This window comes from Prenolepis imparis, unplaced genomic scaffold (assembly GCF_030444845.1).
Source record: "Prenolepis imparis isolate NDT839.2.m4 unplaced genomic scaffold, iyPreImpa1.0 SCAF_11, whole genome shotgun sequence".
In the NCBI taxonomy this organism is placed as follows: domain Eukaryota; kingdom Metazoa; phylum Arthropoda; class Insecta; order Hymenoptera; family Formicidae; genus Prenolepis; species Prenolepis imparis.
In genome coordinates, this window is record NW_028141169.1 from 1100402 (window position 1) to 1388759 (window position 288358).

Here is a 288358-nt window from a genome sequence, read left to right on the forward strand (position 1 = left end):
CGGTGCGGAAAACTCAGTGAATACAGTGCAAGAGCTTTTATTGCCATGTGTTACAACAAAGGCGACAAAAACACGCATGCCGAAAATGAGGTAACACAGGAAATTCAGAATTCATTTGACATCGACATCCCCGAGTCATGTACAACAGATAATGGAGTATCTAAACACATCACATTTCAGCGTGTTTGATAATAATTGGATTTCATATACTTTCACACCTGTGCATGGTGAAGCAGCGTACAATAAAGAAAAAGTTTAATTAAATATTTAAACAATTGGATCCACGTTCTTCAGATCGAGAAGAACACATGAATCCCAAATTTATATCGTGAACATTATTTCATACTACATAATCACACAATAGTACATTTGACAACAAATATCATACATCGAAATCTAAAATTTTACTGCTGCAATATCATTATGTTGCAATTTAATTCTTATTTTCTTTAAGAACTGAATAATATTGCATTATTGTTATTTGATTTTTTCAATTCCGCTTTGCTAGTAGAAAAGACATGTAGCCAGCTGATGTTTTTATTAGCTGAAAATGATATTGTATATCTTTATTCGAGAAGAGAGATTTAAAAAAAATTAGAAAATTTTTAACGAAAATATATGATAATGTAAACTATGTGCTTTTTTATTTATATTTGTTAAAATAAGTTTATATATTTACAAACATACAAAGAAGATACTCTCTCTTGTGGTAAGAGTTTATTACTAAGATAAAAATTATAACATTTTAAAAATATTCTAATTAAATATTTGTGAAAAACTCTCTCTTTCACTCTCTTTCTCACAGATTTAAATACGATAAATATGATTAATAAATAAATTTTTTTACATTCGAAAAGTCTATAGCTAAACTATGGAAAAACAAATTATTAATAATCTTACGCTACAAAAAGTGGTCATCGTTAGCGGAAGAATTTTTCCCGCAGTAATGCAAAAGGGTTGCTTAGCTAGTAACATTAGAAGAATAAGGTTTCTCGCTTTGCGTGGCTCCCATGTAAACCACTCCAAATCGCAAATAGTACGATATACTGCGTCGCACTTAATAAAAACACAACCACACATGTGTATACATATATACATATACAATTAAAAAAATATATATATATAATATTAATTAATACTATAATATTAATTAATTATATGTATATATCTATAATTATAATAATATTTAAATATCCTTTTTTAGTATGGATTACTTTCATAAACGTTACTGAAAATTAAATACTTATTTTAATTTTTTCGAATCTTAATATATATTTTAGAGTATTAAAATTCTAAAATAAAGAAAACTTATTTAATCGAATAAATTAACCTTTATAATTAACATTTATGAGAGTAGCTCTACAAAATATATGTTTATTAAATATATAGAATAACGTGTAAAATAGAAAGGATTAATAGTAACTTAACAACATCATAATTGATCAATTGTAAATGATAATACAACTTATATACATACAATAAGTATTCATTTTTATGGGAATATGATTATGTGCATTAGAGATTCATTATGAAACATAAAATAGATTGTGTATACAATGCACAATGCTAATTATGTTGTATATATATAAATGTGTGACTTACTTGATCTGTTATTAAATCTCCGCCAAAGCAGTAAAAAAACGTTTGTAAAAGTGAACAGATGACAGCTATTATCATGTAACTCATTTCTGAGTAATTTGAAATGTTATTTATATTTTCGTCATTAATTACCTAAATAATACATTTCGTCAGTTAATAAAATCAGATTGATATGAATTAAGAAGACAATGACCATATGTACGACAACAAAATATATATGTTTTACTAGAACTTACAGTAAGGCCTACAAATCCGCATAGACAAAATATGATACCAAACTGAAGTACACATAGGAATAATATAAATGTAAATGTATTTTCGATATTATTGGCAAATCTATATAAAAATATTTATATACAAAAACATATTAGTATATTGAAATTCTCATATTGGACATAGTAATAATTACATATAAAAAATTTTTTATTTAATAGTGCATTATTTATCAAATTTATATTTCAGTATTTCCTAATAATAATAGACATAAATAGTCCTCGAATCTTGTAGTTTATTAAAAATAAAAACAAACTGAATTTTAACAAATAAGGAGCTTCATGAAGTGCAATTTTTCCAAAAGGAGAACCGATTTCCAAATTAAAAAAAAAAAAATAAAAAAAGAAATCTATGACAAGTAATCATATACGTGTACAAAAGTATCAGTATACAAGTTAATAACAAAAGTTTAAAACATGAAATAGATAATGTCTAAGATAGATTTATTATTTAATAATTAATTATTTAATAATTAAAAAACCTCCTTCAGGACTTAAATTTTCTCAGAAAGTGTTTGCAGAAATTTCATTGTACTTTTACAATCAAAACCCACCTGATTAGACGTAAATGAGTGACTATGTTGCTACTTAAAGCTTTGTTGAAATCTTCACACGAGGCCAAACTAATTAGTCGATGTTTGAAGTTCTCCAACTGACCACACATGTGAAGAATCACAAATCCCAAAAATGCATTTATGCCAACAAAAACGATTATTGCTAGTAAGGTCGTTATGGCTTGAGCAAGAAACGTCAACTCAAATTGCAGACTTTTATCAGTGTCGTACAAATAATAAGTTTGTAAAGGTAATGGCTTGTTCCGATCCGTGAGATTCGTTATATGTCTGAGTGGTACGTTGAAACAAGGAATAATGATGAGAAAAGCAAATCCCGATATTGTTATAACAAAACCATTAATTATAATTAGTCGAGCGGTCCAAGCGCGTTTTATCATTACGTCTCTCTCTGCGCTTAACTTTAGCATTAACCAATCCTCCGCTATCATATTTATGATGGATGACAGAACTTGCAAATATAAAAAATGCTATATCGGTAAAAAGATATCGAATTACATTAGCAATTATTTGTTAACATTATATTGAAAAAAAAATTAGCGTATATACATATAATTTATTCCAACAATACAATACATTGTGATAATGAATCATGTACATTTCTTTTGTTATCATAATCTGATATGCGGCTATAGTAATAAGTCGAACGCTCTAAAAAGAATTTTACGAAGAACTGAAATGTGAATGCTTTACATCAAATAGTTCTAGACATACCTGTCTGTTTCCATCGAATGATAACAAATTCTAATAACATCGTTAGCACGGGTAACGTAAATCGTAAATTGTCTATCATTAGCTTCATGTCGCCCCAAACACGTGTAAGTGCATGTATAAGAGGAATACCAGAGACAATTGCTATCATAATAAAAGTGAAACCCATACGAATGTCAGGACCGAGTCTTCTTTTAGCGACTCCATCAATGTTAGGCCATAAGCCGATCAATTCTAGGCTTAGACGGTTTAATTGAATAGCCCATACGAAATCTTTAAGCAAAACATTTATTAAAGAAGTTTGAGTATTGATTTCAAAATATGAAAATCGTAAAATTTTGAGAAAATGTGATAAAAATGCAATGTATATGTGTGTGAATATATAACATATAATAGAATAATAATTTTAAAGTATAATGAAAATTTAACATACACTTTAAATGAAAAATGTATGACATGAGTTTCGTACCTCTGTAACCTGAAGATTCCGACATCTCCATTTCGAAGACTAACATGAATGTGTAGAAGAGGTGTTGACCATAGTATTCTTCCCACCTTATGATATAAACATCACGCATGCTCAAGAAAAAAGTGCAGTAACCTGTCTGCTTCGTCGATGGATGCATTAAATATTCAAGATGCTACTTTCAGGTGCTAGCAAGTTGCCTGTTTTGTAACAAAACTTTAGGGATATAAGAATAGTTACGAACGTCTGCTTATGAGGAGGCGGGAAGTAAATTGTTTCGCTACAAACTGTTTCGTCGAATGTAGCAATACCGTGTACTAACATTTTTTTCATACTTTGTAACGTTCCATGAACGCGCATTTAATTTGAAAATACAGTGGCATGTAATTGCATGTTATGTAGTGGAAAAAATTTTCTGTATAGCAAAAACTGCAGCAAAATAGGAAGAAAAGGCTGCAATAAAAGAGATATAGAATGTCGCTCTTACGTATGTTTCGCGTACAAGAACACATTTATTCATATAACAATAAGTGCAGTTGTGGACGCAGAAAATTTTAAATTAAGAGTATCATTTCTTCTCTGCCCGAGAAAAACGCGATATCATACATCGGACTTGATCGGACTATTCTTAAAACAACGATGATAATGATATATTCAAACAAGAATAATATTCTTACGTAAAATAAGAAACATTGAAGTAAATAATATGATTTTTCCTTTTTTTTATAACATATACAATTATTGCCTTTTATTAGTAATTTTAAGTCGAGGAAAATAAATATTATTCCTCATTTACTTGAATTAATGTAATACTAAAATGTAATACTAAAATGTCAGTTTGATTTTCCTTTAATCCTGCATTGCCAATAAAAATATTATATGTAACTAGCCGATGTTTTTATTAGCTGAAAATAAATATATCTATATATAACTTTTCTACAAAACTATGAGATAAAATTTTTTAACAAATAATATATTGACCATGGTTTCATGTTATATTTCTAATTATAATTTCAATATCTAAATTTCATAAAATTTTATAATTAAATTATATTTTTTTACGAACGGATATAACATTAAAACGGTTATAAAACAAAAACTTACGTTATGTTAATACAAAATTTTTCATTTTAATATCTGTCAGAAAATCAGAGAAAAATATATCAGTGCATTTTCACTTTCTCCATTTAAATGTAAAAATAATTAATTAATAGAGCTAAGAGAGAAAAGAAATATGAAGAAAATTATGCGCAGAGAAAGAAAGAAATCTTCTTAAATACATTGTTATTTCTGTAAAAGGAAAGGCCTCGTCACGTATTGCAAAAAGAAGAAAGAGAAAGCGCGGAAAAATTCAGTGATTTCGGTGCGAGAGCTTTTATTGCCACGTGCTATAACAAGAATGGCAAAAGCTTAAGCAGTAAAAAAATACAATAAAGAAAAAAGTTTAACAAGTTCCATTTTATTCGGATTGAAAAGAAGACAACACAAGAATCTCAAGTTGATGAATAATGCTACATTGCTATATGAATTTCAATTCCGCATTGCTAGTAGGATAGATACGTAGCCAACCGATGTTTTCAATAGCTGAAAATGATATACATATATCTTTATTTAAGAAGAGAGATTTTAAAAAAGAAAAAATAATTTTTAACGAATATATATAATAATATAAACTATGTGCTTTTTGATTTACATGTTAAACATTTTTTTATATTTACATGCATAGAGGAAAGATACTCTCTCTTGTGATAAAAGTTTAATACTAACGATAAGATAAAAATTATGATATTAAAAAAAATATTTTATTCAATATTTTATTATGAAATATTTTAAAATATAAAAATATTTTAAAATATTTAGAAATAGAATAGAAAAATATTTTATTTAATATTTTATTATATTTCATTAAATATAATTATCTCTCTTCCACAGATTTAAAGGACAAAAATTAATAATTAAATTTCATTAGAGTCATAGATAAATATTTAAAAGTTGATTATTAATATTCTTACGCTGCAAAAAGTGGTCATCGTTAGCGGAAAAACTTTTCCCGCAGTAATGCGAAAGGGTTCCTTGGTTAGTAACATTAGTAAAATAAGGTTTCTCGCTTTGTGCGACTTCCATGTATACCACTCCAGATCGCAAATAGTACGGTATACTGCGTCGCACTTAATAAAAATACACATACATATATACACACACACACACACCCATACATATATATATATATATATATTGTACATATGTATATATATATTTTATATTATATACATATATAAATTACAATATATGTATATGTACATATATGGATATACGATAAAAATATAAATATATGTATATAAACAATAACGTTAATTAATTATATGTATGTATTTGCAATTATAATAATATTTAAATATCCATAGTATAAATATATTTACTATAAATTACTTTAAAAAACGTTGAAAATTAAATAGTTATTTTAATTTTAATTTTATCCTAATATTTTTATTTTTATTCCAAAATTTTAAAAATAAAAAAACTTATTTAATCTAATAAATTAATCTTTATTATTAACATTTATGAAAATAGCTCTATAAAATATATGTTTATTAAATATATACAATAATGTACAAAATAGAAAAGGATTAATAGTTACATAGCATCATAATTAATCAATCATGTAGCAAATGGCAAAAACAAATACTTACATATAAAAAATATTAATTTATGAAAATTTTATAATTATATATATAATTCATATTCTTATTTTAAATTACAAAAATGATTATATATATACAATGTACAATGCTAATTATATATAATTGTATATATGAATATATATGCGACTTACTTGTTCTGTTATTAACTCTCCGCCAAAGCAGTAGAAAAACGTTTGCGTAAGTAAACAGATAAGAACAACTGCCGAGTAAGTTATTTGTGAAATATTTGCATTATTCACATTTTCGTCAGTAATTACCTAAATAATACATCTCATCAGTTAATAAAAACAGATTGATATGAATTAAGGAGACAATCACGCCACATGTACGTCAACACAAAATATATGTTATACTAGAACTTACAGTAAGAAATATAAATCCGCATAGACAAAATACCATACCAAACTGGAGTACCAATACAAACAATATAAATGTAAATGTATTTTCGATATTATTGGCATATCTACATGAACGTATTTATATACAATAACATATTATATTAATATTCTCGTATTGGACATGGTAATAATTACATATAAAAATAATTTTTATTTAATATTTATACATTATTTATCAAGTTTATATTTCGGCATTTTTTAATAATAATGCGGACATAAATAGTCTTTAAATCTTGTTTATTAAAAACAATAATTTAAAAATAAAATAAAAATAAACGAGAAGTCTCAAAAAAGCAATTCTTGTAAAAAAAAAACGATTCCAAATTGAATAATAACTATGACACATAATACGCTAAAAGTATCAGTCTACAAGTTAATAATAAGTTGATAATGAGAGAGAGACAATGTCTATAATTTATTATTTAATAATTAAAAAATCCTTCTTCAGAATTTCAACTTTCTCAGAAATTCTGCAGAAATTTCATTTGTGACAATCGAAACCTACCTGATCAGACGTAAATGAGTCACTACGCAGCTACTCAGAGCTTTATTGTAATCTTTACACAAAGTCAAATTGACTATTCGATGTTTAAAGTTATCCAACTGACCGCACATATGAAGAATCACAGACCCCACAAGTGCATTTACCCCAACGTTAATTAATAATGCTACCAAGACCGTTATGGCTTGAGCAAAAAACGTCAATTCAAATTGCAGACTTTTATCAGTGTCGTAAACATAATAAGTTTGTAGAGGTAATGGCTTGATCCGATCAGTGAGATTTGTTAACTGTCTGAGTGGTGCGTCGAAACAAGGAACAATGATGAAAACAATACATGCCAATAGTGTTGTAACGAAACTATAAATTATAATTAGTCGAGCGGTCCAAGCGCGCTTTATCATTACATCTCTCTCTGCGCTTAGCTTTAGCGTCAACCAATCCTCCGCTATCATATTTATGATGGATGACAGAACTTACAAATATAAAAAACGCGATTTCGGTAAAAAGATCGAATTACATTAGCTACTTGTTAACATACATATCGAAAAGAAAATTATCGTACACTTATCATAATTTATTCCAACAATAAAATACATTGTGATAAATCATGTACATTTTTTTTGTTATCATAATCTGATATGTGGTTAATTATTAATAAGTCAAACTCTCTTAAAAGGATTTTACGAAATAAAACGTGAATGCTTTGCATCAAATAATTCTAGACATACCTGTTTGTTTCCATCGCATGATAACAAGTTCTAATAAAATCGTCATCAAAATTAATGTAAGTCGTAAGTTCTCTATCATTAGCGTCATGTTGCCCCAAACTCGCATAAGCGCATGTACAAGAGGAATACCAGTGACAAATGCTATCATAATAAAAGCGAAACCCGCAAGAATGTCAGAACCGAATCTTCTTTTAGCGATTCCATTAGTTTTAGGCCATAAGCCGACCAATTCTAAGTTCAGACGGTTTAATCCAATTGCCCATATGAAATCTTTAAGTAAAATTTATCTTAACTTGAGTAATAATTACAAATTTGTATAATTGTAAAAGTTTTCAAAAAATGATGAAAATACAATGTATGTATGTGTACATATAACAAATATGTTTATAATACAATCCTAACTTAAAATCATTTTGGAAAAAGGTACATTATAAGTGGAAAATGTATGACATAGGCGTACCTTTGTAACCTGAAGATTCCGACATGTCCATATCAAAGACTAATATGAATATATCGAAGAGGTGTTGACCATCGTATTCTTTTCCCATCTTATGATAAAATAACTATCACGCATGCTCGTGAAACGAGTGCAATAACCTGGCTGCTTCGTCGAAGGATGCATTATTAAATATTAATAATGCTACTTCCAGTCGTTTCCAGTCAGTTATCTGTTTTGTAAAACTTTATAGGCGTAACAATAGTTACAAACTTATCTGTTTTTTCCTTCTTTTTTTTTACTAGACGTATACGGGATGTATACTGTATATCGTTATAAATATTATCGACCTTGTATTAAAAGTTTTTTCGTACTTTGCTACGTTCCATGTATGCGTGCATTTACTATGAAAATATAGTGGCATGTAATTACATGTTGTGTAGTTGGAAAAATTTTCTGCGAAATACTGCAGTAAAAAAGAAAAAAAAAGAGTACAATAAAGAAAGTACAAAATGTCGTTTTACATTTTATTTTTCGCATGTTTGGTGCAAGAACATATTCGTTGACATAACATTGTGCAGTGAATGGAAAAAAGTTTTTTGAATTGATAGTTTCTTTTTTTTTAATATGTGAGAAATGCAATATCCAAATAGTTTTTCATCGTGCTATTCTTAAAACAATTGTGATTGTAATTTTCAAACAAGACTAATACAATTTACGAGTATATAGCAAATATAGAGAATTAATAAACGACATAAACTATGTAAAATTTTATTTTCAATATAAGAAATATAATTATTAATTTTTAGTACTAATTTTAACAGAAGAAACAGATGTATATTAAAATCTGGAAATTCGGGATATAACTATTATAATGCCGCATATAGTTTCGATGACACACGAGTCAAATCGGAAGTGACAGTGGAAGCATGAGTTAAAGACAATATGAAAGCGATGAGTTTAATTTCATCAGCGAGTGAAAAACAACAATTAGAAAGCCTTATCAAGTATACACCTGCACGCAAGATGTGGACAAAATTAAAGAATGCCTACGAGCAACGATCAGCATTGAGCAAGTTTTTTTTATGCAAGAGATTTCACGAATGCTAGATAAATGTCAACGTGTCAATTTCGCAATACATCACTACTATTCAAAATTTAATAAGCTAGTTAAGAGACGGAAGGGCTGGAGCTAAGAGAAAAAAAATACCAAGAAAAACGCGCGAAGAAAAGAAGAAATCTTCCCAAGTGCAGCATTATTTCTGTAAAAAAAGGCGCGTAATTGCAAAAAGAAGAAAAAAGACAGACAAGGCGCGGAAAAATTAAGTGATTTAGGTACGAGAGCTTTTGTTTATTGCCACGTGCTATAACAAAAACGACAAAAGCGCACATGCAATAAATAAGGTAAGAGAGAATATCAAAAATTACTTCGACAATGACATCAGCAGAATGTCTTTGCACATCACATTTCAGCATGATTGATTTCACACTTTTAGATCTGTGTACGATGAAGTAGTTAACAATAAAGAAAAGGGTTTAAACAACAAATTCTGTTTTATTCGAATTGAAAATAAGGCAACACGAGAATTTCAAGTTCTTGTTGAAGCATCTTGTAGTGGCCACTACCTCATATAACACGCTAATATATTTTATAATAAATACGTCGAGCATAAACAGTTGTTATATGAATTTCAATTCCACTTTGTTAGTAGAAGAGATATATAACCAGCCGATGTTTTCAATATCTGAAAATGATATATGTGTATATCTATATTCAAGAAGAGAGATTTAAAAAAGAGAAAATAATTTTTAATGAAAATATATGATAATATAAACTCTATCTATGCGTGCTATTTTATTTAATTAATATAATTTTTATATAACTAAAATAATTTTTTATATTTAAATAAATAGAAGAAAGACACTCTTTCTTGTGATAAAAGTTTAATATTAAGATAAAAATTATAACATTAAAAAAAATATTTTGTTTTAATTATCCCTCTTTCCCTCTTTCTCTCTTTCCCTCAGATTTAAAGAATATAAATATGATTAATAATTAAATTTTAATAGAATCAAAAAGTCAGCTAAGCTATGTAAAAGCCATGTAGACTCGAGGACACACAACTCAAGGCGGAAGTGGCTGTGAAAGCATAGACTGTGAAAGTTAAGACAATGCGAAAACGATGAATTTTAATTCTTCAGCCATTCAAAAGCAGCAATTAGAAAGCTTCATCACGTGCATATCTGCACGAGAGATTTGGACAAAATTAAAAAATATCTATGAGCAACGAACAGGCAAGTTTACTAGAGCTACTACACTAAGAAAGAAAATAAATGTCAAGGAAATCATGCGTGAAGAAAAAAGGAAATCTTCTGAAATACACTGTCATTTCTGTAAGAAAAAAGACCTCATCTTAGGCGTGATTACAAAAAGAAGAAAGACAAACGAGGTGCGGAAAACTCAGTGAATACAGTGCAAGAGCTTTTATTGCCATGTGTTACAACAAAGGCGACAAAAACACGCATGCCGTAAATGAGGTAACACAGAATAACAGGAAATTCAGAATTCTTTTGACATCGACATCCCCGAGTCATGTACAGCAGATAGCGGAGTATCTAAACACATCACATTTCAGCGTGTTTGATAATAATTGGATTTCATATACTTTCACACCTGTGCATGGTGAAGCAGCGTACAATAAAGAAAAAGGTTAATTAAATATTTAAACAATTGGATCCACTTTCTTCAGATCGAGAAGAACACATGAATCCCAAATTTATATCGTGAACATTATTTCATACTACATAATCACACAATAGTACATTTGACAACAAATATCATACATCGAAATATAAAATTTTACTGCTGCAATATCATTATGTTGCAATTTAATTCTTATTTTCTTTAAGAACTGAATAATAATGCATTATTGTTATTTGATTTTTTCAATTCCGCTTTGCTAGTAGAAAAGACATGTAGCCAGCTGATGTTTTTATTAGCTGAAAATGATATTGTATATCTTTATTCGAGAAGAGAGATTTAAAAAAAATTAGAAAATTTTTAACGAAAATATATGATAATGTAAACTATGTGCTTTTTTATTTATATTTGTTAAAATAAGTTTATATATTTACAAACTAGCTAAACTATGGAAAAACAAATTATTAATAATCTTACGCTACAAAAAGTGGTCATCGTTAGCGGAAGAATTTTTCCCGCAGTAATGCAAAAGGGTTGCTTAGCTAGTAACATTAGAAGAATAAGGTTTCTCGCTTTGCGTGGCTCCCATGTAAACCACTCCAAATCGCAAATAGTACGATATACTGCGTCGCACTTAATAAAAACACAACCACACATGTGTATACATATATACATATACAATTAAAAAAATATATATATATAATATTAATTAATACTATAATATTAATTAATTATATGTATATATCTATAATTATAATAATATTTAAATATCCTTTTTTAGTATGGATTACTTTCATAAACGTTACTGAAAATTAAATACTTATTTTAATTTTTTCGAATCTTAATATATATTTTAGAGTATTAAAATTCTAAAATAAAGAAAACTTATTTAATCGAATAAATTAACCTTTATAATTAACATTTATGAGAGTAGCTCTACAAAATATATGTTTATTAAATATATAGAATAACGTGTAAAATAGAAAGGATTAATAGTAACTTAACAACATCATAATTGATCAATTGTAAATGATAATACAACTTATATACATACAATAAGTATTCATTTTTATGGGAATATGATTATGTGCATTAGAGATTCATTATGAAACATAAAATAGATTGTGTATACAATGCACAATGCTAATTATGTTGTATATATATAAATGTGTGACTTACTTGATCTGTTATTAAATCTCCGCCAAAGCAGTAAAAAAACGTTTGTAAAAGTGAACAGATGACAGATATTATCATGTAACTCATTTCTGAGAAATTTGAAATGTTATTTATATTTTCGTCAGTAATTACCTAAATAATACATCTCGTCAGTTAATAAAAACAGATTGATATGAATTAAGAAGACAATGACCATATCTACGACAACAAAATATATATGTTTTACTAGAACTTACAGTAAGGCCTTCAAATCCGCATAGACAAAATACGATACCAAACTGAAGTACACATAGGAATAATATAAATGTAAATGTATTTTCGATATTATTGGCATATCTATATAAAAAGATTTATATACAAAAACATATTAGTATATTGAAATTCTCATATTGGACATAGTAATAATTACATATAAAAATTTTTTATTTAATAGTGCATTATTTATCAAATTTATATTTCAGTATTTCCTAATAATAATGTAGACATAAATAGTCCTCGAATCTTGTAGTTTATTAAAAATAAAAACAAACTGAATTTTAACAAATAAGGAGCTTCACGAAGTGCAATTTTTGCAAAAGGAGAACCGATTTCCAAATTAAAAAAAAAAAAATAAAAAAAGAAATCTATGACAAGTAATCATATACGTGTACAAAAGTATCAGTATACAAGTTAATAACAAAAGTTTAAAACATGAAATAGATAATGTCTAAGATAGATTTATTATTTTATAATTAATTATTTAATAATTAAAAAATCCTCCTTCAGGACTTAAATTTTCTCAGAAAGTGTTTGCAGAAATTTCATTGTACTGTTACAATCAAAACCCACCTGATTAGACGTAAATGAGTGACTATGCTGCTACTTAAAGCTTTGTTGAAATCTTCACACGAGGCCAAACTAATTAGTCGATGTTTGAAGTTCTCCAACTGACCACACATGTGAAGAATCACAAATCCCAAAAATGCATTTATGCCAACAAAAACGATTATTGCTAGTAACATCGTTATGGCTTGAGCAAGAAACGTCAACTCAAATTGCAGACTTTTATCAGTGTCGTACAAATAATAAGTTTGTAAAGGTAATGGCTTGTTCCGATCCGTGAGATTCGTTATATGTCTGAGTGGTACGTTGAAACAAGGACTAATGATGAGAAAAGCAAATCCCGATATTGTTATAACAAAACCATTAATTATAATTAGTCGAGCGGTCCAAGCGCGTTTTATCATTACGTCTCTCTCTGCGCTTAACTTTAGCATTAACCAATCCTCCGCTATCATATTTATGATGGATAACAGAACTTGCAAATATAAAAAATGCTATATCGGTAAAAAGATATCGATTTACATTAGCAATTATTTGTTAACATTATATTGAAAAAAAAATTAGCGTATATACATATAATTTATTCCAACAATACAATACATTGTGATAATAAATCATGTACATTTCTTTTGTTATCATAATCTGATATGCGGCTATAGTAATAAGTCGAACGCTCTAAAAAGAATTTTACGAAGAACTGAAATGTGAATGCTTTACATCAAATAGTTCTAGACATACCTGTCTGTTTCCATCGCATGATAACAAATTCTAATAAAATCGTCAGCACGGGTAACGTAATTCGTAAATTGTCTATCATTAGCTTCATGTCGCCCCAAACACGTGTAAGTGCATGTATAAGAGGAATACCAGAGACAATTGCTATCATAATAAAAGTGAAACCCATACGAATGTCAGGACCGAGTCTTCTTTTAGCGACTCCATCAATGTTAGGCCATAAGCCGATCAATTCTAGGCTTAGACGGTTTAATTGAATAGCCCATACGAAATCTTTAAGCAAAACATTTATTAAAGAAGTTTGAGTATTGATTTCAAAATATAAAAATCGTAAAATTTTGAGAAAAAGTGATAAAAATGCAATGTATATGTATGTGAATATATAACATATAATAGAATAATAATTTTAAAGTATAATGAAAATTTAACATACACTTTAAATGAAAAATGTATGACATAAGTTTCGTACCTCTGTAACCTGAAGATTCCGACATGTCCATATCGAAGACTAACATGAATGTGTAGAAGAGGTGTTGACCATAGTATTCTTCCCACTTTATGATATAAACATCACGCATGCTCAAGAAAGTGCAGTAACCTGTCTGCTTCGTCGATGGATGCATTAAATATTCAAGATGCTACTTTCAGGTGCTAGCAAGTTGCCTGTTTTGTAACAAAACTTTAGGGATATAAGAATAGTTACGAACGTCTGCTTATGAGGAGGCGGGAAGTAAATTGTTTCGCTACAAACTGTTTCGTCGAATGTAGCAATACCGTGTACTAACATTTTTTTCATACTTTGTAACGTTCCATGAACGCGCATTTAATTTGAAAATACAGTGGCATGTAATTGCATGTTATGTAGTGGAAAAAATTTTCTGTATAGCAAAAACTGCAGCAAAAAAGGAAGAAACGGCTGCAATAAAGGAAATATAGAATGTCGCTCTTACGTATGTTTCGCGTACAAGAACACATTTATTCATATAACAATAAGTGCAGTTGTGGACGCAGAAAATTTTAAATTAAGAGTATCATTTCTTCTCTGCCCGAGAAAAACGCGATATCATAGATCGGACTTGATCGGACTATTCTTAAAACAACGATGATAATGATATATTCAAACAAGAATAATATTCTTACGTAAAATAAGAAACATTGAAGTAAATAATATGATTTTTCCTTTTTTTTATAACATATACAATTATTGCCTTTTATTAGTAATTTTAAGTCGAGGAAAATAAATATTATTCCTCATTTACTTGAATTAATGTAATGCTAAAATGTAATACTAAAATGTCAGTTTGATTTTCCTTTAATCCCCTGCCTTGCCAATAAAAATACTATATGTAACTAGCCGATGTTTTTATTAGCTGAAAATAAATATATCTATATATAATTTTTCTACAAAACTATGAGATAAAATTTTTTAACAAATAATATATTGACCATGGTTTCATGTTATATTTCTAATTATAATTTCAATATCTAAATTTCATAAAATTTTATAATTAAATTATATTTTTTTACCAACGGATATAACATTAAAACGGTTATAAAACAAAAACTTACGTTATGTTAATACAAAATTTTTCATTTTAATATGTGTCAGAAAATCAGAGAAAAATATATCAGTGCATTTTCACTTTCTCCATTTAAATGTAAAAATAATTAATTAATAGAGCTAAGAGAGAAAAGAAATATGAAGAAAATTATGCGCAGAGAAAGAAAGAAATCTTCTTAAATACATTGTTATTTCTGTAAAAGGAAGGGCCTCTTCACGTATTGCAAAAAGAAGAAAGAGAAAGCGCGGAAAAATTCAGTTATTTCGGTGCGAGAGCTTTTATTGCCACGTGCTATAACAAGAATGGCAAAAGCTTAAGCAGTAAAAAAATACAATAAAGAAAAAAGTTTAACAAGTTCAATTTTATTCGGATTGAAAAGAAGACAACACAAGAATCTCAAGTTGATGAATAATGCTACATTGCTATATGAATTTCAATTCTGCATTGCTAGTAGGATAGATACGTAGCCAGCCGATGTTTTCAATAGCTGAAAATGATATACATATATCTTTATTTAAGAAGAGAGATTTTAAAAAAGAAAAAATAATTTTTAACGAAAATATATAATAATATAAACTATGTGGTTTTTGATTTACATGTTAAACATTTTTTTATATTTACATGCATAGAGAGAAGATACTCTCTCTTGTGATAAAAGTTTAATACTAACGATAAGATGAAAATTATAATATTAAAAAAAATATTTTATTCAATATTTTATTATGAAATATTTTAAAATATAAAAATATTTTAAAATATTTAGAAATAGAATAGAAAAATATTTTATTTAATATTTTATTATATTTCATTAAATATAATTATCTCTCTTGCACAGATTTAAAGGATAAAAATTAATAATTAAATTTCATTAGAGTCATAGATAAATATTTAAAAGTTGATTATTAATAATCTTACGCTGCAAAAAGTGGTCATCGTTAGCGGAAGAACTTTTCCCGCAGTAATGCGAAAGGGTTCCTTGGTTAGTAACATTAGTAAAATAAGATTTCTCGCTTTGTGCGACTTCCATGTATACCACTCCAGATCGCAAATAGTACGGTATACTGCGTCGCACTTAATAAAAATACACATACATATACACACACACACACACACACACACACACACACACACACACACACACACACACACACACACACACACACATACATATATATATATAAATATATATATATATATATATATATTGTACATATGCATATATATATTTTATATTAAATACATATATAAATTACAATATATGTATATGTACATATATGGATATACGATAAAAATATAAATATATGTATATAAACAATAACGTTAATTAATTATATGTATGTATTTGCAATTATAATAATATTTAAATATCCATAGTATAAATATATTTACTATAAATTACTTTCAAAAACGTTGAAAATTAAATAGTTATTTTAATTTTAATTTTATCCTAATATTTTTATTTTTATTCCAAAACTTTAAAAATAAAAAAACTTATTTAATCTAATAAATTAATCTTTATTATTAACATTTATGAAAATAGCTCTATAAAATATATGTTTATTAAATATATACAATAATGTACAAAATAGTAAAGGATTAAAGTTACATAGCATCATAATTAATCAATCATATAGCAAATGGCAAAAACAAATACCTACATATAAAAAATATTAATTTATGCAAAATTTTATAATTATATATATAATTCATATTCTTATTTTAAATTACAAAAATGATTATATATATACAATGTACAATGCTAATTATATATAATTGTATATATGAATATATATGCGACTTACTTGTTCTGTTATTAACTCTCCGCCAAAGCAGTAGAAAAACGTTTGCGTAAGTAAACAGATAAGAACAACTGCCGAGTAAGTTATTTGTGAAATATTTGCATTATTCACATTTTCGTCAGTAATTACCTAAATAATACATCTCATCAGTTAATAAAAACAGATTGATATGAATTAAGGAGACAATCACGCCACATGTACGTCAACACAAAATATATGTTATACTAGAACTTACAGTAAGAAATATAAATCCGCATAGACAAAATACCATACCAAACTGGAGTACCAATACAAACAATATAAATGTAAATGTATTTTCGATATTATTGGCATATCTACATGAACGTATTTATATACAAAAACATATTATATTAATATTCTCATATTGGACATAGTAATAATTACATATAAAAATAATTTTTATTTAATATTTATTCATTATTTATCAAGTTTATATTTCGGCATTCTTTAATAATAATGCGGACATAAATAGTCTTTAAATCTTGTTTATTAAAAACAATAATTTAAAAATAAAATAAAAATAAACGAGAAGTCTCAAAAAAGCAATTCTTGTAAAAAAACCCGATTCCAAATTGAATAATAACTATGACATATAATACGCTAAAAGTATCAGTATACAAGTTAATAATAAGTTTAAAATGAGAGAGACAATGTCTATAATTTATTATTTAATAATTAAAAAATTCTTCTTCAGGATTTCAACTTTCTCAGAAATTCTGCAGAAATTTCATTTGTTACAATCGAAACCTACCTGATCAGACGTAAATGAGTCACTACGCAGCTACTCAGAGCTTTATTGTAATCTTTGCACAAAGTCAAATTGACTATTCGATGTTTAAAGTTATCCAACTGACCGCACATGTGAAGAATCACAGACCCCAAAAGTGCATTTACCCCAACGTAAATTAATAATGCTATCAAGACCGTTATGGCTTGAGCAAAAAACGTCAATTCAAATTGCAGACTTTTATCAGTGTCGTAAACATAATAAGTTTGTAGAGGTAATGGCTTGTTCCGATCAGTGAGATTCGTTAATTGTCTGAGTGGTGCGTCGAAATAAGGAACAATGATGTAAAAAATAAATGCCAATAGTGTTGTAACGTAACTATAAATTATAATTAGTCGAGCGGTCCAAGCGCGCTTTATCATTACATCTCTCTCTGCGCTTAGCTTTAGCGTCAACCAATCCTCCGCTATCATATTTATGATGGATGACAGAACTTACAAATATAAAAAACGCGATTTCGGTAAAAACATCGAATTACATTAGCTACTTGTTACATACATATTGAAAAGAAAATTATCGTACACATATCATAATTTATTCCAACAATAAAATACATTGTAATAATAAATCATGTACATTTTTTTTGTTATCATAATCTGATATGTGGTTAATTATTAATAAGTCAAACTCTCTTAAAAGGATTTTACGAAATAAAACGTGAATGCTTTGCATCAAATAATTCTAGACATACCTGTTTGTTTCCATCGCATGATAACAAGTTCTAATAAAACCGTCATCAAAATTAATGTAAGTCGTAAGTTCTCTATCATTAGCGTCATGTTGCCCCAAACTCGCATAAGCGCATGTACAAGAGGAATACCAGTGACAAATGCTATCATAATAAAAGCGAAACCCGCAAGAATGTCAGAACCGAATCTTCTTTTAGCGATTCCATTAGTTTTAGGCCATAAACCGACCAATTCTAAGTTCAGACGGTTTAATCCAATTGCCCATATGAAATCTTTAAGTAAAATTTACCTTAACTTGAGTAATAATTACAAATTTGTATAATTGTAAAACTTTTCAAAAAATGATGAAAATACAATGTAAGTATGTGTACATATAACAAATATGTTTATAATACAATCCTAACTTAAAATCATTTTGGAAAAAGGTACATTATAAGTGGAAAATGTATGACATAGGCGTACCTTTGTAACCTGAAGATTCCGACATGTCCGTATCAAAGACTAATATGAATATATCGAAGAGGTGTTGACCATCGTATTCTCTTCCCATCTTATGATAAAATAACTATCACGCATGCTCGTGAAACGAGTGCAATAACCTGGCTGCTTCGTCGAAGGATGCATTATTAAATATTAATAATGCTACTTCCAGTCGTTTCCAGTCAGTTATCTGTTTCGTAATAAAACTTTATAGGCGTAACAATAGTTACAAACTTATCTGTTTTTTCCTTCTTTTTTTTTACTAGACGTATACGGGATGTATATTGTATATCGTTATAAATATCATCGACCTTGTATTAAAAGTTTTTTCGTACTTTGCTACGTTCCATGTATGTGCATTTACTGTGAAAATATAGTGGCATGTAATTACATGTTGTGTAGTTGGAAAAATTTTCTGCGAAATACTGCAGTAAAAATGAAAAAAAAAGAGTACAATAAAGAAAGTACAAAATGTCGTTTTACATTTTATTTTTCGCATGTTTGGTGCAAGAACACATTCGTTGACATAACATTGTGCAGTGAATGGAAAAAAGTTTTTTCAATTCAGAGTTTCTTTTTTTTAATATGTGAGAAATGCAATATCCAAATAGTTTTTCATCGTGCTATTCTTAAAACAATTGTGATTGTAATTTTCAAAGACTAATACAACTTACGAGTATATAGCAAATATAGAGAATTAATAAACGAGATAATCAATGTAAAATTTTATTTTCAATATAAGAAATATAATTATTAATTTTTATTACTAATTTTAACAGAAGAAACATATGTATATTAAAATCTGGAAATTCGGGATATAACTATTATAATGCCGCATATAGTTTCGACGACACACGAGTCAAATCGGAAGTGACAGTGGAAGCATGAGTTAAAGACAATATGAAAGCGATGAGTTTAATTTCATCAGCGAGTGAAAAACAACAATTAGAAAGCCTTATCAAGTATACACCTGCACGCAAGATGTGGACAAAATTAAAGAATGCCTACGAGCAACGATCAGCATTGAGCAAGTTTTTTTTATGCAAGAGATTTCACGAATGCTAGATAAATGTCAACGTGTCAATTTCGCAATACATCACCACTATTCAAAATTTAGTAAGCTAGTTAAGAGACGGAAGGGCTGGAGCTAAGAGAAAAAAAATACCAAGAAAAACGCGCGAAGAAAAGAAGAAATCTTCCCAAGTGCAGCATTATTTCTGTAAAAAAAGGCGCGTAATTGCAAAATGAAGAAAAAAGACAGACAAGGCGCGGAAAAATTAAGTGATTTAGGTGCGAGAGCTTTTGTTTATTGCCACGTGCTATAACAAAAACGACAAAAGCGCACATGCAATAAATAAGGTAAGAAAGAATATCAAAAATTACTTCGACAATGACATCAGCAGAATGTCTTTGCACATCACATTTCAGCATGATTGATTTCACACTTTTAGATCTGTGTACGGTGAAGTAGTTAACAATAAAGAAAAGGGTTTAAACAACAAATTCTGTTTTATTCGAATTGAAAATAAGGCAACACGAGAATTTCAAGTTCTTGTTGAAGCATCTTGTAGTGGCCACTATCTCATATAACACGCTAATATATTTTATAATAAATACGTCGAGCATAAACAATTGTTATATGAATTTCAATTCCACTTTGTTAGTAGAAAAGATATATAACCAGCCGATGTTTTCAATATCTGAAAATGATATATGTGTATATCTATATTCAAGAAGAGAGATTTAAAAAAGAGGAAATAATTTTTAATGAAAATATATGATAATATAAACTCTATCTATGCGTGCTATTTTATTTAATTAAAATAATTTTTATATAACTAAAATAATTTTTTATATTTACATAAATGGAAAAAAGATACTCTTTCTTGTGATAAAAGTTTAATATTAAGATAAAAATTATAACATTTAAAAAAATATTTTGTTTTAATTATCCCTCTTTCCCTCTTTCTCCCTTTCCCACAGATTTAAAGAATATAAATATGATTAATAATTAAATTTTAACAGAATCAAAAAGTCAGCTAAGCTATGTAAAAGCCATGTAGACTCGAGGACACACAAGTCAAGGCGGAAGTGGCTGTGAAAGCATAAGTTAAGACAATGCGAAAACGATAAATTTTAATTCTTCAGCCATTCAAAAGCAGCAATTAGAAAGCTTCATCACGTGCATATCTGCACGAGAGATTTGGACAAAATTAAAAAATATCTATGAGCAACGAACAGGCAAGTTTACTAGAGCTACTACACTAAGAAAGAAAATAAATGTCAAGGAAATCATGCGTGGAGAAAAAATAAAATCTTCTGAAATACACTGTCATTTCTGTAAGAAAAAAGTCCTCATCTTAGGCGTGATTACAAAGAGAAGAAAGACAAACGAGGTGCGGAAAACTCAGTGAATACAGTGCAAGAGCTTTTATTGCCATGTATTACAACAAAGGCGACAAAAACACGCATGCCGTAAATGAGGTAACACAGGAAATTCAGAATTCTATTGACATCGACATCCCCGAGTCATGTACAGCAGATAGTGAAGTATCTAAACACATCACATTTTAGCGTGATTGATAATAATTGGATTTCATATACTTTCACACCTGCGCATGGTGAAGCAGCGTACAATAAAGAAAAAGGTTAATTTAATATTTAAACAATTGGATCCACTTTCTTCAGATCGAGAAGAACACATGAATCCCAAATTTATATCGTGAACATTATTTCATACTACATAATCACACAATAATACTTTTGACAACACATATCATACATCGAAATGTAAAATTTTACTGCTGCAATATCATTATGTTGCAATTTAATTCTTATTTTCTTTAAGAACTGAATAATAATACATTATTGTTATTTGATTTTTTCAATTCCGCTTTGCTAGTAGAAAAGACATGTAGCCAGCTGATGTTTTTATTAGCTGAAAATGATATTGTATATCTTTATTCGAGAAGAGAGATTTAAAAAAAATTAGAAAATTTTTTACAAAGATATATGATAATGTAAACTATGTGCTTTTTTTATTTATATTTGTTAAAATAAGTTTATATATTTACAAACATAGAAAGAAGATATTCTCTCTTGTGGTAAGAGTTTAATACTAAGATAAAAATTATAACATTTTAAAAATATTCTAATTAAATATTTGTGAAAAACTCTCTCTTTCACTCTCTTTCTCACAGATTTAAATACGATAAATATGATTAATAAATCAATTTTTTTACATTCGAAAAGTCTATAGCTAAACTATGGAAAAATAAATTATTAATAATCTTACGCTACAAAAAGTGGTCATCGTTAGCGGAAGAATTTTTCCCGCAGTAATGCAAAAGGGTTGCTTAGCTAGTAACATTAGAAGAATAAGGTTTCTCGCTTTGCGTGGCTCCCATGTAAACCACTCCAAATCGCAAATAGTACGATATACTGCGTCGCACTTAATAAAAACACAACCACACATGTGTATACATATATACATAACAATAAAAAAATATATATATATAATATTAATTAATTATATCTATATATCTATAATTATAATAATATTTAAATATCCTTTTTTAGTATGGATTACTTTCATAAACGTTACTGAAAATTAAATATTTATTTTAATTTTTTCGTATCTTAATATATATTTTAGATTATTAAAATTCTAAAATAAAGAAAACTTATTTAATCCAATAAATTAACCTTTATAATTAACATTTATGAGAGTAGCTCTACAAAATATATGTTTATTAAATATAGAATAACGTATAAAATGGAAAGGATTAATAGTAACTTAACAACATCATAATTGATCAATTGTAAATGATAATACAACTTATACACATACAATAAGTATTCATTTTTATGGGAATATGATTATGTGCATTACAGATTCATTATGAAACATAAAATAGATTGTGTATACAATGCACAATGCTAATTATGTTGTATATATATTAATGTGAGACTTACTTGATCTGTTACTAAATCTCCGCCAAAGCAGTAAAAAAACGTTTGTAAAAGTGAACAGATGACAGCTATTATCATGTAACTCATTTCTGAGAAATTTGAAATGTTATTTATATTTTCGTCAGTAATTACCTAAATAATACATCTCGTCAGTTAATAAAAACAGATTGATATGAATTAAGAAGACAATGATCATATGTACGACAACAAAATATATATGTTTTACTAGAACTTACAGTAAGGCCTACAAATCCGCATAGACAAAATACGATACCAAACTGAAGTACACATAGGAATAATATAAATGTAAATGTATTTTCGATATTATTGGCATATCTATATAAAAATATTTATATACAAAAACATATTAGTATATTGAAATTCTCATATTGGACATAGTAATAATTACATATAAAAAATTTTTTATTTAATACTGCATTATTTATCAAATTTATATTTCAGTATCTCCTAATAATAATGTAGACATAAATAGTCCTCGAATCTTGTAGTTTATTAAAAATAAAAACAAACTGAATTTTAACAAATAAGGAGCTTCACGAACTGCAATTTTTGCAAAAGGAGAACCGATTTCCAAATAAAAAAAAGAAATCTATGACAAGTAATCATATACATGAACAAAAGTATCAGTATACAAGTTAATAACAAAAGTTTAAAACATGAAATAGATCATGTCTAAGATAGATTTATTATTTAATAATTAATTATTTAATAATTAAAAAATCCTCCTTCAAGACTTAAATTTTCTCAGAAAGTGTTTGCAGAAATTTCATTGTACTGTTACAATCAAAACCCACCTGATTAGACGTAAATGAGTGACTATGCTGTTACTTAAAGCTTTGTTGAAATCTTTACACGAGGCCAAACTAATTAGTCGATGTTTGAAGTTCTCCAACTGACCACACATGTGAAGAATTACAAATCCCAAAAATGCATTTATGCCAACAAAAACGATTATTACTAGTAACATCGTTATGGCTTGAGCAAGAAACGTCAACTCAAATTGCAGACTTTTATCAGTGTCGTACAAATAATAAGTTTGTAAAGGTAATGGCTTGTTCCGATCCGTGAGATTCGTTATTTGTCTGAGTGGTACGTTGAAACAAGGAATAATGATGAGTAAAGCAAATGCCGATATTGTTATAACAAAACCATTAATTATAATTAGTCGAGCGGTCCAAGCGCGTTTTATCATTACGTTTCTCTCTGCGCTTAACTTTAGCATTAACCAATCCTCCGCTATCATATTTATGATGGATGACAGAACTTGCAAATATAAAAAATGCTATATCGGTAAAAAGATATCGAATTATATTAGCAATTATTTGTTAACATTATATTGAAAAAAAAATTAGCGTATATACATATAATTTATTTCAACAATACAATACATTGTGATTATAAATCATGTACATTTCTTTTGTTATCATAATCTGATATGCGGCTATAGTAATAAGTCGAACGCTAAAAAGAATTTTACGAAGAACTGAAATGTGAATGCTTTACATCAAATAGTTCTAGACATACCTGTCTGTTTCCATCGCATGATAACAAATTCTAATAAAATCGTCAGCACGGGTAACGTAATTCGTAAATTGTCTATCATTAGCTTCATGTCGCCCCAAACTCGCATAAGCGCATGTACAAGAGGAATACCAGTGACAAATGCTATCATAATAAAAGCGAAACCCGCAAGAATGTCAGGACCGAGTCTTCTTTTAGCGACTCCATCAATGTTAGGCCATAAGCCGATCAATTCTAGGCTTAGACGATTTAATTGAATAGCCCATACGAAATCTTTAAGCAAATCATTTATTAAAGAAGTTTGAGTATTGATTTCAAAATATGAAAATCGTAAAATTTGGAGAAAAAATGATAAAAATGCAATGTATATGTATGTGAATATATAACATATAATAGAATAATAATTTTAAAGTATAATGAAAATTTAACATACACTTTAAATGAAAAATGTATGACAAGTTTCGTACCTCTGTAACCTGAAGATTCCGACATGTCCATATCGAAGACTAACATGAATGTGTAGAAGAGGTGTTGACCATATTATTCTTCCCACCTTATAATGATATAAACATCACGCATGCTCAAGAAAAAAGTGCAGTAACCTGTCTGCTTCGTCGATGGATGCATTAAATATTAAAGATGTTACTTTCACAGTTGCTAACAAGTTGCCTGTTTCGTAACAAAACTTCATGACCATAATAATAGATGCGAACATCTGTTTTAATAAAGAGGGAGATGTATTCTGTCTTTTATATACCGTTAAAAAAATGTCGAACTTATCTATAAAGTTTTTTTCATATTTTCTAATACTTTATTACTTGCGTTCACTTTGCGAGAGATAATAATGTATTTGCATATTTGATAGTGGGAAATATTTTTCGTGTAGCGAATGCAGAGAAGCTGCAAACTATAAAAAAAAAAATAATAATAATAATAGTACGATAGAAAGCTATAATGCAATCTTTATTCTATACTATATATTTCTCTCTCTGGGATCTTTACTGCAAAAAGGTATCATGTTGATAGAACATTGAATGTGCAATATTGTATAAATATCATATCATTGACAATAACATATCAGTGAATTAAATACATTTCATATATATATATATATATATATGTATATATATATATAATCATTTCTCAACAGTATAATATTAAAATGAAAATTTTTCACGTTGATTTTTTCGTGCGAAGATAAAATTATATAATATTGAAAGTTAAATTGTTAATATACTTGAGAAATATATCCTATCTTAGTATCTACATATATTTTTAAAAAATGTATATATATATGTATGTATATATATATATTATTGCAACATATGTATATATTACAGACTATATTATTGCATTCTTTTCGAATTATATAAATAATGGTAATAATTAATAATTAGATTTTACTTTAAATGCTGTAAAATGTAGTTAAACTTTAATTGATACTTATTAATCTTACACTGCAGAAAATAGTTTTTGTTAAAGGAATAATTTTTCTTATACTTCTCAATTCTTAACATTTCTCAATAATACAAAAAAAATTCTCTGAGCTTGTTTCATTAATAAAATTCCTTACAATAAATAACAAGTAAATATTGAATTAAGGTACATGAAATTTTATTTCTACTGTAACAAAGACAATTATTGATCTTTATTCGTAATTCTAATTACGGGAAAATAAGTTCATCTTTCTTTTTTTCATTCTTGAATTATTATATAATAAGATATCAGTTTGATCTTTTCAAGCTTGTGCCAGTAAAAACGATATATATCCAACCGATGTTTTTACAAACTGAAAATAAATAGGTATTTATTCAGTAGATTTTACAAAACGTAATTTATATCAAATATATCTATTGTATTGATTATAATTTCAAAAATTATATTGACTATATTTATTATCTTATCAATTTATAATTACAATTGTAACATTTAAGTCGTATAATAATTAATACTAATAGATAATACTATTTTAATCTACAAATATAATATATGAATAAAAAAATTAGAACATTTTATACTTAAAAGAATTATTCTGTTTTAATATCTATTAAAAAGTCAACAAAATATACATATTATCGCATTTCTCCCGATTTATATAAATAAATGACTAATAAGTTGATCTTTATTTATAATTGTTGCCAAATTGTAGTTAAAATAGAGATATTTAATAATCTTACGCTGCAGAAAGTAGTTATTGTTAATGGAATAATTCTTCCTGCAGTGATACGAGGAGGTTTCTGGGTTCGTACCAATAATATAATAAGATTTTTCGCTCGACTCGATTCCAGTTTGTACCACTCAAGATCACATAAAGCACGATATACTGTTTCACACTAAACAGATATATATAATGATATATAAAAACTATATTTTTCTCGTTTAGATTCTACGTTAATGAAAAAATTAGAGAAAAATCTATATAATATAATATTATTATTCATATAATGATTTTACTCTAATATTTAATATTGTGTGAAAAGTTGTAAACCTTTGCGAAATCGTATATTTATATCATTCTGCATTGAAAGCACCGGGTGATGTTATCTTTTACTTTGCATAAGAAATAACAAACTTATACGCAGAGCTTCTCTCTATCATAAAAAATAAGCTAAGATTTTTTGAGGAGATTACTCAGAATACTAATATATGTCTTGATAACATAATAGAGATCAAAATCATCAGAGAGTGTCATCCGCGAGTGTTAGATTAAAATAAACATTTAAACATTTTACATTAATATATAACTTACTTTTCCTGTTATCAGCTCTCCGACACAACAATAGAGAAACATTTGTATAAATAGAATTATAACAACAAATACTATATAGCCTACTTGTAGGATTCCCGCGTCATTTATTTTTCCCTCTGTAATTACCTAAAGACATAATAGATCTGACTCATAAAAATAAAAATTAATTTAAGTCAACATAAATTCAATAATAATAATATGCAATGTATATGTCTAAATTTTTATTTTAAAAAATAAATTTAAATAGTTAAAAATAAATTTTTAAAAATAAATTAGATATATTTTTTAACTATTTTAGATACGTTAGCGCTATTGTAACTTACAATAAGCGATTGAAATCCATATAGACAAAATATAATAGCAAAATATAATATCAATCCAAGCATAATAAAAGTGAATATATCCTCGATGTTATAGGCAAACCTAAGTATACAACATATACATGGTTAAAGATATAATAATAAAATCAGTAATTAAGACATTAAATATAATTGTATACACAGATATATAACATTAAAAAATACATTAATAAATATTATATATTGTATATATGTATATGTATATTAATAATAATAAAAAATTAATTTTAGAGTGTGTTTAATATAATTTAATATAATATTTTGTATAAGTAAACCATACATGAAAAACGAGTTTTATATTTAAATATCAACATGCAGGAATATCAAATAGTGAAAAATCAAATAGCTTATGTGGTTGAGCTTTCTTGTTACAATAAAAATTCACACCTAATGATTCTTATGTGAATCAAAATGTTATTACTCAGTGCTCTGTCAAAATCTTTGCATGAGACCAAATTGACTAATCGGTGTCTTAAATTCTCTAACTGACCACAGATATGAAGAACAACAAGTACAAGAAAAGCGTCTACCGAGAAGTAGACATATAAAGCGAAAAGTAACGTCAAGGCTTGAGTGAGAAATGTCAACTCAAACTGTGGACTCTTATCTGTGTCATAGAAATAATACGTCTGCATCGGTAAAGGTTTGTTTCGATCTGTAAGGTTTGTCAGATATCTGATTGGTTGGCCAATACATGGAGGAACAATGAGCAAAGTCAACGAAGATAACGTCACAACATATGTGTAAATTACAAATAATCGAGAAGTCTTCGCATATTTCATCATTACATCTCTCTCTGCACTTAGCTTTGACATCATCCAATCTTCCGCCATCATGTTTAAGACGGATGAAAGGACTGGAAAATATTGGAAAAATTTATATGAATAGTACGAAGATGTTATATACAGCAATTGTAGCTGTTTATTAATCAACGAATCGAGAAGAAATTGATATACACTGTGCGATCATTATCCAATATTTTTTTTGCCCTCACAAATCACGAGAATTTGATGAAAAAATAAATTGCAAAATATAAAATCGTATATTTTACATCAAATAATTATAAATATACCTGTTTGTTTCCATCGCATGATAACAAGTTTTAGCGACACTATTATTAAAGGTAATGTAAGTCGTAAGTTATCTATCATTAGCTCCAAGTCGCCCCAAACTCGCACAAGCGCATATACAGATGGAACACCAGAAATAAATATCATCAAAATGAGAATGGAACCCAGGAGAATATCAAGTTCGGGCCTTCTTTTAGTGGCATTATTGATTGTAGGCCACAAGCCGATCAATCTCAGACTTAAATGATTTAATTCAACAGCCCACACAAAATCTGAGAAAATAATATTTTTATGAAAATCGAGGATGGGGATAATTAAATTTACACATGTGTTGTATAAAATACATTCTATTCTTAAAAAAAAAAAAAAATTATAGAAATGCGATGACACGTAAGATGTAACGCAATGCTATATATATTTATAATGCAACATTATACTAATTTAGGAAATGGTTACAATAGAAAAAAAAATTCCATATAAGAGAAAGATATATAATATGTTATGGAGTTAATACCTTCGTAACCTGTAGGTCTTGAAATATCCATGTTATAGATGATTGATATGAACATGACAAAGGAAACTTCTCTCTTCTTGCCACTTTACGATACTCATTACGCATGCTCGCAATGCGAGTACAGCAACCTGGCTGTTTTGTCAAAGAACACGCATTAATTAAATATTAAAAATGCTATCCTTAGTTGAGCGCAATTTTCTTTCTCGTAACAAGACTACTTGATGGGTAAGAATATGTCATAAAATATATCGCCTAATAATATCTGAGTTAATAAGATAAGAGGTATATTACTCAGCGCGCATCAGAAACTTATTTCAAAAGTTTTTTCATACGTAATGGTAAAAGTTTTCTCTATAGAAGACGCGCAAAAACTGCAGCAAAAAAATTAAGAAATTAATACGATAAAGAAAATGTAATGTCTCATTTGCATTCTCGTATTTTCGCCGCAAGAATATATTTATTGATGTAACATTAAATATGATTTAACGTTTCAAGTGAACTGTAATATTATATATACATGTTTTTCAAATATCTGTAGCGAATAATAGACCAGTTAATAACAAAATTAATGCGGTGCTACCATATCAAGTGTGATTTATAATATATATCTCATAGCTATCTTTCAGTAAAAGTAGCTATAAGTACCAAAGTTTCTCGTGCGAGTCTACATGTGTAAAATTGCCATCCTTTTTTCCTCATTGATATCTGCTGGGAATGTAAAAATATGATTTTATGACACATTCGGCGACACAATTTAAAGTGCGACAACAATTTTTCTATAAATCTGATGCGACATGTTAATATCAAGCAAGTAATCAGGCAAGTTTACGTTACGTAAAATGTCAATGCACTTCTGATTTTATCGTAGGTGCAAAATACATAGTTAAACTCTCTCTCTTTCTCTCTCTCTCTCTCTCTCTCTCTCTCTCTCTCTATTGATATTTAAACTATTAATCTTACATTGCAGAAAGTAGATATTATTAAAGGAATAATTTTTCCTGCAATAATACGAAGAGAATTCTGGGTTCACATTATTAATAAGATTTCTTACAATAAATATAGCGAGTACATTGAAGTAAAGTATATTTGATACTTTATTTTTATTGTAATGAATATAATTATCTTTATTCGTAATTATAATTACGGGAAAATAAGTTCATCTTTCTCATTCTTCTTATTCATTCTTGAATTATTATATAATAAGATACCAGTTTTTTATCTTTTCAGGCGTGCGCCAACAAAAACGAAATATATCCTACCGATGTTTTTACAAACTGAAAAGAAATAAATATTTATTAAGTATATTTTACAGAATATAAACTTTTATAAAATATTGCATCGACTATCATCGACTTCCCTTCATCTTACAAATTTATAATGACAATTGTAATATTTAAGCCGTATAACAATAATTATGATATTTTTTATTATGATGATTGTTGAATAATAATTTTCAACGTTGATAATATTGCTTAATATTCGAATGACAAAAACAGTCACTATATACATGTATATACATGTATATAATAGGACTGAGAGTTAAGATCCTGCTTATAGAGGGAAGAAAAAAAGTTGTGCCTTTTAAATATTCTCTTCTGCCTTCTAAAAATTTTGCTCAATAATTTCATTCAAGTGATACTGCTTCTTTAATCAAATGTTCTCAAGATATAAGCAACGTGCAATTAAACGTACGTGTTAAATTATGTACTAAACATAATGACATTAGAAAACTAAAAACTGTCAGTGCACAACACGTGTCCCAAACATCGCTTTCCGAATATTCCAACAATGATACTTTTTTGATCCACAGATAAAATATATGAATAAAATTAGAACATTTATATACTTATTAAAAGAAGTTTGTTTTAACATCTGTTAAAAAATCCGTAAAGCATATATCATCGTTTTTATTATTCCTGATTTATATAAATAAATAATTGATAATTCAATTTTATTATAAATGCTGTAAAGTGTAATTAAAATAATGATATTTAGTAATCTTACGCTGCAGAAAGTAGTTATTGTTAACAATTCCTCCTGCAGTGATACGAAGAGGTTTCTGGATTCGCATCAATAATATAAGATTTTTCGCTTGACTCGATTCCAGTTCGTACCACTCAAGATCACACAAAGCACGATACATCGTCTCGCACTAAACAAATGTATATAAATATGAAAAATGTAATAATATATAAAAATCACAATCTTATTTCACAGTTTAGATTGCTTTCACGGATGTAAAAGAGAGATCGTATAATAGTAAATTTCACTCTAGAATTCAATATTTGCATGAAAAAGTTGTATATAAATCTATATATAAAACTATACATTTACATGTATATCGTTTCGCACTGAAAACACTGGATGAAATTATAAGTAAAATAAACATTTATGTGACATTCATATATAACTTACTTTTTCTGTTATCAGCTCTCCGACACCGCAATAGAGAAACATTTGTATAAATAGCATTACAACAACAAATACTATGTAAGTTAGTCGGCCTACTATTCCCGTGTCATTTATTTTTCTCTCTGTAATCACCTAAATAATAGCTCTGGTTCATTAGTAAAAATCAATTTAAGTCAATATAAATTCATATTGTCCAAATTTTTATTTTTAAAATAAATTAGATATATTTTTTAGAAATATTTTTGATAAATTTACGCTATTGTAACTTACAATAAGCGATTGAAATCCATATAGGCAAAATATAATAGCAAAATATAATACCAATCCAAGCATAATAAAAGTGAATATATCCTCGATGTTACCGGCAAACCTAAGTATACAAACACATATGTATTTAAAGATATAACAATAAAATCAGTAATTATTCGAAAAACGAGCCTTATGTGTAAATATCAAAATCTTCATGCAAAAATTAAATAGTTCGACTTGTAAAACTTATTACAATCAAAAAGTCACACCTAATGATTCTTATGTGAGTCACAATGTTACTACTCAGTGCTCTGTCAAAATCTCTACATAAGACCAAATTGACTAATCGATGTCTTAAATTTTCTAGCTGACCACAGATGTGAAAGACAATAAGTCCAAGAAAAGCGTCTACCATCAGATAGATATACGCAACCAAAAATATCGTTAAGGCTTGAGTGAGAAATGTCAATTCAAATTGCGGACTCGGATCTGTGTCATAGAAATAATACGTCTGCAACGGTAATGGTTTGTTTCGATCTGTAAGATTTGTAAGATATCTGAATGGTTGGCCAGTACATGAAGGAATGATGACCAAAGTGAAACCAGACACTATCACAACATATGTATAAATTACAAATAATCGAGCAGTACGTGCATATTTCATCATTACATTCCTCTCTGCGCTTAGCTTTGACATCATCCAATCTTCCGTCATCATGCTTAGGACGGATGAAAGGACTGAAAAAAATAGAAAATAATTATATAGATAGTATACAAAAATGTTATACTATATACTATTATAGATATTTATTTATATATATTATTATAGATATTAATCAACGCGAATCGAAAAGAAATTCACATATACTTTGTAAATAAATCTTAAATATCCTTACTGTGTGATATAATTATCCAATATTTTTTACACTCACAAATCACGAGAATTTGATAAAGAAATAAAATGTAAAATGTAAAATCGTACATTTTACATCAAATAATTCTAAACATAGTTATACCTGTTTGTTTCCATCGCATGATAACAAGTTTCAGCGAAACCATTATTAAAGGTAAGGTCATTCGTAAGTTGTCTATCATTAGTTGCAAGTCGCCCCAAACTCGCACAAGCGCACAAACAGACGGAACATCACAAATAAATATCATCAAAATAAGAATGGAACCCGCACGAATATCAAGACCGAGCCTTCTTTTATCAGCACTATTAGTTGTAGGCCACAAGCCTATCAATCCCAAACCTAAGTGGTTTAATTCAACAGCCCATACGAAATCTGACAAAATAATCTTTTTATGAAAATCAAAGATGGGAATAACAATTAAATTTTTACACATACGTTGTATAAAACCTTAATCTTGGGAAAAAAATTAAAACTGCAATAATGCATAACATGTACGCGATGTAACGTAATATTATATATTTATAATACAACGTTATACTAATTTAGGAAATTATTACAATATAAAATATATATATATATATTTTATAAGCAAAATATATATAATATATGTTATTGAATTAATACCTTCGTAATCTGTGGATCTTGAAACGTCCATGTCATAGACTGATATGAACATGACAAAAAAGATCTTTCTTCTTCTTGCCACTTTACGATGTTCATTACGCATGCTCGCATGCTTACGATGTTCATTACGCATGCTCGCATGCGAGTGCAGCAACCTGGCTGTTTTGTCCAAGAACACGCATTAAATATTAAAGATACTAACTCTAGTTGAGCGCAATTTTCTTTTTCGAAACAAGTCTATTGGATGGACATAAGAATGGGCAGTCATAAAAAGCGTCTGGTCTAAGACAAGAGATATATTACGTCCTAGCCCGCACATCGGACATCAAACTTGTTACAAAAGTTTTTTCAAATCCTTTAACGCTGCACTACGTGTGTTCACTTTGTAACGAGAGATAGTGGCATGTAATTCCACTATCTCTCGTTACAAAGTGATCTAAAAGTTTTGATAAAAGTTTTCTATACAGAAAACATGCAAAAAATGCCAAAATAAAAATGCACAAAATAAAAGAAAAATAATACGACGAAGAAGATATGTCGCATTTGCATTTTCCTCGTTTAATGCAAGAGTATATTCGTTGATGTGACATTAAAAGTGATATTAACATTTCAAGTGATCTGTAATATTATATATACATATATTTTCCGAATGTTTATGGCAAAAGATATACCAATTAATAACAAGATAAATGCAATGCTACAGTACTATCAAGTATAACTTGTAATATACGGTGTTTTTTGAGAAAGATAGACATAAAGAATCCATCCAGCGGAACATAAGATTTATAACTAATATCACAGAAAAAATATACGTACCAGCGAGTGAGATGTCATACAATAAGAAATTATAAAAGAATATCTCAATACTCAAGAATAACTCGAGTAACTTCTCATCAGAAGTGTCTAATCTTTCACTCTTTTATCGTCGAAAAAGCTCCTGTAAATATCTGTATGTGTCTATACTTAATCTTTATCTTGATATTTGAAATCCTTGTTATTTATCTTCTATAATTTTGCTTTGTTCTCATGTTTTTCATTATTTTTTTTTCTCTTTTTAAAACGCGAGACTGCTCGTGCAAAGCAGCCATTGACAAATATTTTATTCGCGTTTTTTTCTTGGCGAGATTTGCCAATGCTTTACGAAGTATGTAATCGTAACTTCATAGTACATGTGTGTGATAACAATTCAAATAGTTTGCCGAATCCTCGTTAGAAAATAATCGTATCCTTACATCTCGAAGACTAGGCTCTCTGTTCATCTTGTTTCTTCACAAAATTGAAATAAATGTACAACATGCTCAAAGCTAGATAAATGCATCACACGATGTTAATTCGAAAAGAAATTAAAATCATAATCGCTCTCATTAATATAATCATGTACACAGAAATTGCACTAAGTATTTAAAATATAGGACTTTTTTCTTCGAGAACACAACACACACAATTCTTCAGTCTTCAGTTTTGATTAAACTCTGTTCCTGTGATGGATAATACAAGCTATCACACATTTTACACACAATACATAGTAATATAATTTATCATAAATACAACAAGATAAACAATGTGAAAGTTTTATTTCTACGATAACAATTACAATTTTGAATACAAAATTGGCAATTACATTTTATTGGTTTCTATCCGTAATATTGTAATATACATATATAATTGAAAATATATTTTTATTTCCTTTAATCAAAAAAATAATAAATAATAATATTACTATTACTTTCTATATGTATACTGTCTATATATCTTCAACTTCGCTTCGCCAATAAAAACGATATATAGCTAGCTGATGTTTTCAATAGCTGAAAATAAATATGCTTTTATTTAGAAATATACTATAAATGCAAAATATATTAAATATACACATTAAACGAAAGAAAAACTTAATGTTGATTGTACTTTCATATCATATTTGTCACAACTTTTGTTTTAATTGCGATTAATAATTAAATATATATTTTCTTGACCAAAAAAAATCTAATGCAAAAATAAATCCATTTTTAAGAATGTAGAAAAATGTAAATATTAAAGACGACCTCTTACACTGCAAAAAGTAGTCATCGTTAGTGGAACAATTTTTCCTGCAGTGATACGAAAGGGTTCGTTAATTCGCATCATTAATATAATAAGATTCCTCGCCTTTCTCGACTCTAATTTGTACCACTCAAGTTCGCACACAGCACGATATACTGCATTACACTTAACAAATATATACATAATGATATATGAATATCCACGTTTATTATTTTACGAACCGTTCTAGTAATAGTTTCTAATAAAAGTATAATGAAAATTGAATTTTACTTGATTTTATAGCATCATTCAACGAAAAACTTAGATGAAAAACTTGTTTAACTTCAATCAATGATTTTTAATTAATATTTATATAAATTGTCTAATATGTATAACAATGATGAGTCTCAATATTTTTTTAGCAATATGACACATTAAGTTTGAATAAAAAAATGACAAACACAATTACATATATAATATATAAAAATTCTATTGATGCGATTATTGAACATATAAATATATAAAATAATGACTGATTACAAGATACACAAAGCTAAATTTATATTATATTTATTTATATAAATATATAATTTATTTTATTTATTTATATCAATATATGACTTATTCTTGTATATAAATATATAATTAACTTACTTGCTGTGTTATAAGTTCTCCGGCACCGCAATAAAGAAACGTATGCGATAATAAAATAAGAGCAGCTACTGCCATGTAACATGCTTGTGGAAGACCCGCATTAGTTACTTTTTTGTCAGTGACCACCTGAATAATACATCGCACTAATTAATAGATAATATGTAAAATAAATATTACGAATTTTGTTTCGAAAATTAAAAAAAAAAGTCTAAACGTCTTTTTTAAACATTTTAAAATATACTCATGGTATAATAAAAAACTCACAGTAAGCAATAAAAAACCACATAGGCAGAATACAATACCAAAATAGAGTAACAATCCGAACATCATTAAAGTGAACGTATCTTCAATGTTATCGGCAAATCTATATATATAAGTATGTTTAAAGTAATGGCATGTATTAAAATCAAGAAACAAAGTTTTTATGCACATTTGAGAACACCTAAAAATCATATATAAAATGTCTTTGATTCGATATTGATTATTAAATTTTTAGTTGGATGTTTTATAATAAATATATACATATAAACTCCTCCGAGACTAAATGCACAAACTAAACAAATACAAATGAACGAGAGAAAAACAATAATATGCACAACAGTAAGTTGCAAGTAAGACATTGAACATTGAAAAATGACCAGTTAAAGATACTCCGATAGTGCAACTACACATTTTTGCGTTTATTATTATTGTTATTATTTATTTTCCCTCTATCTCGTCAGTCCATTCTATAATGTACACTTGCGACGTTACTTCGACACTCGCTCCTCAACAACGACTGACTAGTATTCGTATAATAGGGTATGCGTTGTTGTTTCCCTCTCCCTCATCAACATGATATACTACACGTTGCTTGAATGACAAGGACAATGCTCTGGTCTATAATTTTTAAGTGTCAAAACAAATATTTCGAGAATCCCGCGTGTATAAATAAAAGAAAATTAATGTTCCTGTTTTACAAATTATAACTAGAAATGTGTATGATAAATAATAAAGGAACTCGCACTAATTCAGTGGAAAATGGCTTTCCGTCGAATTGGTTAAATTTTTGATATGTTGTAATTTAAGGCATTTTGATCAAAAGATGCAATAGCCTCAAAGCTAAATAATGGACAGTTACTGAATTACAACCAGTCAAACATCTCGCAAAGCTCGAATTTTTCGTTTGACGGCTGTAAATCAGTAACCATTTATTATTTAGTTTTGAGCCTATTACATTTCTTGTTCAGCAGATCATAAGCTACAACATATGAGAAAACTAGCTGATTTTACCAAGATTCAATTTCATCTATGATTTTATTAGGTTCGAAAACCTCGCACTAATCCTATATAAAATTGAATGTTGATAAAATCAGCTGGTTTTTTCATATGTTGTAGCTTATGATCTGCCGAACAAAAAATATAATAGGCTCAAAGCTAAATAATAAGATGGTTACTTATTTACAGCCAGTCAAACACGCGAAAAACTCGCGCTTTGCGAGATGTTTGACTGGTTGTAACTCAGTAACTGTCCATTATTTAGCTTTAAAGCTATTACATCTTTTGATCAGAATGCCTTAAACTACAACATATAAAAAATTCAGCCAATTTGACGGAAAGCCATTTTCCATTGAATTAGTACGGGGGTCCTTTAATAAATTGCAACATAAATAATAACACTAAACTTTTGCAAAAAAGAATTCGATCTCAAGTTAAATGAAAAGTCTGTAAGAGGAAAATATAGTAAAAAGTTTGTGTGATTGATGTTAATATTAAATCGCGTACGAAACATTTTAACATTTAAAAATTAAAACTCTCGTTCAGAAATCTTTTTTTAAGATTTTGTCAAAATTGTGACATTGATCACGATCAAAGGCCACACCTGATGAGTCGTAAATGAGTCATCACACTGTTACTAAGAGCATTGTTGAAATCTTTGCACGAGACCAAATTGACTATTCGGCGTCTGAAGTTCTCCAATTGGCCGCAGATATGAAGTATCACTAGTCCCAAGAAAGCATCTATCGATGTGTAAATTATAGCTGCCAGGGAGATCGTTATGACTTGAGCGAGAAACGTCAACTCAAATTGCGGGCTCGGATCTGTGTTATAGAAATAATACGTCTGCAGCGGTAACGGTTTGTTTCGATCCGTCAGATTCGTTACATGTCTGATTTGTATGCCAAAGCAGGGAAAAATGATTAGCATGATAAATGCTAGTATCATTATAATGTATCCCAATATTACGAGTAATCGTGCGATTCGTGCTCGTCTTATCATCACGTCCCTCTCCACGGTTAATTTTAACGCTGTCCAATCTTCCGCCATCATATTTACGATAGATAACAGAACTTGAAAATATAAAAAAATAAACAATATTGTTAGGATGCAAAGATTGTAAACTATATGATTGTAGTACTAAATCAATAAATCAATAATTAAAGTATAAATCAATAAATCAATAATTTAATCAATATCCAATTTTCCGCCATCGTATTTACAATAACAGAACTGGACAATATAAAAAAAAATAAACAATATTGTTAGGATGTAAAGATTTGAAATTGATAAGTTTTTGAAAAACTAATTAAAATTGGAAACTAATAAGTTTTTTAATTTGCAAAATAAAGAAAAATTTTGTACACATTTTAAAATTTAATTTATTGTAGTAATAAATAAATAAAAACCTATGAAACAATTTGACGAAGAAAAAAAATGCAAAATTGGATTTTACATCACGAATAGACTCCAACCCATACCTGTTCGTTTCGATCGCATAATAATAAATTTTGCCGAAACAACTATAAGAGGTAACGTAATTCGCAAATTGTCTATCATAAGCACCATGTCGCCCCAAACTCGCATGAGCGCCCATATAAGGGGAACACCGGAACCAAACATCACCATAACAAAGACGAGACCCACTCGAATGCTAGACCCTTGATTTTTCTTCGCTTCATCAGTCTTAGGCCACAAACCGATCAGGTCCAAACCCAAGCGATGTAATTGAACTGCCCACACAAAATCTAACAATTTTTTCTTTTAAATTTTATAAATAAAAAACCTGAACAATGTACATACACGTATGTATAGATCGTAGAAGATTAATACACACAGAAGAAATAATATAAATTAATTATATATATTATAATTAATTATATTAATGTTATTTAATTAATTATATAGATTTGTGATAAAATATTATCACTTCAAGTCAAAAACGCATATATTAAAACGTGAAACACACTAGAAGCGGAAAATGTATGATATGATATATACCTCTGTATCCCGAAGATCTTGAAATGTCCATTTCAAAGACTAACACGTGAGGAGCTCTTCCCTCTCTGCGATATAAAATGATCATCACGCATGCTCGCGCACATAAGTGCAAGTGCCTATCTCTATTTGATGCATTAAATATTACAAATGCTCTCCCTAGCTGACAGCAATTCTTTATTTCATAATAAAACTTTTCGAGCATGAATAGAGAGTAAGAGAAAGAGAGAAAAAAGTCATAAATAAAAGCAATGGTAATAATATTGCAAGGACTATGTGCTGCATCTCGATATTTTGCAACCTCGTGCGAAACTTATCTTTTGCACTTTATAATGCTTTACGTACGCATTATCGTATCGAAAGATAATGCATTAGTAACGAGTCCCTGGGGGGACAAAAGAGACGAAGGAAGGAATATTATACAAAAAAGCATATTATGTACGACGGAAAATATGCGAGATGTCGCATAAGTTAGCAACATATAATATAATAATTTGGAAACTAATAATTTTGTAAAAACATTTTTTCTCGAACACGATATATGAATAAAAAGAGAAATGCAATATTATCCAGTTATAACTATAATACACATATAATTAATTCTTTAGACATGTATGAAATTAATTATGTCAAATCGTTATGTAAAAGTATATGTATAATGCACAAAAAATAATAAAGATAACATGACAAATGGAAAACAAGAAGGTAAATTATTTTTGTTCTATTGCAAATAGTTTTTCTGTTCAAAGAAATACGCAGAAAATAAAGGGAATATATTACATTTTTATTTATAGCCGAAAGCAATAATTAATACTACATTGATTATTTAATTACTAGATTCAATCAGATTGCTGGAGCTGAGTAATTAAATATAATAATCTATGTAAAATATATACGAAATGCATATAAAACATAGACAGTACATAAAATAATCTTTCTATAATATATTCGAAATAAAATACAATATTTCAAATAAAAATATTTTAAATATTGTTAAGTTCTCTACACACTATCGATATTTAATGTTATCACCATCATGATAATTATTGTCACTACCATCATGATTATGATAATTATATATTAATGCGATTCAATAGCATTAATCATGTCGTGCAAGCAGAACCGATATATAACCACCTGACGTTTTCAATAGCTGAAAATAAGTAAGCTATATTAAAACTATTATAACATTATATGTATGATTGAATCTCTCTTTACAAAAGTAAATATGAATATTAAATTCTTTAATAAAATAATTAATTGTAAGATACATTACGAATTTATAAATTATACTTCACTTACGCTGCAAAAGGCATTCATCGTTAGAGGAAAAATTTTTCCAACTGTTACGTTAAGTGGCTTATTTGAGCGCATCATTAATAAAATTAAATTTCTCGCTTGCTTTGATTTCAATTTGTACCAACGATATTCACATGCAGCAGTGTAGATACTTTCGCACTATAATACGACACAAATTTATTTTGTTTATAGAGAGTTGATCAATTAGTATTTTTATACTACTCAAAATGTCACAGATTGCAGGAGTAAAGAAATTGTGTTGAAACAGACGAGAATAAAGATCCTCAATTATATTTGATTTATTTTATTTTAGTTAAGGATGAATTTTACTTTAGTAAAAGATGAATCAAAATGCGTTTACCTGTGTTATTAAAAATTCTCCAACTGCACAGTATAAACACATATGCCCGAAAATATTCGCAAGGACCGTTACAAGAAATAACAATCTTACGATAGACAAATGACGATGTTTATCGGTGATAATCTATGATTAATTAAGAAAAAAATACATGCTAGAAATATGCAATGATCGAACTTGGTACAATTTCAATACAATTTTTTTCATATTTTTTTTTTCAATCTAAATATACAATAAAATTAAAATATTAAATGAGACGAATTAAAACCGATCAATGAATTATTCTCGTTATAATCGCGATAGAAAAAAGAACTTACGGTAACTAGTAAGAATCCATAGAGACTAAATAATGTACCGAAATAGAGGAATAATCCAAGAAGCATCAAAGTAAACGTACTCTCAATGACTTCAACGCATCTATAATAAAATTTACATTATAAATAATGTAAAAATGGAGAACTGCGTTAATTATTTGTATTCGTTTACTTAATCGATCGCGCCTGAAAAATCTGATACATATAAAAATAAATACAATTCTGTGATTTCAGGTCCCGCAGAAAAGCTGTCACGCAATTTGCCTCTTATGAAAAATTTCTAATGGATTATTTTAATCCAATCTATGTCATCGAGGCAACGAATAAGCATTGCGTACGAAACCTGATAAGGCGTACATGATCCGTTATGACGTCCGCCAGGACACGATCGAAATTTGGATCCTTATTCTTGTCCGTCAACCGGTCCTTAAGATTCTGGAGTTGACCGCAGACATGAAAAATCAGCAATCCAAAGAGGCTGTCGATCGCGGTGTAACCCATGGCGGATACCATGAGAGTGACACCCTGGGCGAGAAACGTGAGTTCGAAGTACGGACTCGTGTCAGTGTCGTAGGGATAGTATGTCTGCAGAGGCAGCGGTTTGCCCGGATCTGACACGTTCGTGATGTATCTTATGGTGATCCCGAGGCATGGCAGAATGAATAGTAGGATAAACGACGCGAACATCGAGACGAATCCGCACATTATGATTATACGAGGGATCCGTGCGCATCTTATCATGATTTCACGCTCCTCGTTAGACTTGAGCCTCAGCCAATCTTTGGCGATCATGTGCATGATTGGCGCGAGAGCTTGAAAGGTACATTATAACGAATAAATAGTTTAAACTAAGTGAAAAATTCGAGATTGCTAAATGTAACAACGCAGCTAATTTTGCAATGATAAAATTACAATGGTTATTATAAAATAACTTGAATTATTATAAAGTTTAGAAAATTTTACCGTCATCCGTCATTCCTTGCTTTTCTTAATTGTATTATAACATTTATTATTTTTAAAGATTTTTAATATTAACGTTATTGTGTTATTTTTTAGAGCAATCTTCATCTTCCTATTCAAATGTCCTCTACGAAAAAAATTGCGAAACGTATCTACCAGCTTTTTTGCTCCACATGATGACGAGCTTCATTATCATCGACACCAAAGGTAAAGTGAACTGCAGATTATCCGTCACCGACATCAGATCTCCCCAAACTCTTATCAGGGAATGTATGCAGGGAATCACGCAAACGAAAGCTACCATGATTATCAATAGAAATACACGTACATTGGCCATTAACTTCTCCCGCATCGTTTCTTCCATTTTCGGCCAAAGACCGATAAATTGCAGACTATAACGATTCAATTCCACCGCCCATTTAAAGTCTAGCTACGAAAAAATATCGTGTTTGCGTAAACTTGCGAATTAATTTAACGAAACGTTTCAGAACAATATTTTTTGTTGCAAAAATATTGAAGAAGTAATAAACACAATTCATAATTAAAATGATTAATCATTATATATCACTCTCTCTCGGTATCTTAATTCGCGCTCTTTTCCCTCCTATACCAGTTTGGAAAGATCAAGCACTTTAAGCACTGTATCTTTCTCTTACAATACGCTTATAAATTATATTTGTAATGTTTTTGCAGAAATTATTTAAATCATGATAGTTATATATAAAAATGTTACTTTATGCATATATATACACTTTATAACTCTAAAAATACATGTCTTCTTTAACAATATATTAATGCAGAGCAATATATAATGTGTTACCATACTGCAGTTTAATAAAAAAAATAATTAATTCTTAAGATCACCAAACAAATATTCTAATAGAGAATATAGGAACGCAAACAAACCTGCGTATCCTGAATGTTTAGCAGCATCCATATCGAAGGTTGACGATGCACTATTTTTCTCCGTAAAAAAAATGTTATCCCCACCAGCAAGCAACAGATACATATACATCGCGAAACATATATTCAAGTACTAAAGCTTATAAAATAGCCACAGCGCATTAAATATTGCATGCACCGATAACCGCAGTGAACAGTTCGTATCATTAATGCATCATTCACCCTCGGAGTTCGACAAAAGAAAGATATTCGAGAAAACGTAGACTTCGAAGCATCAGTATGTCGCGAATAAGATGGGAGCAGTTCAAAAAAATACTATATTGTATATACGTAGATTGATGCATTATTAATGCATTCTTGTAAAAATCTCTTTCTCCACAGCATAGTAATTTAAGACAGTATAGTAATTTAAGAATTAGTCGCGATCATGTGAGCAATGAATGCGAAACAAATGGTAAGAAACGAATAAAATATACTTTGTCTTTATCTTTAATTTAAATTTTTCTCCGATTTTTTATAATTTAATTTCCAATTTAACGTCTACTTTAATATTTATGCAATCTCAGATCACTTTTATTTTAATTATTTAACTTATAGCTCCTATTTAGAACTGCCAAGTTTTATTTAAATTAAAATTTTGTCTCTATTTTAATATTTCTACACATTTTTCTCAATTTCTTTTAATATTATTTAATTTAGAGCTCTCCTATTTTTTTGACAAGTAAAAATTAAAAATTAAAATGTTTACTAGTTTATAGACTCAATTAAAGATAAAGATTATTCACAAAAGACGTAAGTTGTGCTCGCTTTTTATACAAAATATATTATTTTTATGAAATAATGAATATTTGTGCTTTTATCTTTTTCCAAGAACATATTTTTCATTTACATTTATATGGAAATATACATTTTCTACGCTTTGTTTCAAGGAGAGTCTCTCTTAGCATAAATAGCGAAAATCACTTCGGTTGCGCCACTTGAAGTCGCAAGCCGTCTCAATTAACGCGTGCTTAACTAACTGGGAATTAAACCGTAAAATCGACAATAATTCGCACTTACAACCGTGTTGGGATTCTGAGGATCAATTTCAGGTCAACCGTTAATTTCCCGTTTTGCACATCTTTTTTTCTTATCATCTCGCCCAACCAGAATAATATTTTTAATATTTTTTGACAGAAATCAGCTGATAACTATCAAAAATATTAATCGAGTTTAAAGTATTATGACATATTATTTAAAAAATATTATTTTATTTAATTTTATTTTGGACAAACTGTCAAACTATTAACTCTCGCGATGACAGCCTCTCGATGCTACAAATATAACGCACAATGCGAATCGAGACAGTCAATAAGCATCGCGGAAAAGATCCAACAATACTTGTGAGAATGGACTTAACATGCCTCTTTTAGAAAGGGATGTTATAATACTTTCAACTCGATCAAAATAAACAATTTCTCACTCACCGATACGTGCAATAGCAGAGTTGTAGTACACAGCACACACATTGATCTGAAAACAAAATATTCAAATTATGTATATACATGTGTGTGGGGTTTGGGTGTGTGTATGTGTGTGTACAAAGTGTTTTGAAAGTCTGGAAACGGTCGAATATCTAAATGCAGTTTAGAAAAAAAATGTTTTTAGATATTTTGCATACCTCACAGTTGCCCTGCTGTCGCTCGATGCTTCCCCGGGCCTCCTCCTCCTCTTTTCGTCAATGGTAGCACTCACGACACTCGCGAAAACACGAATAATTACGATCGCCCGACACTTTACACGGCACTCCCGACATGACGCATGAATCGCACGCGTATTTCGCGTACATTGCGCAATGAAAAAACGATGCGAAAACTATAATCGCACGAATTAACATCCGTTCGACACTCGAGAATCTCGCGCGCAGCTTATCAGCAATGCTACCTGTAACAAATAAAATAAAATATTACTATTTTAATTTTTATAACATATTATTATTTAAAAATTTAAGTAAATTTTCGCTTTATTAATATTTTTGACAGAAATCAGACGATTAAAGCGTTAATTTGCTAATTAATTTTTGATATAATATGTTTTAAAAATTAAAATAATAATATGTTTTAAATAATATGCTATAATACTTTAAACTCGATTAATATTTTTGACAGTTATCAGCTGATTTCTGTCAAAAAATATTAATCGAAAATAAGGTATTACAACATATTATTTACAACATATTACTATTTTAATTTTTATAACATATTTTTATTTTTAAATTTAATTAGTAAATTAACGCTTTAATCAACTGATTTCTGTAAAAAAATATTAATCGAGTTTAAATAAACTTTATATTATTTTTTTTAATATCATTTTTTTAAATACAAATCCGAAGAATAGCGCGTGCTTAGGTTGTTCTAAAAAATAAGATGAGATAATGTCTCAAATAATTGCAATATATTATTTGATTAATTTTATTTTTACACATCGTTAGTCCCATTTCATTACTTAATAGCATCATATCACGCAACTGACAAATAATTAATAACACCCGACGTTCATTAATCATTGTATCACCTCTAATATATAATAGCACGAAAAGAACGTTTGTGCGGCATTATCTTAATATTTCTTATCAACATGTTTCTCCTAACATTTTCCTTGAAAGACAGCTTTTTAAACAAGAAAAAAAAGACTGATACAAGTCCAAAATTTGTATTCTATGAAGTTGCTGTACAAATAACAATAAAAATAATGAGATCTAATAATAAGAGATATAAATCTCCGTAAAATATATGTAAAAAGCTTGAAAATCGATTCTGATTAAAAACAAAAAGGAATGTTATTATTTAAGTTAATTCCTGTATAATGAAAAAGGGAAATTGGCAAATTTTATATCTTTGGACTCTTATTTTTTTATGTTTAATTAATCTCCAGAACTCTTACTGAAATGAATTAGAAATTTTAGAACTCTTGGAAAAAGAGCTAGGGTTTTATCAAACGTATAAGAAAAATCTAAAAATAAAGTATTTATATAATATTGCAAATGTAAAATACAAGGTGGGTCGAACAACATAAAGCAATTCGAAAGAAGGTGATTTCTCATCTAAAAATAAGTCATGAATATAGAATAAAACTTTTTTTTCGTACGAGGTTTTGCTTTCAAAAAAGTTAACTTTAAAAATTGACGAATGAACAATATACATATATATCTTCTTAAGGTTGAAAAAAATTAAATTTAGATATTATTCTCTAAAAAAAAATTCTAATGTATAAGATTTTAGCAAGTATATAAGATATAACAAAAAACAAAAAATCGCTCTCGATTACATTATTTAGAACCAATTAAATTTTGCACAAGAAAGAAACAAGGATAAAAATGAAACGTAAGACCGTTCAGAATCGCGAAAATGTTTTTCGTAATGCAATCTTTTAATAAAGGTGAGAGGACGAGGAATGTACGCGATGCGATTTTTCTCGGCTTTTTCGCCGGTCAGAAAATATTTTTGACAATTATCAGCTGATTTCTGTCAAAAAATATTAATCAAGACTAAAGTATTATAACATATTATTTACAACATATTACTATTTTAATTTTTTACCATATTATTATTTTAAAATTTAATTAGCAAATTAACTCTTTAATCAGCTGATTTCTGTCAAAAAATATTAATAAGATGTTAATTTGTTAATTAAATTTTAAAATAAAAATATGTTATAAAAATTAATATAATAATATGTTTTAAATAATATATCATAATTTTTTAAACTCGATTAATATTTTTGACAGTTATCAGCTGATTTCTGTCAAAAAATATTAATTGCAGATAAAGCATTATAACATATTATTTACAACATATTACTATTTTACATTTTATAACATACTATTATTTTAAAATTTAATTAGCAAATTAACGCTTTATTTATATTTTTTTACAAACATCAGCTGATTAAAGCGTTAATTTGCTAATTAAATTTTAAAATAATAATATGTTATAAAAATTATAAAATAAAATATGTTTAAAATAAAATGTTATAGTTTTTTAAACTCGGTTAATATTTTTTTATAGTTAACAGCTGATTTAGGTCACAAAAAATATTTGAGTTTAAAGTATTATAACATTATTTATAACATTATTATTTTAATTTTTATAACATATTTTTATTTTAAAATTTAATTAGCAAATTAATGCTTTAGTCAGCTGATTTCTGTCAAAATACTAATAAAGTTTAAACAAACTTCATATAAAAATATTCTTTTTTATATAAAATCGAGGAATAGTGCACGCTTGTGTTGTTCTAGTAAAAAAAAAACTCTTGTACAAGTACTCGTATATATGTATCTTTGATAGATTTTTACTATAAATTAACTCATTTTCGTATTCGCGATGTCAACATTTCCTTGTTCGAGTCTATTGTTCGGAATCATTAAATTCTGTATATTTTATAGAACAAAAGTAAATTTAGATCACGTTATTATTTCACGTAGTGTTAGAAGTTTCTCTCAGAGGAATATCGAACATCAACTGCTTTCACTGTCATTAAATCGTTGCTGCGTAATGTTATATTGGTTCACAATTTATAATATGAATTGCAAATGACATCAATGAAAAAAATTAATTTACAAGAAATAATAGAAATTCCCTTTAAATTTAATTTTTTTATAAGAATTTATAGTCTTGCATGTTGCAGTCATAATCACGTAATTTATTTAGCAACGTACTTTATTTAAGAAAATTTAACATTTTTTTCCTCATTTTTAGATTTTTACAATATATTTTTCGTGATATTTATTTTATTTTTTACTTAATAATAAATATTAAGGTAAAATTAATTAATTAAAATATAATTTTTATTTAATATTTCTAGATTTACTATTTATTCCTTTTTTTAGATAATATAACTTTAAAAAAATAAAAAAAATTTTTGAATTAGAATCTATATATACTCTCTTTTTAAAAACGCATTTCTATTATTTTTATAAAATACATTTAACTGGTCTATTCTGTAAAGATGCTCTATAAGGTTGTATCTCTGTAAGCTATATATGTATCACTGTAGAGCAAAAAAGAAAGAGCGAATATTTTCTTACAGAATATACCACTTATAGAAAGAACGGAAACGGCTTTTTTAAAATACATATTCTCATTGCTTTAATCGCCGCGTTAATTTCAGTGTTCGCTTATATATAGAAATGGCGTACCTCTCTTGGAATTGAAAGGAGATATACAGAGGTGCGAGGACTCTCTCTCTAGGCATAAGTTTAAGTTGACCGAACTGGAACACCGCGCTCTTTAAAATGCTCGATCGATGGATTTTCGCACAATCGCTCTTTTTCACCTCGATCATTTCAGATCGCTTTCTCTCGTACTCTCTCCGTCTCCCGTTTCCGGTTCGCTCTTCGCTCCGCTCTCGCTCTTGCGCAGGTGCCGCGTAGTACTATCACCTCGATCACGTGTGCATGCGCGCGCGCACACGTTCAGCAAATTGTCATGAACTAAATGCCACGAGAGATTCGTAAGCTTACCGCACGGCGCGCAGGTGTGCGATTTGTCGAAATGGATGAATGGCGTATTTACGTGGTTTAACGCGGCGCAGCCTCGCCTATGTTTCGCCGCTGTCTCGTCTGCTCGCGCATCGCGTCTCGTTCTGAGAGTTTCCACGAGGAGGAGATCCCCAGGTGCGACAATCAAGCCAGGACGGGCGAGCCTCGGCGGAGCCGCGTCTCCCAGGAATCGCGTCGTCGCACGGTAGGCGTTGCTGCTGTCACTTGGCTTCCTCCTCGCCAAGCTATCTTCTTCACCTATTTCACGCCACTTCCACGCTTCGCACGCGCGATATTCCTTCCCTCGTAACGTGGATCGCTGGTTTTTGATAATCGGCGAAAAGTGTTCGCGGGGGATGTCGCGATGGCGGAATAGGCGTGTGCGATCTGACAGTTGTAGCATCGTGTGCCTTTACCTCTTATGTTTTTACGTAGATAAATACCAGATTATATTTATACACGCACGTAGATGGTGAAAATTATTGTATTATATGTCAGGTACGTTCGTTTGTATTGGACAGCATGCTAATGCTTGTTTTCTTGAAGCAGGAACAATGTTTACCAAGAAGAAAAAGAAACCGCAAATCTCCACACCGACCAACTTCGAGCACAGGGTTCATACCGGGTTTGACAAACGCGAGGGCAAGTTTGTCGGATTACCTCTGCAATGGGCTTCGATAGTTGGGAATAACCAGATTCTAAAATCGACCAACAGACCACTGCCATTGGTCGATCCAAGCGAGATCACGCCTACTGAGATCCTTGACTTGAAGACTATTGTAAGAGGACACAATGATCCTAGAATAAATAGACCACTTGCAAACGATAAGACTGTGGAGAATGGTTTGCCTAAGACCAGTACGGTTGCTCGCTCCAATTCTCTACGCTCTTCGAGTCCACCTCGACTCAGGAGAGATTACAGGTACGCTATTAATATAGATCACAATAATTTATTAAAGTTTAGTGTTGTAAATAAATTAAGTAGCTTCAAATTTGTTATGGATAATCTTTCAATATCCTGTATTATTTTTGATGAAATTAATGATTATAACATTATTATAGTCATGTGTCATACATTTGCAGGCATGCAAGTAATCTTCCACCATCCGTCCCCGAAGGCCAGGAGGTACCTTCAAATATTAATCAAGCCTTCATAAATTTTAACAAACCACATAACTATATTGATAAACTGAGACAGAATTCTCCGAGTGTTGGCAGTGGACTAAGTTCCAGTATACAGAATATGATCCCAAACCTTCAAAATCTTAATCCTAATATGCAGTCATCGCCAAATTTAACTCATTCCGGATCAAATGTACCAAATTTATCACTAAATTTCCAAAACCTAAGTCCTATTATTAATTCACAAGCTCCAGTACAAAGTCCAAATAACCCACAATTTCCAGATTCAGAATTTCACAGACTAAATTCCCAAATGGCCATGACATCAGCTCAATATAACGGCAATGTACAGGTAATTAATCATACAATACTATGCATATGTACTTGTATTTATCTCAAGAAGAATAATATTTTTATTTGTATACAATTAAAACTTTAGCAATCGTGCACAATTTAAGAACATTTATATTTATAATCTTTTTCCATAAACTAATTAAAATTTAATAATTTAATCTTTTATTCTTCTTAAGTCATAATTATATATATACATATGTTGAGTTAAATAATTTAATTAGCTCAATTTAGACAAAAAGAGATGTACAATCTAAATCAATTATATTTTAAAAATTAAAACGCAAATTGTAACATTAGTTTTCTTCTATTTCAAGAAAAGCAGAATATATATTTAATAAATATATAACACATTAATTACATTAGATATATTATACATACATACATTATAATTAATGTAATGATAATATTACTTAATTTATAGGGTTCAGCTGCAGAGGCATCGAGAGAACATCAAGTGAACCAAAATATGTTATTACACAAGCTACAGCCAAAAATCTCACCAGTAGGTTCGATAGCTTCGCAAAGACCATTGAGTCAATTAAGTTCACATAACATTAATAAATATCCTCAGGCATATAATATGTCTGAAAATTCGTCCAACCTCCAGTCACATCTGAAAAAACCAATGGAAACTTCTCAATCAATGCATAATTTATCAAAACCAAGCATGCCGTCCACAGTATCAGGAAGTGGTTCTACTCCGGATCAAAATCAAAACATGAAGAGTGCCGTCTCTTCAGGAAATTTGGCTGTTGGTACAAGTGCAAACAATACCAACAAGCAAACAGAGCAGAGACTTACGCATGAACAATTTAGGGCTGCTTTACAGATGGTGGTATGTAGAATTTACATTTTTAAAAATTATCTATTACATTGCTAGATCTACATTAAACATTATATTTTCACGAAAGAAAACATATTTTTAGATTTATTAAATTAGATATCTTCATCTCTTAAACACAATTAAACAAATTTTATACTCAGGGATTTAATTTTAATGTGTGATATATGATATTTACATTATATATATGCATTTAGGTAAGCCAAGGTGATCCGAGAGAAAATTTGGAGAATTTCTTGAAAATTGGCGAAGGTAGCACAGGAACTGTATGCATAGCTACAGATAAAAGTACAAATCGTCAAGTCGCAGTTAAGAAAATGGATTTAAGAAAACAACAAAGACGTGAATTGCTTTTTAATGAAGTTGTTATTATGAGAGACTATCATCATCCCAATATAGTCGAGATGTATGATAGTTTCTTGGTAGACGATGAGTTGTGGGTCGTTATGGAGTATTTGGAGGGAGGTGCACTAACTGATATCGTAACACACTCAAGGATGGATGAGAGTCAAATAGCGACAGTGTGTTCTCAGTGCCTCAAACCATTGGCGTACTTACACTCACAGGGTGTTATACACAGGGATATTAAATCAGATTCGATATTACTTACGGCAGATGGCAGAGTAAAACTATCAGATTTTGGTTTCTGTGCTCAAGTCTCTCAAGAATTACCAAAGCGAAAATCTCTTGTAGGAACCCCATATTGGATGAGTCCTGAAGTCATTTCAAGGTATTTTTATACATTTATATTACTTTCAAGATTGAATGATGTAAATTTTATGCTTACTTTTATCATTTCTTAATCATTAATAATATATTACTAGAATCAGTAGAAAGATTAAGTTTTAATGCAACACAGATTATAAAATATATAAAAATAATATTTTTCTATCCATTTTGTAATGTTCTTACATAAAATCTAACATTGTTTTAAATGTGAACTAAAGGCATTTCTATTGACATGCGCTTTAAGTATTACGGTTATTTTAATTATTAGGTAAATATAATATTTAAAGATTCTCTGCATCTTCATTTATAGGTTGCCATATGGACCTGAAGTGGATATCTGGTCATTAGGAATAATGATCATTGAGATGATTGATGGCGAGCCACCATTTTTCAATGAACCACCCCTACAAGCTATGAGACGTATCAGGGATATGCCGCCACCAAAATTAAAGAATTTTCACAAAGTAATTATCTCTCTTATCAAATTAGACATAAACATATACATTTGGTTCAGCATTTTAAAATATAATTATAAATTCAAAATATGATACTTAATATTTTGTCTTTAATTGCAGGTCAGTCCACGTCTTCAAGGTTTTCTCGAACGAATGCTTGTGCGCGATCCAGCGCAACGGGCTACGGCAGCTGAATTATTGCAACATCCATTCCTCAGGCAAGCTCAAAGTCCTAGTATCTTGATTCCATTAATGAGAGGCGCCAGGCATACAAATTGTTGACAAGATTACAATAATTTTGTAAGTTAGAATGTTAGTCAAGGCAGATATTGATTACAAGAATAATATGATATCCTCAACAAGGTATCATCGTTGACCTATTGCAGCTCGTGTTAAAGTTGCTACGTTTGGCAGTTGATGAGTTGGTTCAGGCGTTTCTTCTGAACTCATGCATAGGACTTCAAGTCCTTTTTTTCTTTTTTTGTCGCGATAGGCACGATCGATTATGAGAATAATATTTACATAGTTTCAAATAATTTAGTTGAAAATATCTATATAAACAATATAGTTTAAACATATTACTTTTTATTTTTATTTACTTTTTTCTGCTTTTAATTTTATACTTTAAATTCTAATCTAAAATTTTAGTATGTTGAGTCACATGTGAATAACAGTGAATCTTTATAATAATTTATAAAAATTTAAGAGTTTTCTCTCTCTTCTTTACATTATATAAAATAGAATTAAATATAAATACAAAAAAATGTGTGCAAAATATAAAATTTAAATAAAAATTAAAATTTATTTCAAATTTAATTGGCACTGAATATTAGAGAAATACAAAAAATCTACACTTATTTTGTGTGAGGCCAAAGCCATATGTTATTCAATAATTCGCGCAGCTTAGTTTCTCTTAGATTTTTATATTTATGTAAAACTTAAGGCTCTAATATAAATCAATTCCTTTGATCGTGCCTTATATATATATATGTAATAAATAAATTTATATATCTATTTTTTTAGACAGTATTCTAAGAAAGTCTTCGAAAAAAATCATAATTTTCGAATTTTACATTCCATTCGAGTCTGAGCTTGTGCTTGTAAGTATTATTTTTTGAAAATAAGCTACTACATTCCTGCATTGTTTTATATTATTTTAATTTTGCATTTATGAGAATGACGTAATATGTCAAAACATTCCTCAAGTATTGGCACTGCCCGCTTGATCCGCAGTAATTATTTTAATGTTATGACAGATAGTTATAACTGTGAGATATTTACAAAACGGATTTTCACTTAAGTGCCTTTATAATAAACACTGTCGCAACAATTAACTTATTACTGCAAAACAATAAAATAATATACTTGTTTGTACAAAGTACTTAGTAAAGTGATTTTTTCTTTTCTCTTTTATTGTTATTTTTTCTTGCTAAATTTATAGGAACTCACAGTCAAACTTAAGACATCTATTTTATTCCTATTTTATTTTTCGAAGTAACATGTAAATTTTTCCAAGTTTTCTTTTGCGTTATCATTACATCAATTGTGAATTTTTGTAATATTCTAATTTCATCGTTCCCTAAAAAGCGTGAACGCTAACAGTCGATCAGATGGAAAGCTTTAAAGAGTAGAATATATATTTGACTATTATTTTTTATACAACTGTTGCACATAATTAGACTATTTGCTTAAACGAACATTTTATATATTTGAGAACAGGGTTATAATATGTATTATTTAAAATAAATAGTCTGTGAAAAAATGTATGTAGATCTATATGGAAAGGCCTATATTTGATAATAAAAAAATGATCATTTTTTCGATATATCATTAGTACATGTAAAAAAAATCAGAAATGTTGCGTAGTGACATACAAAAGGCAGAAAATCGTGATCCTTTGATAGTAATAAATTGTGTACATGTAAGATGTATATTTTTTTTTATGTTGTATTTTTTTGTACGATTGAGATTATTGTGTAATTTTAATTAGGAATTTGTGAATTTTACATATTCTATTGCAGCTTAATTTAAGAATTACAGAAAAGAGAACAGACAATTATACATTTGTTGTCTGTACCTTTTGGATACTGATACTGTATTTTCAATCATGTAATGTGCATTTAATTGAAATTATTACATACTGTTCATCAAAAGGAATACATGATTATGACCTAATCTATAGACTACTAAAAAGCAATGTTAGTCAGCAGCTTTTTAAAGATATGAAAATATATGTTTGTGAAACAGTGTATAAAACCTGCAATCATATCAAATAGATCTGTCCGACTATACTCGCCATATATTTAAGCAATTACCTTAGAATATTATAATCAAGCTAATAAACAAAATCACCGTATTTCTTACACACATTACATAGTTACAGATTAGAAACTATTCTGTATATAATAAAAATTTGAATTTTAACGTGATCTAACTAAATGAGCACTCATATTGGCAAATTTTAAATGTACTATAGTGTCCAAAAAATGTTCATTTCATATGCAGGACTATTTCATACATGTTGTACATTTATTACGTAATAAAGAATCTATTATATTTACAAAAATACACCTATATAGAGAACTCTAATAATCATTTTCAATACTATTGACAAATCCCGAACATATACATCAACTTTTTTTTTACATAATATATATTATAATCTTTATTTAAAAAAATTAATACAAGATGAAAATGTGAGACTTTTTGTCATATAAATAAAAATACTTTTTACTTTTTAAAAATATAATTGTCATTTACATATTTTTACGTATCATAATTTTATTTGTTATCTGTATTAATGTATATATTAATAATTGCAATAAAATAAAATAGTTACATTATTCTATAATGTGATATAAGAATATAAGAAACATTTACTCGAAACATTGCTTGATAGAAATTTATTTCAAAATCTAAAGCCTTTGCAAAGCAATCTGAAGTTATGACTGCTTGATACAAACGTTAGAATATAGCGTTAGAGAAAAAAGAAAAAAACAATATTGCAAGAGAATACGAACGGGATTCTCTTTTCGCAAATAAAAACTGAACAACAATTTCGTATGCAGTAAACATGTGAGAGATGAAATTAGATTACGAAACTTCGTGTCAGCTATAAAAATTTTTTTAAAAATTAAATGTTCAAGAAGATATTGTAACTATCAACAACTGCAGGTAATTCCAACATTATTTACCTTAATTAATAAATACCATTGTTGCATATTTCTGCTTGCATTAAAAAAAATTTTTTTTCAAGAATTAACTGAATGAAAATTGAAAGAAAAAATACAGTGGAAAAGCTTTAACAGATGAGACTCTAAAAAAAAAGAAAGATGTTGAAGATTCTTTCTAAATGACTTTATCTTAAAAGTACGCGTATCAAATTAAACGAATTTAAGTAAATTTTACAAAATGTTTAAAAATTAAAATGTTCCTCTATAAAAATCTAAATTTTTATTTCGTTATCTTAAAAATTCCATTTATGTTTCGTCTTCAAATTTCTTGTTTTTTTAAGTCATCTTGGAAATAATAATGATAATAATTTATAATTATTTATAGCAAACAAAAATTAAAGATACAAAATATCGAATGCACACAGAACACAAAAGAATTCTTATGCATTTTAAAATTGAAATTAAAAATTTTAATTAAATCATTAATTTACAGGATTAATTGGGAAATTCTGGAGATTTCGAAAAGAAGCAAAAGAGAGAGAGAGAGTTGCAGTTTTTAAAAAAATTTTAGCTCCCGATTTCGAGGTATACATATCTACAGAATAAAAATTTCTATCGCTAATCTATTTTTTCACACCGATGTCACGGTCACGCGGTTTCTCTCTCACGTGGTCTTCGACCGAGATTTCAACGGTGTCTTTTGACGTAATCCGACGTCAAAGGAATTCAACGTCGGGAGAGTCATCGTTTTACTCGGTTCTCCTTCCACGACGGCGGTCGCACGCGATTTGCTGTTACCATGCGGCACATTCCTGGCTGGAAGGCGTTCTGGAACGGCCACCGTCTATTGGTCCACCACGACGAGCCCCTGCATGACCGGAATGACCTTCGCAACTTCGCATACTGGTCTGATCCATTGGCGCCACTTGTGATTCTTGCGGATTGGATGATGAATTTATACAGCGGCACCATTTAATAGCTCGCTTCATCCGAAGCGATTTATCTCCTTTTTTGTCTATTTCTCTTCTACATCTAGTGCGCAGTATGTAGTACGAGCGAAAATAGATGCTGAGGATGTCCTACGACCGTATAACTCGATCTGAAAGCGATGGAGAAAGATCCATCGGATAAGATCGACATGAGCGATAAATTTTTATCGAAATGTTCAAAACTGTCTGTTTCTGCTGATTTATTGTTCTTCGTATCGGACGATACGCAAAAGTCGAACCTTGCGCAATATACAAGGTCGCTGTTGAATATTTAAGCAAGACGCGATGTTGCGTCTTTTGTAAATTTAAACTCTACGACATTGAATAATATTTTTCAATTCAATTTATATACATGTAGTATAATTCAGGTCGCGCTCTTTTGCAAAATTATTTTCTATGTAGCAATCTTAAAGTTCTACTTTTAAATCTTTCGATTATGTAACTAAAAATTCAATACCGATTCAATGAAATACCGATTATTATTTATCAATCCTAAAACTTAAAACTTATGTTATTTGATATATTATCTGACATGATCTGATACAACTTCCTTTTTATGTTTTACGTGTATAGCGTTATATTTTATATGAATCCTATATTCATTAGACAAATTTTATCTCTAACAATATTATTTGCATCGATGTATATTATATATAGATTGCATCAAATGATTTGATTATTATAAGAATATATTATAGTATAGTGACTGCAAAATCGTGTGATACCAAGAACTAATAAATAATTGCAAACATATTGCGCTCTTTATACAATCGTCAATATCGTCATCTTATCGTCATACACCGTCTGCGTTGTAATAAATATAAATCCTCGCGACGTTGAAAATTATTTTAATCGCTTAAATTACTTTAATTACAATTCATAATTTCAATGTTTCGCATTAAATCCACAATCGCCACGCCAATGTAACGGGTTGGTAACAGGGCGCTCATCTTGCTCTACTATCAGCGACATAATGCAGCGATGCAGCGATATATCGTGACCAAAGCTAAGATGCTCGTTACGAGAGATTCGTGGGACGATTCGGAATTTTTTGCAATTAAGTCCTTGATGCCAGGGAATGAACCTGCAGACATGAAAGATAGTCGCCGCGCTATTATCAAAGATGTGATTTCGACCGACGTGTCATTTCGTCATGTATGTATATACACTTAGAGAGCATACATAAATGCCCCATAAAATGATCACTAAAGATAAGCTTTTCTCGAATAAGACACATCATGGATATTTCTGCATCCTTGTTAATAATTCTTGGTAATCCGAGGGTAGAGGCGTTTAAATGTAATTATATTTATTCCAACATTTTTCTCGACAACAATGACAATCTGCGTAAACAAAAATCGCGATAGATTTTCTCTACATCTGACATTTTTTCGATTTTTTTTTTTCAAAGTGGACTTTGACCTTTTCGGCGAATAACGATTATCGGTTCTTTGTGTCATAAACGTTATCTCTTTCTATGTATATGTAATATGTCCTTCTTATGGATGACAAAGTAAAAATTTATAATAAAGTCTGCGAATGCGTGACGCAACGATATTGAATTATTAACAGGATACCAAGTGAAGCGGGACCAACCAATAGGAACGTCGCTTCCGTGGAGGCTCGACCGGCTCGACTTCGTCACGAGATCTCTCTCTGCGACCGGCCGTTCTTTCAAGGAGAACCAAGTTGAGAAAGTTGTACCGGTGTGTCCGGCTGTTGGCTGATAAAGTTAGCCGTTATCTCGCCTCGTGCGCGGTAGAATATTACGTTATTGCATACAGATAACGAAATATAAGTATCTAAAACGCCGTGCGTACAAATGAGCCTGATGTATACACGATCATTCAATCTTATCAATCAATGCGATATCGCAACACGTACTTCTAATTATATAACCGGTTTATTAATACGCAATTGTTTGATTTTTCGTTAGAGAGATATGTCTTATTTATCTTATTTTATTAAAGAGAATCCAATTTTCTTAAGTAGATATGTATCTATATATACATTAGATATTAATCAGAAATTATATTTCGGAAATTTATAAGTTAAAAGATAAATAAAACTATCTTTCTTACAGTTTCTCTCTCTCCCTCGTAGAGGAAAAGTCGCAAAAAATTTAAATAATAAATTATGCAATTGTAAAACGTGCGAAATACTATTTAGATTATACTTTTATGTAACCAAGATATACAGATAATATAAGGCACAGCGGTTGTTTTTATTAACTTGCATGCCTTATATATAGAAAATCATATATGTACGGAAGAATAAGAGATATTAACACATAGATTATATAAGCATTAAAACAAATATTTATAATGCTAGCTAAAGATAAAATAGACTTCTTTTTATGAATTTTATACCCATATTTATATGAACGTGCAAACAAGCGTAAAAAGGCGTTAAATTATTACATTCTTTTATTTTTTTTTTAATTAAAAAAATTCTTTTATATATAAAATATATATAATTTTATATATATAATTATATATATTTTTAAAAAGTACACACACATATGTATATACATATATAAGAGGGACAGCGAAAAGTACAATTATTAATTAAATAAAAAATATTTTTTTACTGATATTTATCGATACTTGTTCGTGATTACTTTTCGTCTTTAGAAAATTTATTAATCAAATAAAACATTTTAATAAAATTATTAATTATACATAAATGTTTTTTACTGGATATTTCTGCCGATACTTGTTCGTGATTGTTTGTACTTTTCGCTCAATCTGGACCCGGCTGTCTTTCTTTATTTAAAAAATTCCGAGCTATGCGTATAAAATGTCGTACGTGACGTGTGTCATGCGCGTTTATTTATTCGAGAAAAGAGAAAAGAGACGTTCGCGTATTTCATGTAGCAAATATCAATGACAGATGCGGCTTAGGATTGCATTTTACTGGATTTTCGCTCCACCCTTTTCTCCACGAAATGTTCCTCGATACGAATGAACTATAAATAGAGAGACAAAGGACCTTTCTCCTACCTACGTGCGTACGAAAAGTTTCAAGTATTTGCGTCAGCGTCATTTAGCGCCTTTCATCAGAGAGCCTCGCCCATGTTTCTTGCCCTCCTCGAGACGTCGTTCGTCGCCAAGTCATATTTCTCTTGGCGGCAAGAAACACGAAAGCGAGATCTCGTTATTATTATAATAATATGCGTATCTCGCATTAACGAATAGACGCAATAAAATTAGCAAAGCAGCATTAACCGCCAGTCTCGTAATCTCGAAAATTTACGAAATATCTGCGACTAAATTGTAAATTAGCAGCTTTTCACAGAGAGACCAACGAGACAAGTTTGTACTTATATAGCGCACCGCGATTATTATTTTTGCATCGTTATACAAGATATATTGTAATCATCGTTATTCTTACAAAATAATCTTGTTGAAGCAAAATTTATCCGGAATTTTAAGATCATTCGAATCTGTTCGTATTATCTTGAGAGACGCGATTCGCAGCAAAGCTCTTACCTTTGAAACGTTTCTTCTTATTCGCGAAAGTTACCATTATAACAGGACCGGTTTTTCAGCAATGTTGATTAACTGCCTAAGTTTGTCTCCGACCAGCGACAGGAGAGAGATTTAGCTACAGGCCGAGTTATATAGTTAACCGACATTGATGTGAAACCGGTCCTAAACACGATGCAGCTATACATATAACGTGTGGCAATATTTTCTGAGGAGACGTCACGATATGCGACTTTGATATGTGCGCTACTGATCTGCTAAGTAAACGATCAAAGGCGATCCGTCAATTCAGGATATGAGCTATTAGATAAACAATGGTAAAAAAATTGCATCGACATATAAATACATTTTCTGTTTACTGCGATGCAGCTATATCGATGCATCCTCTTGATTGAAATTAGTATTATCACTGAAAGAATCAATTAGTGATAGTGGCTGTTTCAATCAGTGATTGTTTCAAAATGCATCCTTTATATTACAATATCATATATGAAATTTATAACAATATATTTTGTTAAAACAAATATTTGATCAAGAGTCTTGTGCATTTTTTATGAACTTATTACGTTTTAAAAATAAAACAATAATGTATAATATATAATTCTGAATTTGAATTGCTATATATGTGTTTCATTCCAGATATGTGTGTGGGAGTTTCTCCCCTAAAAATAACAATCTAAAATAAATAAAAAAAGCTTTAAAAATTACACATCTTGCAAAAAATATATATACGAGTATATAATATTTCAGTGAACTTTTATTGCTATTATAATCAGTAGGACGGAGGAGTAAAGTGTGAGCGATTTCACTGATATCTGATATCAATGAATCACTCTTATATGTATCATTGCTTTAATCAGTGACATTCTCACTGATTTAGTTTAAGAAAGCAATGTTGGTTATCACATTTAAAAACTTAGATAGCGAGCTAAGAATCAGAAACAGCGAAAGAACACAACTGATCAAAGAAGTAGCTGAAAGTTAATAAACTCGGACACGAGACCAAGTATACATCTATTAAAAACTCATCTCGACGTTTCATTCTTGACTTCTTAGTCGCGTGACGACCCTGGATGAATCGCGATTAAAGTATATCGTCGTTGACAATATTGGTACCAATCGATCGAACGGAACCGTTCATAAGCTTGCATAAGCAACCTTGAATCCTCCGGAAGAGTAAAACATTAATAACGAACAAGCATAACATGCGGGAGTTTTATGTAAGATTTAAATCGATATGATGTTCCCCCGATAATCTCTTTTCCGCGGATATAACAAGTATAAACGGCGATTTTCGAAAAAAAAATATATAAGTACACTGTAAAAAAATTTTGTGTAAAATTACAACTATTATAGTGGGTAATTTTAAGACCCACTATAATAGTTGTAAATTTCCACGCGTTTGTAAATTTGCAGTATATACAAGTAAAATTAATTTCTTCATTTGTAAATTAAGCTGATTGCAAAAATAAATTTACAATATGTATGTAAAATTATAAAACGATAATGTAAAAATATTTTTTATAATTGTATTATTAAACATATTATTAAACATATTATTATTAAATATATTATTAAACACGATATATAGAATATTACTGTTGTATTGAGTAATATTACAAAAATTTAGATAATTACATAAAATCTTTAAAATATCATATTATTTCGTAAGTTTCCATATAAAAGAAGATATATTTACATAATAAAAGACAAATCTACATAATTTTGTGGAATTACATAATTTCTGTAAAATTACATGATTTCTTATATTTACAAGACTAATCATGTAATTTTTACACCTATTATTTGTGTAAATTTACTAAATTTTTTTACAGTGTAGCGTAATCGCGCCTCCAACCTTTGCAGTCACCGTATATCGCGAAATCACTTCAAACTGGCCTATAATGGCATATAATGTTTTATATATCACATTTGATTATAATATATGTGTCTCTAGAAATAAGTGTGGATTCGTGCTCGAGATATGTTCAAAGATTCAACTCAATTGCATATTTTTTTAACAAAAGGAGTTCTCTCGAGTGGAGCATTCGTCACACTCTTAAAGAAATTGGTTCTCGCTTGAGCCCATTTCTGCAAATTGTCACGTTTACGATCGATTTAATTTTACATCGCTCAAGAGACGAAATTAATCCTAACAATTAGTATTATTTCGAGGAGAAAGAATTTACTCTTATGGATCCGAACGGACCCGATCTATCCGATCTACTAAATAAGTTTATATATATAATTCGATTAAATAATTTGATTATATATATTTATTTATGAGATAGGATTGATAAGGAAAATTCCGTTCTTTTTTGGAAAAAAAAAAGAATTATACGGACGACTTTGCTTACTCCGACTGTACCTGTACGTGCCTCCGAGTGAGTAAGCGTTAAAAATTTGATTTATCGGCACAAAAATTATCCTTGTATTGCGCAACACGCTAATCAACTCGCGCGAGTTATGTCGCACGTAACGCTATTCGCGCGGCGAATCGTTTGAAGGTCATCGCCACTCGCGTGATGTGTCGTGTGGGGGCTCGTCCGGAGGCTGGACCAATCGCGTCACAAAGAGGCGAGTCGGCGCCTATACACACACACACATAAACACAACACACACAACACCATCGCTTATTTTACTATCGTTTCTTGGAAGATTGCCAACACTTACATCAGCCGCTTTACTACAGTATATGTTAAAATCTAAATTTAGTTTGATTATTTAAAAAAGAGAGGAGAGGAACTCACGTGCAGGTTTTCACATTTGACTCTGAAAGATTTTCTTGCTCGCGTGATTAATAAATTCACCGACGAAGGAGAAAAAAATTGATGAGCGGATGATGTCATTTCGTACGCGGATGTCTGTCATTTTACGTAGCATGCGAGGAATGTTCTTCGTACAATTGTCTCGGCTTTCGGAGGATCTAATAAAAGAAAAGTATCACGCGATTGCGAATCTCAACATAATATTGTGTAAAGATTGCATTTGATTTTAAGATAAAATTTATTTCATGCAGAATAGCGTAACATGATCATATTCATCTATGTATCCAATGAAGGAAATTATTACATTTTTAAAAAAGAATAAAAAATAAGAATATGCAATAGAGATATAAATATCCAGTGATTCTAAACTTTGAGTTACGATTTACAAAAGCAAAAACTCTTAAAAAACTCACACATTTCGAAGACATTTAAAAAATATATTATCTTCGAAAATCAGGATATCTAATTTTTTAAATTCTATACACTATATATGTACATATATGGATTACATGTACAATATATAATATACATATATGGATATACATATATATATATATATAATGGAAATAATTGAATTTGTTGAATTGTATTATCCAGCTTATTATTATTTAAATTATGCATTAGCTCTCTTATGAATTATTTTTGACTTTTTAAAATATAATTTTAATTTACGTTTAAATATAGATTTCGAAATGCGTAAGATATGCTGTTAAATGTATCTTTTCAAGCATTATTTAAATCAGTAAAATATGAAATATTCTATGGTGAAATAATTTACAAAGTCATAAATCTATAGATCTAAAGAATCTCTACGCAGACAATTGTGTGAGCCGGACAGAATCGATTTTACATACGAAATTGAAATGAAAAGAGAGGTCGTAATGATGCTTCTAGCTTGTTGACCCCCGTCGCTTTCTATCAAGAGACGTCGGCGCCGGAACCATAAATATTTATTATCAAATAAGATCAACAATAAATTGCGTCGTCAAGGATGTCTAGTTACGATACGTCCATTAATATAAACGATCATTGTTCTATGCCGTAGTTGATCCCGTAAATTGAAAAGCCGCGCGCCTAGCAAGCCTTCGCCATCGTTAATTCAATTAGTCCTACACTCTCTTAAATTGAATCAATGAAACTGATTTAAGTAATGGTATAAGATTTCACCGAAGTGCGTATTTTATTAACCTTCAGTGAAAACACTCACACTTTCTTCCGTCTTATGTCTCATTATGTCTGATTATTACAATAAGATTTCACTGAATTTTAAAGTTTTTTCTATGCTTATAAATATTTTCCTTCTACTCCCATAGGAATGTTTTTAGAAACGCGATAAAAAGAAAAAAACGTAGAATAATACAGAAAATTTTTAATAAATTTTTATTTTAAACTTTAGGCGATCTATCTAAAAATTTAAAAACAGAAAATATATACCTTGGAAAGATAAATTAAATATATACTTTGATGAAGACATGTATCTGCGTATTTTTCAAAGAGAAGAGATGTCGTTGATTATTAACTAACAAATTATTTATCAAAATAATCTTACCCATAGTTTAACTAACATTTCCTCCATTTTGATTCTGATTTTTTTAATTTTTTAAATTCTTGTGAAGACGAGGAAGAGAATGGGACAAGGAGTGGCTTTAAAAAATTCTTATCATAAATTTATCAACATTGACAAGTTTTCCTGAAATCTTGATTCTCGTAAAAACTTTAATCTAATCGCGTGTTTAGAATGACTCGATAATAATCGCAGTTCGCATTTTCCATGACGCCTGCACAAGATAAAAAAATTAGACAATGAAATATTTGATAACAATGATTTCGAGATAATTACACTGATCTTTGACTTCGAAATCGCGCGACGTACTTTGTACTTCGACACCTGTAAAATAATCTTTCATCCATCACGTCACTCAGTCTATTTGCAATGCTTCCGAATATTTCGAGATCGATGAATCATTATCATGTCTCTGTCTTCTTCAGATAACTTTGCAGTATGTGAAATATCGCTATACAATTTATAAACTACAAAAATATTCAAAACTAAATTATGTAAATAAATTTATATATGTCAAAATAAAACAAAGTCAGTCTGCTAATTAATGATTTTGTTATTATCTTCATAATTTAAGTATCATTAATTATATACGATTTTTTATGTCTCTCAGCAATATTGACGTTCATTAAAAATCGATAAAAAATTTTTTCTCTTGTCAATTTTCTACCTTTAATTATGTTTTATATTAATCATGCAAGAGGAATATATGTATAAGTACATATTACACGAAAAATCTGAAGCGTAAGAATGCTTTAAGAATCACTTTTATTAATTTGAATTTATATAATATAAATGTTTAAATTTTTTTAATTTTATTAGAAATTTAAATTTATTTTAAATATAATTTCCAAATGCAATTTAACACATTTCAAAGAAAAAATCGAATACAAATTTTCCAAGAGCCTACTCATTAATACAAGCGTAATAAATTCTGTAGTTAAATAATTATTATTTGAACAAAGGGTCATACTTAATTGCATAAGTTAGATAACGATAAAGAAAACATACCTTTTAACTATATTAGCTCTTTCAAAAATCAATTACATTTTCCACAGAAATTATCAATAATTATTATTTCACGTATGTATATCACTATAAAACAATATACCCTTTCATATAAAATATGACGTCAAGTGACTTATTATATATCGTTACCAAGTTCCATCGGAGACTTTCGAAAAATGAATCCAAAGGCCGACAGAGAATGCAGTTTTCTCGACGACGACGACGACGACCAACGATGACGGCGGATAGGATAATCGTGGACGCAAAAATCCCGCCGTGAGAATTACTTTCCCATTCGTTGGATAGACCATTCCTGCTGACACAGCGGGCAACGATTGTTCTGTTTGACCCAAAGCGACATGCAGCAATAATGGAACGAGTGGTTGCACTCGCCCCAGACGACCACGCAGTCCTGTCGGCCGTAAACCTCCTTCTTGCTCTCCGCCTGACATCGCAGACAAGCGTCTGAAAACCCAAGAATAAAAAAAAAAAAACGTTGGCGATTAGCGTTCGCGAATACAGGATAGGAAAATTCAACATGATTTTCTCGGTGCGAAAATTTTTGTTCTGTCGATGAAAAAAACTAGGTCAGGATAGATCGTCTCTTTCTCTCTCTCTCTCTTATCTTTTATGACTTTATAATATTTATATTTGACATATCTATAATGCTAAGAGATTTTAATATATTAGATTATATATGTATATATACATATATTTATTTATTTTTTCTATTTATTTATGTCTCTTTATTGTAAGGAGAAGGTTTTGCTCCTTGTATCTTATTTTTATTTATATTTTTATCCTAGGATAAAATATAAATAAAAATAATATATATATATTTTATAGGAAAAGTACCTGAAAACTTTCGTAACAATAAGATCAATAGAAGTCTATTAGCTGCTATAGTTTTACCCAAGGTTTTACCATTAAATTCGCAAATACTGTGCGCAATAAACATTTATAACTAAACATTTATAAAAAAATATAATCATTAGAATTTAAAGTTTTTAATCACTAATGAGCGGGAAGATCCCTTTATTAGGGAAAAATTAATTTTGCCTTTATCAAAAAATCGGAATCCAGACAGAATTTAATTACAATAAAGTAATAAAATTGCGGTAACTGTCCAAATCATATTGAATAATTCTCGAAATTATTCCTTGAACTTTAATTGATACTTAAACATGATATATGTATATAGTAAAAATATAGTGAAAATATATACAACATGATTAATGACGCGCATAGAAATCCCTATAGCACGATTAATAATAATTGATAGGAGAAACATATTAAGCATAAAATTGTCCTGTTAGAATCAGGTCGCATGTGTAAGAGATATATTACGATCTCTCGTGCCAAGGCAATAATTGAGGATTGCTAATTTTTAACTAATAATTAAGAAAAAAAGAGAACGAAAAAAATATATGCTAACTTTAAAAAATTTTCGCGGATTCTCTCTGTATGCGTTATACATATATAGAGATAAGATTCGCGAGATAAATTTCCCAAAAGAGCAGCCACTCCGCGGATTAATGCGATTAAAAACGGCTTGCGATTGGCAAACGCGATAAATGAGACCGAAATTGCGATGATAACGTTAAGTCTATTTAACTGTGTTATCACGTACGTTCAAACTTGCCTTATCCTCGCGACTCAAAGAATTGCAATCGTAAAAAAGTTTGTACTCTATATTTCTGAAAGTTTTTTTAATATCGAAAAATATGAATTAGTAAATAATAAAAATTAATTAATTAATTAGATTGTTGGTAAAAAGTAAGTAATAGTAAATTTTAGTAATATATTTTGATGTAGAGAAATAGAGAGGGAGAGGGAGAGAAAAAATAAATAAATAAAATTTTATTTTTAATAGAAAAAAATGAGCTATTCAAATTTCAATATATTATAGTCTAAAAAAAAATTTATTAAATTTATTAGCATGAAATGTGCCTAATTTCTTTTTGCGAAAACTCATTTTTTTGTCTCTGCAAAAATAATAAAAGATAAAAATGCAGATCCGTGATATTCATAAATATCTTAGCTTGACTAAATAAAGTTACGACGCAAGCAAACAATATAACTTAACCCGATTTAAAGCACATATATTTATTCTTCCTTCCCCCCTCACTCTTTCTCTCTTGAGAAGAGTATCATCTTTTCTCTTGATGAAATTCTGTCACGAATATAGGTGAAGAGGTGTTTAAAATTTCAAGAGAAAACAAGACTATCTTATTACCCGCGTTTCGCACGTGTACAATTTTGCACGTGCGCGTTTTTTTTTTAGAAAACTTTCCTCTCTCTTTCCATCTTGAAAATGCCATATAAGACCATCGCGCTCGCGCATAACAAAACAAAATAAAAGGAGCAAGTACATACACAAGTGTATTCTGCGACACATCGTGTTTTGATAATTACGTGCCGATCCCCGTGATTTGACATAATTATGTCTACGTGTGGTTTTCGCCTGGTTGGTGTCACGTTCATCCCTTATCAAAATCATTTCCGTGCTCGCTCAGCGAAAGCGCAGCACAATCGCGAGCACAAGCCAGACATTCCGCGATGAACGGAAGAATACTGGGGAAAAGATGATGGGGACAGAGAAAAAGAGACGCCTCTCTCATCAAAATCTCTAGAATTAAAGAGACGTGCATCACACGTCTAAGATGAGCGTCGAGAAGACGATTACACGTGCGCGAGACGATTTTTAATATCTTTTTGCATAGTGGCCAATCGTGCAATACGACTCGAACGGCAATTTGTATTATTATATGCAATGAATGTGTGGATAAATAGCCGCAATGTGAAACGCCGATAACTTGCACGACGGAAATAGCACAAAACACTGCGTTGCTTCATTTATCTTTAAAAAAAAAAATATAATATATATACATAATAAATAATAAATATTAGATAATTCCATAATCGACAAAAAAATTCTGAAATTTTTATAGACTGAAATGTAATAATAGATTGATAGATTCGTAGAATTCAGAGAATTATAAAAATTCATATTATTATTAATTATTAATATTAATTATATAATATAAAGCATTAATATATAATAAATATATATATATAATTAATATTAATAATAATAAACACATTTCTCGTACATAAAGCAAATTCCAGTTTAACGAACATATAATATTCCGCATAATGTTAAAGTCAAACCTATATCCAATTTTTCCGTATTTATTTTACCTATAATAAATGTCTATTTAAAAATAAAAAATTAAATAATAATGAAGTTTAAAGATATTAGAATTCAGACGGAAGAGAGTGTCATCGCATAAATAAAAGGGAGGGCAAAAGTAGAGAGCCGAATTTATATATAAAAATTTTCAGAAAGATATAATTATTTATTTATAAACTGTAAATTTTATTTTTTTCTCGCTCTATCGCTCACATGACGAAAAGTATAAACCGAGTCTCTCGGAGTCTCTCCTGCCCTACCTGCCATCAAAGCAGATATCAAGTATCGTCTGACGTTGCTCACACGACTGTATAAAGTATAAAGTGTCCAGTAGAATTCCACGGACTTATCTAACGAGCCCGACCGCATAATAATTATCACGCATGTTTATTAATCAATCTGATATACGTCGTGTTCGACCAGTGTATATATAGAGAAACACGCCCATCGTATAAATATAGGATAATTCTGTGAACAGTTCTCTTTGATGATAGATGAAACACATAAAGTCCGTATTACACTATACTTATAGTTGTCAAAACAGCTTGCCAGCTGATTAAAAAAATTCGTTTTTTAATGAGAGTGTATGCAGTTTAACAATGTCTGTGCTACATCAATCCATATCAAATTTTTTTTTTTACATTATTATCATTGTTTTCTGTGGGTTCATAAAAATCGCCGTTCCTTTTATTAATACGAATTATTCGATTATAAAGATATTCATCATTTCTACAACGAAAGATTATTTTTTTTCCAACATATACGATCCCAATTTCAATCTTTAGAAGTGAAAAGAAATTTCCTTTAAAGAAAGGAAAAAACCACGACCTGCCTTTACTTGGCCTGCCCTCTCGTACAGTGCATATCCCGGCAGCGCACTTACGTCGATACGACTCAATCAAAGCGTCGACGATTGACGAGCAAGAAATTTCCGTCGTTATCTTTCCGTCTGCCGATGCTTCGTCGATTAATTCTCGACGATCGTTGAGGGGTGCGCGAGAGAAGGGCGACGGGTGCCGGTTTCTCGTTGACCCCCTCCGGGGGATCGGAGCAAGCGTGACTTGGACGTGCCCCCGGACCCGGGCGAACCATTGGGCCAATTAGCCGCGACGACGAGGATGCCGTCATCGTGGATAAGTCCGCGATAAGTCTCTCGCGATCGTCGGGCACTTCAGGAGAGTCGTCGTTAAGATTTTTGGATTAGGATCTCTCTTGCGCGCAGAACGCAGGTGTTTTGAGATATTTCAGATAGGGAAGATGGGCGACAATCCTGACAAACAATTTGTTGACGTCAGAGAAAATTCCGCCAAGACAGTCGTTATTTTTTCTAGCTTCTCCATTATTCTATCGAACAATCGGGGTATGGCCTTTCAAATGCTTCGGCGTTTTATCCAATTTTTATTTTCAATATAAAGGCAACTTTTTCCGAACTTTTCAAATCATCGGAATTTTCGATCTAATCTGTCTGGATTTTGTGACTAGAAGGAAACTTCTATTTCAGCATAGAAAATGTTCAAGATTTTCCCAGATGCAACATAAATTTAGATATATGTATATCATTTTGATAATATTATTAAACAGAAGTCATTTTTCCATTTATTTCATTTTTATACAAGTTTTCGATCTAGACTCGAAACAAAAACTGATGCGAAAATTCGCATTTCATTTGACTTGTGACCTACATCCATGTAGATTTTCCAACTGGAATCCATAATTTTTTTGAAAAAACTGATTAGTCCAGAAATTTTTCTATGCGAGTTATTTTCAGGCTTGGAAGCATTAGATTTTTGAAAATATGTAAAGTATAATATAATTCCAAAATTTATATCTTTCTGATTAAATTTTACATATTTACAGAAAAAGTGAGCCAACTCCAAAAAAATAGACATTCTTGAGATTTCGTACAATCGCGTTTTTTTTAAATGATTACATCGTAGTTAATAGATCCTATATATAGTTTCTTATCTTGTTGCATCGCGAATAATTCATGTACCCTAGCAAGTGGAAAATTTGCCATACTTGTATCAATATTATTAAATCTTACATTGTTGCTGTCGTCGTAAGTAGCGTATTGCGTCATGATGAATCTACTTCAATCGCGTTACTCACATGACGTAACACGCGCCAATATATTTTGATTAAATCAGGTTGCATATGAATGTTTTGTTTCATCGACAATCTATTTGGTCCTATACATTTGTGTGCGCGAGGCCTTTTAACTTATATACTTTTACCAAATATTTTGTGTGCAATAAATTCTTAAGATGCGGGAAATCATTGCATGACAGATTTATGAATATTAGCACGCTTGTGCATTTTCTCATTTATCAAAATTTCGTCATACATGTACTTTTTCTCCCTCTATTTTTCTTAAAATATTATAAGCCAATATAACAAAAAGAAAATCCAAATTATAACTCGTGGAAGAAACAAAATATTTTGCATAATATACACATTCGATATTCGATTAAAATGTATTCACGGACGTTACGTTAGCATTCAACAATTGTAGTCAATTCATCGTGATTAACAATTGTAAAAACTCAAAGTTTAATGTCGCGTACAGACGACATTGAAATTATACGGTGTGTATTTTCCCTCCGAAGGTATTTACATCAACTATACAGTGTGTGATTGTTAGGGGCCAGCGTTCGCGACAACATCGTTGTATGATTCCGTTCATTAAGCGCTTATTGTTGCGTGATCCTTTAATCCGCATGATATCGTTACAGGCGTAATAATAGTCGAACGAATCGCGTGAAAATCTTGACGGGATACATTATTATTCGCGATATGACATCAATTATACAGTTCAACAAAACATAATTTTTTTCCAAACATGAGAAAAAAGTAATAATTTTCCATAGTTTTTTTTTTTTACGTTGAATACGATTCTGAATTTGAATTACGACGAAATTTCTTCAAAATGTCACATATTATAACTATGACATAATAAAATAAGTTATTATTCGCGATATGATGTATTCAATTACACAGTTCAATAAAAATATTTTTTTCCGAATATATATGAAAAAGAAAACAAAATTTTCCATAGGTTTTTTGTACTGGATTATGACAAAACTTTCTCAACGACGTTATATATTATAATTATAATATAATAAAGTACAGTGAAATATTATAGTTTATTTTAACAACTTTAATCACAAAATTGTGACGTGATAGAGCAATTTAGAATTGTATTTAGCGTAAAAAAACTACAGGAAATTATTGTTCTCTTTCGTGTTTATTTTTGGCTGCTTTTTGTTATCAAACGTGACTCCCGGAAAATGTAGTCGCATTATCGCCAAGTCGCGATATCTCTTCAAGTTCATCGGGAAATAAATTTTCCGACGCAGAAAATAAAAATAAAATCCTGTACTACGTACATTGACAGTTCGAAAAACGTAATTTTGCTCCGTTTTTTCACGGCGATGACGGATGTTTCGTTCGTGAATGATCGGAAATAGATTCGAGATTGAGATATAAATCAAGAGAGAACGGCCTCTCTCTCTCTTGGAAATAACTCATCGAGACGGGTGCGATAAGATATATTCCTGTTTGCGGAGAAATACGCGCGTAGCATAATCGCAATTACGGAATGGCGATGCTTTGTGCGTATATTAATTGTCTGAACGTTCGAGAACAGCTCGTCGAGGCTCCCGGCTCGGTTTAATTAATTGCCGCGTTATATTAATAGATTCTTCGTTTATATTTATATACACTATATTCATTTTAAAAAATGAAAAAAAAACAGAAACTCTTCGAAGATCAGAATTAAATTCTTCATTATCAGAATGATCAATTTAATTTTTATTATACCGGAAGAGAATTGTGTGGAATATGAGGAAAAAAATGCAAAAATTATCTATACGGGTTATTTTCACACAAGTGGCTACTGTTCTTGAGAATTTAAAACAATTCAATTTTCAAGCTGAAGGGGAAACAACAAATTGGAGCTTAATTGCGTTAATAATCCAGTCACACGATCTTTTCCGATGAACTCATACAATTATCGTCTTTGTTTCGTCAATTCGTCGAAGTATCGACCAGACGCGAACGAACGGGCAAAAAATTGCTTTAATTCTCGCGGAAAATCCTTCCACGTGTTACGGAATCGATTGCATAACACGCGCAAAGAAAAAAACAGTCTTAACTGGAGAACCCCCTTATTATTCCGATTAATTCAGCTTCAGAAGCCTCTCGCGTCTTGCAAATGTATTGTCACCAGCTGATTTACGTCAGCTGTTCGCTGTCAGACCTGTCCAAATCTTGACGGATGCTTCTTTTCGTCATTAACACACAAACTCGTTAGTTAACCCCGATCAATCGCGATTCGGCTGTGATACAATGACTAATTGTAAGAGGAGGAGAAAGGGGGGAGGCGTACACACACGACTGCGAAACGATGTCCGACACGTGCGAGCCGTAAAAAAAAAAAAAATCTACGAGTGGATATTCTTCTCTCGGGGAACAATACAAGAATACGGGTCAAGTTCACGGTTACCATAAGGCGCGACGTTACAGCGACGTTCGCGCAGATAAGAATAGATAGGCGTGTGTCGGTGCGCGTCGCGCCTCTTTTAAAATAAATAAATATCTCGCAAAAATAATTGCGCATGACTGTAAACTGAAAGTACGCGCGATAATACGGTGTAGATCTTTATATGAGTGAGTGTGAACCGGAAATTATGATTAGATTAATAATCAAATATAGATGTATAATAATTATACATGTATATATATATTGTATAATCAGACTATGACTAATAATCTTTCAGAATTTGAAATTACCTCTCTTATTATTTAAAAAAATTTCAATATCAAGTAGGTTTCAATTAAACGAATTTTTATTTAACATTTTATTAGCAAGATATTTAATATTAAAGCTTAAAAAATTATGAAAAAATGCGGTCTCCTTAAATTTTCATTTTCAATTTCGAATGAATTGAAGAATATAAAATAGAGAATTATATTACAATCAAGGATGATTCCCTCGTGTAAAAATAAATCGAAAATATACAATAGAATTGTTTTCGTACTTTTTGTTTTCAAAAAAATTTTTTTAATTTCGAAGAAACTTAAAAATTTCAAAGTTAATAACACATTTATTACAAAATATTATATTTTTGCACAATTGTACCACATTTCCTGATCCATTTTTGCTAAAGCAAAATACGCGATGACCGTAACGTATTGTAGAATATTGAGTGATTTAGTGGTAAGTAGTGAGCCGAGAGAGAAAAAGAAGTCTAATATTTTTTTTTTTTTTTTACATAGGAAGATTCTTTTAGACCATTTGTTTGACACATATTATGCGCGATGAATTTCAATTTTGTTCCTTAGTTGTACAATAGAAGAAGGAATTTCGTGTCATACAATAAGAGACTTAATTTTTTCCAACTGCGACTTATTAAAAGCCATCTTGTTACTTTGATATTTTGAATAATGAATCAAAATTCATCGCATGGCAATCATTACAGTCTCGCTGCTGTGGTAGGAAGTAGAAAGAGAGAAAAGCAGACTAAAAAGATAATAGTTTGCACAATTAATATTCAATTAACTCACGTTACTCAGCATCATGCAGACTGCGCATATTCGCAACAATGTTTTGCGTTTATTCAATAATCCCACTCAATATGCAGGCAAGGTTCTAACACTTTATGCGATGGTAAATACGTGCGAATAAATTTACAAACGACAAACACAAACGAAAAATATACTTGTTAAATGTACATATGCACATTTTCCGTTTCGTTGCGTATGTTTCGCGAATTTAAGATATTTTAGAGAGATAGTCAACGAGTAAAAAATATTAAAATGTTTAATAATATTTTATATTTCTTTTTACTTTTGCGCAAGAAATCTCCTCCTTTTTTATTGCATTACACTACATCTTGCGTATATTTAATTTTATATCGAGTTATCAAAATATTTAATGTTTTAACAAACGAAAACTTCAAATCGACAATTTGCCTAACAATAAGAAAAATGCCGACTCTTTTGTGTCGTTGGTAGATTTTTTTACGATTCGATACATGTAATTCTTGAGCAGCAATATTTTCTCGCAATCTTGGGTCGCAAGATTCTTCACGCACGCTTAACTTCCATCTGTAGATTCACATTAAACAAATGACGCTAGATACCGATCACTGTTTAACGTCGATGTATATAATTAATTAATATGCTGACTTCTCAAGCTTTCCATTGAAATTTTACTTACAAATGCTATAAATTAGACAGCTGTATGTAAGTAATATTTTTACCATATACAAGGCGAGGTAATATTGCTTACGTCAAATCAATCATCCATTCCAATTCAATGAGTGATTTACAGATATCATCTTAATATGGGAATCATATTAATATGGGAAGAAATGTGTGTGTGTGTTGATTCTCTGCCAAGTCAACTTTAAGTGTTTCTATATACGCATTTCCGGGTTATGCGCGCGCTTATTTATGACCTTCGCCTTCGCGACATAGGAGAGCAACATAGGATAGGTACCCGCAGAGAGCTCCGTCGTTTAAAGTTGTTAGAAAAGATTACTAACGTTTTCGCTTCAACTACTTCAAATAGATGAAGAGCAGAATATTCCGTTCTTAAAGGGGTGCACAATCACGCGTGATTGGCAAGTTTGCCTTATTTCTAAGGAAATCATTTGATAAACGTCATCAAATACCTTTTGTTCTCAAACTATATAAAAATCATTATTTTGTTATAATAAAATATGTTATAATGTGCAAAAAAATATATATAAAAAAAAATGTTTAATTAGAAAAATATCTATACTCAAATGTTGAGAAGATAAAATTATGCTACAAAAATTGAAAAAATAAGTATGACAAGCAAAAGTACGTAGCAAAGAATGAATATTTTTGACTGACAGATAAATATACAGTAAAATATAATAGTCGAGTTTTTAAATGTAAAAAATATACAAAAAAAATATGATATTGTCAAAAATGTAAATATTTTTTAAAAATCTTCAAATATATTTTCCGGATACGAAGTTGTAACAATTTGTTGCAAGATGAAAGATTCTGTTATCTACGCTGATTTTTCGCGCGTTATAATATCGCGCAGATTTATCGTTAGATGCATCAAGCTTTGATGCATCCAAATGTATGCACGTTTGTCGAAGTATAGTAAAATTTTGGAATTTTGTTGAAAATTCTCTTCCTTTCTTTCTTTTTACGCTTTACTCGTACTCTGCGCTGACGTAAATGCGCTTTAAAGCGAGAAATGGAAAAACGAATGAATATGAATAACTTATCGCAAGATGTGCCTTGGTTACTTTAAAAGTGTGCTTTGCATAGAACACGGCAGTGACAATCGTGAGATAGTCTGTGTCTGTTCGTTCCTCGCTGATAACAAAATTTTTTTCACACAATTAGCCCAGTATTTCCCCAACTTCATAATCGCTGGATTCGATTCTCAAGGCATAAACTCCGCTTCGTTTGAAACTGATTATCCAGTAGAAATGGTAAGATTTTTCTAAATATCTCGATAAATATTCGCATATTTCAATGCTTACAATTATTTATATACGCATACAACTGCTTATCTATTTTCGTTTTAAAAATAATTTCTAACGTTCCAGAATAAGCAATTATTTTCAAAAATAACAACTGCATACAAGGTTGTCTGTTTTGCGTTGTTCATGTGCAATCGCATTTTTGGTTTAATATTTTCATATATTATGTAATGTTTTTTCTCGTCAAAATTTCATCGGACGCGCTATTGTTTATTCTTATTTATATTTATACTGAATGTATCCCTATTCTATATTATTCTCTAACCGCGATTTCTTTTATTAAAGATCGTATAGATTTAATTAATCACACGCGTTGCCTCAATGGTATTTTATTTTAAACTTTTATTATATCGATAAATAAGTGTCATTCAGAAAACGTTTTAATGTTATTTTAGAATTAGAATAGAGTTATCATCTTTCAAACGACGCCATACCAAATTTCAGACTGATTCATAGATTAGTTTTGATTTGACAGCCATTTGTATTAAACGTGTTTGGTGTTTTTCGATACAATGGAAAAAGAGCAATATCGATCCGTAATTCGCTTTTTATTTTTGAATGGAAAAACGTGCGAAGAAATAAAAGTGAAGTTGGATGCTGTCTATGGGGACCCTTCGTCGTTTTTCCATTCAAAAATAAAAAGCGAATTACGGATCGATATTGCTCTTTTTCCATTGTATCGAAAAGACGAAACACGTTTAATACAAATGGCTGTCAAATCAAAACTAATCTATGAATCTGAAATTTGGTATGGCGTCGTTTGAAAGATGATAATACACGATGATAATGCGAACTTCCCTCAGCAATACCACCTGTCTTCAAACACGCGTACTTATTGATCCACCCTCGTAAATTTTTCAATCCTTATTTTTATAATAGAAAACAAAATTTTCTGTCGAAATATGCCTGCATATGTACATACACAGATAAAATTCTATTTTTTGTAGCATTTTTTAGATTGTGTATAAAATATTAATTGCAGTTTCGCAAAAACGCGTGTTGGACAAAGCATATCGTATTCAATGCGCAACGTTTCGCGGTGTAATGTGTACAGGGCAAATCGTAAACGAAATTGATTAAAGCGAGACGTATTCTTTGAATGGAATCGTTCCAAACTCAGCTGATGGGGTTGCGAGTGTCATTTGAAGACCTTTGACCGGCGCTCTCACACTTGAGAGTTCTCATCCTTATTAATATAAAATGTTACCAGAACGCGCGATCGTGGTTGCATCAATAAATAAATATTTATAAATTTATAAATGTAATAAATAAGTATGATAAAATATTTTAAATAATAGAATTAGTGGACGTATTTCTCTCATAAATGTGCAAAATTTTCAAAATCATATGTATGAAATATTTATATCCTTTGATCAAACGGAAGTTAATTTGTTTCTTTGTGAAATTTTAATAGAGTTTATGCACTTATTAATTTTCAATATTTTACAGTATGAATAATCTTTGATATGTCTCTTTTTTTTTATCGTAATAATGATTATGTATATATACGATAAAAGTAATTTCTTGTTTCTAGTAGAAGAAATAATGTGCGAAGCTACGAATAACTAATTAACGTTACAGCTTGTTTGCAGACAGCGTATAAATGACTCATACATATATCGTTTTAAGCTAATCACTTTCTTCCTTCAAAGGATTCGCGCAGGTCATAAAGTTACCTCAAATAATTGCTGATGACCGTGTGATTGATTATCGTGTATTCTTGGTCGACAGCAGATAAACGTATAATATTACCGGTGAAAATAGACTCATCATTTCTACGCTGATAAATTAGCAAACGTATTATTAGCGTATCGCAATCGTATGCGAAATTTAAAACATCTGAAAAAAGAAGCGCAATCACACTCTTCCTCTACTTTTACCAATCAGATTCGCGGTCGCGAATTCTGATCGCTGACCGTAAGGAAATAATTTTTATACGTCCTCTCGTTAGAAAAAGAAAACACCTTTCAAAATCGCTGATTAGCGATAATTCGTCATAAACAGTTCAATATTCGGCGCAAAGTGTACTAAGAATTCTCGATAATTTTTCGATAAGTTGTGGCAAAAGAAGAGTGTCGATTCTTTTTCAATGACATGAATAACGAAAATGAGTACAAAAGCCTGCACTCGAGAATCGTGAGATTTATATATAAAATCAAATAATAATAAATAATAAAAAATAGAGATTATATCTTTATATAAAATCTGTTTCGCACATGACCTATACGCCAATTTTATTATGACAGCAAGAAAAACCATCGAAATACTATCTCAATTTCTTCTGCAAAATATATTATATGTAATGTCAAAAATAATTTATTTTATTTAATTGTATTAAGAGAGAAAGAGAGATTCTATTATTTTAAATTTATAAATATAGGATTTGCATTTAATAATCTCCTTAATCTAATCTTTTTGTAAAAAATTAAATAATCATCAATAAATTCCTCCCTTCATCTTCATCAATTTTTACAATATTCTTTCTTCTTTAAAAGATTTAAAAATTCTAACAATATATTTTAGTTTAAGTGGAATAAAATCTTTCTAGCACATATACCAGTTGTAATATGACAAATATGACAGTTAAAATCGTCCTTTCTTATAACTTTAATTCTAAATCTCCCTAATGAAATAGAGTACTTTATATTCAAGCTTATAAAGATTCCTTTTCTTTTGTAAGGTCCTTTTTTACTGTGTTATATAATGCAAAATCGGCGAATAACTGACTGGAATAACGAAAGAATAAAAGTACACTGATGAGCAGTGTTATACATCGAGTCTTTCAAACGAGCATTGATGGAATCGTCCATTGTTCGATCGCGGGGCTTCAAATGCATGCCAAGTAAAAGGATCATCAGAGATGTAGGAGGAAAGAATGGTTTGAGTCTCTTGGTACGTGGATGGATGTGAAACCAACAGGCGGAGGAGACAGCACTGGCTGCTGCATACATAGCTCAACGAGGTCGAACGTCTCGAACCTTCCATGGACGAGACAACCGAGACTGCGCCGTCTGAACCTACCTATCTCGACCGGACATTCCGGGACGGAAGAGGCGACGAATGTCGCTCGGGATCGTCGGTTGTTCACCACGCGTTTTCGTGACGCAATCCTCTAATCAGTAACGGGGAATTATACGTAAACCGAACAATTCATATTTCAAGCCTATTATAGGAGCAATCTCGCACGCCATTCTCTTAAAATAGCATCTTTTCATATATGTGTTATTACTCGATAGAAACGAAGACGCTTCATTCTTCAACTATTATTCATCCAAGCATAATTTTCTTAACAAGTATTCCGTGAAGTCTTAATATATTATCAAGATTGCTTCGGAAATATATTTGTTCTCCGGAAGAAAATATCTTTACGACATAAGTGCGCGAATAAATAGATACTAAAGAGAATCCGTAAATATTTATTTTAAAATTTATTTAAAAATTATTTAAAATTTAAAAATTTATTACTTACAAAATAATTACTTTTCACAAATATTCTGAAAAATACATGCGTGTGTTTTTAAAAAATGAGTATCTATAGATATGATTAATTCATGTTCTGGGAGAAAAACAAGTGTGGTTTATTTCGTTAAATTATCTCGTATGAAATCGTATAATGATATGCGTATTAATATAACTACAATTTCATTGACAATTGATGAAAAACATGTGCACTCGAGAAAAAATTATTTTTTTTATTATAATGGAAATTTTTCGTGTATTTTTGTTGATGCTGAATAGTAGTACGAATATTTGTCGGAGATCAAATTTTTCAATCTTTCATTTTTATAACAGAGATCTTTATAATAGAGAACAAATTTTCTAACAAAATATACTTGCAAGTAACAGATAAAATTCTATTTTTTTTTCTAGCATTTTAGATTGCGTATAAAATATTAATTGCAGTTTCGCAAAACAAACTTCTCTTCATTCTTCAATATACGAAATTATAAATCGAGATATGAAAATAATAAAAATTTGTTTTAATTTCTCTTTACATATATGGGTACTTTTTTTAGTATCTCGAAAAGTGTTAAAAAAGCAAAAATATAACGCTCCGAATGTAATATTTTGAACGTACTTTATGACGCGGTTTCTAATGTAAATACAGATGTTCGCATAAAAGGAGATAAAAAATACTCTTTTTAGCAAATCTGTTCCATTGTGATATTGTTGGAATTAAAAGACGTATTGAAGCGTGAAAAAAAAATTCACGTTGCATCATATTTTCCAAATTATTTCCAGCGATAATATAAATATTATTAAAAAACTGATTTTTTATTATTAAACTTATTTTATGTATTTTTTATTATTAAATTATATTATTAAAATATTAAAAGGTTAAAAATAAAAATTTTATTTTTATCGTGCCGGCAAGATGAAAGAGACATCATTCAAAATGTTTCCGTCATTTTACGACAAGATAAATTCAGATTAAAAATTAATCCATCAAGTAATTCGTTCAAACCAAGTATAAGACTGATCAAATTGACAAATTTACTATCACTAAAAGTAGATTTAAAGTCGACAACTGTCAAATAAGCCAGTTGACGAAAACACATCAAGATTTATTCGCGTTAATTAAAAAAAATACATAGTATATCTTTTTTCTGGAGTAGTTTCGCAGAGAAATTGCTTTTCATCGTAGAAATGCAAGAAAACATTTGCGCGCCGGCGAGTTGCGAATGTCAATGCGAGTTAATGAAAAAACACGGACAAACTTTTGAGCGAGAGTGCAAACCGTTGATTTAATGTCTAATCCTCGGGATGGTTGTGTCAAATGCTGACGCAATCCGGGGCGCTTCGCGGATCTTTGGGTATATTGTGTTGGCCGGTGCGTAACCGTGTGTCTCACCGATCCGCGCGATAATTTCGCGGCGCAGCCGCGTCTCCCTTCCCCTCTGCTCACTCTTCTACCCCTTTGGTCCCGCCGCGCCGCGACGCCGCGCGTCCATCCCTACCATTCGCTCGCGAGAGCGAGAAGGCGGCGCTTACGCCCGCAGCGACGTGTATATAAAAGAGACAAACCCCCCGAACCGATTAGCAAAGTTCCCCAAAACACACGTAACACAGCAGACTTTTCCATGTCGACCTATTCGTAAGACGACGAGAGCACGAACAACGACAACAAATCCGGTATCGGTGGAAACGACGAGGAGAGAGAGAAAGATCCTTGAACTCGGTTCTCGAACAACGACCAGATCATCAGGAATTTGGCATCATCACGTTGCCAAGTCGCAAGCTAAGCACAGCAAACATCACATACGTCGTTGAGATAAGGCAGTGACGAACAACCTCTTGCAATTGCGAAAAAAGAGACAGAGAGGGAGATAAGAAATCTGCGCCTCTTGTCCCGTCACCCTTGAACGAACCACGTAGACCAGAACGGAGCAGATACCATATTTCGGAGCCGAAGTGGTGGTGCGGTACAACTGATGACCGGCGAAAATACCGGAAAGACTCCGAGACAACCTGCCACATTTTCAGAGACACCGACATTCTCGTCCCCCCGCATCTCACGTTCTTTCCAGGGTGCGTAACACAAGAATCCACCTGTTCACAGACGCAAGACGTCTCTCTCTCGGGCATACGTGACGCAGATATAGTATCGAACGCGATCGATCGAAGGCGCTTACGGGGGAGAGAAAGCGCGACCGCAACAACGACGACGACAACGACGACGACGAGCTGTCAAACCGTCAGCTGGAGAATCCTACCGCTGTCACAACACAGCCACGTGTGATCGCACACGCACGCACTCACGCATTCGCGCACCTGCGTACATCGCCTGCCCACGCGTTCGTCAAGCGATCGACGAGCACTGCACGCGTCGCCGGTCGCGCATCGACGAGGCGAGAGAGTCGGCGCGACCTCTCCGCGTTTCATCGGCGTCACCCGCGAGGGGCCACAACAACAACTCGACTCGCCGGCAACAGCGGCCAACGTCAAAGTTCGCCGAGAAAAATCGAACGATTCTACGGAAAATAAGGCACACGTATTTCCACGAGAAAGTGTGAGAACGTGGACGACCAACCGTTCCCTGTCATCAACATCATCAACCCCTTCTTCTTCTTCTCTCGTCTACGCGCCGACAGAAGGATGCCCGGCTCCCAGAGGAGGCAGATGATGCAGCCATGGCCCCTGTGCCTGGCGCCCTTCGCCAAAACGAAGGTAAGATTACCCACCCCCGAGGGTATAATAATCCCTCCCCCTTTCATCCCCCGCGTGCACGAGAGTTGGTTTTCTCTCTAGGTTTTCTCTCCGTCAGGCCGGTGCCTGGTTATCCAGAAGCCGGCCGCTGGTTTCCACCTCCCGTTCGACGACGATCACCCTCGTTCACTCACTCATTGAACCACCGAGCACATGTACGCACACATATACACTCAATCTTTCTCTCTCTTTCCCGTTCACCGTCTTCCACCTTCCCCACCCTTAAACCTGTGGAAATTTCCACTGCATCGGCGGCAGGCAGGCGTGTGCCGTCTTTATGGCATGTTTTTTTTTTTTTTTTTGTAACTTTCCGGTCCCGCCAACTCTTTTTTTTCCGTTTCTTTCTCTCTATTATTAGCATCTCTCTTTCTCTCTTTTTTCCTCCCCCTTCCTCTCCCCAGCTGTCTATGGATATTTCGACTAGCTTCTTGTTCCTTTACGCGATTCGCAACTTTTGAACCACCAATCAATTGTGAACAGTGGGGTAGGGAAGAGGGAGAAGAGAGATGAGTCATATTTTCCTCAATTAAAAAGATACAAACCTAGTTTATATATCAAAGGGACATTTAATATAGAAAATACAATATATTATTACATTAAATTAATATATTGATTGTTTAAATTTATAAGAGACTAAATTTTAATTGAATCTTTGTAATTAAAAATCTTGCGATTTCAATATTAATTAATTCATGAAAACTGCGACAGCGAAGATATATACCTATAGTACGATTGATTTATTTCATTATTTATTTTCTGTTCAACGGTTCGCGATTCCTTTCCCTCCTGCTAAATTTTTTGCGTTGTTTTTATTGTTTCGTGCCTGTAATTCCTGATTAAATCACTTAGAAGGGTCTATATTTAAATGAGCGAGATTCGCATGTCGTATCGCTATATGTCGAGAGTCACGGTCTAATGATTTTCCCGATCACGACATCGTTACAATATTATACAGGATTTGAGAAAACGTCTGAGATTTTATGCTATAGATTTTTCGAATCTGGCTTTTAAAAGGGACCAGGTTGGGGGACTTTTCTTGAGGAAGATTGACGTTTTATTCGTCGAATTCGTTCTATATCTCTCCTTCCGTTTATAAAATTGGGAACAAAAAAATATACACGAGGGTAGACATTAAAAATTATTGGTAGAAACCAGTCTAATTTCACCGAATCCGACAATTTCGATAATTGCGTAATCATAGAGCAGTTCTATCACTCGAAAAAGGATAATTCTCGAGAAATTTATAGACTAACTGAAATTATACCGATTTCAAAGATTTAATAAAAGTCACTTTTCGAGACTTCAGCGATTTTCACCGATGCGGAAAATGATGACCAACAACGTGAATTTTTTGACATTCGAGAGCTGTTGCAGAAGGTTGTGTCCTCGCGGAAATATCAATCGATATGCGCGCGCATAATATAAGTAAAGCAGATGCATATCCGCGAAGCCAAAGTCGAATGGAACGATAAATAAATTATTCGAGAAACAATGTAGATCGCTGTTCGGCCGGTCATATAAGAACGATATACGACTGGAGAAACGATTTAAAAAAAAATAAAAAAGTAAATGTTATTGAGATTTTCTCGTAGAAAAATATCAGTAAAAAATCGCGACGGTAGTCATTTCTAGGGTGTTTATACGAGACGCGTGATACGCACTTCGTTACGTAACATGTACATAAACGGAGGAAATTTCCGAAAGTGTGTTAGGTAACGACGCGAATATTTTTGATTTTACGAGAGATAAGAGACGAGAAAAAGTGGGGGGAAAAAACGTCATAGGTTTTCTTGCGTTTGAAGTAAACCGAGAAACTTAATTTTTTAATTAGCAAAATTAGTAAAAATATTTCGCATTCGAATTTCGCGGATATCCTACATATACACGCGGTTTAAAAATAGACAAGATTCTCGTCACATTTCACCAGGACCTGTCAAATTCAAATCTCATTGATTTTCGAGAAAATCTTGTGCGTGCTAACGAATTAAAAAATTTAGATTGAATCTTAGGCGAAACCTGTCGATCAGTCCTGGGCTTTATATGTAAATAGAATATTATTTATTGATTTTTACATATAGCTTACATTCCATTTTATTTGTGTGATTAGCGTAATTTTATCTAGATATATATTAATTTATATAAACTGATAAAAAATGAGAGAGAAATGTATTTCTAAATTATTTCATTCTTTTTAATCAAGTAATGTTTTCGTATTTAATCAATCTATTGTCAAATATATATAAACAATTTTATTTTTTTAACGAAATCATATAATTATTAATAAATTAAATAATTTTAGAATAAAATTTTGATTAAAATTTTATTATTGAGATAATAAATTAATAGAATTGTCTTTAGAATAATTTATAGAGATATTAAATCAAACTAATTGCTATAATAAGATTACTTTTTGTTTTCGTAATCAAAATAATAAAGTTTGAAATATATTTTTTATTTCTAATAATAATTGCCCAGATCTATTCTTGTTGTAGCATCATCAAGTTTATATTCCAATCGTCGTTCATCTCAAACTCTTTTTCTGGGATTGAATAACCTGTCATTGTGTTCATAGATCACCTTCCAGATGGCTCGGTGCTTATCTACCTAAGGATACAGTATCGAAAGAAAAATATCGATACTTGACTTATCGGAAGAAATGTATCACGCTTATATCGAAAAAGAAGTATCGATAGTAGCAAGAGAGAAAAAAAGAATGTCAAGAAATATTCGTAAAAATTATATTTTTAAATTTCCACATTTATCACGTCTTTTTCATTTTTGTACGATAACAAACAGAATCATATTAAGTAATAATTAATTTAATGGAAAAATATTGAAATATAAAATATTTGTAATCACGAATTGCTGCAAATTTTTTGACTAACGAGGAAATTTGAATTTAAAAAGCAATGTTTCTGCAAAAAATAGAGTACAAATAAAAGAGATTGCATTCCTTATTATTCAAATTTAATTTCGACTATCTATCAGTTCCAATCTCGACATAAGGCATAAATTATAACAAAGTGTCGAAATATATTATATATAAAACATCGATACTCTCTTTCTCTTCGACAATCTTTCACCTTCTTCATCTCATACTTTTGTAACGCTGATGGAAAGCATCTTGGAAAGCATCAATAAACCATTTTTGACGATGAAAATCCGACTTTGTCATTAACTCTCGAAACTGCTCGGATCCCGTTCCCGTGTCGCGTTTGCGAGTCAACAAATAGCCGGTTATAAAACGTTATCGACTTTCAAACACATTGCGTCTAATTGCCACTACTATACTATCGACCGATACATACATATATATGCTCGGTGTGGTTCAAGGTAGACCAGAATTACGATAATATTATACATCGCAAATTTCATTTCTATACCACAAGTCTATACGTGTCTGAAATATCAAGGACGACGAGAAGAAAAATCCATAAAAATATATATATGCGCGTCGTGAACGATCAAGTTTACGGATACAAAATTTTTCATTTGCATATAAACATTAGCTCCGTTTGTATAAGTATTTATTGTCCGAGGAAACACACTTTATAGAAGACCGTGCGAAAAAGTGCAAGAGATTTACAATGTCTTTTCAAATTATATTCAAATATATTTCTGAATTTCTTGCCCGACGTAAAAAAACAAACCTTCGTTCGATAAATTTTTTTTCTAATGAAGATGGTAGTTGATTGCAATTTTGAATTTTTTTTAATACGACGCAAAAACTTGTAATAGTCTTTGAAGCGTGCGTTTTTCTTCAAGTTGGATAAGCGGAATTTATAAATAAGAACCCAGTTGGAAAATTTGTGTATTCTTGTTAAAAACGGTCTCTGTTAAAATTTTTGTGTTAAATATTTAACACATTCATGTGTTAAATTAACATATTGCTGTTGTGTTAATTGAACTCAAATGTTAAATTATTAAAATAACTGAAAAAAAGTGTAAAAATAACACAATGTGTATTTACTTTTAATTTTACACAATAAATATGTTCGGTATTATTAGTGACAAGATTTATCTGTTAAAATTTACAGAAAAAAAATGTTAATTTTACTTTATAATATAAGTGGGGATGATAAAATGTAAAATTAACAATTTTTTTAGTTAATTTTTACATTAAAAAACTATGTTTAACACAAAATTTATTTTAAGTTTACTTGAAGTTTGCATTTATTTTATGTTAAAATATTAACACAATATTCGTGTCATCATTTAACATATCCGTATTATATTAAATTAACACAAAAATTTCTGTGGACCGTTTGGGACATGTGATATTTGTTAAATTTAACACAAATTTTTCAACTGTGAAAAGATACGATAATATTATGAGGCTCCCTGTATAATTCTTTATAAATCTCGATTAATTAGGCTCGATATTAATTAATTAATTGTGTGCTTTCGAATACCGATGGACAGTTAACTAAAATTCGATAGTAGCGTTATTACCGACAAAGCGCGAACGCATATTCATATCTATTCTTCCTTGTCGACGTTTCTTGATGATAAATGAAAAATGAATTAGCATCACATCTTCCGCAATAAAAATAATTTCAATATTTCATTAAATAAGGACAATCTGTTAAATTTTAGACACATCTAGAGATTGAAATTTCCAAAAAAAAGCAACCGTCCATATCCTTTCTCTGAGTACTTTTTAGATATTCTGAAGATAAGAATGCTTCGTCTACGATCGAAGCATACGAATAATTAATAGAGAGAAGCCAATAACAACTCGGCAGTCGCAATCATCTTTAAAATTTAATAGTCTCAAGAAAAGAGAGGAGAGAAAGAGAGAGAGAGAAACTAATCAATAATCCACGAAATTGATATCTCATAAGACCAACTCATCGATTTTGGTTTCCGTTCTTCGTGATGTACAGGATGTTGCACGTAAAATAATTCAGACATCGCGTTTTGTGCAAATATTATATAAAATAGCGTAGTTTGACGTAAAATGATTTTAGCGCTCAAGATACACAAATGCTTTTATCGGATAAATTTTTCTTTCCCTCCCGATGCTCGTTTCGGTCATTTTGCTCGCTCGAAAACATTCGGTACACGGGTGAATTGCACCGCGATTTCACATGTACGAATAATGTAAGTCCCCGAATAACGCATAGGAATTAATAATGCAACAGAATCTTCTCGCGTCTCGATAAAGTCGGTCGTATATCGTCGAATAATGACAGGCGAGATATCGCGACTATCACTCTATATATCGCCACTATCACATCTCGCTGCCTGTTCTTCTCTCTCACCCCGCCCGTATGTCGTGCGAAATAATATATTTCGGCCAGGAAGACACGGAAATCGCAGTCGACTTATCTCCACGTTAATTATCACGGACGCAGCGCTGAAAATGCATCAGCAGGAATCGCCGCGGGTGTCCACGCCGCCGGTACGTCAACTATTGCTCTAAACAATCACTGATGACTTTTTTTGGAATGCTCATCAATCAATCCTCATTGCGAAAAGGAGGGGAGGGAGGGAAGAGCCATTTTGCTCGTAATCGCATCGTGCGGACGAGAAAATCGAGGGAATGGAATTTAAAATAATTTTAAAACTTGCTTATAATATGATATTCAATCAACACAGAATATTTTATCTATAATATTTCGTTAGTTTAATATTTTAATCAAATATCTCATTAATCTATAGCTCTTTTATTATAATAAAAAGATGAAGTTAATAGAATTAAAAAATTAAGTTATTATGATATATAAAAAGAAGAAATCGAAAAGATAATTTTTTGTTAATTGATTGAATTAAACGTTCAAATTAAATGAAGAAAATTTCAAAACAAGTTTTTTATATTGTTACATTCAATTAAAACGTAATTTTTTTTTAATTGCAATTCTTGGCAGGAAATCTGAGATGAGAGAGTTTGCGATGAAACGAAGGGTCTCGTCCGCACGGATCTCGACACTTGTTGCATTCGTTTTCCTTCGATCTTCTTTAACGAGCTATTTTAGGAGAGAGAACATTGTCGGGTCGAAACACCTTTTACTTGGTCAGAGTCGCGACAATGAACGAATCACGGATGTTTAACACAAATCATGATTCTTTACGCGAAATTCAAAATAAGTTCGGGTGGATAAAAATGTATATTAATATATTATTAATTTATTATATTATATTTAATTTAATAAGTTCTCACGACGCGTTTAAGCGTGATATATAATTTTGTAAATCAAAGGAGTTTTTGTTCAATATTAAATTATTCAATGTTAATATTCAGACATATATATATTATCAGATTTTCTAGCGTCTTGAAACAATTACGAAATCTCTGTTCTTCGCAACAGCTGTTGTTGACAGTTTTATCAGAACAAATAATAATTATCGTATACAGTTATCTCATATATTAATGCTTTTGCATTTAACTTGGAAACATACATGTGCGTTTCGACTCAACGAGATGACGCGGTATACCTTACACCTTACACAATGCGTCATTTCACAGAGCATGTTACATATTTAGCTCTCACGCTTTACTATTCACGCAACACGTGAATCGCGTCGCGACTATTATTTGCTTGTCAGAAGATTAAAGATTCGCGGGATCGCAATTCCGGAAAGCGATTGAAAATACACCTGACAACACACGTGATTTACGCGATATAATACATAAAAATATAATTGAATTGAAATTGTTCTGTAAGTCGTTATTATCATCATTATTAAATATAAATTAAGTATTACATAGGCTATAGGAGCACGTACGCGGATTTCGGTGCGTTGATTCCAACGAAAATTAAGTTTTCGTTGGAATCAAATAATTGTGCATGGGGCACGAATATTGCTTGGTACACTGCCAAGACTTTTTTTCCAAATAATCTCTACTAGAGATTTTTAATTCCGATTATCCCCTCTGACCCCCCCTACAGAAATATAGGCGAGAAAAATATTGGTCCGAAAGTCGCTGAATCGAAAAAAGTCTTGGCAGTGTACCAAGCAATATTCGCGCCCCGTGCATAATTATTTGATTCCAACGAAAACTTAATTTTCGTTGGAATCAACGCACCGAAGTCATCGTACGTGCTCCTATAGCCTATGTGATACTTAATTTATATTTCATATAGAAGGAGCCTTTAAATTCTTAATCATCATTATTGTAATTGAAAAAAATTTCGGAATTGATAAAGAACTTTTTCCTGCTTCAAAGTCACATATTTGAGAAATAGCGATCGCGTTAAATGTCACACTTTATTTTTATTACTCGTGAATAATATTGGCCTCTAATTTATGTGTTAAATTAATTAATTATATAAAATATTGTAAATGTGTATTAAATATTAATTATGTATTAAATGTTTTTATTATTTACGAATAACATTTATCTATTCTAATTTAATATAATATATTTGTGATATTCATATTTAATATTCACATAACAAAATTCAAATAAAATCATAATGAAATTTAAAATTTAAAATTCCGGAGAAAGGATATACAAATATATTAGATTTATATAATAATAGTGATAATTGTATAAATCGTCTACAGAATCGCGGCGGTGCTAAAATCGATCTAGAAATAACAAGATATTAAGACATTATCGCGATTAATCGCTAAAGTTAGAATTAATATAATATTCCCTAATAGTAGAATATCAGCTTTTGACAATTTTATGAAAATTACACGTAAATTCGTGTAATTTTAAAATAATAATAATAATTATCATTACTGAAAAATGCTGTCGTCGCGGATATTATTGTCGCAATTAATCATATAAGTATCGCGATTGCTCCGATAGATCCTATAATATTATGAGTCTTGACAACATTATTCTGCGCCAAGGAGGAGAATGCACATTCGTGAACACCTCGAGAACAAATTGACCAAGCATCCACTAAGACGAAAATGTACTACTCCTTGGCAGGCATCCACGAATCGCAAAAATAGCATCATTTGGACGCGAGATTCCACGTTGGGAAGCACTAAGAATATTTCGCGTGGGCCGCGCAACTGATTTAGAAAGAAATGTCATTTAGAAAACGATCTAATTTCGCAAACTGTCGGTGATGAAGACTTGCATAACGCGGTTAAAAATTCGCGTCCAAGGTTATTTATTAAGGAGAATTTTCCGCCGTAATAATTTATATCCAGAAAATCTAACTCTGACATTGAACCTGATAATGCACATCATCTGGAGAGACGTCTAAAGATAGATATCATCTCCTTTCATCTATACTACTAAGAATGTTCACGTGCCTGAACGTTGCCTGAACAATTTTTCACCAACTGCATGTTAATGTTTGATAGAACAAATTTTTCCATATGCAATTTTTCAATTGCGTATATGTATGTTTTGATGGAATTATTTCTGATTGTATTATTAATTTCATTTAAAAAACTTTTAATTCACAATATTTCTTGCACAAACATACACATACAAGAATAGAGAAATATAAACGTGAAAACTGAATATAATGTAATATGTTCATGTATAAAACCCTTTTAAAACGTGTTGTTGTAATTTAAAACAATAAAATTTTTGCTAAAATAATCAATTAGCCAGAAATGAAGCAATTACATGTACCTACACATTTGTAAACACTCGATACAATCAATCTCGAAAATACACATTTGTTTCCGATATGCTTCGGAATTTCAGTGACCTGACACTGATCAATTTTTGCAATTCAATTATTATGCTCAATGATTCAATTACATTACGTACTATAGGTACATGTGCGATGTAACAATATGTATTTCAATATATTGCGAAATTCGTTCCTGTTTGTAACGCGGATCAGTCGCTCGATCGCGTGACGAAAATTACATGATGGAATTACATGATGGAATTACACGATCGAGACAAAATACATTATTTTTATTGGTTGCTAGAAAAGTGGATTTGCAAGGATTTGATGGTCACACGTGTCGCAAATTGAAGCTAACGTATTATAAAAGTATATTATATTTCATATAAATAAATTAAATATTATTTTTTAAATTATTTTGCTCACTTTTGATTTTTCTTTTGATTTGAACAAAAAAGTATGACAGAAAATCTTAATAACATTATTAAAAAAATGATATCGATAAGTGATAGTATAGTTTATTGATTCTTTATCTAGGAGAAAATGGGAATTCTTCAGCTCATTTTCTGAAAATATAAAGTTGCAATAGCATTATTACACGGAATCTTATTCTTCTTTGCAAAACTCCCATTAGACCCTTCATAGAAATAAAATCAATGAAACCAATATATAGACAATTATAGATAGTTTCTGTTGACGTATAATCGAATTAGAAAGAAATAGATTAAGGCTTTACATGTATTGGTACATATAACGGACATTTAACTGATAAATGACTAATTGATAATGTTAAATAACTTCATAATTATGCTTTGATCTTAATTTACGCAAAAATAATTCTCTTTTTCCGATGTAATACATTACTGATGTTTGTGTGTGTGTGTGTGTGTGTGTGACGCACATTTCTTAAAAGCATCAAGTTTCGTAAGAAACGCATTAATCGATCCGAAAATCTATATTAGACTTTGCAAAATCATTATTACGTGAAATCTTAGCCAATATTTGATACGAAAACAGGAATTATCCCTTGGTCAACAATTGTTAATTGTTAAAATCGGAGTGCCTTGGTATTATTGATTTAATCGATCGATCGCGATTGAAAATACGTGTACATGCGTAGGACACTAAAAGGTGTGCTTTAAAAAAAATTATTTATATTATATTATTATACATATTGTTATTTATTTAAAAATATTCACAGTCAATTTCATGTATACCAGATACTTTTATTAAGTAATAGCGCATAATTGTTTCCTGGCACTAACTTGGAGTAGATTTAATGGTAGATTTAAGGAGTAAATTTAATATAACACTACGTTATCTAACATTTTTTTAAATAAATTTTTAATCGCTCGTGTGCACACTTTATTATTATTGTCATGATACAAGTGACCTTCAACGTGAACAAAAAAAGGCAGAAATTCCGGACAAATGTGGGAGTCGTCTTGGATATTTCCATTGTCATAAAAGTGAAAGTCTATCAAGAAATGTTTTCGCGAACGGCTATGTCTGATGATCGATTATGTCGAAATACTTCCGCGTTGAAAGTAATTCGTCAGGAATTATGTCAAATTAAATCGTCAATGTAATAATTGGATTATACAAAAACTTTAGATACTTCTTATTTTTTCTTCTTCGTCTCGAAAAAGAGAAAAAAAAATTATCAAATATTCTACTAAAAAAGTTATCGATTCTTTCACGTTCGATATAAGATGTGATATATATTTATATCATTTTTTTCGGACTAAAAATCTTCATAAAACCAATCAGATATCTCTCACTAAACATGACAATTTCATAATCGCAACTGTTTCATGTCAGAAATGTCGTACACTTATCACACGAGAGCTCATCATCGTCTCGAGTCTAATTGTAAGAAGATTCTGCAGCATCGCGAATTATCGGTATTACGTAATTACGAGCGATACGATTCGTTGTGATTTTTCATATGATAAATAAGTAGGTATGTCAGAATTTTTTTTCCCCCCGCAAGGGAGCGAGCGGAACAAAAGTCAACGCGTAATGAGAGCAAACTGGCATAAATTATGTACGTCAAACGTCCGAGTTTTCCTCCGAGACGTCAGAGTCCATATCGTAACATCGTGCATGAACTTTACCTCGCATGTAGGAGACACGTGATAAAAGCGGGATAAACAGACGATTTTTCGACACAATAGTTACGCCAACCAGTGTGATGAAAAGCCCCCATACAACAAATGATTTATATATATATATATATATATATATATATATATATATATATGTTTCAACTCAAGTGACTGAACAAAAAATTTCAGTTTTTATATTTGTCCGATCGCTTTGTTCGATGCAATGCATCAGTGATAATAAGTGCCGTAAAATTTAATGGAATAGACAGAAATGAAAGCTTCGAGTAGCTTTCTCCAACGTATTATTTATTAATTTATAATTATCGCGAATAAAATTGCGCTGAAAGTTGAATATTGCAGTTTAAAGCGAGATAACTTGAGAACACTAGCGATCCACTTTGGAATACTCGAGTAGTATTATCGATGTAGAAAGAACAAAGATCTTTTTTTTTTAAAGAAAATTATAAGTAAAGAAATAGCATATGATCATCTTTAATAGATTTTTCTTTTTCCACGATCTAAAACTAAGAAAATCCCTTGAAAAATCCTAAAAAATTTACGAAGTTATATGAATCCATAGATAGATGCTCTTGATTTACTAGCTACCTAGTTTCTAAATGTGTCTTGATTCGTTCAAGTCGCTTTCATAAATAAATGATGGCATATACTGTTGTCTAAAACTTGATTATCATTAGATCAATACTAAGGCTTCGATAGAGTTTACTTTTATACCTGCATTGAAGACAATCTTTATGTACGAAGAAGAAAAATAAATACATTAGAAAGAGACGAATATATAGAAATGGAGAAAGATGAATAAAAAATTTTGTGTAGAACACAAAATATTAAGACTGATTTTTTTTTCGCAAGAATACGCGCGTAAAAGTTTATCTCCGATTCGTTTGATTGTTCATTATCTTAAAACATTGATTATTTCGATGGGGACGCTTTTTCTTGTCACGTAATACTTGGCGTAAACTCGAAGGAGAGACAACACATTCGCGAAAGCAACATAGCTAGCTTAAGTTCAAGACGGGGGTTATCAGTTCTCAGGGGTAAAAAGTCATCTAATCTCCGGGCGAACATCACACCGCTTGCTGTGTCACTCGCTTTTCGTCATTGGTTCATTCGATACACACATATATATATAATCGTTATAACGTTCTTTTCTTCCTTCTCGCTCTGTCTGTTTACATGCGCGTTAATCGCCCTCTGTTTTTCTTCCTCCCGCGTGTGATTTGGCTCCCTCTCTAACGTACTTCCCGACGCAATTCCCGATAATCGAAAACGGTATAAATAGTCCAACTTTGTTTCATCCCTTTAAGTGAACAACGAGAAGAAGCAAACAAACGGACGTTCCTTAGCGATCGGTAACGCGATTTTGTTCGCCTTATTTGCTTTCGTTTTTCGCGTCTTTCTTTCGTGATTCTCGTGATATCTTTTTTTTATATCCAATGTTTTTTAAATGTATGGTTTTCATCAACGTTCTCTCCATCAGACAACTCCTTCCGCTGATCCTTCCATGAATTTCCCCCTTAATAAGCATGATGAGATCTTTCTCTCTTTTCTTTTTCTTTTCTCTTTCTCTCTCGCGAAAATAACCAGTGATTTTGAAAATTTCCAAGTGATTTCTGTGAGAAGCGTATAAATGTGTCGAGAAAGATGAGATTTCTTAGAAGCTCGAAAATATTCTTAAATATTAGCAAGTTTTTTAATATTAGATCTTTTTGTAAAAATTATTATCAAGAAAATATAATCTCTAAATATAATTTTCTATAATTTTCTTGGCGTGCGACATACTAGATATTTAAAAATATAAGTAATATAAAAGTTTTAAAAAAGGAAATTTCTCCAATATAAAATTTTGTAAAAACTAACTTGAATTATGTTGTCGCATATAATTTTTCAATTTTTTATAATTATTTTTTATAGCGCGCGGTGTTATTTGTTTATCTCTTTTGTCAGTATAGACTGTTTTTTATGGACATGGGATCTTATCGCAAAGAGGAGCAAACAGTTCAAGACCAGTTGCGTCCAGTTCGACCCCTTTCTTCCGGATCTCTCTGGTTCTAACCCGCATATTTTTTTCATCCTTACACAAACTACTTTTCAAATATATATTTCGTAACAACTTAGAAAACAAACAAGAGCAATTGCGTCATCTTCTCCTGATCGCGATCCATTTTTATAAATTAATTTTCACAATTTTCACAAAAGTAATAAAGGTTTTCATCATTTAGCTGAATTTGCACCCCTGCACCGTTAGTTTCTTCTTTCAACTGTGAATACCATACTTTGAACATTTTTGTCGATTTTTGAAAATGCGAAATTCTTTTAACGTCTCATTAAAAAAAAATAATGAAAGAACGATAACTCTGATTGCAGGAGCGCAGCGTTCTACCCAAGTACAACACAAGAGTATCCCCGGTCATCAGACCCACGCCATCCAGTCCTGGATCCGCCCTGGACTGTTCATCCAACACTACTCTCGTGACAAACGCCAGCCCCTTCAACAGCCAAACCGCCCTCATCGCCGAAAAGAAGTGCATCGGCAATACCGGCAAATCGTCAAGTACAAACCACTACTATGCCGAGAATCTAAGAAATAACCATCAGAAGACTTTAAGCAGGTCACTGATCTATAATCCGCTCGATAAGAATCAGGACGTCGATTACAAGCAGCTCGATCCGCTGCTAGCGAGCGAACAAAGTCCAAACGTCAAGATCCTCATGGACTCCCAGGAGATAGTGAAACCACCGAAGGACGCGCAGGAGCCTGTCCGACTACCGTCCATGGAATATCAAAAGAGTACCAAGCGGTCCTGTATGCGATTCGCCACTCAGGTAAGTTCTATTTACTTCTCTATTTTTTTGCATGTATTTTTTTATATGGAATCTCCATTTTTCGGGGATTAATTGTTTGATTAATTTGAAGATGATTATATTTCAAAGCGGAAAGGCGCGAATATCTTTTATTATCTTATTAAAATATAAATTAAAATCATGTGGTTAAATAGTAAAATCAATGATGTGTATCATATAACTGAAATATGATATTTAATTGACAAGATACAGGATGTCATCAATATGAGAAACTTTAATTGGGATACCCGAAAAAAAAGAAAAAAAAAAAATTAAAAATTGGAAATTACATAAATTATTTCACTTGTAAGATAATTATTTTGATTATCGATAATTATCTATTTACGAATTATTTGCTAATCATTAACTAAATCATTAACTAAAAAATCTTGATATATCCGAAAACCGATTATTGTTTCTAATTTCTAAATACATTACCAGTTAAAACTTTTACATTCTTTTATTATTTATCTGACATTGAAACGGTATACGTAGAATAAATAAAAATACACACACACACAAAGTAAATAAAATTCGATTTATATTTATACCTAATACTAATCACAAAACTAAGGGATTCCAGTTTAAAAAGTTAAAAATCAGGATTTTATCAAAGTTTAATTTATACCATAAAAATTATATATAGTTTCGAGATAAATAATTTCAAGCTATGCAACTAATTAATTATAAAGGATAAAAAGAATTTTGCATGTTCTCTGTACATCATGATTAACTGTATATATATATCTATGTCTGCGATTGAGAAGATAATAATTCAAATATTTATTTCTTTTATACAATCAACGCGATTTAACTTTATAACGAATATAATTATCATGGCTTATTCGCGTTTACTGATCAAAAAGTTCTTTATCTTCCTTTTACCTTTCGATAGTCTCGGGTAAAATGCTAAATGATGCGTACTTAAGGATGCGCGAGTCCTACAAGTAGTATAACTATACGTGCAGTCCGCCAGATGCCACATCAATATCCCACGACATTCGTGTTATGAAAGTCGCATTATATTGCGATATATTAATACACTATATTACCTCTTTATAGTAATTATAGTAATCTTTATCTAAAATTTTAAAAAAGCCTCGAAGATTTTAATATTATTAATTGAAAATAAACATCTATTATATTATGCAAAATTTATTACGGAAATTATATTTTCTCTTTTTATTTCAATAAATTGTAATAAGCAAAATGACTTTCAAAATTACTATATTATTTACTCTGAAAAAATTAATATTAAATTATAAAATTAAAATCTTGAAATTACTATTTAATAAGTAATGCTTAAATAAGTAAATAAAATATTATATTACAATCAAATTAAGCTTCTTATTCATTTACTATTAAAATTGCGTATATTTATAATTGCGTTGCAAAATTGAATATTTTTGTACATTATAGACAAAGATTAATATAATATATATTTTCAAAAAGCACAGAGGATGACTTTTTCAGAAATATTCATAAATAATTTTTATATAAATAAAAAGAACAAATTCTGAAATAAAATTTATAATAAGACAGTATTAAAAATTTCAATGCATTTGCGTATGAAAACAACTTGTTGTCGTATTAAATAAACTCTATCAATAAGTGTCTGCGATCTGCGCGTATGTTACGTGAACACGAAACAAGAACAATCGCGCGCGAAAACAAGAGACGTATAAATGGAGAGCAGACGCAGCCCTACATACAATATTGCACGGTCTTGCATAACAACAACTAGAGACTATTTTTCTTATGTGTTGCGTGCGACATTCATGGTCGGCGGTTTCATGGGCGCCGCCAGAATTTCTCAATTGCATTATTATCGAATTATCACATTGAAATTTATGCAATTTTCAATCTGCATCAATCATGTGTAAGCTGAGTCAGATAAATGAAATAGAAATCTCATACATTGTAAGAAGATATCGTGCATTGTGACAATAAAAAAAATTTATCGCCTATTACAAGTATAATCAAAACTCTAGATAGTCATTAAATATAATTATCTCTTTAACGAGAAATTGTTACATTCGATTCAACTATAATATATATTCAGTCGTTAGAGAGTTTTATATTTTCAGCCAATTTCTGCAGGAAATAAACTGTTGAAGTATAAAAACTTCTCAGTTTTTTTTATTTTGTTAAATTATTTCTACTCAATAAAAATCAATATTTATATTACATTTCGCTGCGAAAAAAATATTTAAAATAATGATAAAAAGAAAATTATTCCAATAAAATAATGTTCTACGCCACGAAACATTTATGTAAGAAATTATTTTTTTGTTAACATGAGCAACTGTATTCTCATTAGATATTAAAGGCACATGTGGTTATAATATCAGCGTTGCATCCGTCAGATTACAAAGACTTAATGACCTGATCAATGCGAATATTACGTATATCAGCATTAATTACACGAATAATCGAGATAATATATAAAACGGCATGATGTACCTATAAATTCAAATATAGAGCAACGATGATATAAAAAATAATTTTTCGGCGCTCGATATTTATCCGTGATGCAGAAATTAGAAAATTGAAAAAAATTATTTATTAAATATATGTATATTCTATCTCCAGAAACTTGTGTTTCTAGAAGTTTTGTGTAATCACGTTAGAACTCGTACATCTTGATTAAACGATAATCACATACCGTGTTATATATTTTGAATTTTGGATTAATTAAAGAATTCACAGCACACAAAAGACGAATAGAAATAAAAAAAATAATTGTAAAATATGAATATATACAGTGTGTATATATTTATATATATACAATTGTTTTTATTATTTCTATTTTATATACACCCACTAATTAACGCTCCTCTTTCGTTGTTTATTATTAAAGGATAAATATTTTGATATTCTTGCAATCCGCCGACATTTACGAACAGTATTTATTGCTTTTATTTTAAACATTTAAAGTAAATTGATGTTCTTGAAATTATAGGTAGAATAACATACTTTTGTGTAAATATAAATATATACATACACGTTATCTTGCAAAAAACAAGACAATTCTTATTTTATCACTTTTCGTGATTCACGAAATACACGACCACAACAATTCTTTTAAGTTTGAAAATGCTATAAAAAGTATATATAGTTAGACAATATAATGTTATCTTATATATAAAAAATAAGAAAATACTTTTTCTTATCATACTCTTTTCGTATTGCACGAAATGTGTGAGCACTACTGTTTTTCTTTAACAAAATTACTATATAATTAGACAAAACATCATGTACATGTGATGGTCCTCTTCTCCCTTCCCTCCCCCCCTCCCTCTCTCATTCTTTTTCCTTATCTGTTTGAAATTGAAACCACGTAGCGCTTCAAAGACACAAAGTTGATACGATCATTATATTATGAAGTAGTATAGCGTTCTATGAAGGAGACGGATCGCGAGAAGAAGGGATAGACCCCCCAGCATCGTTCCCTATATAAGACGGAAACCGACCCGGCGGATTGGTTTACGAGTGTCAATAGCTTATATTATATCGTGACATCGAAAAAACTTCCATTGTCGCGTCAGTGGATCGACACCCCGGGTCGTTCGGATTAAGTCGTATCGATATCGGAGTCGCGAGATCTCCGATCGTGAGTTTCCCTCGCGCGCGAATCGAAAGTAAACCTCTTGTCTCTCATCCCGACGATCGGTCGATCCTCCGGAAGGATCAGACTCGGTCACTCGATTTTTTTTCCACGCGATCGCGTTTGTCAAAATCATCGCGGTTTCCTATTTAAGGATTCCGATCGGAAATGCGAATTTCGGCATCGACGAGATAAGCGATAGCTGGCTTTTCCAATTTAAAAATCGTGAAATTTTGATTGCCGATTCGAAACGAATAATTTTTTCCAATCGGAAAGCTGACTTCGATCGATTGCCAATAATTTTCGCGTCATAATTAGAGAGAATGGCTATCGTTTATTTTGCGTAAAAACAAATAGTACTGCGATTCTGCAACTTTTAACAACGATATCGCTCGTTATATGTATATCATTGCGCATGCATTTTGATATGCCCACGATATATCATAACGAGATATCGCGGTTAAAGGTTACAGAACCGGATCTCGTCGATCGAGAAAAAATTAATTGAATTTTCGATCGGATATGTGTAAACAGTTTTTCAATAGGTCGCCTTTGTTGCCTTGATCTTCGATCTATCTCGCGATCATGAAGATCCTTCTACGAGCGGACACCCATGTAAACATCGAGCTACCGGAAAACGCGCCGGTAGCGAAATGCACGTTTACTCAGGTAAAAAGATCGATTATATCAAAATTATTCATTTATTCGTTTCAATTCTCTTTAAAAATTTCTGAGATTTTTTTAAAGCGCGATTTATTTATTTATTTTTTTAATATTTAATAAAAATTCAGGCAAAGATATGCAAATATATACTCCAAGAAATATAAATAGTTTTAAAATTGGTTCATTTGCAGATTAGACATTTCATGGCAAAATTATAAATCGTTGGTGTAATATTACAATTGGGTAGAAGATGCACATGTGTGTGTTCACACTATTCGTTGTGTGAAAACTAATAAAAAATATATAATAACCTTTTCGTTTACTTGCTTGTGATTTTTAAGAAAAATTGTCAATATCGAAACAATATATGTGTGTGTGTGTAGGTTGTTGCACTAATTAAATACGTAATGTCTAATCTTAGGATTTGCTTATATAGCAATTTACTCATTATGTGATACCAGCCACTGATGTTGTTATTCGTTTTAATTGATCTCTACAAATACGTCAAATTACAAGCAATCTTAAAAAGATTGATATGCTTCTGGCGAGAACTCTTGCAGCTAATTGTTATAAAAAAAACTCTATCGTAATCAGCACGCAATATTATAAATCGCCTTTCATGTTTTTGAAACCATTTTTCTCTATGCAAATAACTATGCAATCGATAAAAAAAAATTATTCACAATATTTTTATTTATTTTTTTTTTTAAAGAAATCATTTTCTCGCCGATTGTACTTGCATTTTACTAAATATTTTTTATTTGAAGTTTTATACTACACGAATAATCCAAATAAAGATCAATATTCCAAATAAAGATTAATAATCCAAATAAAGATCAATTAGTTATAAGAACTGTGAAAGTAAGTAATATTTTCCATGATCCGAAAACTTTTTTTGGTACGGCTTCAATGACGCAAATCGTACAATTGATCGAATATCAATTAAATTACTGCGTCCGATCTCGATTCTCAGACGTCTCAAATAGATTCTCAATAAATAGAGAGAGATAGTATATATATATAATAAAATATATATTCAACAAATAACGCAATATATAATTCATATGTATGTGTATATATACAAAATAAATATAGAATATATATTATATATATATGAGTGTCCCAAAATTTGCGAATCAAAATATCATAGCAAGAAAGTTCTCGAAAAAATAAATTAAAAAAATATTTGCCAGTTTTTATTCCACAAACAGTAGTTTTTGAAATAAAAATGTTTAAATGTTTAAAACTGGCTAATTACTGGTAAATTAAAATTAAACGTAAGCTTGAAACGCGTGAAATGCATGGTCATTAACACTATCGACGCGCGTTTCATGGACAGTTCGTTTAATTGTAATCTAAAAATAAAATGTACAAAATAAAATTGGCCATTTTTAAACCTTTTTATCTCAAAAACTACTGTTGAAATAAAAAATAGCAAATACTTTTATAATTTATTTTTTCGAAAACTTTCTTGCTATGGTATTTTGATTCGAATTTCGGGATACCCTGTGTATATATATATATATATATATATATAAAATTAGCTAAAAAATTATACGTAAATATGCTTTTTATACTCGTGAGATTCACAATCGAGTCGTTTTTTTCTACGTGACAGAACTGGATTTATTCCGACATCTACTTTGTCTACCTTATCACACCAACCGAATTTATTTCGACAATCCCCAATTGCAACTTATAAAAAAAATATATCTAAAGAGTGAAATTTCACGTTTAATCGTAATTCATAATTTTCAATGTTTGCTATATTTGTTTTCAGGTATTGGCTGCGTTATCGGTGTCGCTGGGTTCTATGCAGATCGGTTATGCGAGTTCGTATACATCACCGGCGTTGGTATCTATGCGCGACAATAGCACGACGAGCTTCGAAGTTACCAAACAAATGGTGAGTACGACATATATTTCGAAATCCTGCTCGAACTCTTGTTCAAAATCCGCGTCGAAAAAAAATATCAATCACGCATCCTGCGCTTTCGCGTATTCAGGATTTCATCGAGTCTGTGAAGACATGTATGTATGTACATATGTATCTTTGAGCGAACATTTTTTACGTGCTCGGATAAAATACATCATCGTATTTCGAATGCTCTGGCACAAGAATTTGAATCGAGTGCGCAGTACGAAGGTTACGAGATTTCGGGCACGTTTGTTTGAACATCCACTTTCGATTGTACGGACTTATTTAATAAAAAAATGATAGCATATTTTCGCGATTGTAGTATCTTTTTGAGGAATTTTAAAACTAAAATCTGCGAGGCATTTTAGTCAAAATTTAATATTTACTGCATATTTAATATTCACTTGTGTCATTATCAATTTATATAGATTCTCTATTTCTAAAATTTTATTCTATTCTATCTATATTTAGAGCTACCAACTAAAGATGCGTGTGCACGTAACATTCTCTTCTTTTGCATTTAAATTACAAATATTGCGCGTATTCCAAAGTGTCATATAGCGTATCGTATTTCATTGCAAATCACTTGATTTAGATTACGATGTCGTGGAAAAAAAAACTAAAGAAATTGTTTACGACACATTGTATATGTACATTAAGTGCAAAGTGGAAGAAACTAAAGAATGACGCGAATGATAAAGCGGCATAATGCGTCACGTTGTAAATTATATCGCGATCTCTCCGCGAACGATTGAAAAGGTACGGCCTTCGTCATATTCGAAGGGTCAATGGATAATTGAAAAGTTTAACCTCTGGAGTGCGTCACCGGTGCGAGGGTCAGGGGCACGATGACCCGATTACGTATTGGTCATTGAGCCGATATGCCCTACTGATCGCGAAAGCGATTGGCTGGTTCGCCGACTCTTTTGTAAGGCGGCTTCGTGACGTTTGACGCCGGAAATTGATTCTATAGATATGTAAGCGAGCGTGAATGATGCGCTTCCGCGTGCTTGAAAAGCGCATTCAAGTCTTAAACCCGAGTCACGATGCAGAAGATGCATATTGATGTTCGCTCACATACTCGAAGCGATGAAAGTATAAACGAAATATTTAAAATTAATATATATTTAAAACGATTTTTTATCCCTCAAATATATATACTGAGATAATTTTGCCGAGAGAGATATCCTACATTTACGTTAAGATTATCTTCAGTTAAAGTATTTTAATTAATGCATTCTTTGTGCAATATATTCTATGCATTCCGATAGTTGAAATTTATCTTTTAGTCGTATAGTAATATATATATTATAAATATAATTATAAATATTTATATTTATTTAAAATTTAGTTGACAATTCAAAGCTTATGCGATTAATGACGATCTCTCGATAAAATAAAAAAAATATATAGGTATATTATATCGATGAAAGGGAATAGCAAAGAGCAAACTGAATGTGAATTTACTTTCGTAACATTAAAAATAATAATATGTAAGATGTGATTTGCCAGTCGAATTTTTAAACAAGGTTTAAGATTTTATTGACCAACACTGACTAAAATTAATTCTTATATTATAAGACTTTATTTGGGAATAATCTCAATTCGAGATTTATTTCCCGACTCCCCTCTAACCCCCCTATAAAATTATAGGCGAGAAAAATATAGATCAGCGACTTTCGGATCTATATTTTTCTCGCCTATAATTTTATAGGGGGGTTAGAGGGGAGTCGGGAAATAAATCTCGAATTGAGATTATTCCCAAATAAAGTCTTATAATATAAGAATTAATTTTAGTCAGTGTTGGTCAATAAAATCTTAAACCTTGATTAAAAATAATATTTCTACATGTATCCTAGCATTATTAAATTTCAACTAAATAATTCAAACATACAAAACACTTTCATCAATCGTGTTTGAAAAAAATGTTTCATTAAAATCCGCCAATTATTTTGTACTAGCAATTATTGCAGCAATTACTCTGCATTTAACGATCTAATCAAGCACGAGGCAGAGATTTCGTAATTCGTTTTCTCTGCGCATGTTGCGCGGAATAAAATTTAATTAAAACGCACAGCACACACAACCGCCCGAATAAGCAACCAAAATAATCGTCGCTCGCCCTTCGCGATTGTTTTCCTTGAATATTATCCGGCTTCTCGACCTTATTTATATTCCAAGGACCTGCGACGAACAAAACTATGTCAGGATTACTTCCAGCGTACGCGATCGTAATTCGAAAGATGAATTTAAACCAAGATCACCGATATCCGCGGCATATGACATATACAATCGACCTTTCCCAGTCTTGACCGAGACTTGCTTTTCTCTCTACGCATAGAGTTGCGAATATATTTCGACAATTATCATACATGATGTACGGAATATTTTACGTTCAAAAAAGATTCTAGTTTTATTATAGATATAGATATATGTATGTTTATATAAATTGTAGAATATTATTATAAATAGTATTAATAAATATTTACATATTTATTCTAATTTGATATTCAGTTGAATTAAAAGCTTATGTGCGATAAATGATGGCTTCTCGCAACAAAATTAAAAAAAATTTTTTAAACTTTTTTTAATAAAGAAAATAATTTTTACTATGAAAGATATATTGAATTCCAATTCAATGTATTGCAGAGTATGTGGATTGGATCAATTATGCCGCTGAGCGCGCTTTTCGGTGGCATCGCCGGTGGACCCCTCATCGAATACATCGGAAGGAGAAACACGATTATGGTCACGGCGTTTCCGTTCATCGGATGTAAGATCATCGAAACAATAAGATTTTATAAGAATTTAATAAGATATAATGAACGCGAGCTAATGTAAACAAGACAACGTTATAAAACGAGAGCTTCCTCAATTTCTCTCATCGTAAAATTATTTAAATTTGTTGTAGAGTCTTTTTTTGTTACATTCATATTCGTATATGTTACAGCGTCGATTTTAATCTCGATGGCTGAGAGTGTCACGTTAGTGTTGGTTGGACGATCGTTATGCGGATTCGGCGTAGGCGTCGCTTCCTTGGCGCTACCCGTGTATTTGGGTGAAACGATACAGCCGGAAGTGCGCGGTACACTCGGCTTGATGCCCACCGCTTTCGGTAACACCGGTAAGTGAAAACTAATGATGTAATTTTTAAGTTGACCTAGGGTTAGTTGACTTATAAAGGTGTAATTTAACCGATTTAAATATTCGTCAATTAATTGATTTTTTTATATATGTGGATAGAAATCAACGTATCAACTTCGCAATTTTACATGTGTTAATTAAAGAAAAAATATCGATAAATATTAAATACATGTATATATGTTAAATATATTTAATATTTTTATATGTAAATAATTATATATAAATTATATAATATATTGTATAATATATGTATACACAGAGAGAATTTTCTCTTAGAATTTATACCCTGAAAATCATGATAATCGTAGGACAATATGGTATATGGAAAGAATTTTATGAGAATTTCTCTGATTAATATTTATCACAATAAAACAATAATATCTATCACAATAAAATATAAAATATGTTTGATTAATTTTACTATGTAGTTTAGTAAAATTAATTAAACATATTTTATATATATTTTATTGTGATAGATTTATTATTTTTTATTGTGATAAATATTAATCAGAGAAATTTTCATAAAATTCTTTCCATACCATATTGTCCCACGATTACCATGATTTTCAGGGTAAATTCTATAAGAGAAAATTCTCTCTGTGTATAATAATTATATTACATATAATATATTAAATATATTATATAATTGTTTATATATAGATTGAATATATTATTTGTTTCTTATTTGCGGAGAATAATCAAAAAGTAATTGAATAAAGAAATTAACGTGTCGATATTCAGTCGACCTACTCAATCGTAACAGCATTATATATTTGGCACACACTCTTTGTAAAGAAATTATTATCCTATGGGAAGCCTTATAAAGATTTCGATACGCAGGAATATTACTATGCTTCATGGCGGGCATGTATTTGGATTGGAGAAATCTGGCTCGATTAGGCGCGATTTTGCCGATACCGTTTTTGATACTCATGTTCATGATTCCGGAGACGCCAAGATGGTATATCTCGAAGGGAAAAGCGAAGATGTCGCGAAAATCTCTTCAATGGCTGCGCGGCAAGAACGCGGATATAACCGAGGAATTGACCATGATCGAGAAAGTACATCAAAAATATCTCGAAAGCGAACGAAATGCCTCGCAGAGCACATTCTCGGAGTTGATGAAGAAAAAGAATCTCAAGCCGCTTCTCATCTCCCTCGGAATGATGTTGTTCCAACAGATGTCCGGCATCAATGCAGTAATATTCTACACGGTACAGATTTTCAAGGTACGTCTCTCTGCCATCTCTGTTAATTTACATCTCGATAACTTTTAAACAGCGAATATTTTTAATCTCGCGAACGAAATACCGAATTAATCGAGAATGCTGATAAATATCGACAAATGGAAATTGATGAATAACGAACGAATGAATGTTCTCAGGACGCTGGTAGCACGATCGACGAGAACCTGTCGACCATAATCATCGGTATAGTGAACTTCATATCCACCTTCGTCGCCGCGACCGTGATCGACAGGCTTGGCAGGAAGATGCTGATGTACATAAGCGCGGTATCGATGGCTGTGACTCTCTTCGCTCTCGGTGGATTCTTCTACGCCAAGTCACTGGGCGTGAACGTGGAGGCCATTGGCTGGTTGCCGCTGGTCAGTCTAATCGTATACGTGGTAGGCTTCTCGCTGGGCTTAGGACCGATACCCTGGTTGATGATGGGCGAGATCCTGCCCGCCCAGATCCGCGGCTCGGCCGCGAGTGTCGCGACCGGCTTCAACTGGATGTGCACGTTCATCGTGACGAAGACCTTCGAGGACGTCATAGGACTGATCGGCGCACACGGTACCTTCTGGCTATTCGGCATTATCGTCTCCGTAGGTTTCATCTTCGTGATTTTATGCGTGCCGGAAACGCGAGGCAGGTCGCTCGAGGAGATCGAGAAGAGGTTCACCGGAAGGACCAGGAGAATGAGCTCGGTGGCTAATTTGAAACCGATGCCGATGGCGTGTTAGCCGCGGAAAGAACGAGACTCGCGGCAGACAAGCCTGCTCGTCCCGTTGAAGACGAGCAGGCTCGTTGACGCGAAAAGAACTTCCTACGACGTCCTTCCGAAGGGAAGATCGTCTCCTAAAGACGTACACTTTCCCTTAAAGGGAAGTCCTAGATTTTCCAAGATACGCTTCTTCTCTTCCGTGCAAAGAGAGGGGCGTATCTGCTCTCTCCCCCTCGGCTCTTCTTACCTTGCTCTTTCTTTCGAGATCTTCGGTTCGTTCTTGCGAGGTCTGTCTATCGCGACAAATTTGCGCAAACGCGAAGAGATAGTCGATAAAAAAAAATAGAAAAACGAATATGCAGGAACATGGATAGACAAAGCATTTTTCTAGTAAGACCCTTTTATTTGGAAGAGTTGAAGGAACAAGTGAGCCAAGAATTTTATCGGTTGAAAGATTCAACGTAGTAGAGATCTCTCAAGAACTTGAAAAAAATTAATCTTAAGATAGTCGATTGTATAAAATAATTCTTTGATGAATTTTTAAAATATAGATAATTTTTATGATATAGAGAAAAAATGCACGATACGATCGACTTCGTTCATCTGCCTCTTCAATCTGTCCTCGTAAAAGAACGCGACTTTAGTGGATTCCGTTTCGATTCTATTGATATATAATATATTCGAGATACGTGATCGGAACTAGCTATAGTGCCAATACATTATTCAATCCAAATACGCGAGAGCGAGGGTTACTACAAATTTCCAAGCTATTATTGTATAATTAGTCTTTAAATTAATCTCGCTGGGATGTAAATGGATGTTCCATTTTCCCCGCCGAGGAAAAATAACACGCGAAATGCGCGACTATCAGCTGTTGACTAGGTGTGTAGTTGCAATTGTAATTTTTATTACTCGACAGTCCTAAAGGACCTACCTCAGGTTAATGTTATGCTATACGGTCAGATAGGTCTTAACGCGAGTCTCGCGCTTTTTTTTCTTCCTTCTTTAACGCGGTTCGCGCACCGAAGCTGTGACACCGTTTGGCCTTTTTATAGGGAAGGGATTAAATGCCGCCACGTGTACTTTGAATTTTACGAAGAGCATAATCTGTACTTATATGTATTATACGCCGATCGAGAGAGAAGCCGGTCCTTCAAGTAAGGGCTAAATATTTTCGCGCGAAGTATACATTTTAAAAGACCAATCTGTTCCTAAGCGTCTTTTTCCTCGCTCGTCATCTCCCTTCAAGATGATTGTAAATAGCCGGAGGTCTTTTTTTGCGCCATTAGATAGTAATGTTATGTATCCATGTACGAAAATCGTCATCGTTAACTTTAATCGTCACTCGACGCGTGTCTTCCTTTCGTTTAATTAGAAAAATAGAAAATTAGAAAAAAATAGAGAGAGAGAGAGAGAAAGGGAGAGATAATCAAAGAACGGTTGCAGCTAATCAATATTAAAGAGAGGGTTGATCCTAAGTGAAACGGAGTGATTCTCAGCCCATGATCGCGTTGATTATTGTAATCTTTATATTAAACGAATGATATTCGGAACCCGATCGCTGTAATAATGTGTGAATACGATTGTAAATGTACGTATGTATCATGAGACAAGCGTTAATAGCAGATATATATATTTTATATTCTCTAAAGCAAGGGATTAAGAAAAAGTAGAAGAGCGTAACTGTAGTTGTGATAAAATTCTTAAGGAAATTATGTAAAATAGTGTAAGAGAGCCTCAGACGGACGTAAAACCCGTCGAAATTTGCCAATGTTCCGAAGTTGAGGTGTAAAACTGCGCTTCGATACTTAGCGAGTGTTCCCGGTCAAATAATGTAATCGGAAGAAAGTTCGCTAGCGAATTTTTATATAAAGGATATGGCGATAGCAATGAAATTTGTATATATATTGTCTAAATTATTAATATATATTTTTATTATTAATTTATCGCTTAGGTGTATAAAGAGAGAATTATTTTTGCAACAAATTACGCGCTAAAGCATTACGTCAATCAAAAGCATTAAATTAAAAAAAATTCAAGTATTACTATTAAAGACATTTAAAAAATTTTATTCTAAAGGACATTTTTAAGAATTCAGAAGACATTTAAAGGACTTGAATTTTTTCAAATTTTTATCTTGTCTGGATATAAAATAGTTTGATAAGTAATAGTTTAATAAAACGAAAAATGACATTCAGTGTGCATGTGTGTATATCTTGTCTATTTTAAATTCGACTGGGTACACTCACAGTGTGTTTTGACACGCAGCGTAATATAAAAATTTCAGCATATCATAATGGACGATTGACGACTTGAAGAAGTGTTAAATTTGTGATCGCAAGCGTGTTTATAGTTGTGCGTGTCCAAAACGAGGACAAAAAAATTCCATTAGCAGCGAATCTCATTTAGTTTATAAGACAGACACGTAAAAAAAAAAAAACGTATTTGCGAAACTTTTTTGAAATTGTTTTTTTTGTCCGCATGTTAAATAATGTTAAAATAAGTGTTGTTTACGCAGAATGCTGCGAGAAGCCATATTTTAAAAATTCGAACAAAAGATCATTCCTACCATGCGATTTAATGTATGATTCAGTCTAATATTGTATATAAAGCAATAAGTGTGCGATGCCTTGTCCTATACGAAAATTGGGTTACATTATATTTCTCTTCCCCCCCTTTGTACCAATGATCAATCGCTGTACTTCTTTGTTTCTCATATTTCCTCTTTAGATTTCTATATTGCTATATGTAGGTGATATCTCCCTGCCGTTTATTTATAAGATATTTGCCAAAGCACAATGAAGATGGTGAAATATTTTTGATAATTTAATACTCATGTTAAGTTTACACGTAATTTATAAGTTATTATATATGATAATTTTAAGATTAACTATATATAAATACGTTTATGTAAAACTGTCATTTTTACTTTATACCTTCCCTTTCCTTTTATCTTTTTGTATAATGTTTTAGCATTTAAATTAATATTATTTTAGTATGAGTAAATATAGATATTAATAAGAGTATATAAAATCTGAAAATGTGTAGAGAATAGTACTATGTAATAATACTATGTATACCATCGTTACAAATACAAAGCTATTTTATATAGTATTTTATAGTATTTATTATATTTATATACATATACTATAGTCAGGGTTGGGAAGTAACTCGTTACTTGTAACGAAGTTACAGTTACAGTTACTTTTTTTCAGTAACTCTAACTTAACTTCGTTCCTTTCTCTCCATCTGTAACTATAATTTAACTCAGTTACATATTTTCGGTAACTAGTAATTAATTTAATAGTTACATTAATAGTTACATTAATTATTTTATTATATATATGATATACATATTGTATCAATTTATTTTAACATAAGTATATAATATAAAAATTATAATTATTATATTTTATATGATAAGTAATAAGTAATAATAAGTGTAATAAATAATAAGTAACGTATAAAAACATATTTATATGATTTTATTCTTTTACCTAAAAATTTCTACCGTTAAATGTAGATCTGATATTTTATTTTCATCGTAAGAAAGTAACTACAAAGTAACGACTCGTTCCTTTTTAAGTAACTATAACTGTAACGCGTTACTTTTTAGGATTGGTAACTTTTAATGTAACTAGTTAATTTTTAATGAAAAAAACTGTAACTAGATACTTTTATAAAGTAACTTTCCCAACCCTGACTATAGTATATCTTTTTAATGGAGAAAAGTATCTTTAGATTCTTAATTTTCATTTTAATTCATTTTAATTTTCCATTGATGTGAAATGTATGCAAGATGTTTAAATAAGAAATAAGATTGATAATCTCTTAATAATGACGTCACAATATCCATCTAGAATAAGCAATCATGAATATTGCATCAAGTGGTAAATGGCAGTGAGTAATGTACTACGTAATAATATCGTTGAAAATACAAAGCTATTTTATCTACTATATCTTTTTAATGGGATAAAAGTATCTCAAGATTCTTAATTTTAATTTTTAATTTAATTTCCTAATGTGAAATATATGCAAGATTTTTAAATAATTAGTAATCTCTTAATAATGATATAACAACACAAAATGATATTCATCTAGAAAACATGCGCAATCATGAATATTGTCGCATGAGTGGTAAATGATAGTAGTGAATACGCTAATGTTCTCTTTGTACTTCAATGACAAGTTGTTAACGATAAATATGTATCGAAACATATATAAAATGATATAAATTAAGTCATGCTTCTTGTATTAAAAGCAAATTTTATCTTTTTCTATAATGTTTTAGCATTTGAATTAATATTATTTTAGTATGAGTAAATACAGATATTAATAAGAGTATATAAAATCTGAAAATGTGTAGAGAATAGTACTATGTAATAATACTATGTATACCATCGTTACAAATACAAAGCTATTTTATATAGTGTATTTTATAGTATTTATTATATTTATATACATATACTATAGTATATCTTTTTAATGGAGAAAAGTATCTTTAGATTCTTAATTTTCATTTTAATTTATTTTAATTTTCCATTGATGTGAAATGTATGCAAGATGTTTAAATAAGAAATAAGATTGATAATCTCTTAATAATGACGTAACAATATCCATCTAGAATAAGCAATCAATATTGCATCGAGTGGTAAATGGCAGTGAGTAATGTAACTACTACGTAATGTACTACGTAATAATATCGTTGAAAATACAAAGCTATTTTATCTACTATATCTTTTTAATGGGACAAAAGTATCTCAAGATTCTTAATTTTAATTTTAATTTTTAATTTAATTTCCTAATGTGAAATATATGCAAGATTTTTAAATAATTAGTAATCTCTTAATAATGATATAACAACACAAAATGATATTCATCTAGAAAACATGCGCAATCATGAATATTGTCGCATGAGTGGTAAATGATAGTAGTGAATACGCTAATGTTCTCTTTGTACTTCAATGACAAGTTGTTAACGATAAATATGTATCGAAACATATATAAAATGATATAAATTAAGTCATGCTTCTTGTATTAAAAGCAAATTTTATCTTTTTCTATAATGTTTTAGCATTTGAATTAATATTATTTTAGTATGAGTAAATATAAATATTAATAAGAGTATATAAAATCTGAAAATGTGTAGAATAATACTATGTAATACCATCGTTAAAAATACAAAGCTATTTTTATATAGTATTTTATAGTATTTATTATATTTATATACATATACTATAGTATATCTTTTTAATGAAGAAAAGTATCTTTAGATTCTTAATTTTCATTTTAATTTATTTTAATTTTCCATTGATGTGAAATGTATGCAAGATGTTTAAATAAGAAATAAGATTGATAATCTCTTAATAATGACGTAACAATATCCATCTAGAATAAGCAATCAATATTGCATCGAGTGGTAAATGGCAGTGAGTAATGTAACTACTACGTAATGTACTACGTAATAATATCGTTGAAAATACAAAGCTATTTTATCTACTATATCTTTTTAATGGGACAAAAGTATCTCAAGATTCTTAATTTTAATTTTAATTTTTAATTTAATTTCCTAATGTGAAATATATGCAAGATTTTTAAATAATTAGTAATCTCTTAATAATGATATAACAACACAAAATGATATTCATCTAGAAAACATGCGCAATCATGAATATTGTCGCATGAGTGGTAAATGATAGTAGTGAATACGCTAATGTTCTCTTTGTACTTCAATGACAAGTTGTTAACGATAAATATGTATCGAAACATATATAAAATGATATAAATTAAGTGACGCTTTGTATTAGAAGCAAATTGGATTGAAATTAATCCAAAACAGCATGCGAGACATTCACATTTCAAACATTTTGCAATAATCAGGCACAAATACTGTCGTTGTGCTTAATCTCAACGTAACAATTCATTACGTTACAACTGGTATATAACATTTTCGTCGATGAAAACGTAGAAATTTGGTGGAAAAGGGAGAAAAGAAGCAAGAATAGGAGACGCTCTGAATGAACCAAGACTCACCCATAACCTGGACTCTGCAAATGGCACAAGTGTCGCATTCCACGTCCCAGCTCCACATAGCCACGGCGTTCCACTTTTTCAGGGTGAACATCTTGTCGTTCTTCTGGTTATCGCCGTCGAGCCGGTCACCCGGGTCTTGCTCCGAGTCGGCCATCTTTGAGGTTAGAAACACCACAGTGGAAACACTCGCGAGGTTAAACGAATCGACGAGGTATTATTAAGAGACTCGTAGCTCCGCGTCAGCAAAGTCTCGTGCGGTCTCGTGACTGTTCCGGGGACAATCGCAACCTTGAGCTTGCCCCTCAAGGTCACGCGACGGATGATCGTCTCCTATGCGATCGCACTTGGACACAAACACCGTCCCGATCGATTTAATCGTTGCGGAATGAGCGAGCACACAACATTTCTATCGTACGACAATCATATCGTGAGAAATTTTATTTATTTCCTTCACTATTCGACAAATCACATCGGAATTCATTTCGGAGTGCAAAGTCGAGCTATATATATATTTGTCGGCTTGCGTCGATCGAATGAAAAGCACTCGTAAAAATCACGCACCACGCGAATGTTTGTACGCACAATTTTCGATGATTCTCTCGACGCGAAACACACTTTAATCGCGAGAGAAAGAAAGACGACGCGAAATTCGAACGCGACCTTTCGAAAACCGCCCCGCGGTCTTCCCGATTGTTGCGCCCGCGGGATCTATCGAAAGTAACGATATTGCGATTCTCGAAGCACAACTCTCGATATAATCGTTCGCAATCAACGTTCGCGCATTCATCGCCGGTTCGCGAAAAATCGAGGAGTGAGTATTAATTATGTAGTGTCTTTACGTCGTTAGTTATATTATTATATTTATTATAAATCTCCGATCGCGTCGCGTTTACCGACACCGTGATCGCGATCGTACGCGCGAGATTGGCCTCGTCGCGAATCTCGCTCAATGTTCGTTCCTCTGAAGGAGCGAGATTCGTGACGTCACAGCTCCGACTCGAGCCGCCGACAGTTATTGCACGCGCGAGTCTACGCGAGGACGGAGCTCTCCTTCGGCGTTACCTGATTTTACGTCGCCTGATAAATAGATATCGTTCGTAAGGAAACAGTAATATCGGAAGTGTCGAAAAAAGTATCGGGAGTGTCGAGAAAAGTATCGGGAGGGCGGAGAAAAGTATCGGGCGATCGTTATATCGGGAGCGTCGAGAAAAGTATCGGGAGCGTCGAGAAAAGTATCGGGAATGCCGAGAAAAATGTCGGGAATACTGAAAAAACTATCGGGAATGGTGAGAAAACTACTGGGTGACCCTTCATCATCATCCGTTACTAAATTATCGTTTCGATGATGGGAATGTGCGACAAATTCATCAAGTGAACTCCGCGCGACCGTAGCGCTCCAGGTATTGTGAACGTTAATAAAATTGCTAAGAAATTTAATTATCGAGAATAAATATTGCTAATAAGTGGGCATGTATTATAAGTGTCGAAAAAATATTGGGTGTCGATCGTATTATGCCCAAGTATACAATATATATCCCATCGATAGTAGGAAGTGCGACAGATTCGACAAGTAGATTTCGCGCGACCGTAGCTCGAATTATTAAAGATTTTCAATAGAAAATAATCTTCTCCAATTTTTTGAAACTCGCATATCTTCATGTATTTTGAACAGAAATTGGATGCGTTGAAAAAATATATCTAAAGGTTCTTTTTATAAAAAAAAAAAAATATATATAAAAAGTATAAAAATTATTTACATGTACAAGTAGGATGCAAAACATTTATTTAAGACTTTGATTTCAAATTAGATCAATTCTGTACATACACAACAGCTACAGTTATATCCTCACAGATTGTGTTATAAATTTACAATCAATTTTTTTGTTCTTTTAATGTACAGGCGCGTATCACGGGGTACATAATATATAGGTAATGTAGATAATAAACTATGTAGGATGTTTTTAAGTTAATTTAACGATCTCGATTTTATAGCACTCCATTACATATGTTTCGTTTAAACATAATAAACGTAGCATCTCTATAAAAATATATTTTTAATCAAAAATTAAACCTCACAATTTTTTCGCTTCAATCACTTTATCTATTTTACAAGAAGACATGTTTGCATGTTTTTTCCATTGGCAAAAATTTCGATTTCGATGACAATGAGATAAACAGAGAATATAGAACATCACTTACAAATCGTTACAATATCGCGATAATATTCTTATCCGCATACATATCAAGGAAAACTAAATATATATATCTAGTTAGTACTAAAATGTACGGTGTTTATAAACAAAATTCTTTTGTCGCTATACAAATTGAACAGATTCATTTTATATTGCTGTGCTAGTATGAAATTTTGATACAATTGGTGCATTAGCAACAGCAACGTAACATCGAACTTTTGTAACGATTGGACAATAATGAAAAAACAGACAACACACATCAGTTATCGCAATAAACAATGACAATGGAAACATAAATTCTAAGCTTTCGACTGTTAATCTGAATGGGGGATAAGAGCATATTGTTTTACCAAACATGTATATCTTTAGTAGCCCTTAACAAAAGATTCAATCTTTTTGCTTTCCTTCGTGCTAACATATGAATCGGTAGAATAAAATGTAAGCATTTATAAAATAAATCTAAAACATATGTTTTTCTATCAATCTTAAAATTATTTAAATTATTTAAAAATTCGTAGTAATTCGAAATTGCAAAAAATTGATAAACATGCGTCTGAAACTAAGTTTATTCTCAGAAACTACAAGCCCAGTTACGTAGTAAGAAGAATGTAGTGTAACTTTTGGACTTTTCTGACATGCATCAACTTGTACAAACTAACGGGATTAATCATATATCCCTTAGATTCTTAGCATTGCTTATGTAAAAACATAAACTTTATTTCTCTTTGTTAGCTCATTACAAAATAATGAAAACGTTAATTAGCAAAACTTTTTGAATTATATATTAATGAGTATGCATCCGGTTCAAAATTTGCCTTTTGTTCAATATCATATAATTCATAATTGCAAAAGTGTTATTTGTGTAATGTAGTTAATAATAGTTATAAAAAAAATCATAACGCTGTTTATCATGTATATCAGTTAAATCATACAGCTAATCATCGTACTGAAATAAGAGCTGTTATTATAAACAGCTATTCATATGTGCTAATATAACTTAATTTATGTAAATGTAACAAATAAAATTGAAATGTATCTTAATATTAAACATTTTAAATTTTAATTGTAGTGGCCGAATAGATTGAAACAATCTGTCTTATTGTAAAAAGCTGATACGACAAAATATTTGTAACTGAATAATAATACGAATTATGTTTTTACATTGTGCAAAATTAAAACTGCAATGTTTAATTATTTACGGGTTCCAATAATTTCTCCTTTACAAAATATCAATGCTACTCAAAATTATCGTTCCGATGAATTATCACATAAATTATCATCATATATACTCGTTAAAACTACAAAGTAATAACAAGAACGCTAACTTTAAAAATCGTTTTTGCAAAATATTATAATATTATTACGTCATGCGAACGGCAGAAACCGAAATATTTCTGCATTTCTTTGATTACAAAATGTATCCAGTCATTCACGCATCAATATCGCTCTATGTACAAGCTAGAAGTACATAAACAAGATCATAGTTAAATTGCGATAAAAAGTAATTATCTTATTTAATACTCTAAAGGCCATGTCGTCATACACTTTAGATTATTTTTAAAATTCTTACGGTACTGCCAAAAAACACACATTGCAATTACAGGATACATCGCCTTTTCCTTTCTCTCTTTCTCTCATTACACGATCACAAAGTCGCCATTGACCTAACAGCAACTATCGTATCCAAGAGAAAAAAAAGATCACACTTCCTAAACTGATGAGACTATAACGTCTTTTATATAACTAGATTAAAGTTCATGTTATCACATGCTTCTGATGTCGAAACCGATAGGAATTTAATTTTGGTATTTAATATATAATACAAACTTTTATAAAAAGACTATTACAGTTTTACTGCTGATAACTAACTTATGCAATTGTTGTCGTCGGATCTCGTCTCTGTAATTACATCTTAACGGTGCAATGTAAATGATTATCTGTCATTATTTCCAAAATATGTCATCTGTACACTGATAGCAACTTTTTTTTCTCTTTTAGCACTATTAATTTCATTCATAACGATGCGTAATAACGTACATTTTGCTTTTTATATAAACAGGAGTAGAAACGTACACATCCCATGCCTCATCTTCCATGAATAATACACATTCATATATATATATTTAATTGCAAAATAAACATAAAACTGAATTTTTTTAAATACTTTTAAAAGCATAAATTTTACACAAGGCTGTTAATGTAATCACTAATGTGCATTCTTTTACATATAGAATAAAATAAGTAATTGAAAAAAATAATTTAGTTTCTGAAGGAATATAAAGAAAAATAACTATTTTTAATGCATATATTTTATAAAACTATCTACATATTTCTAGTTAGAAAATTCAAAATTCTTTTAAAAAAAAGAAGCTACATGTTCAAGTAAATTAAATATGTGTTATACGACCAACAATTTAGATGGTAGAAGAACTTATTATACTCTGTTCTTTTATAGATGTATAAAATATGTTATATAAAATGCTTCAATACATGTTAATTAAAAGAAATACGAAATATAACATGGGAAGACAGGATGTGCAGTTTGATACAGTAAACGCATTTTTGAAATTACCATCTTGATTTGTCTCTGTGATGAAAATGATGAAAAATGAATCAATGCATTATTAATGAAATAAATCAAAATGATTATTTCAATTGCTTTACGCTGTATATTAGATACCAATTTTACACAGAGTAGAATCAAGAATACTATAATTTTAAAAAATCACTCTAAAATGATTTATTGGCATGCAACTCTACTATATCTCTCTGATGCACGTTAATTTTTTTTCTGATATTATATATAATATATAATGACTTCTTCCGATGCTACCAATTATCAGTTCAAAAACTGATTATGTGTACAAAATATACAATGAAAGATGATATATATTATACATATATGAGTAAGAAACTTCACTGTGCACCAGAAAATGCTCAGAATTTCTATTTATATATATAAATTTTCGTTTAAATATCTTTCGTCAGATACTTAATCTACTTTGTAAAATCATGGCATCTATTCAGAAATATGATACACAGTGGATATTTCGCGATAACATTAGTAATTATATTAAAATATTTGTCTGTATGTATTCTTTTTTTAGCATAATTTATATATATTTTTTTATACGTTAAAAGAAGAGAAATTAAAAAAAAAAAAAAAACCGCCAAATGTAACTTTTGTAATGTTAGACTATCGTAAAGAATTGGTATCAGTCAACAAGCGCGCTAGCGTTGTATACCTTTCTATCTTTAAACTGGAAATCCGATTCAGATGTTTATTGAGCGTATTTGCAGCAATCGGTTGAAGGGGTGTAACGCAGGGTGATGAATCACCAGTTATCTCAATTATTGTTTCTATGAAACTTGACCATTCAGAAGGCAGGGAATCGTTTGTGACGCATAATTGTTCTGCTTGCTCGAGCATTGCTGCTATCGCAGATACACCAAACTGAAAAAAAATAGTAAAATATTAAAATTTACCAGAAATCTGTGTATATGTATTATATGTACGATGTGTGTATAACGTATTTATTAAGAAAGATTCATGGTTATTATAACACATAATAATTACTTGACCAACCTTATTCATAAGAGCAAAAGTTAAACTGTTGTTTTTGACGGGATGAGTAGCCGAGTCCGATAACGCTCTTGCTAATCGCAGTACTGTATCAAAATCTTTCACAGCATTAAGCCATCTCCGAAATTCGGAGTAAAAGTCCGTTAATAAATGACAATCTCTACGGCCTATCACGGCTAATCCTTTAAATATCGCAGTCCACAAATCTCTCAACTGCTTATTATATTCTGTCACATTCAGATGAGGTAAAAAACGCAGTAATAATGTCTGTAACATACAAATATATATATACATATATAAAATATGTGTATACACTATTTTATATATGTATATATGTGTGTATACACACAAACACACACACATACACACACATATATACATATTGTAATATATATATATTACATTTCAGCAACTACCACATATTTTATGATATATATACACGTGTGTACATACACACACACACACACACACACACACACACACATATGATATACGAGTTAAAATTGGCAATGATTATTAAGAATCCAATCTCATTTTCTGCTTATCAATGTACCTTTCCTTTTCGAATACTTAGCATACTAGCTAATTTATCATCTTGTATTAATTGTTGTAAACATGACAATGTCATGGAAATTAATTCTGGTTCGGTTTTAGTTGTATTTGTCTCAGCTTCTCCTTCCTGCTGCTGTTGCGGCTCAGGAATTGAAGCGATAGGATTGCTCAGATCCTCGAGTTTGAATAGCAGCGTATACAGCTAAAGAACAATATTGCTTTAATGAAGAATATGAAATATTTATTTTAGTCATAGTTAAAAGTTTCATACCCTTTCAATTTCAAGGAGCAATTGACGTGTTTTTTTAGTATCCTTTTGTTGTGATTGAGGATTAGATTGAGAATCGTTATTTGACACGACATCCATATCAATAAGTTTGCGCGGTGCCGTTACACTACTGCAATGTAGTTTGCCTAATGAATTCTCAAATTGAGCTGGCGTATACGCTGATCTTGAAGGAGCTTGAGACGTTGGCTCCCAATCTCTATGAAAATAGAAAAGACAATTGTAATTAAATACAAAATCAGGAAATAGGTTAATGAAAATCAGGCGCAACAAACTTGTCACAGAACTTGTTACTTGTTACAGAAGTAGTTAATAACAAGCTTGTTGTGCTTAATTTCTGCAGCTGGCTCTTATTAATAGCTCTGTTTCCATTCTAAATTTGCATTTATATATCAGAATCTTTTCAATTTATTTTAATTAAATTAACATATAGATTGTTTAGATCAAAATACATTTTACAATAATACGAACTCATAAAAATATGTAAATAATTATAATAATTATCTATATATAAATAACATATAGAAAATTTATATAAGAAATATGAGCTTTGCTATATTTTTTTTTTTTTTTTATTATGTAATATAATTCTACAAGGAAAAAAGAAAAACACACATACCTATGATCCCTATGATATCCATTATTATTATGGTGTTTTTTATCCTTCTGTTCTTGATTTGCATGTCGTTTATCCCGTTTATCAAGGAATACAATATAATAGTGGTCATCAACATATGGTTGAATTGTATTAAGTTGTAACAATTGTATATTGATTAACCATTGCTTCTCATGAGCTTTTATAGCAAGTTTTCCTGCGTGTTCAAACTCTCCCAAAGCATTACCGTTAACGCCATGAGAGTAATGCTGATGATAGGGTCTCTGATTAGGTCTGTCATGAATACGATGAGGATATTGATTGTTCTTAAAAAATGGTTGATGTCCCGCTTGTTGGTCGTTATGATAGTAAGATCTGTTTTGGTTTCTCTGATTTCCTGAATGTGAGTAAGAATGTTGGTGTTGTTGATGATTAGCTTGGTTATTAGGAAATGCAGGCATCATGTGATCTGGCCGAAGAAATTGTGGGCCTCCTAAATTAGGATGTGGTGGTTGCTGCAATGTAATTAGTTACAAAATATTTTAATGTGAAAGTAATTTAATTGCAATAATGTATTTGTATATTTATTGGAAAAGAGAAACTTACGGGAAAGTTATAGGAACCATGAAGGGCTTGCCTTGGTACTGGTTGTGATAACATTAAATGCGGTGGTAGAGGATATCGTAACATATTGCCTGGTTGATCTGGTGAATGAAAGTATTGTTATCAAAAAATATTTCAACATCGGTATAGTTTCGAAATATTTCATTGCATTCATTTCATCACAAGTATTTATCATTCTTTACATAATATATATATGTATATGTGTGTGTATTATACTTGTGCAAAATATTATAACAAAGTAATATTTTATACAAACAATCATATAGCAAATAAAAGCAGACATATAGAGATAATAAAAATATGTAAAATGACTTTTTAATGGCAGAACAATATAATTTAGAAATTAATGCAATCCGAAAAAAATTAAAGATATATAATTAAATATAATTAAAGATATTTGATTTAAAAAAATTTTCTAGTTATTCAAATTTACTAAATACTTATAGACTCATATTTTATACAAATACAATACACACACACACACATATGTATCCAAATATATATATTAATATGTGCTATAACATTATATGCATATTAAAGAATGATAAATATTATACTTACTAATTAAGCCTAACAGTCTAGGAGGTTGCATCAATTGAGGATGCGGTACTCTTATGTTGGGCAAAACTATAGGATGGGCCCCAGGTAGACCTAATCCCGGTGGGAAACGTGCTGGAGGTAGACCATTGACTTGAAATTTCTCGTTCAATGATAGGGCCTCAAAGAGAAGTGATCCCTCGGACTTCCTCTGCTGTTGTTGCATTTGTGGTTTACTGAGACCTGGAGGTGGCCTATTTGCAACAAGCCCCCTTTCCAGTTCTTCCACAGTACAAGCATTTTTTAAGGTTGGCAAAGATAACCGCGGTTGAGCCTTAGGAGGAGATAGATTCAAAGGACAACCCCATACACCGGGTCGTGGGACTATCCCTTCTTTATCCAATACCAAATGTGATAAATTATCCTCGATATCTATATTAGAAATATTCTGTAAAGAAATATATAAGGCATATAAGATATATGAAATTTTTGGTCTATTTGTTTAAAAATACAGATAATATAACAATATATAGAAGAAAAATCAAGGTGTGACTTTTATATGTTATAAAGTTGTTTGTTAATGATATTGTAGAATTAAATCTAATCTGTAGTCTCATTAGGCTCTTCCATAATTCTCAAAATTCTGTATTATAATATATTAAAAAATATGTCTTGAACATCTGCAGCATACCTTTTTGTTTGTTGCATTCTGATTATGTGGGCGATTTGATTCTGTAATTTCGGCAAGTTTCTCATGATCTTCCTCCCAATCACCAATAGCCGCGTCAGGGCCAAATGTTTCATCATTCAAGGCGTCATACTCTTCTTCTTCAAGCTCCTCTTCCTCCATTGGACAATCCAGTCCATCCTCTAAATTGTTATCCTGATAATACCGAATAAACAATAATTATTAACAGAGTAAACACAAACGTATCTATACGTCAATTTTATTTATATAAAAAACTAAATCGTGGAAAATATCTTTGAAAAGGAAACTCTAAAAGTTACACTTGGAAACGATGTTTCCTACATAATGCGAGAGACTTGAACAAATTATACTCGACTAATTAAGATGCAACGCATACGTTCATTTAGCAGTTTCGATTGAGAATTTGCGTGCTCGATGTTAATGACCTTTAGGGCAAGGGAAATAGAAACGAGGTTAACCCGACGTAACCCCGTTGGGCCACTTGGCGTAATAATTTCGTTATTTTCGAGGAAGAGTGTCGACGCGATCGAGAGCGAATCCGCGCCGTCTCGAACGACGTCGCCGGATAACACGGTGTGGATCCCCCCGCAGATCGAATCTTTTATCTCTCGCGAGGGTACAGATATGCCGCGACGCGACTGTTTATCGGGAAGGGGATTCACGCTCGCGTACCTCGCTGGAATCCGAATGTCGTCGAATCGGATGCGAATCGCATCCTCGCGCGCGGAATCACAAGGGGCATACTTACTCCGAGCGTGGTATCGAAACCGAAAAACGAGTCTGCCATTTGTGAAAATGATATCTGCAAAATGACATGTTCTGATCAAACGTCAAGTGCTGCGACGGGCATCAGCTGCCATGGCGGCCATGCCGTAACTCCTGGTGGCGGCTAACGTCAGTCGTGGCTTAAGGCGGGTGTACATGAGCGAATCGAGTTGTCGTACGTCGTGCTTGTTCGGGAAAGATGTGTGTACATATGTACATAACGCGCCTTAAATTTAAGAGCACATTTAATTCGCATTCGCGAACAGATTCGACGACGTGAAAGGAAATTCGTGAACAGCGAACTGTCGTACCACGTGTTTGCTACGAGCCCGCACGTGGTTCTTGTCATTTGTCATATGCACGCATAATATCATCGTCATATTAGGTTAGGTAATAATTTCGTTTATCATAATCTCGTTTATATAAAAAAGAATGATATTTTTATAAAGTTTGTTTAAACTTGATTAAACTTGATTTTTTGAGAGAAATCAGCTGATAACTGTCAAAGATATTAGAGTTTAAGGAATTATAACATATTTTATTTAAAACATTTTATATTCTTATTTTAAAAATTAATTAGCAAAATTAACGCTTTTTAATCAGCTGATTTCTGTCAAAAAATATTAATAAAGCGAAAATTTGCTTAAATTTTAAAATAATAATATGTTAGAAAAATTAAAATAGTAATATTTTATTTTATTTGTTACAGGTATCTGCGAGATCATTCTCGAGTGTCGAACAGATTTGATTCGTGCGATTATAGTTTTCGTATCGTTATTTCTCATTGCGCAAAATGTACGCCAAATATACGCGTGCGATTCACGCGGCGTGTCGGGAGTGCCATGTAAAGTGTCGGGCGATCGCAATTATTCGTGTTTTCGCGAGTGCGTGAGTGCCAATGGACCAAGAGAGGAGGAGGAGGCCCGGGGGAGGGCATCGGGCAACATTGGGGCATCTGTAAGGTATGCAAAATAAATATACAATTTCTTTTAAGAAACATAATTTTTGTTATATTTGTTAAGTCTCCATATATATGTATTTTATTTGCTATTACAGGTAGGATTTACTAACAGGAGGACGAGGCTCGGAGATTCATCAGGCGACAGCGGGACTACTGGCTGCGAAATTCTCGAACGGGCGTTGCTTCGTGCGGTTTTAGTTTTTGCATCGTTTTTTTGTCATTGCGCAATGTACGCGAAATACCGTGAATCGCACGCGTCGCGTCGGGAGTGCCGTGTAAAGTTTCGCGTGTTGGGAGTGCCGTTAAAGTGTCGGGCGATCGTAATTATTCGTATTTTCGCGAGTGTCATCGTCCTACCATCGACTAGAGAGGAGGAGGCCCGGGAAGGCATCGGGTGACAGCGGGATAACTGTGAGGTATGCAAAATAAAAACATTTTTTTCTAAACTGCATTGTGATATTCGATCGTTTCCAGCTTTCAAAACACCCTGTACACATACACATACACCCCCCCCCCCCCAGCCATCCACACACACACACACACATGTATATATATATATATATATATATATATAATTTGAATATTTTGATTTCAGATCAATGTGCTGTGTACTACACCTTCGCTATTGCACGTATCGGTGAGTGAGAAATTGTTTATTTTATAACATTTTTATAGGTAATGGAGGTGTATAAAGCTGGCGTCTCATTTCGTGGAAATCATAAATAATTAAAACTTCGAGCTTTATTTTCAATAGTTCTACTATTGAAGATAAAGTCAGAACTCTTAATTATTTATGAGTTTTCACGAAATTATACGCTAGCTTCAGACACATATTATTATTTTATAATTTAATTAGCAAATTAATATTTTTATCAATATTTTTTGATAGAAATTAGCTGATAATAAAGCGTAAATTTGCTAATTAAATTTTAAAATAATAATATGTTGAAAATATTAAAATAGTAATGTGTTTTAAATAATATGTTATAATACCTTATCCACGATTAATATTTTTTGACAGAAATCAGCTGATAATTGTCAAAAATATTAATCGAATTGAAAGTATTATAACATCCCATTCTAAAAGAGCCATATGTTAAGTCGATTCTCGCAAGTATTGTTGCATCTTTTCCGCGATGCTGATTGACTGTCTCGATTCGCATTGTGCGTTATATTCGAGAAATTGTTATCGCGAAAGTTATAGTAGTTTAACAGTTTGTTCAAAATAAAATAAAATAAAATAATATGTTATAATATACTTTAAACTCGATTAATATTTTTGATAATTATCAGCTGATTTCTGTCAAAAAATATTAATTGCGGATAAGGTATTATAATATATATTATTTACAATATAGTACTATTTGAATATTTTTTACATATTATTATTTTAACATTTAATTAGGAAATTAACGCTTTAATCAGCTGATTTCAAAAAATATTAATAAAGCGTTAATTTGCTAATTAAATTTTAAAATAATAATATATTTTATAAAATATATAAAATAGTAATATGTTGTAAATAATGTTATAATGCCTTATCTGCGATTAATATTTTTTGACAGAAATCAGCTGATAACTGTCAAAAATATTAATCGAGTTTAAAGTATATTATAACATATTACTTAAAACACATATTATTTTATTTTATTTTATTTTGTTCAAACTGTGAAACTATTAACCCTCGCGATAGCAGCTTCTCGATGCTACGAATAAAACGCACGCGAATTGAGACAATCAGCATCGCGGAAAAGAGGCAACAATATTTGCGAGAATCGACTTTAATATGCCCTTTTAGAAAGGCATAACATACCTTTTTTAGAAAGGGATAGTAAAACTAGCATTTTGCAATAACAATTTAACAAAAAACATTTCTTTTAAAAATAAAAGGATGATTATTTTAACATTCGATATAAGTAGACAGAAAGAAATATGTATGATAAGAGAGAAAGAAATATATATATTCCATCAATGAAACATATTAAATTCAAATTATATTCTTGATAAATAATTTTTAGAAAGTGCAATTAAAGATTTTGAAGATAATCTTATTCTAATCGTTAAAAAAACAGAGTCTCATAGCAATTAGGATTTCTTAATAAAAAAAAGAAGAAATATGACATACTAATAATTAATCAATCATATTAAATTTCTACGAGCATTTCTATATCTACTTGTTTAGAGAAATGCAAAAACTTTAATTTTTATAATGACATTTCACGTAATAATAACAAATAACTACAATTTAATAATGAATAACAAAACTAATAATAAATATCGTTTATTTGTAGAATGATAAGAAATATCAAAAGTATTTATAAAATAATGTCGACTAATAATATCGACTTAAATTTTTTCAATTATATTATTTTATGCATGAGATTCGCGCTGGAAAGGGTGGGAAATATAATTATTCGACAATGTGGATCGAGGCGTGCACTTTTTATTGCCATTAAATCTTTTTGCATCGTACTACTTTCCGTTGACTTTTTTTTTTACCTTCCGAATTATGATCCTTAAAATTATCTCTAATCGCATGCGGATACCAACGCGTTAAAATAAAACGAGAAATCCCATTGTGTTATTTTAAACGCTACTCGTCGCGTGACAGTCCTCAAGTGTTGCTAGGCTGCTGGCTCTCAACGACGCCAGGCTCAAGGAACTATGATTTAACGTATTCATGCCGTGTGGATCCTCGCAATGCAGGTACAGCCGTGAACTGACAGATTTGTGGCAGTCGGGACATAAACGTTTCTTCTTCTTGTCGCGTCTCTTCAAAATATCAAACGCGCATCTGCAAACGTTACGGGGAAAAATAAAAGGCGAAATATTATTCTACAGAATTTTTAAAAGCGTTTTAGTTCATTTATTGTTCTTATAAAACAATAATTTTCGAGATCTTCGAAGTATCCTACCGAGCGTGTAATATGTGAGAGCAGGGTAATGCCTCCAGGGAATCAGCGTCCAGGCCAAAAGGCTCGTTACAGCTTCCGCATCGTAATTCCAGATCTTCCTCCATCGCGATCGCTAATCTCTCGTGGTGTCCTTTCTGTTCTTCATCTCCCAAAGAACTGTAAATCCGCGATAGTCTGGATCTGACTGTCCGCACCAAGAGCTATAAGCAATTAGATCCTTAATTATTAACTCTTAATTTTATTCTAAATGTATATGTCTCACACAGATAATCGCGCATAAAGTGATATTAGTGATATTAGAAGAGAAGAGAGATATTATCTTTTATATATTTGTAATATTATAATATAATATAATTTAATAATTATGATATAATATAATAATTTAATATAATATATAATAATATTATAATACAATATTAAATTATATTACAATATTAATTATATTACAATTATAATATAATATAGTATATTAAAGATCTCTTCTTTTTATCCTTCTATCTTTCTCTCTCTTTTTGTACAAACATTAAAAAAATTTTTTTTAAATATCTCGATTTAATATGTACAAAAGAAGCATGACAGACTAACAAATTAATAATAGATAGTATTACTGTCTACTCTTAATTCGAAAATTATAATTTCCACATTTTTTACGAGATTTTATACTTTATATTTTTTTTATTCGATTAAAATCTGACAACAAGTCGATGACAGATAGATGTATGTATCTCCACGTTAGATCCAAGTCAATTCTTAAAATCAAAAAGATCAGCTTTGTCCATTTGGCAATACGTTCCAATTCGTACGACATACTCGACGAGTGAAAAACTTTCTCGCGTTTACTTCAAGTTTCGTCGCGATCTCTCGAAGACTAGAGAGAAAAGAAAAAGAGAAATTTCCAAGTTTTCACGTCTGACGGAAGAATGGAAATTGATTTCACAGTACACCGCGCTTTTCCGGGGCTCGTTCTCTCTTCCTCACCTTTCGCGTCATTCTTTCTTGCTGTTTCTTTTTTCTCTGAAAAAGTACGGTACGAGAACTACGATGGGCAGTGAATCCGTATTGGCAGGTTTACCTTAGCTCCGACTGATCCCGCCACTTCCAGGAGTCTGGTATTGAACTCGAGGGGCCGGCAGTTGCATATCTTGTGCTGCAGCCTGAGAGCCTCCAGGCATCTCGCTGCACCGTCCATCGCCTCCATCTGGCACAACCGATCCCCGGTCGCTGCAGCCGAGCCCATCGCGCTCTCGTACTGTCGGAAGGCTTTCTGCAATATGTCCATCTTTATCTCACCGATGTTATCGCTCTGACATGACGTACAGGCCGGCGTGCGCGATGCATGAACTAAAGGCTAATTATATGTGCATCGCGCGATCGCCAACTAAAAGACAGATTTTAAGTTCGACAAGCGTATTTCTTTACTCTATCGCGCCTGCGGAAGCGCAATTATACATGCATCCGTGCAGCTAAAAAATGAGGATGTTACGCAAACGCGTCGTCCGTTCTATTTCGAAATATCTTTGACACGCGATACACAATATTATTTTATCATGTATACAAATATGTGTCAGAGTAAACCCAGTTTAATATATGACGTAGATACATGTGTAAACACGATAATGTGTAACTTCATAAATTATTAGAATGATTACAAACATTATCTGCTTATTGGAGAACCGCTTTATATTTTTAATTAAATTTAATTAAAATGTATAGCCCCCCCAAATGTGTGTGCAGTAAAAGATTATTTCAGAGTTACAGATTGTAAACTTATAATCTTCATGTATTTTTCTCATCTATTATTGATTTATTTTTGTTTGTTTATAAAAAACACATTATTATATATAAATTTCTAAATAATTAATTTCTAACGAACGCGAAATTAATTGGACATTTATCACATTAACAGTTGCGTAAATGAGAATATATGAATTTAAAATTGATCAAAGTTATATTATAAAGTGATATTATATATATTCTCATTTTTTAAAAAACGCATTTTAAAATTTAATAAAGGAAATATCACTTTTTAATATTTTGCCCCCATTTCAAAATAGATGGACAGATTTTATAAAGAACTTCTGCTCGCTTTTTAACAGGATTTGTAAAGGGTTTCGTAGCGACGAAATAAAATAAAAGCGGCATGCGTTGCAAGCGTGACACAACGTTAAAATCGCTTTTGTAACATACGTGACATGCAAAGGAACGCTCCAGTTATTATGATTTTTTTTTTCATCGTCGATGACAATGCCCGTACATAACAATGTTAGAAGATACAATGAGGCTGTGAATGGTTTTGATAGCATCGTTATATAATATAATACTTGCCGTGAACGCCGATAAAAAAAGATTTATCTCTACAAACGACACAATATGCAAGTAAATATGTTAGCTTCATTTCCAATTATACGATCACATGCCGTTTTAAGTCTTTATATATCAAAGAAAAAGAGAGGGAGAGAGAGAGAGAGAGAGAAAGTTTTTCTCGCTTTCAAGCGTCACCATCAATCGCGCTTTTAGAATAAAATATTTATATTGTATGAACGTATATGAGAATTGCATTGATATATAAATTGTTTTATATTATATTAGTTAATGCGGGATAATCAATGGTGTGAAAATATGAAAGAAAAAAATTATAGAAAAAAGTTATATACGGACAAGCTAAGCAAAAGGCCCAAGACAATTCAAACTATCATGGATATATAATTACTTACATTTATATCGGATTTCTTTCTATAAATGTCTCCCATAATACGGATGCTTCGGGCGTAACTGGCTTGATCACCAGAAACTAACGAGAGTCGCGTAGCTTCCTGCGTACACAACGTGGTAAATAATAATTTATATAATCTGTTAGATCATAATATTGTAGTATCTCGATTAGTCATTGCAACTTTCTTCGATGAAACATCTTTGATACATTTATTTTTTACGCAATTATGAGCATTTTTTCTCGGAAATATTCAAAGGGATGTTCGACGAAGCGGAAATAAAGTCGCGCAATTAAGAGGGGAAAAAATTACGAGAGATTAAAGATGTAGGTTCGAGGAAAGATTGTCAGTATCTTTGAAAGAAAAAAAAATGTCGCGCGCGGGAAAACATTTCGCTTTAAGTCTCATCGCTTTGAAGAGACCACGGTGATTTCGTATCTTTCGACCAAGTTTTTTTCCCGTCCCTATAAAAGAACCTCTCTCTCAACTAAAACTTTACCGAGCAGTAATCGTGAGCGTCGCCCAATTCTCCCTTTTTTCTAAGCGCCGAGGCCATTTGTAATAACGCCGCTCGATGATGACGCGAATTCAGATCTCCTAGTTGTAAACTTCTCGAGAGATCGTAAGCTCTCGCGGCGTATCTCGCGCTCTTGTCCGCGTCCTGTAATCTGCAGAAGAGTTCCGACAGGCCGACGTACACCTGAAAATGAAACGAATTGAAGTATAAAATGAATAAATAAAAAATTTAGAAAGGGTGAAGATGCGGGATCGATTCAATATTTTTTTTTTAATTGCACATTGTCCCTGCTTTGGTGGTCAATAGAAAGAGCATCTCTAAAAACAGACTGAGAAAAGTCATCCATTTTGTCGGGCAAAAAATTTGCAATTCTTTCGGGATATTAATAATAATCGCGCGATGTTTTTTTCGAATATCTCCAGACAGTGTCAAGCGAACAAATGGGTTTGGGTTTAAACGATTAATCGAATGTAAAAGGCAAAACGATAAATACGTCTCGCGGATACACATATTCGTCAACATTGTTTCTCTTAATTACTTTTCTGCATGTGTTCCGTCTGTTAATTAATAAAACATCACTGCGCGCTTATACTCGTTGCGAGAAAGAAAAGCAGCGGACAAAGGGACCTAATTACCTGAAGCTCTAAAGAGGGATCTTGAATGGAGTGGGCGATTTTGTGGGCTCTTTGAAACGCTTCCAGAGCTTTACAGAATCCCGCTAACTCCAAGTGGACTCTGCCTACGGTTAAGTGAACTAATCCAGCAGTGGCGCACTGATCGCACTCGTTATACAAGCTGCGAAAATGCAAAATCATGAATATTAATGCACATGCATACACATGCATACACAGAGTGTCAATAAAAGTAGTCCATAAAATTATCGTCAACACAGCAGGACGTTAGGTTGGCCTAATCGATACGAAATTGGCCTCTTCTTCTTCAAATTTCAAATTTTCAGAGAATCGATTAGATACATTCCGATTTGTATTTACAATTTATTAATTAAACTACGATGTATTTCATAGCGAAAAAATATTAGTCGCTTATATGTGTGTATTACAGTCTATATTTTCGAATAATTTCTTTCGGAGGGTTTTATATTACGCCATTTACATAAGCTGTGTAATGAATTAAAGAGGCTCTCAAACCTGTGCCGAGCGTAATCTAACGCTCTGTCCAGAGCGCCTAATCTCTCGTGTGCCCTGGCCAAGTTCAAATATGCTTCCGCCCGCATGTTCGGTGAATCCAGCTCCTCCGAGATGCATAATTGCTTGTTCCCGAATTCGATGCTGTCCCTGAAGGGAGAGAAATCACGGCGATGCAAGAATCACGAAATTATATTATCGAAAAGAGTAATATTTTTTTAGAGGAATGTGGAGATAAAAAAATGAGAATAAAACTGGATAAAGCTAACATTGAATTGTTTTCATAAGATGTGGGTAGCGATGGAATCAAAATCAGACATCAAATTACTTTGAATATATTTCGAATTATTTCAAATATTCTTTGAAGCCTAGAAAAATTCTTGAAAATCTTGAATGATTTCACAAAATTGTAGAAATCAATATTATTCTTACAATATAGTAATATAATATAAAATGTCATGTAGAAAAAAATTCATATTTTACTCTAGAAAGATATCAAATATTTAATGGATATTTAACATATGATTCTATTTGGTTTAATTTACAATCTATAAATTACAAATTATAAAAACTTATGTATAAATAGAAAAAAAATCTTTCAAAGTGTTGCAAAATTAGAAAGTAAATAGTCTCATCAGTATCGAAATTATCAATAAATATTTTAACATCGATACAAAATTTTTTTCTGAAGCAAGAAATATAATTCATAAAAGAAGAGATAAATTTAAATAAGATTTTATGTTTTGCATAAACAATATATTTTTTCTCTTGATTTTATTATCTACTTGAACATTTCAGAGAATATATATATTTAGTATATTGAAATATTATTCACATATATGTATATAAGAAAAGATTATCTAGATTATATTCAAGACTTTCTCTCAAAACATTTAAAATTTTAAAGATTTCTTTCAAGAATTTCTCCTTTCGAGCAATAATATTCGAACCAATTTAAAGTCCTTATACGATTAAGTTTAACAAATTTAAACGAACAAGTTTGAACGCTCGTCACTATATTCTTAAATATAGATATTAATCTTTAATTATACACTTGTAATACACTTGTGTAATATTTCTTTAGCGAAGTTAAACAAGTACACATGGCTTGACCCGTTTACCTCGTTCCGTCCTACTTTCCTCTAGTTTACTTTTAATAACGCGCACAGGGTAACTCTCGACTTGTTTCACTTTAAATACACACGCGAACAATTGCGACCAAGAAAAAGAAACACACAATCTCTGGGTATACACGTATATTACAGCTTGCTAAATTATGTATAATCTACCTGTATTTGCCCCAATCCATGTACGCTTGGTACAGATATCCGAGGAGGGCGAATTTATCCTCGCGGTGTCTGATGCTCTTCAGGGCACCCCTCCACTTCCTAACCGCAGCCTGCTGTTTATGAGCCCGATACAATTTCAAACCCTGCTCCACCTGAGACACACGAAATAGCACGGATTCGATTCGCACACCTTATACTGTGTCTAATTTATCGCGCGTGACGATAAATTGTGTTTACGACGCGACGACTTGACACAAGTCTTCCTTTAAATAAGTCTTCCTTTAATTAACCGAGCGTGCAACGACGTCAAAGACGGGGGAGAAAATGTATCGTAAATTAATCATATTTATCGCTCTTCCTTAAAATTACTCGTGCTTGAAATTTGTCGTCACGTGACTTGACATCTCGTTATCTTCGCGAGTCCTTGAATTTCCACCGATCGCACACGCCCTTGTATCTTAGACTATTTATTATTCAATATCCCGCGTATTCTTCTCGTAATTCAACCATGGACTTGACGACACGATCAGCCTTGAAATTGAATTAATCTTAGGTCCCCTCGAGCGAAAATGCGATGTCCATAAGGGTGTATGCGAGTCAAAGAGGAAATTGCGCGCGCTATTAATATAGTATAACAATATTTTAATAGAAGATAATTATAAAACGATAATTATATATTGTGTACGTGTATGTGTAAAGCTCGTTGTATGCAATTTTGCAAAATTTGAATATAACTCGGTTTTCATAGTTTTGTAATTATTTTCTCAAGCTGAAACATTAATTTCGCATTTTCTTTCCACAAAGTCAGAGAGATATTACAAATTAAAAAGATTTTAAATGGATGAGAACATAAATGACATTTTAAATTCCACGAAATTTCTTTTTAAATCACTATTTGATTTAACGGTTTAATTAAATGACATTGCGTAATAATTCGTAAAATTGAAAGGCACTAAATTATTTATTTTTATATAGCTGAAAGATGCAGCATATAAAACATATATGTATAACTTTGCATTTTTAATTTAATTTACTTAAAATTATTGCTTGTGTGCTGGATAAATTTGTTTGTGCTGGATAAATATTATTGCAACAGTTTTATTATATGTCTTGTAAAACGAGCTTTAGATGATAGATGATTCTACTAGGAAGAAGTTGACATGTTGTGGTCTTCATCACGCAGCAATAAGCCTTAGCGTAGATAATACAATGCAGAGGTAGAAGGTCGTATCGATTCGACCATGAACTTTGTCCCTGTTGTGTATGTGTGTGTATGTAGCAGATTAAATTCTATGATAAAATATAAATAGCCTCTTAAGGCACGTAAAAATATATCCAGACGCGAGACAGTTTTTATCTGTTTTAGAATTTTAATGGGACGAGGATATTTATGATACTGCCTGCTTATTATACATACTTATCATAACGAAGTTACCATTATCATAACAAAGTAAAACGATGTTTTGCAGGGGGAAGCATTAAGAAATATTGAGAGCAATGGTATTAATAATATTGTGTCAACGAAAATTTAACGTTGCATGCGAGATTGCGTGAGTGAACGAACTTGCGGGAATGAACCTCAGTCTTTATATGATCGTTAACATAATACTATAGTAGAGAAAATAGGACTTAGCCTCGATTATTCCTCGTTTAGATATCCACAATTCATTATAATAGAAACTAGCGATTTTTTCAATAATTGAAAAGTAAATATTAATTTTTCTCGCAGTTATATTTCTGTAAAAAAAAAAATTAAAAAAAGAAAAGATGCATTCTTCTATAAATCAACACAATAGACAAGTTTTACATTTCTTTAAATCTCGTCAAAATCGAAACACGGTTGAGTTATCGTCGTTCGCTTCGACGAAGACGGGAGCACAAATTACGTCTGTCACTGCTTAAAGAGAATGTCGTGGATATAAACTGTCGGATGTGTAACGCGAAATCATAAGTTTCGCACCGGAAACGATAAACACCTAGTACAGTCGGTTTTAGTGGTGGATAGCGTGACCAGAAGTACCGCATGCACATCGTGAACTTGACAGTGACCGATAAAGCTTGCTCCTCGTCCGCGAAATATGCTTCGTTATGCAGCCAACCGTCATGGCTTACCGGTGGTTGCTTGAAAGGCGAACCACCGAGATACTGTTGCTCGTTTGACATATTAATATATACGCTCCTCCAATTGCTTTGAGAACGTTAACCCGCCGTTCGACGACGGCGCCCAGGAGCAAACGGTTTAAAGAATTGGTTGATTAAATTAATTTGTAGGACCATTAATATTACGTGGTAAGTGTTGTTGTGGCGCGCGGCCAATTTCGCTTCTAAGCGCGATGTTTGTCTAAAATTATGATCGCGATTTCGAGATAATACTTGGCACGCGCCTTTCCAAGTGAGAGCTTTATTAATAAATTAATATCTGAATAGAAGTGAGAAGCGTGCAGTAAAATATCTTGGAACGTAATAAGTTACCGCGATATTACATCTGTCCCATCTCTAATATTTTATTTAATCGATCGCATCCTAATAAATTACCAAAAAAATTTCGAACGCATAATTTTGCTGAATGTAGAAATTTATATTTTTTATATTTTCTTATTTATATACTTTTTATATTTTTTGTTATCTTATTTGTATAATAATATTGATAAATTAACATTTTCTTACAATTTTCATAATAAGATTCTCAAGTATCGAATGTATTATCTCTGCGAAATTCAAACCAACTCATTTCGAACTTCCTCCTATTCCTCTCAAGAGGCTTAGGAAGAGCGGATATATACATGTTGTGGGATACTTACCCTCCTTCGGGCTAATTGTTGATCGAACCGTCTCCTGCAACCTATGAGACATTCCCATATACCAGTGCCCGATCTGCCATTTTGGTAATGGCCATTACTACCATTGCCATTTTGGTGCCGGTAATCCTCTTCGGTAAATTCGCAGACGTCGAGTGGATGTCTCGATCCATCAGGGCTACCCAGCAGCGCGGTCGCCGAGAGCTGATGACTCGCCGATCCGCTGCAACCATTCGATAATCTACATCAATGTATATGTTGCCGTAATCTATATTAATCCTTTATTTGTGAGCTAAATCGTACAATTATATTAGCCGCTTGACGCTTTAATCACTCCATTTCCGTTCATCCGTCTGATACGAGTTTGACTAAAATTCTCTTCAAAGTATTAATCATTTCATAAATATTTCACAAATATTGTGGAACGATTTAAAAATATTATTAAAAAATAACAAATATCTATATATAATATTAATTTATATCGTTGAAAAATACAAAATACAAAATATAAAATATAAATAATATATAATAATACTCGTAATTTATACCCCGGTATCAAAATTGTTTCGATTGATTCAACTTTTTCAATTTGCACGATTTTAATAATATAAGAAGTAGTTATTCTTTCATACCTGTGCATACGTACAAATGCATATGCGACTGCTTTTTTGTTTGTATATTGAACGATGATTATTATCGCTACCTATTTAAGGGTGCTTGATTCGAATATTCGTGGAATTTCATGCCCGCCGTAAAATCCGATGGGAGGAATTTAAAGAAGACGTAACCGAGCGCGATGCGATATTTTCACAACATTGATCGCATAAGTTCTATAGAAATTCCAAAATTGTTCTCTCGCTTGAGTGTGATTTATACCTGCTGTATATAACAAAGAGGAACAGTAATCTCTTTTCGATACTCGCGCAAGAGTACGATACAAGTTTATAAAGTAAATTAGTATGCTTTGTAAAATTACATTATAAGTTATAAATTAAAAAGAAACTTTAATATTATCTCGCGATAGAAAGAAAACTTGAAATATATATGCTAGACTTTCTTCAATATTTATATTTTTTAAAAATTTCTTGCAAAAATATAATTTATTTTATTAATTTAATTTTATTATATTTTATATTTACTGTGTGTATATTTAAAATATTATTTTTTACAACTTATAAGCTAAAAAAATGTTAACGTTAAATTACCGAGTAATACGATTAGAATATGTAATCTTTAAAATGATACTGTCAAAAATTGTTTCCAACATTAACATTCTACGTTGATCTGACGTTCTGCTCTATTCGGCAAAATGACTAAATCATAGTTGTAGATGAAAATTCCCATCCCCCCATTCTGGTCAATATCTCGAAAGCTCACAGCTCACGTCAAACGTCTATGTTAGATGATGGATGCGGGCAACTGACCTCCCGCAGGTTCCATGCGCAGACTCTTAATTTATTTCTAGGACGAACGGAAGGAGAGCGCGCCGAGATAAACCGCTTTTGGCTGCCATCCCGGAGGTTTGAGTTTGCAAACTGCGCATTATGGAAGTTACAAGGTGTATATATAGGTTACAGGGTATCCTACACATCCTCCTTTTTATCGCAGCAGTTTTCGCTTACGTATATTTAAATCAATTTTTTTTCAATCTCTTCAATCTCTTGGAAAAATTTTATGAACACATTATATTTCTCTCTCAAAGCAACCTTTCTATTAATTATTTGATATATTTTTGAAGCAATCTTGTTAAAGGTGCGTTTACAAGAAATTAAATAACAATGAAATTTTTATTACCTGTTTGCGTAGCTACGATTAAATTAAAAAATCAACCTTTTTCGCACTGTTTATAATAAAAATTACAGATTTTTTATTACTCTTTTATAAAAAAAATTGATTACGTATTGAAACGTTTCGCGGTAAAAGGTGACAAGATGTGTATGCCTGGGACACCCTGTGTGTAGAATCACGAGTTCTTACCTATCTACTCTTGTCCTACCGCAATGCGACCGTTGCTCTATATCCGAGAAAACTGAAATCCACTTGTATTTCTTTTTTTTTTTCCAATTCTGCCCGAGATACCGCAAAACTCTCTACTACAGGAGACTGACTCGCCCTTTCATCAACTATGTCGGCCCTCTTTTGTAAACTGGAATACCGAGCGAAATAGATTTTTACATTTTAGATAACACCCTGTTTCAACGAGAACATTGAATCAACATTCTTGTGCTCCTTCCGTTCGTCAAGCTCGTTTTAAACAGAGATCCGTTTTCCTATAAATAAACGCATCTTTAAAAATATATTTTGCGACTAATAATTCGTTTGACAAATTAAAATTAATATATTCAGCGCGCGAAGAATCTACCAAATAAAATTTACTCTTTTCCTGCCGAGAAGCATTACATTGGGGAGAATTAATTACCGACCACGTTCGAGACGTTAGGATTAATTAAAGTAGACGATTGCGAGAGAAAAGTATCTCGTGCCTGACTAGCCTTGATGGAAGTCCCATGAGGGAGAATCTCACCCTCTATCGCAAATTACACACTCCCCATTCTCGTTAAAGTTTTCCCCAAAACAGTCGCGTGCCTGTGCGCGCGCATATATGCGTACGCGTTTGTCTCTCTCTCTCTCTCTCTTGCTCTGTGTATGTATACAAGTCCGCATATCGTGTAGAGCGAAGAGTATACGACACTCTATCGCTTTCCCACTACGTTTGCTAGGTGGGCGAGGCACCTGCGACCTCTTTTGCTGACCCATTTACGAGCTACGAGATACGGTACGGCGTTGCGATTCTAAGTGGAAAATCGAACCATCCCCTGGCTCTTCCGCGCGTCGAGGTCGATCAACGAAATACGTATACATGGCGTATCTGCTCTCGCAAACTTACCCCCTTATCGTACATCTTTCGCTTTCCTTAAGCATCATCCCCTCGCTTAATGTCGTAATAACGTTATAACGTCGATCGAAGAATGGGTGACAAAAAATATGGAACAAATATAATTATATTTAATCTTGGGATTTGTGCGGTCGCGTAACACAATGAAATGGAATTTTTTGCCTTCAACTTGGATTAGATAAATCGCAGAATTTATTCTTTTAGGCGCACCATCTCTGGAATATATCTAATTAAATCCCAGCTTACTAGAGTAAATTACAATTCAGCGATCAAACTTTTGTTGGATAAAATGTGAGAATAGCGACTATAACATTTCTACCAAACGCTTTTACGAGAAGCATGGATTGGTTTTTACATTGCGTAACTATGTTCGTACGAGCTGTACGGCAATTATCGTCCATCGTGACCTATCTATCCGCGGTAGCTCGTAATTATAATATTATTATACTTCATTGTTACCATCATTATCGAAATGTAGGGCGGACATTATATCTACATTATTACCTCCTGATTTATATATAAAAAAACGCGGACTTTTTTCTTGGATAATTACCTAATTATTTATCATTGTATCATAAATAATTACCATAAATTACGTATTATGTTCTATCTTATTGTTAGTGATTTCTCGAAATATCAAATATGAATTTTTTGAAAATAGACAAAAATATAATTTTTTAAATTACTCCTTTGGTATATTTATTAAATAGAGTGATTTGTTTTATTAAATCTTAATGTTATTAATAATTTGTTTTATAAAAAAAATTCTCCTACACTTTTTTGCATTAATATAGTGTTAAAGTTAAAACGTTATTCTCTCTCTCTCTCTCTCTCTCTCTCTATAAGTTTAAAATATTATAAGATATACTACTAATGTTAACAATTATAATAATAACATAAATAATATGTTACTTTTTGTACGTATTATCGCATTTTAATTTTTTGTATGTACTTTAAGCCTTGAAAAAAAACGGAAACCCTCGACTTCAATGGATTATAACTCTGAGAGAGCTTTTTTAGCATGCTCCTATTTTTCTCGTTTTTATTCTAATGTAAATGCATGTGTGGAAAGCCAACAATTTATTTTTTATTTCTTTCGAAAAAATGTGGTACCTACCTCTTTTAATATTTCAAGCAAATATATGTTTAGTAGTTCCGAGCGTTTTATGTAAATATTCATTCTAAATACATGTAGTATACAGTAATTTTATCGATAAAAAATTATTGCTTATTTTGATACATACAATACAATAATTAAATAACTAACAAAGCGCAATCAAAAATGTGAAAAATTAACAAAATATTTAATATCTAATATATAATATATATTTTTATTATTTCATAGCAATTATTATAAATAACTATATCGAAATTTGCAAATCCGGATCTTAAAAAAAAAAAAAAAAAAAAATAGAAAAAAATGATAATTACGAAGGCAGACACACGTATCTTTATCTGTCTCTACGTCGTATGTGAATCAGCTGATAGAAACAGAATGTAATCTTATTACAGTGAAAATACGAATAAAAATCATATAAATACTAATCTTTAGCACTACGCAGTGTATTACTATATGTTTAGCTATTAATTTTAATTCAAATACACACATCTATATTACGATTTTCGCTAAATTAATTACCTCGATTAATTATAACTAATTTGTTTCCAATTTAAAATTCGCTATTGTCACATTTCCGGTCGTGGTGAACGATAACACTTACCCGAGGTAATCCCTGGACGAGATAGACTCCCATGACATGGCTGTGCGTCTTTCTTGGCGCGATGGCACCTTTTCTCCGTCCCGCGGTGCAGCTGTTTCTTCTCTCTTTCTCTTCCTGGCGGTCTATCATCTCATCTCTCGCCGCCAGCATTATCCCGTACGCGCACCCGCGTGAGATGGAGCATAGCACCACCTTGCTTCGCGAGGGACGGCACGACGACGACGACGCGACGGTCACAACGACTTGACAGCCCGATCGTCCGCATGCAATCGATCCCGAGGACCAAGACAGATACCTTTGATACTGCGTGATACGATTGTCCTTATCGCGCGAACGACTGTCTATCGAACGACGATCAGAGGAACGATTTCGCACGCGGGGCGACGCTTGTATCGATCATCGCTTAGGGCTTAGGAATTTTATTCTCCGAAGTTCCTTCCCTCATGCGTCCCTCTCCGAAAGAAAAAAATAAGGAACACCAACGACGCGAAAATTACAAAGTAACGAAGCTGCGATTTAACGCGATTTAATCTCTCGCGCGTAAAGAGACAGGATGCGAGAAGTAGCGAGAAGGGAGGATTTTTTTTAAGTTCTAGGACTTTCAATTGGACGAGTGATTTTTTTCGCAAGAGTGATTTATTTTTTTTTCTTTTGTTTTTCGTCGATTATTATTTTCTTGCCCAAGGAAGTTATATGCTCGAAAGTATATGGGACTTGATTTCGTTTGCCGATATAGTCGTTGAGGTAGATTTTAGGATCGTCTTTAGGGATCGGGGATTCCTCACCCGAATAGGGGGATGATTTTTGGACAGACTCGATGCGCTTATTCACTAATGTGCTTGAGAGGGATGACACACACACCTCGGTCGAAGAAAAAAATAATTCTGCAGGCCCGCGTGTCTTTGTACTTATTACGCCTAATTGAGCACCGTGGACTCGCGCGAGTTATTCGCGCGCATTGACGTTTGAGAGAATCTTGTAAATTATTTTGTTTTCTTCTCCTCTTTTCTCTCTCTCTCTCTATTTTTTTTTAACGTAATTGGCAAATGTTTCGTGGCAGTTTCTCTTCGATCGTTTGATCGATCGATAAAGATTGGTTCGAACTGGTTAACAGAGACGACCGCTCGAGTCTCACGGTACTTTATTTTCGTCTCTTTCACTCTCACTGCTTTGTAACCATAAATAACTTCTCTTCGCCTCTTTGTCTTTTTTTTTCTCTTTAGTTGCACAATTTTTAACAACTTCCCCTTCGCGAGTGTTATTTCTTTAAAATGTATACTTCTCTCTCTCTCTCTCTCTCTCTCTCTCTCTCTCTCTTTCTCTTCGTGTAGTCTCGAATTATTTAATTATCGAGAATCGCGTAACGTGATATACTATGTAACGTTTCAACGTTGTGATTTAGACCTATGAAGGTTCAACACACATATATAATATATTATATATACATCTATGATGTATTTAAATAGATTTGCAACATGTATGTACATCTAATATAGAGATCCGCGCGTTGTTCCGCGTCTGTGTGTGCGTGTCTGTGTGTACCCGTATATACGTATGCGTGCGCGTACGCATCTTTTTCATTAATTATCGAACGCATTAATTATTTTTGCCTGTACTCTTAGCGACAACAATTCGGGCTGCCTCCCCGAATTATACAATATATATATATATATATATTTATTTATTCCGGCGTGTCGGACGGTGCTGGAACGCGGTTTGTTGCGTTTCAGCTTAAATCGCTCTTTCCGCTGCTCCGAGATTAACGTTATAGGGATGGAGGAGTTCACCGTGTACGATATTATATATCACCCAATTATATCGATACCACCATATATTAATGTTTACGTAAACCAATGCGAGATAACGTTGACGATCGCGAAGTCGATAGAGAACGACTTCGACCTTCTTTTCTCCTTCTTTTTCTCTCTTGTGATCTCTTAAGGGATAAACTTGCCGACTTGGGTATTCGAAGCGCGTGTTCAGCAGTTTCAGCACCCGCAAAGGTTAAGGGACGCGCAGTCCCCGAAACTAGGATCGCGTCGACCCGCGGTGTCCCAGTTACCGTCCTGGTGACCCCTGGCGCGCTTTTTCTCCCCCTCTACGGCAGGGGGGGAGGGAAAGGGCGAGGGCGAATCCGCCCCTCTACCGAGAAACGCGAGGGCGCGAATTCGCGTTCCAACGAGATTCTCTCCACGCAGAATGTTTTTCTCTCAACTTCTCTCCGTAAATCGCGCTATTCTCTTCCTCTGGTCCAGCAGTTATCTCGCAAGGCCTTGTCTCACCGTCCTTTTATATCTATATATCTATCTTCGAACAATTAATTTCATCAGTGTTCAACAGTCTTTCTTTGTTGCGCATAAATACTTTTTTTTTTATATATATTTATATATTTGGAGCATATTACATGCTTTGTTAATTTTTCCTTAGAAAGCTCTCTTTAGAATCCTTTTGTCCGCGTTTGTTTTGCTTAAGCCTTTTGTCTCTTCTTTTATCGTGTCCCGCGCGACGACGAAGACAGATCGGGTCCCGAAGACAGGGCGAGAGAAGACGGAACTGTCAGCGTTCGAATTCGGTGCTCATCGCGCTCTTCGATAGTAACGCGACCAGCGTTCTGGCCTCGTTAGGGATGATACGGTAGCAGTAACAGCAGCAGCAGTCGTGCGCGCCTCGAGGCGTTTCCTCATGCCGTCGCCGATTGATCCCCTGGTCCGGTCTCGGTCGTTTCGAGCCGCGTTCCGGCCTTGTCCCTCTCCCTCCTCCCCTCCTTCGGCGCCGTCCACCACCACCACCTCTACCAGCAGCAGCAGCAGCACCACCACCACCGGACTCCTCTCTTCGCGCGCGGAAACACGTTTCCGCGACCGCTCACTGGTCGCAACGAGGACAACCGGAGGCCGCGACGAGAAGGTTACGGGCGCGCGGATCGCGAGAGAGAGCGCCTTTTCCTACCCTCCCTCCCCCCTGCTACCCTCCCTTATCGTACGGGGTTGGTCCTCTCGCGGCGAGGCTCCCGCGAAAATCCACCGCCGGTGGCCGGAGCAGAACTGTCGCGCCCGAGCCGCAGCAGCCCGCAACACACGACCCGACCGATCCACCCCCTTCGGGCTCTCTCTCCTCTCGCCCGTGTTCCACCCCCTGTTTCCGCTGCTGGCCTCCACTCTCCGCGCTCTACGTCCCTCCCCTTTGTCTCTTTCTCTCTCGCAGCGTTGTTACGCGACCCTCGGCTTCATATTCTTCTCTCTCCCTTTCTCTCCGTTTCTCATCCCCATCGCCACCCCTTTGGTTCTTTCTATCGCGAAAGTCTTTCTCTTCTCCCCTTCTCCTCGCGATCTTTCTCCCCTCTCTGTATGGTTCACCTTCATTTCAGCTTTATTTCTCGCTTTTGATCTCTGTCTTCCTACCCTTATCCTTTCTTGTCGGACAGACAAATTTCATCCTATACATCCCACGATACAGCAATCCGACTCTTCGAATCTCGGGTGTGTTGATACACGCTTCGTTGCCGCGCTGACGCGATTGAAAGCTGCGGGCAATAACTCTGGACCAGCGAGTCTGCAAACATTTCGAATTACATGGTACTCTGTAGCAATAAAAATAAATGTAAAATACGCTTCTCCGATGAACGTTGTAGCCTTTGGTGCAGCAAATTGTAATCGTGAATTTCGCCGGTTGAATCTTTCATGTTCCGGAAAATATTTAGCGACTCGCCCTGCGTAAATTAAATTTTTCTGTTTAACTAACTTATTTGCCTGTCTCGAGGTCGAGTAAAAATTCGATTTTCCATCACGCGAAAGTTTAATTAGTTATAAGTTGTAAATTAAAATTTAAATTGCGGTTTTCCAATTTCCTATTTTTTTTTTAATATAATACGACGATTATCAAGGGGATGGCACACATGCATTTACTGAAAATATGTATGTCAAGTCTGAATTTCAGCAAAAGGATAAAGAAATGAGATATCGCGACATAAAGGAAAATCGCGCAATATATCGGGTTAAGAGAATTTGTAATCTCGTAATCTGCTGTTAAACGACGTTTCGCCCCGGGAACGGGAACTTTTTGCTCCGCTGAAACGTCTCTTCCGCTTTACGCAAACCATTTTCGTGCGGGCACCGAGTCACGTACGAGGAGGGGCTCTTTCTCATCTCCCGAGGGACGATATTCTCGATATCTCTGGTAGGATTAAACGCGCGGATGTTCTCTCCGGATGCACTTCGGGGACTCGGTAAAGGGAGAAAGAGAGAGAGAGAGAGAGAGAGAGCAGTGACACACCCCGACGAGACGCGTCAGCTGTTTCGTCTCTTTCTCAAGCGACACGAGCGGCGTTTCCTCAGCGTTTTACTGCTCGAAGGTTGTAAAGCCTAATGGAACGCCGCGGGCACGTTTAGCGACACACGTTACTGTTACATCGAGATGTCGGCGTTTAAGTACAAGCGACAATAAAAGTCGCTTCTTTCCGGAAAAGTGGCGCAGCCTCATCCCCAACGTGCAAACGAGACGAGGACAGATTGCCCTGGTCTCGGATAGCTCGTCGGAGAAAGCGATTCTCTCGTTGCTCATAAATTATTGTATATAACGTGTTATTCTGCGTAAGGGCTTCCGATATACCTACAGCACCGTGAACTATGTGTGACGCCAGGAGCGAGGGAAATTGCCGGGAAAAATATACGCGAATTATATATATATATATATATATATATATATATATATATATTATTCTCCACCGGTCTGTATTCGGCGCAAGTGATGAATCTTTTTGCGAAAAATTTCGTATTGATTCGATAAGGCTTCTAATATATATGGGAGAAACTCGAGAGAAGAATCAGAGAGAGTGTAACAGTTCGATATATTACGCAAGGATAGAAATATATAAGTAACGGCAGCACATTACTCACTTTGTAATAAATCCGATACAGAGTGCGATGTATATATTGTGAAATACGTCGTAATAGATTGAATATTGTCGAGATGATATATTGTTGAATGGATACTTTAAACGATAATTACATACATAAGAATGAGATTTAAATAGGGATCAGCTAATTGATAAATTAAAATTCAAAGAGATTAAAAAATTGATACGATTAGCTATACATACAAAAGTCTTTCGAGAAAGTAATCTTTTATTTGAAAGATAATTGCTAAATTCTCGGTTTTATAAATAAAAAAAAATAAATTAAAATTAAAATTAAATTATAAATTAAAATTTTAATTTATGCAGTTGATTATTTATACAAATAAAAGTACTATATGAAATAATCATTTCAGGCACAGATTAACGTGGGAAATATGTATATCTTGCATATTATAAAACATGAATTTTTTTCAAGTAGGAAGTGAGCTAATAGATTTTTTTATAAGGCTAAAATAGAGCCATAAAAGATCTTATTAAGAAGAAATAAATGTAGAGAGAAGAGATAAAACCTAAAGTGTGTTAAAACTAGTGGATTTAACATGTTCATTTTAAAAGTGAATAGAGGTCTAAATATATATACAACACACGCGCGACGCGTATGCGTGATAGATTAAGTTTGTTTTAGTAGAAGAAGACAGAGAGGGAGAGACAGAAGATTATCCAGGCATCGTTAATGACGCATAGAGATCTGAACTTTAATTAACGAAACTTTAAGCGAGCATCAGAGAGTAATCTCATGTTATCATACGATACGCTATATGATATTCTAATTTCCTCATGCTATTTTATGAACGAATTTTACGCGAATGTATGAATTAACTTTGTTGAGAAAATAAATAGAAAATCTTTCGGTTCATAAACTTAAAAATTTTCTTTTCGTTTTTAATATTTGTGCGAAGATTAAATACTCTTTCTGGCTGTAAAATATGAATTATTTATAATTTTTATAATTTTTAAAATTCTATCTATTAAAAGTTTTTTTTATATATATTTAATAATACTCCGGAAAATTTTTATAATACAAAATTATATTATTTCAATTAGGTTGTATTTTTATTATAATCTTAATAGATGTAAATTTTGCAATTTACTTTGCTTAAAAATAATCGAAAAAAATTATCGTGCATCACATTATTACATCATACAATAAATTTCATGTGTAAAGAAAATCTTGTACGATACAGATTTATAAAAAACATGCATACTTATTGTCTCGAGTCAACGTTAATTCGATTAGAGCGAGAGGATAATCATGACGAGATTAATCCTTGTAAAGAATTTTATTTAGAGGTATCTCTTCAAAACATAATTCCGCAACATCATATGAATATCATACATTTAGTTACATGTATAACACTAAGTAATTTCATCTACATAAATATTCCAAGAAACCTTGGAAAATGCAAATTAGATTAACCCATAACCCTGGGACACGTTCCCTTAATCACGCAACTTGAGAGACGTGTGACGTGGATTTTCCTATCCTGGAAATAAAATGTAAGAGCGGAATTATTTTTATATGTATGTATCAGATTATACGAAATTTCGATTATATTTTAATATTCTATATGTGCCTGTACAAACAATTGAATTTGCAGAAAATAATTAATTTAATTTTTATTATTAATAAATTTCTTATTTTTTGCGGTGACACAAAAAACGAGCTTCCCTTTCTCATCCATTTATTTTCGATCGTTTTATTCGAGGTCTCGCAACCCGTTTTCGTCGTTCCTGTTAAAGACATTATCTTGTGTAAAGACAACTATTCAATGAGAGTTGAGTGAACGTCGCCGGTTATCCTGATCGACGGGGAACGGGCGCTTGCGTGATTACAACGAGATTATTCTGACGGAGGGTTGGAAAGGGGTGGATGGCGGGGAGGAGGGAAAAGCTCTCTCGGGGAGAGGCCTGCGCGACGTCGCGCCGCAACGTCCTCGAGGCTTTGGCCAACGCTCGGAATCATCCGAGGCATCTAGGCTCCGGCCGCGATACACGTCGAAGAGAATTCAAGACGGCTCCAAGTCACATCGGATTACATCGGGAGGTACGCGCCGCGGCGGCGCGAAAGGACGTTTCCTTGCCAACGCGAGGATGGCCTGTTAACAGCCCTCCTTTCAACCCCTATATTTTTTTTATTCACGAATCTTAGACACGAATCTTTCTCTCCCCAGGCTTTCCTCTCGAGGCCTCTGATTCTGAATTCAAACAAATTCGGAATTTTATATTATATATTAATTAGAAAGAACGACAAATTAAAAGAAGAATAATTGATTTTAAAAAATCCTAAGATAGGGGCCGGTTATTTTATAATTTTAGTTTTTTAATAATATTAAGATAAATTATATAACAGTGATATTTCTCAGGTATATTGAACGAAAATGCAACAGGGAGAATTTCCAAAATATCTTAAGAAATACACTTTTGAAGACTTTTAGATATATCATCGAATTTTTACGATCGCGTTTTAATCGCGTGTAACATAAAAAAGAATTTACGCTTTTTGCGAGGGAGAGAAAGAAACTCGTGAAACACTTTTAAGTCTTTGTCCTTCTATACTAACTTTTCACTCGCTAACAAAAATTTACTGACATTTTTCACTTTACCTACTATTACTACTACTACTACTACCAGCTCTCTCGCGAGCTTTCAAAGATGCCGGAAAATTGGTTCGAAAAACAAAAATCCGCGCGCGGGCAAAAAGGCGGGCCGCACGGCACAAAGACATCGCTCCGACGATGATGCCCCCGTAAAAGTGGGCGAGGCATTGCCCTCCCGTGAACTTTGGCAGATGTAGGTATCCCAGCCAGCCGCCGAATCCTGAAAGGAGGCGAGAGTGACCCGTTTTGCGTCTCGCTCCTCAGGGTTGTACTCTTTGCGATCTCGCGATCCTCTCCCGCTCCTCTCCCTCCTCCCTTCTCTTCCTCTTCTCAACCCCGGCGCGAGAGACGAGCACATCCGAGCCGCGCCGAGGTTCCACGATGAAAGGGTGCGAAAGGGAGAACTACCCCTTGTGTTTGCGAATGCGCGCGCGTGTTAGCGGCTGCGCATATGTAGATATATATGTGTATATGTGTATCCGCACAGTATGCGGGAATGCGCGAGTTCTCTCATGTAGGTCTTCGGGTTTGTACCACTGGACGGCGAATGAAAAATGAAGTCCGGAGCCTCCGGACTGCTTTCACGCGGTTGCTTAAGGGAGGGAGGGGGTGAAAGGTTGCGCGCGAAGGGCACGTCTTTATATCCTGAGATGTATATATACGACGTTTTTGAAACGTAGGACAAAGATGAATAGAAGGGGGAGGGGGAGAGAAAGGGAACGGAAAAGAGAGAGGGATGGGGCACTCTCGCGGATTTCTCTAACGTCGTCCGATAATAACCGCTTTTAACGATAATTGGCCTTGTCTCTTCTGACAGGTACCGGGACTGCGGAATTGCTCGGATGGGATTTTAATAGAAGTCCGTGTCGCGCGCGAATGTGTGCAGGCTATTTCGTGTGGGTCTGTGTTGGTTTTTTTTACTAGAGAGAGAGACGCGCGATATCCATTATACACTGGTGTGCACTTTCACGTGCGCACCTTTGTACAGTTTTCAAACGCGCGCGAGAGACTTTTCACGGAAAATATATATACCCCCGCGAACTTTTCCGCATACGATTTAATCCTGCTTTAGTTTAGCATCTTTCAGCGGAATTTTAATCGTAAATTGATCGAACACTCGGATTCTATATGAGCAATCAAAGTAGAAGAAACTTTCGAAATAAAGCTGTACGCACGCGGATGGATAATGTGACATTAACATTAAACATTTAACATTAAACATCAACATTGAATATCAAACATTATATACTATACAATATATATTAGGGCAATTGCCTGAGAGAAATGGACTGGAATTTTCAATAATGTATTAATCAATAGTCACTATAGTCAACGTAATATATTAATCATTGGATTTCTAGCATAGTACAATAATTATTGGATGATTTCAAACAAGCGTGTTTGGACTTTATGATTCAATCGTTACTTCGCTGCAAAACCGAGATATTGTTCCATTTAACCTTTCAATTCTAGAATGATGGAAAGATTCGGAGACGAATAGTGACAATTGTCAAAATAATTCAAAATATATATCGTTTTCGCAGATTTTCTCTCTTTTCACTATATTTTGCTACTTGATTGAAAAATTTTGATTTTCTACAACAGCGCGATTATCGAAAACTGCTCCTTTTGTTACAATTGCCTTAATTGCGACTTTGTATGAGATTCTCGAGCGTAAACGAGCATTCGTGGCTCGCGTGATTAGACGTTCGATCGTTGCTCTAGCGCGAAGAGAACGAAGATGCTCCTCCCTTAACGGAGAACGCCACCCTTATTTCCGCGTAGTCCTCCGCAGAGCGGATTTATCGCTGTACGGCGATCGGTATTTCGGCGAAAACGTGTCGGTAGGCTAAAACTTTACCCGGTTTTCTATCTCCATACGTCTGGATCGCTGCCAGGGGTAATTTTAGCTTTTATTCGACGCTCAATAGTCTATTTTAATTCCTGTGAAAGCGGAGCATAAAATGTGACAGACGGCGCTGGATTTACATAAAGTTTACGTATCCGCGTAACCGGGGGCGAGAATCAGTAGCGGTCTCCCTCTACATATTTATATAAAGCGTTCCAAAAATTATTGGTTCCTTCGAAGGCAGATTCCTCGATTAATTTGGAATTGATTTTTCCTCGACGAAATATCGAGGCATCGGTGATTTTCACGATTATAAATGATAGAGGAGGAAATATGGCTGAATATATGGCTTTCCGTAAAGTAAACTTTGCGAAGCCGTGGAGACAAAACTTTCTCGATTAATTACAAGTTGAGTTTAGTTTAATAGAATTTTAATTTCAGAATTTCTTAATTAATTATAAAGATATATGACGGAGAAAATTAAAAACTTTGAAACAAATGATAATTTTCCTTGATATGTCGAGGAAGAATCTATGTCATTAAAAGGATGGTTTTGGAGCACATCCTGTATTACTAAAATTTTATGTGTTTATATGAAACACCTTGTATATACAGAAGTGATAGTTCCTGCTCTCTCCAATCAGACCGCAAATCGGACCGACTATCGAACGCGTATTGGAATATCTGTCAAAAACCACGACCCACCGTAATGAACATTTCTTTTTGTTAGCGTGTTCGACTGTAAACCGGTGCATTTCAGTTAAGTATTCCCGAATAACTGAAACTGCTGTGGCGAGCCGCAGAAATACACACTATCATCGAATAAAATACGACCGACACAGTTCAATCAGAGAATAATCAAACCGAATCTCTGGATCTAATGATTAAAAGAAAAATTTATATAAAATAATTTATCGAAAATATAAAAGAAATCTCTTAGATAAAAGAATTCTTTTGGATCAAACTCCTTCTCTGATAATCTCTTTCGAATTTCAAGACTCTCTTAAAAGAAAAAATGTACGATCTAGGAACTTTAATTACGGTTTTTTAACCATTTTTCGTAACATAGGAGATAGAAGAAATCTATGATTGAAATTTTTTTTTTTCAATTGTCGAACATTAAATAATACGAAATAGTAAATTGACGAAAAAATGGACACATCGATCAATGATTAGTTTTGTTGATTTCTATTTTGTCTTTTTTTTTTTTTGCAGAGAGAGTATTCAGGTCTCTCTCTGTCAGAGAATGATATTTAGAATAGTTTGAAAAAAAATTGTATATACGTTTATTTATTAATAAAAAAAATATATATATATAAACACGATAGCTGGCACAATAAATAAAATTGTCTGTCATTTAGAAAGAAAGAGAAATTTCAAGTACATGATCGCAATAATAGTCCTTAGTCTTGATTATGCTTTTTGTTTGGGTTATCATTCGCTCTTTCGGACCGCCAAAGCTTCTCGGCGAGTCGCCCTCCACCCGACGAGAGGATCTAACTCTTATTAATGATTAAACCACACCCCGTAATGAGTCCCTGCCAAACTCACGCATCTATGACAGTCCGGGAGGCGGATCCGAAGACGATTTTCGCCGGTCGCGATTGGCCGGACGTTCTTAAAAATAGTCATCACGGGGTGTGACTGCCGCAACTGGCACGCACACACGTATGTAAACGCATGTAAAATATTCCTACTCGCGTCTCTCTTTCGGCGAGAGCCTAAGAGGAGGTGATGCCATGTGGCGGAGGGACCGATACATTACACGAGGCATCTTCGCTCCGTGATCTCCGGCTATGAGAGACTTTCGGATCTGTCGCGTCTGGTCCGACGACCGGCTCGGTTAGTCACGCCGGATACGTATAGGGAAGGAAGTCGCGCCGCCGGTCGAGAATCGACCCTCTTCCTTCCTCGAGTTTCGGAGTTGGGCCTCTGACTTGGAATCTCTTTTTTAAAATTGAGTGCGAGATTTATCTCTTTATCCTTTTATCGTTTTCGCCATCTCTATTCGGAACAAAAGTGCACGATCATCGAGTCGATTGACGCCAAGTATCTTGTGCTCCGTAAAATCCCAAGAATTCAGCTTCGAAAAGTCGAATCTTTCGTCTCTTCGCAATTCATGATTGCTCGCGCATCCGGTCATCCGATATATACGAAGATCCAATGGAAAATCGGACAATACGATAAAGTGAATTGAATAAACTCAAATAACGAGCGACGAAGGAGGAATCTGTCCAATGGTTTTAGCGAATCGGAGCGGAAGATTCCGCGTCTCGGGAACGAAACCTGCCGGGATCGACTCGGAACAAAGTTAATGAGCAAGTTGAAGGAAGAGGAGTTAACTGTAACGAATATATATCGCGAAAACGCGTCCGTGTTCTTGCTGAGACCAGCGGTTCATTATTCTTCCCCGGAAAAGAGACGACAGCTAAATGGGATAGAGAAAAGAAAACGCTGTCGCGATTTTACGTCAGGTATCTTCAACATCGGTCAGCTTCTTCTTCGACCAATTTCTTCATTTATCTTGTGAAGAATTGTCTTTCCTAAATCGATTATTTTTTGACAGACATAAGCGATCGTTTGACGGAAAGTCTGATGATGCAGGTGATTATACATGAAGATACACACGTTACTCGAGAGAGAAACTTAATTAAGTTAAATTAGACTGTCGTAGAAGAAAACTTCGCTCGTGATGAGGTCGCGCGAGGTCGAACACGTGGACGATCGGTGCGTTTTCGCTTCGAGCGACCGGGTACAGTGACAATTCAGCTTCTTGTCGACGAAACTCCGTGAAATGATGACCCTCGTGACGGACGCGGTGCCCTATGCCTACGAAGCGACCGCCAGGTCGCCCTACGACGGTTACCGTCATCACTTGCACCACCATCATCATCATCATCATCATCCTCATCCCCATCGGTATCGGCGCGTCTACGCGCCGACGGAGTCCGAGTATCTGCAGGAGGGATACATTTCCACCCATGTGGACGCGGATGATCGCGCGAGGCTTATCGCTAATAATGCCCCGGCGTCAACCGGCCTGAATTATCGCAGTGACCGAGTCAGGTGAGCGTCTTCGTATTGTGTTTGACTGGATATTAATAAAAGAAAATGAGGAAAAAAAATAAGAAAAATTGTCGAAACAATAAAATGCAGAGCGCATTTTTTCAATATGTATCATATTGAATTTTTGAATAATAATAAAAACTCAAATATAATTAAATATTATTAATTATTAATACTATTAATATAATTAACAACTGTTAAAACTAATAAAATATAATTTAAAAAACATTAAAATATTAATCTTATAATGAAATATAAATAAAATTATAAAATATAAATAAATTATAATTATATCGATCAATTGAAAAAAATGCATTTAAAATTACTATCTTATTCTATTATATCCAATTTAATTAATTAATTTTGCGGTAGAAATACGTCCATAACTCATGTGTGTACGACTGTGTTTTATAATTACGGACACAATTGTGTAAAATTTCATTGTATGAGACTCCACTGTAGCGGTTAACGATTTAAGTCAGCTTATTCCTTTGTAGCGGTTTCCATTTCCGTCAGTACATCGCAACTTCATAGTGTGTTTCGCTTGTATTCGCCTTCGTAGATATGTATATATATATACATATACAAGCTATTTCATGAAGTGGGTATAACTTTAGAAACGAATTCAGCACACGGAAATAATGAAAGATATCCCGACGGAACATCCAGCATATCCGCATATACATTATGCGAAGAAACCATTTGAACTCTGTTGATCCGCAAAATACACGGCTTATCGTGGAAAATTTATTTCATTATCGATAACAAGCAATTTCTCTCTCTTCGAAATATCCAAAATAAATAGAAAATAATTTAAAAGAGCTACGTCTTTTGCAAATATGTACGATTATTATTAATTTTTCAGTGAAATCTTACCGCCATAATCAGTGGAGCGTAAGACGGAGGAGCAAAATGTGAATGTTTCACTGAAAATCATTTTTCAGTGAAATCTTACGTCACTGGTTCAATCAGTGACATTTTCATTGATCTAGTTTAAAAAAGTGAATTTCTAGAACATATTTCGAATATGAAAGATTGACGCATTCGATATGTACTGTCGAAATGAATTCGATACCTTTATTCTGCTCGAAATATATCGGGTTTTCACAAGAGAAACGTGACACTTGATGAATTAGCGCTTTCAAAAGCTTCAGCTACTGATGGATACATATATTCTCTAAAATATGACTAATTGCACTTCATTCGCGAGATGCCACGTGACAAGATTGATCGTCTCTCTTTCGAGGGATTTTTTTTTTTTTTTTTTACTTTTTTCGTCTTTTTCCTTTGCGGCATTTCGTCGTCATTGAAATTGAAATCCATGCGATTGAGTTTGAATTACAATGCCCACTTAATCTGCTATCTATCTACTGTTCTACCATTTCTACTACAGTCTAAAGCTACAAAAAAATACTTCATTGAATAGAGCACATATAGAGTGACAGAGAGATACGATGCTTTTGCAAATTTCTTTCAAATTATCATGATAAAGACTTCAAATAAGATTACAAGCTGTCATTGTCCATTAGTTGTTTGTATATGACAATTTTTTTGTGATGCACTAACAATAAGATTAAGATCAATCTCTTCGAAACTTCCGTATATTTCTTTTAGTTTTTATCTTTATAGAATCGATTTCATTGACAAATCAAATTTATTCGACAAAAACTGTTTTATTATTGAAATGGAAAATTGCAGTATGTACTTTTCATGTTAGTATAATAGCTTTAGTATAACGGTCTATTTGTGTATAATAATGAATAGTGATTACATAACGAGTATTGTATATAAATTATACTATAAATTTTGCATAAAAGTATTTGATATATAAAATATGATATATTTTTTTTTCTCTTTGACATACAAGAGAGAGAACTATTCTCCTTTTTTTCTCTCCTTCTCTTTCTCATTACGTTAAAAATTATCCTTATTAAAAATTCAATAAAATCAATTAACGTTTTAAATATTGAGATACTATATAAAAATATTTAAAAAGCGAGAGTATCTTCGATTACATAAAAGGAAATTAGATCATATAAATCTGCATTTTTGCATAACGTTTCCTCTTCAACTCTTTCCCCTACCTATATGGGTCATTTTCTCTCTTTTTTTTTCTTTTCTTTGAAACGTATCAATCGAGAAGTAAGGGAGTCCGGTTGTTATCTTTCAATGAATCCGACGACGGCTTTACCGCGTATTAAACCATTTTCACTTCGTTGATCGCGTTCATTTCGTCTTTACACTCGAGAGAAGAAAGGGGTGAAGGGGAGGACAACGTCTCTTCCTCGCGATGCGAGAAAATACATCGCGGGACCACCTGGAACGTGTCCAATCGCGGAAACCGCCTCGTGACGGACCTACACGCCTGCGTCCATTATTAACCGCCGTCGCGATAACTAAAGGATGATTAAGGCAAGAATCCGCTAAACGCCTATGCCGGACCTTTCAGCGTTCGTTTACGTCACGCGCGACTCTTACGCATCGCGGTGCGACATCAGAGCTCGTCTTCCGCGGAACGATGACATCCACGCGAAATTTATATCCCAATGCATATGTATATGTGTATAAAATGTACATGTGTATGTATGTTACATTCGTACATAAATTCGCGGATAAAAGCGTTGCGTTCTTTTTTGTTTGCACTGTGCCTGAGCGCGCCATATTATTTCGAAAAACAAATATACGAGGTATCAATTGTATCAAGTTTTATTCTTGGGCTTTGTAGCTTCAAAAAAAAATTTTAATCCACAGATATTTACCGCACAACTGTGCTTTCTCTATCCGATCGTGTTACAGTGTTTCGGTATAATAATATTATATTTTAATTATATTTTCTTTTTTTTTTAATTTTTGCACAAAAGTTGAGATCTGGAATTTATTTTAAAAACATATGTATTAATCGAAAACTACGGAAACATAATAAAATATGACAAAGTACAATATAAATTATATAATATTATATATGTTGAATTTAAAATAAAAGATTGCACTTTTTTAAAATTTGTTTATAAAAAAAACATTTTTAAATATACGTCTCTCTCTCTCTCTCTTTTTCTTTTTTTCTTTTTATCTTTTAAAGCACTCTTTGAGAAAGCAAGTTTCTCGTCTCACGACTGACGTCTATAAAAACAAATTACAGATCAAATCAGTCAATCGTATTTATTTATATTCTTTAAATCGACACTTCAAAGCAGAATGTTAAATTACGTTGATGTATAAATCATAAAATACATCGGTTTTTGGGAAACATCCCGATACAATTTTCTTTATTGCGTTGTAAGATAAAAATAGAAAGAAAATGAAGATAAAAATCTACAAAGCACATATATAATAAATTATCAAGAAAGACACTTGCGTAGCTATTTATAAATTTAAAAAAATTATATTAAATTATATTATCGGCATTAATTGAAATTTACTATAATTAGGAAATTTAATAAAATTAAAAAAGATTATTATAAGTTATTTTATTTTTTTTTTAATTCGATTTCTTTGGTCCGACGAATATAAAGCGATCTCGACGATGTGTTTCCAGATATATTAAATTATCGGCATTAATTGAAATTTAATACAATTAGGAATTAAATTAAGACGCGCGCTACTAATGTCATTAAAAGACCGCAGTATATAATGTCAAATTAAAAAATGATTATTATAAGTTAATTAAAAAATTAAAAAAGATTATTATAAATTATTTTATCTTTTGCAATTCGATTTCCTTGGTCCGACGAATATAAAGCGATCTCGACGATGTTTCCAGATATATTAAATTATCGGCATTAATTGAAATTTAATATAATTAGGAATTAAATTAAGACGCGCGCTACTAATGTCATTGAAAGACCGCAGTATACATATAATGTCAAATTAAAAAAGAAAAAATTAAAAAAGATTATTATAAGTTATTTTATCTTTTTTCAATTCGATTTCCTTGGTCCGACGAATATAAAGCGATCTCCACGATGTTTTCAGATCGCAGTCTCGCTACGCTCTCGACTCGGACGACGCCTCGTCAGTGATATCGGCAGACGCTTCGGCCGACCTCGAGTCCGGCTCGGCGGACGCCGACGAGACCAACGAGACCAGCGAGACCAACGAGGCGAACGAGAGCGAGTCGATCGAGCACGTGCCGCATCCGCACGTTTTGGATGCCGGTTCGCCGCATGGTCCGCGCAGATGCCTTCTGTGGGCCTGCAAGGCGTGCAAGAAGAAGACGGTCACCGTCGATCGAAGGAAAGCCGCCACTTTGCGCGAGAGACGGCGCCTGAGAAAGGTTAGTTATTATTTATCCATTAAAACGCGCGCGCATTCTGCCATGATTTTCCCTTCCGGAAATGTCACTTGAGTCTTTCATCTTATTGTGGAATCATTTATGTCTCTTTTTATCATATAATAATTTTAAAAATCATGACACGCAAACTTATTAATATTTGTGACTCGAAAAGCTTATGGAAAATTAATTATTTTCGATTCTTTCGAAAATTGCGAGTATATTTTTAAAATAATGGAATATTAATATATCGAATATATGACGTACGTCTGTTATTTGTATCATATTTCTCATTTTACACTGAATACACGCACGTTGCTGTTTTGGCCCGTCTGTAATCATTTAAATTTAAAACATGCCGCGCGCGAATCGTGTGTTTTCGAAGTAAACAACCTCAAAGAGAGCGCACTGACGGAAGGAAAACATCTGCGAAGTGGATCGGTCGCGACTAAGCGCCGCTTTCGGACGATTCAAATGACGAATGATGTTTCGGGAATGGGCCCGAGTATATATTAAAGCTCATGGAGTCATTTGAAATTTGACACTCATAGTATCTACACGAGGGGAAAATTTGAGAAAAAAATTTTCATGTATTCCTTCATATACGCACAGTAGAAAAAAGTAACTTTATTATAAATGTAGTGTTTGACGTTTAAAAAAAAATTGGACGATAGATAAAAGCGCACGATTCTCTTCTACTCTCTTAAATTAGACCAGTGAAAATGTCAATGATTAAAGCAGTGACATAAGATTTCCTACAAAAACAATAAATATTTCACTGATACTCAGATATTTTTTTTATAAAATATATTATTAATCAATAATATTATATAAATTTTTATATAATATTTTCATATATAAGACGCGATTTAAAATATCACTGAAACCAGCCATTACTACTAATTGATTCTTTCAATAAGATTTATTATTTGCTTCACTTATAATAATAATTCATTGCTTTTCAGTGATAATACACTGATTTAAGAGAGTCCTTAAAAAAACACAGACGCCCTGTGCATCTCTGTGTATTATTTAGGTCGATAGCGTATTAATGGTTAATTATGCAATTTCTGTCGCAGGTTAACGAGGCCTTTGAGGTGCTCAAGAGAAGAACGAGCAACAACCCTAATCAGCGTTTACCGAAAGTGGAGATACTGCGGAATGCTATTGAGTACATCGAGAGTCTCGAGGCGCTACTGCAGGGAAATCGACCCTCCGGACATCAGGATCATCCTTCCGCTGAGAACACGGTACGTATTATATGCGATAGCACGAATTAATAAGATTAGCATGCACACTGGGATTAGGCTCATTTGTCAGCGGGGAGAATTTCGTATACTCCAGATTCAAATTTCGCATTCAAATCGATCTTGTTAAATATATCATTAATTAATTAAGATACAGCTGTCTAATTTATGATATAATTGCTGACAAGAGTGGCCGCATATATTTTTCTAATTTTTTTGCATTAAACATTTTTAATAGATGAGATTTTGAATTAAACGAAAAGTCATGTGAATTAAGTATCTTATTGTAATTTAAATATCTTATAGTAGGATATAACAAAATTAACGATCCTTGTATAAAATTAAAAAAATAAATTTAAGAAATTGCAATAAAAATTTACAAATAAAATTTTACGCTGTAAAATTTGTGCCATATTGAGTTCGCAATTACTTGAAAGAATGAAAACGTTGTAACTTCTGCAACGAGATGCATTTAAGAGTTACACAGTTCACGCACATGTCTGACACGTGCATCGCATACAAGCTCTAATGGTTTTTGACCCGCGACACCATTAGCTCAGTATCATCGTTCTTTTTTTCTCGAGTGGCCGTAAAAAGAATTGCGCCCGAGTTTCTCGCTCTCAAAAGAAGAACGCGCTGTCGTTTATGATAATTACCATAACCAAAACACTGTCTGTGCAAGTGCAGTTTGCGGCCGTAGAAAGAAATGTTCGAAGAAAAAGGGCGTAATTTTCCAAATGCATATTAAATATGTCCCTAAAATGAACTTTACTTATTCGAAGTCCACAAAATTTTGTTTGCGAAGAGCCTTTTTTTCAATCGCTTCTTATAACTTGGAAATTATGTTGATGCGTCAACATTTTTGATAAGGAAAAATTATTGTGGTTAAAGAATATATCGTAAATTAAATTATACCGGAATATATTATTTCATATCTCTGGCGATGACGTTATAACGTTAAAGAGTTATAATTTTACATATAATTTGTGATATCGTATTCTCGCATTGAAATTTAAAATTAACGCAAAAAGGTCGTGCCGCGAGTATATCCCGACGATGAATTCGCGGATGAAAAGTTTCCAATTTGCTGGTTTCGTTAAGTTTCGCGTTCGGCGACCGTCAGTGATATATCGCGGAGAGATAGACATCTCGGAGCTATTTCGATTTCCGACGTTAATTGGAATGTAATTGTGTTTTTTTTCTCTCTTTCGTCGAGTCAGATATCTCGAACGCGTCATATCCGAGGCTTTAGCCACTTTTATGAAAAATCTATCGATATACGTGCGCGTTTATTGGAATCGCAAATTTCATTATTTCTATGAATATTGCATATGTGTATATATATTATTAAAAAATATTTTTTAAAAATTATAACAAAGAACGATATTCAGTTACAAAACAAAGCATTATCAATGCAATAGATTTGATTTCGAGGCGGAACACCGGTTTGTGTACAAACTTGACGATAAAAATTCTTTGATGGCGTTTCGCAAAGACGATTCCAAATTCCAAGAATCCCGTATATGTTCCGAGTACAACCTGCTGTGTGTTTGATGTTAGATCGCGGTTGACATTCCGGTTTAGATCGAAGAGCAGAAGGGCTCGAATGGCTGCGGACTCTCTGGAGAGATTCTCAGAGGATCGCATAAATTATCCCGGTCTCTTCGGTAGCTCGGAAAGAGAGAGAGAAATAGATCTTCGCGATTGTCGACGAGAGAAGAGCGAGGAATCCAATTGAACTCCGGCGAGAGCTCACTTTCCTCGGGAAAATAGCGGAGCTCGCTTGAAAAGCTTTTAAGTAACATTATCGAGTGATCCCCCGATCAATAACACCCTCCTCCTCTTTGCCGAGGTGAGAAAGATTAGAGAAGGGAGACGGGATTGACCTAATGGGAGAGATCTCTTTCGATTGCGTTGTTTTTTCGGCATTTGAGATTTGTCTCGGGTCTCTCGCGAACTTTATATTTAGCGAAGATACAGAGAGAGAGAGTGAGAGAGAAACGGGGAAATATATATTTCATTGTATAATCCTCTCGGGCGGCCAAGGGGGGTCGGAGGAAGGAGGGGGCAGCAGACTCCCCGTGGATGGCGACGAGTCGCGCCGCGAAATTCCTCTGCGCTCCGCTCAGGAATCCCTTTTCCGCTCTCTCTCGTGATGAAGTTCCGCGGTCTGGGCGTTTCGCGTCTCTTTACAAAGCTCCCCCTCGGATTCTGTAATTTGTCTCGCGCTTTCGTCGACCTTTTACCCCTTTCCCCGTCGTGGCCGACTCGCCTTAACCCCTTCTAAGCGCGACGAGAGAGAACGCGAGAAATGTCCATCGAGGGATTTTCGCTCGATATTAATACTCGGGGATATCTCGCGTGTGTTCGCGTCTCGGGATACACGAGTAAGACGTAATCGATTGACAATGAGAGATTCGCGGTAGAAGGAGCCGATACACATATCCGGGTGCATAATATAATAAAATGGGAAAATTTTAGGGTAGGTATTTAATCGATATTAATGGTATATTAATTTTCATTGTCGAATTTATTTGACAAATATGGCATACAATATGTTTTCGAAAAAGATAAGTGGATTAACTATAACTCTTGTATAGTTTTTTTTCTTGTCAGAGAGAAATAAAGAAATGTGTGACGGTTCTTTATATAATTTATATTTATATCATTGGAAAAACATATACATATATATATATATATATATATATATATACATATATAATAAACATTTATATTTCAAATCAAAAATATTTTATTGCGTTGATATAAATTAATAGAGAAAAAGTTCTCCGATTTTCTAGATCGATCAAAGACTGCATGTTATCAGAATTGATACGAACTAGATCTATTTAATTAGTCTATTTGTTAAAAATCCAAAGTTTATGCGTTATTTGTTTCTCGTTTATATTTTTGGTATTTTAAAAGATTTTTCCCTTTAAATTCGATAATTTAAAATGGCGATGTAGGAATGTCGTGTTAATGATTATTATCTTGTTAATATTACGTTCTGCGTATTTTTTTCCTAAATAATATATTCCATGTTTGCTTTTACGATTTTTACTACATTCCTATAATTTTCATTCTTAATCGAGCAATTTTCCAGACCTCAATTTTTTTGTTCATTTTAAAAACAAAAATAAAAAAAAGTTTTGCGAAACTAACTGCGATAGAAATTTGATATAGAAGCAGCAAATATCTGCGAGCACGAGCTTTTATTTTGAACTCTCGAAGCTACAGAAAGAGGCTAGAATAAAAAATAAAAACGAAATAGTACAAATGCACGATTTTGATAGTTTCTCTCCCGCTATTGTTGTAAAGCGACAACCCCTTTTTCCCTTCGGCCGATCGTAATCGATAACACTACTTATATACCCTGTATCGCACTCTCGTCGAGAGTGTATGTCGAGTGGAGATGTGTGTCGGAGAGCGTTTCACGAAACATAGTACGAGAAGAGAGTCTCTTTCACTCCGAGAATAGTTCGCCGCATATAGATGCGCCTCTTAGGGACAAATAGATGATACGGGACCGAATAAAATGCTTAACGGCTGTGTTGTGCCGCCTGTGGGTGCGAAGGGAATGAATAAGGGATGAAAAAAAAAAAGAATCGAATTCCGCGGATGGAGAGAGATGCGATCAGTATTTGGTGACGCGTCGCGCTGATCGATCAAAGAGGAAAGCGAGAGAGAGACAGAGAGAGAATGCGGCCGACTCTCGCGATTCCCAATCACGGATTGATTCCGCAGATTTCCCTCGTACCCCCGGAATGCATCGATGCGCATTCGTGCTCCGATGGTAGCCACTGACGGGGAAAACGAGCTTTCAATGCCGATCGAAACGATCGCCTTCCTGTTAAGCTCTGATTTCTAGCCACCTGGCTGCATTCATCCCTGTTTCCTTCCTCGACTCTTCGCGATTTCTCTCTCCTTGTTTTTTATTCTTTAATATAGTCTTTACATTTCATTCATTGTTGTATACATTGTCACTTGCGTTTTTATATTTTTGTAGATATAAAAAGACATCGTCAGAAAAGAGATTGAGATGGAAGTTGTAATTCTCCGATGTAATATGTTGATAATTTTATTGACAATCAAATTCAGATACGATCAGAAAATTATTTTAAAATGTAGAATATTGTCGCGAAAAACTTTGACGTTTATCTTCACTCTTTGCTTCTTCGAGATTACATTATAAAATAATGATAGAGATGACATAGGCGTTGTCGGAGCTCAATTCTTCGTGTACGATGACATATAGTGTCAATTCAGATCTCTTTATCGCTGATTTATTAGTTTATTAGTTGATTTATTATTTATTAGTTGCATCATTAATTTAATTAAATTCTCGTGTTTAGTTCGCTATCAGAAATTGTGTAGATATTACAAAAATTATGTATGAAAGGAAAATCTTTAAATAATTTTTTAATATTCACGGGATGAAAATTTTAGCAAAGGCTGCTTTCCTGTCCAGACTCTTCTTTGAGAAATTATTCATTATTTTGATACAAATTAAAGATTAAATATGATTTGACTGAGGAATCGATTAGTCGAATAATCGATAAAAAAAACTCTAAATTATCCCTGCTTTTATAATAAAACTTGTGTATTTTTAAGTCAACACATCTTGTTGTATTTATTATCTTTACATTATAATTTTCAATCACGAAGGAGTAAACACACGATTATACACCGAGTGTAGAAAAAAAGAAGGGGTAGGACGGCGAGAGAAGAAAGAGAGTGGAAGAAACAAATATCTGTAAGAGATTTTTATGCGACGTCAAAGTCGTCTTCTCCAAGATTCTTTCCGCTCGTACGTCCTCGGAGATTTCCTGTAACGCGAGCGAGCGAGAATATCTCTTAAGCGCGCCTCGTATTCCCGGCCGCGCGATTATTCGAAATTTATTCAGTCGTCGCGATCTACGGGGTGCATTATCGCGCCTGTCGGCGGATACATTAGCGACGCTTATATATCCCCCATATAGATGCGCTCGTGTGCGCGTACATCTCTATACCAGAGTCTACGATTTGTGAATAAAGCTTTGGGGAACATTTCGTTTCTGTTAAATATTCGCTTTCTCTCTCATTCTCTCGGTTTGTAACTACGCAGCCCTAAACCGAGGCACGATATATTCTTCGGGGTTTACGACGCTCGCCGCATAAGTCGACCGAGGAAAAATTGTTCTACGCCACGTGCGCCCTTACCGCGTATAAATATTCATTGCACGATACGCGAGACATGCACAATCCACTTTCCCATCACCGCAAGAATAATCCCCGAAGACAATTCTGTATTTAAGAAAATTCGCGTAAGAAAACGCACAATCAAATTATTCAATTAATTACATATATTGAACAATTTTTTCTTAAATTAAAAAAAGAACAGTAAAATTATTCCTCATAGTTTTTTTTTACGGCGAATCCAGTCTCCGAAACTGCTCCACCGCGTGATAATTTTGAGAAATTTAAAATTATTGCGAAAAAAGAGATTTTAATATACTTTATCAGATTGCAGCCTTATAATATATGTAAATGTATGACGTGTTAAAAAATGTTTTAATTTTCCATTCAAAGTGTATTTAATGTTAGAATTTTTAATTCTCAAAAGAAAGTTGTAAAACTTAAAATAAAATTGTAAGTTTAAATAAAATAAAATCATCACAGATAGCTACAGATTAAAGTAGCCCTTTCTCATAACTTAAACTCGAATTTTTGAAAATTTTGACGTAATCGAGCATTTCTCAAATCAAAGTCTCATTGATTATAAAAAGAAATAATTATTTCTTCTCTAATATATTTTTTACTGTTATAATGTTTTTAATGCGCGATATACAAGTTTATAAAAAAATATTGACTATATATTTGTTTAATTTATGACTCTCTGGAGCGAGAGGCCAGTTAGAAGGAGTGTATCCCTCGAAAAAATAATTTCTTTTCGCTCTCTAAATTATAAATTTCTTCTCTGTTCCCTCTTCTTTTTCTTCGTTAGCTTCGCGATGACGTTATACAGTTCACGCGCCACGCGATTTTATTACAGCTTAATTAGAGCCAAATTTGCGCACCGCTCATAGTCACGCGCGTCACCACAATTATGTCATGATTACGTGGGTTTGTATTACGATGCTCTGGCGCGATGTAATGCGTATCACGGGGGCTGTACGAAAGGGCTCTCGCACGTGGCCGGATTAATTGAATGCGATATGGCATTAGCGATTCCGCATCAGACGGCACAAAACACATTTATACACGGTTATATAATTTTAGAAATTGATGCGAATTTATGCCAACTATCCTTTTCGAAGCACGCTTTCAATGTATATTTATATATATCTTATCGATCGGTGTTTATTACGTTTTCTTATATCTTGTGTCGCGCGTTAATCTGTATGAAAAGCGTAAATTGCAATTTTATAATCCCCGAAATCGGAGCCGTTCTTTAAATAAATCTCCCTTCGCTCCTGAAATTACGTCAGAATTCAAATCCTAAATTTGTGCCGCATCATGTCGTGAATCATCCTGTATATGTCTCTCCTGGCATATACGCTGGTAACTGAAGTACTTGGACGACAAAGCTAGACACAGTTTCGGTCCGCTTGTCATAGTGTATTCTCATTATTTAGAGAGGTTGAGTTACGTTCTGTACTTTTGGGACGAGGCCGAAATATCGTGATGGCGGGGAGCTCTTAAGACACTACAAGTGTCTTATTAATGATTGCAATTGCAAAAACAGTGTTTTTACAGTCTGTTTTTTACAGTTCTAATATCCTAAATTATTATGACAGTCAATCTATATTAATGTTTAAAGGCCCGACATTTTTCCATTGAAATTTAAAACTTTTTTAACGTAAAATTTTTGCATATATGCAACCTACATGTAAAGTTTCCAAGTTTGTTCCTGGTCACTATAGTGGCCACTCCGGCCCTCTAAAGGTTAATCAATATTATATACATATTAATATAATAGTATTGGTATATATAATATATATATATTAATTAATATTATGCATATTATATATAGTATAATCAATAATATATATATTTATATATTGATTAATTTTATCATTCTTCTTATATATACCTATATATTTATATAAGAGGCATTATTATGGCAGTCGATATGTTATTTTTTATTGTCATAGCCGTGTCAAGATTTCTTGTATTAAATTCTTTTACTTTTGTGATCAATCTCTTATCACCCTTATTAATGTACATACATATATGTATATTAATAAGAGGATGATAAGATATATATATCATAAAAAATGAAAGAATAATACAAAAGAATGATATGAAAGAATATATCTTAAAAAGAGTGATAAAAAATAACATATCGACTGTCATGATGACAGTTTAAACAGACGCGTTGACTCGTCGCCTTTTCTTTATCATTTTCTACATGACCTCACCAATTAATGCAAACAAGAAGGAATTAAAAGCAAATAAAGCGTGCAGCGGGTTCGATTGTCGATTCGCGCATCCGCCCCGATGCGCTTCCTGCCCGGCCGATGTGACCCAATTTCTCTCGAGCTTAGGGGTAGTTTGGGCCGCGCGGAGAGAAGCAAATTGGGTAACGATAATTCCAGCGATTCCTCCCATGCTGCTTCCCACCTATCGTCACGCTCGCGGAATACCTTCCGGATGATCCTCGTCCGGTAGGATAAATCGAGACTCGACCGGATTTACGGTTTCGCTCGAGTTTACGATCAAAATCTACTTCAACTTGGCTTTTGGAGATTAACCCTCTTGTCAATGCATAATTTTTTTTACCTTTCCATCAATGTATGGGTACCTGGATACCAATTGCATGTTGTCGGCTATTGTTGAACATTTGTTATATTTTTGAAGATTTCCGAATATAAATAATATAAAAGCCCTTTTATTTTCTTCTTACACATTTTTAACATTTAAAGTGGTTTTGGGTACCCGGGATAGAAGGATTAATTCGCTACGTCTACATAGTCGGGAGATTTGGGCGTGTATTTCGAATCGAATGGTCCAGTATTTTGAAAAAAAGTCGGGACAAGACATTGATCGATCTGTCGCGATCTGTGTGTGCTGCGTGAAAATATATACATCTCATGCTCCGATTCCTCCATATCTCTCGGTTATCTGTCTGTCGAATGCAAATCTTGCATGCCGAATTAATGTTCCCAACCATCTTGATCGATGCTTTCCCAGTGGAAGATATTCAGGGAGAAGATAGTTGATCGCGATTTAATTCGAATTTCTCTTTCTCTCTCTCCCCGCAAATCCTCTCTCATCTCTTCCCTTTCCTCCCCCCGTTTCTATTGAGAATCCATTATCCCCGAGCAAGCTCTCGTATTCGATCTCGCGGATAATCCCCGAAAAGCTGTGTGTCCGTTTCATTTTCGCGTGGCGAAACAACTACATTTCGTTCGGCTTTAATTTATTTGTTCTCTCTTATTTACAGAATGGAGAGTCGTCGCAGTATGTGACGGACAGACTTCGGCAATTCTCGGATCCTTTGGCGAGGTTTCAACCAATTAACGGTGAGTGAATATTACTCCATACATACATAGTTGCTTATACAAATTTAGGGAAAATATTCAACGCCATCCTCTCTTTCCCCCCTTTCTCTCCCTTATCTCGCTTTAGATCCATCTGACGTATCTCACTTTTAGCGATCATGTAACCGGAGTTATACATATAATAATAAAACGACGATATACGCACGGAAACGTCAAAGTTATCGCGATAATATTCTTTAATTGTTAACTTTAATAACGTTGCAGTCATACGATGCGAAGGATATTTATGATAGTTCAGATTTCAATACTAGACAAAAATATTATTATTAATAAATAAATTATAATAAATTATTAATTAATAAAATTTTGTAAATATTATGAAGATATACACATTTATTGCATTTTACTTTCTCAAAATTTCTTATTTGCTTCGAGTTATAGCGCGAGTTAAACTTTTCTTCTCCACATTTTGCAGATTTTGCTTTACTAATGTAATCCTCCTGTTTACAATAGACTTAATTGTAATTGAAAAAAAATATATTAATAACAGTTTATAATTAATTAATATTTTAAATACTTAAAAAAAGATAATAAAAAAATAATATGTTACTTTCTTTCTTATATCCGAAAAAAAAGAAACCGTCAAACTGTCTTATTGATAATTATAAATTAAAATGAATCTGGCTCTGCGAATTTCCAATCGGGGAAGGATCGTCCGGGGATCCTCTTCATCCTTAAACTCGCGTGCATTCTGGTCACGATTATCGCGGATATCATTATCTCGCGACTGGAAGAGTCGTTAGAGACAAGAGAGTATTCCCTTCGCAGCAGAAACGTCGAGTACGATCGGGTCTCACCGCGGATTCTGCTCTCTCATGACTCGTCCTGTCACGCAAAAAATCATCAACATCTGCATCGCATAAGGCAGCATCAGCGCGCGATCGTTAGGCGGCCGTTGCGATTCTAAAGCCCGTAAGATTAAATTCGCGTTCGTTGCACGCGTCGAGTAAAAATAGGCGGGTAAATGTATTTTTCTGATACAGTGTGCTCCCCCGGAATCGCCGGATGTACTCTTAATAAATTCTATGACAAAATTTTTATTCCTTTTTTTTAACAAAAACTTAATGAAGACACTCGATATTTTTATATATAACAAGCTTTTAATTTTTCCATTATAATTTGATAAATGAAAATTAATATAAATTTTATATATGAATTACACGCATGTGTATGTGAAGACATAAAATTGCAAATTTATAGAACCAAAAAATTTATTCTATGTCATCAACATTATACTTAAAAAACATAGCGTTGTAAAATGCATTTTTTCAAAACAAAATTATTATTGGACAGTTTTGAAAGCAATCATTTTATTTTGTCAGATTAGCGCGATGTAGACTATTAAAAAATATTAAATAAAATATTATTCTTATTATAATTATAAAACAATTATATTATATAGTATGTCTGCGAAAAATAAGTACACAATTGACAAAACAAATATCGATTTATTCCACAAGTAATTATAATTTATTTTGTTTTGCTAATTATACAAGAATAACTAACATGATCTAAAAAGCATAAGAGACAAATTAAATAGAATATATTTCTGCGAAAATAATATTCAAATATATACTTTTATTGATTATACGAGTGATATAATTATTTCGATTGATTACTTGATATCTCCAACAAGAAATACAATCTTTGAAATATTTATCGTGTGATTCCTGAAATCTATAATACTAAATAGAATTTTAATTAATATATATATACTTAAAATATATATATACAAAAGAGAATTATATTATATTAATTATTTATTTTTAATATTAACATTCTTTTATCTCTAGTAGAAAAATAATAGAGATTGCATCAATATTTTTGTTTTTTATACAAATATCATATTTTTTCAATCTCTGATGGTTACAGAGGAAAAAAGCAAAGTGCAATAATCTTATAGAAACAATATTTATATGGATCCATATGGAAACAATAAATCAGTGTATCGCGCATGAAAATATCGAAGAGAAGACATGTGGCCAGCGGCTATAGGTCAGATACAAAAATAATATCTCACTTTATTTGTTTAATAAATGTGAGTCACGCGATTGGTCGGACTCATGAAAAAATAGCTCAATCGTAACCAAATAGCGAGAAACGTGTAAGATATAAAATCGGAGAAAAATGCCATTTTTGTTTCTGGCTGTGATTTTGTTCAGCGAGAATAGCAATTAATATTTCTTCGGGGAGAAAGGAAAGAGATATTTCTTCGGATATATAGAAATGGAAGGGAAGAACACCCGCGGATATTAACAGAGCAGGATCGCATCTTGCACGATCTTGTCGTGAGATCACCCATGTATTAACGCGTGTATTAACAAAGTAAACCGCGACACGGATGATCTAAAATGGCGCGCTCTTTCTCTCTTTCTCTCTCTCTCTCCGTACAGGTATTTTTAAGTAGATTAATGTCGGACACGCGACGGCGCATTAAGCAGATCGGTATTAATGAGATTTGTCACCCTTGAGTGACACTCGGTCGCCGTTCGGTTACACTCGGCCGCTATAGATAGCCCACCCGGGCGCGCGCGCATTCTCTCTCTCTCTTTCTCCTTCTTTGCGTACATTTCCCCCACGGAAATATGTCGCGCCTACGAAAATCTTCGGTTGTATACATATATGTGGAAACTGATGAGATTATCCGACGTTGCATTTGCGGGCCCGTTTGGCTAAAAGAGCAGAGCGAGTTTTGTCGGCGGAGAGGAGAATCTGGGTAATCGGACAGAGCATCGTCTCGTTGACATCGGATGTAGCAGCGAGTTTCAGACGAAATCCCCCGAATGAAAGGAGGATAGAGAGTACTGTGTACTTATTTGAGAATTCACGAATTTTCCTCTTACACACTCGGGAGAAGACAATTTACAACGCTTGGATAACATGAGTGAAAGAGTTATTTTAAGTATAAAATTAAGAAAACCAAAAATATATTGATTTATTAAAAAAAAAATCAAAGCGAAACTGATACATTAATTGATATATTAATATATTAATTATAACAATCTTATTAATAAATCATTAATAAGATAATTAATTAAAGAAATGATTGACGACATTCTTTCGCGATACTGTATTAGAGTAAAATTAGTATTTTAACATAAAGAACAAATGTTCAAAACAAGATGGGATTTGATTTATCGGACAACTTTAGAAAAATTGTAGTAAAATCTAAAACTCAATAGAAACGAAGTAATTTGGTTTCAGAATTCAAACAGAGCTCTTTAGTACTCGTATTAGTTTCAAAGAGTTTCTCTCTTGTTTTAATCAATATTCTAATATAATAATTAAATCCTACTATTATACTGGATAATTTGCTTTTCGATTACTTTTTACGAGTCAAAAGGTTTGTTTTCTATTGTTTTTGGCTTTCGAAAAACTTTATCCCGCTTCGCGCGCTTCAAACTCTCTATTAAAAGTTTGCGCAACGTCCTCTGAACGCGAAAGGGTTAAAAATCGCTTTGCCGCGTCCGCTTTGCCCGCCCTTTCCGTGTCAGGTAGTAAACCGTATGAGTATATAAGCCTTGACTATGGAGGCAACAATAACCTACCATCAAGCCGGTGTCATACCCGAATCTTTATTCACGGAGACACTTTATGTGAAAAATAGAAATTTCCATTTTTTTTCCTTTTATTTTCCCTTTCTCTTGTACTTTAATGCAGATAATGTGTCGATACGCGCTTTTATTTCGGAGAACGGATTACGAAGAGCTTTTAGATGACTGGAACATAAAGACATTTGAGGATTCAACGAGAGCGCTCGATTAATGGATTCGGACGGATACTTGATATCCGGTATGCGGGGACAAAAGAGATAACAAATCCAATATGCTCGGTTGTGTTTGATTCGACTTTTTCAGATATATACGCAAACTCGCACTTGCTTTGAAATATATGTATTGAATATTCACTCTCTTAACTTGCCTATATTTTTCACGGTGAAAAGAAAACCTTTGAAGGTTCTGATTTCTCTCCCTCTCCCTCTCAAATTTATGCAATCAGTTTAGTATACAGATTTTATATTCACTGACTGAGATAATAGAAAAGATTGATGATATTTATTTACTTTCGACATTTGTCAATCACGTGGTCCGAAGTCGAAGATTGATTATCCTCTCTGTCTCGTTTTCCGAAAATCGATTTTTAAAAGATATACTGAAAAAATTATATTCTCATTTTAAGACTTTCTCATTTATTTTTAAAATACTCTCTTCTAAAATAAGGATCTTCTCATTTTGAGAGGAAAATTCTTAAAGATTAAGGTATCAGGTATTCCTAATTTATAAAAATGTAGATAAAATGAGATTTAATTTTACATTAACAAAAAGATACATTATTTTACAGTACACAGGAAAAAAAAGACTATAAAAAAAAGCATAGATATAGATAGACCGAACATAAGCCATGAGACCTGAGTCCTGAAAGATTAAATTGTTATATTACACGTCACTTTTTTTAGAGGATGTTTTAGAAATTTTCACTTAAAAATATCTGTTATAAGGATTTTACAATATATTTTATAATTCTCTTACCTTGAGAATACAATTTTTTCGGTGCGGGTTTTCGACGTACAAATGAGAGGTGAAACTATGCGCTGCTTTTTCGGCCAACTTCTCCCTAGCGAGGATGTTTCGAAGACGCGATACGACGCGTTTTCGAGATAAATTATTCGGGAGGGCGCGGTCCCATTTTCCGGTCGACCGCCTGCACAATTTTGATCGCTCGCGCGCCAAGAAAGTCACGATTCAGGGAACTCGATCCTCGCAATCGATTTTCTTCCCCGACACTTCGTCAGTCCGTAAGTTAAGTTTGCGTGTCACAAACAATCACGCTGTTGATCTCGTTCGGGCTTGAAACTCGTCAAGCTCCTGATAAGTGAAAGATGCGCGAGAATATCAAGTGCCCGGCGTATTTTCTTCATTCGCTTTCAAAACAATGTTTCCAAAAGTATCACAAAAATTATATAAAAAAATCAGGTATGAAAAGAGCTAATAAGAACCACGCAGATATTAGATGCAATAAAATTGTTTTTAAATTTCTCTTTAATTATTTAAAAAAATTTTTTTACTAATCGATATATGAAGATGGTCCAAAAAAAGGATCGAAATGTTTAAAATAATTAAAGAAGAATTTAAAAACAATTTTGTTGCACCTGATTTTTATTAACCCTTTTTATTCCTGATTTTGTATTTATATATCAGAGCCTTTTTAATTTCTTATATTATAAATTAAAAATATGTTTTTAAGTCGATTTAAACGATTTATATTCGCACTTCCGTTTAGCGTTTAACGCTTGAGTTCCGAGTTTTATTCGAGATTGCACAATTAATTCAATTTACTTCTAATCTCGGTTATAAAGTGTCACAATAACGATAATTGTTATTTACGTTAGCCATCAAGCGTTAACAAATTTATAATTCTCATCATTTATATTTCTCAACACTTCTCCCCAAAAGATTTTCGCTTCTACGCGCATCATCGTCTACCCGCTCGTAAACACTTAATATCGTTCGTGTAAACGCTATTAAAACCGTCGAGATTAAGAGCCTCTTGATGTATCCCGCCTACATTTAACCGAAAAGTATTGTTATAATATATATCGTAAAACGTTAACGACCGACGTTTAAATGTTTTTTTTCTCCTTTTTTTATAACTCAACATTCTCCGTCTTTAATATTGTAAATTAAGAAGAAAAAAATTATGAAAGAACGGACATCAGCGGATAGAATGCTCGTTAAGGGAAAATCGAGATCCCCGGATCCGATCAATGGTGTATAATGAAAATATGATACGCAGCGGTGTATAGCAAGTATTGCAAGTAGAACGGTTAGGCGGAATGCTCGTTAAAGGAAAATTGAGATCCAAATCTGATCGAGGGTGCATAATGAAAATACGATACGCTTCAGCATCACGGGATATATCGCGTCATAGAGACGTAAACATCCATCTACGCGCGGGTGGCCGACTATCAGGGTGGCGAGGTAACTCCAGAGAGAGGATTTACATATGTCCTCTATTAAATTATTGCGACTACCCTCGCGCGCCGATGAGGGAAGGACGGGAAGAGCGCAAGGAAGAGGGAGATATAGGCGGCAACCGAGTACTTGGACATTTATCCCCACGGCTATTTCCGTGAGACACTTGTAATGTTTTCGTTTTTCCCCCGTGCCGAAAATGCGACGGGATTAATTGGCCTACATTCTGAAAATAGACGAGCACCGCGAGACGCGCGCGAGTCAGCGCGCGAGCAACGTTGCAACAACATTCGTCAAAAGATTGCCCATCTTTTCTTCTCTCGCGCGACTTGGGAGTCTTTAGTCTTTAATAATGTCGCGAGAAACAGTTTCTGTATCTTTTCCGAAATGTCTCGTTCCTTTCAGCGCGAGGACTATAATTAAGGGAGACGTAATTAGTCTTCTTCTCTCTGCTTCTTAATTTCTTTGCGATATCGATGACAAAAATTAACACAAGTTTTAGAATTGATATAGGTACAAGTATATATATTCCACATTACTCAAAATAATTATTATAATAATAAATAATTAATACTTGGATCGATTTTTAGTATTAATTGTGTAAGACGATTCTCGTGGTTCTTCTACTGGCTTCGGTTTCCGACATTAGAATTTTAGCATTGTCGACACGCTGTCACAATATGGTTACTCCGAGCGTGCAAGAGCATCGGGCACGTCAACCGCTGTCACGTGCGCTGCGTATCACGTTGACTTCGTAATAGTTTGCGAGAAGATACATTCTCCTCTAAACGTTGACACGTGCATGTGTAGCTTGTGACAAAGCTAAAATATGTATAAAAAATCGATTGTGTTGCGTTATTTTTTCTCTCTCTCATTTTTGCAATCCTCGAGATTTTAATTAGCTATTGTTCGGTCTTAAAGATATGCAACTGAAAAACATTAACGATGTAAAAATAGTGGATCTTTTCAAAATTTTATATATTTATAGATTAAACTTATCCGAAGTAATTTGAAAAAGACACTTTTTTTCAAACATGAAGGATATATGTATTATATTATATTTTATATAAATATATAAATATCTATAAATATATACATATATAAACATGTAATGCAATAAATATAAATATATATGAATATATATATTTTTTGATAATCTATGGAGAGGTAATTAGTTAAAATATATAATTATCTAGATACTTTAATCCAGATAATAAAAAACACTACACTTAATTATATACATATATTTATAGAATACTTGAAGAGAAATTTTGATTCTCTCTCCAATTTTTCTCAAAAGTTTTATCAAACTTAAAAGAGAATGGACATTTTCATAAAATTAAAGAGCAAATCCATATACTTAATTTCGCGGTTCACTATCTTTGGTTCATAACTCGTCGCGCTTATCGCGTTGGCCGATGTGCATCGCGACTTAGGGAAGATCCTCGCGAAAGCTTTTCACGTTGCCAAGAACGCGACGAAGCTATACACGGACCCACGGAGTATCGTGGATCGGTTCCAAAACAAGCTTCATTTGCAGTGCACTGCGATGTCACGACGAAGTAGCAGCTAGATAAGTAGGTGTATCTCGTTCACGATACACGGAAGGGCGGAATATATAGGGAGGAATATACGCAAATTTGCGTCTCTCTACCAAGCAAACGTATATACACCAATAATATAGTTCGTGGATGCCGGCCAAGTTCGGGATTCAACGTCCGCCTAATGCTCGATAAGAGAACGCAGATCCTACATAAGAGAAGACGAGAGAGAGAAGCAGAGCGAACATCCGGAGTTGCCGACTTACAAAATTCTATAAAGCCAGAAGTCATAAAAAAAATCATTTAAAATAACAAAATCTTCTGACTAAAAAAAATGTTTTTTAATTAAAAAAAATTTTCTTTATCGTTTAAAACAGCTGAGATATTTCGAATATAAACAGAATCAGTGGCTCATCATATACACATATACATATATCATTTTAATTAATCAACGCGCGACTGAAATCTTTTCAACATTCATGAAGCATAAAGTGGAGCTGTCGGCGAAATAATTAGTATCGGTTACTGAAGCTTTCGCTTCAAGGGGCGAGAGGGGAAGAAGAGAGACACGAGAGATCGTTCCGCTTGATAAATCGCGAGACGAAATCTCGGCGAGAAGCTGCGAGAGACGCTCATAGACGTGGTAGATGTCTCCGAAAAACGAGCCGGGATATAACAATGCGACATTAAAACTGTCCCGACAGCGCGGTCGGCTGTTAAAATAACTCGGGATTAATTAGCGTTAATGAATACCTGGCGATCGGCGAGCGTGGAAGATATTTCGCGAGATACGTCTCCGCGTGTTCCTTTATTTGACATTTAACTGTCACTTTCCTTCCGCATCCCTTTCGTGTAATACTTCGCTTTTATCCCTCAGTAAGAGGGACTTTCTTAGATCAGTAACACTTTTTGCAACAAGGAATTTTTTTATAAATTAAATCTTTAAATTAAATTATATATTATATATTTTATATAGGTATATATATATATTATTATATATATTTTTTTTTTGCGTCTATTTTTGTTCCTCCGATGTATTGTTGATTCTCCTCCATTGATCACCATTCACTTTAGATGCTCCAGGAGAAAAATTCAAATGACAACATTTTGCATATCGTATCCCTTCTCGATAAACGATAGTATCGAAGGACAGGAGGAAACCTCCGACTGTCCTCGGGTTATTTCCGTCGGCTTTATTAAATCGCGCGTTCCATCAAGGAAAAAGGGAGAAGGAGAGGGAGACAAAGCCATCAATTAGAGAGAGGCTCGCGAACGTCACGCCTCGGCGTAAAGTGCGAACGCTCGATTACGTAAACAGCGAGGTTCGCTAATCCACGCTGATCAAGACAAATGCGCTCCTCCTTTTCCTCTTCGTCGTCGTCGTCGTCGTCTCTCGCGCGTCATCAGCGGAGCCTGATGATATGATGCCCGCCGATAAATCGCGTAGGCGCGAAGCCTCTTCTCCGCTTCTCTCTTCTCGGCCGCCGCCATCGAAATTGGTCGGATTATATGGTCCGGGGGATGGAAGGGGGAGGATATATTCTCTCCCTCGTTACCGCAAACGCGCGACGCGGGCCATAATTCACGATCGCGCTAGAACGTGTCGGGCGGATTCGCCCGCGAATCCTAATCTATAAGCGCGAGCTGCCAGGCGACTTTACCGAAGCGTGTCCTAGCTCGAGCGCGCCTGATTATTTTAATTGATGCGCCGCCCCGTGCGCGTCCCATTTAATAGCCGTTATTCGTAAATAGCCCCCGTCGAGGAAGAACTTTGCGATCGCGAGACGAATAGGGGAAAAAAAACAAAATAAAGAGACGGGGTGGGATGATGAGAGGGATAGTTAGTTATTCAGAGTCCTTTTATTGGACGGAGCCGTCTATGAGAATATTTTCTTCGATCATATTTTTTGAAAATGTTTTTTTTAATTATATATTTTTTTTATGTATATTTTCTTTTTCCTACCTTGATATCAGTATCGTTAAAGTTAAATTTATACTCTTTTTGTGCAAAAAAAATTACAACTTACAAGGGGAGTGTCAGACGTGCCCATCACCGATTCAAACGGCGATTTTTTTATGAGTAGTACTCAGTAAGAAACAAATTCTGTTAAAGCGAGAGAACGCGCTTCTCAAGCATTCGTCTGAAAAAAAATATTAAAGATTTAAGAAAAATAATTATTGAAAAAAATAATAATTATTGTAAATTTGTTATTTATTTATTTTATTAATAGTAATATATTTCTCGAATTAAACATTAATCATTCCCTTATATTTTTTACAGAAAGCAATTTCACGTTGCACGAATTTTCTTTAAAATATATGGAACAAAATGTTAAAAATTAAATGTCAATCATTAAAAAAACTCGCGTAATATTTATTAATGATTAATGTTTAATTCGAGAAATATATTACTATTAATAAAATAAATAAATAACAAATTTACAATAATTATTTTTTTTAAATCTAATATTTTTTTCAGACGAATGCTTGAGAAGTGCGTTCTCTCGCTTTAACAGAATTTGTTTCTTACCGAGTACTACTCATAAAAAAATCGCCGTTTGAATCGGTGATGGGCACGTCTGACACTCCCCTTGTTAAATGTAAATTTATAACAAAGCAGTGCAGGCGCGAATATTGCTTACAGGTACATTGAAATTTATGAGAGAAAGAGAAAGAAAAAAAAATACGTGAAACGTTATTCACACGTTCGCTCCACTTTACATCTAAATCATAATATGACGCGATCGCATCACGTTCACGCCGCATCCAGACTAATCTCGCTCTCTCTAATGTATACAATGTATAAGTAGTTTAACCGCCGCAAATTATCGCCCTTTTGATCATCGCGATCATGGGCGCTCGTAAAGCTGTGAACCGCGATGGTGGTGGCTGACGCGTCTCTAATGTGTTTCCCTTACGACGTATATGTGTCATTTGATTTGGACCTGTGGTATGCGAAGTGTATGTAGGAGTTTACCCTCTCTGTCTCTCCCTTTCTCCTCTTTCTCTCTTTCTCTTCCTCTCTCTCTCTCTCTCTTTGCGCGGAGATGATCAAACGACTCGTCGAGGTATTCAAAGGAATGTACGCGATTGGGTAAATTACGTCGCTCTAAAGGTAATTAGCGATTGCTGCTTATCGATAAACAGTCAATATATACGATCCAGCGTGGGATAGCCTCGGGATAACCGCGAGCGATCAAACACGTTCGTTTTCTTTATTTTTCTTTCAAGAAAAAGTATATCAAGTGAAAGGTGTATCAAGAAAAAGAGAGTATATTTCTTTCTTCGACACTTGGTTTAAAAAAAAAGTATTTCAATTCGACGCGTGCACTGCTTTGTTAATTGCTTCTGTTCATTATTATTAATGTCCATTTCATTGACAGAGAATTAAGAGACTTTTTTTTTTACTAAAAAAGGAAAAACCGGATCGATAGCATCCCTGATACTCTTGAAAACTGTTTGATAGGTCCTCGATAATCTAATTCGCAACTTTTCCGTACCTTTCCGATCCTATATTTAACCATGAATATTAACCATAATCGATAACAAATTTCTTTTGAAGCTTGAAAGATTCAACGACATACTTAACTTTGGCGAACGAAACTTTTCTAACACGTTACACGTGTATCGTAGCTGTAACATGCAAAGATACATTTAAATAGACTTTAGTTTTGCAACTTTACAAATTTTTTATAAGTGTGACGTGATGGCGTTTTAGAAGAGCGATTTAGAATTAGTGTATTTAGCGCCAAAAAAGCTGCAGGAAACTATTACTCTTCTTCTGAATTTATTCGAATTATTTCGCTCTTAAAATTCCGCTGGGAAGGCCGGCGTGAATTCGCGGCGATGATGAGTACACGTGCGAGAAGTTATCTCGAAAAATATCCGGACTTTCGTCAGGAGGATAAGAAAATTCAAGCACACACACCGGAGTGCCATATATTGCCACGGTACATTAGTATGATGCATCGTTGCCCGGAGTCTCCTCTCCTCGGCCCGGCGGAATACGAATTTAAGCGCGGACGAAACCGCAGCCAAGGTACATACTCCGTTGCACGCGAGAATCCGCTAATGTTATCCAGAAAAAAAAAATTTTATTTATTTTTCCTTTCCTGCTGTATGACGCGATGGAAGGAGGAGAGACGAATCGAACGTGCGATAACTTGTTTACAAGCTTGACATTTAATTGACATCGTTCGTCCGGTATACAATTTTTTTATCATCTAATCCAGATAAAATTTTCTAATATTCAAGGCAATTCTCTAGTATATAGATGTGGACCGCTGGTTGATTCAGAAAAAAATATAAAAACATTTTTCCTTTCCTCCTACCGGAGGAAAGACAGATCGAACGTATGACAACTTGTTTATGATAACAACTGACATTTAATTAATGTAGAGGCTTCGGTATATAATTTTCAAGATTTAATCCAGAAATTTTTTCTATAATGTTCAGGCAATTTTAAAATAGTTAAACCGCTGATTGAGGTAATTTTTGAAAAATTCTAATTAACGTTTAATTATTTAATGATACTTTTCAACACTTGTATATAGCGTAAAATTAAATTTAGACAAAGTGTTATACAATTTTTCGCCAATTAGTAAAGATTAAATAATTTGACAGATGTAATACGAATTAAACGAATTAAACGTCAGAACTAGTCGGGTTTTTTTAAAAATTAATTATAATTACACCTGTCCAATAATTATTATTGATTTATTTGTGTTCGACGTAAGCGAATTTTGGTGGGTGGATTAATTTCATTTCAAATCGGGTACTATTAAATTTTAAATTCAATCTCGCGATGAGAGCGCTCGTTATTATATTTCGATTTGTAAGGAAACTGGAGCAATTTCGCGCAAAATTTTACAAATATAAGTCCGATTAACTCATACGAGAGAATTAGTCGCGCTTTTGCAACTGTGTAACATCTGTCAGACACAGATTCTCCTAACTGGGCGAATAAATTGTAGCACAATTATTAAATATATAAATTGTGCCACAAATGCATGTGTCGTAAAGTCGCTATATATAATGTAAGAAAACACAATCACAATTATTCTCATAGACCGAATATAAATGTCACGATATTCTGCAACGTTAAAATTGCCAACTAAAATATAAATATATAAATAAATATTATATGTCGCAGAGCGACCTGTAAATTAATCGCGCGATATCTCGGCGTGATTGCGAAATTTAATTGCGAGAGTCATAAATGTGTCAATGCCTTTGACAGTCGTCGAGTCGCAAACCGATCCTGCGGGAACTTTCCCTTAAAGAAGTCGCGTTTCATTTAGAGCACACCGGATGCGATTAGGACAGCGAGCGAATTGAGACGACTTAATTGCGTTTCCATCTTCAAAGACGTGTCCTAGGCGATTTGCTGAATCCGTACAACGAACCTTTGATTCCTTCTCATTAGCGCGAAACGCATCGGTGGCTCCGAACTTCTCGGGACAAGAGACACTCTAACTGTGCATATTCTCGTAGAGGCATTGCTTTCTCTCTCTCTATCTCTTTCTCTTGTTCTTTTTTCCGTAACGAAAAGTCCGCGTCGAGAACATATTGAGCCTTCGCACCCAAAATTATTCCAAGCGAAGCAAAAAGTGCGACCTATTTTAATGATGTATGTTGATCGAAATAGCGTAATTAGAATCGAAATCTCGTAGCTTCAGATACAGTTCAAAGAAAGAAACTATATATCATTACGCAAAAATTCTTTATAGAATATTTTTAAGTTTTTCTCCCCCTTCCTCGCGAAAATATTTTTAGTTCTTTTTTTCATTTTGACGAGTATTTTTTTAAACGTTGATCCCTATATTTGTAGACGCAATTCCGTTTTTAAACACATTTTTTATGTTCATCCTCTGTAAGTTGACCGATCATTTTTATCTCTATTATTTAACATAGTGCGAATTAATTAGCAAACGTTATTTGTAAACGTTTAACGGCAATAGCAAATTAATTCACTGATTTATCTAATCGATTAGAATGACGAAGTACGATATGTAGAGAACAGATATTTCGGAAGTAATTGAAAAATATTGGATATCCATCGATCCAATCTCGCTTATTCCATTGCGAAATTGATTGTCCGAAAAATTGATGCTTCTTTTAAATCTCTTCCAATAATTCGCACGAACATGTGTCAATCAAAAGTATGGAATCATCAAAAGGAGAATTGGATACTATCAATAATTTTATTTTATAAAAATAACGACAAGTTTTCAACTCGTTCCATAAAAAAATCTTTGCGTTTTATCATCATAAAGTAATTAATTTTATGAAAATAATTAAATATTAGTTTTTTTATACGTTTAAATAACGTCTGCACTCGATCGCGGCGCGTTCCATCCTTCATCGTCATAGGTGCAGAAATGTTTACTCGTTTGTCTATCCGTGTATACATATGTATGTATACGTATAGCGAGAATTACGTTGCGGCCAGCAGTTCTGTGATAAATAATTCACGTCACCATCGCGAAAACTGCTCGGTGTCGCGCGGTATATCAAACAAATCTGGCGAGCAATCTGGGTAATACATCATCTGCAGAGCAGTATGACAGCCAGTATCGTAGGCAATGATCTATAAATAAATGCTCGTTCTTCGCCAAACAATCGATTCGATCGAGATTAATTGTTTAGTGCAGATATTTACGGGAAGTTTTGAATTAAACAAACTAGCCCAATTATTATACTTTCAAAAATTCCTATGCTATAAAAATTATATGTCTTTTTATATATATTTTTACATAAATCATACTTTCTTAATTTTAATAAAACGATTGCTTAAATTGTCGATCCAAATATAGAAATTTTAATATATATCAGTATTTTTTTAATTAAAAATTCTATAAATGTATTTATTAAGTTTCAAAATTTTATTCACTAATTCTAAATATATTTAATAAATTTATATCAAATGGAATTATTAAGTTTAAATAATTTAAATATATAAATATAAATCAATAATAGTAAATAAATTATGTATATATTTATAATATTATAAATAATGTGACGTTTAACATTTAAAACTTATTTTTCAATAAATAATCATAATAAATGTTGGAATTAATCTTAATTTAAATAAAAAATAAAATAATATTAAATTAAATTTATTGACAAAAAACATTATTTGAATAATTAATATAAATATAAAAGATAATAGCTTTTATTACTAAAGTAAAATTATTAAAACTAAGCTTATAAAATTCATAATCTTGAAACAATATTGTCTTGTTTTGATTTTAACAGCGGAGAAAATACAAAAGCTTTATGTATATATATTTTCGAAAAACGCATTTTTTTATAAGATATATATTTTTTGATAAAATACAATTTTTATCACGATGTAAATTAATGGTATTAATATTCAAATATTAATCTGTCATTGATTTATCTTTTATTTACACGTTTCTTACTTGCGTTTATATCGATATAATGCAATTTTTATTATTGAATAAAAGAGCATCGAAAGAGATAATTGCATTTACTCAAATTAAACACATAATGTTTCGAAGACGTAATGCAACATTTTATTAAAATACGTCGAATCATTATCGTAATCATCGCCATCAACATTTTTATTTTTTGTGATTATTATCGTCGTTTTGATATTATCAGGTATATAAAGCGTGGCAATAAATTTCTTTCAGCATTTTCTTATTATTTTTTACCATCTTAGGTCCATGAATATTTATGATGTTCCTGTTTCTACATTGTTTTTAATTTTATGGAGATTACAGTTGTTGAGTCACAGAGTTTTCGCACAATATTTACGAAGAATTTTAACGCGAGTAAATTAATTCATGTACAATTTGTATGAACTTGAGAAATAAGTAGCTTCTGTAAAACACCTTTATGCAATCTTCTCCGACATGGAATCGATTTTTCCTTAACAAAAGTTTGATTAAATCCCATCTCTCTTCGTAAGTCTCTTATTTCCGAATGTCTTGGTAATTAAGAGCTTCCAATTAAAATTCTATTAAAATGATATCCTCACTCGGAATTAATTGAAGATGAAAGTGTCTATCGATTTTCGCGAAGATTGCTTCGCGAAAAATTGTTCTCGCATTCTTAAATTCTTATTATCTATCGTTTGAGGCTATTGTTATTCTAAATAAACAAATCGATTACAGTTGAAATATCCATGTAATTTGTAAAATGTCGAAAATTAAAGCCATTATCATCTCACGTAAAACGAGTGGAAAATGCAAGAAGAGAAGATAGAATTTAACTTCAGTCTTCATCTTGTATTTATCGGCGCATGTCGACCTATTCGTTCGCGTTCCAACTAATATTATTAGTTTCTTGTGTTTCTCTCCCAAATTCTCTCAGTTACGCTTTACGCAGTATCTTTATTCGAACTTTCGTGCCAGCGATATATCCAAGATGCTGGCAAATGTGGGATGCTTAATTAGATCATCGATGCATTTGATGATCAACCGCGAGTTTGCGTGTCTACGCTTGCAATTCTAATTATGAAGTCTAATAAATATTTAGATATTTGAATATATATAAGAGCATTTAAAGAATACTTTTAATATTTTTGTTTCCACATTTAGATAATTATTAGATAATTTATAATACACTTTACGTTTGAATTTTAAGAATTCCAATGTTTTAATCACCATTTTGCTTAGCAACAATTGAAGAACATTGCAATATAAAAATATATTATACAAATATATAATTAAAGCATTCTTTTATCTAAGAGGAGATACTTTACTCGCTATATATTGATGTGAATTCTAAGTCTATTCGTACAATTTTGTTTTGTATAATAATAATATATTTTTGCTAAAAGCAAGCGAAAATTACTTGACAAATTAACCAACAACAATGTACAAATGCGATCCCTTTACGAAACATTAATGTGCACGTGGATACCTTGTGGCTGAAAAATACGAGTCAAATTTAAAACGGAAAGACGAAGTGTGCCAAGAATAACGATCTCAAAGCTCTTACACAGGGGTACATAACTTATGCAAGTGCTTTTGCCACGGCTAGCAAAGGACAACGAAAAGTGGAAGGAAAAAGAAGCCGACTCCATCGTTCCCAATTCGCTCGTAATTCATCCGTATCTGGATATACACTGCGGTTGAAGAGCATCTAAGATTTTGCTTGAATGCCCTTTTCCATCAAATGCGGCGTGAAAATAAAGTCTAATTTTTAAACTAGGAATTTCGATTCGTTTGGGATTTTAGGAACTTAATCTCGTCCGGTAAACATCACTAAATAGAGACTATGTTGCCCAAGTAGCAGATGTAAAACATACACATATGTATTGTTTCAACATTATGTATTCTAACATATTTTTTAATTTTAATTTTGCAATTTTTTTATTTTAATTTTTTAAAATTTATATTATGTATTCTAATGTCGTTCGTGTATATTTTTATGTTTCAGGTTTCGAGCAAACCGAGCAAGCGTTATCCTCGCAGAATAACGGAAGTAGCTTAGATTGTCTCAGTATGATTGTGCAAAGCATTAATGGACCGTTGCAATCGTCATCCGAGAATCATTATTCACCACATCACTGAAATTGTACAATATCGAGATTTATTGATCCCTCTTTGGATCAAGCCTTCCTTCTTTTACGGCGACGAAATGTATGTCACTCAAGCTTTCAATTGAATATCCATATATATGTATATGCGACAAAATATCCGACTATTTTTTTAAAAATAATTCTATCGCGTTGCACAGGATGTTTCGAAAATCATTGAAAATATATTTTTTGCGACTCGCAAAATGAAGATTGATGACGAAGATGCGGACCCGTCAATAATAATAATTGTTTATCTAACTAAAAAAAATTAATAAATAAAAGAGAGAAGAGGTCTCGCGTCTCTAAACTCAAAGAATTCCTAGTCGAAGACGTGATTTTTGAAACAACGTGTAAATTTTAATCGGTCGGACACGAAATCGCGGACGGATTTTAGTCGAAGCGAAAATCATGAACATCGCGAGCGATTAAATTGATATTCGATGGAAGCCCATCCGGACAAAGTAGTATAGATTTCCGATCATCCGCGTCGACGAAATCTATGCGAGATATTGGAAGCGTCGTGAGAAATAGTGAAAAATATTTTATTCATATGTGTATCAATGAGAGAAAATATTTTAAAAGAGAAATTCTAGACTCTCCTTTCCCTATTTGCAAAAACTTAGCTTAATTTTAATTATAATTACTTTATATAGAGTGGATGATGAAAATTTGTAGCGGAGTAAGAGTTCCTCATGAGGCTATTATTTGTTGCAGTTTTTCAATTATTGCAATTTTAAATATTTGGAATAAAAGCAAAAACGCGTATTTTGTTTCCAAGAGAATTTATGTATTTTGAAAGAAATTATTTTTTTTTACTCGTCTTTGATTTTTGCGATATTAATTTAGAACAAGTGCAAGAATTCAGAGCGATGTAATAGCCAAATATTAATTTAGAGCAAGCGCGAGAATGTAATTGCCAAAAATATTTTTTGGGCTTTCATACTTTTCCTACTTTTCTTGCTTCCTCTGCAACATCTTGTATAGAGATGAAGTTTACTGTCGTTATTTTTTCAAAGTTAGTAAATTAGTCTTTATTCTCTTAATTATAATATATCCTTCTCTCGATATAGAGCTTTTTCTTAATTAAATGTACAAAGTTGTTTTCCTTGCATACATTGTTTTGCATTTTCAAGTTGGAAATTATGAATTTAATTCGTAATTTTCTTAATGAAAACAGAAACTTTAGGCAAAAACTTAATATGCTCGACGAAAGAAAAAAAATCGTCGAAACAAGTCGTCGAACTTTTCATGTGCCTGAGAGCGAAATATATCGATACCAAATAAAATGATGTAAATATGCGGAATGACGGAGGAATAATAAAAAAGAACAAAGGACGGAGAAAGGTTTTCTTTCCGCTGATATCGCACCGCTTTTCGCTCGCACCGCATTTCCGAATCGTTCGTTTGCATTCCCCTTAACGAGCTTTCCTCGGCCGAGAGTCATTCATCAGACGGCGGATGATTAATCAGTCGCGGCTAACCATCGTCGCGTGTTATTAAGGGCCGCATATTTTAACGCTATGTCACGTATTATATTACGAGCTCGTCATATGTGATTAATGACGTATCGGCACGTTTGCGAACAGTTGTGAACGTTTAACGCGCGTCCAAACATCTAAGGACATCTATTTTCTAGCTTTTCAGTGATGATTTTGATGATTCTTGGGACTGATCTTCGAAAAAGAAGGGAAATCTTAAAGATCGTTTAAAATACCTTGGGAAAGCTTTCACGACTTGTTGTAGAAACTATCGCGCCTACATTTTCATGATACATCGCCACTTTGGACCTCCATCGCCCGAGGAGAGAGCGAAATAAAATGTCAGCTGTCGCTTCCACTCGAAGAGTGTCGCTCTTCCTCCTCGCATTCTTACTTAAAACGGAAATCTCGAGTGCGCCTCGAGTGTCGTAAAAACTGACTCTCCCTCTAGTAGTGCATACTGCATCCGCGCGAGGAAACTAAATCGATAAATGTTTACGTTAGACATCGTAAACTTTCGACGCGAATGAACCCCCAATCTTCTGTAAATAACGATGAATTGTCCATTATATATTCTTCCCTCGTTGTAAAAGAATGCGTGAGAGGAAATGCGACAATTTTTCCTCGGTATCATTTTCGACGATGAAAACGGTCTTCGAAAATAGTAAAAAATATTTTATCCAAATATTTTGAAAGATAAGTTCTAGATTCTCTTTTTCCTCTTCGCTCCAGAGTAAACTTAGTTTAATTTCAATTATAATTACTATATATATACAGAGTGGATGATGAAAATTTAGAGCGGAGTAAATATTCGAAGAAGCAAATAATTGGTGCCAAAAGGAAAAGAAGAAATTAATCGTGCGAATAAATATTTTTCGCCGAGTTGAGAAAAAAAAACAGATGCTTCCGCTTCTATTTTCCGTGTTTGCTCATCAATCCTCTGCGATCCGTTATCGCTTAACACGTCCGTCCTTTGATCGGGTCGCCAAAGACAGATTGCCACCGATTTATGGGAGAGAGAGAGAGAGAGAGAGAGACTCTCTCTCTTGAAAAGAGGATCTCATGCAAGCGACACGGAAATCGGAGCGGAGGGATCGGACACCGGACATACCTAGGCTATACAGTGAATCCGAAAGCTTGTCGTGGCACGGCATATCGGCACGTTTTCAAAACAGGGCACGTCCTCGGAGACACGTCGAATGCATCTGCGCCCATTTGTCACGTCGCGCTATTAACGGCAAATTTAGAATCGGGGATTCTTATGGGGATTCCTCTCTGTCTCTTTCCCCATGCTTTTCCCGTATCCCGTGTAAGTAGCCTGATATATCGCCGGTGTTTTGCCGCGATAGATCCTTAATTGACGTCACTCTCAGGGCTTTCAAAAGATCCTCTGTAACGTTACGGTATTTCGAGTAATAACTACAGTCGTTGTATGCGTCATTATTAAAAATTCTTCCAGTACTAGTTGGTGAGAGCTTTAAAAATGTAGGATATGAGGAATTTAATCACTGTTTTATTCAAAATTTTATAATCGCTTTTCTTTTGCCCCTCTTACGAGTTTAAAATTTTGTTTATTATATACGTAATATGAAAGAGCTCTTTTTATATTACAAAATTAAAAAAAAATTCTTTAAAGTTCTTTAGAAACTGTAACGGAGTTAGTGAAACGGGCTTCCAAAAGGTTCCTGTGATGTTACAGTATTTCACGTCACTGGAACCGTCGATGTATACGTTATTATTAAAAATGCTGCTTCCAGTGAAAGATATTTAAATTAATAAAAATTTTTTAAATGTTAAAAAGAATAAGGATTTTAATCACTGTTTTATTTAAAATTTTATAATTTCCCTTCTTTCGTCCCTCTTACAATGAGTTTAAAATTTTGTTTCCTACATAATATGAAAGAGCTCTTTTTATAAAACAAAATTTAAAAAAAATTAGCTTTAAAAATGTAGCATATAAGAAAAATCACTGTTTTATTCAACAATTTTTTAATCCCTCTTCTTTTGTCTCCTTATAATAAATTTAAAATTTTGTTTACTACATAATATAATGGAGCTCTTTTTATTCGACAAAATTAAAACAAACTTTTTTAAAGTTCCTTAGACATTGGCGTGTAAAACAAAATTAGTGAAACTATCATTAAACCACCGGATATCCTTTTAATTAGCAGATTTGGTCAAGCCAATTTGAAGATAACGTTTCGATATTATATGTGCATTTAATATAAGCGTTTTAAGCTGCACGTGTTTGTGCACTGTAAACGGAATCTGTAACAAATTATTCCCCTCCGAATCGGTCACAGAGTCGTCGAGACTGTTCGTTCGCACGGCTGTTTCTTCAACGCGCATACATTTCCCAAAGCAGATCCGCGTCGAATTTCAAAGCGCTTCCTCTTTCCCTCTCGGCGAGTAATCGCGCGCGCGGAAGCTTTCGCCGCGCGCGTTTAATATCGTCGGGAAGCGTTTTCCAGATGCTCTCCCTCTCGTAAAGCATTGAAACACGACTGACGCGTCGTTTGTTCGCGCGACGTATCTCTCTCTTTCTCGCGACAAACGTTCCGTTCCCGTAATACACGGTAGAGCGGGCGTGTAATTACTTATTTAATCCTTTGAATGGAACTGCTACGTTTACGTCGACGGAATATATCTGGCTTAAGGGAATTCCCCGTCCTGTGTGTGTGTGTGTGTGTATGTATCTCTCTCTTTGCGAGATCAGTATTCCCTTCCCGGGGAATTCACTGCATCTCCGTCGATACTCTTGAAGCTGATCCGCAAATATTAAATTAATGGAAAATAATTGGACGGAAATAAATTTCTTAAATATATATATATATGTATTATGAATTTCTAATCTTCAAAATCTACGAGATTTTAGAATGAAAATTTTATAATGCATTTTAATTATATCATCAATTTTCGTTAATAAAAACGAGAGGATAGGAACGAGATAAAATTTAGTATCGAAAGCTCTTTGGAGACGAATGTTTAATTTCGACGGAAAAAAAAGTGCGATCGATCAAAGTAATTAAAGTTAGTAACTGAGTTCAATAAGTAATTAAAATGAACGATTTATTAAATCAGAAATAAAAATGAGAAAAGAAGAGAAATTCTCTTTAGATTATTTTTTAATAAATCAAGCAAAGAAACGAAAAGAAAAAAAAGAAAAAAACAGGCAGAATCGAGATTAAGAGCCTGCGATTCATCGGCGATGACAGCCGAGGGCGTTACATAACGTGCCATCGTTTTCACGTGATACGATCTGTTGGAATTTCCTGAGAGGTAGTTTCCCGGGCATCGCCTAGCGAATGTTCTAATGCCGCACAGAATATGCAGATAGTCAAGTCACTTCACTGTGATTGTGACACATACACAGAGAGAGATACGCCCGGTCCTCGTTCAACTTCGGCCTCTGTTGCAACATCTGTTGACCTCCCCGCGCGACCCTTTAGACTCATCGGAAACTTCGATATCTCGAGAGTCCCTTCGTTTGTCGACCTCGGTAACAAGTGCCCATTTCACCACCGCCACCGCCATCCGCCGTGAAGATGAACCCGTGTTATGCCACGTATCGGAAGTCTCGATGCAAGAAGAATGGAGAATTGCCGGTACTTTACGGAAGATTATATCGAGCAGGGTATAATAGATATTAAAGTATCCGTTTTTAATATATAGTAAAAGAAGAGTATAAGATCCCTTTTAAAGGAAGATAAAAAGAAGAAATACATAAAGTACGTAAAAATAAAAAATTCGAACTTGTGTATTTAATATATAGACGCAACTAGGCAAGATTGTACTTTTGTTTGAATACTCCTTTATTCGCTTTGATGCACGTCAATTTATATATCTCTTCATACGAAATTCGTTTTTCATATATGAAACTTAAAGATTTTCTTTTTTAATAAGGACGGAAAAATGTAAAGGACGATAAATATTGAATTCTCTCTCTATGTTGACTGTGTTCAACTTTCAAATAACGCGAATACTTTTTCTCGTAGAGATCTTTCGCGATGGGTTCACTGAGTGTAAATAAGTTTACAATTTCCAGAAAAAAATAACTTTTTTTTCAATGAGAAGAGAAATGCATGCAAGTGAGAGAGAACGTTTCCAAAATCGACGTTTAATCAATAAAATGATAAGTTTGTAAAGATGAGAAATATATATACGAAACAATACTGTAATTTCGCGCGCCTGATTGTTCGCGGAAATGTCACCGAAGACGATGTCAAATCGCGTAAATATTTTTGCGATTTTTTAAAAACGATATATTTTTAGAGGCTAACGAATAGTCGTAATTAGGAGGAAAGCAATAAAACGTATACGGGAGTTACCCAACATTAGACGAAAATATCCATGTCGCGGGTGTAAGAATAGTTTGGGACGACATAAATATTTTCGGAGTTACTGACCCGTCAAAACTCACTAGACTTCGTCGCGTAGGCCGAAGGATTGGCATCTCTCTCTCTCTCGTGTAACTTGTAGCGAAAAATATACTCCAGGCTTAGGTTTTATTATGACATATGTACGCGTAATTTCAGTATTCCTTAATACTATAGCCCCCACAATTTATATACGTTATATATATCTTTTATTTTCTTGTAAATAATATAAAATTTTTGAAATAAAATATAAATAGTTGTGTACAAAAATTATACGCGCTGCGCTATTTATGTGCCACATGAGATATGCTATATTAATTTAGGAAACAATATATTTTGAATAAGATAATATTATACAAAACTTTTGTGTATAATATTACAATTCTTTATTAATGAATTTTGTTTAGTAATTTTATAAATTTGTGAATTTTTCGCTTTGATCATAATAATTACTTTGTATTGGCAGCGTATATATACTCATCAAAAAAATTATCGCAACACGTAATTAATATCAAAATTTAGCATAAATTCAAATAAGCGTATCTCCGCGAAAAATTGTCGTATTTCAAAAATTTTTTTTTTTTGTTTTAAAGGGTAAAGTCTCTACTTTAAGGAACTTTCGTTCGATTTTGATTTTATTCTCTCCCCCTTAAAAAGCAGGGACGTGTTTTTTTTTCAAAAAATTGCATAGTTTGACGAGTTGTACGGAGTGTACTAAATTTTTTTCGCAAATACCATTATAACTACCGTAAAATATGGACTTTTCTCTACAAATTAAAAAAAAAATTGAATACCGTACGATTTTTTTTCGCGAAGTTACAGCATATCAAAGTTACCTATGCATTTTTGCCTTTGTATTCAATTACCGCCAACATTAGCATTATCCGATGGGCACTACGGGGAAGTTGCTGGTCGGATTTTGCCCATTGTGTGTGTGTATGTGTTGGGGCAGGGATATATGTTCGTATTTAAAATTGTGTATTTCTGCCTCGTCTTCGGATGACCTTTTATGAGAAAATGGCTGCATGATTTTGAAAGACTACCAACCAATTTCCAGCAATTGGAAGCAGCCCTACATCGAATATGTTTCGAAATTCTGCAAGCCACAATTAGAGCCTGTATTAATATGCATGAGCGCCTGCAAGAGGTCATCCGAAGACGAGGCAGAAATATACAATTTTAAATACGAACATATATCCCTGCCCCAACACACACACACACACACACACACCCGATGGGCAAAATCCGACCAGCAACCTTCCCGTAGTGCCCATCGGGTAATGCTAATGTTGGCGGTAATTAAATATATAGGCAAAAATGCATTGGTAACTTTGATACGCTGTAACTTCGCGAAAAAAAATCGTACGGTATTCAATTTTTTTTTAAATTTGTAGAGAAAAGTCCATATTTTACGATAGTTATGATGATATTTGCGAAAAAAATTTAGTACACTTCGTAGAACACGTCAAACTATGCAATTTTTTGAAAAAAAAAAACACGTTTCTCCTTTTAAAGGGATGGAGAAAGGGGGAGAGAATAAAATCAAAATCGAACGAAAGTTCCTTAAAGTAGAGACTTTACCCTTTAAAACAAAAAAAAATTTTTTGAAATACGACAATTTTTCGCGGAGATACGCTTATTTAAATTTATCCTAAATTTTGATATTAATTACGTGTTGCGATAATTTTTTTGACGAGTGTATATATGTATATATATATATATATATATATATATATATATATATAGAGAGAGAGAGAGAGAGAGAGAGAGAGAGAGAGAGAGAGAGAGAGCTTTTTCTGCAAATTAATTGATTTTATTTTTTCTATCATTCTTTATTAGATCTTTATTATTAGTATAAATTTCGTATATATTATTTATATTTCTTATATATTAATAATATTATATATTTCTTATATTATTAATCTCTCTATTAATAATATATGTATATATTATTTTTTCTATTATTATTCTATTAATCCACAAACATAATAGATTTGATATATCAAATTATATATGTACAACATAAATTTAAAGAAAATAAAATGTGAAAGTTTAGTTATATAATTGGTTTATTCTGAAGGATACTTGAAATTTTCGAAGCGAGAGAGACTAACAATAAGAACGTTACATATTTCACGTTTCACGCTTGTTCAAATATGTATACACATTCCTCTCTCGTATTGGCACTTTTTCTAAATATACTTATACCTCGGGTCGAGTTGAGTTTACGATTTGATGGAATATTCCAGATTATTGTCAGGTCGTACGAATGGGAGATAAGTCGTCTCGTCGTGTGATGAATCGACTTATTCTTCCAACTACCTGTCGTGAATACGGACGTCCGTCATCACTTGAGTTAATCACAGCAGCAGGACTGCAGGATTTTTATAAATATCAAACTCATTTGTGAAATTATATATAAGTGATAATTTATAATAATTTGTAAAATAATGTAAGTATATATATATTCTCATTCGTTTATAAAATTTATAAATTTCTTACAATTTTTTCGAATAATATCTTATAACATATGTTGGAGAAATATAATCTTTAAATTATACAATCTTATTTCTCTAAAATTAATAATGAAGTAATTCAGATGAAGTAATTGATAAAGTTTATATATGAACAAGTGAGTATATCTTCAATTTATATTAAAGATATAACAATGGAAGAAACAATATCATTGCTCAAATCGTGTATAATTTCGAAGAAAGGAGGTGTACCAATCGAAGATCTAAACGGTGAGTTTTTCATTATTATTATTTTATATTCGAGAAGCTTAATTAACATTTTTATGTAAATTATTATAAATTTATTATTCATATGTGCACAGCATTGATATAAAGTGAAAATAATTAGACTTATTGTTAGAATTTCATCGATTTTTCTTTTAGATATTAATATTAAGAGATATTTATATATTTAAATTAAAGGCAAATTATTAAATTATTAAATTGAAGACTAGAAATTTAGAAGTTACTTTTACGTTAAAATATTACGCGTTTATTAGTTTAATAAAATTTATAAATTTGTTGAAACTTATTTAAGCTGGCAAAACTTATTTCTTTAAGATTAAAATTACGTTTATACTTATTAATTTTTTATATTATTTAAACAAGAAAGTGCTTTTATGATATTTAAATTTAAAAAAAAATATTATTTAAAAATTATCTAAAGAGACTTTGTACCATTTAGCGATCTAAATTCAAGTATTGGAAAAAGAAAAATGTTATTTTCGTAGATGAATTTCAAAATCTCGTCGGAGAACCCATTCCTTATCGTAGATTGGGATTTTCGAATCTCCGTGCATTTTTGCGAACTATAGATGGTTTGGAGAAAACCGTGAACGAATTTGGCGAACAGACATTAAGGATAAACGATTCTAAAATCTCTCATATCGACAGACTCATACGCAAGCAAAAAGTCGATTATTCGAAAACAAGAGTACGTTTGATGATTCTCATGGAAATTTCATAGCACGTGGTATTTATACATAGATGGGAAAAATTAAGGAATTATAAAATGTTGTACATTTTGTTTTAGAATAAATACTATAAACAATTTACTCGTCCCAAAACCGATTTTGATTATAACAATGAGCGTAGGCAAAGAGAAAGAATAGTGCAAAATACCAATCGTACCAATAGACGAATTCAGGATCTCCGTTATCGTCGTGATCCGTATTTTAAAACCAGTAAGATATCTTTTATTCGGCATATTCTTTTTGAAATTATTATTATTCAGAAAATAATATTTTACATTTTATTATACATATATAATTATATGTTTATTATATAGAATATTTCTTATAATATAATATTTATATATTTTATATATAATATACTATTTAATTTTAATTTGCTTTAATTTAATTTGCCTAATTTTTTTTGCTCTCTCAGAAGCATCTCTACATTTTATTGTACAATATCAGGTTCATCTAGTTTTTCTCTGTATTTACGTATTACTTTATATGTATTTTTGTTAACTGTATTTTCTACAATTTCTTATTTTGATATTTCAACTATATAATTGTGTAACGCAAGTCACCTAGAATAATTTAATCAAAGAATTTTCTCTTATAAGAAGAAAGATTTTCAAGACAAGTTGTAATACTTGTTTATATTTTAGACGGCTTTCATGAAAGTAACAGCTTCTCGTACGAAGAAGAGAATCATCATCCGGTAGTAATAGAAGTGAATGAAACGAAACAAACTGTGAGTGTATAATAAAATTTACATTTGAGACGCGTCAAGCAAAATTCTCGGCAGTCTTTCTCAAGAAAAGAAATTATATTACGAAATATTATTTAATATTCCAGACTAGCGTACACGAACCTAATGCAAACGGTCAGCAATTACTCGGCGATGATTTTTTCCTACAACTCGCAATACGAAATCTTCATCTTCCTATTTGGAGATACAAAGGTTCAGTTTTATTTTTTTTTTTTTTTAATTTCCATCAAGTTCTACTTTTGCAAAAGTCAATGTCAGTTTTTATAATTATAATTTCTTATAATTATTCAATTATTTTTTATAATAATCAATTCTTATTATATTTTTCGACTTCATTAAAATCACATGCGAACATGTAAATGAAAAAATTTGCTTTTATTAATTTTATTTGTTTGATTAAAATTGTTATTGCTCTATTAAAATTATACACAAGCGAATCAATCATGTGATGCAATATGGACAAGTTAAATTCTCTCGCGAACATCAGATATATTTTAAAGTGTAAAGTGCGAGCTGCGGTTTTTATATTGATTTGATTATAATATTCTGCAGAAAATTTAGCATTAAACTGTGGTTTGTGTATCTCTGGCCAAACTATAAGCGATTGTACTCGAGCCTTGAGGAATATCAGTACCATCTCTAATCGTGTCGTGATTTTGCTTGGTTCAGTTGATGTTTATAACGTAAGTCAATTTGCCTTTATCCTATTTTCAAGCAAGGATACTGTGTAAAGAGTCTTTTTGGGGAAGGAGAGGAGAGGAAACTTGAGTACATTTATGTATTTATACACGAAGAAATATACACGGAACATAAAATCAGATTTTTATTAAATAATATCAATTATATTTATTAAATAATATTCTTTAGGGCGCTACTTGCGACGAAATGATATACGATATGACGGAACTCTTGCAAGTTCTTCGGTCCAAATTTCATCTCTCGAACTCGGCCATCACTGTCTGCACAATTCCACCTTTGGCCAATCTCAGCATTTATGCCTATAAGAAACAAAGCTTGTCGTTATTTGGCTTTAATAATTGGATCAGATCTCTGGCTGATGATGCATCTAAAAGAAACGCCTCTTTCGAAAGTTATCCGATAATAGATTTGTTCGAATGTTTCTGCAACGAAACGTACATCACGGAGTACGATTGGTTTCAAACGTAAGTAAAAGTAATTCAGTTCTGTACTGTTGCTCCACCATTTCTATCCTACACAAATTCTTTCTAAAACTGATCCTTCTTCAACAAGAATGTCTCTCTTGATATATATTAATAGTTTTTGAATTATAAACAATTAAAAATTTGACTCTTTAAATTCTTCGAAATTAAAAAGAAAAGTAACAAATTTTGAAACCTTTAATTTTAAATATATATTTTTACAATTATTGTGATTATTATATTTTATACAAACATTACTATATTTTAAATAAACATTACTATATAAAAAAAATAGCATTCAAATAAATTAATGTGGTTATTGAAAGACAAATTCTAAATGTATAAAATCTTGTATCTGCAACGTATAATAATTAATTCTCCATAGCGATATCTCACGTATATACGCTATATAGCTTGTTTATTAACATTTTTAGACAAGCACGCAGAGTGTCTGGAACTAAACATTCTTATGTGCTGTGGAATAATACAGGACGAAAGCGAGCGATGAGCCTAATCTGCGAAAACAAAGGCCTAGAACGCTCCGGAAGTCCCAACTCATTGCGAATGCAATGAGAGTTATTAGGGATCTTCTATTATATATGAGTCGCATATAAGGAAAAAAGCAGGACGATACATCGCGGAAGACCTTATTCGTCTTTCGCGAAGACAGCTGTTTCGAGGACCCTCTCCGAGGTGTATCCTCCTGCTTTCTTCGTAGATGCGTATTGATAAATATAGTAATTGAATTGAATTTGTGTGTTCATATATTAATAGTGTATTGTATACATAGGAGTGGAAATTTGTACAATGTTGCCACGCTCATACACACAGGATAAATTATTTTAATGTGCTTAGTCAAACGGCTGCTGCGCAAGATATTAATTGAAAAACGTAGGCTTTGCTTTACTTTAAAGATTAATGTGAAGCGAAAAAGAATTTCAGAGGTTGTATACCAGGTTTTTCAGAAATACTATATAATTTTTGAAAGATTTTACCTTTCAATGCATGCTTATCTTATCGGGTATTTATTAATTTCGTTTATTCGTGTCTCAAGAAAATAAATGCGAATACAAATTATTGCTCTTATTGCTTAATCGAAGGATTAAATTATTTTAAATTGTAAGCGCCGACTTCACGGGACTCGAAAGGTTTAAATAGGAGACAAAAATATAACAACAAGCTCGTGCTTAAGTCTATCAAAAAAAATATAGTGCATTTTTTAATTAAATGCGGGTAATTTAAAAATGGCACGCATACTTTTTTGATAAATTTAAAAATGCTCCTAATACTAAAATGTGCGGGCGAACTTTTCTTGTCGTGTGTTTAAAAAGTTAATGTTTCTTTAAAAATAATATCGATATATTTGATAATCATAAAAGCTCCTCCTACAAACTTAATTTTTGAAGTCAAAATCTCAATGTTAAAAGATTAAAAAATTTATATTAATTTATAAAATATGGTTATATATACTTATACAGTTAAATAATTATATAGTATTTTTCTAAATATACTTCAAAAAATTATCCTAAATTTGATCAACTTTACCCGCTTTCAACGTGAATAAACTAATAACCATATTTCATTGAAACACGATCAAACGAAATTTAATGATTAAAATTGTGTGATAGAAATTTGTACAGAAAGATTAAATAATTATGAGAACGAATAGGTACGATAAAAATATATATGTCTCTTTGTATGTGTATGCAAATTGTTTAATTATTATAATAATTAAAGTAACTGGTTTTACGTGAACAATTAAATTAAATCGTTTAATGTTACAATTGTCATTACAATTGAATTTAAATTGCGAAGAATATTGAAGAATAAGCGAAATAATTAATTTTTAAAGTCAGTCTTTTTTTATTAAAGCTTAAGAATAGTCTAGTCTCTAATTTAGAAAACAAAATTTCTAATTCAGAGTTTGTGCTTTAGAAAACGAAAAAACAATGTTGCGTTTTCAAATTAATCTTGAATAATTCTAGGAATGAATGCGAGAAATTTTACGTGAACAATTAAATTAAATCGTTTAATGTTACAATTGTCATTACAATTGAATTTAAATTGCGAAGAATATTGAAGAATAAGCGAAATAATTGATTTTTAAAGTCAGTCTTTTTTATTAAAACTTAAGAATAGTCTAGTCTCTAATTTAGAAAACAAAATTTCTAATTCAGAGTTTGTGCTTTAGAAAACGAAAAAACAATGTTGCGTTTTCAAATTAATCTTGAATAATTCTAGGAATGAATGCGAGAAGTTATATCTTTTTAGCAGAGAAAATGCGGAAGGTTTAGAATTTATTGAGACGTGCAATAGAACAACATTGCGATAATAATTATGAAAAATGTTATATATATAATAATAATAGATATGATAGCGCGATATAAATTTATTCTTTCAAATAATAATAATAATACACTGCTGATTATTAAAATTGCAACATTTTATTATGCATTTATACAGTGTTGCAACTTTAATGGCCAGCAGTGTATTATAAATAATAATAATAATAAATAATAATAATAATAAATTTAATATAAATAATATAAGTATAAATATAGACGCGTGTCAAATTTGTAATTGTAAAAGTATTATACCAGTATTGTGATCAATAAATCATCAATACACATACTGTTTTTTTCTTAAAACACATACATATATGCAAAAAAGATACTAATATTATATAAGTTATAATATAATTGCAAAAAATATATTTATTTAATAGGTTTTTTTTCAACATGTAATATACTTTGTTTTTTTTTCTTCTTCAGCTTTTGTTCTATATATTATTTAATATATATGCAAAAAATGACAAAACTGATAAAAGTTTATACATACACTATGCATTGATATCTATTTTATTTTTCTCAAAATTCTTACTAAACATCACATATTTCGTACAATATATGTATATACAATCTGAATATTTGAAATTAAAAGTTTCTATTACTATATTTAAAAAAAGCAATTATTAAATTATTAATTTATTAAATATATAAAACATAAAATGTAAAAGAAGTTAGAGTTTTTTTTCTGAATATATAATTTATAGATGAAAATATATCTTATAAATATCTTTTAAATTCGACATCAACAATTTATTATAGAATCTAGCTCTTCTATGTATTCTTTTTCAAATTATAAATATATGTTAATATATGTTAATATATGTTAATAAAATTATAATTAAAATAATAAGATTACGACCAGAAAGAAATCTGAGAGTGGTCATGCCATATGTTATTTTGTGTAATCATTTTAATATATCTATTTATGTATAGCATTAAATGTGCAGGATATTTATTAAGTGTTACATTAACTACAATAAGAAACAAATTTGATTATTAATGTGCATAATATATATCTATATACACAAATATATATAAAAATATTTTAATAATAATATATGTCTGTATAATATACATTAAAATACGTAGTTAATGAAATATACAATTAAATCCATACGCTGGACGTGTTATAATTATATATTTATAATTATAAATAAACGAACGTGCAGCAAATGTGATTTTACCAGCAGTGTGTCAAAAAGTCAAATTGTAAGCAAATGATTTCCACTCTAAATATATCTGACGGCGCTGCTCTACAGAGGATTTTAATGACCTTCAAAAGGGCCGGTATAGATGTTATGTGCCAGCTCGTTCTCGAGTGTTTTTCATTGTATATACACACTTCAGACAGAATCATAAAAGGGAATGTTGTAATATGGGATGAATAATATTTCTTGACAAGTGTATTACAGTTTTTTCAATAAGATTTATTACAATAGAGAGAAGAAGGACAACATATAGTGTGTCAAGATTGTGTTGCGGATCATCAAATTATATTTGGATTATGTATGTAATTTATTTTTTATACAATTTATTTTCTTTATAATTTACTTGTGAGAAACATGGACATAGATATAGTATACATGCCATAAAGTTAAATTTTTAAAGCTAAACGGTCATATAAAAAACCTTAGATAAAAGATTATAAATTTAAAGAAGATGACGATATGAATTGTTGTATTATATCCATCTTAATCAGAATGTTTAACAAAATTTAACTTTTATTTTTAATAGAATTGGACATAGATAAATATGAGTAGAATCTTTAATAGCAGTTGCTCGAAGAGGACAATGATGAGAAGTATTTCTGCCAAACAAAGCAGTTTTAATAGCGAAGAGAATGTATTCTGTACCGAGGACAGTTTAGGGCAGTCTTTGTATATAATAAATGAGGTAATGAAGCATGATTGGCAATTTTATTGAAATGTGTAAGTATATATTAATTAATATCTAACTTTATAGGAATTTGAATCATTTGGTATCTCATCAATACCCAAAGATAATGATTTGCAAGTTTTGGAATCATTTAAGACGTTATCAATAAAACTAATAAATGCCGCTTGGAGTTTGACACGTAAATATAGATCTCTAATGCAATTATATGATCAGTTGGCTGATTCAAATCACCAGACTGTTAACGATAATGTTAATCTTAAGGTGGGTTTGTTTTATATTTTTAAAACATAGATAGTAAAAATGCATTGTATTATTTCATGCTGCGTAGAAAAATGATTGGTAAGCATATGAAGGAAATAACTCTGCTTAAAATATTCTAACACTTAATTATAAAAATATTGACACAGAATCATGTAAAGCGGCTGAAGGAAGAGGTACAAAAGAAGGAGCAAATGTTGTGCGAAGCACAGGAGAGAGAAAGAAGACTTAAGGTTCAATGCGAGAGTTTGTCGCATGATTTAAAACAGGATAAAGAGGAGGTAGTTTGACTTGTAGAATACAAATTGATAATTTGAATAATTTAGCACTGAAATTAAACGTGTTGAATTTTATAGATACGAAAATTAAAGAAACAAGCTCAATCCAAAGATACTCAACATGAGCACGCAATAAAAAGAATTATGCAAAACAGCCAAAAACTTGAGCAGCAGTTACGAAAATCTGTTGGTTAGTAGACGGCCCATTTCTACATTAGTGTTTATTGTTCAATATTTCTCAGATTTCTCTGTTTGTTTTTTTTTAATGTATTAATATTCTACAAAAAATCACAAGTAATTATATATCATCTTTTCTATAGAACATCTTTTCACAGAAGCATATTTGTTGCCTACTTAAAGATGACTATAAATATATGTATATGTTATGTGATTTGAGAAAATATGTATGTAAATAATTCGTTTACGCAGGTACGTTTGTGTCAAAAGACAAAGTCCTACAAACGATGCAGACGAATCACGAGAAGGAATTGACTTCGTACAATAAAACTATTTGTCGCTTGGAAGAGAACAATAGACTAATGTTGGAAGAGATTAACAATCTAAAACAAACTCTCGAGTTATATAAGTCTAGTATCGATTTACATACTGAAGCGTCTGGATGGACCAATACAGATACTATTTGAATACTGTTCACACAAATGCACACACACACACACACAACATTATTAAAATTGTGATTTATTTGTAACTTATACACAGATAAGTTACAAATAAATTACAATTTTAATAATGTTTTGTATGTGTGTATACATATGCTTTTTTCTGTATATATACATGTAGAAACATAATTTTTTGTTCTAATATTATTTAATGTAGAAAACTGAGAGTTTTATGTGTTTAATGCGAAAAAATGTTTAGATATTTTGTTTACTTGAATTTAGTTCGATTATTTTATATTTAAAGATGCATTTGGCATAAATAAAAATTTTTATTGCATCCCTTTAGGATTTGTTACACAATTGTACAAAGTACAAAGTACCTAAGCGCTCGCAATTTATCCACTATAATTTATACTAACTTAAATTATCAATTTCTTAAATTTAATCTCGCACTACTTCTAATCCTCCTATCTAACACATCCTAATTTCTCTCTATCTTAACTTAATTACAATAAATTAATTAAGATTTAGTTATATTTTGTTTACAAGAGGATTTTGATATTTTATATAAAAATGTGCTTTAGAAAAATAAACTGAATTAAGAATTTAAAACGAAGAATTTTTTTCTATAAGTCGCATAAAAAGCCGAATAATTATATTGCAACAGTATATATAACCCACGCAAAACAAAATTCGAAGCCTAAAAAAATGTAGATACTCCTTTCTGAATCATTTTGTACGCGACATCGACCGGATTTTTTTTTTTTTTTTGCAAATTATAAAATATAATTATTGCAAGCTTCTCGATAGCAATGATATTAATGAGCAGCCGAGAATGAACGTCGGGACGATTGGCTGACACAAAGTCTGCCCGTTGTTCATCAGGCACTTGCAATTGCCCGCTTTGCAGACTGTATTATTACGATTCGTAAAAAGGAGCTCCGACTTCTGAGTGTTGTTTCTCAGATAGGCGATCTCGTTCGGCAGACGATTGTCCGTGCTGTTGATGTACTTGGACTCGAGTCTCAGGGTGCTTTTGCCGACAGCACAGATACCGTTTATCGTGATCGCGTTCTTAGCCACTAGATTCATGCTCACGTTCGTGAAGACGCTGTTCTTCACGATCGTCACATCGCCCTGGATAGACACCAGACGCGGTTTTTGCAGCTCGAACTTGGAACTAATGATCTCGATGTGCTGGAAGTTGGCGATGTTCAAGGACGTCGCGACGTTCCTTAACTCGCTGTTGACGATACTCAAATTTATGCCCTTCTCGGACAAGTTCAACTTGTCGACCCGCTCAATCGTGACGTTGGTCATGAGAAGGTGCGACACGTTGATGCCGTTGAAATCCTCGTCGAAGTTCTCGATGAGGACGTTCGTGATCTCGAACGTTTCGATCGCCACGATATTTATGAAGGTATAGATGGAGATCGTCGGTATCCGACCGATGTTTGATAGTTTCAGCAGCTTCATCCGGCTCGACGCGATGAAGACGTTGAAGGTCAAATGGCCGCTGATATCCTGGACTATCATCTCCTCGAGGCCAGCCGCCTCAGGTAGACTCGCGTAATGAAGATTCGCTGAAACGCACCCCGTGATAGACACTCTGGTAACATTCGTGTAATTATATTCCTCCGGTAGAAGAAATTCCTGAAAAATATACGATTATTTCGAAATAAAAACTGTGACAAAAGGAACCAGCGCGGCATTTAGAACAGACACGAATTTATTATTGTAAATTAATAGAGAAGTTTCGGCCCATTTTTGGATCTTCATAAGCGCGTGTAAATTAAACGAAACTAATTTACATGTGAACTTAAAATTATAGGAACCTTCGGAGAATTTTTTTTACTATACATATTTTCGATTATTATGATTCACTCTCAGCGTTGAAATCTCCTCAAACAGTTGTCGAAAGCTATCGAATTGATATTATTGAGAAAAAAAAGCAATCGATCACCCCAAATTAATTCAAGAATACATTTGGTAAAAAATTCGGCGATCTATTTTATTAAAGATCAACTCGTGCAGAAAAAAATATTAAAATTAAATAGTATAAGATATAAATAAATATTGAATGCAGATATTATAAAGAGACGTTTAATCAGTATATTAATTATGAGAGAATGTAAATTTATTTGAGAGAAGCGAATATATAATTTTGATTGCTTTTGCTATAGAGAAATATAATTTACTGTTTGTTATCATTTTCAGCTCGATTTTGCCCGGAGGTATTAAATCGGTACCTCATTTCCGGTGCAGCTACACGTAATCCACCTCTCATTGTGAATCTGGCATTGTTCGCTGATATTATTCGCAGCTGCAGCGGACAATATCGCCACGATGAGTATTGCGGTGAGCTGAATCGCTCCCATATTCACCATATATCACTTACGCATATAAGATCTCACCGTCACCGACTACGTTTGCACTGAAATTAGAAAGGGAAATGTGTGCTTCACACATCGCTCTCTGATCGACAAGGGAGTACGCGTGACACATACCTTCGATTGAACCCTCGTAAATAAAATAGGTCTTCCCTTCGGATAGGCAATAAACTAATCGTTAATTGGGCGTTCGTTTTAAATAAATTTCAAATTTCGAAATTTATTATTATATTTGACATAAAATCGCAAAAGTTGTGTCTCTTTCCCTTTTTTTAATGTAGAATAATAGTCGCGTCACATGTAGGATGACTTGATACTTACACTCTCCCTTTTTACAGATTTGTTACAAAATTCTTTTTAAATTGACACTTTCTTTTAAGAGAAGAAATAAAACCAAGTTCGCGGAAAAAATAAAAACTTTAGGACAACTTTTTTTGTAGACCGTCACAAGTGTATAACAGTTCCAATATATCCGTCTTTGAAACGATAAAGATAAAAAAGAAACGTTCTTTAGAACTTTTTGCGGTTCCTCGCGATGGGAAACTAAAGTCGACTTCTCTCTCCGTTTAAGACCTTTGTTAAAAACACTTTTATTTCTCGCGAAATTTCTTTTGATATAAAAACTTGGCACTTGGTGTCTCGGACCAGACTTCGATCCTGTCGGCGGATCTCTCGCGCCTCGGGAAGCGAACGAAATGTAGCGAATATCTCTCGGATAAATCGCTCCGTCGATGCCGAAAATCGAGATACCGTAGCACGAGAGCGAGCAATGGCTATTTCAGAGGGTCGGACACAATTCGACCATTCGACGGATATGGATCCACGGTCGAGCGAGCGATTAAGATGGACAGCTCTTTCGCGCCGCTCTTTTATGGTGACTGACGTGCGTGTAGCGCAACGTGTTGATTAGTAAATATATTCCGGTAGATCATACAGACGGTGGATTCTCGGTGCGTGGGTTCGCTTTACATTATACTCTGACAATACTCCGGTACGCATTTACGATGTTGATGGGAATACGCCGGAAAAACGCTGTCGAGAGCTGACAGAGACTATCGGAGAATTCCATGTACGATAAGCTGCACAGTGTGATAATAATATTACATACTCTGTTACATATTAACGCTACTACGGTATATAATTTGCGACGATAATTTTGACGATATATATTTTTCGAGCAATATTCGAGCGACAAATTTTTGGAATCGGTTTTTCCTTAAGCGAGGATATACGATTCGGGTTTGTGAAAATTAAGAAATTGTAAATGTAATTCTTTAAACGATTAATATTTTTGACAATTATCAGCTGATTTCTGTCAAAAAAATATTAATCGCAGATAAAGCATTATAACATATTATTAATAACATATTATTATATTTTAATATTTTTAACATATTATTTTAAAATTTAATTAACAAATTAACGCTTTATTAATATTTTTTGACAGAAATCAGCTGATTGAAGCGTTAATTTGCTAATTAATTTTAAAATAATAAAACATGTTATAAAAATTAAAATAATATATTTTAAATAATATGTATGTTATAATACTTTAAACTCGATTAATATTTTTGACACTTATCAACTAATTTTTACCAAAAAATATTAATCGCGTTAAAATAAACTTTATATTATTTTATTGAAAATATCATTCTTTTTAACGTAAAATCGAAGAATGGCGCACTTGTGTTGTTCTAGTGTAATAAAAATTAAATTAGATTATATTAAATATTTAGGGGAATCAAGAAACGAAAAAAGCAAAGAGAAAGAAACAAAATGTTTTCTTTGCTCTCGCATTTATTTTTGATCAAAATTACATTCAATTGGGGTTTAAATGTTGTAATCTCGTTTTAGTAAATTAATTTAATAAGGCAAAGATTTTTGGACATGTTTAAAAATAAGTTTTACAATAATTAAATTTAGGTTTATATATCAGTGTCTAAAAATACTTATCGTTAGATTATTTAATTTTTCATAATACACAATTTATTTTCAATTTTGTAATTTAAGTTATGTGATAAATATGTGATAAATCTATATTTTATTATTACTTATATTTCATATAAAATAAATATTATATGAAAATTCCTTACTTTTTATAATATATATAAATAATAATGCTCATAATTTGAAATATGTATCGCCTCTAGCTATCACTTTTACTGCAAAAAGAAATAGCTACAAATATTTTTTAAATTTTGTATCGCCAAATTGTGCTTAATTGACGAGCAAAAGGGTTTATGTATTGCATCGAATATAAAAATACGCGTCACCTTTTGGATTCGGTGTGCCAATAACTTCAGCAAGTTACGGTGTTCGTTCGCCGTGCGCAGAGAGATGGAAATACCAAGCGGTGTGCGATTATCATGTATGTAAAAATGTATTTGCGATTCACGATACACGTATATGCTAATGCAGCACGATTACACGCACGCATATTTCTTCAGAATTGACGCACACTAACTCTTTTGCAACACATCGCATTTCCACGTCACTTATCGTCTAAGCGCATTAATAGTGATTTATATGTTGGAGTCTCAACCATCAATCTAACGATTTATAAAACAAACACGTCTACGAAGCTAGCTTTCCAGCGATTTTTCCATATCTCTCTTCCCTCCTCTGTCATTCTAATAATATGACTGATAATAATTTGACTCACGCGACAAATTTACAGAATTAACGCTTCTATTTGATATTCCATATGCATTTCTAAATATATAAATGGCGAGCAATGCGATATGAAAGAGAGAAACAACTGGGAAAAACATTTCTTAATCGAGACCTTGATATCTTTCTTATTATTAGCAGGTGACAAGTGTGCAAATTGATGAACAGTCGGAAAAATTATATAATCGTTTTTTTGTGGAACATGATACACGATTCATTATATACATATGCAAGCATTTGATCAGCTAAAATTAATACGTTATTATCTTAAAAAACAATCTCGATAGAAAATATTTACATGTTAAAAGAAAAGATATTATCAGTGCTGGATACTAGAGTAGAATTATTGTGTTTTGCAAACATCGCGGTTGTAATAACTTTGAGCAACCGAAAAGAGTATACTTTTTGTACACTCAAACTGTAAAAACTCAAGTCGATATTTTTAAGAAAGAAAAGAACGATCGATATCGCGGATTAGATATTCAATTAAAATTCTACGTGTTAAAAATAAGGCACTTGTTAGAAATGCTTTTGTTAGTTATAAAAAGTTTAACATTATCGAAATAATTGCAGTACGTCATTATAACGATTCAAAACGATAGCCATCATATCTTAATATTATCATATCTTTATCATATTTTTATCATATATCTTAAAAGTACAAAGTTCATAACACAACACTCGTCTGGCGTAGAATGCCTGTAGTTAATCATTTAGTGTCTTTTTATATATTGAAGATACATAATACATTAGTATATTGAAATTCTAGTTCCAATATGAATAGAAAACATCGTTCACTCAAAAGGCGAGAATAAGAAAAGAGAGAAAGAGAATAAAAAGAGAAGATATTACATATACCTACATAGATGCATACACATTTTTCTCTTATTCCTACCGTCACAAAAGAATATTGATTATTAGTTCTCGAAGCTACGCGCTCGCATTTAGATAAACATCGCGAATATGAATAAACCCGTTTATTATAAATTACTCCTTATAACAATGTTATCTTGTCGGTATTCTTTCTCTCAGCTCTTGAAGGTTTTTTCGCGACGACGACGTGTCGCGAATCCTTATTATGTGTTGCGTAAACAAACGGAACGAAAAATCTTCATGGAGTCTAAATGCTTGCTTCTTCGAACACTTGTAGAGATCAGTCTTATGTAAAGTTCACGGCCAGTTGAGTTCCCTATTGCTATTATGCGTCTATTAATCATCATCATAACTTCCTGTGCAATATTTTCTTGATAATCTCCTTTCTTTCCAGCGGCACGAGAGCCAGAGGTGTGTTTCCATCATTATTCCGTATGTTTGTCGAACCACCGACTCCTATCAGAAGCCGACAAACCTCCTTCTGCTTCTCTAAATCTACGGTTTTTCGAACTTCTGCAGCTATGTGCAGCGGCGTGTTGCCGCTGTAATTTCTCTCGTTTACAGTCGTTGGGTTGGCATTAAGTAATATCTGTTGAGCGCAAGAAAAACCTAAATGAATTTGTGTGAACGAAAACCGTCGCGATATATCGCGCATTGTTCATAATGAAAAAATTTAATTCGTCCTCCATCCCGAATCAGAAATATATATTTTTTTAAATTTAAATAGATAAAATAGATTTTAGATAGATTTTTAGATTTAAATAGATTAAATAGATTTTTAAAAATTATTATTTCAAAGGATATTTAAAATATCTTTTTTACCGTCCCTATGGTAATTTTTTAAATCAACGACAGATTTTATATTCTCTGACTGCACCATTTATAAATTAAGAGAATTATATTAATTTTACCATTAGTATAAATAAATTCCATGTGAATTTAATGTTAAATAAATACCTTTGATGTGTGATAGAGATAAAGAATAATATTTTAACAGATATTGTATTTCTTCTCAAACAAGAAGAATTATCGCACGTGTTATGTAAATGTAACAGGAGAAAACGTGTTAAATGATCACCAAATTGATTATTTATTATAATCACATAAAGCGGTATTGTTTTGTAATTGTTAAATATGATAATCCGCTATTCATGTCACGAGGTTATCGCGCGAATTACGATGAATGAGAGTGAAAGACCCCTTCTAATGGTTCTCTTTACATCCATTTCTGATTGATAGATACTTTCCAGACATGAAAAAATAGATCAAAAATGAATAATGTCTCACTTGAGCGCATTATAACTGAAGGATTATACATGTAAAATGCTTTAGAAATCATTTCTTTCTGGTTTAATTCTTTTTTAAACAAAAACTTGCTGACGTAAAATCGCTGTAGTAACTTTAAACTTGCCAAAATATAAAAATTTTATTCGCAATTAAATTTTCAAAATTATGGTTTATATTAAAGTAAAGTCCAAAATCAGTTGTAAAACAATTCTGTTTATTATCATCGAAAAATAAATTCTCCCAATTTTTAAAATTCCAAGATTGTTCAAAGACTTTAATAGTTCTCGAAACAGTTTGCTGTGTAAGAAAATCGCGAAACTCTTTATTACGTTGACAGAATTAAAAGCAGTTTCTTCGTAATTCCAATGAGCAATGCAAACCGCATAAATATCACTTTATCAGAATGCAATAGCCTGTGGTAACGCTTTCGCGAATAAATAATTGACGCGCGTATCGGAGGGAAATCCCTCCTTCTCTCATTGTCAGGTGAGTTACCTTGATGAGCGCGGGATCGCAGTGCAACGAGACCGCCAGATGTAAAGCGGTGTCGCCGCCCAGGTTCTCTTTGGCCTTGGGATCCACGCCGTTCTCCAACAGCAGACGCGTCGTGGCCAAGGCCTTGACCTTGCTAGCACGGGTAAGATGCTCTTTGACCGCTAAGTGAAGAGCGGTTTCACCTGGAATGACACACAAACATGTGCTCTCATCCCATTTTTATAGAATCGATAAATCTTCTTTCAAATCTATTGGTTAACTAACCATAAATATTGCAACTGGATATGTCAAAAGCGGAATTGCCTTTAAGCAACTTCAACATTTCCGCCAAGACTTCCCCGTGTGAATCGCCTCGCGCCGCGATACAATGCATCAGCGTGTTGCTCTGAAATAAAAAACGATGGTAACATATCGGAAAAATTGTTTATAAAATTATTCCATGATTAATTATGTTTGTTTCTCTTTCAAGAGCATATCGCGATTAATTATATTAATTAATTTGACAATATAAGAATGTATATTGTACATATATATATCTTTTTTTATATATGTATGTTATACAATATTGTTATATTATATAATTATAAATATAATATAATATAATTAAACATATATATTATATAATTATGTATATATTTTATTATATTATATTATTATATGTAAGATATATATCTTCTATATATTATGTAGATATCTTACAATATTTATTAAAAAATATATGTGCGATTATTATTTTTAGCGATAAAAATCTTTTCATATAATTGAAATTGTTTTGTGTACAAAAACTCATTCGAATATATAATAACATATTCGATTAAATCGAGAATGAGCGTATACAGGGTGTCCCCGAACTCGCGGATCAACTCTCGTGGGTAGATTCCTGGGATCATTTGGAGACGATTTTTCCTCAGCGAAAATGTCGAGGGAGGTCATCATTTTTTGCATGTTCCCAATTTTTGTCATCATGTATCTTTGTAACTAAGCCTTATATTAAAATTTTATTAAAGTATCTGAAATTAACTGAAGAATGTGATTTTGTTAATATTTTATTTCCACAAGGCTTAGTTTGTGAAAAACCCTTTATTTTCAATCGCTTATAACTCGAAAATTATTGGTGCCTCGACATTTTCGCTGAGGAAAAATCGTCTCCAAATGATCCCAGGAATCTACCCACGAGAGTTGATCCGCGAGTTCGGGGACACCCTGTATATATAAAGTGCGATTAACAAACCATGCAAGAACTATGAGTTTCCCCTATAAGGAATCATGAGAAGAAACTTACATATTTGTCTAGTTTTTTATTGATATCGATTCCTTTATGCAGCATCACGGCGGCCAGGTATCCGCAGATGTACGACATTTCCGGATAATTCATAGCGGCAAGAAACAAAGCGTTTTCGCCGTTTTTGTTTTTCATCTCTAGGGCGCCCGGCGTGTTGTCCATTCTCTCGACCATTGGCACCAGGTACGCTTTCTTCTTCGCAAATTCTTCCGGATTGCTCATCAGGCACATCAATTGCCTATTATTTATATAAAATTTATATAATATAATATTATTTATATAACACACATGCATATAGCAACAAACGCGACGACGAGTTAAAGGGATTATTAGCAATCATATAGAAACGGTTTTGAAAACAAACTAGTATAATTCGTAGAGTAGATTCTTTTTGTTAAAAAAAATGATTTTCAATATTAAAGAAGCAAATTAATTTAAAATATTTTATAACATTTTTAATTTAAAAAAAAATAAATAAATAAAAAATCCATTACAAATAAATGTAAAATTGAGATTGGAAAAAAAATATATACATATATAAAAGAAATGTTTTGACTCGGTTAGTAATTAAATTGTATTTAAATGTCAGGGTTTAATTTTTATTTTACTGATTACAGCATTTAATATTTATCGGAAAAATAATATATATATATATATTCGACGATATCAATCAATATATTTAAATATATATCAGATGTGCACATCTTTTAATTTACACATATACACCTTATTCATATATTACATATAAAATGAATCACTTACGTATAGCCATCCTTATCCGGGGCTGTTAGTTTCTCTATGGGTGTCATCGCAAGCACACTCATGGCTCTTACCACTTCCTCAGGATCCAATATTTCCTTTAATCTCTCGCTCGCGCTTACGGACGGCAACTTTAGCAAATGCCACGGTAATATTGGTCGGAAGTTGGTATTCGACTTTCTGTCGCAACAAATCGGGTCGTTAACCACATTTCTTATCATACCTATTTACGCGAGAACCATTTCTAATTACATCTTTTAACACGCGAGTAGGATGTAAAAATTGTAGCAAATTAAAATTATGTTGAAGAATCGATTAAAAAAAAACATTTATTCATATGTAATATGAAAATTCAGAGATCATTATTTCTGATTTATAAAATTAATATTTTTTAGAATAATTAGAATTCTTTAAAGTCGCCTTAATATTTGTTTTTCAATGCCGTCCGAAACGTCAAAATAATGCTATTGTCAGAAAACTGAAATAGTTAATTCATCGCAACACTTTTTTTGTCATCATTATGTTTTATCACGAAATATCTCTATCTCTCTTTTATTAATTTTGATTTTATAACTTCGCGGAAATATATAGAATGCAATATTTTTTATATCGCATCGCAGTAGCTAATAATACTTAATTAAAATATAATACTTAATAATACTTAATTAAAATGCGTCTGAGATATCTATATATAATATGAAACACGTCATATCTCTTGATGTTATATCTTCTCTTTCCAAAAAAGAAAGGATATTTATGTCAATAATATCATAACATAATCACTCAATAATAATCATTCTTTTGTTTCGAATTCGGCAAAAAATCTTTAATTTAAATTTATATTCAAGTAAGCATTCATATACTTCTTTCATCGTCAATATTTCATGAATTATTCTGCCGTCACTTATTCGCTTTTCACAATTATATTTCGCGTCCTAGAATTTTTGTCAAGCTTACCTCTGCGGATGATTAGGTGTAGATGAGGAGGGGACTATCGTTGGTGCCTGAGAGTTATTCGGTACAAGCGTCGATGCCGATGTTTGATTCTTTTCGTTGGATGTAGCCTGGGACATCTTCTGAGATAAATTTTGCTCGGTCATTTTCACGGATCTCCCGTTGTTACTGAGGGCGATGTTAGGCAAGGTGCCGTGATACGTCGCCTTGCCGACCTGAGAATTCTTTATGTTCGTATCGTAATATGTTTGGTTAACATGCAGATTGGAATAAGACACACAGCTGTTGAGCATGCAGTAGTTCAGGGAATTCCGTTTTTTGTCTGCGCTGGTGCTCGACGTGTTCATATAATCCGTTCTGAAGTTGTTGATGTTGTTGGGAACGTCGTAGGAATCCACCGAGTAGCTCATCGAGTAGATCGGCTTTTTGTTTTGCGTGTTGCTCGCAGGATACTCGTGCTGATTATTATAGCTCGACGAGAAATGTGGGACATTGGGGGTGATCTGTGACTCCTTCAGCTCCTTCAACTCCTTGCGTTGGTCGTCCTTTATGATCTCTTCGATGAGCTGCAGCTCATCCGTCCCGTTGATGGTCCCCGAAGAGTCGCCACTGCACAGGATCTCGCTGAACTGTTCCTCGAACTGATAATTCAGGGGTGTCTGGTAATTCAAAGGGCTGGACGCGTCGCTGTAGGATTGATTAGAGGCCGAAGATTGATTAGAGGACGAAGAAGACAGCAATGCTTGCGGCACTCGATAAGCGACCTAAACGAAAGAAAGGCGTCCAATTAATCGAAACCATCTGCCATCTCGAGTGGATTCATTTCATGTTTATTTATATCAGCGGACGAAACGTGACAAATGTCACCAACTGCGACATATATTCGTACAAGTTGTCAGATAATTGTTCGAATATTTTGCGAGACTATATATATAGAACCGTCATAAAAGACGTAATAAAAAACGCGTTTTATAGACGAAACAACGCGACGTATCGACAGTCGTATTACGATATCAATTTTAAATATTCAAATCATTTTTATTATGCTCCTTCTTTCCTACGATACGGCGCCGTATAATGAATTTAGTATCAGGTGATAGAATTAAAATATTTTCCTTCTGAATCAAGATGAAAAGCCATATAAATATATACATATAAAAACATATGTCTGAAAAAATGACATTATTATATCAAATAGCTTAATCAGATAGGACGATCAGATATATAACAAACGGAAGAGAAATTTATATAGATAAGGTTCGGAAATATTGTAAAAATATTGGAACCACACAAACCAAGTTTTAACCAGTCCAGAGATAAAAAAAATCGCGAGCTTAATATCAATCTATTGTAGCTCGAACAAATGCCAAAATTTGTAAAAGCGATTTATAAAAGATTAAATCTGCTATCCTATTCCGCTTCGAGGTTGTTATTAAATTTATTGGCTCGTTCGTGCGAAAACGATCGCTTCTACGTGTGAAAAGCTTCATTATGCGTTCCGGCCTGACTTATTCCGCTCGTTGAAAAGCTGTTTATGCGCGCGTCGCTCTTCATGCATTTATGCAGATACATCGCTTACGAACCTGCGGTGAACCGAGCGGACTGCCGATGATATTGAGAGGCATCTGCGGCGACTCGGAAGAGTTCGTCGCCGAACCGGGCGACTGAGCGCAACTCGACGCCCGACTGTTTGACCTTGAGATGACATTGTAACTGCTCGAGGAATCGGACAAGGTGCTCCTCGGCGAAGGGATCGAGTGGTTACCGGTGTCTGAGCATATGGTCTGAGCTGATTGAAAACCACTCTGCGAGGCAAAGTTGAGTAAGCTCGAGGACTCTTGTCTCATCTCATTGACTAAGATGAAGGGAAGTTTCGGGGTCTGAAATCAAAGATAAATCCTCCTTTAACTCTCTTAGCGATTAGCACTACTTGGGAGATCTTTCTGTGTTTGCACGTTTATATTATATGTATATTATATTTTATATTTCGATATAATAATTTCAGTCGCGTGTAATTTATGCTTTTCTTTATCAATCGATTAAATAATTACAGTCAAACCTCACTAATTCGAAATTGAAGGGAAGAGAAAAATTCTTCGAATTGTAGAGGTTTTGACTTATAGAGTTTTTCGAATTATCGAGGTGTATAAAAATAAAGTTTGAATTATTGAGGTTTAGCTATTTTGTTTATTTAACTACAACATAAAATTAATTTATGAAAATGATTGCAAATGTACATTAAAAATACATTAAGGATATTTTTTACAGTATATACATTTAATGTCAGATAAGTTCAAACAAACATTTAACATGCAAAACATTAACAGTTTGTTTCGAATTACAGAGACTTTATTTCTGAAGATTCGAATTACAGAGGTCAAACGCCGCTCCAAAAATTTCGAGTTAATTTCGTATTTTTTTCGACTTACAGAGGTATTCTCAAGGGAAACGAACATTCGATTTATAGAGGTTTTCGAATGAGCGAGGTTCGACTTATATATAATTTGCATACGATTGATGATTTACATAAGAAAAGAATCTCGATAACTTTTATTCAATTTTTTCAAGTTCAAGTCTCTAGCAAATAAAGTTTTGTTTTATAAAGAAAATTGATAAAGTTAAAAATAATCATACGCGTAACATGATTATTTATTTGTACATCAAATGTGACATTAGCAGATTAATCAATTTAATTTGTTCTTTTTATGTAATATTAAACGATTATTTATTTATTATCAATATTTTGATTATTTTTTTATTAATAATGCATATTAATAAAAAAAATATATAAACATAAATAATTCTTTCCTTTTCGCGATTTCTATGCAGTTTTATCTGTAAGAAAATATTTGCGCCTCAATATTTGTACCCGTGATGTAACAATGATCTTACGAGAACCATATATTACAATCTCGTAGGAACGTTATCGTACGTCGTATTTCTACGTAGTCTCAATGGCAATTTAATAGACTTACGTCACTGCTGGGATCTCCGCTGCGAAAGTCGCCATTCTCTTCGGTGCGGCTAGGGTCTATCGCTCCGATCGACAACTCATTATTTTGGCCGTTTAAGCTTGACAATTTATCCAAGCAAGGATTCAGCTTCTCGCTGTAATCCTTGTTTTTCATAATCTGTTCGGCGGTCTTATCATAGTCCACCGTAGGATTAGTTACACTGTCATTCGTCCGTAGTAGACAGTTGAGGACATAAGGTCCAATTCGCTGGTGCTGATAGTCGGGCTTGATCGGTCCTTTTGCGACCAGATCGGAGTCATGGGAGTCATTGGAGTCATGGGAGTCATCGGAGTCATAGAAGTCCTCGTACCTCTGTTCGGTTTCCTCGTCCGAGAAATTTAAATCGTCCAGAGATCTTCGTTCCTCCTCGACGCAGATGTTGAGCGGCAGACAGTTGTAACCATTGCAGTTGTCTTTGCTGCTGTTGATCGTGACTTTGTCGTTATTGTTTACGTCTTCCTTATTGTCAGAAGAGCTCGCTCGCAACTTGTCCCGACACTCCACCTTGTCCACGTCATTCTTGCTGCTGACATTCTTACTGTCGTCATTGACACGTAGACTTTCGAATGTCTCGGTTATATTGTTCAATTCACAATTAGTGGATTTGCCGCAATTGTCTATCTTGAGATCGAACTTTGTGTTCGCGCTCGAGCGACACGAGGTGTCCAGGCTGAGGGATGACATGTTTTCGGCTGATCTGATATTCTTTTTCCGGAAAGGAGGCGAACGATCTGAACAGTACTGACGAGTCCTGCAGAAATCCATGACAGCGATATCCATGAAGCTCTCTATTAGATGGAATTTATGTTCAATGTAGCCTGAATTTTTCCTAATTTCGCGCAGTTTTTCCGGTTAGGAACTTTATCTCTTTCCTCGTCAATTAATATCCCTTGGTCTCGAAAACTCCATTTCGATGTAAATCTATGAAATAAATCGCCACGAATTTTACAGATTATACTATGAAGATAATTCCATTAAACATTAATATATTTTTCTTTCACAAATATAATATTAGCTATAAAAATCACATGAAAGATTCATGGAAAGATATTTCTAGATATTTTTTACGTATTTATTTTATTATACATATATTTATATTATGTATTTATTTGTTTATTCATTGCAAGTTTCGTAAAGATTATATTTATTTATATGATATTTTTTATTATGTTTAATTCTCACCTTCCTAATCACTGTAATTTGCATTAATGAAATTAAATATTCAGGCTATCTCAAAGTTATCCAAATAATGTCATATATAGATTAATCTAAAAATATATTTTATTATAAAAAACAATAAAATTTATACATCTAAACTTTTGACGCAGTACATATTTGACAAAAATTAATAATAAAAGTGTGGCGATAAAGATTCTTTGAAAGATTTTTCAAAAGGTAACGTGATCTCATGTCTTTTCAAAATCGCGTCGCTATTTGCGCAGAAGTAGCTCTTATTCCTTCGCGTCATAATTATACATATTTCTTTTCTCTTTTTGTAATCATTTGCGATGTAACTGCGAACGTTGCCGTCGTAAAAAATGAGTTTAATAAACAATTTAGCTCTACTACTAAATATGAATGCTTTCCATTATACGCGTTGATATCCGGCACTATGTTTTTCGTCATTTGACATCACAGCTTTTTATCGTTCGATAGCATTCGTTCATTAACGCCGCGTATCGTGCGTTTTGATGCGAAAAAGAAAGATGTACAATGTAATATATACTCTTGCGTAAATTTTTACCAGATCAAGAAGTAGCTTACGCAATAATTTTAAAAAATGATAAAGAAATATGATCTTGCAACATCGCGCATGAAGAACAATCACATTCTACTCGCAAATAGAGTTTGTTGAAAATTCCACGATAACCTATGTTCCCGAGACAATAAAGATCGTATTATCATCATTTAACAGTTGGTTGCCACACCGATGAATGACGTTCATTAAATGCATAATAAGACTTTGATTAATTTCAATCACTGCAACTAACAATACATCCTCAAATTATCTTAAGATTGATATTATATATATAATTAGTAGGTATATATTTAGTATATATTAGTATATATTAGCATATATGTATGTAATTGTGGTATATAATTTATATTGTTTTATTATAAAACTAATTTTACACAAAAATTTTATTTCTGTAAAACTTCTGTAGAACTTTTGAAAAAAATAGAAATATTAAGCAGAATATTAGTTAATTTTAATTTACTAATTTTTCCTTTGTTATATTGAGATTCATGATTTATCACACGTTTTCTAATTTTTTTCTTATAAAATATATAAAATATTAAAATATATTGAATAAAAATATAAAAAGAATATATAAAAAATATAAAAATAATATTCTTAAATACCTTTATATAATGAGATTATATCTTTTTATTAATAATTCAATTCAATCCGTTTATTATTTTTAAATAATTTTATTATTAAAAAATACAAATTTTTCTAATAAAATTTAATCTTTACACCTGTAAAGTAAAAATCTGTTTATGAAGCATAATGCGCTTAGATGAAAAGCAAACAATGAGAGTAACATTTAAAGAAGCATCTAATGATAATGAATTCTTTTAAGTTTGAAATTTTGCAAATCTCACACACAAGCAAAAAAAGCTTCTTTTTCAAATCTGACATTTTGTAAAGTTTCTCGAATCACACTTCACAAGAGGGTCCTACAGAAAAATATTATAATTGTCAAATCAATTTCTCTCCCGATTACAATAACAAAAGGTACTTTTTTGGGAAAAATCTGAAACACACATTGAATCATTTAGTCTTCATATGAAACATTGACATAAAAAAAAATAAATAAATAAATCGAGATTAAAATATAAAATATAAACAAAAAAAATAAAATTTAAATAAATTGTGCATACCTTGTAGAATATAAAGTAAAAAATTAAGAATCATAAATTGATTATGTATTCCGTATTTTCTTGGCGGAGTATTTCGACGTGCGTTCTCACATTTGTTATTAAGATCAAGTGCACGATCGAAAACAACAAGAAACAAATGCGCGCGATTGTTAGAAAATTACCCGGTTTCCAAGTAATCGTATGTTAAGTGTTAATTTGATGTGACCGATGAGAGTGTTAGTTCTCGCCTGCATCGGACACGCGACCATCACGCACACGTGTATGTAATATACGCACTCGCACGAGTGCATAAAATTATGCTGCGTAACAAAGTTTTTATCGTACAAGTGCAACGTGTCTCTCTTACTCTTTCTCTCTTGCGATAAAAAAGCAACGCTATAATGCTTTAAATCTATTTACATCTCTCTCCCCCCCTCTCACTCTCTTTCTCTCTCTCTCTTTCATCAATGATTATAGAGCGATAAACGATGGATAATGAAGTATTTTCCAAGAATAAGCTTCAAAGACGCAAATAGATAAGAATATATTATTCTTTGATATCTTATAATTTTAGTCTTGAAAAGCCAATAATTTCACAAAGACCGATATTTCAGCTTGAAAATTTATTTTAGAAAAATTTTAATTCAAGAAATTTTATCGGCGAAAAATATAAAACTTAGAAAATTAAATATTCTAATATATTAGCTTCTCCGTCCACGATCGCTTATTGGTCCATACGACAGATTAATTAAGCTAACGATTAATACACAAAGCAGGACTTTTTTTTAAGAAAATACAAATGGTAAAATAAAAAATAAATATTTATTAATACCGATAGAAATCTATTTTACAAATTTTGCCTAATTTTGCATACACATGTAATAAAAAAAAAATACAAAAAGATTGAGAAAAATGAAAAATCGCTATAAACGATTTTCTAAAAAATTTGGTTTCAAATATAAAAAATCTTGAAATTTTATGAAATTCTATGGAATTTTATGGAACTCTTCTTTCGATGCATAAATCTCCATTCGAGGAACCAATGTTTATTCATAAATTCTCGCACGAGCTAATTCTCGCAAAAGCCGATGCATCTACTACCAGATATTAAAGAGTGCGTTAGAAAGAAAGCTGATTAAAAGTAAAATATTGCGTAATAGGATATAATTAATTACCTCGAGACGTTGAATCGCAACTGCGTCGCAAACAAGACATTGCGTTTTTCTCAACGAAACTTCTTCTTGATGTCGTCGCGTGAATATCGCGTACCGAAATGACGCTTTCGCGCCTTCACTAGCTAAAGAAAAGTCCGCTGAAAAAAGAATGTCACCGTGCAGATTTTTCCCCCCCAAATGTATGTACATTTCTCCAATCCTGTCCAACAAATTTTTTTCTTCTTTTTCACGAAACTGACCCCTGTCTCAGGTCATTTTTCATCTCGCGCGCGCATGCGATTTATTCGTCGCGTTTCACGAAAATCTAATTTAGGACGAGTGTAAAGCGCGAATGCGTATATTTCATCAATTTATTTTTTTTCCGGAACATATATATAATTATATATATATATTTCTGTTTTTTTTCTCAACGCGCAAACGTGTCGCGTTAACGCGACTCGGTTTTTTCTTCAGGTCACTTTCAGAAAAAAAAAGGTCCACGGGAAATCCCTTTTGTTATTCTGATGTAGGAACGTCGGGCAGGCAAACACATACATAGACACGCACTTCCGTTCGTGTTACTCACTTCGGCTCCGAAATTCTCCGCGGAGTCAGTCGGATCACGCGTGTACGCAATGACCTTCAGTGTTTCACGGCGCTCCAATAATAATAATCGGGCGAGACACTCGCGGGATCCTTATCTCGCGTCCGTGACTTTTGTCGAATCGACGCGTGGTATCTTCCTCTCTCGTCCCCCCGTCGAGACACACAGACACATAGACGCATAAAAATTCACCGCAGGTACCTTTTGTTCTGGAATTTCCACGACCGCTCATGCCTCTTTTAATGGAATTTCCACAACCGCTGGTTCCCTTCCCTCTCTCTATTAGAATATATATATATATTCTAATCGTGCGCGTATTTCCCGCCAAGGCCGCGAGATTCGCGAGATATCGCGTGTCCTTCCCCTCCCTCGCGATATCTCGACACTCTCGCGCGACGCGAAATATATCCGCTCCGGAGCGATACGCGCGCGCGACTGCGAGTCCTCCTGGCTCATTGACGCGTGCCGACGACCCGCCGACGCGTCGCCTCCGTCATAATCCGTTCTCCCCAGGAATGTAGCTAGTCCCAGCTTGCTGTTCCCACCAGCATCAGCAATGGAACACAATCTTGCGACGTACACAGTTGTCGCATTTACAACTGAAACGCTGCTTTTAACTCTGTCAGAGTACGGAGCGGTCATTTACATAGCTTTTTCAAAGTTGTTTCCTTTTTTAATTAAAAAAAAATCGCGCGTTGTGAAACGTCGGCACTTGAATTACATTATGAGTAAGTATATATACCGTATATCATTAGATGTGTGTATATATATATATATATATATATATATATATATATATATATATATATATATATGCACATATCGTATATCGATGATAACTTCGTTATCATGCAAGACTCTTTTGCGCTATAGCTCGAGGTTTCTCGTTACGTAATTTCGAATGTGCAAGCTGATATGAATATACGGTGTACGTGTTTCTTTTTAATTTTTAAAGCATTTTGAAAGTTATTCTCCCTCTTGCTCTTTCGTTTCTTCAAAATCGATCTCGAAGGATTATAAACGCACAAAGTAGTTCTTCTTCTAACTGTTAAACGATCCTAAAAAAACATGATCGAAAGATGTTTATTCATAGAACCTATAGAGGATGTAATAAAAATTACATTTTTTATAGATCCTATGAAAGATGTTTATTCATAGAATCTGTCAAGGACGTAATAAATTATATTCTTTACAGGTCCTATGAATAAACATCTTTTGAACTGTCCTATGGTCATCTTTTGAACATGTTTTCCATTAGGAGTTGCAGTAGCTTTTGGAGCTTTATTATTACTGCTGTTACTTTTTATCATATGTAAATTATTGCGAAACGCCTTTAACGCTTTTGATTTTAAACAATATGTTTCAACTTGCAAGATGTAATGATGCATTTTGTATATATACATATATGCAAAGTTATGGATGAGATTATACTGCCAAATATCGGTTTTCTATATAGTATTAAAAAATATTAGAATTTAGCGAATTGAAAAATAAAATATTTTCTAATATCGTGCAAAATGTTTATTTAAACAGGTAGACAAATAATGTTTTTTTTTTAATTATATTTTCAATAATAAGATCAAGATGGAAGATCAACATCTGTTAAGAATAAATTACAATGAAATTTATTCTTGCTTTAATATTATGTGATACTTAAAAAAATAATATATGATACATAAAAAAAAATTATTTTCTTTCCTCCTTTTTTTCTTAAAAAAAAAAATTATAGCGAGATTATTGCTAAACATTAGATGTACCTATCCAGCGAATTTTTTTTTTTTTAATGCGGAAAAAGGAAATAAGATATAAAGGGAAAGATTTTTCACTTTATCGATCTCTATCTATTTTTCTTTTGCTGGGTCCATTTAAGGATTCATTTCCATATTTTTCGTGCGTACGACCATGGAGATATCTCGATCCATCGAGATGAAATGCGCATGCGTTGATGATGATGTCACCGTCGTTTGCGTCGTTCTCCACACAGATACACGTTCGCTTCTCGCGGGTGTACGATCGTTTATAGAAATAATAATGTTGCGCCCGCGTGAAAACGCGCAGCTAAACTAAAAAGCTCCGTTCTCGGACGTACACATTGTGTAGTAGCACGTGCATTAATTTTCTATGCATACGCATTATGACTGCACTTTATCTTCAGGGAGTTTGCGCATCACTTCTTTGTCTCTCTTTTTTTTTTCTCTCTCTCTCTTGTTTTTATTTTTAGCCTTACATTGGACTTTAGTTTAACGAGGTATATTCAAGGCGCGTTGTCTATTTTAACAATTGTACGTCGCTATACTTGCACGCATAACATTTATGAATTGTTTATGAAGACCGAGGAATTGAAAAAAAAATCCGGATCTTCTCTTCGCGACATCACGTGCTCATAAATAATGATTACACGACGAATTATTTTGTATAATAATTAAAAAGATGATATTAACATATATATTTTGATATTAAGAAACAAATAATACTAAAGAAGAGTATGAAAATGAATTAAAAAATTTAATCGACGTTATTTTAACAGAAATTTAAAAAATTCTTATTTATACGTCAATAAAAAAAATATGCTCTCAATATAGATATATATATATCGTGAATTATTATAGGACCGTCGAAAATATCAATGACACAAAAGTACTCGCGTAGAGACAAGAATACTTACAGATAACATAAATATTTACACAGATATCGTAGGAAAAATATTGACGAATGTATAATACATACACAATGATAATCAAAAAGCGCTTTTTTTCTCTTATTCTCATCAATCTTATAATAAACTTCAGTTGTGAAGTATATCCAATATACTGGAGTGAAGAAATAAAAATCATACGAGAATGATATATTTCTTTTTCGTGGCTTTGCTCAAAGCGAGGCATTGTAAGTGAATGCGGGAAATAATATGCATTATCAACAATTATAAGCGATTAAAAGAAACATACAAGAGAAAATAAATGTATCTTCGATGAAGTTTCGCGCGAACAATTCAATCATTATTAATTAATCTCTCGATTTTACATCATTTACGTGGATTTCAAAGAAATTCTTACGAACGCGCGAATGATAATGAGTCTCTCTCATTCTTTCTTGTTATTGACTACATTGACGTTTGAGAATCGACGTCATAGATACGTCTATCCTATAATAAATGATTGATTTCCGCCGACGCTTTTTATTCTCTCCGATACGATCGCATCCCGTTCCCCTTCTCTCTCTTTCTGTTTTTTTTTTTCAGCTGTTTTAATATTAATTTTATTCCTATTTCTCTAACTCGTGAATTACGCCAAATTTTTATGCCAAGCTACTCGATCGAATCCTGGTAGTCATATATAAAATAGACGCATCTTGCTATTTTCTTCTCCCTCCCCTTCCATCTCTTAATCTACGGCTTCCTCTGTTCCTCGCACTGACGAGTCATCATCGCGGAACCACTTCCGAGGAAGGCCGACTAGTTTGATTTACATTCAGAGAGGTTGAGACGACTACGTCGTCCGTAAGCTAAATTAGTCATAATATTCTCACTGGCCAACGAGAGGAATGTTATCGATATAAACGTAAACAGATAGCGCATACTTAGAAATTGGGAAATCAACAATGTCATGAGCCGCGATAAGTAACTAAACAGTATACATTCGTTTTGAATAAGATTTGAAAAATAATGATGTCGATATAGACATGTTAATTATTTATTGAATATATTTACGTATATGTGCGAAGTAATTACATATGAAAGGGAAAATGTGTATCGTCGCATATCAATTATAGGCTAGTGTTAAAAATGAATGAAGAATTCCAGAGAAACAGAGGACTTGCGAATATGATTATTAACATCTTTGAATATGGAGATAGATTAACTTGATGGCTATTTTTTTAGTGAATTTTAAAATCGATTTTAATAAAAACTAAAAGACCTTCGCAAAGTAAATTTTAAGAAGATAAAAAAATAAATGATAAAGTTACATTCTGTTAATAAATTTTACTTTAATGCAATATTTTAATTTTAAACGGTGTTACAAAAATATATATGCTGAAAATAGAAGAGAAATAAGAAATTATTAAAAAAACATAATTAATAAAAGACATTTGAAATTCGGGAAATTTTGGAAACGTTTTATACATTTTTATAAAAATCATCCGTAATTAATGTAAACTTTTAATAGATCGCTTTTAATAGATCGAACATACGGCTAAAAGAATTAGAAGGAAAATTGAATTAAATGAAAGCATATTAGTTAATATTTATTATTGAGTACACGATACAATTAGGGGAAGAGAAGGGTTTTGGAAATATCCGAATATTAAATGTATAAACAAATTTAAATAAATTAAAATACGAGAGAAAATGTTATAAATCCGGCTATTAATACGATAAATTTATGATAAATTATCGAAATTTTCGTACCGATTTATAAAGCAGAGCATGCATGATACAAAGCACGAACGAGGGAAATCGGACCACCAGTCGATTCGCATATGCAGATGTGCGAACACATACAGGAGATAAGAATATCCGTTTCTCTCTCGTCGCGAATAAAGGAGGTCGCCAAGTGCTCGAATCATCGGAGACACCTCGAGTCCAGATAACGCCATGATTCGCGCGATTTAAATCTGAATAAATACGAATGCGATTCACGTTTCGCGTGAAACTTATATCTAGATGTCTCAATTGATTTCCGAATTAAAAGTTTTTAATTAGATTATAAAACGTCTAACATATCCACTCGAAAAGTGCACATTGTGAACTTGTCGCTTTGAAAATTTTGCATTCATTAAATTGACGATAAAAGACTATTATTGGAGTAATTTGTGGGTACTACATATATATATATTTTTTTCTTTTTCGGAGATTGTTTCATCGAATACAAATAATGGAATGTCAAATCACGTAAATGAATATTTATGTATTCGTTAATCGAAAACAAAAATCTATCAAATAATTTGAATGCGTTTGCCGTAAATGATTAGAATTGCGTGAGTCGCGCGACATAACTTATTTTAAAATGTCACCTTATGCAATGATCTTATTTTTGCAATGGAAAGGTGTATTGTGACGTCAATATAATATTTACTCGGAAATCGTGAGACCGGACGGTGTCTAGCCGCGAATAATCGACGATACATTTGAATCTACAATTAACGCATGCAATTTCCTTGCTAAACATTTATTCTCGTGACGTAAACAGGTTTAAATACCCCGATAAGATCCGCCGATAAGTTTACACGCCACGTCGCGTTATAATTTATCTCATTATAAAACCTGTTTTAGGTATCTTTGGGCCTCTCATGTTGTTTTGATTATCATAGCCCCTTTTGTAGAATTTCACGCGAAACACTTCAAATATAGTATTTGATTAACTTATTATAATTTACTTTCTTAGTAAAAAATTAAAATATATCGTAATATAAAGAAATATAAAGATTATAATAAAAATAAAAATTACTTTAAGAAATTAAAAATTTAAATACAATCTGAAATTTAAAAGAAAACGTTTAATTTGTTTTTAAATGCCATAAAGAATCTGGTCTCTCTTTTACATATATTCTGCTTAATTACACGAGATTAATAAGTGTTCAAATAAAATACCTTGTCTTCCACAAAGTGCGAAGTTGTAATAAAGTGAAAAAAATTATTTTCCTTTTTTATTAGCGAGTCTCTGTTGTCGCAAAACATACTGAATACAAATTTTTTTACCAATATTCGTTTTATTAATATCTCGATTCCGAGTTAGTGATATTCGCGTTCGGAAATATCTCACAGAAGAATTCTTTCCTAACTTACTTGAGAACAGTTGCATAATGGCGGCGCTATTTCTGTTCGAAAAGCATGTACGAATGCGCGGAATGCATAAAATCGCTTCTTGTCTATGCGATCTTATATTACCGAACAAAATAATGCACATTTAAATCGAGCCATTTGCGATCTACAAAAGACTGCACGCATTTTCAATAAGGCTCATGTATTTTGTGTGATTTAACGAAAGTAGATAAAACGTTCAACGTGCAAGTTTCAGCAAAAATAAACAAATATTATACCGCGGAAATGCAGAAAAACAACTTTAACATAAGATAACAAATTCATATTATACAATCCCAACAACAGAAAAAGAATTTAAAGAAATAAATAATTATTCAGCAACTTCTATTATTCGCTCCGATATTTTTCTCGCCTATCCTTCTTTATTGGGGACAGAGGGATTTCTTCGAGATTAAGAAAAATTAAGTGCCCTATGCATAATCTCAATCAGTTTCAACGACAAAAATTAATTCTTCCTTGCCCGTTAAATTTAAATATAAAAATAATTTCTGTATAATTTAAATATAAAAATTATTTCTGATAAATAAGATTTATAGACCTCGAAAATGTTCTATTACGTCATAAGAAACTTTGATAAAGATATTAAAATTGTAAAAAAGATTAGGTTGACTTGGTTCGTCACATTACAACTAAACTCTCAAAAACTTTTATTTTGTTCGAAATTAAATATATTGTTATAATTTTCAATCCTCAAAACGATTGTAAAGATAAAGATTAATAAAATTTTCATATATCGAATACTGAATCACGTTGCAAAAAGTTGCGAAAATTATTATCTACCTTATGACTAATATTGAATTCATATTCAATAACTAGCGAAGAAGCTTTATAATTTATAATTTATATATAAATTTTTGTATAAATGTAAAAATTCGAAATTTTTTTATAATTTCAATATACAGCATAATAATTTCACTATTTTGATTTTAGTTTCGACATTAGACTTTTATTTAGTAATCTGAGAAACTCTTAATAAGTTTGTATATAAATAATCGAAAAATATATTGAATTAATTATTATTCACGATTCTTAAATGTGATGTATAATTTCCAATTTACTTGCAAAAAATTCTATATTTAGTTACAAATATACATATTTTACAAAAATTTTAATAAGTTTGCAACTTCCTTTTAAAAACTAAAAGTTTTGACAATATATTGGAATTTTGTTTCCACTGCGTTAAATCTTCCTCCTCGAAGTTTGCGTAATCGTTTTCATAAAAGATACAGCAATCGTACACAAATTGTTGATTTTATGACAAATGACAGATATGTAATTGCAGATTTTTGCGAATGCCGTTTATCTTTCCCGCAATCCGTCAACTATTTTCGCAGGAAGTATTTTCTAGCCTTCTCTCTCTCTCTCCCTCATTTTCCCTGACGTATGTGATACATATTATTATCATGGTGGAATAAAAGGATAAAGAAGAAAACTAAAGTCGAAGTTCCTGTAATCAATAACATTTATGGTGTACAATAATGATTTATCACAAATTGATATATCTCCTTAATCATTAATATTAATAATCTTATTTCCTGTCCGACGTTTTTTCACGAAAATATATACTGCGTACGTAGATGCGTTAAATGCATAGGCAAATCAAGATATTGTACACCAAAATTGTTTTTTTACGGTGTTAAAAACCTGTTTCGATAATGTCTGATATATTTTGGCAGAGAAAACGATGACATGAATCGTTTAAAGTGAGAGAGAAAGAAGATAGACAAATTAATTAAATTAAATTAAATTAAAATACAATAAATGTATTTCGAAGAGATTAATATTTAATTTGTCAATGAAACCCCTCTCGCACGTATCAAAAAGGCAAACAAAAATGATATTATTTAATTAAAATATATGTTAAATTAAAATATTATACAATTAAAATATATATTTATATAATATGTGATAAAAAAAAATGCTGTATGTTGTTTGTCCCTGAGTTCATGACGTACGCGTTTTTCGCTTCTTTATCTTATTCTTTGATCGCTTTAAACTTACTAAAGACGTAAGGCAGGAATGAGACTCAAGACATATAAATTTTTTTGTGAGTTTATCTGCTGAAGTCCAAAGGAAAGATCAAAATGTTTAAATCAAATAAAAATGTTTAAATTAAATAAAAAATATTTGAAGACAAGTTTGTTGCGCCTACTTTCTGCATCTGGCTTTTATTAGTTCATTTACCGTCTAAATTTTTGTATTTAAAATATATTTCTTAAGATATTATTAAGATATCGTATATCTTATAATATTATTGATATATTAAACAAGATATATTTCTTAAATAATAACAAAGTTATATTACATTATATAACATAAAATTATTTTTATTATTATATGATTGTATACATGTGTTTTATTACTATACCTTTTCTATATCAAATATTAATTAATGAGATATTTAGATATACAGATACTATAGATATAATTGTATATCAAACCTCTTGTGTAAACCTGTATATTATATAGAAACTATTGCAAGAAAATTATTAAATCTACATAGCTGTGAATTTTTTCACTGCCAGAGTACTTAATTAAAGTAAGTTTAAGGTATACGTATTTGCGAGAATAATCTCTGCATTCAAATTTTTTTACGAAAATATCGATCAACAAAGGATAAAGAAACTCAAAATAGAAGACAACGTATTCCTACGATAAAGTATCCATAAAACGATTATAAAGAACAACATTCTGGTTATTTTGCTGAGCCAATCCATCCTGAAAAACATAGATTAAGAATATTAAACATCGCTCCCTTCTCTTCTCATCAGTATATCAATTTAATCAGTCAGTAAAGTTTGTAAAGCAAAGCCAAGAATCTCAGAAATAATAGTTATCTAACTACGTTTGGTTCAGAAGGGAGCGAATCAAGCTAATCAGGCATTTCTAGAAGGAATATTGACTTGAATTCGTTGAACTTGGAAATCCGAAGAAGAGGAAAGGTCAAGATAAGTGCTTCATGAGACGGAGAATATCGATCGTGTATACAGTAATTACGATCAATAGTAGTAGTATGACGTAGATTCTTGCAATATTTTACAAGGAAAATGAAGCTAATAATGGTTAAATCAGCAATTAAATATTGGTAGTAATAGATAGGCAGTGCTAAGACAGTAATAAGCAGTGTCTTGTGATACGTAATTTGTTACATATTGCTATTTTGCTGATGATCTGTGAAGTGTTTGCGCTTCTTTACACGCGAGCAATAAAATTGCAATATCTTAGATTATAAATTGCTGAAATGCAAGAACCGGTAAATTCTGTTTATATGTAAATGTTGGATTTGCGCAAATTTAAATGCGTGATGTAAATTAAAATGCAAACGCATAATCATCGATGTTGTTTTCCGACTCTTAGCAATACAAACGTGCAAATACATATAAATTCTTACAATTACCAATGCAAATATCTAATAATATATATATATACTGTTGTGGACATCACGCTAGAATGCAGCAACTACGTAGAATTTACGTCAGTTATATATCGCTGTAATCATTTTGAGGTATATATGTATATATGTGTTCAACAATCGATAAATATGTAGCCGTGTAAATTTTCTCATTTAAAAAAAATATAGCTGAAGGATAAATTAAATTTGAAGACTGTGTATAAGAAGTTTGCAGCTTGACGGCAAATGACGAAAGTTAGAAGAGATAGAAGAGGTTCTGGAAAAGAAGAGTATAAGATAAATTAGAATCGTTAGAAAGTAATAACACTTTTCATCAATTATTTGTGTCTGATGAACACCTTCAAAATAAAAAAAAAAGATTCTAAAAAAAAAATAAATAAAGTTTCTATAGATACGCTTTTCAGATCTCCCTTTATTCTTTGTTTAATTAAAGACAATTTTTCTAGGGATCAAATTAAAAATTCATAACATATCTGATAGCTTTTTGCACAGTAAAACCGGCCAAGTAAATCAAATATTCCAATTGCGATTACATGCGTGAAAGAAAGACACAAAAAATCCGGCAAACGCGCATATCTGGTTCTTCTTCGGTGAAACTAAAATTAACACAGCGTCTAAAAGTAGTTCGAACCGGCGCAACAATCCGCGAAAAATTTTCACTGCGCGTTTCCACGTTGCCGACCTAATTTTCAAACTATAGGACTTCACAATCGATCGACCAAACAATCGTATAGGTAACTTCGCGACGTCGCGTTTCCGCGTTAACGTTATCTCTGATTTTTTTACCTCTCTCTATTTTATTCTCTGATTAATTTTTACTAGAATCACAACAGAAGCTGTGCAAAATTATATATCTTCCGATCTCGCGATCTCGCGAAATGATATAAACTTCTCGCGCGTTTTACGTATGTATGTGTGACGCGAGTTTTGCAACAAGATATGCATATCGTCGATAAAAATAAACCATATACCAATAAAAAAAAACAATTCAAGTCTTTGTTTTTTTTTTAAGAAGCAGGCTCGAAATTGAGCGAAAGGAAAAGCTGCAGTTCTGCGACTGAAATCCGTTCTCTAAAAAAATGAATAAAATCCATTTTCTAAAGCGCATGCTACCTCACCTCTTTCGATGCAGTTTCGATGCTTGCAGCTGATTGATATCTTCGTTGAGTAAGTAGAGTTTCGCTCCAATCAACCCGTTTCTAAAATATTCCGCTATGTCAAAATTTGCATAATCAAAGCCAAAATCTTTGTTATTTTCGGGTGACAGATTGTCGAGTAAACCTTTTAATTTCTTATTTTTAAATTGCCATTGATTTATTAAAAAGTATGACAAAGCACTGTTTGCGCAATACACTCGTCTTTGCAATTTTAACAGTCTAGAAAAAAAGAGCACTTTGTTAAATATTTTTTTTTTACATTTATATGAATATAACAAACTTAAGGGTTTTACTTCTTGTTATAAAACACAAATAAATAAGTTATATACATATATTCATAAACTTTTCCTAATCTATAAAATAAAGCTCACATTGGACGTGCACCGAACAACTTTAGCAGTGCATCTATAAAAAGTGCCGGTAGGATGTGCATAATTAAGACAAGAAAATAATAGATGCAACGACTATTAGTTGTAGCAGTTCCTGGAGACCAAATAACGTTATCAAAAGGCACCTCTTCTGTGAGTTTGTAACCGAGTTCGATCAAATTTTTCATGGTTATCCCTTTAATATCTGACGACGAGCAATTATAAATATAAACAGTAGTGTCCTCGGTGATGCTGAATCAGAAAAAAAATACGCTAATATAATATTAATGTAAGCGTGGTATACATTTATTTAGCATTTTAGAAAATAACAATAAAGATTGATAGATAACTTTATATGTGTAAAAGCTTACGTTTTGATGCCACGTTGCCAAGCCGCGATTAATATTGCTTTAATTGCCACGTCGACGGGCATAAAATCCGATGTAACGACAGAATCGATAAAAATCACGCGAAGAATTCCCTTTCCACCTCCAACTAACATTCCTACAGGCCCATTGAAATTATCTAGCCACCCTTTTACTGGCTCAATTGCTGTAGAAATGACTAAAGAAAGAAAAATCCTATATAATTCGTCATTTCTTCGACATACATATGTATATAGGTATCTATTTTTATATCGTTTCTCGGCTGTATTACGGTATAATTTTATTATTCAGCTTTATTTTTTACTTTAATTGTGATATCTAAATATTATAATTATCTACTTTGTAAAATATTTTTTTAACAGATTCCTCTCAAAAATTTAAATTATATAATTTGATTCGGAAATCATTACAAAGTGTTACTTGCCTATCGATGGACGAATGATAACGCAAGGCAATGATTTTGAATAATCACTTATTACTTGCTCTGCCAATCTTTTTGTGAAAACATACGTATTTGGCATCGTTCCCAGGTATCTGTAAATAAAAGTAAACGTGAACGTATTTCAAGAAATGAAATGGACGCCATGCGGTGTCCATTAACTTACTTCGCTGTAAACGTCCTCAGAATATGTTCGTCGACAGATTCGGCGACCTTAATCATCTCTCTCCAATCTAAATCTGAAGGATACAGAGTCTCATCGACCACAGACTTATCTGCTTGAGTATATGTCGAACTCACGTGCAGGAGAACCTTGAATCACATTAACACTCAAATTAAATATTATAAGAAATATATAAATTATGAAATCTATTTTGGATGACACGAATGAAAGATTTTATTATTCAAAATTATATATATTTAAGTGAAATTAATTTAATATATTTCTATATATTAAATTAATATGTATTTAATATATTGTAATATGTAATTAATATTAATATTAATATTAATCTTATATATTTTAATTATTTGTACAGAAATGCTGCGATAAATTTGATTTAAAAAAATTGATGAGTAAAAAAATATACATACTACAAGTTTTTTCATTTCTTCTGCTAAAATACAAAATTCGCGCGTTGATCTGAGGTTGTTAAAAACTGCGTCACGTAAACTTTCATCGAATCGGACAGATGCCGCGACATGAAAAATTATTGATACTTTTTCGATCAACATTTCTCTATCGATAGGTTGCAATCCTAAGCCCTCAACACCTATATCGCCGCTAATTGGAATTATTTTATTAAGAGCAGATGGTCGCTCGCTTCGCAAAACGTCGAAAAGCTAAAACCAATCGTCGATAATTATTAGTATATTTTATATTAGAATATCGATTTTACGATTTCATTCATTTAACATCTCAGGAGGATTCATTGTTAAAAGAAAGAATCTTTTAAAGCGCAAAATTATAATAAAACAGATTTATTTAAATAAGAAAAGAAATTAGCTAAAAGTTTTTAAAAATTCTTTTATTATTTTGATCTTCTTTATCACTCCTTTTTAAAAATAAATATTATTAAAAAAAAGAAATAAAACATTCTTTTAACTTTTAAAGATAGATTTATTTTTAATACAATTTTTAAAAGCTGCTCTTTAAACGAATTATATATGTAGTTTTTAAATTTTCGAATAAAATTTCAAATTTCTTTGCATTTACAGGTTGTAACAAATTTTTCTTATAGGCAAATAAATCTAATCTTTACGCGAAAACACATATACATTTTTATTATGACTTTACCTTGTTATTCAATATTTTTTCTAATCTCTCGTTCATGCTCAATCCCTTCTTCGGCCTTATCACAACAAAAATTTCAGCGACATCAGGACACGATCGCAGCAATTTTTCACACAACACTTTGCCAAGAAATCCTGTAGCGCCAGAAATTAAAATGCTATGACCTGCATAAAAAGCAGGTATAAACGTATTTGCTGCGTCTTTGTTCATCTTTAAATTATTTTCGATAAAACGAATAAAGTATAAAAAGATAATGTGTTTAGTTACAAAACGGTAACGAATTGGCAAGATTTTAGTTGAAGGTTGATTTAAAAGTCAGGAAAAATATATAAAATTATTTTAAACGCAAGCCAAACGATAATTGAACTTGAAACGAGAGTCGCAGACTTCGTCTTCGATAAAGAATAAAAACGTGAATGAGCACAACGAATTTCGTAAACAGGAAATGACATAAGAGCTATTCGATGGTAATGATATGCCAAAGAGGTTCAAAGGAGCAAGTTCTTTTATATTCGTATGTTTATCTATATATGTAAATTGTAAAAGTTATACGTGATTCGTTTTATAGACGAATGCAACAAATGCAACATGTAATATGTAATAAACATGCGTAATTACAAATGTCTTTCCATCTTACATCAGAGACATATACAATTCTCTCTATTCACTTATTCTATTTATTCTACTTTTCCTGCATTTCTATTTATTTATTATACATAAATTATTATATATTATATTATATTATAGTTGTTTGTGGCGATGTTGATCAGTTTGCAATCTGAAAATATTTATGAGTGTTGGTTCACTTTATATATCATCCAAACCACTCCGATAACGACGATAGTTTTCAATGTCATAATAAATAGATCCAATCTAAAATATTTGTAAAATAAATACATTGCACATATACTGATTTTCCATATATATTTAACAACAAATTATTTTAATTATCTTTATTTCACATGCATATAAATTCTTTATTAATAATATTAATAATCTTCTTTTAATTCTTTGAAAATTCTATTATTTAAATCTAATTATTTATTTAAATTTTTTTATTTAAATCTAATGATTTATATTCTATTATTATATATATAATATTAATAGCTATGTATTGTATCTATGTGTTATAATCTATGTGTTATTTAAAATCAAATTTAAAGAGATGCCTTTAAAATGAAATTCTTTTTTTATAAGATTCAAAGAGCTATTTTTACTTAATATAATAGGATAACAATCAATCTTGAAATTATATTATTGTCGCTTAATAATTAATTTTAATTTAAGTTTTGCATCTCATAAACGATAGCAATATCCTGTTCATAATATATTTTACACTCACCTTCTGCGATACGTTTTGACTGCATCTAAGCGACTCATGTCTTCGTGGAGGAGATACATTTTAGCTCCAATTATACTTTTCCTTTATTTCGTAAAATAAACATCTAATGATTTATCTAATAACTCATCTTCAATATAAACATTGCTTAAAATGTTAAAATAAAAAACATATACCTGTAAAAGTCTTTAGTATCAGTACGAAGAATATCGCATGAAAATGTTTCTCTGTCTTCGGGTGGAATTAAAGACATTAAATCCATACTATTTTTATATTCAAATTTCCATTGATGACACACAAAGTACCCCACAGCGCAGCTGGCCACGTACACTTTTCTTTGCAGTCTTAATAGTCTACATTGCGTGATATACATTTACAAAACAATTTATGCAAATGATGTAATGTCAGCCATACTATTGAATCGGGAAATATAGAAAGTTTCGTAAAAAAAGTTTTTAAAAGAGATATTTAATTTTATAGAGATGTGGGATATAATTGCGTTAAAAAAATATTTCTTTAATAAGTTTTTGCCTCTATGCACATACGTGTACAGAAGAAATATACATAAATTGATATTTTGGAAATATATATATATATATATATATATATATATATATACATATACACTCCTCACAACAATTAGAGGAACACTTAAATTTTCTTAAAAAATAGGCAAAATTCAACTAGCTGTAACTTCGTTAAAAATGAACGAAATTTAAATTTAAAAAAAGGGTTTTAAAGGATGAAATCTTTACTTTCGAAAACTTACCATTTATTTTAAGTTTCTGTGAGTTTAGTAATTTTTACACGTAGAAAACTACGAGCTGGACAAAATTAGAAATTTTCTTCTCACTTTGTCGATGTGTTACGTGCGTAAAAAAAATCTACGAAATTTTTCAACTTACTAGTGTGAAAGGTTGAAGTTTTCTTAACAAAATCATTTTTTTTAAATCTTTCTACGATTTTTTATTACTGAGTTATCGTCGATTAAGTAAAAAATGAGCATTTTTACTTTGATTGCTCATAACTCCGTTAAAAATCATCGTACCGCAATTTTAAAAAAAGATTCTTAAAGCTGAAACTATGCTCTATCAAACGAAATAGTCGTCAAAATTTTTGCAGAAACATATGGACGAATTACAAACGGATAAAGTTAACGTAAAAATTACCGATTTTTCCTTTTTTCATTTTGGTCTAAAAAACAATTGTATGGAACAACAAACAAAATTTGTTCTTTACGTTTTTTTATACTTGAAAGTACCCTAAATTTGAAAAAAAATTGGCGAATGGCTGTAAGATTTTTTTCACGGTGGCCACTATGTTTGAAAAAGCCAAACCTTCAAAAAGTTGTGAAATTGCTCAATTTCAATAAGAAAAAATGGAAAATAAAGTCAAATAATGTTAAAAAATTAATTTCCAGTACACTCACACTACGTAGACCTTTATTAACAATAAGTGTTAACAAAGAGAAAAGACAAATTGTTTTAGTTTTTCTCTCTACCAAAATTTGAAAAAATTTTTAAATCGCCGGCATTAGCGTTACCCGAAGCGTACCACGAGGAGGTTGCACGTGTAACGTAATTTCGTTTGATAGAGCATAGTTTCAGCTTTAAGAATCTTTTTTTAAAATTGCGGTACGATGATTTTTAACGGAGTTATGAGCAATCAAAGTAAAAATGCTCATTTTTTACTTAATCGACGATAACTCAGTAATAAAAAATCGTAGAAAGATTTAAAAAAAATGATTTTGTTAAGAAAACTTCAACCTTTCACACTAGTAAGTTGAAAAATTTCGTAGATTTTTTTTACGCACGTAACAGATCGACAAAGTGAGAAGAAAATTTCTAATTTTGTCCAGCTCGTAGTTTTCTACGTGTAAAAATTACTAAACTCACAGAAACTTAAAATAAATGGTAAGCTTTCGAAAGTAGAGATTTCATCCTTTAAAACCCTTTTTTTAAATTTAAATTTCGTTCATTTTTAACGAAGTTACAGCTAGTTGAACTTTGCCTATTTTTAAGAAAATTTAAGTGTTCCTCTAATTGTTGTGAGGAGTATATGTATATGTATATATAACAAAGAGGAAAACAATTTGTATTAAAAATGAATTTTATTTTAGATAGTACGATTTATAGTAATTTTTTCTGTCTCTTTCTCTCTCTTTCTTTCTCTCTTCTTCTAATCTTCCCGATTCAATTAAACAACTGTATTCAATAGGATATGAATGATCTGTAAATTCTAGAGCAAAATGACATGTTAATTAGTTGGGTACTTACATAGGTCGATGTTTCGTAAGTTTTAAAATCAGATCTATTAATATAGCTGGCAAGATATGCATCATTATTGTTATTATATAATATATAGTGAAACTATTGGTAAACATTGTATTAGGAGTCCAAATAGTTCCCTCTATAGGTATCTCATCTATGAGTTGAAAACCCATTTTGCAAACTGCTTCCAATGAGAAACTTTTGCGATTGGAAGAAGTACAATTTAAGACAAAAGGTGGAGAGCCCGGCGTGAAGCTAATAAGTAAATAAAATTATTAATTAATCAAATTGTTATTAATACAAAATTATATAAAAATTGCATTAGGATGCAACAGTATCTTTGAAAAATTCAGCAGTTTGTGCGAGTTACGAGGTATTATAAAGTCTTAAACATTCAAAATTAATAAGTTTTGATGAATCAAGAATCGGAAGTGTAAACAAAAGTTGATTATTTCAAAATTGTCTTTAATTATTATATTCGAGATAAGCTGTATTTAAATTTATATTCAGAAATTAATCTCTTAATTCTAAATTTTTTAATGGAACAAAGATTAATGTTTTTGAGTAAAATGCATATGATTTCGCTGAAATATTGATTTAGTTTCAAAATGAAGGAAGAAAGCTTTTTTTTGTATGTGTAGCTTAATGCATTCAGATATAGGTACTTTGTAAGTATTTTTATGATATATGGGTATTTGCGTTGATAATAATTGTACCTGGTCAATCCAATTTTCCAAGCTGTGACTATCATACTTTTGATGGCAACGTCTACCGGTATCATATCTGGACAAATATGTTTATTAGCCTTGAATATTCGTAGTACTCCTTTCCCACCACCGATGAGTATTCCTACTATACCATTCAAATTATCTACCCATCCAGGGAATGGATCGTCCAATGAATTTACCACTAAAATATAAATCATATTTATTAAATAATTATTGCTACATTATTGTTTATTCTAGTAATCTATCAAGGTTTTTTTTATTATTTCTTGTGTTGTTAAGCAAAATTTACTTACATTAGTTATTTCTAATAACAGTACGTCAATAAATGTTGCAATAATTATGTATTATACCCTAATAGTATGAGAGTATGGAATGGTCTTCTAATATAAATACTTAATTTTTTATTTTAAAATATACACATATTCTTCATCTTTTATTTAAAAAAAGGATATTAATATTAACAGAAGAATATTGATATTTTTTTTTTATATGTCTAAGCATTCCAAAAGAGGAAAATAAAAATTTATTTTTAACATCTTAAGAAAGAAGAAAATAACATACCTATGGAAGGTCTTACAATCGCACAAGGTAACGATGAAGAATAATCCATTATTACACTCTCAGCTAAATTTTTCGAGAATATATATGTGTTGGGAAAATTTTCCAAACATCTGTACATAATATTTCAAAATTATATGAAAAATTAACAGCCTGAGAATGATTATATTATACTTAAAATTTTAACTATATATATATATATATATATATACATATATGTTTGTGTATGTGTGTGCGCTCGCGCGGTTTTGTGCATATATTAAAAGTATTATTATAAAAATTATATCATAGTGTCTATCAATATAAATTATTATCAATATAATAATATTAAGTATAATACTATATAAATTAAAAATAAATAGTATTATATTTCTTTTTTTAATAGATCACACACACTTAAAATTTACAAATGTTATTAATATATTTGATTTTATATATAGTTTGTCATACTTAGATGTAAAGATATTTAAAACATGCTCATCCAAGGATTCGGCCACTTTGATCATTTTTCGCCAATCGGCTATTGGTGGGTATACTTTTTCTTCTATGACAGAATTATTTATATGCGCGTATGCTGTACTAACATACACTAATGCCTTTAATAATTAAATGCAATTAATTCTAAAGTCACTTCATCTTCTTTTAAAATAATAAAAAGTTAAATAAAATTAATTGAAATTGAAATTAAATACAAAATTATGTTTTATGTATATAAATTATCATATTAATTACTCTATTTTTGCTGTTAATTATTTAACTGTAATTCTTTTTATATATGAGAAAAAATTAAAAATTTATTGTTTGACAAAATTTTCATACTATAATAACAATAGTTTGTAATATTAATTATATATTATACTATACTTTAAATAATTTATATATTGATAGATACTAAAATATTAAATACACAACATTAGTTGCATTTATACTTACTATAAGATTTTTCATATTTTGGGCTAAGATACAGATATCTCTTGTTGATCTAGTATTAACAAAAATAGCGTACTTTATGCTGTCGTTAAATCTCACACTCGCCGCTGCATGAATTATTATAGTCACTCTTTCAGCTAACATCTGCCTATCGGCAGCCGACAAACCTAAGTTCTCTTTACTGACATCACCGAAAAGTGGAATTATTTTTTTAAAATTTGAAGGTTGCTCTTCTCGCAATTTATCGTACAACTGAAATAAAAATGCATATTATATAACGTACTTATTATGATTAATTGCCAGGATTCTAAAGATATTTTTAATAATTTTGCAAAAAAGTTGTAGAATGTTTTGGTTACTTTTATAATATCTTACTTTATAGTTTTCAAATGTTCTATTATACGCTTTTTGATCAACTTTATCATTTTTATCGAATTTTAAAATTAATTTTCTATAAATAAGTTTTTCTAAAAATAAGAAGCGTCATAATAATAACTCTCAAAAGAATTTTTTCATTTAAATGTTACAATAATTCTTAAAAAATACAAAAAAGTATTGCAAAAAAATATCTACTTATGTAATTAACTTACCGGTAATTTCAATATTTTTTCGAGCCTTTCGTTAATGCTTTGTCCTTTTTTCGAACGCATCAATATAAACACTTCGCGAACACCTGGGCAAGATCGCAGTATCTTCTCCGTGTATACTTTACCCATAAATCCTGTCGCACCTGTTAAAAATATACTTTGTCCAACGTAAAACGACGCAATTGACTTAGCTGGATCATTTATATTCCCATCCATCGTAATTAAAACAAAATTAATATAAATAATAATAACAACGTAAATAGCCAAAAATAGGTAGTGCACTCGGAAATGTACTCGTCTCTTTTATATCGATTTTATTATAATAGGAGTTCGATTAGATAGAAATGACGAACTAAGATCAGCCTTTAACGACGTACGCTGCTTAATTAAAAATATAATTTTGCTACACAACGTCTCCTTAAGCAGACGTGTACGACTATACTTGTTAATAAAACGGAAATTCTGCAAGTCAAGGTTGAAAGAGCAAACTTATACAATACAGTATAATATATGCTTGATCTAATAGTATAGACAATAGTGACGTAAAGTTATTGTGCAGTTTATTCTACACGTGCAATATATAATGATTCGTATAAATTCTACGAAGAATTTTAGATATAACATTTAAATATAATATTTAAACAATTTTAATATAAACAAAAATAAATATAATATATATTAATTCAAATTGAGCTGAATAAAATGTTTATACATGCATAACTGAAAAATGGAAATAGCGAAAATAGTAATTTTTTGAACTACTCATGTTGCTATAATTAAGATAATCCATCAAAACTGATATAAATTGACATTCGTTTAGCGTATTAATTTTTCTACACTTATCTAAACTTAGTAATAATCTAGATTATATATTTGGTACAACCAACAATCATTCATTAAACCAAATTGTTTCTCATAGGACAATCAATACACATTCATATTCCATATATTATCCACATGAAGAGAATGCCGATCAATATTTTCACAATTCCATCGATCCACAGCATCCTGTAGCCATAAAAGAGAATTGAATTATTATTCGGGACTAGCAGTAAAAAATATATTTGTATCAAATAAGATAGAATAACTCGGCTAATTGAATCTAGATCTGAGAAAGCTCAGCTTTATTATTATTACTCGAAACAAATAAACGGTTATTCATTTGAGCAATTCTATAAATTTAATAAAGTTTAATGAATAAAAAAAATCAAAGTATTAAGTAAATGTATATATATTTGTATTTTCTGAAGCTAAAGATGTATCTTGAGAAAGTTATTCGCCAATTATTTCAAGCAATATGATAATAAATTTTTTTTGCAGGAAAAGAATCTATTTCATACGCGATATTGAAAAAATAAATGAGAAAAAGTCGGAAGCATAATTTTTTATATATAAAATGAACTGTGAAACGCAGTCAGAATTTCACCTTTTATAATTAAATCTCACTGCATCCAGTCGATCCATACTCTCGTTTAGAAGAAACATTTTACTTCCAGTTATACAGTTTCTACGACAGAGAAAAATAATATTTTATTTGCTTATACAAATTATCGGTCTCGCAATATTAGTTATACATACATAGAAAATTGATCTTATTTTATATTTAAAGAATCTGAAATTAACTGTTACTCTTTCTTAAAATTAATACTTTTTAATAAAAACAAAAATGAGATATATAAATAGTAACCTTTTACTCATGTTTTTTGAAGATTAATAAATTTTAAAATTATGTGACGCAAAGTTTTTGTCTTACTCACTTATAATACAGTGGTTTGTCGTAATTGTAATTTAGATCTGTCGCAAATCCAAAGTCTCGTTGATTGTTGCGGGGCACCTCGTTTGACAAACTTAATAGTTTTTGATTTTGAAAGACCCATTTGTTCAACAGAAAGTACGCGGCGAAATCGGAACTTATGAATATTTTCCTTTGCTGCTTTAGTAATCTAGAAATATTTCAAGCGTATTATTATTTTCTTAATCTTCTTTGGACTATGATTAGCAAATACATTCTCATCGATCAATATCTTACCTTGGACGTTTACCTGCGAATCGTAATAATACATCGATAAGTAAGGCCGGTATTATATGCAGTAATGGTACCAATATATTGTAAAAGAAACGACTCTTTGTCATAATTACTCCAGGAGCCCAGATCATATCTTCCAAAGGAATCTCCGCGACAGTATTCTTGCTTATTTGCGACAACAGTAAGCGTGAGGGATTCGTCTTATGAGTGGACGAGCAGTTATAAACGAGTGGAAGAATATTTTGCGGGTCATTGTTCTTGCTAACAAAATTGAAAATAATTTCATTAAATTATTTATTAAAAAAAATCTTAATACACAAATTTGTTACGATATATTTTTATCTTATTAAATTGTATAATTATTTAAATATATTGTTTATAATATATTTTAAATAACTTTATATAACATTCTAGCTAATATTAAAACAAAAATGATATTTATAAGAATGCAATTTATCGTACTTTATTATGCCACATTTCCATCCTGCAACAATTATAGCTTTAACGACAATGTCAATTGGGACGTAGTTGTCACTAACGGACGAATCATTGTAAAAAACTCGTAGTACCCCTTTTCCACAACCAATCATCAATCCCACTGGACCGTTAAAACTGTCTACCCAACCCTTCACAGGTTCGTTTAACGATGGTGTAACTAGACAGAAAATGTTCATTTAGGAAAATTCAATATCAATGTTACTTACTGTTCAAGGCAAATTATAAAATTTAAGGGAAATATTGAAATAGAAATATTTCTTTTATTTTAGAACGAGCTTTTTTAGTATCATTTAAAGTAAAATCAATTGTTTAATTTATATATCTTTATTAAATATTAAAAGAATTGTATATTTTTTTGTGTAAAAAAAAATAATTTATCTAAACTTTAGTTGTGAGTGAAATTTAGAAAATTAATTCTGATTATAATTACGTCGTGAAAATTATGATGATAAATTATATCAAGATACTCTGTGTTTTATGATACATATATATTTATATTCGACGTAAATACATACTTATAGACGGTCTGCAAATCACACACGGCAGTGATTTGGAGTAATCAATTATCACCTGCTCTGCAAGTCTCTTGGTAAATGTATATGAATTCGGCATTGTACCTATGTATCTGCAAATAATCTCAAGGATGTGTCAGAACTACATATTATATTCCAAATAGAAATATACAAAAAATAATATTATTAAAATGAATAAAAAAATTAATGTATATTATTCAAATAAGCTTTGATTTGACAAAAGAGTATTACAGAATTCTTTAAAAGTCATTTGCGGTATATTGGCTATAAATATAAAAAATCAAATTATTTGAACTTTAAACTAATGTTTAAGTAATTTTCAAACTAATAAACAGTGCCTAAAATTATTTAGGCGTTTTTTACTCGCGCCTTTATCTCGCATATTTGGCTCTTATTAATTATCTTTATATCTATATTATTATTTGAACTTTATCAAAAAATATATGTAATTATTATAATAAAAGTATATAATTTGTATAACTTGTTTAGCAATAACAAATATATAAAATAAAGGAATCGATGTAGGAATTTAGCACTTACTTTGACTTGAATATCTCAAAGACATAATCGTCCAAGTTTTCGGCAATTTGAATTGTTTTTCTCCAATCGACTTCCGTTGGGTATACAATCTCATCGATGACGGGTTTATCGACCTGCGAATAAGTCGTGCTGACATGCACCAAAGCCTTAAAAAAAATAAAATTAAGTTAGTGTTTGCGCGAGGAATTATTTTCGTAATTAAAATTGTCGCGCAGAATTTTCACATCGTTTTGATATACATATTTCAGCAAATTACTTACCACCAAATTTTTCAAACATTCGCCTAAAGTGCAGATGTCTTTTGTCGCCCGAGTGTTTATAAGCACAGCTTTCTTCAGTGTATCGTCGAATTTCACGCTCGCCGCTACGTGAAATATTATAGACACCTTTTCGATCAATGTGTTTCTGTCAGCAGATGACAAACCTAATCCCTCGACTTCGATATCACCCTTCAATGGAATCAATTTTTTAAAACAATGGGGTTGTTCGCTTCGCAATCTGTCAAACAACTGCAAGATACAATACGCATAAAAAAATGGTATAATTTTTTTTCGAATGGCATATATTTTTATCGAATGTATGTATATTTATACACAGAAATAAGTAAATAAATTATTTGTTAATATATATTTATATTATATTTATATATATGTATAATTATTAATGTATGTATAAATATAAAAAAAATATATATAGAAATATAATATATTTATTTATAATATTATATAATAATATATATTATTTTATATAATTATATATAAATAGGCGATAAGCGTTATTATAATTTTCTCATTGTTATAAAGCCCCTCTAAACACATAAAAATATTTTTTTTAATGATATGAGCAGGTCAAATTATTCCGGAGTTGTAATATACGTTATGTGAACCACCTTGTATGTAATATTAATTAATTAATAATATTTTCAACTATTTCTCTTATACTACTTGCCGGCTTTTTTAGCATCTGCTCGAGTTTTTCTTCAATGCACATATTGGTCTTCGGACGCATTAATAAGAATATTTCTTGTATATCCGGGCATGATCTCAGCAACTTTTCTATCAACACTTTTCCCAGATATCCTGTTGCACCTGTAATGAAGATACTTCTTCCAGAATAAAATATTGGAATCGACTTTGTCGATTCAGTCGTGCCTTTGCCCATCTCTCACAATTGTAACAATACAGTTAAATACAACGAAAATTAAATAACGCGCGCATTCATTCGAGTAGATTAGAGAAAACGAATAGATTCTGTTGCTTTTATATAACCGTACCCGAGTAAACCAAGAGTGAATCTGACAGAAATTAACAAGGAAAATGTGTTCCTTATATTTATAACAATCATCTGCATTGCTCATAAATTTGTAAGCGATATTATTTTCCGAACCGACGACTAATTTGTTGACATTTAATTTTAATCGCTTAATTTAAATATTGATCATTATTTTGCCGTTCATTATTTATAATCTCCTCAATATATTTTATATATATATTTTATATGTATATCTTTGTGTTACAAAAATTAAATTTAAAAATTGTACCCACATTTCTATCTTGCACATTTTAATAGGATGCAAATATAGGTACATATCTTTTCTATATATTTATACATTCTTTAGCATTTCTGAAAATTATGTCGATTCATCAAATTCGCAGATAAATGCGAAAAAAATTATCCCAAAAAATATAAACTTATTTCAATGGACTATTATTTGATGATAATTTTGTAGCATTTAATTTCTTTTATATATATTATTACGAGATAAGAAAATATTCCTACGCAAATTGCTTATCAAAAAAATGCACGTAATGAGCAGCACTGTATGTACATATATATACATTTTTTATCGTTCAATGATAATTTTTGATGCTTAAATGATTTTAGTGTTTTGTTTCGTTATATCAATATGTATATATGTATGTATGTATGTGTGAATATGTATGTGTAATGCGATATCTGACGTGTTTCTGATTAACCTCGCTTTTGAAACTAATGAATTTCATCGACAACAAATTCAATTGAAATTTATAAAATGACTTGCATTATTTCTTATTACGCGACAATTTTTTCGCTTTTCTTAATGTGGTGCATTTAGCATCATACACGCTTCATTTATAGGATTATTACATTCATTTTTAATGATGCTCCATGAAGATATCTTTCACGATAATTGAATTACTCGATAATTGAACGCAATAAAGAACAGAGTGCTTACGTAATGCGGATGTACACTATTAACATGGACTCTGAGAAAGAAATCGTGGATAAGACAACACATTCCATTACTTTTAATCCAACTATTTTCGATATTAACGAAGACACTCCCGAAATAAAGTATGAAGCCAAATTATATGATGATTGATTTTGCGTTGAAAAACCGACAACTATTGATTATCCATATAAATTTCATCGTGTTTGAGAAGACTTTAATCTATTTTATACTAACATAAGATTTTTATTCTCTATTTTTTATTAAAATTTTTCTATTTATTTCAGGGATCCTACTCGGAGTAAAGTTAATATCACGAAAAAGGTAGCTATCGAAAGCAAAGATAAAATTAAAGGTAAGAGATTAAATTGAAAGTGAAATTGATATTGCTTTCCAAAAAACAAAAATCTTTCGTGTTCTACCTCAGATACTGAAATTTCGTATGACAAATATGAGGAAGATGAAGGCCTTTTGCAACTACTGAGGACGAGAAAACTTTCGCCTTTCTCGTCACTAGTATGTTATAATTGTTATTTATTTATTAGAGAAAAAGGATTTAATGAAAATCATACAATTATATCACATTTTTAAATAGAAGGAAAATCAAATTTATTATTATTTCAACATCTTTTAATATAACATGTACTCTTTGAATAATTTATTATTTCAATATTTCTTTAATATAACTATAATATAAATATAAATATTCTTTAATCGCTCACTGGCTTTTTCGATGTTTTTTTTCATATATATATCTCGAAAAAAAGCAAAATTTACATCGTAAACGAGTTTTCTGAGAACTGTACATTAATTAACGTACTAGCGGTCGTTGCTTGATCAATTTGGTTTTAAATTTAAGCAATTGCATGCGCAAAAATAATTAACTGATAAATTATGCAATGAGCTCTATAAATACGATAATGTAATACAAAAAAGTAAAAAGTTGTTGTATTGAAAGATATATTTTTAAATATAAAGAATTCATGTAAATAAAAAATCATCAAAATGTGTGTATATGTCGGATAAAAGTAAAACTTATAATCTATTTTAGAAGCTATTTAAATTTATTTTATAGATATAAATTAATACATTATCGCATCACATATCATTATATGTACTTCTGAATAAATTTTTGTTTCAGCTACGTGAATGGAATGTGATACAGGTAATTCTTATATAACTAAACATTATATAATTCGACTATCACAACGTGAAGGTCTTTAATTTAGATATCTTAAATTAATGCTGTATTAATTGTCTAGAATTTGTAGTATAATCATATATACTTTTAGTGATAATTATACTATATGTGCTTTATCATTATACAAAAAAGATATTAGGACAATTTTATTCTTTTTAGTCTTTTTAATTACGCTATTATATTCTAATATTATTTAATATTTTGATGATTATAAAGTATATTTTATTACTTTTTTGATCAATCTTTAAAAATATCGAAAAATATCATAAAAATATTGTGAAATATTTCAAATAAACTTGTTTTTTGCAGGTATCGATTATAGCACATTTTTCACGTAACAATTTTATTAGAGGATATATTACATCGATTTGATTTAGTCAAAGCTCCAAGAAATTGAAATAATGACGAAGAAAGCACGCAAAGCGTTGGAAAAAGAACAGGCAGCAACCGCGGCTGCAGAAGCCGAGAAAATTAGGTAAAAGCTTTAAAATTCAATAATGCAAGAAAGAACGCAAACAAGATATGCAACGTACATAATAAAATACTATATATAGAAGCGCGTGTATAATCAATTACATTTTCCAATTTAAATGACAGCGCAACTCAACTTAGCCTAAAGAGCTAATTTCGAGATAGAGAATAAAAAAGCTACTATTTCGACTAATTATTACTTTGTTTAATTATTACGATTCGACATCATAAAAATCAATCAGTTTCTTAATAAATTCTCCTTTTCTATAAGATGATTAATCGATAATATTAACAATTTACTATTAATTAAAAAATATTTGCCCATATTACACTTATTTGAGCTCTTAGGGTTTAAGATTGTTTTTACATTACATATATTTATATGCATTTTTTTGTAACATTGACTTAATATTTTTGTAACATATATTAAATTTCGAATATTAATAACACATTTTGACAAGAAAAAAGAACAAGAAGAGAAGAGTAATTCGTTTTTCGCGTTTTTTTTACGCAAATTATTTTCATCAACGTACGTATATTAACGCAAGCGTATCTTGAAAAGGACGCAGATGATTAAAGACATGCACGATGAAATTCGATTGGAAAAATACAATATGGAGAGGCAAGCGTTGCTCGAGGAACAAGAGGCGGCGATGCGTAAGATACAATTGGAGAAGACACGACACGCACTTTGCGATTATAAAGACGCATTTGTGGAATATATAGCGGCCATTGAAGAAGAAGAAAATGTAAGTATTTTGGCTTTTGTTTTATATATATTTCGAAAAAATAAATTTATACTAATTGTACAATTCTGACCAAGTTGCTGTATCACGTTTGAGAAATTTGCGATTTAAATTGTGAAAGAAAATTATTTTTGAATTGTTGAATTGTGTAATATAAAATTAAATATAAAATTAAATTAAATTAAATATAAAATTAAAATTAAATTAAATTAAATATTAAATTAAATTTGGATTATACGTTATATATAAGTAGATTTTTGCATATGTAGCGTGTAATGTCACGTGATAGAAATGTCATTATAATGAGATAATTGTTTATAGTGGATTCGATATATGACGTGCGACGGATTGCCAGATCCCGGAAGCTTATCCGAGATGAATACCTATATATTTTTATGGTCCATGGAAGATGAGAAGGTTGACATGAGCAATTTTGTTGTGAGATACAACATTATCATTTATGTACGGGAATTTTCATACAATTGAGCCAAATTTAGTAACGTAATTAAACGTTAAGTTTAATTTGTCAAAGTGTACAAGGATATATTTATTATTAATTTATAAATAAAAATTGCTTCTGTCAGTCATATGAGGGTAAAATCTTCTTTCCAGCTATTAACGAAACTCGACGAGATAATACGATTCTCCGTGACGAGATTGCCCGATTACGTAGCCGAATGCGAGACGGTGAGTAGTCGATCGACTTTACGTAAGGGATGATTGTTGAGAGATTCATTCCACCCTTAACACAGATCAGACGACGATTCCGAGGCAAACTTCAAGAATGGACAGACGCTGCCTGCTACTCTCTCTTACGTCAGATAGAAAGGGATATGATTCGCGAGGGTATAAAAATGGCGAGATACACTAACGTCTCCGATCAGATTATTTACTGCGTTTGGGCTCTGATCAAATTGCCCATCGGACTTAAACAGGTCACCGATAAGGATCGGCACGTGTCGACGATCGCGGATATATTTATTTGCTTCGCCACATGTGTATAATATGTATATAGACGTAAAATGTTAATCAATAAGTTCTAATAACGATCGCTCGTGTGGGTGTTTTTTTTCGGCAGAAAACCGATCGAAGTGCATTTCGAGGAATTGGAATTGACCGCCAAGATGCCTGTCGACATCGATTGCTACTGCATGGCGATTCGGGCATTATGGCTGAAGCACGATCATTATTCTGATTGCGCGAGCTCGTACGTCTCACCGAGACTGCCGAATAAATACGAAAATATTTACACTATAGGTATTAAAAATTACCCAAAAAACATCCTCGATTATGTAGGCCTTTTTCGAGCAGAAAAAAATATGGGGGCCCAATCTTAGGACCTTCTCTTTTCAGTATAAACCACTCACTGAACTATTTATCGCCCCAAATCACCCATATTTTCTCTGCTTCCGTATTCTCTGTAATTATATATATTATTTATTATATTATATATTATTATTTATATATTATATATATTATGTATATATTATGTGTATATTATTTATTATAATATAATTATATATTATTTATTATGTACTACTTATTATGTAAATACTATGGATGATTTCACATCTGTGATTTGGATCTTCAGATTTCCCTATTTTCTGCCAAAACGAGTATGACACGAAATTAAAGATACGCGAAGAACAGGTCGAGAGTCGTCGTTTGCGACTAGAGGAAAAAAAAGCTATACTTGAAAGGATGGAGAACCCGCCGGTCCAGGTGCCTACAAAACCCGAGAGGAAAGGGAAGCAACAAAAGAAACCGGGCGTCTCGGGGGCGAAGCGTCCGGAACCGGAACCGGAAACAGAACAGCTACCGTATCTACCTACACCGGACGAAATCATTTTGCAAAGAGAGGGTATGCGATCCTCGAATTCTCTACGAAAAATAAATTGTACTACTGTAATATGGCGAAGAGAGAGAGAATCACTATCGAGAGAAATATATTATTGTTGATTACCTTCTGCACAGACGAAATGCGAAAGGAGATTAGAAAATTACTGTTTACACGATGCGAAAAGACGGAGATAAATTTGCGAAAATACAGGATACTCGGCGGTGTATTGCACATCGATTTAGTTTATCAGCCGCCGCAACCCAAGGACATGAGCAGAGATATCACGCTCACCACCTGTAACTAATGATTATTCTACTTAATTCCAAAGAGCTATTATGTATACATATATATATATTTTTTTTTTACATTAAAATTTTACTTTCTTTGCAGTACAAATTCCCAAAAAATTGAAATTTGTACCATTCGATAAACCGTATAAGGCGCCACCGCCGGCACCCGATTCTGAAAGAACACCGGAAGTGATCGAAGCAGAGATGAAAGCTCTGGAGACTGCGATGGAGGCATTGGTTCTGGTAACTTTAAAGTACGTTCTAACACAGTTTACACAAAAATTATCTTCTCTCAAAAGAAAATCTCTTTTATAAGCTAATAGATTTCTCTAATCTTGTTTTTACAAACAAGAATTTAAAAGTATAATACAATAAGCGAAATTTTGATATGAATGAATCACTTAAAAAAATTGAAGGTTGATGCAATAATGGCTAGACACAATAGAAAGTTTTCCGTCGTAGATAAATCGCTTCTCTAGAAAAAAAATTATAAAAACTAATTTAAATAGAATTTTCTAGAAAGAATCAAGATCAAAGCTTTACGTGTCACTATCGCATTCAATTCTTTTCTCATCTTCATATGAAATTGCATTTATACATATATTATACATATAATATCTAATTATATATTATTCTTAATCGTGTTCTCTTCTTTACAGACTTCCCAGTTCTATTATTTGGTTTGAACCGCCATTAGTGGCGCACTGGATACCCGAGAAAAAATTATGGTCCACTCAGGACGTGCACGATATAAAATATAACGAGGAGAAGCAAACTATCACGTTTAGAACCGGCAGATTGGGCGTCCACGGCCTCGCTGCTCTCAAGTTCGTCAACATCCCCTTTCAAAGTTGGGAGCTCAAGCCTGAAATGGGCAGGAAGGCGTGTGGCGGGGTTGTGCTCAATATATCTGGCGCCATTATTCAAGCAGAATTCATCGTCAGGGTATTCTATGAATCACATCTAGTTTGAATAATTTTTATATGTAAAAAAACTCACAAGTTTAGATACAAATACCTATGAAAGAAAACATATGGGAAATTGGGATAAATGACAGTACAAAAAATCTGTTGACGCCTTCTTATAGATTGTTTTTTTTACAATTGCTAGAGAACTTTTATATTTTTAAAAAATGCATCTTGATACGATTGCAAACATTGTTTCTTAACATAAAATGCAAATTATATAGCGATGGATTCGGTAATGTCATTTCGTTTTCGCAGGAGGACTTGGTCTGTTTAAATTCACTTGCTGGAGGAATGTCGACGGCGCTCAAAGAAATTCTTGGAGAATATATGAAGCTGCATCTCTTAATTGAGGTAATTGCTCTCTTTCTCTCTTTCTCTTTTTCTGTCTGGTTCATCATTTTATTAACACAAAAAATATTCTCCTCTCGTAGAAGATGCGCGATGCCGGATGCGATCTGTTTCCGGAGCGCGATGCCTTCAGTTATGTGAAGGCTCTTTCGGTAAAGCATCCAGCAACGGAGAAACATCTGCGAGAATGTATCGCTCTACTTTGCACGACGTATACCTTCTCCTGGTCACGCTGGAACGCCAGTCGAAATTCCAGAGAGATAGTGATACAATTCAAAGAACATCATGGATGCGTCGCGAAAGAGGTAGCGCGTTTTAATTGTTTATCGAAAGGTTTATTGTTACAATTATTGTTGCACCGTTAGAGCGGCAGGATTACATAATGAAAACAGGAGATTTTTTTAGATTTTATACCAGAATATCCTATTTTTTCCTTCTTCGTAGCGAACAAACTTGACTCTTTTGGTGACTCCCTCGCGAACGATGACAGTATCCTGTACCGAAGTGAGCTCAGAATTTTCCGATGCACCTCTGGATGGTGAGAATTCAAAGGTGAATACATTTAATTTAAAAAATATGAAAGCACGTACACACATATACACATTCAATCAGCTAATCTTTAATTATTTTGAAGATAAATCATGCCATTAATGTATAATTCAAAAAATATAATTATGCGCACACTATAAGATAATATTATAATCTTGTATATAGAAAGATATAATCTTATAAATATTATAGAAATTAAATTATATAGCTTACTATGCATCTAAACTTTACGAAAGATTAATATTTGGACCAATACAAAACTTCTCTGATATATCTTGGATCGATCAGAGAAAAGGCAATGTGTTTCGAAAAAAATCGTAAGATATAATTAACCAAAAGATGTCTTTTTCGGCAGTTTTATGCTGATCTGTATCACTTGGCGCGACAAAACGCCGGGATCAAAAGTCGGCTTTTGATGAAGAACGTCTCCTTCAAACTGGCCAGTACTATTATGGAACTTCTGGGTTACACTAACGTAATCAACATGTCATCTTAAAAACTGTTTTTGAAAAGACAGAAATAAATAAATAAATAAATGTGATATATCCTTTATCAGCTTTATTGATTTCTCTGTTTCTCCATATGTATAAATTGATCTATTTATATCTATTATATATATATATATATATACATATGTCATAAACTTTGTGTTTCTTTCCACAGACGAGTGCAATAATATTGTAATAATACTTAATAGACTTCTTTTTATTATATTGATACAAAGGTATGATTCTATTTTTACAATGCGTACAAACTATTTTATTTGTCAGCGTAAAATGCTGGAATTGACTCGACTAAATTAATAAAGTAGTATCGCTCGTATTATTATTAACATAAAGCAAACATGTGAACAGAACTAATAACGAAACAAGAATAAAAATTATGACTTGAAAACAAATACACTTGAAAACTTTATCATGCCTATTATTATAACTTTTATAACAATATAAGCAGACTTCGATTAGATATAAATGACTAAGGTGAGATCAGCTACTGGCAATGCACATTAGCTAATTGAAATGTAAATCGCTAAATATAATCTAAAGCTATATATAGACGAGTTAGATTATATACATTACATTGATAACCGGAAATAAACCGGAATTATGCAGTTCAAGATTGAAAAAGTAAATCTATAAAAAGATGCAGTAATATACATATGTATATCGCTAATAGCGATGCAAAAGTATAATGCAGTTTATTATCTGTACGTATTTATTATATGCACAATAAACAATCTAAATTTTTTACCAAAAATTGATGATTATTATATATTGAATTTAATACAGCTTCGATCTGAACGAATAAATATCCAAATTTTAATCGAACTGAATGAAGCGTTACATGCACAATTGAAAAATGTAAATGACGGAAATGATAAGCAAATGGTAAACAGATTTAAGTAATTTATACAAACTTCTGTTACTTTTATTGTAATAATAGAAAATTGCATTCGACAATTTCTTCTGGCTTTTGATGGAAACTTTTTACACATATAGAGTATAATAAGTTTATATATAAGATATTTTTTTCTATAAAATTATAACGTTATCAACTCAGTATATGCATATATAATTACATTTTTTAAATATATTTACTATAAAAAGTTCATTTAAAGTCATTCATTATCTATTAGTTTGAAGCCCCTTAAACAAATGCATGCTTAACATAATTAAATTTTTCGAAATATTTCACACATATTATACTCGATAAATCAGTTTTAATTTCAGTAGTTTCCGTGTAACAACATTGGACTGCCTCTTTTCATCGCGCGCTTATACTCACGCGAATTGGCTAATATTTTTTATTAATAATTAATTTCTAATTAATTAATAACAATTATTATAAATCATAGAGAAAATATACTTTTGTTTATAGTCATTTAACATACATTTGTTAAACATTTATTATAGACAAGTCAAAATGGAAAATAATTTCTGATTCTGACGGGGTTTCAATATTTGCTAGGCATTCTTTTATTAGAACAGTATCTACTGAAAAAAATCAAAATTAAAATTTTTTAAATAATCTTTTAGCACATTGCATACGTAGCTGTAAAATTTATGTAGAAGAACTGAAATACATTTATTTTTTAAAACAAATATTGATATGCGGCAATAAATTTGGAAAATAAATAATTACAATAAAAATTATTATTTCTCATCTTAATAATATATATATGTAAAAATTTCCGTGTTATTTATTTAACAAAATTGTTATTGTTCTCACATAGAGTATTGAACGATATTCTCGATTGGTAAATATATATATGTATATAAAATTATAAGACTTTCTAATTCTGCATAGCAGATAAGGCAACAAATATTTCATTTGTCTAGCACTAGTGCCTGATTTACAAAAGAATATTTTTCTGCTTTAGAATCTGAGGCCGTAGTATATATTGCTATTGAGAAATTCGATAACCTTAACTTCAAAATACATATATTGAATGGAAATATTGTTTTCTCAGTTTCTGAAATATCTTTTGTACACAATTGGGACACATCACGTGATAACTGCATGGTGGGGAGTTTTCGTTTTTCAGGTAAAAATTTCAGAATAAGGGTAGACAGAGTGTAAAAGTCTGTAGTGTATAACACACGCTTTTTTCTCTACGAGCAATCGCAGTAGACCTCGTGTGCTTTTATAAGCAGGAAATTAATTACGCGAATAGTTTGTTGCAATTCATTTGCATTTATATTATTTTCTTGTGTTTAATTGATTTATATCTGTAATGGCTACGATAATGTGTTTACCTGACGAGATGATAGCTATAATTCTCGGTTACAGTGATATCACTATTGAAGACATCAATAACTTCAGATGCGTATGCAAACGATTTCGTTATGCGGCCAAATATGACACGTTTTTGGAAAAAAAAATGTCTCAGAGGTATTTTATTTTTTGTTCGTAAATGTTCCATAATTTTTTTTTTGGATTATCGTACAATGTATAGCTGTTGCAAAAATTATATTTTAAAACATAAACTAAATAAAAAATATTACAAGTGTAATATAATAAAACAAGCAGATAAAAGGTCTCTAATAAACAATATAAAAATGGATAGGAAAAGGGATTAATGAGAGACAAAACGCAGAAAATAGAGTGCGAGCAATTAAATATTTAAAACGTTTCCTTCAATTGTTTACATTAATTTTTTAATACAACTAGAACAACACAAGCGCGCGCTACGCGCGCGCGCCATTCTTCGGTTTTATGTTTATTAAAAAATAATATAAAATTTGTTTAAACTCGATTAATATTTTTTCATAGAAATCAACTGATTAAAGCGTTAATTTGGTAATTAAATTTTAAAATAATATGTTAAAATATTAAAATAGTAAAATGTTGTAAAATTGTAAATAATATGTTATAATATCTTATTCTCGATTAATATTTTTTGATGGAAATCAGCTGATAACTTTCAAAAATATTAATCCAGTTTAAAGTATTATAACATATTATTTAAAACTAATATTATTATTTTTTTAAATTTTATTTTGAACAAACTGTCAAACTGCTAATTCTCGCGATAACAGCCTCTCGATGCTACGAATATAATATACAACGCGAATCTTGACAGCCAATAAGCATCGCGGAAAAGCGACAACAATAAGCTTTGATATATGCGAGTATCGATTTTACATATCTTTTTTAGAAAAGAAAATAATTCAACCTTTTTGTCACGCAATTACTGCCATGAGCATAAAATATTAAATTCGAGTCAAAAATAATAAAATAATAACTCGCACTTTATATATCATAATTTTATTATGCGCAAAGTAAGAATGTAGAGAAATTAAGTAGTACGAGTCAACAATTTCTCAGTACGCCTTTTCGTCGCGCAATCATTTAATCATTAACATAAAATTATAAATGCATGAATAGTGTATTGTTTGCAGATTATTTTGGTACCATAAGCATACCAGCGTACTACCTTTTTGGTCTAATAAACGTAAAATGAATCCGCGGCGTATGGGATCCGCGGCTTAAAAATTTTAATTTTCAGTATTTTAAAACGCGCCAAAAATTATTCGTTTACATATTTCAACAGTACGTTGCCTGCACATTATGATGGTACCATCACCATACCAGCCTACAAACTTTTTGGTATAATATACGTAATATAATTGTGCGCTGTATGGGATCCGCGGCTTAAAAATATTAATTTTCTATATTTTAAAACGAGCCAAAAATTAATCATATATAAGTTTCAATAGTGTATTGTTTGGAGATTATTTTGGTATCACAAGCATATCAGCGTACTACTTTTTTGGTCTAATAAACGTAAACTGAATCCGCGTCGTATGGGGTCCGCGGTAAAAAAATTTAAATTTTCAATATTTTTAAACAAACCAAAAATTAATTTTTCATAAATTTTAACTGTACATTGTCTGCACATTATGTTGATACCATTAACATACCAGCCTACAAATTTGTTGACTTAATATACGTAATATAATTGTGCGCCGTATGGAATCCGCGGCTTAAAAATTTTAGTTTTCTATATTTTAAAACGAGCCAAAAATTAATCGTATATAAGTTTCAATAGTGTATTGTTTGCAGATTATTTTGGTACCATCAGCATACCAGCGTACTACCTTTTTGGTCTAATATACGTAAAATGAATCCGCGCCCTATGGGGTTCGCGGGTAAAAAATTTTAATTTTCAATATTTTAAAGAGAGCCAAATATTAATCTTTCATATATTTCAACAGTACATTGCCTGCACCTCAAAAATTCATCGAATATACATTTTAATAGTACATTGATTACAGAATCTTTTGGTACCATGCAGACACCAGCGTACAAATTTTTTAATACGATAAACATAAAATAAGGATGCGTCGCACAGGGTCCGCGTCAAAAAAGTATCAATTTCTAATATTTTAAGACGAGCCAAAAATTCATCGATTATACATTTTAATAGTACATTTATTACAGAATCATTTGGTACCAAACAGTCACCAGCGTACAAATTTTTTAACTTGATATACATAAAATAAGGTTGCGTCGCATAGGGTCAACGGTAAAATGTATCGATTTCCAATATTTTAAGACGAGCCAAAAATTCATCGATTATACATTTTAATAGTACATTGATTACAGAATCTTTTGGTACCATGCAGACACCAGCGTACAAATTTTTTAATACGATAAACATAAAATAAGGATGCGTCGCACAGGGTCCGCGTCAAAAAAGTATCAATTTCAAATATTTTAAGACGAGCCAAAAATTCATCGATTATACATTTTAATAGTACATTGATTACAGAATCTTTTGGTACCATGCAGACACAAGCATACAAATTTTTTAATACGATAAACATAAAATAAGGATGCGTCGTACAGGGTCCGCGTCAAAAAAGTATCAATTTCTAATATTTTAAGACGAGCCAAAAATTCATCGATTATACATTTTAATAGTACATTTATTACAGAATCATTTGCTACCAAACAGACACCAGCGTACAAATTTTTTAACTTGATATACATAAAATAAGGTTGCGTCGCATAGGGTCAGCGGTAAAATGTATCGATTTCCAATATTTTAAGACGAGCCAAAAATTCATCGATTATACATTTTAATAGTACATTTATTACAGAATCTTTTGGTACCATGCAGACACCAGCGTACAAATTTTTTAATACGACAAACATAAAATAAGTATGCGTCGCACAGGGTCCGCGTCAAAAAAGTATCAATTTCTAATATTTAAAGACGAGCCAAAAATTCATCGATTATACATTTTAATAGTACATTGATTACAGAATCTTTTGGTACCATGCAGACACCAGCGTACAAATTTTTTAATACGATAAACATAAAATAAGGATGCGTCGCACAGGGTCCGCGTCAAAAAAGTATCAATTTCTAATATTTTAAGACGAGCCAAAAATTCATCGAATATACATTTAAATAGTACATTTATTACAGAATCATTTGCTACCAAACAGACACCAGCGTACAAATTTTTTAACTTGATATACATAAAATAAGGTTGCGTCGCATAGGGTCAGCGGTAAAATGTATCGATTTCCAATATTTTAAGACGAGCCAAAAATTCATCGATTATACATTTTAATAGTACATTGATTACAGAATCTTTTGGTACCATGCAGACACCAGCGTACAAATTTTTTAATACGACAAACATAAAATAAGTATGCGTCGCACAGAGTCCGCGTCAAAAAAGTATCAATTTCTAATATTTAAAGACGAGCCAAAAATTCATCGATTATACATTTTAATAGTACATTGATTACAGAATCTTTTGGTACCATGCAGACACCAGCGTACAAATTTTTTAATACGATAAACATAAAATAAGGATGCGTCGCACAGGGTCCGCGTCAAAAAAGTATCAATTTCTAATATTTTAAGACGAGCCAAAAATTCATCGATTATACATTTTAATAGTACATAGATTACAGAATCTTTTGGTACCATGCAGACACCAGCGTACAAATTTTTTAATACGATAAACATAAAATAAAGATGCGTCGCACAGGGTCCGCGTCAAAAAAGTATGAATTTCTAATATTTTAATACGAGCCAAAAATTCATCGATTTTACATTTTAATAGTACATTTATTACAGAATCATTTGGTACCAAACAGACACCAGCGTACAAATTTTTTAACTTGATATACATAAAATAAGGTTGCGTCGCATAGGGTCAGCGGTAAAATGTATCGATTTCCAATATTTTAAGACGAGCCAAAAATTCATCGATTATACATTTTAATAGTACATTGATTACAGAATCTTTTGGTACCATGCAGACACCAGCGTACAAATTTTTTAATACGACAAACATAAAATAAGTATGCGTCGCACAGGGTCCGCGTCAAAAAAGTATCAATTTCTAATATTTAAAGACGAGCCAAAAATTCATCGATTATACATTTTAATAGTACATTGATTACAGAATCTTTTGGTACCATGCAGACACCAGCGTACAAATTTTTTAATACGATAAACATAAAATAAGGATGCGTCGCACAGGGTCCGCGTCAAAAAAGTATCAATTTCTAATATTTTAAGACGAGCCAAAAATTCATCGATTATACATTTTAATAGTACATAGATTACAGAATCTTTTGGTACCATGCAGACACCAGCGTACAAATTTTTTAATACGATAAACATAAAATAAAGATGCGTCGCACAGGGTCCGCGTCAAAAAAGTATGAATTTCTAATATTTTAATACGAGCCAAAAATTCATCGATTTTACATTTTAATAGTACATTTATTACAGAATCATTTGGTACCAAACAGACACCAGCGTACAAATTTTTTGACATGATATACTTAAAATAAGGTTGCGTCGCATAGGGTCAGCGGTAAAATGTATCGATTTCCAATATTTTAAGACGAGCCAAAAATTCATCGATTATACAATTTAATAGTACATTGATTACAGAATCTTTTGGTACCATGCAGACACCAGCGTACAAATTCTTTAATACGATAAACATAAAATAAGGATGCGTCGCACAGGGTCCGCGTCAAAAAAGTATCAATTTCTAATATTTCAAGACGAGCCAAAAATTCATCGATTATACATTTTAATAGTACATTGATTACAGAATCTTTTGGTACCATGCAGACACCAGCGTACAAATTTTTTAATACGATAAACATAAAATAAGGATGCGTCGCACAGGGTCCGCGTCAAAAAAGTATCAATTTCTAATATTTTAAGACGAGCCAAAAATTCATCGAATATACATTTAAATAGTACATTTATTACAGAATCATTTGCTACCAAACAGACACCAGCGTACAAATTTTTTAACTTGATATACATAAAATAAGGTTGCGTCGCATAGGGTCAGCGGTAAAATGTATCGATTTCCAATATTTTAAGACGAGCCAAAAATTCATCGATTATACATTTTAATAGTACATTGATTACAGAATCTTTTGGTACCATGCAGACACCAGCGTACAAATTTTTTAATACGACAAACATAAAATAAGTATGCGTCGCACAGGGTCCGCGTCAAAAAAGTATCAATTTCTAATATTTTAAGACGAGCCAAAAATTCATCGATTATACATTTTAATAGTACATTGATTACAGAATCTTTTGGTACCATGCAGACACCAGCGTACAAATTTTTTAATACGATAAACATAAAATAAAGATGCGTCGTACAGGGTCCGCGTCAAAAAAGTATGAATTTCTAATATTTTAATACGAGCCAAAAATTCATCGATTTTACATTTTAATAGTACATTTATTACAGAATCATTTGGTACCAAACAGACACCAGCGTACAAATTTTTTGACATGATATACTTAAAATAAGGTTGCGTCGCATAGGGTCAGCGGTAAAATGTATCGATTTCCAATATTTTAAGACGAGCCAAAAATTCATCGATTATACAATTTAATAGTACATTGATTACAGAATCTTTTGGTACCATGCAGACACCAGCGTACAAATTCTTTAATACGATAAACATAAAATAAGGATGCGTCGCACAGGGTCCGCGTCAAAAAAGTATCAATTTCTAATATTTCAAGACGAGCCAAAAATTCATCGATTATACATTTTAATAGTACATTGATTACAGAATCTTTTGGTACCATGCAGACACCAGCGTACAAATTTTTTAATACGATAAACATAAAATAAGGATGCCTCGCACAGGGTCCGCGTCAAAAAAGTATCAATTTCTAATATTTTAAGACGAGCCAAAAATTCATCGAATATACATTTAAATAGTACATTTATTACAGAATCATTTGCTACCAAACAGACACCAGCGTACAAATTTTTTAACTTGATATACATAAAATAAGGTTGCGTCGCATAGGGTCAGCGGTAAAATGTATCGATTTCCAATATTTTAAGACGAGCCAAAAATTCATCGATTATACATTTTAATAGTACATTGATTACAGAATCTTTTGGTACCATGCAGACACCAGCGTACAAATTTTTTAATACGACAAACATAAAATAAGTATGCGTCGCACAGGGTCCGCGTCAAAAAAGTATCAATTTCTAATATTTTAAGACGAGCCAAAAATTCATCGATTATACATGTTAATAGTACATAGATTATAGAATCATTTGGTACCAAACAGGCAGCAGCATACAAATTTTTTAACTTGATATACATAAAATAAGGTTGCGTCGCATAGGGTCAGCGGTAAAATGTATCGATTTCCAATATTTTAAGACGAGCCAAAAATTCATCGATTATACATTTTAATAGTACATTGATTACAGAATCTTTTGGTACCATGCAGACACCAGCGTACAAATTTTTTAATACGATAAACATAAAATAAGGATGCGTCGCACAGGGTCCGCGTCAAAAAAGTATTAATTTCTAATATTTTAAGACGAGCCAAAAATTCATCGTTTATACATTTTAATAGTACATTGATTACAGAATCTTTTGGTACCAAGCAGACAACAGCGTACAAACTTTTTCATTTGCTATACATTAATTAAGGATGCGTCGCATAGGGTCAGCGGTAAAAAAGTATCGATTTCTAATATTTAAAGACGAGCCAAAAATTCATCGATTATACATTTTAATAGTACATTGATTACAGAATTATTTGGTACCAAGCAGACACCAGCGTACAAATTTTTTAATATGATATACATAAAATAAGGATGCGTCGCACAGGGTCCGCGTCAAAACAGTATGAATTTCTAATATTTTAAGACGAGCCAAAAATTCATCGATTATACATTTTAATAGTACATTTATTACAAAATCATTTGGTACCAAACAGACACCAGCGTACAAATTTTTTAACTTGATATACATAAAATAAGGTTGCGTCGCACAGGGTCCGCGTCAAAAAAGTATCAATTTCTAATATTTTAAGACGAGCCAAAAATTCATCGATTATACATTTTAATAGTACATAGATTATAGAATCATTTGGTACCAAACAGGCAGCAGCGTACAAATTTTTTAACTTGATATACATAAAATAAGGTTGCGTCGCATAGGGTCAGCGGTAAAATGTATCGATTTCCAATATTTTAAGACGAGCCAAAAATTCATCGATTATACATTTTAATAGTACATTGATTACAGAATCTTTTGGTACCATGCAGACACCAGCGTACAAATTTTTTAATACGATAAACATAAAATAAGGATGCGTCGCACAGGGTCCGCGTCAAAAAAGTATTAATTTCTAATATTTTAATACGAGCCAAAAATTCATCGATTATACATTTTAATAGTACATAGATTATAGAATCATTTGGTACCAAACAGGCAGCAGCGTACAAATTTTTTAACTTGATATACATAAAATAAGGTTGCGTCGCATAGGGTCAGCGGTAAAATGTATCGATTTCCAATATTTTAAGACGAGCCAAAAATTTATCGATTATACATTTTAATAGTACATTGATTACAGAATCTTTTGGTACCATGCAGACACCAGCGTACAAATTTTTTAATACGATAAACATAAAATAAGGATGCGTCGCACAGGGTCCGCGTCAAAAAAGTATCAATTTCTAATATTTTAAGACGAGCCAAAAATTCATCGATTATACATTTTAATAGTACATTTATTACAAAATCATTTGGTACCAAACAGACACCAGCGTACAAATTTTTTAACTTGATATACATAAAATAAGGTTGCGTCGCATAGGGTCAGCGGTAAAATGTATCGATTTCCAATATTTTAAGACGAGCCAAAAATTCATCGATTATACATTTTAATAGTACATTTATTACAAAATCATTTGGTACCAAACAGACACCAGCGTACAAATTTTTTAACTTGATATACATAAAATAAGGTTGCGTCGCATAGGGTCAGCGGTAAAATGTATCGATTTCCAATATTTTAAGACGAGCCAAAAATTCATCGATTATACATTTTAATAGTACATTTATTACAGAATCTTTTGGTACCATGCAGACACCAGCGTACAAATTTTTTAATACGATAAACATAATATAAGGATGCGTCGCACAGGGTCCGCGTCAAAAAAGTATCAATTTCTAATATTTTAATATGAGCCAAAAATTCATCGATTATACATTTTAATAGGACATAGATTATAGAATCATTTGGTACCAAACAGACAGCAGCGTACAAATTTTTTAACTTGATATACATAAAATAAGGTTGCGTCGCTTAGGGTCAGCGGTAAAATGTATCGATTTCCAATATTTTAAGACGAGCCAAAAATTCATCGATTATACATTTTAATAGTACATTGATTACAGAATCTTTTGGTACCATGCAGACACCAGCGTACAAATTTTTTAATACGATAAACATAAAATAAGGATGCGTCGCACAGGGTCCGCGTCAAAAAAGTATTAATTTCTAATATTTTAAGACGAGCCAAAAATTCATCGTTTATACATTTTAATAGTACATTGATTACAGAATCTTTTGGTACCAAGCAGACAACAGCGTACAAACTTTTTCATTTGCTATACATTAATTAAGGATGCGTCGCATAGGGTCAGCGGTAAAAAAGTATCGATTTCTAATATTTAAAGACGAGCCAAAAATTCATCGATTATACATTTTAATAGTACATTTATTACAAAATCATTTGGTACCAAACAGACACCAGCGTACAAATTTTTTAACTTGATATACATAAAATATTGTTGCGTCGCATAGGGTCAGCGGTAAAATGTATCGATTTCCAATATTTTAAGACGAGCCAAAAATTCATCGATTATACATTTTAATAGTACATTTATTACAGAATCATTTGCTACCAAACAGACACCAGCGTACAAATTTTTTAACTTGATATACATAAAATAAGGTTGCGTCGCATAGGGTCAGCGGTAAAATGTATCGATTTCCAATATTTTAAGACGAGCCAAAAATTCATTGATTATACATTTTAATAGTACATTGATTACAGAATCTTTTGGTACCATGCATACACCAGCGTACAAATTTTTTAATACGACAAACATAAAATAAGTATGCGTCGCACAGGGTCCGCGTCAAAAAAGTATCAAATTCTAATATTTAAAGACGAGCCAAAAATTCATCGATTATACATTTTAATAGTACATTGATTACAGAATCTTTTGGTACCATGCAGACACCAGCGTACAAATTTTTTAATACGATAAACATAAAATAAGGATTCGTCGCACAGGGTCCGCGTCAAAAAAGTATCAATTTCTAATATTTTAATACGAGCCAAAAATTCATCGATTATACATTTTAATAGTACATAGATTATAGAATCATTTGGTACCAAACAGACAGCAGCGTACAAATTTTTTAACTTGATATACATAAAATAAGGTTGCGTCGCATAGGGTCAGCGGTAAAATGTATCGATTTCCAATATTTTAAGACGAGCCAAAAATTCATCGATTATACATTTTAATAGTACATTGATTACAGAATCTTTTGGTACCATGCAGACACCAGCGTACAAATTTTTTAATACGATAAACATAAAATAAGGATGCGTCGCACAGGGTCCGCGTCAAAAAAGTATTAATTTCTAATATTTTAAGACGAGCCAAAAATTCATCGTTTATACATTTTAATAGTACATTGATTACAGAATCTTTTGGTACCAAGCAGACAACAGCGTACAAACTTTTTCATTTGCTATACATTAATTAAGGATGCGTCGCATAGGGTCAGCGGTAAAAAAGTATCGTTTTCTAATATTTAAAGACGAGCCAAAAATTCATCGATTATACATTTTAATAGTACATTTATTACAGAATTATTTGGTACCAAGCAGACACCAGCGTACAAATTTTTTAATATGATATACATAAAATAAGGATGCGTCGCACAGGGTCCGCGTCAAAACAGTATGAAATTCTAATATTTTAAGACGAGCCAAAAATTCATCGATTATACATTTTAATAGTACATTTATTACAAAATCATTTGGTACCAAACAGACACCAGCGTACAAATTTTTTAACTTGATATACATAAAATAAGGTTGCGTCGCATAGGGTCAGCGGTAAAATGTATCGATTTCCAATATTTTAAGACGAGCCAAAAATTCATCGATTATACATTTTAATAGTACATTTATTACAAAATCATTTGGTACCAAACAGACACCAGCGTACAAATTTATTAACTTGATATACATAAAATAAGGTTGCGTCGCATAGGGTCAGCGGTAAACTGTATCGATTTCCAATATTTTAAGACGAGCCAAAAATTTATCGATTATACATTTTAATAGTACATTGATTACAGAATCTTTTGGTACCATGCAGACACCAGCGTACAAATTTTTTAATACGATAAACATAAAATAAGTATGCGTCGCACAGAGTCCGTGTCAAAAAAGTATCAATTTCTAATATTTTAAGACGAGCCAATAATTCATCGATTATACATTTTAATAGTACATTGATTATAGAATCTTTTGGTACCATGCAGACACCAGCGTACAAATTTTTTAATACAATAAACATAAAATAAGTATGCGTCGCACAGGGTCCGCGTCAAAAAAGTATCGATTTCTAATATTTTAAGACGAGCCAAAAATTCATCGATTATACATTTTAATAGTACATTGATTACAGAATCATTTGCTACCAAACAGACACCAGCGTACAAATTTTTTAACTTGATATACATAAAATAAGGTTGCGTCGCATAGGGTCAGCGGTAAAATGTATCGATTTCCAATATTTTAAGACGAGCCAAAAATTCATTGATTATACATTTTAATAGTACATTGATTACAGAATCTTTTGGTACCATGCATACACCAGCGTACAAATTTTTTAATACGACAAACATAAAATAAGTATGCGTCGCACAGGGTCCGCGTCAAAAAAGTATCAATTTCTAATATTTAAAGACGAGCCAAAAATTCATCGATTATACATTTTAATAGTACATTGATTACAGAATCTTTTGGTACCATGCAGACACCAGCGTACAAATTTTTTAATACGATAAACATAAAATAAGGATGCGTCGCACAGGGTCCGCGTCAAAAAAGTATCAATTTCTAATATTTTAATACGAGCCAAAAATTCATCGATTATACATTTTAATAGTACATAGATTATAGAATCATTTGGTACCAAACAGACAGCAGCGTACAAATTTTTTATCTTGATATACATAAAATAAGGTTGCGTCGCATAGGGTCAGCGGTAAAATGTATCGATTTCCAATATTTTAAGACGAGCCAAAAATTCATCGATTATACATTTTAATAGTACATTGATTACAGAATCTTTTGGTACCATGCAGACACCAGCGTACAAATTTTTTAATACGATAATCATAAAATAAGGATGCGTCGCACAGGGTCCGCGTCAAAAAAGTATTAATTTCTAATATTTTAAGACGAGCCAAAAATTCATCGTTTATACATTTTAATAGTACATTGATTACAGAATCTTTTGGTACCAAGCAGACAACAGCGTACAAATTTTTTAATATGATATACATAAAATAAGGATGCGTCGCACAGGGTCCGCGTCAAAACAGTATGAATTTCTAATATTTTAAGACGAGCCAAAAATTCATCGATTATACATTTTAATAGTACATTTATTACAAAATCATTTGGTACCAAACAGACACCAGCGTACAAATTTTTTAACTTGATATACATAAAATAAGGTTGCGTCGCATAGGGTCAGCGGTAAAATGTATCGATTTCCAATATTTTAAGACGAGCCAAAAATTCATCGATTATACATTTTAATAGTACATTTATTACAAAATCATTTGGTACCAAACAGACACCAGCGTACAAATTTTTTAACTTGATATACATAAAATAAGGTTGCGTTGCATAGGGTCAGCGGTAAAATGTATCGATTTCCAATATTTTAAGACGAGCCAAAAATTCATCGATTATACATTTTAATAGTACATTGATTACAGAATCTTTTGGTACCATGCAGACACCAGCGTACAAATTTTTTAATACGATAAACATAAAATAAGGATGCGTCGCACAGGGTCCGCGTCAAAAAAGTATGAATTTCTAATATTTTAAGACGAGCCAAAAATTCATCGATTATACATTTTAATAGTACATTTATTACAAAATCATTTGGTACCAAACAGACACCAGCGTACAAATTTTTTAACTTGATATACATAAAATAAGGTTGCGTCGCATAGGGTCAGCGGTAAAATGTATCGATTTCCAATATTTTAAGACGAGCCAAAAATTCATCGATTATACATTTTAATAGTACATTTATTACAAAATCATTTGGTACCAAACAGACACCAGCGTACAAATTTTTTAACTTGATATACATAAAATAAGGTTGCGTCGCATAGGGTCAGCGGTAAAATGTATCGATTTCCAATATTTTAAGACGAGCCAAAAATTTATCGATTATACATTTTAATAGTACATTGATTACAGAATCTTTTGGTACCATGCAGACACCAGCGTACAAATTTTTTAATACGATAAACATAAAATAAGGATGCGTCGCACAGGGTCCGCGTCAAAAAAGTATCAATTTCTTATATTTTAAGACGAGCCAAAAATTCATCGATTATACATTTTAATAGTACATTGATTACAGAATCTTTTGGTACCATGCAGACACCAGCGTACAAATTTTTTAATACGATAAACATAAAATAAGGATGCGTCGCACTGGGTCCGCGTCAAAAAAGTATCAATTTCTAATATTTTAATACGAGCCAAAAATTCATCGATTATACATTTTAATAGTACATAGATTATAGAATCATTTGGTACCAAACAGACAGCAGCGTACAAATTTTTTAACTTGATATACATAAAATAAGGTTGCGTCGCATAGGGTCAGCGGTAAAATGTATCGATTTCCAATATTTTAAGACGAGCCAAAAATTCATCGATTATACATTTTAATAGTACATTGATTACAGAATCTTTTGGTACCATGCATACACCAGCGTACAAATTTTTTAATACGACAAACATAAAATAAGTATGCGTCGCACAGGGTCCGCGTCAAAAAAGTATCAATTTCTAATATTTTAAGACGAGCCAAAAATTCATCGATTATACATTTTAATAGTACATTTATTACAGAATCATTTGCTACCAAACAGACACCAGCGTACAAATTTTTTAACTTGATATACATAAAATAAGGTTGCGTCGCATAGGGTCAGCGGTAAAATGTATCGATTTCCAATATTTTAAGACGAGCCAAAAATTCATTGATTATACATTTTAATAGTACATTGATTACAGAATCTTTTGGTACCATGCATACACCAGCGTACAAATTTTTTAATACGACAAACATAAAATAAGTATGCGTCGCACAGGGTCCGCGTCAAAAAAGTATGAATTTCTAATATTTTAAGACGAGCCAAAAATTCATCGATTATACATTTTAATAGTACATTGATTACAGAATCTTTTGGTACCATGCAGACACCAGCGTACAAATTTTTTAATACGATAAACATAAAATAAGGATGCGTCGCACGGGGTCCGCGTCAAAAAAGTATCAATTTCTAATATTTTAATACGAGCCAAAAATTCATCGATTATACATTTTAATAGTACATAGATTATAGAATCATTTGGTACCAAACAGACAGCAGCGTACAAATTTTTTAACTTGATATACATAAAATAAGGTTGCGTCGCATAGGGTCAGCGGTAAAATGTATCGATTTCCAATATTTTAAGACGAGCCAAAAATTCATCGATTATACATTTTAATAGTACATTGATTACAGAATCTTTTGGTACCATGCAGACACCAGCGTACAAATTTTTTAATACGATAAACATAAAATAAGGATGCGTCGCACAGGGTCCGCGTCAAAAAAGTATTAATTTCTAATATTTTAAGACGAGCCAAAAATTCATCGTTTATACATTTTAATAGTACATTGATTACAGAATCTTTTGGTACCAAGCAGACAACAGCGTACAAACTTTTTCATTTGCTATACATTAATTAAGGATGCGTCGCATAGGGTCAGCGGTAAAAAAGTATCGTTTTCTAATATTTAAAGACGAGCCAAAAATTCATCGATTATACATTTTAATAGTACATTGATTACAGAATTATTTGGTACCAAGCAGACACCAGCGTACAAATTTTTTAATATGATATACATAAAATAAGGATGCGTCGCACAGGGTCCGCGTCAAAACAGTATGAATTTCTAATATTTTAAGACGAGCCAAAAATTCATCGATTATACATTTTAATAGTACATTTATTACAAAATCATTTGGTACCAAACAGACACCAGCGTACAAATTTTTTAACTTGATATACATAAAATAAGGTTGCGTCGCATAGGGTCAGCGGTAAAATGTATCGATTTCCAATATTTTAAGACGAGCCAAAAATTCATCGATTATACATTTGAATAGTACATTTATTACAAAATCATTTGGTACCAAACAGACACCAGCGTACAAATTTATTAACTTGATATACATAAAATAAGGTTGCGTCGCATAGGGTCAGCGGTAAAATGTATCGATTTCCAATATTTTAAGACGAGCCAAAAATTTATCGATTATACATTTTAATAGTACATTGATTACAGAATCTTTTGGTACCATGCAGACACCAGCGTACAAATTTTTTAATACGATAAACATAAAATAAGTATGCGTCGCACAGAGTCCGTGTCAAAAAAGTATCAATTTCTAATATTTTAAGACGAGCCAATAATTCATCGATTATACATTTTAATAGTACATTGATTACAGAATCTTTTGGTACCATGCAGACACCAGCGTACAAATTTTTTAATACAATAAACATAAAATAAGGATGCGTCGCACAGGGTCCGCGTCAAAAAAGTATCGATTTCTAATATTTTAAGACGAGCCAAAAATTCATCGATTATACATTTTAATAGTACATTGATTACAGAATCATTTGGTACCAAACAGACACCAGCGTACAAATTTTAACTTGATATTCATAAAATAAGGTTGCGTCGCATAGGGGCGGCAGCGGTAAAAAAGTATCGATTTCTAATATTTTAAGACGAGCCAGAAATTCATCGTATATATATTTCAATAGTGTATTGTTTGCAGATTATCTTTGTACCATAAGCATACCAGCGTACTACCTTTTTGGTCTAATATACGTTATATAAATCTGCGCCGTATGGGTTTTGCGGCTTAAAAATTTTAATTTTCGATATTTCAAAACGTGCCAAAAATTAATCTTATATACATTTTAACAGTAGATTGTCTGCACATTATTACGAATTATGCGTGACTGCATGCATATATCGCGGTAATATATGTCGAAACTCATTTCTACTGCGCATTCGGAATTCGAATTATATCAAGATTATCGAAAAGTGTCGGACGAAATATGTTTGTGACTCTATTTAAGAAAATAATTTTTCTTTTAAAAATTATATCTACGAAACCTTAATTGTAAATTTGTATTCATGTCACTTCTATTCTTAACTTAATAAATATACTACTTCTTAATTAAATAAATATATTAGAAAATATTAATATAGTAAGGTAATTAAATTTTAAAATAGTAATATGTTATAAAAATTAAAAAAGCAATATATTGTAAATAATATGTTGTAATATCTTATCCTCGATTAATATTTTTGTTACAGAAATCAGCTGATTAAAACATTAATTTGCTAATTAATTTTTAAAATAAGAATATGTTATAACATTTAAAATAATATGTTTTAAATAATGTAATATATAATTCCTTAAACTCGATTAATATATATAACAGCTATCAGCTGATTTCTGTCAAAAAATATTAATCTAATATTAATCTAATATTAATCTTTTTGGTCTAATATACGTAAAATGAATCCGCGCCGTATGGGGTTTGCGGGTAAAATGTTTTAATTTTCAATATTTTAAAGCGAGCCAAAAATTAATCTTTCATATATTTCAACAGTACATTGCCTGCACATTATGATGGTACCATCACCATATCAGCCTACAAACTTTTTGGTCTAATATACGTAAAATAAATCCGCGCCGTATGGGGTCAGCGGCTTAAAATTTTAATTTTTAATATTATGCGTAACTATATACATATATCGCGGTAATAGATGTCGATACTCATTTCTACTGCGCATTCGCAATTCGAATTATATTAAGATTATCGAAAAGTGTCGGACGAAATATATTTATGACTCTAATTTAGGAAATATTTGTCCTTAAAAATTGCTACGGAACCTTAATTGTTAATTTGGATTTATGTTTCACTTCTATTTTTAACTTAATAAATATATTACTTTATAATTAAATGAATAAATTAAAAAATATTAATATAGCGAGCTAATTAAATTTTAAAATAATAATATGTTATAATAATTAAAATATATAGCAATATGTTGTGAATAATATGTTGTAATATTTTATCCTCGATTAATATTTTTGTTACAGAAATCAGCTGATTAAAACGTAAAATTGCTAATTAATTCTTAAAATAAGAATATGTTATAACATTTAAAATAATAATATGTTTTAAATAATGTATTATAATTCCTTAAATTCGATTAATATTTATAACAGCTATCAGTTGATTTCTGTCAAAAAATATTAATCGCACAGATAAGGCATTATAACATATTATTTATAACATTATTATATTAAATTTTATAACATATTTTTATGTTAAAATTTAATTAGCAATGTAATGCTTTAATCATCTGATTTCTATCAAAAAATATTAACCAAGTTTAAACAAACTTTATATAAAAATATTAATTTTTTATTTAAAATCGAGGAATGGCGTAACGCGCGCTTTTGTTATTCTAATCTTTTTCTAAAAAAGACATTAAGTCGATTCTCGCAAGTATTTTTGCCTTTTTTCCGCCAAAATATTAATCAAGTTTAAAGTATAATAACATATTATTTAAAACATTATTTTATTTTACTTTTTGGACTAACTGTCAAACTGCTAATTGCTAACCCTCGCGATGACAGCCTTTCGATGCTACGAATATAACACACAACGCGAATGTCAAAAATATTAATCAAGCTTAAAGTATTATCACATATTATTTAAAACATTATTATTTTATTTTATTTTATTTTGGTCAAACTGCTAACTGTTAACCCTCGCGATGACAGTCTTTCGATGCTACGAATATAACACACAACGCGAATCGACAGAGAACCAATCAGCATTGCGGAAAAGAGGCAACAATACTTCGAGACTTTCGAGAATCGACTTAACATGCACTTTTTAGAAATGGATTAAATTTATGAAAACAATTAAATAGAAACTAAATTTTTAATAATTGAAAATTTTTTAAAAATAATTGCTAGTACCCTTTTTTCTATACTCTGGCTCTCGTTAACCCTTTTTCATGTCCATTTTTATGACCTAATAAAAAACATGTAATATATAATATAATATAACATATAAATATATAATATAATGTAATATAATAGGAAAGAATAATAGGTAAATTTAAAATTAGAAATGTTGCATTTTTTTATTTTTTAATGTAATTATACATTATACTTTATTATTTTAATTTTATTAATTTAACTATTTTATTTTATAATGTTATTAATGAATTTGTTGGACTAGATTGTTTTATAAATATAAAAAATAAAAGTTAAATAAAAAGTTATGTATTTTAAAAATATATTGTTCTGTTTCATTACTTTTGCAATAGCACTGTTTAGTGTAATTTTCAAAAGTTTATTAAAATATTTTATATTCAAATTTTAGATGGCCTGTTGCGAAGAAAATGTATGACAAGCTATTTAAGAATAATGAGCAGGAAGAGTCTGAAGAATACGAACCGAAGAGGAAGAAATTGGAGAAAAACTCAAACTTCATGGAAATAGGCACGAAATTGTCGAGGCAATTTCGAAATTACGTGTCTCAAATCAATTATAAATATCATCATGGCAATGAATCAATCAATAATTTTACGAAATTCGAATGTATATTTTATTTAAATGATTTTTTAAGAAATTTCTTTGATCAGGCTTGTAAATACGGTAATCTTGAAAATTATTTCATAAGATATATTTTCTTTGATGAGATTAAACACTCGCTTACACAATCTCCACGGTAGGATTCTCAATATAAATTATAATACTATTGCCTTCGTAGACTAATGTCCTAATTACACAGCATGTAAATTTTTCAGACGAACTGATTGTGACCTAACCGAAAGATATTGTATTGAGAAAATATATCACTATATGAAGAGATATTTAATGAAAAAGAAGTACGATGAATTTAAAGAAGTGCCTTCCAGAATGCAGCTTTTCGAATGGACTGCATATATTGCGGCGCAATCTATTCATCTTGAAAAAAATATAATTCAATCGTGTATAATAGCATCGCTAGATAGTATTGCACTAGGGGTACAGAATTACCTCAGAGAAAAACATCCCCATCATTCGATATTCTCGAGGTCCGCTGAATCTTTATCCTATTGTAGAAATAATAATATCGACGATAATTACTGGAACGAAGTAGAAGGAACGCAGATTATCGATACACTGGATGAATATATATTTGGCAAATTAAATTTTCGACCATGCGACTCGGAAGACACAAATTTAGAATACATGTGCATAGATAATGTAAGTTATTATTTGATTATATAATATATTATAATTATGTGGTCAAACAATCGTACTGTGAGCAGAACCATTTGTGTATTTGTTATATCTTAAAAATATTCTCGCTCTCATTAATTTATTGTAATTTCTGGCACAGGTATTAAAAACTAGATATGGTCAAGAAATAATTTTAATAATAATATATCACGCCGTGGCCAGGAGACTTGGTCTACGTTGCGATATAATGGTATGTCCCCTCAATATAGCTACTCTACCCATCTACTGTATATATTGGAAATCAAACTAGTAAGTATATAAAATTAAAAATTTGGAATTATCTACATCTTTTAAAAGGTATTTCAACTTTAATCATACACAGACGCGCGCACATAAATATTTTTTTATTGTTCGCAGTGGCATGGATAATTCAGCAAATGAAAGATGTTTTAACATAATTTCTAAAAAATTTCCGGATTGTCTTGTCGACAAACTATGCATGTTGAAGTCATTTCCTCCATCAGAATATCCTAAATACAAAAATTTTAACATAATATCACCTACAATGGTTGGTAATTATTTATATTATGATTTCTATTAATTTTAACTCTAATAAATATACCTATAACCTTGGCAAACATGTAAATTAACGAAACAAATTTTAAAGAAAAAAATTATATAATATGTCTTTTTTTTATTACAGTTAGAATGTTCATGTAATCTTAACGTTTAATCTTTTCTATTTTTTCATATTTATTCTATTTTTCAGATGCGAGAAAAGATAATAGAAGGAACTACGGATTTGATATACAACTTTAATAACATTTCCCAAATTAATCGGCGTAAATCTAAACGCTTTTGTAAACACCAAGTTAGCACTATACATGCAGCATATATTAAGATAAAATAATAATTAAAAAATCTTTTTCTAAGGTTTTTCTTTGATACGTGCAGCTTTATATAAATTATAATTATAATTATATATAATTGAATTAATTCTTTAATTTAATTTGCTATAAGAGTCTATTTAAAAATTAAATGATAGATAAATTGAAGTCTAATCTGACATTTTCTAGCTCAAACTTTGCGTTAAAAAAACAGCGCAGTTTATTACAAGATCAGAGGATATAAAATTTGCAGTAGGAATGATTGTCACACATCGTGATATGTGTAAAAATAATTGTACTGGAGTCATAATCGGATGGGACCGACATATAGACAGACATGTTAAAATCACCAATCACTGTATATGGCCTGATGAATATACAGAAATAGATTTCTTGCCATTGAATCACTGTCGCAATAATTGTTATAAATTTAGAAAGCAACAAACAAATTACATCATTCTTACCGATAACAATAAAATATGTTACGTAGAAGAAGGTATGACGGTCTTTTAGACCTTAGTCTTATTAGACTCGTTTTTATTTAAAATTACATTTATTTATTCTACGAGCACATATCTTATTTTTGTACACAACATAAAATAATAGTTTATTTTATTTTAATTTATTTTTTTTAAATTTAGTTATTTTATTTATTTTAGATATGATATATTTTATTTATTATTTCTTATTTCGTTTATCATTTAGTTTATCTTACTTATCATATATATACATTTAATTTTTATTTGCATTTTTTATTTTAGATTCTATAACTTTAACAACGCCGAAATGGATCGATAATAGCGAAACAGGTCGCTATTTTTGCAAATTCGAAAAGACGCATTACGTGCCAAATAAAATGCTGGCAAGTTTTTATCCACAGGACGCCGCTATAACTGCCAAACAACAATATCAGTAAATTAATAATATAAATTACATATTATACAATATTGAGAACAAAACATTTACGAAATTTTATATTTTAAGACTAAATATACTGTAAACTGACATAAGTAATATCTCGTAATATTTGTCTTTTTTTGCAGAGTGCCTATATAGAGACCATGTAACAGTGGACTGTCTCTTCTCGCGCATTTTATGATCAATCTTTTATAATTAATTATTTTTTTTTAATTATTATGAATTCACAAAATTGTGGAAAACTTTCCTGCCCGGTTCAAACCGCTCTATCTGCAGACAAGAAGTAATGCGGTTATTATGTAACATCAAATGTATAATGTAATCTTTAAACTGACATACACATACGCGCACACACACACACACACACACACGTCATATAAATTAAAACCGAATATCTTTCAAGATAATGTAATGTGTTTGATTCTATTTAAATTTCTATTTAAATTTTAATGGTTTCTTAATTTTAAATAATTAATTATTTTCATTTTACCTTCAATTTTACTTTATTTTCGTTATATATTTATAAATAATTGTTTTTTTAATGTTTTAATTATTATTTTTTTCTGTCTTCATATAAATAAAATTTTTTATTACATTTTTCTTTATTTTACGTTCATTTTACAATATATATATATAGATAGTTATTATTATAATATCAAAATGTAGCATAAAAAGTTTAATATATTCATTTTCTTTATCCATAAAAAAGCCTATTTTAATTTAATTTAACTTAACTTGGCTTTTTGTCATTTTACCTAATACTGAAAGTTATCTTACTTGTATATGATCGTAAGATTATGAAATATAAATATTTCTAAAAAATTCTAAATTTTACAAAATTCTATTTATTTATCAATTTTAACAATTTTTTAATTTTAACAAGTAATGAACAAGATTTTAGTGAGTCTGAAAAAATAAAGCATTACTTTTTCATTGTCATAGAAATCAAGAAAAGTCAACAGATCTTAAAATCGTTATCTATCCCCATTTCCACTATACCTTTAGGACTAGGACATATCTAATGAACAAAAGACAGGTATGCATTTGTTTTCTTTTGAAATTTTTCTTTTTTTCCGAAATAATAAAACTTCTTTAAAACTTGAAAATCTTTCTCACAGGAATGCATTATGTCTTTTAATGTCTAATGCTTTTTCTGTCTTAAAGGCGCATAGGTATACAGGGTGATTCACGTAACGGTCGCCACAATTTTTGGGACATTTCCGCCAGTTTAAAAAAAAGTTTATACAATGAAAATCAATCTGCTTTACGCAAGCTTTAACATGCAATAAAAAATTTTAAAAAAAAAATTTTTTTTTATAAACAAATCAATGTCACCTTGAATTTTTTAAATGGAACCATCATATTTTTTTTATATAAATTGATTCCTCACAATATTCTGGATAAAAAATTATAAGGGTAGGATGGTCAAAAAGTGAATAGTTTACGAGATATTTTATATTTTAATCTTATAAAGGTGGTTCTCGTAACGATCGCCACGATTTTTGGGGTACTTACAATAATCTGACAAAAAATGTCATTAATCAGGAATTTATCAATTTGTAACCGTCAACAAATTTAACAATAATTTAATGATTGCATACAATGTTACTTTATGTTACATTTTAATTCAAAATTAATAATTTTGAAGCTACTATAGCGTAATTCTTCGCTATCGAGGAAGTTCACTATAAATAGTAAATAAAAAATAAATAGTAAATAAAATAAAAATAAATAGTAAATAAAAATAATAACAAACTAAAATTTCCTGATCAGATTAATAGCTAAGCTACATGGTAACATAAGGTCAAAGTCAAGTCTGTTTACTATTTACGTTTTTAGTGAACTCGATAGCAAAGAATTACGCTGTAGAAGCTTTAAAATCGTTAATTTTGAATTAAAATGTTACATAAAGTAAAATTGTATGCAATCATTAAATTATTGTTTTTGTTGACGGTTACAAATTGGTAAATTTCTGATTAATGACATTTTTGTCAGATTATTGTAAGTACCCCAAAAATCGTGGCGATCGTTACGAGAACCACCTTTATAAGATTAAAATATAAAATATCTCGTAAACTATTCACTTTTTGACCATCCTACCCTTATAATTTTTTATCCAGAATATTGTGAGGAATCAATTTATATATATAAAAAAAAATATGATGGTTCCATTTAAAAAATTCAAGGTGACATTGATTTGTTTATAAAAAAAAAATTTTTTTATAAAATTTTTTATTGCATGTTAAAGCTTGCGTAAAGCAGATTGATTTTCACTGTATAAACTTTTTTTTAAACTGGCGGAAATGTCCCAAAAATGTGGCGACCGTTACGTGAATCACCCTGTATAGGATGGAAATATTGTGTTTTCTCAGTTTCTATAGGTTTCGTTTTTCTTTTGTACGCATTGTGACACATCACGCTACAATGGTGGGGAAAGTATGGTAGGAAAAAATAACGAACCTTTAGTTTTTCAGGTAAAGATTTCACAGACAGAATAAGAGTGGACAGAGTGTGGAAGACATCTGTAGTCTGTAGTATAACACAAACTTCTTCGGTAGATTCATACGAGCAATATCGCAATAGATTTCATGTGCTTTCAAAAGCAGGGAATTAATTATGCAAATAGTGTAATAATTTATTGTGATTTACTTGAATTTATATTATTTTCTTGTGTTTAACTAACTTTTATTGATAATGGCTACGATAATGTGCTTACCTGACGAGGTGATAGCTATAATTCTCGGCTACAGTGATATCACTATTGAGGACATCAATAACTTCAGTTGCGTGTGCAAACGATTTCGTTATGCAGCCAAATATGACACGTTTTTGGAAAAAAAGTTTTCTCAGAGGTATTTCATTTTGTTTGTAAATTCTTTGTAGTTTCTTTTTCTTTGGACTATCATACAATGTATCGCTATTGCAAGGAATATATTTTAAAACTAAATAAAAAATATTACAAATGTAATATAATAAAACAATAAATAGATAAAAAGATTCTATAAATAACATAAAAACGGATAAAAATAAAGCGGACTAATGAGAGAAACAAGACGCAGAAAATGGAGTGCGAGCAGTTAAACATTAAAAGATTTCTTTCAATTGTTCCATTTTATATTCTCTTTAATTAATACAATTAAAATAAACAAAAGGATTGATATTTTAATTGATACTTTGAATATTATACAATTTAAGGAATGTGTTGCTTTGAAAATTTATTATTGCAATAGCACTGTTTAGTGTAATATTTAAAAGTTTATTAAAATATTTTTTGTTCCAATTTCAGATGGCCTGTTGCGAAAAAATTTTATGACAAACAATCTAAAGAAAATGAGCAGAAAAAGTCTGAAGAAAACGAACAGAATGATAATAAAAGCTTAAACTTTATAGAGACAGGCATAAATTGTACGAGACAATTACGGAATTTTGTGTCTCAAATAATTCTTAAACATTTTGAGCCAATGAATCAAAAACGTTATATTACGTTCATCGATAATTACATACTATTAAAAGACGTATTCCATTTAGATCAACATTTATCAAATAACTTTAATGAGATAATTGATAATTTTAAAAATTTCACAAAGTATGCTTTCTTTACTGATGAGATTAAAAATTTGCTTACACAATCTAGGTAAGATTCTCAACATATATTATAGTGCAATTAAGTTCTTCAACTAATGCATTTATTGCACAGTTAATATATATATTTTTCAGAAGAACTGACTGTGATCTAACTGAAAGATATTGCAATCTAAAAATCTTTAACTATATGAAACAACGTCGGATAAATTCGCATTGGATTGAATTTGGAGAACTACCTGCGAGAAAGCAGCTTTTGGAATGGATTGCTACTATTGTGGCACAATCTATTCAGTACCAAAAAGATGTACTATACTCGTACGTAAATGCATCGTTAGATAGTATCGCACTAGAAATACAGAATCTCCTCAGAGAAGAATATCCCGATCACTCGATATTCTCGACGTCCGCAGTAACTTTTTTCTATTGGAAGACCAACAATATCGACGATAATCATTGGAACGAAGTAGAAGGAACGCAAATTATGGATACGCTCGACGAATATATATTTGGTAAATTAAACTTTCAACCGAGCAAATCAGAAGACACAAATATGGAATGTTTGTGTATAGATAATGTAAGTTATTATAGATATATTATAATATATTACAATTATTTTAATTATGATCAATTATGCTGTGATGTTCTTACGTTGGTCACATCTTAAAAATACTCTGGCGCCAATTAATTTACGTATAGTAACTTTTGACACAGGTATTAAAAAATAGATATGGCCATGAAATAATTTTATTAATAATATATCATAGCGTGGCTAGGAGACTTGGCCTACGTTGCGATGTAGTACAGCTGCCATATCGGTCCCCTGACTACTGTATATTTTGGAAACCAAAGTAGTATGTAATATTGAATAATAATTTAAACCCTTCGGTATTTTTATTCTTATCATATACACACACGTGTACACTTAAATCATTTTTATTCACAGTGCTGCGAATAATTTAGAAAATATAAGGTGTTTTAACATGAGTTTTCGAAATAACATAAATCTCCTGCAAAAAGATTATATCAATCAACTGTTGACTTTTAGTTCAACGTATTCAGATAGACGACCTTCTCTAGAGGATTATGTAATATCAGCTAAATTGGTGGGTAATTACTCATATATAATTTCTATTAATTTTAAAACTAATTAATGTACTTGTAACTTTTTAGCTAAGATATATATATATCAATTTTTTGGTTTTAATCAGAACTCTATTCACATGTAATTTTTGCTCTTGTTTAATTTTTTCAGATGTGGTACGAGATTAATGAACAATTTGTGAATATGATGGTACCATATAATAATATTTTTGAAATTAATCCGCCTGCATGCCATTTCTGCAACCCTAAAGTATGTTAGCACTATACATGTCGCATATTAATATATAATAATAATAATAATACATTTATGGGATTTCTTTCTAATAACACGTACAATTACATACGAATTATAATCATCTATAATTTAACTAACTGTAATTTAATTTACTATAAAAATCTATTTAGAAATTAAATGACAAGAAAGATATGAAATTGAAGTCTGATCTGATATTTTCCAGCTCAAATTTTCCGTTCAAAAAATAGCGCCGTTCTTCACAAGATCAGAGGACGTTAAATTTGCAGTAGGAATGATTGTCACACATCTTGATCGATCTAATGATAGTTGCACCGGCGTTATAATCGGATGGCATCGACCTATAGATAGACATGTTAAGTTCTCCATATACAATAGGTGGAAATATTATACATATATGGAAATGGATTTCTTGCCGTTGAATCACTGTCGTAATTTCAACTTTAAAAACCAACGAACAAATTACATTATTCTCACAGAAAATAATAAGGTTTGTTACGTAGGAGAAGGTGAATATCATTAGACGCGTTTTTTTTTATTAAAAAATACATTTGTTTATTCTACGTGTTCATCTCTTTGTACACAGTAGAAAATATAAATTTATTTGACTTTGGTTTATTTTTTTTCTCTTTTCTAATTTAATTATTTTATTTGTTTTATTTATGATTTGTTTTATTTATAATATATTTTATTTATTGTAGTATTTTATTCATTATTTTATTTATCTTAATATCTATTTATTTTTATTTGCATTTTTTTGTTTTAGATTCTATAACTTTAACAACGCCGAAATTGATCGATAATAGCGAAATAGGTCGCTATTTTTGCAAATTCGAAGGCACGCATTACGTACCAAATAAAATGCTGGCAAGATTTTATCCGCAGGACGCCGCTATAACTGCCCAGACAACAATATCAGTAAATTAATAATATAAATTACATATTATGCAATATTTGAACAAAACTTTGACGAAATATTATATTATAAGACTAAATATTGTACTGTAAACTGTGACATAATTATAGTGTAAATACTGTCACTAATTATAGTGTAAATACTATAGCTCTAACATAATACTATAGCTATAACATAATTATAGTGTAAATACTATAGCTCTAACATAATACTATAGCTATAACATAATTATAGTGTAAATACTATAGCTCTATGAAATCACGTAATAACACAATAGTAATATCTCATAATATTGGATTGTCTCTTTTTGCAGGGCTCCCCCCTATTATAGCGACCGTTTAACAGTGGACTGTCTCTTCTCGCAGAGTTATAATTAATTTCTCATTAATTATTGCGCAAATCGCAAAACAATGAGAAAAACAAAAATAATAATAGAAAAAAAGCGGCTAAAAAGAGCCATACGATAACAAATGTGAATAATAAAAAGAACCTAATTAATATTTAGATATAAATATTAATTAAACTAAACAAATTTTTATATTTGATTTAATCCTTTCTACCTGTACACGAGAGATCCGGCGATTAGCATCAGATATATAGTTAAAATTTTAAATGTCACATAAAGCGCACCATTTAAAATGGTAGACGCAATGCAACGTCATTTATACTTACTTTGAGATTTTGCAAACTTTGAGTTAAGATACAGATATCTTTGTTGATCTGAATATTAATAGAAATGGCGTACTTTAATTTGTGTGTCGTGAAATTTCACGCTCGCCATTGCATGAATTATTACTTACTTATTCTTTCAGTTAACATTTTTCTTTCAACAGAAATATTTTATAAACATCTGGGCAAGATCGCAGAATTTTTAAAATATATATTTTACCCAGAAATCCTGTCGCGCCTGTCAAAAAAACACTTTGTTCAACGTAAAACGCTGGAATCGACTAGGCTAAATTAATTGTAATCTCGTTCATCGTTATTAACATAAAGCAAACATAAACAGAACTAATAATGAAACAAAAATAAAATGTAGTTGAAAACGAATACACTTGAAAACTTTATCGTGTCTATTGTTATAATAATAGGCAGACTTCGATTAGAGTTTATTATCTACACGTGTTTATTATATATATAGAATACTCACAATCTAAATTTTTTATCAAAATATTGACAATTGTGATTTTTTGAATTTAATACAGGTTTGATCTGAACGAATAAATATCCAAATTATAATTGAGCTGAATAAAGCGTTTATATATGCACAATTGAAAAATATAAATGACGGAAATGATAAGTAAAATGATAAACAGATTTTAGTTATTTATATGCAAACTTAAATTGTGTTACTTATTGTGACGTAAAAGAATTGCATACGACAATTTCTTCTGACTTTTAATAAAGATAATTTTTCACAGAGTTTATAGTATAATTTTTATATAAGATATTTTATAAACAATATATATAAGATATTTTTTCTATAAAATTATAACATTATCATCGCTTTATATGCATATAGTTATATATCTTTAATGTCTGTTTATTAATAGTAAAAAAATTTTTGATATAAGACATTTATTATCTATTTATTAGTAGTAAAGAGAAGAAGAGAAATATTAAAGAAAATAAACTATATAATTTAGTTTGCAGCATCTGAATTTTATGAAAGTTTAATATCAAATCTTAAACAAAGATGTAAAATTTGCTTGACGTATCTCGGAATTATGAGAAAAAAGTAAATGCATTCCAAAGTAGATTAACTGGCTGAAAAACATTTTTTACACTAATGTATATCACTTGGCACCAAAATCAGAAGACGATTCTTGATAAAGGAAGAAAACGTTTATTTCATACTTACTATAGTATTGTCGCAGAATTTTTGATTCACGTAACCCAATCAGCATATCATTATAAGAAGTAATTTTCTTTAAGTGACCAGAGGCAAAAATAAAAACGTGATATTAGAAACATTAAATTTTCCATACTGAGTTTCAGGATGGAAAATTTAACGCATTTGATGAAAAAGCTACGTTTTTATTTCTTTCTCTGTGATTAAAATTATTTTTAATTAATTATATAATCCTTAGAGCATATTATTAAATCTTGTTGTTCATTACATTCGCCATTTGCCTTGGCGTACTTTTGTATGATCTTGAATATATGAATTGAATATATAAGAGGTATTTGTGCATATTAATCGTGCATAAAAACAGCTATTGACAAAACACGTATCATGTACAGATAAAACGCTTAGGTCTTTATTGTAGGGATATACAATCTGTTCTTTCGATATATTGTGTCCAAGTTACCTTCGGTATAGTAATGTTATCGCACGCACATTTTCGTAATAAAATGGCAAAAAAAGAAAAAACTCTAGCCAAAATTGATTTCTATCTATATCGAGACATAAAACGAATTCGATGAATTCAGTATCTTCCCGAGACTCGGCGCATCGAGTATATCACATTTTTCTGGTTAACAAATAAGTTATTTTCATTTATTTTCACTGGTTTATTATAAAAATATTTACGGTTTGCATTATATATGGAACAGCCACTGTTCTTCTTTCAGCAAACGATAAACAGAGGTAGCGGTAAACGTTTGCAATTGACATATTATAATTCGTAGAATACGCATATACGAGTTATAAATAAGTGTCACGTAAAGTATTTCTTTTATTTATTCTCTCTATCTCTTTCTCTCTCTCTCCCTTTCTCTCTATCTACCTTTAGTGCACATAAAACTATAATAATATATAATATAATACGTGATGAAATGTATCTAGAAAACGTGTATAATAATTCAATTGTTGTTGCTTAAACATTTGTATTTATGTACATCATGTAATATATATGTAATACAATTAGGATGATACACACATGCGTTTTGGCGAGTAACCATCATAAGAAAAGTATATTATGCTTGTTACTTGTGCTATAAAAATAATTACGTTAATTTGCTAAATGATTACTCTACTCTCTCCTCTCGGGATTCTAAATTATATATAGAGATATGTATATATAAGTATATATACATATATATATATATATATTTATTTATTTATTAAAGCGATACAGATATGCGTGCGACGCGCACTAAGAGAATATAGTGCCAGGTCTCGGGAGGATATACACACAAAAATCGGATATTTCAGAAGAATAAAATATCTTTATCCGTCTCTCTCCTCTCCTCTTAAGTTTAAACAATTCGTTTGTCTCAACTTGCGCTTTTGAAGCAACACAAGCGCGGATCAGAAGCTATTAGATCGCGATTACATAAATCGATTCCGCGCAAATGGATTCTGCTTCTCTTCATTTCTCGACAAGCTTATGACAGACCATATACGGAAAATTGATTGCATTCACGAGCGCTCGTTTGATGTGCCTACATCATTGTGCATTGACTTAACACTTATTATATATGTATATATATGTAGATATATATATATATACATATATATATATTTATATATACGAGTATATACATGTATGCAGAATGCAAAGATATGTTGCTAGTTCACTGTCGCAGACTGTTTATTTTGACAAAGAATAGATGAAGGAGCCGAAAGTAAGCAAGATATCAATTAAACATTTTTTTTTAAAGTAACACGAATATGCTCTCAGTTGTTGCCTAGAATTCAAAGATTGCCTATAATTAGTAATTAGCACGATCATATACTCTTTTTTTGAATAACTCAAACGTATTTTGATTGCTATTTAATCGGTTTAAAACAGTCATAAATAAAGATAAAACTGAGTATTTATAAAACTAAATATGCATGTCAAAAGATAATTTAATTTAATTTAATTTAAATTTAATTTAAATTTAATTATCATACGAAAGAATAATTCATTAATTCTTCAAAAAACATTAGCTTCTAAAAACATATACAAAAGTTTTTATTTATATATTTCACTATAATTTTTTTAATATGAAGTCATATTATGGTCATTATATGGTCATTTTATGACCAGAATAATTAAAATTTATTTTCATGTTTCGAAAAAGATACACACAATTTTTCAAAACATATATATGTGTGTAGCTGGAGAATGTTCTTATGTACAAAATTAAACAAAAGATAATAAAAGTCCAATAACGTAAAGCTATGAGAATTTGTTGTAAATTTGTTGTTAAATGTAGTTCTTATTCAGGATAATTATAATCATTTTGCTTAGGCATTATGAGTTTTTAAAAATGTATCTTCTATACGGCACTGTAATATTTTGCACTTAATGAGTCATTTCAGTAAAGATTAATCACTCGTTTCTGATTATCAACTGAATTTATTCGAATCAGATTCAAATAATGTAAGGGTTTCAACCCTGTAATTAATTGTAATTATTTGAAATTTTTTCAGAAAATATAACTTTAAAGAGAATTTATTAGAATATATTGCTAAATAATCTATTCTCCGGTTAATTCTTCGTGTCGATTCTATTTTAATAAACTCTTTTATCTGTTAATTAAAAGTATACAGCGCCAAGAATTTTTTCATTTCTTTCTCGCTTCTCGCCCTCAATAAATAAAGTATCGAGATCGACGTATAATAAAAAAATTTATCAAGTGCAAAGAATGAAAGAACGGGACCCTTGATTTCCGGTCTCGATCAAATTGGCACGATAACGCACACAAAAAAAGGAAGTATGTCGTGCAACAGCGAACTACTATCGGAAGGTAGAATGGCTCCTTTATTTTTAGTATCTAGTACGAATCACACGGTACATTTCTCCCAACTCGAGATAGGTTTCGACATCATCGGTGTTTCAAGTGCACAAAAAAAACTGCGTTTCTCTCTTTTTTTTCTTTTTGTTTCTTTTTAAGCTGCTTACAATTGAGGTAATCCATGATATAAGGCCCACGTCACACTTTCCACATCGGACTATCGAGCATACACTATTTCGCTATAGCAGTACTTCTCTCCGTTCCTTTTTTTCTTTTTTTTTTTTTCTTTTTCATCATTAAGTACCTTAGAACTATATAATGTGTATCCCGCAAAGCCCGTCGTCGCGAATCGCAATTGCTTCGCTGATTTACTCCTTTCACCCTCTCCTTCGACTTATCCTCAACTAAATTACTCTATGACTACGCTTCGACATATAATGTATCACGATACGGATTATAGTACGCCTAACACACACGACATTTCGCTTTAAGACTAATTGTAAGTACTTAACATTACACGTTCAACCCAGTCTATAACAAACGTTAAAACCATGGTAATGTAAGGAGAATGGGAGGATCGGACGAAGTAAGAAAGGAAATGTAACAATGAGAAACTGTCAGAAAGATATGACACGCTATCGACATCAAATGGAACGATGGAAAGGTGGAGAACGAGTCATCGCAGGAAGTATTACGGTTCTCTATGTGTGTGTTTGTGTGTGTGTTTGTGTGTATGTGTGTGTGTGTGTGGAAAGCTTAAGAAAAGGAACAAATCGAGGTATACACTAGTTGAGAGACGTAGAGAGTAGCGTTTGTGTGAGAGTTGTTAGTTGACAAGTCTCGGCAAATCATCTGACATTTCGCCATGTTGTAGCAGCGATTGGATCCCCATCAAACGATCGATTTTTAAACAATAATCGTTAAACAATAATCGCAAAAAATTATTTATGTCAATAAATTATTTGAACGAGAGGTTCAGCGAATATGACACTGATTAAATAAGAAACATATAATGAATACCAATAAATACAAAAAATTATTTATGTTAATAAGTCTCGAACGAGAGCGATATGAAACTGATTAAATAAGAAACATATAAATTTAAATAAGAAACATATAAATACTAAGAAATTATTTAATTCATTAAGATTTTTATTAAGATAATTTATTTAAAAGATAAATTAATTAATTAAGAAATTAATTGATTGGATCTCAAAGTATACTTTCAGATTTGACTTTTCATTAAACTAACTAGTTTTTATTCAAATAAAAAAATTAATTTTTCAATCAAAACTCAGGTAGATCTTCAAGTATCACAACATTTAAAAAATATACGTCGATAAAAAAAATAAACAAAAAGTAATAAAAAAAACGTAAAAAAATTTACGAAGTAATAAAAAAATAGAAACATCGTGAGTCCATTGAAGAGAATCGTCTTCGTCTCGCTACAACGCAAGAAAAAACACAGATCGTTACTCCGTTTATTCTGTACAAGAGATTGAAAAGATTGAAATGTAGACACACACCTAAATCCCCTTAATCGAATCGCGTATTATAATTATCTCTCTTATCTCCGTCACAACAATTGTATATGCGATTTCGTATGATCATGTGATCGTTTTCGCGCGAGAAAAAATGATCTTACGTGTTCTATATTAATTTTTTGGCACCTTGTGTTATATATTTTTGTACCAATAATAATTATCTTCGAAAAGTGGCCAGGAAAATCGCTGTCTTCGAGGATAAATAATAGAGAAGCGCTCGTATCGATAAACTAAAAAGCTGACCTCGAATGTATTTTAATCGCGTTTGAGAAGCTAAAATTATTATTATAAAATAACGAAAGGATTATAAAATGCATTTCGCGCGCATCTCTCGATTATTATTAAAAAATCTCTCCTAAGAGAATAAAAAATTTTTTTAAACGAGGCAATCGAAAGAGAGAGAGAGAAGGAGGAGAATCGTCGTCTATTTCTCTCTTCGACGGGAACAACAATATTTTTTTTAACTGTAGAAGAAAGAGGAGCGGGTTAAAATTTCGTGCGTTAAAATTTCGCGATAACAAACTTTGTTTTTGCAAGCACACCCATGTGTTTTTTTGTATATACCATCATTTTAACGTGATACGTAAACCGGGAAACACTCTTATATACAATGTATACAGACTACGACATACAAATATTAATCTAATCCTTTGTGCTACTCAATATACTTCCGCATAATATATACCAATATAACCATTTACTCGCACAAGTTTTGCGTGTGTATATGTATATATATATGTACACATATAGATATGTATGCATACATATGTATACATACATACATATATATGTATATATAATATGTATAGTATATATATATATATACACATATATTATATAGTATATACAATATATGTATATATATATATAAATAAATACATACATATATTGTATATACTATATAATATATGTGTACCTATATATATATATATATATATATATATATATATATATATATACCGGATGTCCCATTTTAAAGGACCCACTCAAATATCTCAGAAACACTGCGTTAAACCAAAAAATGTTTCCTACAAAAGTTGTAGGGTTTTGAAGGGGACATAACATAGTAATATTCATATGACCTTGGGCGGCGTCTCCAAGTGAAGGTGAGAATAAATTTTTTAAATGGAAACCCATATTTTTTATTATAACATCTTTTTCTACTAATTTATTTGAACAACTTTTATCTGAAGCATTTTTTTATTTTCTTCAAAATTCACCTTCTCACCTTCAAATTCTCACCTTCACTTGACCTTGGAGATGCCGCCCAAGGTCAAATGAATATTACTATGTTATGTCCCCCTCGAAACCTTACAACTTTTGTAGGAAACATTTTTCGATTTAACGCAGTGTTTCTGACAATGAGATATTTGAGTGGGTCCTTTAAAATGGGACACCTGGTATATGTACATATATATATATAATAAACTATTTTTTTTACACTCGCTCTCCATGTTTCACTAATCTCTACGATGTCTTCTCTCTTCTGCGCGTGTGCGCTAGAAGGCTATTGTAATTACGAAAAATCGGTAACACCTTCGATCCAAATATGTAACGCTTAAATGTAAAAATATTTCCGGGATGTATTTGTCGCGATTGCAAAAGGGAGACGGGGAGAAAGGGACGGGGAGGGAAAAAGGGAGGAATAGGTATAGGGGTTAGGGGGTGTGTGGATATAAGTAAATCCCTTAATAACAATATTCTCCTGTTTCGTCACGCCGAACGTACACTCGAGAGAGAAAAAACTGTGCTGTCAAATCGATCGCGATCTCGCGACATTCCGCAAATTTGCGATATACCCCGTTCGTACGCGAGGAAACGTCACTAAAAGAGCCACGTGCGCGTTTAGAAAGTTTCTTGAAAGAAAAACTTTCTTGTGTTATTAAAATTTCTTACATTACTGCAATAAATTTGCATGCTCTTTTATTATTTTTTTTTTTATTATTATTATTGCGATTGTAATTTGGAAAAAAATAACGATTAAAAGAGTCCAATTGAGCGGACGAATATATGAGATTAATCGAATCTTCCAGTGAGAGAGAAGTGATAGAGGTTTCGCTTTTCAATTTGCTTTCTAAATGATTTAAAAGAGTAGCTGAATTCTCATCTCATTCAGCCTCTTCTCCGGTTAATTTCGTTAACGATATAGGGCTTTCCGCCGAGAAACTTCCCAGATGCGAACGATGCTTAACGCTAACAAAGACTTGGTTTAAATGTAACATGGATCGTTCGTCCTTTCTTTTTCTGTTTTTTTTTTTCATCTTTTTTTTACATTAACGGCGTACACTCTCTCCGGAGTGTACCGAGCAAATTCATAAACGAATTTGTCTCGTGTGTCTCTATATTATTGTTAACAACAGCAGACTATCGGGTATAACATAACATTATCGTTTTATTTATTTATTTTTTTTTCTTTCCCTCTCTCGATGCGTAATAAGGTGCACCGATCGCGCTCTCTTCAAGAGCGAGTAATCCCGCAAATAAAGCCTTTACTCGATACAAAAGTGCCGTCAAAAATATCTCTCTCCCTTTTTTACCGGGCTTTATAGTTCGAATAATCGAAAGTCATCAGCCACAAAGAAATTCGTGTATAGGATTACTTCGGGTAATCGCGATCAACGCTAGCCAAGCGTAACTAACAACGGAGTAGGGACGGGCGAAGCTAATCAAATCGTTTCGACAACTAATTATTTCACTTTTCGTCTTAACCAGTCGTTATTAAATTACTTTTTTAAACTATACGCTAAACAAAACGCAGAGAAGTCGCATGTTGAATAGCCACTTTCTTGATTCTATAATGATACATTGCCAATTATGTTCAATTACTACATTCGGCTATCGATCCTGTCTCAAGAATGAAAATTCAAGATTCATATAAAATAAAGCGTTCGCTACAAACATTCAACTATCGTTTTATGCATTTATTTTATTCGTCTTTCAAATATTTCTTTGAAATCAATATCAACTTTGAAAAGTCCTTTTCGAGCGACTCGCTAGATCTTCGCGCAGTTTTAATGAATC

At 31.6% G+C, this 288358-nt stretch overlaps 22 protein-coding genes, 2 long non-coding RNA genes and 1 pseudogene across 42 annotated transcripts; 9 read left to right on the forward strand and 16 right to left on the reverse strand.

The window, feature by feature from the left end:
- Positions 1-334: 334 nt before the first annotated feature.
- LOC145942480 (odorant receptor 13a-like) lies at positions 335-4210 on the reverse strand. The gene is made up of 7 exons (XM_083049251.1): positions 3624-4210; positions 3158-3427; positions 2426-2894; positions 1836-1935; positions 1603-1731; positions 901-1056; positions 335-544 (listed from the first exon to the last, which is right to left on the reverse strand). The coding sequence occupies exons 1-7, from the start codon at positions 3778-3780 to the stop codon at positions 491-493; spliced, it is 1335 nt and encodes a 444-aa protein (XP_082905377.1). The 5' UTR covers positions 3781-4210; the 3' UTR covers positions 335-490.
- Positions 4211-5063: 853 nt separating this feature from the next.
- On the reverse strand, positions 5064-8490 carry LOC145942539 (odorant receptor 13a-like). The gene is made up of 7 exons (XM_083049365.1): positions 8411-8490; positions 7951-8220; positions 7226-7694; positions 6686-6785; positions 6454-6579; positions 5633-5788; positions 5064-5204 (listed from the first exon to the last, which is right to left on the reverse strand). Exons 1-7 carry the CDS (start codon positions 8439-8441, stop codon positions 5151-5153), a joined length of 1206 nt encoding a protein of 401 aa, XP_082905491.1. The 5' UTR covers positions 8442-8490; the 3' UTR covers positions 5064-5150.
- A 2760-nt stretch (positions 8491-11250) lies between these two features.
- On the reverse strand, positions 11251-14900 carry LOC145942540 (odorant receptor 13a-like). The gene is made up of 7 exons (XM_083049366.1): positions 14290-14900; positions 13824-14093; positions 13092-13560; positions 12500-12599; positions 12267-12395; positions 11565-11720; positions 11251-11386 (listed from the first exon to the last, which is right to left on the reverse strand). The coding sequence occupies exons 1-7, from the start codon at positions 14441-14443 to the stop codon at positions 11333-11335; spliced, it is 1332 nt and encodes a 443-aa protein (XP_082905492.1). The 5' UTR covers positions 14444-14900; the 3' UTR covers positions 11251-11332.
- An 857-nt stretch (positions 14901-15757) lies between these two features.
- On the reverse strand, positions 15758-19366 carry LOC145942795 (odorant receptor 13a-like). The gene is made up of 7 exons (XM_083049821.1): positions 19141-19366; positions 18681-18950; positions 17954-18422; positions 17417-17516; positions 17185-17310; positions 16298-16453; positions 15758-15869 (listed from the first exon to the last, which is right to left on the reverse strand). Exons 1-7 carry the CDS (start codon positions 19226-19228, stop codon positions 15816-15818), a joined length of 1263 nt encoding a protein of 420 aa, XP_082905947.1. The 5' UTR covers positions 19229-19366; the 3' UTR covers positions 15758-15815.
- A 2676-nt stretch (positions 19367-22042) lies between these two features.
- Positions 22043-25335, reverse strand: LOC145942779 (odorant receptor 13a-like). The gene is made up of 7 exons (XM_083049803.1): positions 25140-25335; positions 24676-24945; positions 23946-24414; positions 23367-23466; positions 23134-23262; positions 22454-22609; positions 22043-22096 (listed from the first exon to the last, which is right to left on the reverse strand). The coding sequence occupies exons 1-7, from the start codon at positions 25183-25185 to the stop codon at positions 22043-22045; spliced, it is 1224 nt and encodes a 407-aa protein (XP_082905929.1). The 5' UTR covers positions 25186-25335.
- A 1075-nt stretch (positions 25336-26410) lies between these two features.
- LOC145942927 (uncharacterized) lies at positions 26411-34082 on the reverse strand (annotated as a pseudogene). The gene is made up of 14 exons (XR_014426439.1): positions 33564-34082; positions 33042-33311; positions 32295-32763; positions 32047-32146; positions 31780-31908; positions 31369-31516; positions 30598-30638; positions 29365-29447; positions 28853-29122; positions 28168-28636; positions 27745-27844; positions 27422-27547; positions 26850-27005; positions 26411-26461 (listed from the first exon to the last, which is right to left on the reverse strand). The product of XR_014426439.1 is annotated as an uncharacterized LOC145942927 (transcript).
- A 1202-nt stretch (positions 34083-35284) lies between these two features.
- LOC145942790 (odorant receptor 13a-like) lies at positions 35285-38645 on the reverse strand. 2 transcript variants are annotated; one of them, XM_083049816.1, is made up of 4 exons: positions 38098-38645; positions 36501-36600; positions 36237-36362; positions 35285-35371 (listed from the first exon to the last, which is right to left on the reverse strand). In XM_083049816.1, the coding sequence occupies exons 1-4, from the start codon at positions 38544-38546 to the stop codon at positions 35318-35320; spliced, it is 729 nt and encodes a 242-aa protein (XP_082905942.1). In that variant the 5' UTR covers positions 38547-38645; the 3' UTR covers positions 35285-35317. The 2 variants fall into 2 exon arrangements, with proteins under 2 accessions (XP_082905942.1, XP_082905941.1); XM_083049815.1 differs by lacking the exon at positions 35285-35371 and adding an exon at positions 35467-35768.
- A 1767-nt stretch (positions 38646-40412) lies between these two features.
- On the reverse strand, positions 40413-43973 carry LOC145942794 (odorant receptor 43a-like). Its single transcript, XM_083049819.1, has 7 exons — positions 43329-43973; positions 42579-42848; positions 41806-42274; positions 41466-41565; positions 41152-41274; positions 40794-40949; positions 40413-40644 (listed from the first exon to the last, which is right to left on the reverse strand). Exons 1-7 carry the CDS (start codon positions 43435-43437, stop codon positions 40591-40593), a joined length of 1281 nt encoding a protein of 426 aa, XP_082905945.1. The 5' UTR covers positions 43438-43973; the 3' UTR covers positions 40413-40590.
- Positions 42154-54851, forward strand: Mbt (serine/threonine-protein kinase PAK mbt). 5 transcript variants are annotated; one of them, XM_083049800.1, is made up of 9 exons: positions 42154-42282; positions 42519-42629; positions 49393-49768; positions 49930-50320; positions 50744-50824; positions 50894-51157; positions 51361-51893; positions 52203-52356; positions 52468-54851. In XM_083049800.1, the coding sequence occupies exons 2-9, from the start codon at positions 42596-42598 to the stop codon at positions 52627-52629; spliced, it is 1995 nt and encodes a 664-aa protein (XP_082905926.1). In that variant the 5' UTR covers positions 42154-42282; positions 42519-42595; the 3' UTR covers positions 52630-54851. The 5 variants fall into 5 exon arrangements, with proteins under 5 accessions (XP_082905926.1, XP_082905921.1, XP_082905922.1 ...); XM_083049795.1 differs by having other exon boundaries at positions 50744-51157; XM_083049796.1 differs by having other exon boundaries at positions 49396-49768; positions 50744-51157.
- LOC145942798 (uncharacterized) lies at positions 44134-48823 on the reverse strand. The gene is made up of 3 exons (XR_014426419.1): positions 48505-48823; positions 44986-45248; positions 44134-44837 (listed from the first exon to the last, which is right to left on the reverse strand). It is a non-coding gene; the product is annotated as an uncharacterized LOC145942798 (long non-coding RNA).
- Positions 54852-65204: 10353 nt separating the features above from the next.
- Positions 65205-113794, reverse strand: LOC145943100 (RING-box protein 2-like). The gene is made up of 2 exons (XM_083050455.1): positions 113101-113794; positions 65205-65799 (listed from the first exon to the last, which is right to left on the reverse strand). Exons 1-2 carry the CDS (start codon positions 113252-113254, stop codon positions 65618-65620), a joined length of 336 nt encoding a protein of 111 aa, XP_082906581.1. The 5' UTR covers positions 113255-113794; the 3' UTR covers positions 65205-65617.
- On the forward strand, positions 81066-109009 carry Tret1 (trehalose transporter 1). 4 transcript variants are annotated; one of them, XM_083050450.1, is made up of 7 exons: positions 81066-82227; positions 95312-95770; positions 101839-101964; positions 104626-104749; positions 104927-105100; positions 105961-106349; positions 106505-109009. In XM_083050450.1, exons 1-7 carry the CDS (start codon positions 82156-82158, stop codon positions 107084-107086), a joined length of 1926 nt encoding a protein of 641 aa, XP_082906576.1. In that variant the 5' UTR covers positions 81066-82155; the 3' UTR covers positions 107087-109009. The 4 variants fall into 4 exon arrangements, with proteins under 4 accessions (XP_082906576.1, XP_082906578.1, XP_082906579.1 ...); XM_083050452.1 differs by lacking the exons at positions 81066-82227; positions 95312-95770 and adding exons at positions 99271-99429; positions 99941-100064; XM_083050453.1 differs by lacking the exons at positions 81066-82227; positions 95312-95770 and adding exons at positions 99273-99429; positions 99930-100064.
- Positions 113795-114866: 1072 nt separating the features above from the next.
- Patr-1 (Protein associated with topo II related - 1) lies at positions 114867-123074 on the reverse strand. The gene is made up of 9 exons (XM_083049261.1): positions 122927-123074; positions 122161-122352; positions 121494-121917; positions 120915-121012; positions 120333-120823; positions 119699-119912; positions 119429-119629; positions 118879-119142; positions 114867-118746 (listed from the first exon to the last, which is right to left on the reverse strand). Exons 1-9 carry the CDS (start codon positions 122963-122965, stop codon positions 118489-118491), a joined length of 2181 nt encoding a protein of 726 aa, XP_082905387.1. The 5' UTR covers positions 122966-123074; the 3' UTR covers positions 114867-118488.
- Positions 123006-124384, forward strand: LOC145942487 (uncharacterized). The gene is made up of 3 exons (XR_014426362.1): positions 123006-123328; positions 123653-123905; positions 124000-124384. It is a non-coding gene; the product is annotated as an uncharacterized LOC145942487 (long non-coding RNA).
- Positions 124385-126332: 1948 nt separating this feature from the next.
- LOC145942553 (43 kDa receptor-associated protein of the synapse homolog) lies at positions 126333-142908 on the reverse strand. 2 transcript variants are annotated; one of them, XM_083049388.1, is made up of 10 exons: positions 139897-142908; positions 135283-135502; positions 132482-132633; positions 131196-131342; positions 130683-130842; positions 130030-130230; positions 129534-129632; positions 127892-128098; positions 126820-127019; positions 126333-126698 (listed from the first exon to the last, which is right to left on the reverse strand). In XM_083049388.1, the coding sequence occupies exons 1-10, from the start codon at positions 139932-139934 to the stop codon at positions 126491-126493; spliced, it is 1632 nt and encodes a 543-aa protein (XP_082905514.1). In that variant the 5' UTR covers positions 139935-142908; the 3' UTR covers positions 126333-126490. The 2 variants fall into 2 exon arrangements, with proteins under 2 accessions (XP_082905514.1, XP_082905515.1); XM_083049389.1 differs by having other exon boundaries at positions 127892-128083; positions 139897-142907.
- An 8079-nt stretch (positions 142909-150987) lies between these two features.
- Nau (myogenic-determination protein nautilus) lies at positions 150988-186484 on the forward strand. The gene is made up of 6 exons (XM_083049262.1): positions 150988-151861; positions 151922-152323; positions 156296-156596; positions 157673-157843; positions 166266-166344; positions 183308-186484. Exons 2-6 carry the CDS (start codon positions 152052-152054, stop codon positions 183439-183441), a joined length of 957 nt encoding a protein of 318 aa, XP_082905388.1. The 5' UTR covers positions 150988-151861; positions 151922-152051; the 3' UTR covers positions 183442-186484.
- Positions 186485-191589: 5105 nt separating this feature from the next.
- LOC145942774 (uncharacterized) lies at positions 191590-197118 on the forward strand. Its single transcript, XM_083049792.1, has 9 exons — positions 191590-191755; positions 191964-192047; positions 192548-192750; positions 192850-193000; positions 193435-193520; positions 193625-193730; positions 194091-194221; positions 194406-194701; positions 195133-197118. Exons 2-9 carry the CDS (start codon positions 191972-191974, stop codon positions 195269-195271), a joined length of 1188 nt encoding a protein of 395 aa, XP_082905918.1. The 5' UTR covers positions 191590-191755; positions 191964-191971; the 3' UTR covers positions 195272-197118.
- Positions 197119-198324: 1206 nt separating this feature from the next.
- On the forward strand, positions 198325-200737 carry LOC145942756 (afadin- and alpha-actinin-binding protein-like). Its single transcript, XM_083049763.1, has 6 exons — positions 198325-198552; positions 198781-198939; positions 199009-199203; positions 199350-199481; positions 199557-199668; positions 199908-200737. Exons 2-6 carry the CDS (start codon positions 198799-198801, stop codon positions 200120-200122), a joined length of 795 nt encoding a protein of 264 aa, XP_082905889.1. The 5' UTR covers positions 198325-198552; positions 198781-198798; the 3' UTR covers positions 200123-200737.
- Positions 200690-203883, reverse strand: LOC145942755 (uncharacterized). Of its 2 annotated transcripts, XM_083049762.1 has the most exons (3): positions 202606-203883; positions 202348-202532; positions 200690-201751 (listed from the first exon to the last, which is right to left on the reverse strand). In XM_083049762.1, the coding sequence occupies exons 2-3, from the start codon at positions 202483-202485 to the stop codon at positions 200888-200890; spliced, it is 1002 nt and encodes a 333-aa protein (XP_082905888.1). In that variant the 5' UTR covers positions 202486-202532; positions 202606-203883; the 3' UTR covers positions 200690-200887. The 2 variants fall into 2 exon arrangements, with proteins under 2 accessions (XP_082905888.1, XP_082905887.1); XM_083049761.1 differs by having other exon boundaries at positions 202348-203883.
- Positions 203884-204849: 966 nt separating this feature from the next.
- Positions 204850-218912, reverse strand: LOC145942392 (uncharacterized). Of its 3 annotated transcripts, none has more exons than XM_083049062.1 (9): positions 218647-218912; positions 217863-217999; positions 212392-212688; positions 210812-211572; positions 209858-210034; positions 209096-209333; positions 208078-208198; positions 207814-207995; positions 204850-206620 (listed from the first exon to the last, which is right to left on the reverse strand). In XM_083049062.1, the coding sequence occupies exons 1-9, from the start codon at positions 218675-218677 to the stop codon at positions 206378-206380; spliced, it is 2187 nt and encodes a 728-aa protein (XP_082905188.1). In that variant the 5' UTR covers positions 218678-218912; the 3' UTR covers positions 204850-206377. The 3 variants fall into 3 exon arrangements, with proteins under 3 accessions (XP_082905188.1, XP_082905186.1, XP_082905187.1); XM_083049060.1 differs by lacking the exon at positions 218647-218912 and adding an exon at positions 213784-214743 and having other exon boundaries at positions 217863-218000; XM_083049061.1 differs by lacking the exon at positions 218647-218912 and adding an exon at positions 213784-214743 and having other exon boundaries at positions 206443-206640; positions 217863-218000.
- An 11-nt stretch (positions 218913-218923) lies between these two features.
- On the forward strand, positions 218924-250482 carry LOC145942393 (dynein axonemal intermediate chain 7 homolog). 5 transcript variants are annotated; one of them, XM_083049065.1, is made up of 18 exons: positions 218924-219173; positions 243825-243892; positions 243965-244053; positions 244679-244702; positions 245048-245213; positions 245772-245958; positions 246277-246417; positions 246568-246642; positions 246708-246907; positions 247034-247212; positions 247547-247816; positions 247930-248091; positions 248186-248339; positions 248745-249030; positions 249309-249404; positions 249485-249706; positions 249846-249953; positions 250306-250482. In XM_083049065.1, the coding sequence occupies exons 5-18, from the start codon at positions 245140-245142 to the stop codon at positions 250444-250446; spliced, it is 2295 nt and encodes a 764-aa protein (XP_082905191.1). In that variant the 5' UTR covers positions 218924-219173; positions 243825-243892; positions 243965-244053; positions 244679-244702; positions 245048-245139; the 3' UTR covers positions 250447-250482. The 5 variants fall into 5 exon arrangements, with proteins under 5 accessions (XP_082905191.1, XP_082905192.1, XP_082905194.1 ...); XM_083049064.1 differs by lacking the exon at positions 218924-219173 and adding an exon at positions 243442-243662 and having other exon boundaries at positions 245116-245213; XM_083049066.1 differs by lacking the exon at positions 243965-244053.
- Positions 226623-231698, reverse strand: LOC145942546 (fatty acyl-CoA reductase 1-like). 2 transcript variants are annotated; one of them, XM_083049375.1, is made up of 8 exons: positions 231323-231698; positions 230620-230868; positions 230192-230337; positions 230011-230120; positions 229572-229764; positions 229204-229452; positions 228794-229051; positions 226623-227931 (listed from the first exon to the last, which is right to left on the reverse strand). In XM_083049375.1, the coding sequence occupies exons 1-8, from the start codon at positions 231527-231529 to the stop codon at positions 227856-227858; spliced, it is 1488 nt and encodes a 495-aa protein (XP_082905501.1). In that variant the 5' UTR covers positions 231530-231698; the 3' UTR covers positions 226623-227855. The 2 variants fall into 2 exon arrangements, with proteins under 2 accessions (XP_082905501.1, XP_082905500.1); XM_083049374.1 differs by having other exon boundaries at positions 226628-226981; positions 231323-231694.
- LOC145942928 (uncharacterized) lies at positions 231946-242621 on the reverse strand. Its single transcript, XM_083050095.1, has 18 exons — positions 242277-242621; positions 241589-241837; positions 241329-241474; positions 240771-240880; positions 240220-240412; positions 239761-240018; positions 239489-239674; positions 239158-239238; positions 238682-238739; positions 237735-238031; positions 237148-237396; positions 236665-236810; positions 236218-236327; positions 235645-235837; positions 234935-235183; positions 232835-233011; positions 232662-232742; positions 231946-232192 (listed from the first exon to the last, which is right to left on the reverse strand). The coding sequence occupies exons 1-18, from the start codon at positions 242487-242489 to the stop codon at positions 232108-232110; spliced, it is 3081 nt and encodes a 1026-aa protein (XP_082906221.1). The 5' UTR covers positions 242490-242621; the 3' UTR covers positions 231946-232107.
- Positions 250483-252684: 2202 nt separating the features above from the next.
- LOC145942929 (uncharacterized) lies at positions 252685-273408 on the forward strand. The gene is made up of 7 exons (XM_083050096.1): positions 252685-252842; positions 270621-270821; positions 271048-271489; positions 271626-271715; positions 272542-272848; positions 273114-273264; positions 273396-273408. The coding sequence occupies exons 1-7, from the start codon at positions 252685-252687 to the stop codon at positions 273406-273408; spliced, it is 1362 nt and encodes a 453-aa protein (XP_082906222.1).
- Positions 273409-275964: 2556 nt separating this feature from the next.
- LOC145942930 (F-box only protein 21-like) lies at positions 275965-279136 on the forward strand. The gene is made up of 8 exons (XM_083050097.1): positions 275965-276122; positions 276557-276904; positions 276988-277429; positions 277567-277706; positions 277799-277958; positions 278108-278206; positions 278415-278718; positions 278976-279136. The coding sequence occupies exons 1-8, from the start codon at positions 275965-275967 to the stop codon at positions 279134-279136; spliced, it is 1812 nt and encodes a 603-aa protein (XP_082906223.1).
- The last annotated feature ends 9222 nt before the right edge of the window (positions 279137-288358 follow it).

Coding starts and splice junctions, on each gene's coding strand:
- LOC145942755 (XM_083049762.1), bottom strand. CDS start 202,485: ATGGTGAATATGGGAGCGATTCAGCTCACCGCAATACTCATCGTGGCG. Junction 201,752..202,347: donor GTAGCTGCACCGGAAATGAG/GTACCGATTTAA, acceptor TATATTTTTCAG/GAATTTCTTCTACCGGAGGA.
- LOC145942929 (XM_083050096.1), top strand. CDS start 252,685: ATGGCTACGATAATGTGTTTACCTGACGAGATGATAGCTATAATTCTC. Junction 252,843..270,620: donor GAAAAAAAAATGTCTCAGAG/GTATTTTATTTT, acceptor TTCAAATTTTAG/ATGGCCTGTTGCGAAGAAAA. Junction 270,822..271,047: donor GGCAATGAATCAATCAATAA/TTTTACGAAATT, acceptor TAAATTTTTCAG/ACGAACTGATTGTGACCTAA.
- LOC145942790 (XM_083049815.1), bottom strand. CDS start 38,546: ATGATGGCGGAAGATTGGACAGCGTTAAAATTAACCGTGGAGAGGGAC. Junction 36,601..38,097: donor ACTCATTTACGACTCATCAG/GTGTGGCCTTTG, acceptor TTATATATATAG/ATTTGCCGATAACATTGAAG. Junction 36,363..36,500: donor GTGGTTTTTTATTGCTTACT/GTGAGTTTTTTA, acceptor TGTATTATTCAG/GTGGTCACTGACAAAAAAGT.
- LOC145942392 (XM_083049060.1), bottom strand. CDS start 214,602: ATGGATATCGCTGTCATGGATTTCTGCAGGACTCGTCAGTACTGTTCA. Junction 210,035..210,811: donor ACACCTAATCATCCGCAGAG/GTAAGCTTGACA, acceptor TTGTTGCGACAG/AAAGTCGAATACCAACTTCC. Junction 206,621..207,813: donor GCGATCCCGCGCTCATCAAG/GTAACTCACCTG, acceptor TGCGCTCAACAG/ATATTACTTAATGCCAACCC.
- LOC145942539 (XM_083049365.1), bottom strand. CDS start 8,441: ATGGACATGTCGGAATCTTCAGGTTACAAAG. Junction 7,695..7,950: donor CATGCGATGGAAACAAACAG/GTATGTCTAGAA, acceptor TATATTTGTAAG/TTCTGTCATCCATCATAAAT. Junction 6,786..7,225: donor ACTCATTTACGTCTGATCAG/GTAGGTTTCGAT, acceptor ACGTTCATGTAG/ATATGCCAATAATATCGAAA.
- LOC145942930 (XM_083050097.1), top strand. CDS start 275,965: ATGGCTACGATAATGTGCTTACCTGACGAGGTGATAGCTATAATTCTC. Junction 277,959..278,107: donor ATGTAATATCAGCTAAATTG/GTGGGTAATTAC, acceptor TAATTTTTTCAG/ATGTGGTACGAGATTAATGA. Junction 278,207..278,414: donor GCCATTTCTGCAACCCTAAA/GTATGTTAGCAC, acceptor GATATTTTCCAG/CTCAAATTTTCCGTTCAAAA.
- LOC145942546 (XM_083049374.1), bottom strand. CDS start 231,529: ATGAACAAAGACGCAGCAAATACGTTTATACCTGCTTTTTATGCAGGT. Junction 229,765..230,010: donor TATCATTCGTCCATCGATAG/GCAAGTAACACT, acceptor TTCTTTCTTTAG/TCATTTCTACAGCAATTGAG. Junction 226,982..228,793: donor TCGAAACTGCATCGAAAGAG/GTGAGGTAGCAT, acceptor TATGTTTTTCAG/GATGGATTGGCTCAGCAAAA.
- LOC145942779 (XM_083049803.1), bottom strand. CDS start 25,185: ATGTTAGTCTTCGATATGGACATGTCGGAATCTTCAGGTTACAGAG. Junction 23,263..23,366: donor GCGGATTTGTAGGCCTTACT/GTAAGTTCTAGT, acceptor TGTATTATTTAG/GTAATTACTGACGAAAATAT. Junction 22,097..22,453: donor CGATGACCACTTTTTGTAGC/GTAAGATTATTA, acceptor TATCATTTTCAG/CTAATAAAAACATCAGCTGG.
- LOC145942774 (XM_083049792.1), top strand. CDS start 191,972: ATGGAAGAAACAATATCATTGCTCAAATCGTGTATAATTTCGAAGAAA. Junction 192,048..192,547: donor ACCAATCGAAGATCTAAACG/GTGAGTTTTTCA, acceptor TTATTTTCGTAG/ATGAATTTCAAAATCTCGTC. Junction 194,702..195,132: donor GAGTACGATTGGTTTCAAAC/GTAAGTAAAAGT, acceptor TAACATTTTTAG/ACAAGCACGCAGAGTGTCTG.
- Tret1 (XM_083050450.1), top strand. CDS start 82,156: ATGCCCGGCTCCCAGAGGAGGCAGATGATGCAGCCATGGCCCCTGTGC. Junction 101,965..104,625: donor TCGAAGTTACCAAACAAATG/GTGAGTACGACA, acceptor AATGTATTGCAG/AGTATGTGGATTGGATCAAT. Junction 105,101..105,960: donor CACCGCTTTCGGTAACACCG/GTAAGTGAAAAC, acceptor TTCGATACGCAG/GAATATTACTATGCTTCATG.
- Nau (XM_083049262.1), top strand. CDS start 152,052: ATGATGACCCTCGTGACGGACGCGGTGCCCTATGCCTACGAAGCGACC. Junction 156,597..157,672: donor AGAGACGGCGCCTGAGAAAG/GTTAGTTATTAT, acceptor TTTCTGTCGCAG/GTTAACGAGGCCTTTGAGGT. Junction 157,844..166,265: donor ATCCTTCCGCTGAGAACACG/GTACGTATTATA, acceptor TCTTATTTACAG/AATGGAGAGTCGTCGCAGTA.
- LOC145942794 (XM_083049819.1), bottom strand. CDS start 43,437: ATGTATATGTATCTGTTGCTTGCTGGTGGGGATAACATTTTTTTTACG. Junction 42,849..43,328: donor TAAACATTCAGGATACGCAG/GTTTGTTTGCGT, acceptor TTTCGTAGCTAG/ACTTTAAATGGGCGGTGGAA. Junction 41,275..41,465: donor ATGGATTCTTACTAGTTACC/GTAAGTTCTTTT, acceptor AATTAATCATAG/ATTATCACCGATAAACATCG.
- LOC145942756 (XM_083049763.1), top strand. CDS start 198,799: ATGAGTAGAATCTTTAATAGCAGTTGCTCGAAGAGGACAATGATGAGA. Junction 198,940..199,008: donor CTTTGTATATAATAAATGAG/GTAATGAAGCAT, acceptor CTAACTTTATAG/GAATTTGAATCATTTGGTAT. Junction 199,669..199,907: donor GCAGTTACGAAAATCTGTTG/GTTAGTAGACGG, acceptor TCGTTTACGCAG/GTACGTTTGTGTCAAAAGAC.
- LOC145942480 (XM_083049251.1), bottom strand. CDS start 3,780: ATGCATCCATCGACGAAGCAGACAGGTTACTGCACTTTTTTCTTGAGC. Junction 3,428..3,623: donor GGAATCTTCAGGTTACAGAG/GTACGAAACTCA, acceptor TTTTGCTTAAAG/ATTTCGTATGGGCTATTCAA. Junction 1,732..1,835: donor GCGGATTTGTAGGCCTTACT/GTAAGTTCTAGT, acceptor TGTATTATTTAG/GTAATTAATGACGAAAATAT.
- Patr-1 (XM_083049261.1), bottom strand. CDS start 122,965: ATGGCAGACTCGTTTTTCGGTTTCGATACCACGCTCGGA. Junction 120,824..120,914: donor ATGGTTCCTATAACTTTCCC/GTAAGTTTCTCT, acceptor ATTACATTGCAG/CAACCACCACATCCTAATTT. Junction 119,913..120,332: donor GGATATCATAGGGATCATAG/GTATGTGTGTTT, acceptor CTATTTTCATAG/AGATTGGGAGCCAACGTCTC.
- LOC145942928 (XM_083050095.1), bottom strand. CDS start 242,489: ATGGGCAAAGGCACGACTGAATCGACAAAGTCGATTCCAATATTTTAT. Junction 239,239..239,488: donor GACAAACCACTGTATTATAA/GTGAGTAAGACA, acceptor TCTCTGTCGTAG/AAACTGTATAACTGGAAGTA. Junction 237,397..237,734: donor AAAAAATATTGAAATTACCG/GTAAGTTAATTA, acceptor TTTTTATTTCAG/TTGTACGATAAATTGCGAGA.
- LOC145943100 (XM_083050455.1), bottom strand. CDS start 113,254: ATGGCCGACTCGGAGCAAGACCCGGGTGACCGGCTCGACGGCGATAAC. Junction 65,800..113,100: donor TTGCAGAGTCCAGGTTATGG/GTGAGTCTTGGT, acceptor TTGGGTTTTCAG/ACGCTTGTCTGCGATGTCAG.
- LOC145942540 (XM_083049366.1), bottom strand. CDS start 14,443: ATGCATCCATCGACGAAGCAGACAGGTTACTGCACTTTCTTGAGCATG. Junction 13,561..13,823: donor CATGCGATGGAAACAGACAG/GTATGTCTAGAA, acceptor TATATTTGCAAG/TTCTGTTATCCATCATAAAT. Junction 12,396..12,499: donor GCGGATTTGAAGGCCTTACT/GTAAGTTCTAGT, acceptor TGTATTATTTAG/GTAATTACTGACGAAAATAT.
- Mbt (XM_083049795.1), top strand. CDS start 42,596: ATGATGACGAGCTTCATTATCATCGACACCAAAG. Junction 51,158..51,360: donor GGGCTGCTTTACAGATGGTG/GTATGTAGAATT, acceptor ATATGCATTTAG/GTAAGCCAAGGTGATCCGAG. Junction 51,894..52,202: donor AGTCCTGAAGTCATTTCAAG/GTATTTTTATAC, acceptor CTTCATTTATAG/GTTGCCATATGGACCTGAAG.
- LOC145942393 (XM_083049064.1), top strand. CDS start 243,547: ATGCGGATGTACACTATTAACATGGACTCTGAGAAAGAAATCGTGGAT. Junction 243,663..243,824: donor GAAGACACTCCCGAAATAAA/GTATGAAGCCAA, acceptor TATTTATTTCAG/GGATCCTACTCGGAGTAAAG. Junction 246,418..246,567: donor GATACAACATTATCATTTAT/GTACGGGAATTT, acceptor TCTTCTTTCCAG/CTATTAACGAAACTCGACGA.
- LOC145942795 (XM_083049821.1), bottom strand. CDS start 19,228: ATGGGAAGAGAATACGATGGTCAACACCTCTTCGATATATTCATATTA. Junction 17,311..17,416: donor GCGGATTTATATTTCTTACT/GTAAGTTCTAGT, acceptor TGTATTATTTAG/GTAATTACTGACGAAAATGT. Junction 16,454..17,184: donor GAGAGTTAATAACAGAACAA/GTAAGTCGCATA, acceptor ATTTTTATTAAG/TGCGACGCAGTATACCGTAC.
- LOC145942553 (XM_083049388.1), bottom strand. CDS start 139,934: ATGTCATGGGAGTCTATCTCGTCCAGGGATTACCTCGG. Junction 131,343..132,481: donor ATGGATTGGGGCAAATACAG/GTAGATTATACA, acceptor CTCTCCCTTCAG/GGACAGCATCGAATTCGGGA. Junction 128,099..129,533: donor GAAAGAAATCCGATATAAAT/GTAAGTAATTAT, acceptor GGTGAGATAAAG/ATGGACATATTGCAGAAAGC.